Source organism: Urocitellus parryii, chromosome 2, assembly GCF_045843805.1.
Source record: "Urocitellus parryii isolate mUroPar1 chromosome 2, mUroPar1.hap1, whole genome shotgun sequence".
NCBI lineage: Eukaryota > Metazoa > Chordata > Mammalia > Rodentia > Sciuridae > Urocitellus > Urocitellus parryii.
The window spans coordinates 105581565-105825357 of record NC_135532.1 but is presented as its reverse complement, the minus strand read 5'-3'; the positions used below and the strand labels follow the sequence as shown (position 1 = coordinate 105825357).

Genomic DNA, 243793 nt, shown 5'->3' with positions numbered 1-243793 from the left:
ATTTAAATTGAGTTCAATTTCTGAGGCAGGCTTTGAACTCGCGATCCTCCTGCCTTAGCCGCCTGAGCCGCTGGGATTATGGGCATGTGCCACCGCGCCTCGAATCCCCCCAGATTCTCTCAGGAGAAAAACCCTGGACAAGAGTGGTGGCTAAGCGAGAAGCACTCGTTTTGAGATGTGACAGCGTTGTGCCGGGAAACCCTTGGCCTTCGGTTGCTGAGCTGTTTCAGTTCTCACTTCTGTGACTCCAGGAGGAGTCTGGGTTGGTGGTCGTTCCAGGCTTTCCTACCCAGCTCAGGGTTTTGCAGCGTGGAGCGCCCCAGGGGCAGAGCCCAGCCGCTCCGAATCCGCACAGCCCGCGAGACACTGGAGCAACTTGGCCCCGCTCCTCTCTGCCTGCTCGCCCCGCCCCCGCGGCCTGCCGGCTTCCCCCGGGTCCGAAGAGGAAAATAAACAGTGTTTGATGAACCAAGTTGGCAGGAGCTTCCGGCAGGAGTTTTGAGCCTCGCGAGGCCCCGTCTGGTGCCCCGCCATCCCACCAGAGGCTGCTGTGGAGACCCGGAACTCGCGGCGGCGTGGTTGACGAGTGGCGGGCTGGCTCAGCATGGGTGAACAGGGTCTGGAGCTGGCTTCCATGATCCCGGCCCTGCGGGAGCTGGGCAGGTAGGGCCAGGCCCGGCGGTCTTGAGTCCCGCATCCTCCTCCTCCGGGCCGGCTGGCGGTTCACGTCTCCCTCTCCCGCCGCTGTCCTGGGGAAAATGCCCGGCGTCGGATTTGGGTGCCCCTGCTGCGGAGTGGCGGTTCTGAGGACGCGGGGGCGTCGGGACGGACCTGCGGGTAGCGGGTCCGAGCGGAGCGGGGCGTCAGCCGGCCCGGCTTGGCCTTGGGGGCGCCCGGGAGCTCGCCCCGACCTGGAGGTTCTGTGTGGTGCGGCTGGAAGGAAGTGTCCCTGCAGATTGCTTTCGGGACAGTTTCTCTTCTTTATGGTCCCTTGAGGCATTGGCTTATATTTTGTCCCCAAAACTGCTTTGGAAGGGAAAATCACGGCTCTTGAATTTCGGCAAGGGAAATCGGTAGCTGCAAAAGGCAGTTGAATTTCTTCCGAGTGAAGAAAGCCCCTTCTGAAGTCTCTTGGCATCGATTGCCCAATCCGTACTCCGTTAGTGGAGTTAGAAATCAGAGGGCTCGGACACAGGGACCAAAAATCTAAGCGTGCACAGCCTTGCCAGAGTTTGAAAGTCATATTTCATTTACATATGCCTGTTTTCAATAAATCACCAGAGTAACATCATGTTAAACCAGTTCTTGTTTTTTATTTTTTTCTTTTGTTTTTAGCTGTAGATGGACACAATACCTTTATGTGGTGCTGAGGATCGAACCCAGCGCCTCACACGTGCTAGGCAAGGCTCTACCCTTGGGCTGTACCCCCGTCCCTGTGGTTTTGTTTTGATTGCTATACCAGGGTCACCCCAAAGGCGCTTTATCACTGAGCTACATCCCTAGGCCTTTTAAAACAAATTTTTAATTCTGAGACAGTTCTCACTACCTCGAACTTGGGATTTTCCTGCCTCAGTAGCAGGGATTACGGTTTTCTTGGATTTATAAATAGTATGTTTCATCAGTAGAGCTTAGGTTACCCTTCAGTTGTTTGTAGTCATTCCAAGAGAAGAAGAGAAAAACTTATGGAGAATTGTCTAATAGTTTTTCATTGCCATGACTTTTTTTTATTACAACTACTTCAGTACTCATTTATCTATTTTCATAGTATTTCCGTGATTAGTATGGGGCAATGTTATTTTTATATATTAAGAAAAATAGTTGGAAGAACCAAAGCCACAGCTAGCAGGTGTCAGGGCTAGGTTTCAGATTCAGGCCATCAAGTCTTTTTCTTCTTCTTCTTCTTTTTTTTTTCTCCCTTATTTAACCATGACAGACTTTTGGGGGAGAAAAAAAAGAATGAGATGTTGGTGTTCTAATTTGTGGGTCCCTCTCCCTAAGTCAGGGATTTACATCAAATGCCCCATTTGTTTCTGCTGTTAGTATTCTTTACTCTGAATAGTTTCTGGGTTATCTTTCCACTCTCCTGCCTTTGACTCCTGTCTGCCATATGATGAATCCAAGTAGTTTCTCCAAACCAGATCCTCTATAGAATTGCACACAAACACAATTATGTACTAGCAATTTCATGTAATTAAGACTCAACTTGTCCAATGCAAATTCTTCATGTGTCCCAATGTTCCCAACTTTTTTTGTAATTTAATTTTTCTTTTGGCGCAGGAGAGTAAATAAGGCATTATGTATGCTAAGAACATGCTTTACCACTGAACTACGTCTCCATGTTTTAATTCCTTTCATTTACTGAAATGGGGATATCTTAGAAAGTGATATCAAGTTTACTCATTTCTTCAACCCAAAAATCTGGGAGTCTGGTATGTGTGGTACTAAAGGTTGAATCTAGGGATGCTCTATCACTTAGCTACATTCCCAGCCTCTTTTATTTTTTATTTTGAGACAGTGTCTAAGTTGCCTAGGAGGGCTTCAGACTTACTGTCTTACTGCCTCAGCTTTCCAAATTGCTGATATTACAAGTGTTTGCCACCATGCTCAGCTGGGAGTCATTTTTGACTATTCCTCCATTTGCTTTTGGGTTATGTTCTTGGCCCTATTTATGTTGGCTGTCTTACAAAGTAGTCTTACCAAGTCTGATTGCTTTCAATATTATCTATATACTGGTAATTTTCAAATTTCTATTTCTAGCCCAGAGAGGCATCTGATAGAGTTTAATATGCAGAATGCTGGGGTTGTGGTTCAGCAGTGGAGCGCTTGCCTAGCATGTGCAAGGCACTGGGTTCGATCCTCAGCTCCACATAAAAATAAATAAAATATTTGATATTATGTTCAACTACAGTTAAAAATATATTTTTTTAAAAAAGAACTACAACTCAACAACAACAAAATGCAACTTGATTAAACATGGACAAAGGGCTTAAATAAAATTTCCCCAAAGTTCTAAAAACAGCCAATGGTCATGTGTAAAGATGTTTTTATATCATTCATTAATCATTAGGGAGATGCAAATCAAAAGCACAAGGAAATACCATTTCATACCTACTGTGATAACTATCATATTTTTTTAAAAAACCAAGAAGAAAATTGTTGGTGAGAATCTGGGACAATTGGAACCCTTATGTGTTGCTAGTGGGGATATGATGTTATGGGGGTTCCACAAAAAAAAAAAAAAAATTGAACATAGAATTACATATGATCCACCACATCTTCTGGCTATATACCCCAAAGAACTGAAAGCAGGGACTTGGACAGATATTTTTCTGCTCATGTTTATAGTCCCAAAAGATGGAAGCAACTCAAGCATCCATCAACAGATGATTGAATAAACAGAATCTTATATGTACATACAATGAAATGTAATTCAGCCTTAAAAAGGAAGGAAATTCTGACATATGCTACAATATAAGTGAACTTTGAAGACAAGCCAAGTGAAATAAGATAAGTATGGTTCTACTCCACTTACATGAGGTACCTATAGTAATAAAACTCATGGAGGAAGAAAAGTGGAATGGTGGTTGCCAGGGAGTAGGAGGACAGAAAAATGGTGAATTATTATTGATTGGCTATAGAATTACAGTTTGAGAAGTGCTGAGTAGCTATATGCAGCTAGTGGCAGGGCAGGTCTAGATTCTACACTTTGAATCTCTGTGATGTCATTTTGCATGTCTTTTTCCCCCTTCTATATAGATAGGAATTTAGATTTTCTCTTTTTTAAGCAGAACGATACTTCATATGTCAACATTGAAACTAAGCACATTTGATAAGTTCAACTGTAGAGAATTTTGGATTAAAAGCTTTTTATTTGTATTTTAGTGCCATGCCAGAGGAATATAATACAGTTGTACAGAAGCCAAGACAAATTCTATGTCAGTTCATTGATCGAATACTTACAGATGTAAATGTTGGTAAGAAAGCAGTTATTTCTTATGTAAACTTAAAATAATTCTGTTTTTCTATTAGTAATGTAAATCATATTATACGTGAAATATATTTGGCCAGCTTTGATCAAGTGACCCTTATTTTTTAGCAGTATTTTGTGCCAATGGTAGAGATATAGCAAGTGCCACAGAGAAATTTTGTGTTGTTGTTTCTTATTCTTGTGTATGGAAAAACTCTTTAAATGAGTAGCTACTTTTGTTTTCAAGAGGTACTAGAATTCTGTAAGTTGTTTTTTTTTAATATTTATATTTTAGTTGTGGTTGGACACAATACCTTTATTTTATTTATTTATTCTTATATAGTGCTGAGGATCTAACCCAGTGCCTCACACATGCTAGGCAAGAGCTCAACTGCTGAGCCACAACCCTAGCCCTGTAAGTTGTTGAATCAACTCTTTATTGATTGTGGCAGTCTAAGAAGGTGTCATATCTCTTGAAATTACATGGAGTTTTTATTATAGAGTGGCATTTCACTTAGGGCTTATAATTTTCATTCCATATTTGGCACAGTTTTTATGATATGGTAACCATTTAGCCTTTCTTTTTTCAATCAGCATAGTTAAGGTTTCTGAAAAAAAGCACAAAGGATTTTGACTACTTGCAAGATGTGTTTTCACAAAGTGCTCCCTCTGTTTAGACCATTTGCCTTCCCCTGTGCTTGACCAGCTTCTCATCTAGAAATTCCTTCAGTGTGTCTTCCGAGATACCTGTTTTTTCTTTTCTAGACAAGTGCAGTTACCATATTATATTATTATTTATTTGCTTGACTCCTCCTGGATTATGAGATTTTATTTTAATCTTTATATTTTAGCATAGTGCCTGGTATATTGTAATCCTGTAACACACATTTGCTGAATGGAATTATGATAGGTGAATGCAAGTTATTATTAAACATTTAAAATTAGATAATGCTGTAGTGTTTGTAGCTCTATCGATTTACCATTGAACACTATGCTGGACATAATTCTGATCACCAGTCTGGTTTCTTAACGTAAAATCTGCTGTTTAATTTGTCAAGGCTCTAAAATTATCTCTTATTATTTTAGTTGCTCTAGAACTTGTAAAGAAAACTGACTCTCAGCCAACCTCTGTGATGTTGCTTGATTTCATCCAGCATATCATGAAATCCTCCCCACTTATGTTTGTAAATGTGAATGGAAGCCAGTGGCAACATGAGACCAAAGGCAGTTGTATTGGTGAGTGCATTCATCTGCAGTCATCCACAGTCTATTTTATTGAAATCTACCCTTTTCTGCTCTTTTGAACTATCAAGTATGTGATTGCACTATAAGTGTGTGTGATACCAGGAATTGAACCCAAGGTACTTTACCGATGATCCCCAGCACCCCAACCCCCAATCCCACACGCTTGTTTTTTTGAGACCAGATTATGCTAAGTTTCTGAGGCTTGCCTAAGCTTGTCTCAAACTTGTAATTATCCTGCCTCAGCCTCCAGAGTCTCTGTGATTACAGGTGTACACTACTGCACATGACTATGGCTGTACTTTTGAGTCAGGTTTGATAGAAATTGAGGGAATAAAGCAGTAGTGGTATTGGTTATTTTTATCTCATATAACTTTATTTTTATTATCATAATGCTAAATACTTAGAGCAGAAGTTCATTTGCCATTGAACATTTCGGCACAGTTTTCTTTTTTCTGTTTTTGGTATTTTTTTTTTTTTCTAGATAATTTCTTATTCTGGAGCACAGCTATGCCCATTTGTAATCACTACAAAGGCAACTTGGGCACTCAAGTAAAAAATATTTACTATTTGGCTTTAAGAAAAAAACTTGCTGCTGGGCTTGCTGGGGTTGTGGCTCAGGGTTAAAGCACTTGCCTCACGTGTGAGGCACTAGGTTAAATTCTCAGCATTGCATATAAATAAGTGAATATGTTGTGTCCATCAACAACTAAAAAAAATAAAATATTGCAAAAAAAACTTGTTTGGGGCTGTGGCTCAGCGGTAGCGCACTTGCCTGGCAAGTGTGAGGCACTGGGTTGGATTCTCAGAACCACATATAAATAAATAAAATAAAGCTCTATCAATAACTAAAAAATATTTTTTAAAAAATTGAGGCTGGGGTTGTGTCTCAGTGGTAGAGCACTCACTTAGCACGGGAGAGGCCCTGGGTTCCATCCTCAGCACCACAAAAAAATTAATTAATTAATTAAAGATATTGTATCCAACTACAACTAAAAAATAAATATAAAAAAAGGCAGATAGTTAATTTAAAAAAAAACTTGCTGACATTTTTTTTCTATATTTTGAGGCTTTTTTCTATGCTTAATTCTTATTATTCCAACTTTTATCTCTTCATTGGTCTCCTAATAAAGAGATGCAAAGCAAGCTTCCTGTCCGCCCCCCATATAATGAAGTATTTTAAATTTTAACACTTCAAGACTCAACTTTAATAGCATGTCCTCCAAAAGCTTTTTTCTTTTACTGCTGATTTCCCAGGACTGGCTGGGTTGCTATTTCTTTGTGCTGTTTTAGTACTAGCATTCTGTGTTTCTTCTACTATGATTGTTAAACCATTATAATCACCTGTTTGTTTATACTCTTTTTTTTAATATTTATTTTTTAGTTGTAGTCGGACACAATACCTTTATTTATTAAAGGTATTGTTTATTTATTTATTTATTTTTATGTGGTGCCTAGGATCAAGCCCAGGGTCTTGAACATGTGAGGCAAGTACTCTACCACTGAGCCACAACCCCAGCCTCTCGTATTCTTTTTTTTTTTTTTTTTTGGTACCAAAGATTGAACCCAGGGGCAATAACTACTGAGCCATAGCCTCAGCCCTTTTTTGTATTTTATTTAGAGATAGGGCCTCACTAAGTTGCTTAGGCTGATTTTGAACTCATGATCCTCCTACCTCAGCCTTCCGAGCTGCTGGGATTACAGTCGTGCACCACCACACCTGGCTGTTTGTCCATATTCTTTGCTATGATATTTTGTAAACTGACTAATGGGTTATGAAATTACTTTAAGGAGTTTTGGCATTCAAGATAAGATAAAGTAGACTAGAAATAAGGTACATTGAATGTAATGTGTATAAGTACTGTTTAAAGTTCATAAAAGTTTTATTTCATATGTTTAAGTAAAGTAAATATACTGAGCCATGATATAAAATATATTTCTTAGTTGTAGTCAAAAAGTTCGAGAATTCTATAGGGTTTGTGTGGACACGACTATGATGATTTATCCTGGGACAGAGTTACCACTTGATCTTTTTGTGTGTGTGTGCTAGGGGAGCACAAAAGTAACTAAGAGTTATTATCAAAACTTATAAAGACACTCTTCCCTTTTCAACCCAGGGCCTTAACACTAGACAATTGCTCTGCCACTGAGCTATATACCTCTAGCCCTCCACTCAATAAATCTTTTTTGAAGAAGTGATAATAACTACCATATGTTGAACATTTATTATACTTTGGGAACTATCCTGCATATTTCACACACATCTTATTTGACCCTTACAGCAGCCCATAGCATAGATATCATTATTCTCCTTTTGTAGATGATGTTACAGAGGTTCCAAAAATGCAAAGTTCAGGCAACTAGTAAGTGACAAGCTAGGACCTTATCTGTCTGACTCAAAGTTGATATTCTTCTTGATTGTACACAAAAGGCTAAGAAGCTATTAAAGATGATATTCAAAACTACTGTTATGTTTCCATTGTGTAAGGAATAGAGACTGTTATTTAAGTTTATTCTTTTAAAAATCAGTCTTTGCGCATTTAGCAAATTAACACTTCTGATATACTTACTGATCATCTTTTTGTTTACTTTAAAGAATTCAGTAATTGGATCATCACAAGACTTTTAAGGATTGCAGCAACTCCATCCTGTCACATGTTACACAAGAAAATCTGTGAAGTTATCTGCTCATTATTATTTCTTTTTAAAAGCAAGAGTCCTACTATTTTTGGGGTACTCACAAAGGAATTATTATATCTTTTTGAAGACTTGATTTGCCTCCACAGAAGAAGTGCGATGGGAGACGTTGTGGAATGGCCAGTGGTCTTTAACCGATTTTTAAGCCAATTAGATGAACATATGGAATATTTACAACCAGCTCCTTTGCAGTTTGTTAGCATACAAAATTTAGAATGTATTGAAGTCACTCTATTAATGGTTCTTATTCGTATTATTGCAACTGTGTTTTTTAGAAGGCAAGAACTCTTTCTTTGGCAAATAGGTTGTGTTCTCCTAGAGTATGGTAGTCCAAAAGTTAAATGCTTAGCAATAAGCCTTGTAACTGAACTCTTTGAACTTGGAGGACTACCAGCACAACCAGCCAGTGCTTTCTTCAGCTCATTTTTGGAATTGTTAAAACATCTTGTAGAAATGGATGCTGATCACTTAAAACTGTATGAAGAGCCATTATCAAAACTTATAAAGACACTCTTCCCTTTTGAAGCAGAAGCTTATAGAAATATTGAACCTGTCTATTTAAATATGCTGCTGGAAAAACTCTGTGTCATGTTTGAAGATGGTGTGCTTATGCGGCTCAAGTCTGATTTGCTAAAAGCAGCTTTGTGTCATTTACTGCAGTATTTCATAAAGTTTGTGCCAGCTGGGTATGAATCTGCTTTACAAGTCAGGAAGGTCTATGTAGGAAATATTTGTAGAGCTCTTGCAGATGTTATTGGAGTTCAGGCAGATGTAAAGGTGAGTAATTCTTAAAGTTACTTGTACAGTGTGTATTTTGTTCACTTAAATGTATGTATATGTACAAGATATAATGAGAAAGTAGAGTATCTTTTATAATATATTGAAGATATAATGATTTTCATGGGTTAGTCTGGCTTCCTATTGGATTTTTACTTTGATTTCTGAAGTATTTGTTCATTGTTAATGAACTGCCAGTAGAGTAGAATGTTTTAAAGTGAAGGGTAAATTTGCTACATTATTATTTGAAATAGGGCTAGTTATAAACTTAATTGCAGACTTTGATCACTCACATAGATTTTTATCTTTGACATGTTATAATCAATCACTTATAAAATCTATGAATAATTAGTCATGCCAAATTATGCCCTCTTTCTTGTTTAAACTGGAAGTCAGGTAATAAAATATTCAGATGTGTAGTAGTAACTTGTTTAAGCATTTTAGTTCATATTATCTAGAAATCTTGTTTGATTTATAGTATGGAAAAATTAATTCTGTTATAGAATTTTTTTTTGTAGCATTTTGGTAGGGGAAAAACAGATTATAGAGAGAAGGATTTGTTATAAGCCTTCTAAAATATAGACCTATCATTGATCTATGGACTGTGAAATAATAAAGATTAACTTGGGTGTTTGGTTTGCCTTATAGAAACCTCCAAAATATTTTGTTTTAAAATTTATTTATTAATTTTTTTAGATGTAGATAGACACAGTGCTTTTATTTTATTTATTTTTATGTGGTGCTAAGAATTGAACCCAGTGCCTCATGTATGGTAGGCAAGCACTCTACCATTGAGCTACAACCCAGCCCCCCAAAATAGTTTACTAAATTTACTTGAAAACATGTAGCTAACACCTAATGCATTTTTGCTGCCTGTAATATAGACATATTTTCTAAGAGATAGTTTTTGAAATTATTTTTGTTTCTTCAGTACTTGTTGGGCCCACTTTATGCAGCCTTGAAAATGGAAAGTATGGAGATCATTGAGGAAATACAGTGCCAAGCTCAACAGGAAAATCTTGGCACTAATAGTGATGGAATATCACCCAAAAGACGTAGACTCAGCTCCTCTCTAAGTTCTTTCAAAAGAGCATCGAAACAGTCGGAAGAGTATGACCTTATTCAGTTTGTATTTAGTCATTTAAATTTTATTCACTTTAAAAATCAGCTTTAGTTAAGTACTTTGATTTAAATAGACAAAAAACATCATTCTAACGTAGTCAAAGGAATGCTTAGAATGTTTTAATAGTTCTTGTTTTAATAGTTCTACATGGCTAAATGTAGTTACTTTGAATGTTTTTACATGCCTATTTAATTAATATATGAAATATCTCTGAAATGTGCATCTATCAATAACTTTTCAAATGTTAGCAAGTAAACCTTTTTTTTTTGTAACATAGCCAAAGAATTGTCATATTTCAGCCAGCCTGAGCATTGTTTTAAGTTTGTCTTAGTATAGATAAAAGTTCATGTTACATGGCATTTTTGTTTAAATATGTTTCATTGTTTTTGTTTTGATGTTGAGGATTGAACCCAGAGCCTTGCATATGCTAAGCATGTACTATACCTCTAAGTTAGATCCTCAGTCCCATGTTTCATGTTTTAACCGGACTTATATTTAATATCTCTTTTTACTGTCATTGTAATTAATTATAGAATTAAACATGTGGATATGAACAAAAAAAGCATATTATGGAATGCACTGAAACAAAAAGCTGAATCCCTTCAGATTTCCCTTGAATGTAGTAGTCTGAAGAATCCTGTTATTGAGGCTTTAGAAGGAATCACTGTTATCTTACAACTGACTGCTCTGTGTACTGTTCACTGTTGTCATCAAAACATGGACTGGTAAAACAACTTCTTGTATTTTCTGGGTGGGTTTCCTATAATGAATTTGGATTTACTGTTGAAGGAGACCTTTTTATTAACTTCATTTGTGACCTTGGGACACAAACTTTTCAGTTAAGTCTATGAGTTTGTTTTCTGCTGCATGCCTACTAAATGCTAGGCACTGTGCTAAGTGTGCACAGAAAGAAGAAAAGATTTACTAAACCAGTTAATAATTGTGCAGACATGTGTTCAGTAATTTTTGAGCCTGGTGATACCACATTTAAGGATCCCTGATTAATTTTAATTCCTAAATCAGAAGAGTGATTGAAACCAACATAAAGTTATTATAAACCTAAAATAGTAATAAAGATATTAATTAGCTTGTTTGTTTTCTTTTGTTTTTAAAGTTGTTATAGGTTTGTTTTATACTATTCTTTAATCTTTGCTATAGTATTATGTTTGACAATATCAAAATTCATCTTAATTCTAATGTCTCCTAAAAAATGTACTTATTGCAGCCATAATTTCAAGGACTGTCAGCACAAATGTGAAAATAAATCTTCAGTACTGATAACTTGGATGTCTTTGGATTTTTACACAAAAGTGATTAAGAGCTGTAGGAATTTGTTAGAATCTATTCAGAAACCTCAACTGGAGATAGTCATTGATAATGTGGTGAAAATTTATGATGCTTTGATTTATATGCAAGGTGAGTACAAATAATCACTAGATCGGAATAGCCTTGATCAGTGTAGAAATAGGCTTTTGTTTTTGCCTGAAGCCTAAATATACAAGTGTTAGGACTACCCAGAAGATATTTCTTGATTTTGATCAGTTAAGATTGTTAATAATTTCTTAGTTTCAAACTTATTTTTATAATATTTTTATTTTAGTCAATAGAAATTTACTTATAACTTAAGATTATTTTTAAATATGAAAATTTGAAGAACTCTTTTAAATAGTGCATAGATGAATATTTTTATAAAGTTACATTTAATTTGTTTGGCTTCACAGACCTCAGAACATCATTCCTAGGGATGGAAGTACAGCTTAGTGATAGATTGTATACCTTGTATGCACAAGGCCCTGGGTTTGATCCCTACACCAAAAAAGAAAAAGGAAGAGCATTATTCATGGCCTTTTACATTAAGAACCCCTGCTTATTGAATGTTTATTATAATTCCATTTGATGTTCCCTATATATATATTTTTACTGAAAAAAGACAAAAGTTAGATATGGTTAAGGAATAAGTATAATTTATGTTCTATTTTGTGCTTCTGTAGTAAAAAATTCATTTGAAGATCACATTCTGGAAGATTTATGTGGAATGCTGTCACTTCCATGGATTTATTCCCATTCTGATGATGATTCTTTAAAGCTGACTACTTTTGCCACTAGTCTTCTAACATTAAGCCAGAGGATTTCAGATAGTTGCTGTAAGTGGTCACAAATTTATGTCTTATGAGTGTAGTTTGTTTTGTTTTGCTTTGTTTTAATTTATCACTGTACAGTTTATGACACTTATTACTATCATTTTTTCAATAATTAATAGAGGGGGTATACTTTTATAATTCAGAAAGGAATTAAATATATTCAAAGTAACAAATGAAAGTCTGCCCCATATATCTCATTTCTTTACTTTCTGTAAAAAAGTTTGAAATATATTCTTAAATATCTTGATGTTCATTTAAGAAACTTATGAAATATTTGAGAAATACAAAAAAAAATGGAGAGTAATACACCAAAGTTTCTTATATCAGCCTCCCATTTTAAGAATTGAAATGTTAGCTGGGCGTGGTGGTACATACCTGTAATTCCAGCTACTTTGGCTTAGGCAGGAGAATTATTCCAAGTTTGAAGCCAGACTAGGTAACTTAGAGAGATCCTGTTTCAAAATAAAAAGGGTTGGGATGTAGCCAAATGGTAGAGCATTGCCTAGCATGTGCAAAAACCCTGGGTTTAATCCTAGTGTGGGGTGAGGGGTAAACTATAACAAAAAAAGAAGTAAAAATGTTATGGATGTAATGGAAGCCCTTCTATTGTCCCTCCCCAGTTTTATTCCCCTCATTCTTTCCCTAGTGATAACTACTGTTCTGAATTAGGTGTTTTACTGTTCTGATAAATATTTTATTACTTTTACTATAGATGTATTTTTCTCCAAATAATAGGTAGAATTCTATTTTTTTTTACAACTTGCATTTTATTATTCAACATTAGCTTTATGAGATTTATCCATGGTAATACATGGAACTGGTATTTTATTTAAACTTCTGAAAAGTAGGTAACTGTAGAACAAACACTATCAGTTCTCCTTTTGGTGGGCGATCAAATTGTTTTCACAATTACAAACACAATTTCAATGAAAGTTTTTATAAATGACAAAGTCCAGGGCTTGCTGTTTGAGTTTGGTTTTACCACCATTTGGGAACTTATTAGAAAAAGAGAAGCTTATGCTGCATCTAGAACTTCTGATTGTGAATCTGCATTTTTTAACAAGATCAGGCAATCCATGTGCATATTAAAGTCTGAGAATCAGTATTTCAGGGTGACTTCCAGGAGTGAAATTGTTGGGTTGTAGAGTTTGCACACCCATAACTCTGTTCTGTAATATTGTTCCCCAAAGATGTGCCGGTCTACACCCCTGTTAGCAGAACATGAGAGTTGTTTTACATCTCACTGGTTGACATTCTTGGGCAGTAAATTTTTGTTACCTAGAAAAAGAAGAAAATTTTACAAAGATAACTAACTTGTTTGTTTGTTTACTCTCTGGTAGATGATTTTCAATTAACACTGTTAGAAATCTTGTTTAATAAACTTAATTTTCTCAGCACCACAGGCACAGTCAAGATGTGTGTTTCTTCTAACTCTGTTTCCACGAAGAATATTCCTTGAATGGAGAACAGCAGTTTACAACTGGGCTTTGCAGAGCTCCCATGAAATAATCCGGGCTAGTTGTGTTAATGGATTTTTTATCTTACTGCAGCAGAAGAATCCTTGTAACAGAGTTCCCAAGATTCTTATGTGCGTAATAAGATTTTAATTTGAATGTATCACTTGATTGGAAGACTCAATTCTCTGGCTATATATGTAAATATTTGTTTATTGCTCATTGTAAGCAAGATGACTTAGTACTTTTTCTTTTTTCCCCAGAGATAAAGTCAAAGATGATACTGACGTTGTCAAGAAAGAATTTGCTTCTATACTTGGTCAGCTGGTCTGTACTCTTCATGGCGTGTTTTATTTGACAAGTTCTTTAATAGAACCTTTCTCTGAACATGGAAATGTGGACCTCTTCTGTAAAAGCCTGAAAGCTATTTCTCAACATGAATGTTCCTCTTCTCAACTAAAAGCTTCTATTTGCAAGCCATTCCTTTTCCTATTGAAAAAAAAAACACCTAGTCCAGTAAAACTTGGTGAGTGGTTATGATTTACTTAATATTTTAAAATACTATTAAAGTTGCAGTTTTCATATTGATGACAGAATTAGTCTGAAGCCTTAAAAGATTATAACAAGTTATATGCTTGATAGATTGAATGCTCAGTAATGATTGAATATAAATGGTATGGGACTGGTATTAGATTATCGCAAAACTAATAAGATAAATGATTTTTTGATTTTTAAAATGTTCTTGTGATTTGAGAGTCTAATGGGGGCAAACCTGAAAGTTGGTATAATATCGTAAGGTTCAATATTATGTATTTTCTTCAGTGATACCAGAGACCATCTTATTGTGTCCCGTAACCACCTTGAACCTTTAGAACTTCAAATAGATTACCTTGCCCAACTGAGGTCTGTAGATAGTATCTTTTGGCTACTTTCCAGGGTTAATAAAATGTGACTTTTGGGGGGAGCATGAAATTTGTACAAATACTAGAAAAATTCATTTGTTTAGGCAGTAAGTTGGAAATTGTTCCCAAGTTTTCAAAGCAATAGATAATAGGTAGTTTTAGGGCCCCTAAATCTTGTAATTTTATTTTTTTATTTTTTTATTTTTTATTTATTTATTTTTTTTAAAGAGAGAGTGAGAGGGAGGGAGAGAGAGAGAGAGAATTTTAACATTTATTCATTTTTTTTTTTCTTGGTTCTCGGCGGACACAACATCTTTGTTGGTATGTGGTGCTGCTGAGGATCGAACCCGGGCCGCGCGCATGCTAGGCGAGCGCGCTACCGCTTGAGCCACATCCACAGCCCCCTAAATCTTGTAATTTTAACAATAGAGATTTCCCTGAAGTGGAGCAAATTATATTCCATGCATGTATGATTATGTCAAAATGAACCCCAATATTATGTATAAGTATAATGCACTATAAAAAAAATCCTCTTAGTTCAAGGTTGTTTGAATTAGTGAAATGTGCTTAAGTCTGCATGGTAACATACAATTATTTATAAAATCTAAAAAGGATTATTTGTAGCTTAAAAATTTGGAATTTATTTTTGATTTTAGTCATTTATGGCATAAATATAAAGCAATTCAAGTTTATAAACATCTTATTTTAATTCTGTGTGGTATGTATATTCGAATATTAAGTGTTGGCATATAAAGGAACTTGGGAATGTTCATCAGTATGTTGTTTATTGACAATATTTTTACAGTATAACTTTGATATTTAATGTGTCACATTAGGTAATGTGTACTCTCTCCCTTTAGCTTTCATAGATAATCTACATCATATTTGTAAACATCTTGATTTTAGAGAAGATGAAACAGATGTTAAAGCAGTTCTTGGAACTTTATTAAACTTAATGGAAGATCCAGACAAGGATGTTAGAGTGGCTTTTAGTGGAAATATCAAACATATATTGGAAGCCTTGGGTTCTGAAGATGGATTTATAAAAGAGGTTAATATTTTTATTTTTAACATTTGGGTTATAAATCTATCTCTAAGTTTTTTTTTTTTAACTAGTTTAATTTTATTCTAGCTATTTGTCTTAAGGATGAAGGAAGCATATACACATGCCCAAATATCAAGAAATAATGAGTTGAAGGATACCTTGATTCTTACAACAGGGGACATTGGAAGGTACATTTGGCAGCATTTGTATTCTTTATTTTATCATTGTCATATTCCTGCTATAAGTGACAGTGAGGGCTGGGGATGTAGCTTAGTAGTAGAGTGCTTACCTAACATGCACGAGGATCTGAGTTTGATCCTCAGCACTGCAAAAAAAAAAAAAAAAAGACAATGAATGCGAGGTATTTGATATTACTTGTTAAAAATGGGATTCAGCATGTTTATATTTGTGGGTTTTCATTTGTTTCGGAGGCATTGATTATACATATACATGTTTGTTTGTTTTTAAATTTTAGGGCAGCAAAAGGAGATTTGGTACCTTTTGCACTGTTGCACTTATTGCATTGTTTGTTATCTAAGTCAGCGTCTATCTCTGGAGCAGCATATACAGAAATTAGAGCTCTGGTTGCAGCTAAAAGTGTTAAACTGCAAAGTTTTTTCAGTCAGTATAAGAAACCCATCTGTCAGGTGAGAATCAGTATTCATCTTGACTATAGGTAATAGCAGTACTTTCTAAGAGTTTGAAAAACTAAATAAATAAAACTGGCTATGGTGGTGCTCACCTATAGTTGCTTGGGAGGTGGAGGTGGGAGGTTTGCTTGAGCCCAGTTTGAGTTCAGCCTAGGCAACATCTGAAGAAAGAAAGAAAGAACATGTGTCCATGTGTTATTTTGCTTGCTTTATAATATTATTTTAAAATCATGTTTTTATGTTGCCATTTCATATTTTAGCATGTTGATCTGAAGACGTAGATTGTAAATAAGAGAGGGAAGGGCTGGGGATGTGGCTTAAGCGATAGTGCGCTCGCCTGGCATGCGCGGGGCACTGGGTTCAATCCTCAGCACCACATAAAAATAAAATACAGATGTTATGTCCACCAAAAACTAAAAAAAAAAAGAAAAAAAATTTTAAAAATTCTCTCTATTTCTTAAAAAAAAAAAGAGAGAGGGAAAAGTCATCTTTTTTTTAAAAATAACTTTATTTTATTTATTTATTTTTATGTGGTGCTGAGGATCAAACCCAGGGCCTTGCACGTGTGAGTCGAGTTCTCTACCGCTAAGCCATAACCCCGGCCTGGGACAAGTTATCTTATGATGATTTATTGAATTATCACACCATTATTAATCTTTAGGGGAGAATCCTTTTTTTTTAGCCTTTTAGGCAATAATAAAATTGTATGCCTTGATGTTATAGATAGCACACTTTGTTTTCAGAAAAGTATGTTCAGTGAATGGCTGAAAGGGTAGTCTATACTAAAATATTAGTTTTATCCTATATTTGTGATATAATTGTTTGCATGGTATTCAAGTTTTTAAAATAAGCCTTGTTACTTCATCTGTAAAAGGGAGTTATGACATAATCCATTTCATTAAGGTTATATTCAATGAGTCAATTCAAGCAATGTAGAACACTGACTACCCTTTATGTTAGATGAAAAAGCATTAAAATTTCTAATAATAATAAAATTGTTTTTGCTCTAGTTTTTGGTAGAATCTCTTCACTCCAGTCAGATGACAGCACTTCCAAGTACTCCTTGCCAGAATGCTGAGATGCGAAAACAAGATGTAGCTCACCAGAGAGAAATGACTTTAAATACCTTATCTGAAATTGCCAATGTTTTTGACTTTCCTGACCTTAATCGTTTCCTTACAGTGAGTTGCAATGTATAGTTTACTTAATTGATTCAGTATTTTATTAATTCAGTATTTTATTCATTATATTGTCGGCCTTTCTTTATTTCTTCCCTTTTTTTTCAAGAAATCTGGCAAATACATTAAGGAGCATAAGGATCCTAGATTTTCAAATTTACATGTTTTGTTTTTATTATCCTATAAAACTTAAGTCCCTATTGATTTTAAGTTACTGCTCTGTAGGTTTGGCTGTGCAAATTCATTCAGTGAAGTAGTTGAGCCTTTGGTTCTATTGATAATTCAAAGACTAATATGATCATTTCTCCCTTTGAGGAGTTGGAGTATTAATGTACAAAACTAGTGGTATAGGTGATCTGCTATGAATTCAAATGAAAAATTTGTAGTATGATATGGTTTGAGAAATCTTTGAAATTCACTGGGCTGATATTTAAAAGGTGAAAAGAGTAGATGCTGGGCCTGGTGGCACCCACCTGTGATCCCAGCCACTTGGGAGACCAAAGCAGAAGGATTGCAAGTTTGAGGCCTGCTGGACAACTTAATGAGACCCAAAAAAACAAAAAGGGGTGGGGATAGAGTTCAGTGGTAAAGTGCCCCTGGATTCAATCCCCAGTAACAGGAAAAAGAAAAAAAAATAGATTATCTTCTTATCCTTTCCAAAAAGCAAGATATATTGTTACTCTTAACAATAAATTATAATAGCAGTTCATACTAGTATGCTATTAATTCTACTCTGGGAACCAAAAAATACAGATGTTTATTGCAACAGTGTCCAAGTAGCAAAGAAGAAATTAAGTGTCTAATTTTAGGTCACAGAATATTACATAATCATTCTAACATAGTAATTATGATAACTTTGTAGAAACTATCTTAAAAGATTTTAGAAGTCTTGTAGTGTTAATATTTAAGTTGGAAGCATAACTCAAGTAAGATGGTCTCTGAAGGCAAAGTGTGAGTCTTGTTCATTGTTATATCTCTAGTACTTAAAATAGTGATTGACATGCAGTAAGTATTCATTAGGTACGTGTAGAATAAATGAAAGGCCAACCATTTTATCTTTGGGTTTCATGTATATTTTATGAATAAGATCTTAAAGAAAATAGACCCCAATGAAGATAGACTTGTTGTAGTATTGCTATGTTAGATATGTTAAAAGATTTTCTTCTTTACATATAAGTTAAAGACTTCATCAGACTTAAGACTTCTTTACCTTAGAGCATGTGTGGATTTTAACACATACTCATGAGAAATGATCTTCTTTGTTATTGTGTGTCTCCACCTTCTATGCCACCAGGCACTTTGCTTGTTTTATAATATCTACAGTGCCTGAATCATAGCAGATGCTCACTTGATACCAGACAAGTAAATAAATGGTAAATCTGAATTCAAATTCAAGTTATATCTGGACTCCAAATGTGTATGGCATTTTTGTACATAGCTTATGTGAATATTTTATCACACAGACAAATGTACTTTTTAGTAACTTCTGTATTCTTTTTCAGAGGACTTTACAAGTTTTACTGCCTGACCTTGCTGCCAAAGCAAGCCCTGCAGCTTCTGCTCTCATTCGAACCTTAGGAAAACAATTAAATGTCAATCGTAGAGAGATTTTAATAAATAACTTCAAATATATTTTTTCTCATTTGGTTTGTTCTTGTTCCAAAGATGAATTAGAACGTGCGCTTCATTATCTGAAGGTAATTGAATATTTGTATATGTTTTATTCTTTTGTTTTAAGTAGGATTAATGAAAACTTACTCTAATGGGAAGGAGAATAATTTATAGCCTATCCTAAAAAAATATATTAAGTGTTGTTGGGTTAAATAATCTTTGTCTTAGACACATATTAAGTAGAATTCTTTTAATATTTTATTTGATCATTTCACCATAATGGGCTAGGATAGTTATTCTCATGGATGAAGTCCTCTCTTTTTTTTTCCCCAGTACTAGAGATTGAACTCAGGGGCACTAGAGTACTGAGCCACACTCCCAACCCTGTTTTGTATTTTATCTAGAGACAAGGTTTCACTGAGTTGCTTAGCACCTCACTTATGCTGAGGCTGGCTTTGAACTCGAGATCCTGCTGCCTCAACCTCCCAAGCAGCTGGGATTACAGGTGTGTGCCACCATCCCCGATTCATGGATGAAGTTCTAAATGAAATACTAATTTCATTTAGTATTTTAGTATTTTGGTTGATTGACTGCTGTATACAAGTAATTATATCCATTGGAAGAGACAACTTCAACTATAGTTTAATGTCTGTATCTAGTTTAGTTACTTGGTGGTCTGGTTATAGTTTGGCCCTGTTTCTTATTTGTTTTTAAATTTAAAATGGTAGCTTATGCTTCTTTTTTGGTGTCGTATTGACAACATTGTCTGTGAGGAATATGTTTCTATGTGGGAACAGAAAAACCTCTGAGAAATAGACATACAACTTTATCATTTTCTCTGATATTAATGTATTTCGTTTTCATAATAGGACAGTAGCAGATCTCTCTCAACATGAGAGTTATTGAATATTGATTGCATTTATTCATTTTGAGAAAGTGAATCTGTGTGTTGTGGGGGTAGAATGTAATAAATATTTAAAAGAGTCTTACTACGTGTCAGAAACTACTATATCCACATACTCTGGTTCACTTCTTCACAGTTAACTCAATAAAGGTACTACAGGTTGAGTAACCATTATCTGAAATACTTGGGTCCAGATTTCATGTTTTTTTAGATTTGCAATATTTGTGTGTACATAATGAGATGTCCTGAAGATGGGACCAAAGTATGCACACAGAATTTATTTGTTTCATATACACCTTAAACACATAGCCTGAATATAATTTTTTAAATCCTTTTTTTCAGTTGTATATGGACACAATACCTTTATTTATTATTATTATTTTTTAAATATTTGTTTTTAGTTTTAGGTGGACACAATATCTTTATTTTATTTTTATATGGTGCTGAGAATTGAACCCAGTGCCCCATGCATGCTAGGCGAGCACGCTACCACTTGAGCCACATCCCCAGCCCCCCTTTATTTTATTTATATATTTTTATGTGGTACTGAGGATCGAATCCAGTGCCTCACACATGCTAGGCAAACACTTTACCACTGAGCCATAACCTGAGCCTGTATAAATTTTATACATATTTTTAGCAAGCCTGTATTTTGATTGTGACGTATCACATGGTATCAGGTGTAGAATTTTCTGCGTGAATCGTCATGTCAGTGCTTTGTTTTGCAGCATTTTTCAGATTAGGATATTCAACCTATATCTTGGTTTTATAGTGAGGAAATTAAGGCAAAGAGAGGTTCAATTAGGTAACTTGTTTGAGTTATAATGTAACTAATCTGATGAGGAAAAACTGGTCTTAGGCACTCTGCTGTGTTTCTTCCCAGGATTTGTTTGTTTATAAATATTGAGTTGACGATATGATAAGACCTTAGAGAAAAACTAGGACTTGGTTTTTAAAAATTTTACTGATCACGTCTCTTCATTATCTATAACTCGTGGTAGGTATACCTGTAGAGAAAAAGATTAGAGTCTTTACATGGTGAGAACGAAGCCCTGGATGCACTCTCCAGCACCATATACGCATATGAAAAATTAGAATCATTTTCCAGTGCCTTTTTTTAGTACCATTAAATACATGGTCTAGAGCTCCTGATTTACTAATAGCATGTTCAAAGCAATGTACTTATTTCCAGGATGTTTGTATAAAGAAAAAAAAATGCTTTTTTTGAATTCTTTGTGTTAGAATGAAACAGAAATTGAACTGGGGAGCCTGTTGAGACAGGATTTCCAAGGATTGCATAATGAATTGTTGCTACGTATTGGAGAACATTATCAACAAGTTTTCAATGGTTTGTCAATACTTGCCTCGTTTGCATCTAGTGATGATCCATATCAGGGCCCAAAAGATATCACATCACCTGAACTAATGGTAAGGGGAATATTTGGTTTTGTGTTTGTTTCTCTTCCTTTTTGTTTTTCCCCCCAGTTCTTAGGTTCTTTTAATTGAGATCATCAAAGAGAAGCAGATTTCATTATACACATAGCATGAGGCTGCATTCTTCAGAGTTCATGCTTTATTCATTCAAATGGTTACATTTTTCCTCCTTTTTTAATAGCTTCTTTATGGAATTGAGGAAACTTTTTGTTGTTCTTGCATGTTTCAATTGTTAGATATTTTAAAAAATTTTTATTTGGTATTTTTACTTAAAAAAAAGGTTGACTTATATTGCATGGTTATAGTAAGGCATGTATCAGCTTTGAAAAATGGAATTTTCAAGTGATTTTGAAGAATTTTTTTTACTGAGTAAATTATAAAGTTTGTTTTTCATTTTTAACTATGTTGAATATGCTTGTAGTTTTCCTTCTACCTTACTTCTAGATACCCTTCAACATTTAATCCATTGTTGGATTGAAGAAAAGCTAAAAGATGTATTAGCCCTTTTTATCTTTCTCTACCTTAAGTTTATATCTGAAGTCACTTCACTGTTTTTTTGTTTTTTTTAAAGAGAGAGTGAGAGAGGAGAGAGAGAGAGAGAGAGAATTTTTAATATTTATTTTTTAGTTCTCGGCGGACACAACATCTTTGTTGGTATGTGGTGCTGAGGATCGAACCCGGGTCACACGCATGCCAGGCGAGCGCGCTACCGCTTGAGCCACATCCCCAGCCCTGCTTCACTGTTTTTTTATGGTATTCGTTTAATTATTTTTATTTATTTTAGTCATATTAGGAATTGAACCCAGGGCCTTACTGATTGGCCTACATCCTCAGCCCATTTTATATGTTATTTTTGAGACAGGGTCTCACTGGCCCTCAACTTGTGATCCTCCTGTCTCAGTTTCCTGAGTAGCTGGGATTATACGTGTGCACCACTATGCCTGGCACTATTTTCTTTATTTAAAATATATGTATATATCTCCTCACACTTATTCTTGTTGTTTTCTTTATGCTTGCTGTAATTTCTTTTTTTTAATATTTAATTTTTAGTTGTAGTTAGACACAATACCTTTTATTTATTTATGTATTTATTTATTTTTATGTGGTGCTGAGGATCGAACCCAGGGCTTCACACGTGCTAGGTGAGCACTCTACCACTGAGCCACAAGTTCACTCCCTGCTGTCATTTCTTTAAGAGACTGAAAGGACTACCAACAAAATATTTTTAAAGAGGTTTCTGTCTTTGCCTTTTCATTTCCCATTAAGTGAACCTATTCTACTGTAGTTCTGTTTTCACTTTTCCACTGAAATTCTTTTTTGTCTGGGTCACTAACAGTTTCCCTGCTATTAAATTCTGATGGTGACTTCTCTTTTGTCCACCTTGTGCAAACTTCCAGTAGCATTTAACACAATTGACCATCCTTTTTACTATGTTGCATCTCCATATCTCCATGATACCACATTGTCTTGATTTTTTTTTTTTTTTTTTTTTTTGCTACTCTGTCTATTCATTTTTAACAGATGGGCTCTTTCGAGTGTTGCGGGCAATTAAGAGGACCAGAAAAATATTAAGAAATCCAGAGACTGCAAATAGCAGGCAACTAGTGTTCCTTTAGTTCTGAGAAAAAGAAATGGTGTTACTAGAACCTTGTGGAGAGCTAAAACCATGATAGGGGGCCTTGTCATTGTGGAGGACTGCAGCCACTGTTAGAAACACCTCAGAACACAGTGCAGGAAATAGAAATACCACACTCGCTTCCTTCTGTCTATTCTCCTATTGTTGCTTCCTGTTGATAAAATTCAGTGGATGGAGGGATCCTAAGTAATGCAATCTGGCCATCCTTGCAAGCATTGAGTGGGACAGAAAAGGGCAGAGAATGGATCTGAGAGTGAGAGAGGATGGCAGACAGAGACTTTCAACCTTTTTATCATTTGTACTTACCTATATTTTGATTATCTAAATAAATCCAAACATAATGAACCCATTAAAAAACTTTTTTTCAACCAGCATAGCTGAGTGGTAGAGTGCATTCTTAACATGCATGAGGCTCTGGGTTCAATCTCTAGCATGAAAAAAAGAGAGAAAAGAAAAAAGAAATCCTGATTTTTCCCTCCCTAACCTTTTTATCCCTAGCCTTCCCTACCTCAGAAAATGGTACACTGTACCACTGCCTACCCACTTGCTTCAATCAAAACCTAGAAAACATTCATGAGCCCTCCATTTTTTTTTTTTAATAAATCAATTTGTGGGCAAGTCTTGTATGCCTCCAAAATATCTTTCCCTCTTTGTTGCCACTACACTCACAAGCAACTATTATTTTCTTCTGGGACAACTATAGAAGCCATCTAACTAGTCTCTCCTTTCATTCTTTCCTCCATACAATCCATTAGTAACACAGCATTTGGAGTGTTCTTTTTACACACTCATATCATTCCCCTGCTTAAATTTCTTCTACGGTTTTCATTGCTCTTAAAATCTTTAAGACCATATGTGATCTGCCTGCCTTTCTACTTGTGCAACTCTTCTTCCTTTTTTCTATGTTTCAGCACTTTTTGTTTCTTAAATATGCTAAGCTTTTTCCTGCTTCAAACCTTCGCTGTAGATATGACTCTTCTTGAAATAACCTCCTGGCTCTTTCTCATTCTTTAGGTTTCAAAGTTTCCTGATCACCCCATCTAAATTCACTCATCTCATGTCTTCTTTATCACATGATCATATGTGTTTTCTTATAGCACTTAACACATATTTACATATTTATTTAAAAACTAATTTGCCACATAAGTTAATGGGAAAGTGACTTTGTTTATGTTGTGTATCTGTACCTTGCTCAGTATTCTAGGTATGCATAATACGTATGTGCTGAGTGGCAGAATGAACTCAGAATGAATTATTTGTCTAAATGCAAGAACTTTAAATTTAGGATATTGATATAGCTTTATGAATGCCATCTGTATCTGCATTTTATTTAAGAAGCATATGCTGGAATTGTAGCTTGTTATGCCAAAGTCGAGTCTCAATCCAAATCAGAAGTTTACAAAACAAAATATAATTTGAGGCTTGATAAACATGATTTTCTGGGCTTATCGGGAAAAGTTTTTGTCCCAATATCTGTTCTGGGGAGACATGTAGGTGGCTGTCTAGCTCCTCCCACTGTGTGCGAGCACACCCGCTCCTACTCTTTTCCCTTTGGCAGTATGTTTAACCTCAAGATATATAAAGTAGGTGCACCAACACTAAATAATGGCAGCTTGGTTCTAGAGTTGGAAAATACTTCATTTGCCACTCAGCCCCAGCTCTTTCAATTGCCATTTTCCCTCTGCAAATATAAAGATTTTGAGAAAGGAATATTCTTTAGGAGTAATCACAACTTAAAATTGATTTATCATTTCACTATAGACTGAGCACAAAGCATCTTATTTTACCTTTAAAGCAATAGGTACTTTCACTGTTCACATTTTATAGACTCAGAGGAGTTAAGTATCTTAAGATTACATATCAAAAAGGGTCAAAATTTGGATTTAAAGACAGAGTTGACTTGACTTAAAGCTCATGGCCTTATCTTTAGGATTCTCTCTCAAGAAAGGCTTAACTCTAGTTGTTTCTGGAGACCCAAAGTGGCATAGTCAGTGATTTGTATCTGCCCTGCAACTGTTGATGCCTAGAGTCTTATACCCCTTTTTTACTGTTACCTTAAGGGATACTGACAGTATGTCAAACTATGATTCTGGTAGGGGGCCATAATCAAGTGCTTTTTTTTTTTTTTTTTTTTTTTTTTTCCTAGTTTAGCTCTAAATGCCATAGAATAAAGGTAGGTAGTGACTTGTCTTCTTTTTTCCGCTCTGGATTTTGAAGGTAGCACCACACCTCACTCCGTGAATCAAAAGTTTATAGTTTTTTCATTACTGTTTAACCATATTTCATTATGGTAATTATAAGTCAGTTTCACTAATTTCTTTAAATACTAGATGTGAAAATACATGCTTTTGGAGAAACTTAATACACTATATGTTTATTTCTAATATTCTAGCCTGGCTAGGTGAAATGAAAATGAAGTTCATCAAATAATTGTCAATTTAAGAAATTTGATGTGTATTAAACTCACATACTATTTTGGTTTTTCTTCTCTCTTAGGCTGATTATTTGCAACCCAAGTTGTTGGGCATTTTGGCCTTTTTTAACATGCAGTTACTGAGCTCCAGTGTTGGCATTGAAGATAAGAAAATGGTAAGTAGTGACAATTGAGCTCTACAGAACTGGGATTGAATTCATATAGAATATGCAGGAGATGTGATTTCCACTTCTAGTCTCAAAAACAAACAAAAATCCAAACATTTCACATTGTATATTGCTGAATAACTTTTATAAGGTTTGGGGGAATCTGTAAGTAGGAATTATATAATTTGTAATTGTTTTGTTTATGAGGGAAAGAAAATCCAACCCAAAATAACTTAAAGGAATTTGTTGGCTTTATAAATCTCAAAGTGTAAGATAATATAGCTTCAGCTGTAACTTGATTCTAGACTCAGAAAACTTTCTTAGAGGGCTGGGGTATGGCTCAGTAGTAGAGAGCTTGCCTAGCATGCACCAGGCCTCAGGTTCCATCCCCAGCACTGCAAGAACAAATGAAGTACATTCTTAGAATCAATCTCTTGGCTCAGATTCCCTAGGCTTTATGGTTGCTAGATAATGACCTCAGTAGCTTCTGGCTCCATATCATCACAGCATCCAGGTCAATGGGAGACTTGAGACCAGCAATCACTTATAGCTCAAACAGAAGTTGTATAATTGAACTTATTGGTCCAAATGGGTCTAATGTGGTGATGGCCCATGTTGTGTGTTTGTTTTTTCTTCAGGCGCTGGGAATTAAAGTGGCACTTTACCACTGAGCTACATCCGCAACCCTTTTTAAAATTTTTAAATTTCGAGATAGGATCTCCCTAAGTTGCTTAGGGCCTCACTAAGTTGCTGAAGTTGGCTTTGAACTTGCAGTCCTCCTGTCTCAGCCTCCTGAGCTGCTGGGATTATAAGCACCTGGCTCCCATCTTTGAATACCAAAATGTTAGGTTTTATAAAGTAAGGCAACTTCAGTATTTGTCAGCTTATGTTTAAGTGGTTGGGTACAATAAAGTTTCATGATGGCTGCTAAAATAGTCACTGCCGAATATTTTTATCCTATAAACTGGGACAAAATTTTAGCCATTGATAAAATTTTTCTTTTTTGTTGCTTTCTACCACTGCAGTCAGTAAGATTATTATAAAAAAATCTATGAATAAAAGCTTTTATGTATTTGATTCCCCTTCTCTTAATAAAAGGACCCATGAATACATAACAGTGAACTCTAAAAATTTCAGCAACCAGTGGCTTTTATTTTAGTGGTAAATAGTAAATTTAATCCCCTACACAATTTCTATTTTATCTACATGTGAAGCATGCCATTTACTTACTGTTATCCCAAATCAGACAATTACCTCAAAACTAAGAAAAGAAACATTTGCATTATAGAACCATAAAAAACTTGCATGTTTTGGCACATAATTGGGGTTGAGTCATCTTTACCCTTTGTTAAAACCTGAAGCTGTCTGTATCATCAGTTGTTTGTTTTTCTACACTCAGGACATCTGGAATTTAGTATCATTAGCACGAAAATTTCCTTAACTGTTGGTCACTGTGACGCATGCCATTTACTTCAAATTTTTTTTACAAGGCTCTAAAATTCAAATGATTGTAATTCAGTTCAGTTTCTATTTTTGTTGAATAGCGATTTGGGATAAATATGAAGAAAGTTAAGCAATTATGTATTATATCATTAATAAATTTGAAAATTTACTATTCTAGAGAACCATTAGGCCATAATAACAAATCACCTTTAAGGGAAACAAAAAGCAGAATTTAACTTGCATTTTTTAATTTCCTAATTCCCACATAAATTGACAAAATGAACTGACCAACATTTATTTATCAGGTCTTTTGTCTTGTTTACAAATACATGATACGGTGGGATTTGGGTAGGAAACACTTGTCCTAAGGGCCAGTCTACTTTTGGCAGCTCGTTTATAAGCTTTATTTTAAAGTACTATTTAATTTATAGGCCTTGAATAGCTTGATGTCTTTGATGAAGTTGATGGGACCCAAACATGTCAGTTCTGTGAGAGTGAAGATGATGACCACACTGAGAACTGGCCTTCGATTCAAGGATGATTTTCCTGAATTGTGTTGCAGGTAAATGCCTGCTTGAGTTCATCAGGATGTGTGTGTGTGTTTGTGTTTCCTGGTAGCACTAACTTGAATTCTTATCTGTTTGAGGGAAACTAGGTCAAACCATAAGTAATTAAGAGGCTATTTATATTTAAAAGATAGCTTAATTTTTTTGTTTAAAAATGTTTATTATGAAAATCTTATATCATAATAGGAAAAAGAAAGAGTTATTTATTGAACCCCCCTTCTCTATTTCTTAACAATTCACATTGATAATGTATTCTACCTCCATCGTTTTTAATGTTAGATGAAATATCTTAAAGAAAATCCCAGATTCACACTGTTGTGCTTATACAGATATTTCAAATGTATCTAATGGATGAAGACATTAAAAAAAAAAAAAACTATCATGAGCTGGATTCGGTGTCACATGGAAGGCTGAGGGAGAAGGATAACATGTTCAAGCCATCCAGGCAACTTAGAGAGAACCTGTCTCAAAAGAATTTTTAAAGTGCTGTCATGTATTTCAATGATAGGTTCAATTACTAGTACCAGGGGAAAAAAAAATCATGAACTATTATGCTTAGCAGAACTATTCTTAGTTCTTATACTTAACAGGATAATAGAAATTCCTAATATTAGTTAAAACTAGTCTGTAATCACAGATATTCAAAGATCTATTTTGATGTTGATTTGTTTAGTGAACTATGTAAATGTTTTATATGGTATTTTCTTGTTATTGTACTAGCGAGGATTGAAACCAGGAGCATTCTACCTCTGAGCTACATCCCCAGACATGGTTTTTTTTTTTTAATCTTTTATTGATTTGATTTTATTTTTTTAAACACATGACAGCATTACATTTCTTATTACACATATAAAGCACAATTTTTCATCTCTGTATATAAAGTATGTTCACCCAATTTATGCCTTTATACAGGTGCTTTTTTTTTTTGCATTACAATTCTTAATACACATACATACCACAATTTTTCATATCTCTGTTTGTATATAAAGTATGTTGACATCCAATTCAAATCTTCATACATGTACTTTGTGTAATGATGTCCATCACATTCCACCATCCTTGCTAATCCCCTGCCCCCTCCCTTTCCCTCCCAACCAGATATGTTTTTTTAAATATTTATTTTTTTAGTTGCAGTTCAACACAGTACCTTTATTTTGTTTGTTTGTTTTTATGTGGTACTGAAGATCAAACCCAGGGCCTCACACGTGCTGGGCAGGTGCTTTACCACAACCCCAGCCCCAGCCCCAGACATTGTTAAAAACTTATTTTGAAATAGGATTTTGCTAGATTGCCCTGGGTGGCCTCAGAGATGTTGATTTGTTTGAGTCAGAATGTAAACAAGGCCCACATATCACCCATTTGGTTGTTTTGGCTCTTACATAGCTTATCCTTCCATACATAGTAACTATTAAGATTTTGGAATGTAGGATTTGACTGATTGCTGATTTTACTTTTTCTTCTACCTCATCGATTCTCCATTGTTTTTCATATAAACTGGTAGTTAGATACAGATGATTGATTGTATTTAGGTTCAACTTGTTAGGGAATAATGCTTTATATTTGGGACTTCGTGCTTCTGTTATCTCAAACATAAGTCACATATAATATTAATTAGTAGGTTTGGTTTAATTAATTAGTAGCTTTGGTTTTATCAACCTGAATTCCTCTATAACATATTTTCTTTGATCATTTATCTAAAGATTTTAACATTAATTAGTGATCATTGCCTGAGTCCATTATTTCATTATAGATGGTAAATTATTTCTTTTGTATTTATCAGATGGAATTCTTTTTTTAAAAAAATATTTATTTTTATTTGTTTATTTTCATGTGGTGCAAAGGATCGAACCCAGGGCCTCATGCATGGGAGGCAAGTGCCCTACCACTGAGCTACAACCCCACCTCTATTGGATGGAATTCTTATTAAATAAAGCAAAATTCCTCATTAAATAATAAGCCACTGTGAAACAGTTTATATAGGAAATTAATTCATACAGGATAGGCAGGATAAATATTTTAATATTTCTATCAATTTTCAGAATAAAGGTTTTGTGCCCCAGCAATCTCCAGTAAAATTTTTCTTTTCTTTTTGTATCATTTCAGCCCCATGGATTTTTATGAGTTTGATGAATTTTAATACATGAAAATCATATTCATTTACCACATGTGTCCTGCCTTTAGCCAGTAGGGGTCCTTTTAGATTGTTACCTATGACTTTTGACTAACCCATTAATCTTTTATAAATTGTTTGCTTTCTAGCATCATAAGATGTCATGGTTCATCTTGGACATTTCTTGCCCCTGAACCAAAATTAGCAATTTCTTTTAGGATCTTCAGCTCTGGTTCCTTTGAACCAGGATTAACTCCCAGTCTGGGCACTTGTTTGGTCTACCCATTGTGACTGACAATTGCTATTGTCATTGCTTCCAAGTCTTAGTGCCACTAGACAATTTGTATTATTTTATAAAGTGAAAAAAATTACAAGTTTATTTACATATTTTCAATCCAAATAAAAGATTACCTACTTTTTACTTAACTCTTTTGATTTTACATTTTATTTCTTTTCTGTATGTTTAATATCTTTGTTCCTGTTGCCTTTTTTTCTGTCTAAACATATATTTGACTTTAAAATGACAATTTCAATATGACTGCTAACAGATTATGAGATGCAATTTCAGCTTTTTAGAGGTTCTTTTTTTCCTTAAAAAATTCATTAGAATGTCATGGGAAATGATTATTTTCTCTGTGCGAATGCCACCATCTTAATATTCAGTTAGGTTCAGTTATTTTAGTTTGTTTTAAAATTTTCAGGAGTAAAGCTGGGTGCAGTAGTGTGTGCTTGTCATCCCAGCTACTCAGGAGGTTGAGATGGGAGGATTGCAGGTTCAAGACTGGCCTTGGCAATAGAAATGAAAAACAAAAAAGTCAAAATTTTTTAGGGGTTTCTTTGTTTTTGTCTTTTTGTTTAGCTTAAAAATCAGCTCAGCACAGTGATCCCAGTTCCTCGGGAGGTTGAGGCAGGAGGATTGCAAGTTTTAGGCCCTCCTGGGCAACCTAGCAATATCCTGTTTCAAAGTAAGTTTTTAAAAATATCTGGGGATGTAGCTCAGAGGTGGAATGCTCCTGGTTTCAGTCTTCACTAGTACAAAAAAATAAAAATAAAAATACCATGTAAAACATTACATAGTCCATTTAACAAGTTATACTGAGAGAAGCCTTGCTTGTATTCCTGACCCCTACAGGCATTCTTTTTCATTCATTTCTGTTTATCTTCTCATTTTATAAGCACAAATGCTCCTTGACCTACGGGAGTGGTGTTACCTCCCAATAAAACCATTTTAAGTTGAAAATGTCACAAGTGGAAATGTTTTCAACATACCTAAACCCACTGGACATCTTAGCTTAGTATAACCTAACTTAAATCAGTTCAGAACACTTTCTTTAGCCTATAGTTGGATAAAATCATCTGACACATAGCCTATTTTATAATGAAACATTGACTATCTAATTTGTAATTTCTTAAATACCATGGTACGCTATAGAGGGCAGTTTAGTTGTTTGTCCTTATGATAGTTTGGTAAATTCTAAGCTATGGCCCAGCATCACAAGAGAGAATTGTAGCACATATCATATTGTTAGGCCAGGGACAGATAAAAATTTGAAATATGGTTTCTATTAAATGCACATTACATTTGAACCATTGTGAAGTCAAAAAATCTTTTAAGTTGAACCATAATTAGTCACGGACCAGCTGTATGAGCAAATGTGCACACATAAAAATTGCTTTGAATATTAATCCTGCCCCATATTACTGGGGTTTTGTTTTTGTTTCCACTTTGCTATTTTGACTTAGTATAATTTGGTCATCATTTGGGGTATATACTACTGATCGTTATTTCTTTTTTTTTTAAAGCTTCCTTGTAATCTGTGATACATTTATCATTATTTCTTCAACTAATAACTAATTGATGGAACTTTACAAGTGATAAAAATTATGGGACTTAATTTTTTGTTCTGTTTTTTCATGTAGAGCTTGGGACTGCTTTGTTCGTTGCCTGGATCACACTTATCTAGGCTCCCTTCTCAGCCATGTAATAGTAGCTTTGTTACCTCTCATACACATCCAGCCTAAGGAAACTGCAGCTATCTTTCACTACCTTATAATTGAAAACAGGTATTGTAACTAAAATTAATAATTATAGTGGCGATTCTTTTACTGGATTCTTATGTCTCAAAAGTATTAGGATTGTTGGTAATATTGAACCGTTCACTTTTTACATTTTTTTCCAATTAAAATCATTGGAGTATAATTATGTATTGAATTGATGCTGTTTCCATTGGGGTATTATTTCCATTGTATTTATATTTATTTATTTGTTTATTTAATTAAAAAATTTTTTTTGCTTGTCGATGGACTTTATTTTCAAGTGGTGCTGAGAATTGAACACAGGGCCTCATACATGCTAGGCAAATGCTCTACCCACTGAGCTACAGCCCCAGCCCTGTATTTATATTTAAAACTCTTTAAACCAGCCTGTTACTTTAAGCTTTTTTCACATTATCATATTTTGTTAGAAGGATCTTTTAAAAACATCTCTACCTGTATCATTCCAGCATATAAAAACATTCTGTGCTTCTGTTTTCTAACTGATGAATTCCAGATTACTTAACTTGACATCCAGGGCTTTCCAGAAGCTAGCCACTTTTATTTCTCAAAATCTTTTCCCATGATTTTGGACAGCTATTGACAGAGCATATATTACTTCATCTCATTTGTAGTTTTGACCCAGGCTGCCCTTTCGCCTAAAATGTTTTCCTTTATATTTTAACTTTTTTCTATTTTTTTCTTCACTGACTTTTCTCTATCATATAGTTACTTTCCTTCTGAAAAGTTGATATTTAAATATTAGTACCTATTTATCTGCTCACCTGTGTGTAGATAAATAGGTGTTATTGCCCATGTGCTATTGCCATTCCCTTTAATTTTTAATTTCCAGAAACTGTCCAATCAGGGAGAAAGCACAGGAGGAAAAATTAATATGTTTTTATGTATTGTGAATAGTTTTTTTTTAACTTTCTTGTTATTTTGTACATGGTAAAACAAAAAAATCAATAATTTAGATTACTTTTCAAATACCTTTTTAAAATTGTTATCCAAATATTTATATCATAGCTGTTTATTACAGATACTGGACTCATTTCTCTTCAAACTAAAGTCCTCTTTTGCTCAGTGCTTGTTAGAAGACCTTAAGCTCCCTGAATGAATGAATTTTATATTGGATTTGTTTATTGTCTCTCTAGCATTGTGTCTAGCATGGTGTTCATTGCATGGTAGCACATATTAGTTATTGAATACATATTTGTTATATGAGTTAATGAAGACTAGACTGAAAAATACCTATTAAATTTTTTTATTTGTTCTTTTTAGGTATACATGAAACATACACATACATGGAGTATAACTTATTCTAATTAGGATCCCATTTTTTTAATATTTATTTTTTAGTTGTAGCTGGACACAATACCTTTATTTATTTATTTATTTTAAAGTGGTGCTTAAGATCGAACCCAGGGTCTTGCATGTGCTAGGTGAGTGCTCTACTGCTGAGCCACAACCCCAGCCCCATAGAATCCCATTCTTACAGTTGTACATGATGTGGAGTTTCACTGGTCGTGTATTCATATATCAACATAGGAAAGTTATGTCCAATTCATTCTACTGTCTTTTGTATTCCCATCCCCCCTTCCTTTCATTCTTCTTTGTCTAATCTAATCTTCCCTCTCCCTCCCTTATTGTGTGTTAACATCTATGTATCAGAGAGAACATTCTACCTTTGATTTTGGGGATTGATTTATTTCACTTAGCATGATATTCTCTAGTTCCATCTATTTGAATAGAACTAGAACTGCCATGATTTCATTCTTTATCACTAATATTCCATTGTGTAAATGTACCACATTTCTTTATCCATTCAGCTATTGAAGGACACATAGACTGGTTTCATATATTTTTATGTATTTTGTAATGTGGACTGAGCTCCACTGGTTAGCTATTGTGAATTGAGCTGCTATAAACATTGATGTGGCTGCATCACTATAGTATGCTGATTTTAAGTCCTTTTGAGTATAAACTAAGGAGTGGGATAACTGGGTCAAATGGTGGTTCCATTCCAGGTTTTCTAGGGAATCTCCATACTGCTTTCCAGAGGGTTGCACCAATTTGCATTCTCACCAGCAGTGTATGAGTATACCTTTTCCCCTTCATCCTCACCAACATTTATTGTTACTTGTATTCTTGATGATTGCCATTCTGACTGGAGTAAGATGGAATCTTGGTGTAGTTTTAATTTGCATTTCTTTAGTATCTAAAGATGTTAAACATTTTTTAATCATTCTTGAGAGATACATGACCCATAATTTTAGAATATTTATTATATAATAGGCTAATAAAAAATTTATAGCTTCAATAAAAAATATGTATTTTTCTCCAAAAGTCTTTATGAAAATTTAGGCTTTATGGTTGGCTTTGGCTACCTATTGCTGTATTACAAGTCATCCCAAAACTTGCCATCTTAAATTAGTGAGCATTTTTATGTATTTTGTAATGTGGATGAGCTCCACTGGTTATTTCTTCTATTGATTTTAACAAAGGTCATTGGTATGACCACATTCCACTGGCAAGGACACTGGACTGGGCTCTTGCTCTTCCTATGTAGTCTTAGAACCTATTTCTATGTGTCCTGTCCATCCTGGTGGTCAGACTTTCTTGCATGGTGACTCTGCTCTCTACAAGTATAATGGAAGCTGTCAGGCAGTTTTAATGCCTACACTCCATACTGGAATAGCATATCTTCTGCCATAATGTTTGACAAAGCAAGTCACATGCCCAACCCAGATTGAAAAGGAAAGGACTGTATATATGTATATGTATTCTGAAAAGCATGGTTTACTTGGGGCCACCAACCTAACAGACTTTGATAGGTGGTTTTCTTAGCTTTGGTTATTTGCCACTATTAATGTGACTGAACAGCCTAGGCATGGTTAGGAAAAATACTTGCATGTCAATAATCAGCTAGCACTTTTAAAAATTGTTTTTAAAATTTTATTTTAATTAGTTATATATGACAGCAGGATGCATTTCAATTAATATTAACAAACAGAGCACAAATTTTCATGTCTCTGGTTGAACACAAAGTAGAGTCACACCATTTATGTTTTTATACATGTACTTAGGATAATGATGTCCATCTCATTCCACCATCTATCTTTCCTATCTTCATACCCTCTCATCCCCCTCCCTTCCCTTTCCCCTTTCTAAAGTTCATCTATTCCTCCCATGTTCCCCTCAGCTAGCATTTTTAAGTGTTAATTAAATTGCCTTTTGAAAGTTGTTCATGGACCTTTATTTATTTACTTATATGCGGTACTGAGAATTGAACCCAGTGCCTCACACATGCTAGGCAAGTGCTCTACTCTACCACTGAGCCACAACACCAGCCCCATAATATTCATATTCTTGGCAAATAACATTTTTTCCCCAACTTGTTAGGGATGCTGTGCAAGATTTTCTTCATGAAATATACTTTTTGCCTGATCATCCAGAATTAAAAAAAATACAAGCAGTTCTCCAGGAATACAGAAAGGTATTTAATCTTCTATATATATGCTTTGGAAGATACTAGCTACAAAATTATCCTACAATGTATTGAATAATGATCCTTTAGATTCATATGTAGGGATAGTATAATCATATTCTGATGGCTAATTTCTGGTAGCTAAATAATGCTACCATGAATCCATGATTTTAGGTCAAAAACATAATAGCATTGGATGGATTAAACAGCAAATAATACAGTTTTTGTGCCTTTATTACTCAGGTCAGTATACCTTACTTACAGTCCCCAAGAGAAGCTGCCAAAGTTACATCCCCTTAAAGAAGAAAGAAAAATCTTGTGGATGATTTTTTGTTTTGTTGTGCTATAAATCATACAGGGAGATGAGATACAAATGATTCTTGAGCTTTAGAAGGGGATCAATATTTAGTTCCAACACCTTAAAGTCTAGTGAGCCCTCTGAAATAATGAAAATATTAATGGTGATGATATGGCATTTTAGGGCAGAAAGTGGGATACTTGATTTTAGTTTCATCTTAAGTAGTAAAAGGAAGGAATTAAATTATCTATCTCATCCGTAGACCTGGGTTAAACTATAGTGCAGCCCTCCATAAGTAAGGAGAAGCTCATACTTCTTCTCAGGAAGCATTTATTTTAGATAAGTAAACTTTTATTGAGAATTTAAATCCGGGTCTAAAGACTTTAGAATAAAATCCTTTTCCCTGACAAGTACTAACAATGACATATACTTTGAAAGGAATAGATGGAAATTTTATTATTTGTTAAAGCTAATTTTTATTGGAGTATACTTTAACTAATGATAACCATATAGGGAATTCAGGCCTTCAGAAATGGTTATTAAGATAATAAAGCATGTCTGTCTGTGCTCTGTATGTAGGAAACTTCTGAAAGTACTGATCTTCAAACAACCCTTCAGCTATCCATGAAAGCAATTCAGCATGAAAATGTAGATGTTCGTATTCATGCTCTTACAAGCTTGAAGGAAACCTTGTATAAAAACCAGGTATGCTAAGGGCTAGAGATGTAGCTCAAAGGTAGGATGTTTGCCTGACATGCACAAGTCCTTGTGTTGGCTCTCTAGCACTGCAAAAAAAAGGGGAGGGGGTAGTATATACACACACATACATGTATATATGCACATATATATGTATACATACATATATAATAAATAAGAAATGAAAATAATAAAATAAGGTATGCTGAGTTATCAAAAAGATTTGAGACTCAGATTCAATGAAAGAAGTAAACTTGGGGGTGTGGGGACAGATGACCTTTATTGAACTCATCAGAGTGTAAATAATGTCTATACAAAACCAAATGTTTATTCCTATTACTTAAGCATGACAATATTAAAATCAAAACAACTTTTTAAAGACAGTTCAATCAAACCCCACTACTTCAGAATCAATAGCTTCTTTGAGGCCACAGTAACAACTTAAATATGGTTAAGACTTGAATGCTGAAATTTAGTTGGTTGGAAAGTTAATTAAACGTTCAACTTGCTAAGTAGAATTACAAAAAGGCAAAATAGTGTTTTTCACAGAAATGTTGGAATCATTGACTCTGGACAGCTGATAAAGTATTTAGAATCCTGAGATGATAAGAAATCCAGGTATCCTTTAGACAGTCTCCTTTCTGTTGCCCTCTCTTCCCAGAGGTTTGTGGATGTGCGGGATAACACCACTACCAACAGTTGTAGCCTTGATAAGTAACTCTAATTCTTCATTACCATGAATATAGTAAGTTGCAAGTAATAAGAGGTATTGCATTTTACCTTTTAAGTGTTCTGATGCATTTTCTGCTAGTTCATGCACCTCTGCAGTGAAGTACTACTGGTTGGCTGCACTGTACACAGCAGCAGTCATGCCCACACATCCATGGCTGCTTTTCCTAGATTTCAGGCATCAATGAATATGCCCCACAGGGAACTGCAACCTGGAAACCACCTTTGTCTTGGCCTTTCGAAAAGTGCTTCTCAGTCTTAACCACCAGCCATTTGGAATTCTGCTAAAGCCTAGACATTGCTGGCAGAGAAAAGTCTCATTAGACCCACAATGAGATCCCACCACCTATTTCTTCATTGCACTGCAATTCAAACTGCTAAAAAGGAAGTAGATCATCAAATCCAACTGAGAAACCAGTAATTGATGAGTTAGTTGCCTTTTAACTTGAATCCCAGAGATTTACAAGATTATTGTTTTTAAAGGATCATGATTTTATGGTTATATTTTGACTTACTGCATCTTCCTAAGTGAAGATTTATATGTTTGTATATCAGCAGTTTTGAGTCTTCTGGTATAATTTCCTGTAGGTATCTGTCAAAATGTCAGCAGTTTTATCAGTTTACATTTTGACTGGAACAAACTATTTGCTTTAACAAAGCTAATTTTTTTTTATTCTGACATTTTAATTTCCTTTAAATATAAGGCAATTTTTTCAAGCAAAGAAATAGAATTAACAGATGTGGTCCTCCAGAGATTGAAGCCAAGTCTTGAGATCTTCAGCTGAATGACACTGTAGTATCAGGTGTTAGCAATAGAGTTATACACTATAAATAGCAACCGATTATCGTCATTTTTCATTAGGGAACAGCCAAAAGTCCAGTCTTTAAAGATATATAGAACATCTTGATCTACACAAAGGATAGAATAACTCAAATTATATGCAGGCCAGCCTATTAGAAAACAAGATCAAATCTGGCCAAGGATTGGTTATCAGAGACAGTGCTTATACTTTGAAAACTTACTCTGATTTTAAAAACTCCTGGTTCCTATCACTAGGAATCAAAGTAAAAAATATTATAGGTGGATCCACACTAATATGTAATTTTTAAAAAATATTTATTTTTTTGTAGTTGTACACAATAACTTTATCTATCTCTTTATTTATTTATTTATTTTACGTGGTGCTGAGGATTGAACTCAAGGCCTTGCACGTGCTAGGTGAGCGCTCTACTGCTGAGCCATAATCCAACCCCCTAATATGTAATTTTATAGAGGTCTTCCACCAGGATGTGAAGGTAGAGTTAAGATTTTTTGATATTTTAAAAACAAATTACTTAGTAACTAAGAAATTAAACATACCACACTCTTCTATTTGATAAAATAACAAATTGACAGTGAAGACTATAAAAGAAATGCTCACTCTATAGGGGGAGGAAATAGTAACAATTTCTACTACAGAATAACCTGCTTTCCCAGACAAATAGCATTGCTATTCTTCCGTGATACAGATTCATACGGAAAAACTTGTTGAGTTTTGCCAAGGTCAGATGAAAAACAAAGTGTTTTCTAATAAGCTAATTAAGCTCAGTGAACATTTTTGGGATGGACCTATAAACTCTGGCCATTGTTTGGTCAAAGATCCGCAAACTGCATAATTCCTCAGCCCTTAGCTGTAAGTTTCTGTTCAATATCAAAGCTGCGTTCAGTCACACTGTGACTTGTCTCAGGGCTGAAGTGTTATCAAAAATCTGGTATGTCATCATAGGAGTAACCCTGGTAGCCTTTAAATGAGTAGTAGGCAATGTGTAGATGATAAAATCCTGGCAAGAACACCAGAATGCCAATGATCAGGACAGGAATGGGTCTGCCCCCGACCCCTCTTTCTGATGTAGCCTGACAGCAGGAAGGAGCCTATGGTAATAAGAAAGGCGCCAATCAAAAACAGCACATTGGCAAGTGAAATGGCCTCATGAGGGATTTTAGGAGGCCTTTTCTTAAACTGATGGTCAATGTAGCCTTGTCTGTGCTGGGAAGCCTTGAGTATTTTACTTTACTACTGGGGATTCCAGGAGCCAGATTAGTACTAAAGGGCATTATAACACACAGACACAGCTACAGTCAGAGCACCATGCACCAGCCGAGACGTCCCAGACCTCATGGCACAGCCACCTAATTAGTAACACCCCGGCAAGCACCAGCCCATTGCAGAAGTCCGAAGCTAAATTTCTAAGTTTACTTTTTCAAGGAGTCAGTGAATTTTATTCTTTTCCTTTGCAACATAATCTAGATTATCCCTAATCTTGATGATAGTGTAAACATATTCAGAATACCAGATTGCTTATAAATAAAGAGAAAAAATTTAATCAGATTACATATTTTTGCACCTCAATAATACAAGATGTGAAAGCCTAAGACCCTCATGATGCTGGCTAACAAAACTAGTGTTTCTTTCCATGATAAACATGGACAGAAGGTACATATGATGGTAGAGTACATGGCTCCTGGGGCAGTGAGTTTATAGAACCAATGTGAGTAGCAACTGACCTAGAGATGATCCCTCCAGATGTGAAGAGCTTAGAATCTCCTCCAGCTGAGATTTTATGCCCTCCCTACTATATATTTACATTATCAATGTTACAGCCTCAGTCCTGCCCTAAACAAAAATGAAACTGCCCTCTATTTGCCTCTTGCCCCAGAGTTCCACCTGGGTATCAGATAAGTTAGAGGGCTTCTAGTCTCTGACGTGACTTATGAATAAATAACAAAGGATCTGTCCCATTAGTATAGAGGTTTTCTAGTTTAGATTATTTCTAAGCAGATGGCATGGTCATGGCCTAACATAAGGAGACATCATCTCAGTCATCACCTGTTAGATGTAAATCATTGAATTTAACAGTGCAGTGTCATTTCTTGCACAGCTGCTTCATTTTTGCCACCTGTATCAAAAAAAGATAAATTACATCTAGTATTTTCCTTCAACGTAAAGATTCAGTGTAAAATAGGTAACCTAGGCAGAGTAAGAAGGGAAGTGTATTTGCAAGAGTCTTAGGTCAAATTGAGTACTCTGTATGAGATTTTGTGGCCACAGATTGTTATAGGATATTTTTTACAGTAAGGATTAATTTCATTTAGCATATATATATGTAGCTGGATCAATTTACTGTAGGTAAGAAAGAAGAAACTATTAGAGGCAAGGAGGATTTAAAGGACACATGAGGAGATAAAAAAGAACAAGAACTCAAAGACACACATCTTTCTAGCCGTATCCTAGCAGATATTTGCCCCCAAACCAGCAAAATAGGTAAATGTCAAATAAAGAAAAAACACAGAAACCACAAATATTTAAATAAGAAATGACAAAGCCAGGTGCAGTGGTGCACACCTGTAATCCTAGCAGCATGAGAGGCTAAGCCAGGAGGATCACAAGTTCTAAGCCAGCCTCAGCAACTTAGTGAGGTTCTAAGCAACTTAGTCAAAAAATAAAAAGGCCTAGGGATGTAGTTTAGTAGTTAAGCACCCATGGGTTCAATCTCTGGTACCAAAAACAAAAACAAAAAAAAAAGCAAGAAAAATAAACTTCAAAACAAAGAAAGTATTTTAAAATATTACGAGAGACTACTGCATATTCTTGTATTTAAATAAATTTGTAAACATATATAATTTTGTCAAAACTGACTCCAATAAAAATAACTTAAAAAAACAAATCTCAGCAGGGGAAGCAAATAATATTATAAATGAACATTCAGGGGAAATAACCAGGCCCAGGAGTTTTGGGGGGTATAGGGGATAGTTATCAAATCTTCCTGCCTTCTTCAGTATTAATGAAGTATTTCTTTAGTATTTTACATTATCTCCTCTATGGGCTTCTTATTGATATCTCCTTGTTTTATGTTATTAGTTGTTGACTTAGGACTGTGCTGCCATTGAGCTAGCCAAAAGTTGTATTAACACTTGAAATGTAACTTAAAGGAATTGAGATGTGCATATATACATATTGGCTTTTGAAGAATTAGTATCAAAGGAAAGTAAAACACCTCACAGATGTTTTTTTTCATGTCAATTACATGTTGAAATGATCATCTTTTGAAAATACTGTATTAAATAAAAGGTGCTGAAATTTTTAAAAAACTAATTGAAAAGATTGCAGATAGAGAAATTTAATTTTTCAGTATTTATGAGAGATATTTCTTAATATTTCTAAGCTTTGTAGTTTAGGAAAACACTGGTTTGTTGGAGTTATATATAAACTTCCTTTTCATTTTTATTTTAGGAAAAACTGATAAAATATGCAACTGATAGTGAAACAGTAGAACCTGTTATCTCACAGTTGGTGACAGTGCTTTTGAAAGGTTGTCAAGATGCAAATTCTCAAGCTCGCCTACTCTGTGGGGAGTGTTTAGGGGAGTTGGGGGCAATAGATCCAGGTCGATTAGATTTCTCAACAACTGAAACCCAAGGAAAAGATTTTACATTTGTGGTAAGTAATCATAAAAATTAGGAATGACAAGATTTCTTTTATATCTTTTGAGATATAGATATATATGGTATATTGCACACACATACACACACACACACACACACACATATATATATATATATATATATATATATGGTTATTACATTTAAGAAGCAAGTTATCTTTAATGACAGCTTGATCAAAATAAGAAAATTTAGGTAATTTCTTAAGTCTGTTTTTTTTATTATTTACTTATTTTTTTAGTTGTTGATAGACCTTTATTTTATTTATTTACACGATAATCGAACCCAGTGCCTCACATATACTAGGCAAGTGCACTAAGGCTGAGCCATAGCCCTAGCCCCCTTAGTTTGTTTCTTAATACTATTGTGGAACTCTTTAGCCTTAAGCAACTGAGCCTTATCAATCTAGTGCATTGTCTTCTTGCAAATAAAGCTTCCCTGGGTATTCTAATAGTATATCAAAAAGTTTTAGTAGCCAAATGAATTTGCAATCCTTGTAAAAGAAAATTAAATGGAACTTTCGATGTGTCAGTAAATCTCTAAGTGGAGGTTACATTGAAAGTATTTCTTGGAGTTTCTCAAGCGACTCTTGGATATGCAGAATGCAGTTAGCAGGTAGAGCTCAGCGGTAGAGTATATCCCTAGCATTCGCAAGATGCTGAGTTTGATCCCCAGTACTGGAAAAGAATACAGTTAAGGGAGTGTTATTTATACAGTTTGCTTTTTTAGGAGTTAAAAAATAATTGCAAATTGTCAGAACTATTCAGAAAACTGAATGATTTTAAAACACTCTGAAAATAGCCTAGTAAAATAGTCTGAAGAGATGTATATTTGTTTTCTTAACTATAGATTATGTTTTAGCCTTGTACCAACTTCATTTGAACATCACTGTTCTTTCCTTTTTCTACACTAAATTCACTAGGAAACTAGGTCACCATGGGAGGCACAGTACGCTATAAGAAATTTTATATACCAATTATTATTAATTTTTTTTCTTATTTTTATTGAGACTGGAGTAGAAGATTTAAGCTTTGCCTATGGATTATTGATGGAGCTAACAAGGGCTTTCCTTGCATATGCAGATAACAGCAGAGCTCAAGATTCAGCTGCTTATGCCATTCAGGTAAGAATGCTTGCATGTGGTAGTCATTTCAGGCCTTACATTATTGAATTCTAGTAAGAAAGTTGTAAATTCTATCTTTGTAAAACACTTATTTTTTGAATTATCATTTTCATTATCAAAGTAATCATGTATTTTTAGAAAATACAGAAGTACATCCTCTTAAAATATTATAGATACTTTACAATTTTAATTTACACACAAATATGTGTGTTTTGTTTGACCAAAACAATGTGATCATATTATTTATGATGTTCTGTAATTTTATTTTCTTTTGTTACACAGTCTATCTTACGTAATTTTCTGTGTTAGTACTTATATCTCCAATTTATTCTTCAATTAATGTACCATAGTTTAGTTAAGAAATTTATTTAAAACATTTAGGTTGTATTCAGTATTTTGCCTTTACAAAAAATGATTCAAGGAACACATTTATATTTCTTTAACACTAAATTGAATATATCAATAGTATAAATATGTATAAATATAAATGAGAACAAGTACAATGTATGTTTGATAGATTTTATTTTTTTAAAAAGTCATCCTAAAAAATTAAATCTTTGCCAAAGTGACTGATGTAAAATGTATCTTTTAATTTGCATTTGTTTATTATGTTATAATATAGTTGTTATAACCTTCAACACATTTATTATTCTTTTGTGAGTTCTAATGATCTTTTCCCACTTTTCTTTAATGTGGTTTATTTTTTATTCATATTTAAAGCCTACTCACCTATAATTAAAATCATTTGTCTGTCATACACATAATTTCTGGTGACTTTTTTGCCTTTAATTATTTAATCGAACCCAGGGATGCTTAACCAGTGAGCCACATCCCTAACCCCCTTTTTTTTTTCTTTTTCTTTTTTTTTTTTTAATTTTGAGACACGGTCTTACTAAGTTGCTTAAGGCCTCACTAAATTGCTGAGGCTGGTTTTGAATTTGTGGTCCTCCTGCCTCATCTTGAGTCAGTGGGATTACAGGCATGCACCACTGCATGCTGCTCTTTGCCCTTTTTTAAGCTAGTTTTTTCTGCTGAAAGTTCTGTGTTTGGTTAGACATTCAGATGTGAAATTTATAATGAAAGATCTAGATAACAGATACAAAATTTGGATGTTTTCTTTATGGCATATTTCAAATAGTCTGGATGAGATAAATGAGGAATATAGGTTAAGATTCTAGTAATTGGGCACAGTGGCAATTGTGATCCCATTTGTTCAGGATGCTGAGGCACGAGGATCACTGGAGGCCAGCCTGGGTAACAGTAAGACTCTATTTCAAAAACAAAAAAAAAAAAAAAAAGAAAGAGATTCTAGTAATTGAGCCTAGATAGTAAGAAATCAGAGAAAAGATCAAGGAATAAGAAAACTGAGAGTGAATGAACTACTAATTACATAAGAGAATGTAATTTTTGAGAAGACAAGAGTTTCAAGAAATATTGTGTGATCTCTTGCATAAATTGCTGATTACAGGCATAATAGTTTAAGAATGGAAAATTGCCCATTGGGAACTACCACCATTTTACCAGTTATCCCACCCTCAGTATACACCCAAAGGACTTAAAATCAGTATATTATAGTGACGCAGCCACCCTAATGTTTATAGCAGCTCAGCTCAGAATAGTTGGGACCAACCTAGGTGCCCTTCAACAGATGAATGGATAAAGAAAATATACTATATGTACACAATGAAATAATTCTCTGCCATAAAGAAGAATGAAATTATGGCATTTGCTGGTAAATGGATAGAACTAGAGACTATCATGCTAAGTGAAGTATGCCAATCCCAAAAAACCAAAGGCAGAATGTTCTCTCTGATATGTCAGTGCTTACACACATGGGGGTGATAAAAGTTCATTGGATTAGACAAGGGGAATGAAGGAAAGGGAGGGGAACTGGGAATAGAAAAAACAGTAGAATGAATCTGTTATTCTTTTCCTATGTTCATGTATGGATACACAGGCAATGTAGTTTCACATCTTATACAACTTAGATGAATAGGAAGGTATACTCCATGTATGTATAATATGTCAAAATACATTCTACTGTCATATATAACTAAAAAGAACAAATGGAAAAAAAGAACGGGAGAGTAGCTGAGGAGGAAAGAAGAGTAAAGATGGAAAAAATCACAGTATATTTCTGTGTTATCTGGGAATATAGAAAAATGATGATGTAGGAGTGAATTGATGTAGTATTTTTTTAAATATAGGCTAAGCATACACTCTACCACTGAGCTCTGCCTTCAGCCCTGATGTAATATTTTAAATAAGCAAATAGGCATAGAATATAGAATACAAGTGGAATGGGTAGCCTTCATTAGAAATAAGGAGAATTCATCTAATGACAGGAAAGAAAGCAGATCAGATAGTTACTTATAACTGACATTGCCAGGCTTGCTTAGAGATGAGAACTGAAGTTCTGGCGGTCTGGCTGCTGCTTTTTCTCTGTGGAATAAGCAGAGCCTAGAAGTGTAAGCATATTAGTGTTTTTTTAAGAGTATAACTGGTCCTAAAATCAAGAATTGCAGAGCTAGTAAGTTTGTTATTAGAGGTACAAAGGACTGCTTTTAGAGCACATTTGCTGAACATTAGAAAAAGCTGAACTCAGACAAAAACAGTGAAAAAGTTGGGTGTATGTGCATGGTACTCAGGGGTTGAACCCAGGGCCTTATAAATGTGAGGCAAATACTCTACCACTGAGCAACATCCCCAGCCCTTCAAACAAAATTTAATGACATTTTAAAGTTAAATGAAAAATGGAATTTGGTTACTTCATGAACTTTTTATATGACCTCTTAATTTTATTTAAAAACTAAGTTTAGGGCTGTGGTTGTGGCCCAGTGGTAGAACACTTGCCTAGCGCGTATGAGGCACTGGGTTTGAATAAAAATAAATAAATAAAATAAAGTTATTAACTCCATCTACAACTTAAAAAAAAAATCACCAAGTATATGGGACTGGGGTTGTAGCTCAGTGGTGGTTGCCTGGCACGTGTGAGGCAGTGGGTTCAATTCTCAGCACCACTTAAAAAAAAATTAGTAAAATAAAGGTATTGTGTCATGTACAACTAAAAAAAGAAATTTAAAATAAATAAATAAAATAAAGTTATTGTGGGGCTGGAATGGTGGCTCAGTGGTGGAGTGCCTACCTAGCATGTGTGAGGCACTGGGTTCGATTCTCAGCACTGCATATAAATAAATAAAATAAAGGTCCATTGACAACTAAAAATATTTTAAAAATGTGTTCTCCTACAACCCAAAATATTAAAAAAAAAAAAAAAAAAACTAAGTATACATACCAGGCATGGTGGTGCACAGCTGTAATCCCAGCAACTCGGGAGGCAGAAGGATTGCAAATTCAAGACCAGCCTCAGCAACTCAGCAATGCTCTAAGCACTTAGTGAGACCCTGTCTGAAAAGAAAAAAGAAAAAAAAAAAGGCTAGGAATGTAGTTCAGTAGGTAAACATCCCTGGGTTCAATCCCAGTATCAAAAAAATAAAAAATAAAATAATAAATAAGTATACTAAGTGTAAGTTTAAAATACATATTTTGCCAAATGCTGTTCATATTTTTTAAATATCAGAAAAACATCTATTATATGTGTTCATTTTTAGTGAAATAGGAGACTAAGAGTAACAGGTAATGATGTAAATATAAATAATATCCTAAAATATTTGTCCTATTTTAATGACAGATATTAAAAATAATGATTTTTTTCTCTTCATCTACAAAATTCCCACCACTTTTTTTGAGAAAAGGGAAATATAACCATTTAATCTTTGGGCTTGAATACTAAAAGTAAATTTATCTTTAATATTTGCATTCTATTTTCAGAACTTTTAAGGTCAGTATTTTAGATCTAGAATTCAAGACATCTTCAGTTTTTGTACTGTTTTGGATTTATACTTTACTTTCATCATGATTCAGAAGAGATCAGATTCTAAGGATAGGCAATTGAGGTTATAGCTCAGTAGTATACCATATAGTTAGCATGTATAAGGCCCTGTGATTAATCCCCAGCAGAAGAAAAATTCAAAGGATAAGGATTATAGTTTTGCAAATATAGAAAACTCCATTTTTTCCTTCTAAATAGCTCTTAATTTATATAGTTCAGTATGTATTATACATAAACTGATTTCATATCCAGTACTGTCACAGCTTTGCAAAACTAAGCATCTCAGTGGTTCTAGGCATTGAAATAAATGTTCTAAGGAAGTTTACAGTTCCACAGTTTTAAAAGTCTGCTTATTTTTCTATGTATCTTTATAGCCATAATATGTAGAACATTGGTTAATATAAAGGTTTATCTGCTTAACTCTGGACTTACAAATGTAAAATATATATTTGTAGGAGTTACTATCTATTTATGACTGTAGAGAAATGCAGAGCAATGGCCGAGGTCACCAGTTGTGGAAGAGGTTTCCCGAGCATGTTCGGGAAATTCTAGAACCGCACCTAAATACTAGGTATGTAGACTCATTTAAACTATTTTTCCAAAATCGTCTTTAATGTTATAAAAATTAATATTATTTATCATAGTTTTTTAATATTAGAAGTATTTTAATATGTTCTTATATTTTCTACAGTGATTTATTCTTACATTTTTGTTAAAATGACAAGTGCTCTCTGCTCATTTGGTAAATTCTATAACTTTAAGTATTTAGGCTACTTCATGGACATAAAAAAAATTGGGTATTTTTTTTAACTTCAGCTCTCAGTAGTACTTTGAAAGAATCTACTTCTGTTCGGGAGTAAAGGCACCAGGGATTGAACTCAGGGGCGCTCAGCCACTGAGCCACATCCCCATCCCTATTTTGTATTTTATTTAGAAACAGGGTCTTACTGAATTGCTTAGTGCCTCGCTTTTGCTGAAGCTGTCTTTGAACTAAGAGATCCTCCTGAGCCACTGCACCTGGCCTGAAAGAATCTACTTTAGATTGAATGTGAGTTAATACATTTGACGAGTTTTAAATATAGAAATTTAAGTGTTTGGAACTGATTTCAAAGTGTTTAGTAATTGCATTTTAAGATTTTCATCTGTCCCAGTTTCTCTTCATGAATATATTTTTACCCTCTACTTTTAAAAAAGTATTTTCTAATCTTATTTTCAGTTTAAATCATTGTTAGGATAGGTGCCGTGGTGCGTAATCCCAGTGGCTTGGGAAGCCAGAGCATGAGGATTTCAGGTTCACAGCCAGCCTTAGCAACTTAGTGAAGCCCCAAGCAACTTAGTGAAACCCCATCTCAAAATCCAAAATAAAAAGGTCTCAGGATATGGATAAGTAGTTAAGTGCCTCAGGTTCAATCCCTGGTACCAAAATAAATAAAATTGATAGGAATAATTAAAATCCATAAAATTATGAGTTTTAGTTAAAAACTGTTATTTTAGGTATTCTAAGCCATATGTTTATTACATATGTAACCATGGATAAGTTACTTCTTGGAGACTTACTCAAGTGTCTATACTAGCAGCAAAACTCCTTATAAATTTAAGCCCTAAAGTTTGCATATTATTCACTTGATAATCTTTTATGTTTAGAAATGTTTTGAACATCATTTTATTTCTTATGACTAGTGTTATTAAAGATGTAATTTATTAATTTAAAGTTAAAATTAAAAATTTTTTTGAAGACTCCACACTTCCCCATTTATTTAGTCTGTGTTTTATATAAATGCATTTAGATACCTAAGACTTTCTGTGATCTACTGGAAAGTTTATGTCCATCGGAGTCATATATATGGTTTGAATCTTAGCTCTGCATTTGCTAACTGAAAGTTTTGGACAAGTCATTTAACATTTCCAAGTCTTAGTTTTTTTTTTTCATTTTAAAAATGTAGTTGATATCATTCATATCATATGATCATTTATTAAGAATAAAGATTGGGCTGGGGTTGTAGCTTAGTGGTTGAACACTTGCCTCACATGCATGAGGCACTGGGTTTGATCCTCAGCACCTCATAAGTGAATAAAGATTCCTTGGAAATTTGATTTGTGTGTTTGTGAAAATGCTGTGTATTAAGCCCATAGTTCCATGCATTCTAGGCAAGTGTTTTACCACTGAAGTACATTTCCAACCAAATTCCTTGGTTTGGGGGTGTATTTTGGAGGTACACAATAATAATATTTTTGGAGGTACTTAATAAGAAGTAGAAGGTAACACGTCTGCCCGCTTGTTATTCAGTTTAATATTTCATAAGATGCCAACATATTATTTCCATGTTATTCCTTTATAAGGGGCAACTTTTTTTTTTTTAAAGAATTTAACCTTTATTTATTTGTTGTTGTTTATTTGTTTTTATGTGGTGCTGAGGATTGAACCCAGGGCCTCACCTGTCCTAGGCAAGCGCTCTACCCTTGAGCCACAACCCCAGCCCATTAAAAAAATGCCATTTTTTTTAAGAGAGAGAGAGAGAGAGTTTTTTAATATATATATATATATTTTTTTTTTTTAGTTTTCAGCGGACACAACATCTTTTTTGTTTGTATGTGGTGCTGAGATTCGAACCTGGGCCACACACATGTCAGGCGAGCGTGCTACCGCTTGAGCCACATCCCCTGTCCCCATAAGAGACAACTTTAAAGTTGTCATGTACAAGAGTGATCTTAGGAAAGCAATGAGAAATCTTATGATCTGCCTTTATATTTGATGGATAAGAAGATTCTCTCAGATGATTCCTCACTAGTGGAAGTTAGGAGATTTATCTAGCTGGGATCTGTGATCTGTTTATGGAAATTAGTGCCTCATAAAGATAAGGAACTGAAAAAAAAAAAAACTGCCCTTCGTTTGGGCAGTTTCAATGTAGTTGACCTCCTTTTGTATTAAAGCTTTTGTATGAAATAGTCAAATACCAGACTAGCAAATGCATCAGTTCCTTGGACTGGTTGATATTTACTCTTTGGAGAGTCTGGGGAATTTTCTAAAAATTGTATCTAAAAAGCTGTTTCCAAATCATATTTTATATTCTCCTTTAATTTTTTCAGTTTATATGTAATTTTATTACATTAAGTGGTAATTAATGTAATAATGACCCTGAGGAGCATCAAAATGGGAACACCATTGCCCTGATGGAGAATTAGGTCTAGAGAGAGTAACTTCTCTTTGTAATAGGCAGATAGTTCTAATACCTCAGTGAAGGAGTTGATGTAATTTCTTATACTTTCTTTAAAAAGTTCTAAACAGATATATACTTAATTTTTTTTAATAAACAAATTTTCAAAATTACAGATATAAAAGTTCTCAGAAGTCAACAGATTGGACTGGAGTAAAGAAGCCAATTTACTTAAGTAAATTAGGTAATAACTTTGCAGAATGGTCAGCATCTTGGGCAGGTTATCTCATAACAAAGGTAAGAGAACCCTGTTCAGAATTTGATAGCTGAACAGAAATTCTGAAGTAAACCCAAACATTATCTGAATGCATAACACAAAACAGCTGGAATGGAAATAATTGTACTGATAATGATAAAAAGTTTTGAAGAAAATGTTTATTAATAAAGAGAATTTTTCTATTGTTACTCTGATAGTTTTCATTCTGAGAAGGCAATTGTTTTATCAAATTACCATATAATTTATGTGTTTGTAAAATGTTTATTACATTATGTCTATACATTTTACATTGTAAAATAGTACTATTTAAAGGACTTGAATGCTATATATTATCCTTTAATGGCACTTTTAAAAGAAGATACATCATTTGAACTTTCTCTAAAATAAGAAATTTTGCTAAACATGGTAGCACATGCCTATAATTCCAGCTACTCTGGGGGCTAAGGTAGGACTTTTGTAAGTTCAAGGCTAGCTTTGGCAACTTAACAAGACTGTGCTTCTAAATTAAAAATAAAAAGCATTGGGGATGCAGCTCAGTGGTAAAGCCCCTCTAGGTTCAGTTCCTAGTACTGGAAAAAACAAAGATATTTTAAAATGAAATCTCATGGAAAAATTACGGCTATGTTTCTGATGTTTTTCTAATGTGAGATTTTACAGGTCTGTGAGACAAAATGGTATTCTGTGTTCTAAGAAAATGTTTAAGTCATGCTTAAAATTCACAACTTGTGTTTTAAATTTACAGTTCTGTTAACTAGTATTTTAAAATATATTTTTCATTATAAATGGCAATTTTAGGACATTTTCTCATGAATAGACTAGAAACATGTATAATGTGTGCATGTGTGTATGTGTATATATTTAAATTAAGTACCTCTAGCTTTAGAATATTTTTGTTTGTTTTGTTTTATTTATATTTTAGTTATAGGTAGATACAATATTTTATTTGTGGTACTGAGAATTGAACCCAGTGCCTCACAAATGCTAGGCGAGCACTCTAGCTCTAAGCCACAATCCCAGCCCCTTGTTGTTGTTTTAAGTGAAGGTTTTATATTTGGGGGAAAAAAAAACTTTAAAACTTTTTTAAGTGTTCAGTAGTGTTAGTAAATTGAAAGTTATGTCTTACTGATAAAATTTGACTTTAACCCCAAGTAATTTAATTTTTAAATTGACAAATAAATATTGTAAATATCTAAATTATACAACATGTTTTGAAATACTTATATCCAAGTAATTTAATTTTATATTTCTTTTATTTTTTTATAATTTATCATCAGTATTTATTACTTGTTTAAATTTTAAATTTCATACTTAATGTTCTTTCCCAAAGCATAATTTTTGGTTAAAATGTTACTTAAGGAATTAATGTACCAAATGTAATGTTAGCTAAGTATATATAATATATAATAAGTATATATTAGGAAAGTTAATCTGTAAGAAAACATGACACATTAACAAGAATTGTAAGCAGCACAATTCACAGTAGCTAAATTATGGAACCAATCTAGATGCCCTTCAGTACATGAATGGATAGGGAAACTGGTATATATATATAAGGGAACATTACTCAGAAGTAAAAGAGAATAAAATCATGGCAATTGCAGGATGAAGTTGGAGAATATAATGCTAAGTGAAGCAAGCCAAGCCCAAAATACCAAAGGCCAAATATTTTCTTTGATATGAGGATGCTGATTCAAAATGGCAGTGGGGATGCATAGTGTGGGAGGAATGGAGGAACTTTAGATAGGGCAAAGGGGAAGGAGAGGGCAAGGAGGTAGGAGTGATGGTGATATGAGTTAGACATCATTACCCTAAGTACATGTATGAAGACACGAATGGTGTGAAAATACTTTGTGTATAATCAGACTTGAAAAATTGTGTTCTGTATGTGTAATATGAAATGAATTGCATTCTACCATCATGTATAACAAATTAGAATAAATAAATAATTTATTTTAAAAAGATTTAATGGGAAAAAAAAAAAGAATTGTAAGTGGGTGAGACCAATTATTCTGAGGTAGTTGGCAATTCAGGTATCTTCATTGTCTGAAGGGTCTCAGCCACCCAGACATTTGGGACATTTAGAGTGACCAGAGAAGTGGTTATCTGAATTCATAGTTGCTTGAGTGCACATGCTTCCCTCCATAGAGAGGATCCTCTCTGCCATGATGTATTATCTTGTGTTAAATGTTTTCATTTGGTCAATAGAATAAACGAACAGTTATTCTTCCTCAACCATTTGAGTTTACAGGTTCGGCATGATCTTGCCAGCAAAATCTTCACCTGTTGTAGCATAATGATGAAGCATGATTTTAAGGTGACCATCTATCTTCTTCCACATATACTAGTGTATGTCTTATTGGGTTGTAATCAAGAAGATCAGCAAGAGGTGAGAAATACCATTTTTATTCTGAGTATGTGAAACCTTCTCCAATGTTATTAGTATTAGAAACGCTTCAGATTAGTAGGAAATGTAGATCTGTTTAACTGTGTATATTCACCTATCTGCATGTCTAAAGCAGAGCAGAATCTTTTAAAAACTTTTCAATATCAAAGAAATATGCAAGGCTTAGAGTAGAAAATCTTAAAAAGAGTATTATTTAACACCCAAACATAAATAGAACATGTTGAAATGGATACATGAGAAACTATTGATAGTGTTTTTTTCTGGGGAATGCTACTATGAATTAGGAATAAGGAAAGGGCAGTATTTTACTCTTCATTTTATATTTTATAGTTTAGTTTTTTAACCACATATAACACTGTTCTTTTTTTAAAGATAATTTTAATAGCATAATTAGCATATTATTATATTCTTTTTTAAAATTTTTTTTTTTTACTTTTGATGAACACAGTAACTTTATTATTTTTATGTGATGCTGAGGATCAAACCCAGTGCCCCAGATATGTGAGGCAAGTGCTCTGCCACTGAGCCACAATCCCAGCCCATATTGTTATATACTTACAGTAAAAGTCCAAATTGTGCAAGTAAATCAAAGTGTGCCCTTTGATTACCATTCTTGATGCTATATCTCCAGAATTCATCACCATTATTAGAGTGATGTATACTGTTTCCAGGCTTTTTTTTTTTTTTAATAGGTTTTGTTTCATTTGGGGTTTTTAAATTGGTATCTTTTGTAGGTACTGTTCTATATATTACCAATTTATAGATCCCCCTTTTAAAATATACTGCATAAATATAATCCTTCAGTAGTATAATTTATTAGTTGTACCATAGCTTATTTAACTGTTGCCATATAGTAATTACAGGTTATGTATATGTGTGTTCTTTTGATCAGTTGGTAGAAGTTCTGGATTCTGGATGCCAGTTGCTGGTCATATTTTGAAATGATTTTTAAAAATTACTAGTGATTTTTAAAATCTTTGTTAATGCCAAATTTATAAGTCTTTTTATAGATTTTGACTATTTTATGTGATGGCTTCTCTTATCCAACATAGGAACTTATTTTCCTACATTTTTAAAAAATTTTTAAGTGATATATAAAAATTGTACATATTTTGGGGGGTTTTTAAAAGATGTTTTGATGCATGTATACATTGTAGAACTTCAAATCTGGCTATTTCTATCTCAGACATTTGTCATTTACTATAAAGTAAAAACATGAACAGTCATTTTTATTCTTTTAAATATACTGTACATTATATGTAGTCAACTTGCTGTGTAGATGAATGTATTTTCTTTTTTTATAATTTTTTTGAATACCTTTATTCTATTTATATATTTTTATGTGGTGCTTAGGATCGAACCCAGGGCTTCACATGTGCTGGACAGGTGCTGTACCACTGAGTTACAGCCCCAGCCCTGTGAATACATTTTGTTTTAATCCTTCTGTTTTTACATTTACCCCTTGCCTTAATTATTCTGAAATTGATGTTTACAGGTAGTGTGAGATAATTTTCTTTTTCATTTTTTACTATTAAATAGTTTTCCTGTTTTTTATTGAATAATCTGGAAGAATTTTTTTAATATTTTTGTATTTTCTTTAGTCTTTTTTTTTTTAAGAGAGGGAGGGAGGGAGGGAGGGAGGGAGGGAGAGAGAGAGAGAGAGAGAGAGAGAGAGAGAGAGAGAGAGAGAGAATTTTAATACTTTTATTTTTTAGTTATTGGCAGACACAACATCTTTGTTTGTATGTGATGCTGAGGATCAAACCCGGGCCGCACGCATGCCAGGCGAGCGCTTGAGCCACATCCCCAGCCTTTTCTTTAGTCTTTAATGGTGTGTATTTAATTGGTTTAATTATAGACAAGATAGGGGGCTGGGATTGTGGCTCAGCAGTGGAGCACTCGCCTAGCATGGGCGAGACCCAGGTTTGATCCTCAGCACCACATAAAAATAAAGGCATTGTGTTGTGTCCATCTACACCTAAAAAATAAATGTTAAAAAAAATTATAGACAAGATAGATTATTATTAATCTAATTTTTTCTTTTGAAAATTGTTGCCTAAGAAGGGTTCGTCTTTTATGTCAGATAATAATAAAATGATATTATGTAAACATGTAATTAACTACAAAATGGATCTCTTAGGTTTATGCAGAAATTATGGCTGTTCTAAAACATGATGATCAGCATACCATAAGTACCCAAGACAGTGCATCTGATCTGTGTCAGCTCAGTACTCAGACTGTGTTCTCCATGCTTGACCATCTCACTCAGTGGGCAAGGCATAAATTTCAGGTCCTGAATGCTGAGAAACTTCCACAGAGCAAATCCAACAAAGAAAAGGTTGACTCAGTGGGTGAGTTATAACTTCTGTTTATTTTCTTCTTTTAATTATTCTCCCAGTTAACTCCTTCCTGTGTCAATTTTTTAATTTAACAGTTACCTTTAGAAAGACCTGTTTTTGTGCATTTTTGAAACATGTAATAAGTATGTGCTTCTCACTAAGGAAAAGCAATGAACTTATAGTTTAAGACACCTCTTGAAGTTCTTACTCTCACTTCTTTACACAATACACCCATCTAATTTTTGTTTGTATAAAATGGGGTATCTCACTCAGAAGATTGTTGTGAAGATTAGGTGAGATGATGTATGTATAACTTGTAAAGTATGAAATTAATGTGTTATTAATATTGTTATTAGCCTTCTCTCACTATTAACTTAGTTTACTCCTTGTCCCCTCAGTGTGTTGCATTTGTCAATGTTTATTTTTCACACCTAAGTTTTAAATTTCAAAGAAGATTTTAGTTCATTCATTTCAGGACCCATGGGAAAATTTATTATTATTATTATTAATTTTCCTAATCTCTGGCGGTATTTTGTACCCAGTAGGCTCTCCAGACATACTTACAACACATGACACATTACATCCTGCTATACTTTCTTTCCTGTAATAATAAAATTTACACTAACATAACAAAAGGAAGAATCTTATTACAGTTAATCCTGATAATCTATCCCATTTGGTGAGAAGAATTATATTCATCACACAGTAGTGGATACTATTCATGTCTTTGAAGCACAATTTTGTTGTTGTTTATAGTAGATGGCTGTATCCTGCTTCTTTATACATCAGCTATGCCTATAGATATCATGTAATTTTTACTCCTAGGCTTTGGGGCTAATTGATTTTCATTTAAGAGGCCTCCACTTAAAAATTTCCCATTTGGTGGGCATCTCCTCTTTGTTATCTATATACCTGTTAAACATAGTGATATATCGATTTTCTAAAACTTCTATACTTGAAATAATTATCTATTTAGGAGAATGTTTTCTCTGGGATATGGCTAATTGTTAATATATCTTCCATTAATTTTGACAATTAAATGTTTGTTCCTACTTCTGAATATGAAAATGGTTCTATAAAACCGAGCACTAACTCTGTTATCACCATTTTCACAAATAGTGAAATTAAAATTTTTAATTTTTTAAAAACTTTTAATTTTTTTAAACTTTTAAAAACCCTTGGGGGTAGGAGGTAATGCACTTGCCTAGCATACACACAAACACACCAAAAAAGGGGACAGAACACTAAACTTTAAAATAAAAAAGGAGGCTAATTCCATAATTTAATTTTGCCCTATTAAATAGCTACATTTCATTAATATTGTAGTAATAACTACTCTGTCTTTTGTATCATCTTTACATCTTATTAACATCTAATATTAAATTAACACTTAGTCTTACAATAATCTGAATATTCCCCAGTGTTTTGTCATGTGAGTGTAGGGGGGTGTGATAGGAATCATAACGAGGGCCTTGTGCATGCAAGGCTAGCACTCTACCGCTAAACTATCCCTCCAGCCTCTTAATATTTCCCTTTTTTTTTTTAATATTTATTTTTTAGTTTTCAGCGGACACAACATCTTTATTTGTATGTGGTGCTGAGGATCGAACCCGGGCCGCACGCATGCCAGGCGAGCGTGCTACCGCTTGAGCCACATCCCCAGCCCAATATTTCCCTTTTATAGATAAGAAACAGAGACTAAATAAGTTAAATCACTGTCCAATATAAAGGAAGTACTAATAGTAAAGTTGGAATATGACCCTGTGAACAATCATCTTATTTTTAGTTATATCTTCAATAGGATACCTTAGTATATTTAGATTATTTAGGGAAATAAGTACTTAAACTGATACTTTTAGATTTTTATCTTATAAGTCATTCCTCAATTTTTTTTTTCCAATAATCTAGTATCGACTGTGGATTTTGAGGATTATCAGAGTGTAACACGTTTTCTAGACCTCATACCTCAGGATACTCTGGCAGTAGCTTCCTTTCGCTCCAAAGCATACACAAGAGCCGTAATGCACTTTGAATCATTTATTACAGAAAAGAAACAAAATATTCAAGAGCATCTTGGATTTTTACAGGTTTGAAATTAATATAGTAAATTTTGTAATGGAAATTAATATAGCCATTCTATTATGATTGTATTGTTTATTTTATTGTTTTATTTGCTATGCTGGCAGTAGATATTTATAGTACTTTAGAAGCTTACAGATGAGTGGGGCCATATGAACATCAATTTGGAATAATATCTTAAGTACAGTGATACAAATTTTCCCTGAGGAAGGACACTTATTTCATGTTCTGTGAGGACTGAGGTGGGAGGAGGGGTTGGATAAGCCAGAAGTCGGGCTTTTTGGAGATGATAACTTAAATAATGAGTGATGGATAGCAGAAGTATCTCCATGGAGTTGGTAAAGAACATTGCATATACTTAAGAGTAAAGTGATAAGTTTTGAATAGCTCAGAAATATTACTAATATCTTTTAAGTTGTCCAAGCTTCTTAGAGGGTGTGAACTACAGAAGTTTTCTAGTCACAGTGGCATTTTAGTTAAACGCCTGTGGCAAGTTGTAGAGGAAAAGTTCAATAGGGCTCTGTTCTCACTGTGAGAAGTGTGGACCTGAATGTGGGGTGGGGGGTGAGTGGGGAATATACTGGTTATGTCAGCATCAGGCATGAGAATGCTGGTGAAATAATGGTTTAGATGATAGATGACTCTATGGGGAAAAAAAGAAAGTAAAGGCCAGTGAGACTACATGGAATTAAATATGAGATCAAGATTGGGGTTTTCAGGTCAAAAAACAACTTGTGGTAAAATAACTAGAAAATTAGTAGCTTATACTTTTAGGATAAATATTAGCCCTTTCCTATCTTTTGTGTTCCTCCTTGTCTAATTTTATGTGGCTCATTGTTAAAGTCTTTACCTTAAAAGGATATTCAATTTCCTTTACTCCCATTGTTTTGTACTCTACAGCACTCCAACCCTTTATAAACTCACCCATCTGCCTTTCTTGCATCTGCATGGAAACTGCTGAACATTCCTGAAGAAAAATTGCCCAATGTCTTTTATAACTGATTTTCCTTTAAACTTAGAATCTCAAACATCTTTAACACAGTGTAGGAGTCTTTAATGCTGCCTGCAATACTGCTGTTTTTCCTCTAATAAGCCTACTTTCCCACTTTCCAGAACATTATATATTTTCTTCATTTCCCTGATTCTACTTCTGTCTCAATTGATCTTTCTTCATCCTTCATTAGGAAAATAGAAGCCAGATGTCTGCCAGATGTCTGCATGGCATCTGCACCATATATTTTTTTTCTTCCCTTATGTTATTCCTAAGGGAGGATCCCTTCCTGTCAAAATTCAGCCCTCCTGTGTTCTTGAGTTCAAGAGTTTCACTATTTCAAATACACCTTCCTTCTTTGTATCAATTTATCTTCCTGAGCCAGAGTAGAGTACATAGGCATGTTCTGGGATCTCATATCTTAATTTTTTTTTTTTATAATGCCCTTGATCTTAAGTCCTCCTTCAGGAAAGTACCATCTCTATTTGTCTTCACAAGTCAGTTTTAGACAGAATTATCTGACTTGCTAATACTGTCTTTGCTTTCCATTCACTCTTTTTTTCTAATTTTTTTTATAGTTGTAGATGCACAGAATGCCTTTATTTTATGTGTTTATTTTTATGTGGTGCTGAGGATTGAACTCAGTGCCCTGCGCATGCTAGGCAAGCACTCTGTGCACTGAGCTACAGCCACAGCCCACCATTCACTCTTTGCCCATTTTTTCTTTTTACTTGATGCTACTCTTGGTAAGAAAATCAATGGCTTCCATGTTACTAAATTTAACAGATGTTTCCCATTTTCTTGAACCCACAGTATCATTTAATTGTTCCTTTTCATGAAGACATTTTCTTTTCCCTCATGGCTCCTGGGATTATTTTATTCCTTAAATTTCTTCCAGTTTCCCTAATCTCTCCTCTGACAGTTTAATTTGCTAATGCTTCTTTTGTCTAAAGATAGAACCTCTACTCTCCATCCTCCAGCTTCTTTTCATCTCTATCTCTGTGCATTTCTTAGATCTTTCATTGTCTTCAAAGAATGTCTTTGTGTTAATTGCTTCCCAAATTTTCATCTTTAAACTGAATCACCTTTGAGCCCATAGTTTAATGTCTTGGATTTCTTGATGATATCTCAATACCAATATATTAAAATGCTTATTTAAATTCTTAAAAAAATTTGAAATGTATTCAAATGAACTGTACTCAACAGAATCTGTTATCAGTTGGTTTCAAGAGAGTTTCAGAATCTTGAAGTTCCTTGCATCCCTCATGATCAATAATAGATACTAATGTAGATTTGTATTTAAGTGAAATAAGAGGTAACAGAATGCTTGGAAAAGTTTGTAATTTTACTGTGAATCTGCCTTCAAATACTGTTACTTTGAGGGAAAATTTCTCTTATGTTATTTACATATTGTATGGGTGGTTTTGTAGTTGTTTTTTTCCTTATTTGATTACTTTTTGTTGAACAAAGAAACTGTATGCTGCTATGCATGAACCAGATGGAGTGGCTGGAGTAAGCGCAATTCGAAAGGCAGAACCATCTCTAAAAGAACAGATCCTTGAACATGAAAGCATTGGCTTGCTGAGGGATGCCACTGCTTGTTATGACAGGGCTATTCAGCTAGAACCAGACCAGGTAAGGTATAATTAAAAGGCAGATAATGAAAAGTGCCCTGATTAGGAACTTTAAGAACCTTAAGTTTCAGTATTGTCTCTTCCAGTGTCATTGTGTGTCTGGAAAATATTTTACCCTCTGAGCTTGAGTTTCCTGACAGATAAAATTAGAGACTTGACTTGTGCTAAATGATTTAAAAAATCCTTTCCAATCCTTTCTATGATCTGAGAATACCCAAATGGATGAGATTTATTGTGGACTGTATTCATATAAAATATGCATTTAATAACTAAAATTTATATCATTTTCATTTTTTATTAAAAGTGTGAGCCATGCTCATAATAGTGATTTTCTACACTATTATTATTTTACACTATTAATAATAGTGATTTTCTACAACCTGAGAAACATTTTCCTATTACACACACAAACACACACTCTAACTCTCTCCCCCTTCCTCTTTGCCTCCCCCACTCCCTCTTCTTTCTCATCCCTCCCCTCCCCCCTCCCCCAACACACACTTAACAACCCACCTGCAAATCTCTGAAAGAGTCCATTAGAATAACTGAGCTAAAGAGGGGTAGGTTATTTACTGGGGCAGTAAAGACTGTTAGAATTATTAATTTATAATCTTGCCTTAGAGTCTCATCTTAGAGTTTTGCTTTTTGGCATATATAGCATTTATTTGCACAGAAGTTCAATGTATGAGGCTTTTATTTTTCACAATTTTGTTTTTAATTTTTAAAACTATATGTAATTCAGCTTAACATTGTAGTTATGAAAGTCCAAAAATCTATGTTAATAATATTATAACTTTAAAAAAAATTTTTTAGTTGTAGTTAGACATAATACTTTTATTTATTTATTGTTATGTGGTGCTGAAGATTGAACCCAGCACCTTGCACATGCTAGGCAAGCACTCTACTGCTGAGCCACAACTCCAGCCCCTAATAACATCATAACTTTAGAGTTTTAATTTTCATTGAAGAATTATGACATATCTTTAAACAAAAAGTTAAGATATTGGATACTCTTACACTCATTACTTCTATGTTTAACCTGAACTAAAATATTAGAACAAATGTGGAAAAATATAATAAATCCAATATTAGATTTATTTTTATTGTTGTCTACATTTTCTTCTGTTACTTTATTTTATTTTTATTTATTTATTTTGTGGTGCTGGGGATTGAACCCAGGGCCTTGTGCATGCAAGGCAACCACTCTACCAACTGAGCTGTATCCCCAGCCCTTCTGTTACTTCAAATATGTAAGGACTTTGATAGTAGGTCCTGCCAGATAGGCAAGCAAGTTAAACTAAAAAACATGGTTGAACTAAAAAACATGACATTGTGAGATAAATAGTATTTTAATGATATCATTTTAATTATTCTTGGTCTCCAAAATAATATTTGAAGTAATAATTACCATCTTTTATTTTTACATTTCTAGATCATTCATTATCATGGTGTCGTGAAGTCCATGTTAGGTCTTGGTCAGCTTTCTACTGTAATCACTCAGGTGAATGGAGTGCATGCTAACAGGTAATATTTTCTAAAGAATGGTTTTCTTTTGTTATTCTCTCTGAGTAGGGATTTAATTTTCAAATGGGGCAGCTTAATGTTTATTGAATAATGAAGTGTTTTTATATATGTTTTTATGGTGTTAGAAATTAGCACAGAAATTTTTTTCTACCTTTTTTTTTTTTTTTAGAGAGAGAGAAAGAGAATTTTTTTTTTTTAATGTTGGTTGTTCAAAACATTACATAGTTCTTGATATATCATATTTCACATTTTGATTCAAGCGGGTTATGAACTCCCATTTTACCCCGTATACAGCTTGCAGAATCACATCAGTTACACTTCATTGCTTTACATATTGATAAACTCATGTCTGTTGTATTCTGCTGCCTTTCCTATCCTCTACTATCCCCCCTCCCCTCCCCTCCCCTCCCCTCTTCTCTCTTTACCCCCACTACTGTAATTCATTCCTCCCCCTTGTACTGTTTTTCCCTTTCCCCTCACTTCCTCTTGTATGTAATTTTGTATAACCCTGAGGGTCTCCTTCCATTTCCATGCAATTTTTTTCTACCTTTTTTTTTTTTTTTTTTAGAGAGAGAAAGAGAATTTTTTTTTAGTTTTTGGCAGACACAATATCTTTGTATGTGGTGCTGAGGATTGAACCCGGGCCGTATGCATGCCAGGCGAGCGTGCTACCACTTAGCCACATCCCCATCCCTCAGCTTTGTTCTTGATAGCTGAAAACCTTATTTCTTAATTTACTAACCAGTCCCCAGCTAACTGTTGGGCAGTGATATCTGGTCAATGGTAAATGGGATCTCAGTTCATCAAAGAACACATAGGCCAGGGTTTTTAGTTAGACCAATTTGTAGGAAGTCTCTTTTAAATATAGGTTTTTTTATGTTCTAAGACTGTGATTCATAAAAACTACCACCCTACAATGGCAAGAGCAGAGAGGCTAACTGTTGGTCAGAAGGTATCACAGTTGTGGAATTCATGAAGTAATGAGGCAAACTTTTCAGAAGTATGGGAAAAGTGGCTATATGTTATAGATAGGTTTTATTGATCTTATGAATGAAGTGATTTTAGGAGTATTTGGGAAAGTCATGGCTCAGATTGGGGTGCTTTTTTTTTGGTACCAGGGATTGAACCAAGAGGTATTTCATCACTGAGCCACATTGCCAGTCCATTTTATTTGTTTGTTTGTTTGTTTGTTTTTTGAGAGAGAGAGAGAGAATTTTAATATTTATTTTTGTGTTTTCGGCGGACACAACATCTTTGTTTTGTATGTGGTGCTGAGGATCGAACCTGGGCTGCATGCATGCCAGGAGAGCGCGCTACCACTTGAGCCACATCCCCAGCCCATGTTTGTTTGTTTTGAGACAGTGTCTCACTAAGTTGCTTAAGCACTTGCTAAGTTGCTGAGGCTGGTTTTGAACTTCATATCCTCCTGCCTCAGCCTCCCAAGCTGCAGAGATTATAGGTGTACACCACCACACCTGGCTAAGTAGGTTGCTTCTTTATGACACACTACACGATTAGACTCCCCATGTCTTCTTTTTAGGTCTGAGACACATCCCCAATTTGGGGTTGTAAAAAAGCATAGACCAATAAAGTGATAATTATGTTATAGTAAAGCAAATGGTCTTTGAGGGAACATGTTTTCCTTGAGGAGAATTTCTGTTTCTCATTTAAATAAATATTTCTTCAAAACTATCAACTGTGCTTGATGTACATATAATTCTTTTTAAGATACTTGTCTGTGTGGATGAATTTTTGAAAAAATATTTATTTTTTAGTTTTAGGTGGACACAGTATCTTTATTTTACATTTATGTGGTGCTGAGGATGGAACCCGGTGCCTCGTGCATACTAGGCGAGCGCTCTACCACTGAGCCAAAACCCCAGCCCAGTGTGGAAAAATTTTAACAGCATAATCCTCATTGCCATTTGGTACTTTCAGAATAAGGTTTAATATGACACCTCCTGTCTCAATAGCAAATACTCATAATACTACTCAGATTTTTATTCTGAAAGTTTGATGTTTTGGTGTCTAATAGTAAGCCATTCTAAATTGTTTTTGGTGGTGTTCATGTTTACAAATTAGAGCATGCTCAATACTTTAGGTAGCTATTTTTAGATTTTTTTAAAAAATAAAAAATGTTGGGCTGGGGATGTGGCTCAAGCGGTAGCGCACTCACCTGGCTCGCTCTCTCTCGCTCTCTCTCTCTCTCTCTCTCTCTCTCTCTCTTAAAAAAAAATTAAAAAAAAAATAAAAATGTTTAGGCTATTTGTTACGTTCTGGTTTTACTACAGAAAGAGCAAAGAAGACTTTTAAGAATAATGTTCCAGTTTTTCTTGAGTCTTAACATTTTTTTAAAATGTGGACATATATATGCTATATGCAGTATTATTAGATAATTAAATAGGAAAATGGCTTAGCACAGGATCTAGTGTATAGCAGATATTTTAAATGGTGTGATTCATAGAGAAGAAACATTGAGGAAAGTCTAGCTGCTTCTATGGGGTTATAATTCAAAATAGTATTGTTTATCCTAGTGTTACCTAAGTAGAATCCTACAGAAAAAAGCCTAACAGCTAGGTGTTGTGGCACATACCTGTAGACTCAGCTACTTTGAAGGCTGAGGAAAGAGGATCACTTGTTCCTAGTTTACGATCAGTCTGGACAACATGAGACCCCAACTCTTAAAAATAAATAAATATATAAATAACATACTTTATATATTACATATTACTGAACTATATAATATAAATTATGTAATAGATAGTATATATACTAAATATATATGTGTGTATATATGTATCTCAATGATTTTGCAAACCCAAATTTTAAAGTAACTAAAAATAGTTTAACACTAGCTATATGTTGTTGGCAACTAATTTTATATGCTTTGTTAGGCCTTTGACACATCACTTGTAACTTTCTTCTACCCTTGGTATATATTTTTTTGTATTAAATTGGATTAAAAATTCTAAGGGACCCAAATTTACCTCTGAATTCATGTACATTCAATTGGTTGTATTTCATTCATGCTTTTTGTTCAGATTAAGCATACAGATAGTTTTACAATGAGCTGTGTTATTATCCAGGGATTAACTCTGTTCTAATATATGACACAGTTTTATTTTTCAAGTATTTTCTATCAGATGTAGTTTAATGAAAGGTAAATGTTTTTGAAGAATGGAAAAATAACAATTTTGGAGGGTTGTTTCTACATAAAGATAATCATTTTGTAAGTAAGTACAAAATACAAAACAAATGCATCAAATAGAGGAATAAGTATAATAAATAGAATATCTAAAACATTGAAAAAATAAAATTCAGTTGATATGAATTTCTTTTAATAGGTCTGAATGGACAGATGAATTAAATACATACAGAGTGGAAGCAGCTTGGAAATTATCACAGTGGGATTTGGTGGAAAACTATTTAGCAGCAGGTAAAATTACTTGTAACTAACTTTCTTAGACCCTTGGTAATGAGTATCCTATGCAGCTCTCCAAATGTTCCTGACCCACACACCTCCAGCCCTATATTTTTGTATTAAATTGAATTAAAAAGTATAATCACTTTTAATTGGCCATAAATATTCAAGCCTCAGTAGTTTAGCAACATTTATAATTAACCCCTGAGCCTGTCTTATGATTACCTGTTTAGCTGTTCAAAATAGAATGAAATTATTTGTTCAGTATTTCTGCTGATTATTTCATCAAATGAAATAAAAGCTGACTCTTAGACCCATCTATAATAGCATTTCTTGATTCTTCATTTGTTTCAGATAGGAAATCTACAACATGGAGTGTCAGACTGGGACAGCTACTATTGTCAGCCAAAAAAAGAGATGTCACAGCTTTTTATGACACATTGAAACTAGTGAGAGCAGAACAAATTGTGCCTCTTTCAGCTGCAAGTTTTGAAAGAGGCTCTTACCAACGAGGATATGAATATATTGTGAGGTATTTGAGGGTATTTGGGTTTTTTGGGGGAGAGGGGGAAGGCCCACAGTACCAGGGATCAAACCCAGGACTGCACATGTGTTAGGGAAGCACTCTATCATCAAGCTGTATCTCCAACCTTTTATTTTATTTTGCAACAGTGTCTCACGGAGTTTTCTAGGCTGCAATCCTCCAGCGTCAGCCTCCCGTGTGTCTGGGATTATTAGGTGTGCACCACCATTCTTGTCTTAGGGTTCCCATTTTTAGATTCCTAGTCTGTAAATGTCACTTGACAGGATTGAATTTTTTTTTTTTGAAACCAGGGATTGGACTCAGGGGTATTCAACCACTGAGCTGCATCCCCAGCCCTATTTTATATTTTATTTGTCTCATTGAGTTGCGTAGTGCTTTGCTTTTGCTGAGGCTGGCTCTGAACTCTTCATCTTCCTGTGCCTCAGCCTTCCGAGCTGCTGGGATTATGGAAAATTTCTTATGAGTAAATTACTCTGATAATAAGTTTGGTATACTGGTAAGCTACATAAAGTAGCTTTTTAAACTTTCACCTATAGTTGCTTTTTTTTTTTTAAATATTCTAACATACATCCTTTTTAATTGAAAAGGCAGTTATGGGGCTGATAAAACAAAAACAGCTAGGTGTGGGTGGTGCATACCTGCAATCCCAGCAATTTAGGTGGTTGAAACAGGAGGATCACAATTTCAGGGCCAGCCTCAGTAACTTAGTCAGGCCCTAAGCAGCTTAGAAAGACCCTGTCTCCAAAAAAATAAAAATAAAAAGGGCTGGGGATGTGTTTCAGTGGCTAAGCACCCTGGGGTTCAATCCCTGATACCAAAAAACAAAAAGCAAAAACATATTTATCTTTCTGTAATATCTTAATTTATATCCTATATAAGTAACCCAGTTAATTGAGACATCTGTTGTTCCTGCCACTTGGTACTCATTGGTTCCCTTTCTCATTTAGAAATGTATTTGATGCTTCCCCCTGAAAAAACACACATTAGGCATTACATTTCTAGGAAAGAATGTTTTAGAACTGAGGGAAAAAATGATGGGAAACATTTTAGGTCTATTAAATGAAGAAAAATGAAAAAATAAGTGTTATAATTAAACTGTAATCTAAAAGATAATGAATTTATTTTATTTTTTGGTGTTTTTAAATCTTTTTATTTTAATATTTATTTTTTAGTTGTAGTTGGACACAATACCTTTATATTATTTATTTATTTATTTTTATGTGGTGCTGAGGATCAAACCCAGGGCCTCACACATGGTAGGTGAGCGCTCTACCACTGAACCATAGCCCCAGCCATGTTGTTGTTTTTTGAAGTTAGAAATTGGTCTATTTTTTATCAGCCCCCCTCTGGTAACATCATAATGGAACCAGATATTGAATTGTACCACTGAGTTTAATTTCATTCTATAGCTACTCAACAGTATCCTTATATCTTGAACACTGAGTCATAGATTTTATATAAGGGGAGAAAGCTATTGTGAATGTATCATGGTTTTCATCCCTCTTAGCAAAAAAAAAAAAAAAAAAAAACTACATTCATTACACTTTTTTTTTTACTGACCTCTACTATGCCAGGCCCTCTTTCATTAGCACTAGCAGTATGCAAATGTTTCATGTTGACTTATAATAGATTCATGTTTTCTTTCCATATAGGTGGTAAAGTCTGATTTCATACATTTGAATTTAGTTTTATATACCCTTTAATTCATAATAATTTGGGATTCACAACAAAGCACTTAAATATTTTAAGTAGCATAAATTAGTGTTTATACTCAATTTGTAATGAAAAATAGAAATGATACTATTTATATATGAAGAATTTATTTTTATGAAGAATTTATTTATTTATTTTTAAAGTATTTGTTTAGTTATACATGGGCACAATATATTTATTTTGTTTATTTATTTTTATGAGGTGCTGAGGATTGAACCCAGGGTCTCACACGTGCTAGGCGAGCGCTCTACAGCTGAGCCACTACCCAGCCCCTGGAGAATATATTTAAAGTTGTACCAAAGAAAACTGCACATTTTAATTTCTTCATGACTGATTTAAAGTATGTGCTGTTGGGGCTAGAATTATGGCTCAGCAGTAGAGCGTTCACCTTGCATATGCAAGGCCCTGGGTTCGATCCTCAGCACCACATAAAAATAAATAAATAAAGTTATTTTTAAAATAAATAAAGTGCATGCTTTAGGCCATGTACAATGGTACTAGCCTATAATCTCAGCAACTCAGGAAGATCACAAGTTTGAGGTCATTCTCACCAATTTAGTGAGATGCTGGTCTCCAGTGCCCCTGGGTTCTCTCCTCAATATGGTACATATATTCATATATGCTTTACATACGAGATTTGTAAGACTGAATATGACAACATTTTAACTATCTCTGTCTTCAGGTTGCACATGTTGTGTGAGTTGGAGCATAGCATCAAACCACTTTTTCAACAGTCTTTAGGTGACAGTTCTCAAGAAGATTCCCTAAACTGGGTAGCTCGACTAGAAATGACCCAGAATTCCTACAGAGCCAAGGAGCCCATCCTGGCCCTCCGGAGGGCTTTATTAAGCCTCAACAAAAGGTCTTTCACATTGTTTTTTTTTTTTTTTCCTTTTCAGTTATCTTTAATTTAGTATTATTTTTGGATATTATTTGGGAATATTTTTATTTTCTGAATTCTAGGTTAATCTTTTCAGTGCTTAAGACTACACTGTGTATTTGAAACAAACTTAGAACTTAAGAATCAATTTTATATGCTATTTATCTGTTAATTACTGTTAGGAAATATTTTGGAAAGTTTCCAATGTAAGCCAAGAATAAAGTCTTCATAAGAGAGAAAAACAGAACACTGTAAGAAAATTACAATCAGGGTTTTTCCCTAAACAAATTTATCATTGATCCCTTTGAAATAGTATATTGAGAAGGTTCTGTGTTGGGAAGAGATACTTTAATTAAGTTATTGAATACACTCACAAATGTTCTTTGTCCCATGTTTTATCATATTCCTTTAGACCAGATTACAATGAAATGGTTGGAGAGTGTTGGCTACAGAGCGCTAGAGTAGCTAGAAAGGCCGGTCACCACCAGACTGCCTACAATGCCCTCCTTAATGCAGGGGAATCTCAACTCGCCGAACTGTGTGTGGAAAGGGCAAAGTGGCTGTGGTCTAAGGTAATGGCCAAGGTTATGTCATCAGATATGTGTTCTGTTGGGAATTATGTACTTCCTACAAAAGCTCAACTGTGGAAGATTCCTAATCTAAATTAGAACCACCTTTTTCTGTCATTTCTTATCATTATTTGTTTACAAGAGTCTGGGAATGACGTTTTCTTCTATCCAACAGTCTTCAGATCTTCCCATTTCAAGTCTGAACATTAGTTCTTTCTGTTTTCATCTGTCCTACAATTTTCCTGGGGAGAATAACGAGTTCTTACTTTATTTTTATCTTCTGAATGTACACAGGGTATGTTAATAGACAATCAATAAATATGTGTTAAGTGAACTAACACTGTTCTGTATGGCCCTCCCCATATTACTATCAAAATTCAATTCCATTCTAGCATGTCAGAAAGGGCCTAGTATCAGAACTCATGTCCTTAGAGATCCCCAGGTTAAAGCAGTAGCAATAGGAAAGGAGGTTTTATGCTTGTCACTAGTCTAGAATTGATAGTGTTTTCTGAAATTAATACGTGGCAAATGTAGTTGATACCATTTGACATTGTACCAACTTTGTGGTAGCTGAAAAATGAATGGGGAGGACATGTTTCTTACATTGGTGAGAGAAGTAACAATTCATCCTGGTTCATTGATATCTGATCATTTTATAAGCTTGTGCTAGTTTGTATATTGCTTAAACTCATTATTGTTCAAAATGCAATTCATTCTCTTAATAGTTATATTTCTCTTCCCATGTTTCCTACTTTTCTGAACAAGACACTTACCATTCTCTCATATAAAACAAGTCTCACCTTCATCTTTTTTTAAACTTTTTTTTTGTAGTTGTAGATGGACAGCATACCTTTATTTTATTTGTTTATTTTTATGTGGTGCTGGGGATCAAACCCAGTTCTTCACACATGTAGGACAAACGTTCTGCCACTGAGCTGCAGCCCTAGCCCTCACCCTCACTTTTCACATCCAGTTGAAGAGTAATTCTTTGTTCTTCAACCTTAGGAATATTTGAGTACTCTCCTTCTTATTTGTTTTCACTTCTTTGATCCATGCCCTTAATATTTCCAGCCTTTCATAAAATTAACAACCTTTTTTAGGATCTCACAGTTCCTCCATGTATATTACCGCTGTCTGTGGTCTTTCCAAAGTACACATTGAAATTTATTGCTTCTTCAAAAAGATTAAACTCTTCAAAATATGCTTCATACCTTTAGGATTAAATCTAACAAGTACACAACGCCCTTTCCAATCAAGTACCACCCAACCTTTTAAGCTATGTTTGTCACTCTCTCACAAATGCTTTATGCTTCAGTTAAAATCAGCCTATAGCTGCCTCTCAACTTATAGGTTTATTGGGCTGTATCCTATCATAAGTTGAAAATAAGTGCATTTATACCTAACCTACCTGATATAATAGTTTGGCAGCACAATATTACAGTAGTCGCCCTCTTATCCTTTGCTTTGTTTTCCATGGTTTTATTTACCTGAGGTTTTAATTACTCATACCCAACCTTTGACTGAAAATATTAAATAGAAAATTCTAGAAATGAATAATTCATAAGTTTTAAATAACTGTACTTCAGTATAATTATTCTCCTTTATTGTTATTCTCTTATTAATACTTATTTATGTATTTAAATAACTTTTAGCACTATCTATTGTAATTTTTCTCCATTATTATCAGTTATTATTATTCTCTTATTATATCTTATTTATAAATTAAGCTTTTATCACAGCTATGTGTGAATAGGAAAAGACACAATATATATATAGGTTTTGTACTATCCTCAGCTTCAGGCATGCACTGGGAATTTTAGAACATATTGCCTACAGGTAAGGGGGGCTGCTGTATACTATAGAGTATCAGTTATTTTATCTTCATGATCATGTGCTTATTGGAAGCTGTGGCTCATCACCACTGCCCAACATCATAGTATCATATCCCCAGATTGAGAACAGATTCAAGTTCAAAGTATGGTTTCCACTGAACATGTGTGACATTTACACTGTTGTATGATCAGAAAAATTTAAGTGAAAACCATAAGTCAGGGACTATCTGTATCTTGTTTTTCTCCCAATTAAAATCATTGTTTCTTCTTAGGATGTCCTTCACTAAATCCTCTGCCAGGAAAATTTTCACAGATTATTTAAAATCTAATTCAGATCTCCTCCTCCCCCACATTGATAACCTTTCCTGATTACTTCTGTCCTTTATTTTCATGTATCTTCAGTTAGATTTAGGGAATTCCCCTGTCTTCTCTAATACTCATGTGTAGTCTGATGTTATAGTACTTAATATAATGTTTGATTATTTTACATATATATGTAGTCTGTTTCTTCACTTGAGTATGATTTTTTTTCCTCCAGTACTGGGGATTAAACCCAGGGCCTCCACATACATCTAAGAACTCCCCTCCTCTACCAGGGATTAAACCCAGGGATGCTTAACCATGAAGCCATATCTGCAGCCCTCTTTTATTTATGTATTTATTTTTTATTTTGAGACATAGTCTCACTAAGTTGCTCGAGGCCTTGCTAAGTTGCTGAGGCTTATTATTGACTGAAAATATTAAATAGAAAATTCTAGAAATGAATAATTCATAAATTAAATTTAGGATTGAATTTAGGATTCTCCTCCCTCAGCTTCCTTAGCTGCTGGGATTACAGGAATACTCCCCAGTGTCCTGCTACATCTACCAACTTTTTTAATCTAGTGATTTGAGTTTATTTATGATCATTATTCTAAATCATCTATATATATATATTTTCATTTCCCTCCACTTTAATTATAAAATGAATGAGTAAATGAATGAATATGAATTCTGCATGAAATGAATCAGTGTTCCCTTTTTTAGAATGTTTCTTTAATAAGAGGGAAATGAGCAATAAATATAAAATTACAAATGGATTTATGTCTCAGTATATTTAATGAACCTTAAAGGCAAAAAATAGTAATATGTTCTTAAATTTAAAGGTTTGTTATTGTCTTTTTATTTTAGGGCGATGTTCACCAGGCACTTATTGTTCTTCAAAAGGGTGTTGAATTATGTTTTCCTGAAAGTAAAACCCCAACTGAGAGTAAGAACATGTTAATTCATGGTCGAGCTACATTACTTGTGGGTCGTTTCATGGAAGAAACTGCTAACTTTGAAAGCAATGCAATTATGAAAAAATATAAGGCAAGTATATGTATAATGTAATTTCATTTAGAAACAGTTTTTAAACTGGATAAAATGATTTTTCAGATCCACATACACATGTGTAAAAAATAGGAAACTGACTTTTTAATGAGTATATATATCATTGGTATGTGAAATTATCACAAAATAAATATATTCATGAAACCACCTAGTTTAGAAATTTTCACAAAGTAAATACACTCATGAAACCATCTACCAGGTCAAGAAGTAGGCCTGGCAACACTCCACAACCCCTTCTTTTGACCCCACTCATCATATCTTCACCCACCTTTCCAAAGTTAACTGCATCCTAGCCTGAAAATTTTGAAAATCCAATGTATAACTTCATTACTAGTTATTAATTTTTACAACCCAAGGTTCAATTAAAAAATTGCAATGGAAATTTTAAAATACTTTGAATTAAATGATAATAGAATTATGACATCAAAACCTGTAAGATACTTCTATAAACATGCTTAAAAGGAATTTAAAAATTTACTTGCATGTGTTAAAAGAAGGTAAAGGCTCAAAAATAATGAACTAAATATTTAGGTCAGAGAAATTAGAAAAGGACTAAAAGGGGGGAATTACAAAGAAAACAAAAGAAAGGAAAAAAATAAAGTGAAGGCATACTTTATAAACTTAGGTGGAAAGATTTTGGAAGACCCAGGGTTCAATCCCCAGCACCAAAACAAAACAAAACAAAAGAAGAAAGAAAGAAAAAGCATGAATTTTGACTTTTGAATTGTATAGTTTGTATGTTATATCTCAATAGAGAAGTTATTCTTTTTTAATTACCCAAATGGAATTCTTTATATAAAAATGTATCATTGCTATGGGAATGTAAAAAATCAATACATACCTATTAAGTGACCTAGAAATTCCTAGGTATTTATCCCAGGGAATTAAAATGAAGTTGACAGCAAATTTGATATTGCAAAAGTAAATATTAGAGACATGGGAACAGAAACTTAAAAATCAATCATAGACAGGAAAAAGAGACTGAAAAAAGATAAAAACTAAAAACAAACCTCAGAACCTTAGTACCTTAGTGTATGTAATAAATTTCATGAGATTAAAGTTTTAGAAGTAGAGGGGAGAGAATTAGAGGATAGAAAAAGTAAATAAATGTGAAAATAAATAAAAACAGGGCTGGGATGTGGCTCAGCAGTGGAGCACTTGTCAATGCATGAGGCCCCCAGTTGGATTCCCAGCAGAGCAAAAGCAAAAAACAAACAAGAGGGGGCTAGGGCTGGGTCAGTGGTAGTGCCCTTGTCTGGTATGTGTGAGGCATTGGGTTCGATTTCCAGCACCACGTATTTTTTTTTAATCCTTTTTTTTTTAAGAGAGAGAATTTCAATATTTATTTTTCAATTTTCAGCGGACACAACATCTTTGTTTGTATATGGTGCTGAGGATCGAACCTGGGCCGCACTCATGCCAGGCGAGTGCGCTACGGCTTGAGCCACATCCCCAGCTCCCAGCACCACGTATAAATAAAAAAATTAAGATCTATCAACAACTAAAAAATATTTTAAACAAACAAACAAGAGAACCACAAATAACTGATTTCTGGAATTAATAAAGACCATCACTATTACTATTACAGAGCTTTCTAAAATTATAAAAGAATGTGGACATCACTAACACATTTGAAAATTTCTAAATGATAAATTCTTAGGGGGGACAAAATAGAACTTACCAAATTGACATAGGAGAAATAGAAAATCTCAATAGTTCTCTAACTGCTAAAGTAAATTAAACAACTTACCACAAATGTAACTACAGAATTAATTGTCTTCACTTTTGAATTGTCCCAGATATTTTAAAAGAAATAATAGATTTTTTTTTTTCCCAAAAATTTTTTCATAGAGAATAGGGAAAGATGAAACATTTACCAGGTAGTTTTAGGAATTCAGAATAGTCTTGATACCAGAACCAAACAAAAACATTCCACGGAAAGAAAATTATAATCCACTTAGAGAAATAGATTCAACAGTCCTAAACAAAGTATTAAGTTTATTGTAGGAGTACAGAGTAGGTGATCAGATGAAAGTCAATCAGTGTAATTTACCATATTAACAAAATTAAGGAGATAAGTCATAATCATTTCAGTAGATGCAGAATATATTTGATATTTTATTATTTTTCATAATTTAAAATTCTTAGCAAATTAGGAATAGAACATCATTTATTAAGGTGGAAGGTATTTCCAGAAAGTGTACAACTTCTTACTCTATAGTAAAATGTTAATAGCCTTCATTTTAAGATGGAGAATAATATAAGATGCCTACTATTTCCAATTCTGTTAAACACTTGAGAGTATGGGCAGTGTAATAGTGAAGAAAAGGAAATAAAGAATCAGGGAAAAAATTAAACATTTTTAAATTTGAAATTATATTACTTAGTTGAAAAGATTATTGCTAAATTATTAGAAATATCAAGTGAGTTTAAGAAGTTTGCTTGATATAATGGTATATAAAAAATTCAGGGTTTTTTTGTCAGCAAGAAAATAATTTAAAACGTACCATTTGTAAGTATCTTGTGTTTGAACAGCTGGAAATCTTATGTGAGAAAAACATAATCGTTCTACTTTAAGTTACTTCAAAGCAGTTTATATTCCTAAACTGAAAAACTAAAATTATAAATGTCTAGATTAAGAAAATAGAATGAAATATTTAAAACCTTAGGTTAGACAAATGTTTCTTTGATCACAAAAAAATTAGCCTTAAAAGAAAAACTAGTAAATTGGATTGCCATCAAAGTTAAAACCTACTACAAAAGGCATAATCTAGAAAATGAAAACATAAACAATAGACTGCAAGGAAATAATGTATTTCCTGTAAGGACAGAGGACTTATATCTAAATTATAAAGAACCTGAAATTTAATAAGACAAACAACTAAATTTAATGATCTAACCAAGTCTTGAATAAACACTTTCTAAACAGTATATACAGATAACTAAAATGTACATAAAAACAGATTTAATCAGGAAGATGCAAATTAAAGCGACAATGAGATAACCAGTTCACCACATCAGAATGGCTAAAGTTGAAAAGTCTAGCAGTACTTATTATTCCAATAACTGGACCTCTCATCATTGCTGGTGGGAATATGAAAAGATAATATAAACCTGCCACATGACCTAGCCAATCCATTATTAGGTGTTTACCCAAGAGAAATAGTTATATGTCCATCAAAAGATTTATCAGAACTTGACTTTTGGGAAAGAAATAGCCACTGTCACCTGGAGCCCAACTGGGAGTAAACCATATGGTATAAAAACCTTAATCTCACCATCCTCCTGTTCCAACTTTCCATTGTCTGAACCTCACAGGATGCTTGAGGCCACCCAGACCCATTGATGTAAGTCATCAGTGTCAATCTTGTTGGGCCCTGAGCAGGGTGGAAAAGGCTCAAGGGTGGCAAGTATAACTGTAGATTATTGTCAAACTGAGAATAACCTGCATACATATCAAGACTTATTGAAGGTAGAGTAATTAAAATGGTAGTATATTCATATGAGGTTAGACACATAAAACCCAGTAGAACAGAAGAGAGAGTACAGACAGCTTCTAGATTGTATTGTAGGATGGTAAAGGATAGTCTTCAGTAAATCGGAGTTATATCATTTGGATATCTTACAGGGGGGAAAAAAAAAGGCAAACAATTCCTTTATACCATAAACAAAAACTAACTTCAAATGCTGGGCCTTGTGTATGCTAGGCAAGGACTCTACCACTGAGCTACCCAGGCCTATAGACCTCTAAATAGACCAAAACCATAACAATAAATTAAACAATAATTTCTGTTCATCAGAAAATACCGTTTTATTTTATTTTTTTATTTTTTCAATTTTTTAATTTAATTTGTGGTACTTTCATTTAATTTAGTATTAATTACGTTATTAACACGTATTTATGGTGCAGATTAGTAGGTTTCACTGTGACATTTCCATACATATATACATTGTCCTTTTTTGGGGTACTTAGCAGGGATTGTACCCAGGGGCACTTGACCATTGCTACCCCAGTCCTAGTTTACTTTTTTCAATTTTGAAATAGGGTCTTGCTAGGTTGCTGAGTCTGGCCTTAAAATTGTGATACTCTTGCCTCAGTCTCTAAGTTGCTAGAATTACAGGCGAGTTCCACCATTCTCAGTGATATTTCATGCCTTGTTTATATCCACCCTCTGTTACTTCCCTTTCTTCCCCTCTCTTCTCTCTTCTGCTCTCCACAATTTTCTTCCCTTTCCCTAATAATCTCTCTCTTACTTCCAAGTAATTTTTATTTTTGTTTCCTCTCATAAGAGAAAACATGCAATATTTGTCTTTCTGTGTCTGGCTTAAGAAAACACCATTTTAAATTAGGGGCAAGCCACAGGTTAGAAGATATTTATAACATTTATAAATGATAAGGGGTTCATATCCAGAATATAATAAAACCCAGCATGTCCTCATGGGACATGTAAAAGAATATTTATAATGTCATTTTTTCTAGGTTTTTTAGTGAAAGTAACCCTAAGATCAGTTATAGAATAGATAAATTAACATAATTTATAATGGAATATTATATAGCTAGTTGAAGTTACAGGTAACAATTTCATGTAGGTGTGGGCCTCATACCAAGTGTGACTAGAATCTTTAAACCTATTCACACTTACTTCCCAGCAGTGTGACGTTTTCTTAGGTATCTTTTGTTCTCTTTTATAGGATGTCACCTTGTTCCTCCCGGAGTGGGAGGATGGACATTTCTACCTTGCCAAGTATTATGACAAATTGATGCCCATGGTAACAGACAACAAAATGGAAAAGCAAGGTGATCTTATCCGGTATATAGTCCTTCATTTTGGAAGGTAAGTGTAAGAACTGCATATTTGCCTATATATGTCAGAATAATTATTAACACATATCTTAGCATATTCAGAATGTTTTCTGCTTTACCATTGATTCAGTCTATAACCTTTGGTGAGGTTTAAATTTTTTCCTTATACTTTTTTATTATTATTACTTTTTCTTTTTTTGGTACTAGGAATTGAACCCCCGAGCGCTTAATCATTGAGCCAGTCCCTCACCCATTTTTTATTTAAAAAATTTTTTTTAGTTGTAGATGGACACAATACCTTTATTTTATTTATTTCTATTCTTATGTGATGCCGAGGATCTAACCCAGTGCCTCACACATGCTAGGCAAGTGCTCTACCACTGAGCCACAACCCCAGCCCCTATATTTTTTTTATTTTGAGACAGAGGTCTTGCTGAGTTGCTTAGGGCCTTGCTAACTTGCTAAAGCTGGTTTTGAACTTGTTATCTTCCTGCCTCTGCCTCCCAAACTGCAGGGAGCTGTGCCCAGCTCCTTATACTTTTAAAAACTTTCTTAGTGGAAAAATTAATACATGCATACATTTTTTTTTTTAATTTCAGCCAGGCTTGGTGGTATACACCTGTAATATCAGTGACTAAGGAGGGATCACAAGTTCCAGGCCAGCCTTGGCAATTTAGCAAAACCCCATCTCAAAAAAAAAAAAAAAATTTAAAGGCTTTGTTCAGTGCCAGAGCTCCTCTGGATTCAATTCCCAGTACCAGAAAAGTAAAGCAGAGAAGAGGGAAGGGGAGGATAGATAATGCAAGAGTGTTCAGAGGTGAATTGATTAGATTATGCGAGTTGTGACCTAATCAGTGGATTAATCCTTCTGGAAGATTAATAATTTTAATGGATTACTGAGTGATCACAGTTGGAGTATGGCTGGAGGAAGTCAGTCATTACGGGCATGCCCTTGGGGAATATTTCATCTATGGCTTCTTGCACATATATAAAATCCAAAGCCTAATTTTATTAATTAATCATTATTCATACATTATTAAAAATAAATTACTAACACCTTATTAATTTATTTGTTAAGTATCAGTGTTTGCCCTTAAGGAGCTTCAGTTTATTTAGGTAGAGAAACCATAAAAGTATATAAAACATTTAAATAATTGTACATAATAGAATATGTGAGTAGATACCAAAGTCAGTCATACAAATAACAAATATTTTTCTGATATTAGCCAAGATAACAGAAGTAGAAGTCCAGAAATCATGGGTTTTGGGCAATCTTGAGTTTAAAACTTATGATTTCAGAAGTACTCTCTTCACAGCCAGGCATGATGATGGCACATGCTTGTAAACCCAGCAACTCAGAAGGCTGAGGCAGAAGGATTACAATTTCAAGGCCAGCCACAGCGACTTAGCAAGACCATTATCAGCTTAGAAAAAAGATATAATGTAAAAATGTAAAAAATAAAAGGACTGAGAATGTAGCTCAGTGGTAAAGCACCCTTGGGTTTAATCCGTGGTACCCCCACCTCCCCCTAAAAAGTGTATCTCTGTGTGTCAGTTAAAATGTTGTAAAAGAAAAGAAAAAGAAAATATATATATATGCATATATATTAGGAGAGCGAGACTTAGTCAAGACTGCAGAGGTCTGGTAGATGTCATAACGAAGGTGTAATAGCAAACCAAATTTGACAGCACATTAAGAAGATTCAGATTCACCATGATAAGTACAATTTATGCCAAGAGTGAAAGGTCAGATCAAGAAAAGTAGATCTGCATATATGATATATCACATTAATAGAATGAAGGACAAAAAGCATATGATCTTCTGAACAGAGACAGAAAAAGCGTTTGACACATTTCAATTTCCTTTCGTGATAAAATCTCTCAAATGATTAGGGATAGAAGGAAGGTGCCCCCATATAAAAAGACCACCTATGACAAACCCACAGCAAAGTTCAAACTAAATGGTGAAACGTTTAAAGCTGCCATGTGTGGTGGTGCATGCTTACAATCCCAGTAACTCCAAAGGATGAGACAGGAGGATTTCATGTTCCAGGACAGTCTGAGCAACTTAGCAAGACCTTTTCTCAAAATTAAAAATCAAAAGGTCTGGGGATGTAACTTAATGGCAGAACATCCCTGGGTTCAATCACTATTTAAAAAAAAAAAAGTTCAAAGATTTTCCTCTAAGATGAAGAACAAGACAAGGATGTAGAGTAATTACGCAAGAAAAAGAAATAAAAGAAACTTACATTGGAAATGAAAAGTTAAATTGTCCCTGTTTAGAGAACATTATTGTATGCATTGAAAATTCTAAAGGGCCAACAAAAAGCTGTTAGTTTGAATGAATAAATGAATTTAGTTAAATTGTAGAATATAAAATCAGTATACAAAAATCACTAGTATTTTTATATACTATCTGAAAAAGAAACCAAGAAAGAAATTTTACTTACAATACCTACCAAAAAAGTAAAATACTTAGGAATAAAAAGACATACACTGAAAGTTATACAATATTGATGAAAGAAATTGAAGATGACCCAAATAAATCACAGAATATCCTGTGTTCACACATTGTTAAATGTTGCTAAAATGTCCATACTACCAAAGTGATTTGCAGTCTATCAAAATTCCAATGGCCTTTTCTGTGGAGATAGAAAAAAATCCTAAAATTCATGTGGAACTAAAGAACACAGAAAATCCCAAATAGCCAGAACAGTTTTGAGCAAGAAGAACAAAGATGGAGGCATCAAACAACTCAACTTCAAAATATACTATAAAATTACAGTAATTAATACTACATAGTACTGTAATAAAAATAGTCATACATAACAATGGAACAGAATAAAGAGCCCAGAAAGAAATCCACACATTTATGGTCAGTTGATTTTCTACAAAGATGCCATAAATGTTGGGACAGCTGGATACCTGGTATCTACATCTAGAAAAATGAACTTGGACCCTTATCTCACACCATTAAAAAATCACCTCAAAATGGATTAAAGACTTAAATATAAGTAAGACATAAAACTATAAAATTATGAAAAGAAAAAGCAGGGGAAAAGCTCCATGAAGCTGGTCTAGGCAGTTAATTTTGGGTTATGACCCTTTTCTTGCACAGGCAACAAAAGCAAATATAGACAAATGGAATTACATCAAACTAAAAACCTTCTGCACAACCAATGGAATAATCAACAGAGTGAAGAGGCAAACTGTGGAATGGGTGGAAAGAATTGCAGACCATACATCTAAAAAGGAGTTAATAGCCAAACTATGTAAGGAACTCATAACCCTCAGTATTAAGAAAACAACTGAATTTTAAAATGGGCATAGGATCTGAATAGACATTGCTTAAAAGAACACATAAAATGGCCAACAGAGGTATATACAAAATACTGATATCATTCAACATCAGAAGTGCAAATTTGTTACGATGGCTCTTTTGTTTTTTTGGTATCAGTAATTGAATTCAGGGGGACTTAACCACTGAGCCACATCCACAGCCCTTTTATATTTTATTTTGAGACAGAGTCTCACTAAACTGTTCAGAGATTTGCTAAATTGCTGAGGCTGGCTTTGAACTCATGATCCTCCTGCCTCAGCCTCCCAAGATGCTGGGATTAATAGGTATATGCCACCACACCCAGGTACAATGGCTTTCATTGAGATGTTTGTCAATTTAAATAAATAAAAATGTTTTATAAAAAACATCACAATGGCCAGGCTTGGTGGATTACACCTATAATCCCAGCGACTCAGAAGGCTGAGGCAGAGAGATCACAAGTTTGAGGCCAGCTCCAGCAACTTGGTGAGGTCCTAAGCAATTTAGTGAAACCCAGTCTCAGAATAAAAATTACAAAGGGATGGGTTTGGCTTAGTGGTTAATCACCATTGGGTTCAATCCTGGTACCACAAACCCCGCCTCTACCCCCCAAAAAAACCTCTAGTGTGTACCTTAAAAAAAAAAAAAAAAAAAAAAAACTGCCAGCTTTCTTAATTGGTAGTAAAATATCAAGAGAGGAAAATCCCCTCATTCTCATATTGCAATACAAAAGCACATATACTTCTGTGTCATAAAACTGTCCCTGCCCAATTCTCAAAAAAAATTGTACACCCTGTTCGTAGTCGCATTATTCAGAGAAGCTAAAAGATGGAAGAAACTTAACATCCCATGAAAAGACAAACAGATAAGCAAAATGTGGTGTGTCCATACAATGAAATAGTATTTAAAAAGGAGGAAATTCTGACACATGGTACAACGTGGGTGAACCTTCAGGACATAAATATGCTAAATGAAATAAACCATTCACAGAAGGACAAATAGTATATGATTCCTCTTAAATGAGGAGCCCTAGAGTACTCAAATTCACAGATCGAAAGCAGAATAATGATTGTCAGAGGCTGAGGGGAGGGAGTATTTGATAGGTATCTAGTTTTAGTTGGGGAAGATGAAGAATTTCTAAAGATGCATGATGGTGATAGTTACACAACAATGTGAATGTACAACTGAACTATATGCTTAAAAATGACAAACTTAATGACAAACTTAATGTTATGTATATTTTGCCATAATAAAATACTTTTGGATAAAATATACTGATGTCTAGGTCTCAAAAATTATTTTCATTAAAGAGAGAATGTTACTAATTTTTCACAGATTTAACAAGAAACAGGATTGAGTGGTTTGTTTATGGAATCATGAGGAAACTAGACTAGATGAAAATTGTATACTGGTAAATAGGAGACTAAGACTGAAAAATTACAAAGATAAAGAACTGGACACTTGAATCCCAGAAGAGTAATTCAAATAGTCTTCATAGATAGATTGTCAGTTCCTGTTTTTGAACAGAGGAGCATGATAAAACCAAAATTTCAATCCAGAATGCATTGAAGGGAAGAAATGTAGAATTGGGGTGAATGAATCATTGTAATCAAATAGAATGATTTTGCTTGACTTAGGCTTATGGCCATGGAATGCAAATGAAGGGACCCATCCTAAGGACAATTTGAAAGAAGTATTGAAGGGACTTTGATTAGATTAAAACCTGTATAATTTTTGGTGCAGGCAATACAGAGCTAAGTGAGGAATGTAGTAGAAAAAAAAGAAGGCAGGAGTCAAAAATAACCCCTACTAGGAAGAAATATTAATACCATAATTTTGTGAGAAAGCTATGTGTAGCTGAAATGATTGGTTTAAGTCTTTACCTTTTTTTTTCTGCCCAAGGAATTCATTTCTTTTTCTTTTTTATTGATGCATTATAATTGTATATAACAATAGGATTTGTTGTTGCATATTCATATATGCTGTCTTTACATTTTAATTCATGTAACATAAGAAAGAGCACTATGTTAATAACATTTCTTGTCTATATAATTGTAGATCTTTACAGTATGGAAATCAATTCATATATCAGTCAATGCCACGAATGTTGTCACTATGGCTTGATTTTGGTGCTAAGGCATACGAATGGGAAAAAGGTACATGTCTTAATGTAAATATTTTAAGGGATTAGAAAGACATAACTTTGTTTTAAAAGTCAGCTTTGACTTGACAGTCTAATTTACCAAAAACTAAGAATTATTTTGGTAATTAATATATAAGTTTGAGCAGGAAACTGAAAAAGAAAGGGAAAGATTAAAGTAATTGAATTGCAATGAAATTCTGATCATTTCTTGATGAACACATTGAAAGATGTTAGTTTAAAGAAAACAATTTACTTAACCCTAAAAGTTACAATGAACAGTGAAAATTAATGGCTCTTGGCCCTGAATGTTTTTCCTACTTGGATAGAGACAACTCTCTTCACAATTTGACAGGTGCTTTGGCTTTGGGCATGGGAATGATATATTTTAAAGCTATTATTAAAACAATAGCTTGAGAAATGGACTGATAGTCTTTTCTTCTTTATGTCTTTCAAACTTTCTTCTAGCTGGCCGTTCTGATCGTGTGCAAATGAGAAATGACTTGGCTAAAATAAATAAAGTTATCACGGAACACACAAACCAGTTAGCTCCATATCAATTTTTGACTGCTTTTTCACAATTAATCTCTCGAATCTGTCATTCTTATGATGAAGTTTTTGTTGTCTTGATGGAAATAATAGCCAAAGTGTTTCTGGCCTATCCTCAGCAAGCAATGTGGATGATGACAGCTGTATCAAAGGTATATATTAATCACTATAGTATCTTTCACTATTTTATATTGCATTGGTTATTTAATACCATGTAGAACAAATATTAGATGAGTAATTTTTGGTTACTTTTTAAAAAGAGAAATTATAGCAAAATACCTTATTTTAATATTTGAAGATATTTACTATATGTAATGAAGTAACTAATATGCTTAAGAGCTAAGAATTAAGTTTTCTTTATGAAGTCTAATAAACTGTTCAGTAAACAGTTTCTTCCCAAGTGTTTTAATCTAAACTACAAAGACTATTATACTAAAGACTATTGTATTATTAGTGGAACATTTATGTTGATTAATATATTTAATAAGTAAATATTTTAGAAAACACACAGAAATGTAAGATGGAAATTAAAATTCATACCTTCTGCCATTTCTATTTATATCCATACCTTCATACATTGCTATGTATATTTTCTAAGCATATTTTAATACATTCGAATTACATTGGAAATTTCACATTTGAAAATACATTTTTAGTAATTGTATAAAATTCCAAAATAGATTCCTATAAATTTTTATTTAGTTGGTCACTAAGGTTATTTTTATTTTTTTGCTATTATATTACATCTAGACATGCTTTATATTTATCCTTATTTCTGATTGTTTCTTCAATGTAGATCCCCAAAAGAAAATGTACCAGGTCCTAGGATAACAACATTTTTATGGCTTTGATGGCATTGTCAAATTTATTTCCAAGAATTTTTTATCAGTATAAACTCACATGATGGGTACTTTTTAGGCTGATTTTTGTAAGTGAAAAATTTTGTTATCCTTTTTAGGTCTTAATTACATTTAATTTTTTTTTTAACAGTCTTCATATCCCATGCGTGTGAACAGATGCAAGGAAATCCTAAAGAAAGCTATTAGTATGAAAAAGTCTTTAGAAAAGTTTGTGGGAGATGCAACTCGCTTAACAGACAAGCTTCTAGAATTGTGCAACAAATCGGTACTATCATAAATCTTACTGCTTACAGATCATTGTGTTAGATGGTTTTATATAAAGCTTACATATGATTTCAATCTGATTTTCTTTTATCTGATTAATTAAATTAAAATAAAATTCTAAAATGTGTGGGATACACATATATAAAAATGCACCAGATTGTGTACTTTAAATACAAGCATACAGACACACACACATTTATTTAATTTTATTTATTCATTTTTGTGGTACTGGCTTTCAAACTCAGGAACTTAAGCATGCTTAGGCAAGCATTCTACCACGAGGCTACATCTCTACCCTCCATATGATTTATCTTAATAAACTTTAAAAAAATTTCTAACTTATGTTTGTCTTCCAAATATCGTCTAAGTTTCTGAAAATTCTTAATATGAATTTTCTGAGAGTAGATTATCCATATTTATCAAAAGTAATTTTGAGAATATAAAATGATCCACAAAAATCTAAGTGTGTAAATTCAGCTATTTATGGTAGTCTGTTATATTCTGCCATATCTTTAAAACTTTGATAGCTCAGGATGTATTTCAGTGCCTGTGAAGGGGCAGACACTATAGTTTTCAGGAAAACAAAGGGGAGTAAGACTTCTTCTCCTGCCTTGAGGTGTCCAAAGATGATTATTATCTGGAATAGTAAGTACTGCTTTGAGTAGACTTGTGACCGAAGTAAGAACATGGTTACAAAATCTGCCTAAGGAATTAGTGGAAAAAACCTGGAGAATATGTAGGAAAGGTAAGAGTATGTGGGAGGGGGTGGTTATAAAAAGGGAGAGACTAACATTAATTGATAGATTTTACTTTGAAATACACTGAAAGTCTATAAAATGTTTCTAGGTAAAAAGATATAGATTACCCTGTTTGCCATCTTCATGAATTCTTTTTCATGTGATATGCTTGACATTATCAAAAAACCATGTTATGATGATCACTAACATTTGTTACACACTGTTAGAATTGCTTTCAGTGTTTGGGTTTCCACTTCTTTATCTGCAACTTCATGGCAAGCTACACTTAGAAACTCCAAATTTTTCAGGCTTTTAAAGTGTATATACTTTACTCTTATATCACCACTGAGAGTAATGCTTTGGAGTATCCCATAATCAAACACATAGCTGTTTCTGCTGTAAAATGCATTCATTTTTATGTGAGAAGTTCAGGTATCATTTTGTTAACAAATGAGATTTGGTACCAAACACAAAACAAAAATTTGATTTACAGATCTTTTTGAATGATCTTTTTTTCTAATGCCTGATAATAGCTTGTAAACTTCTGTTATCTCCTTTAGTCATTACACAATCCTGTGATGTACTGTTATTATTGATGAGGTAAAAGAGAGATTAAAATGAGATGATTAGAAATTCTTAGAAAAGTAACTGGACACAGTTATGAGGCTTTTAGGAGGATCACCTGAACCTAGTAGGTTGAGGCCAGTCTTGGAAATAGAGCCAAGACCATCTCAAAAAAAAAATAAAATATGAAGAAAACTGCGCGCAGCTTAGTTCATGTAATTAAGATAGTGTATAAGTGAAATGTTTGTTGTGGTAGAAGTTAAATGTTCTATAATTCAAGGTACACAGAGAAATTAAAATGGACTATTTCTTTTTTTCCAGGTTGATGGAAGTAGTTCCATATTAAGCATGAGCACTCATTTCAAAATGCTTAAAAGGCTGGTAGAAGAAGCAACATTCAGTGAAATCCTCATTCCTTTACAGTCTGTCATGATACCTACTCTTCCTTCAATTCTGGGTGCCCATGCTAATCATGAGCCATTTCCTGGGCATTGGGCCTATATTGCAGGCTTTGATGATATGGTAAACTTCAGTTTTATATGAACTATAATTTTAAAAATTAGGTGAGCTAGAAACTTCAAATCAAGCTAAGAATCTAAGTGAATGAAAAACAAAGTGACTGGAAATAAAGTTGAAACTGTTTTGTACTGATGGTATAAAATCCAGTGATAAAAATTTCTTTTTCAGCCTAATGATTTAACTTTTCTCATGCTTGTATTGTTAAGACTGTAATCTTTTTTTCCATGATTTGATTTTTTCATATTCTCTTTTATCCTAAAAATGAAGAGAAAGAACAAAATACAGGTTTTGTTTATTTTATAGAAGGAAATGAAATTCAGCTAGTAAGAACATGTTTTTTTTAGTATAAAATATGGCTATAAATTTATGATTGTTTTAAATAAATGGTACTAAGCACTTCTAAATAAATACTTTTTTACCATTTATTTTTTAATTTTTTTTATTATTAGTTGTTCAAAACATTACAAAGCTCTTGACATATCATATTTCACACATTTGATTCACGCGGATTATGAACTCCCATTTTTACCTTGTATACAAATTGCAGATTCACAATGGTTACACATCCATTTTTTTACATACTACCATACTAGTGTATGTTGTATTCTGCTGCCTTTCCTATCCTCTACTATCCCCCCTCCCCTCCCCTCCCATCTTCTCTCTCTACCCCATCTACTGTAATTCATTTCTCTCTCGTTTTTTTTTTCCCCTTTCCCCTCACTTCCTCTTATATGTAATTTTGTATAACAATGAAGGTCTCCTTCCTTTACCATGCAATTTCCCTTCTCTCTCCCTTTCCCTCCCCCCTCTCATCCCTGTTTAATGGTGATCTTCTTCTCATGCTCTTCCTCCCTGCTCTGTTCTTAGTTGCTCTCCTTATATCAAAGATGACATTTGGCATTTGTTTTTTAGGGATTGGCTAGCTTCACTTAGCATAATCTGCTCTAGTGCCATCCATTTCCCTGCAAATGCCATGATTTTGTAATTTTTTAGTGCTGAGTAGTACTCCATTGTGTATAAATGCCACATTTTTTTTTATCCATTCATCTATTGAAGGGCATCTAGGTTGGTTCCACAGTCTAGCTATTGTGAATTGTGCTGCTATGAACATCGTTGTATCAGTATCCCTATAGTACGCTCTTTTAAGGTCTTTAGGGAATAGTCCAAGAAGGGGAATAGCTGGGTCAAATGGTGGTTCCATTCCCAGCTTTCCAAGGAATCTCCATACTGCTTTCCAAATTGGCCGCACCAATTTGCAGTCCCACCAGCGATGTACAAGTGTACCCTTTTCCCCACATCCTCACCAGCACTTGTTGTTTGACTTCCTAATGGCTGCCAATCTTACTGGAGTGAGATGGTATCTTAGAGTGGTTTTGATTTGCATTTCTCTGACTGCTAGAGATGGTGAGCATTTTTTCATGTACTTGTTGATTGATTGTATGTCCTCCTCTGAGAAGTCTCTGTTCAGGTCCTTGTCCCATTTGTTGATTGGGTTATTTGTTATCTTATTGTTTAATTTTTTGAGTTCTTTGTATACTCTGGATATTAGGACTCTATCTGAAGTGTGAGGAGTAAAAATTTGTTCCCATGATGTAGGCTCCCTATTTACCTCTCTTATTGTTTCTCTTGCTGAGAAAAAACTTTTTAGTTTAAGTAAGTCCCATTTGTTGATTCTTGTTATTAACTCTTGTGCTATGGGTGTCCTATTAAGGAATTTGGAGCCCGACCCCACAATATGTAGATCGGAGCCAACTTTTTCTTCTGTCAGATGCAGAGTCTCTGATTTGATATCAAGCTCCTTGATCCATTTTGAGTTTACTTTTGTGCATGGTGAGAGAAGGGGATTCAGTTTCATTTTGTTGCATATGAATTTCCAGTTTTCCCAAGACCATTTGTTGAAGATGCTATCCTTCCTCCATTGCATGCTTTTAGCCCCTTTATCAAATATAAGATAGTTGTAACTTTGTGGATTGGTTTCTGTGTCCTCTATTCTGTATCATTGGTCCACCCGCCTGTTTTGGTACCAGTACCATGCTGTTTTTGTTACTATTGCTCTGTAGTATAGTTTGAAGTCTGGTATCGCTATACCGCCTGATTCACACTTCCTGCTTAGAGTTGTTTCTGCTATTCTGGGTCTTTTATTTTTCCATATGAATTTCATGATTGCTTTATCTATTTCTACAAGAAGTGCTGTTGGGAGTTTGATTGGCATTGCATTAAATCTATAGAGAACTTTTGGTAATATCGCCATTTTGATGATGTTAGTTCTGCCTATCCATGAAGAGGGTATATTTTTCCATCTTCTAAGATCTTCTATTTCTCTCTTTAGGGTTCTGTAGTTTTCATTGTATAAATCTTTCACCTAAATAAATACTTTTGAGAGCTATATTTATTCCAATAGTTTTTAGACTCAGGACATTTGTCCACTGCTTTCATAGCCTGTTACCAAACCATATAATGCATGATTACTATCATAGTAATGCTTTGTTTTTAACTTAAACAATATTGTTCATGGTATTTACTTACCATGCTTACTCACCTCATTAGGTAGACTTGATTTTGGAGAAGGTTTTTTTTTTTTTTAAAGAGAATTATAATTGTACATGTATTGGGTTTCTTTTGACAAAATTATACATATGAGGGCCTGTCCTGTAATGCCAGCAGCTTGGGAAGTAGAGGCAGGAGGATCAGGAGTTCAAAGCCAGTAAAAGCAAGGCACTAAGAAACTCAGTGAGAACCTGTCTCTAAATAAAATACAAAATAGGGCTGGGGATGTGGCTCAGTGGTCAGGTGCCCCTGAGTTCATCCCTGGTACATATCACTACCACCAAAAATAATTATACATATGAGGAATAATAATATTGGAAAAACAGTCAAAATATTAATTAAATTAAGGATATGATTACAAAGAGAAAAACCCCCATCCTATTAAAGGAATCAGTACTCTCTCCATTTCACCCACTCACTGAAGGTTTAATACACAGTGCTCCACTCTTGGCATCCCTGGCCACAGTCCCTTTAAATTACTGGTAGACACACCAGCTTATGTACAAGCCTTCATTTATTTTTGATTGCTACTTTCTACAGATACATAAAGATGAAATTCCCTTTGGTATATTTATATATGTATATAACATGATATTGTTGGATTTGTTTGATATTTCTTTGCCTTTGAGAAAGTTCTTTTTTAAAAAATCAAATTCCTTTAAACCATTAAAACTTTTTTGAAGACAGGTCCTAAAAAATATATTTAAATATTTTTTTAACATTGTGACTGCTTTGAAGGAAACTGCATATATTTGCTAAGTACTCTTTTACTTTATATTTATTCCTAATGGGTGAAACTATTATGTCTTTATTCATATGCAACTATCCTTTTTTAGATCCTAAATAATTAAAAGAATTTGTTAAAATACAAATTTACTACAAAAATGCCCAGTTAGATCTTATTTATTTATTTATTTGGTACCAGGGATTGAACCCAGCGGCACTTAACCACTGAGCCACATCCACAGCCTGCTTTTTTTACATTTTATTTTGAAACAAGTTCTCACTAAGTTGTTTAGGGCCTCTCAAATTTGCTGAGGCTGACTTTGAATTGGCAGTCCTCCTGCCACAGCATTCCTGAGCTACTGAGATTACAGGCATACACCACCACACTTGGTTTACATCATTTTTATTTTACATAACTCAATATCTATAATATGTAGACATTAAACAGAATTTTGGCCTTAATTTTTATGTAGAACTTATCATCTTTTAGGTGGAAATTCTTGCTTCTCTTCAGAAACCAAAGAAGATCTCTTTAAAAGGCTCAGATGGAAAATTCTACATCATGATGTGTAAACCAAAAGATGATCTAAGAAAGGATTGTAGACTAATGGAATTCAATTCCCTGATTAATAAGGTTTGGAGATGTTTGCTTTTATTATCAGAATTACTCTCAGTGTATAGGCTTCTCATTATAGAGATGGATCACTCTTAAAAAGAAGGAATGATGTGTGACTTTTTCATTTTTTAAAAAGTATGATTTAAATGTACAAAACATAAAATTTACCATTTTAACCATTTTTAAGAGTTTAGTGCTCTTAGGTACTTTCTTTCTTTCTTTTTTTTTTTTAAATTAACTAATTGGTAGACCTTTATTTTATTTATTTATATGTGGTGCTGAGGATGGAACTCAGTGCCTCACACATACCAGGTAAGTGTGCTACTGCTGAGCCCCAGCCCCAGCCCCTTAGGTACTTTCATATTGTTTTGCAACCATTACTATCATCCCCTTCCAGAACTTTTAAATTTTCTTAAATTGAAACTATTGTTTAAACAGTAATTCCCCATTTCCCGCCAGTCTCTAGCAACTGCCATTCTATTTGCTATCTGCATTGATTTGACCACTGTGGGTACATCATATAAGTAGAAATCACATAGTATTTGCCCTTTTGTGACTGGCTTATTACACTTGGCATTATATCTTCAAGGTTCAGAATTTCCCAAACTGAGTAATATCTCATTGTATATCTAGTTTACATTTACTTTATCCTTTGATGAACACTTGATTTGCTTCCCTTTTTGGCTATTTTGAATAATGTTCCTTTGAATATGTGTAAACTATTATCTATTTAAGTCCCTGTGTTCAGTCTTTTGAGTATATACATATAAGTAAAATTGCCTGTTTCACTTAATTAATTTTTGGGATCACGTCATGAATTGGTGTCACATATATTGGTGAAATGTTCTACCTCATCCCTAGCCTGTTTCACTTAATTATTAATAAGAAAATTGCTTTTTTATAGAAAAAATAAAATATTAAGTTGAAAATATTTCCTATTTAATGATTAAGTTGTCAATGTATGCCTTTTCTATCAGATTTATTGGATGTTATGTTTCAATGCGAGGATGAAAAGTTAGGTTCTGTTTTTATCACCTCACTGATAAAAGCTAGTAATTAGGGTTTTTTTTTTTTCAGTTTTATTGGTGTTTGATATAGATATCAAAGATGATGTAAGAAATTTATTATGAATATATGGTCTTATATCTTCGAATTTTTCCATTAACCAAGCATTAACCATAGCATATTTTTTTATTGGTAAAAATTAAACCATACTATGGAAAGATGGAACTTGAAGTTTTCTGCAAGTTTTTTGCGTTGTTTTTGCTCTTCCTGCCTCTCCCCTCCCCACATTTCACTGGTGTGTTTTGTCTTTTTGGTGGTGATACTGGAGATTGAACCCATGGGCCCTCAACCACATAACTACGTTCCCCAGCCCTTTTTTATTTTGAGAGAAGACCCTCTAGGTTGCCCAGTCTGGCCTCAAGTTTGTGATTCTACTGTACCACTGCACCGGGCAACTTGAACCTCTTTTTTATTAGGAGAAAGTGTTTGGCCTTTAGCATAAAAAGGATGTATTAACAGATGAGGGGTTTTCTTGGTTTTGTTTTTTAAGGACAGTTATGAGCCTATAATCTGAGCTACTCCAGGAGTTATGGCAGGAGAAACACAAGTTGGAGGTCAGTGAAGGCAACTTAGTAAGACTCTTATCTCAACAAGATTTTTTTTTTTTTTTTAAGGGCTGGGGATGTAGCTCAGTAGAAGAACAACTCTGGGTTTCTTCCCCAGGGAAAAAAAATAAAGGATAGTCGTGGGATGGGGATGTATGTAGCTCCGGGATAGAGTACCCAGGTCCTTAGATAAATCTCCAGCACCAAAAAAAGAGAGCAGTTATGATCAATGTTTGTTTTTAACCAAAGCAGTTTAAAAGTTAACACTACATTTAAAAAACATTTCAAGGGACTAGGGATGTGGCTCATCTACCGGTAGAGTGCTCCCTAGCATGTGCAAGGCCCTGGGTTCAATCCTCAGCACCACATAAAATAAATAAATTAATTAAAGGTATTGTGTCCAACTACAACTAAATAATAAATATTAAAAAAGGCATTTCAAAAGTAATCTGATAAAAAGGATTCTTTTTCATTTAAAATGTTTGCTAAATCAGTATAGTTACTGACTGTTAAAGCATTAACAACATCCTTCCCAAAGCTCCTTGAGTGTTTTTCTGGTTTAAGTATCAAGTAATCTGACTTCATTTTATAAATTTGCCTTAATGAACTTTGTTACTGATTAGGGTATGTCATTACCATGACTAGTCATTAATATGGTCAAATAAAAATAGCCTGATTATGAAAAACTGTAGTCTTACTATGTTTGGTCTTAAGGACCACACACTGATTTTTACACGAAATTCTAATGCCATTATTATTTTCCCAGCCTTTGTAGAGTCCACTTCTTTGTAAAGTTTAAATATGTTTTGCATTAGTGATTGTTCTTTTGATTTGAACAAGTTGTAATTACGTATGTGTGCGTAGTTATAATAATTAAACTGAAAGAGTAAGAAATATATTTTGAGGATGTCATGCAACTCATACTCTTTTTGTTATATACTCTTTTTAGATGATTAAGATTAAACAGTAGTCTCTATGCTTGAGTAATTAACTTTTCAGTAGTATCTATAAAAACAGAATATAAGACAGTATTTTGTCACTGTTAAATATGCAACTGTAATATTTTTCACACAATATTCTTGTCACATTAATAATGAATATTAAAAGAAGGACTTGCTCAAGCCATTTTTAATGGTTTGAAAATAGCTGAGGGATACTGTGCCCCCATACTTTTCCTTTGCTATCTTTTATCTTCACTACATAGTAAACCACCTCTGGCATTTGTTTGCTGTAAAATGAACAATATTTAGATATAATTTGTATAACTTTTAGAACTTTTAAATTCTATTTAAATTTTTTTTAAACAGTGCTTAAGAAAAGATGCAGAATCTCGCAGAAGAGAACTTCATATCCGAACATATGCAGTTATTCCACTAAATGATGAATGTGGCATTATTGAATGGGTGAACAACACTGCTGGCTTGAGACCTATTCTGACCAAAATATATAAGGAAAAGGGTACTAAGTTAATTCTTATGACATGTGTATAATGTGGGAGTGATAACTACACATATAAAATATGGGTATGATTGGTTTTAGCATATGACAGTATACATATTTGTTTATATAAGCCATAGTGAAATTTATAATTCTATGTACAGAGGCATTTAATTCTTCTTACCTTCCTTATATTTTGAATCATTTCTTAATCTTCACTGAAAAAGGATCTGAAGTGGCTTACAAAAATATATATAGGAAAAAATTTTCCCAGATAGTGATTAGCAGTTCTGAAACTACTTTATGTGTATATTAGTATTTAGGAAAGAAGTAGATATGCTGTGAATAATGAGAGCTAGTTTTCTGTCAGAGAAAGAAAAGAGAAAAACCTTGAATGAAACCCAAAGTTTTAGATTTGAATAAGAGATTCTATCTAAATCTTGGATAAGTTAAGTAAAAATAATAGGATAACCATAATCGATTATAACCTATGAAATACAATAGTCAGACATAGTAACCAGACTAGTAGACAAACACTTGAGTAAATACTTAAGTAGGAATAGCCTTTTCTTACAGTAGAATTACAGTTGATAATTGTAGAAAGATTGATGGAAATGGAAAATCACCAATTAGCAAACACTAGTAAGAATTGTTATAGGCAGTGATTATCATTGGATCCTAAAATTAATCGCCAAAAGTGTGAAAAAAAATGGTAGTCTCTAAAAAAATAATGAAAGACAAAGACAAATTTATTAGTTTTGATGACTTCTCAGCGACAGCAAAATATACTATGGAATTGTAAATTAGACCCTGGCTCGGAAAAAGGGTACTTACTAGTGTGACAGAGAAACTTGAATAAGGTCTGAAAGTAAATTAAACTAATGCAGTAACAATAAGAATTTCCTGATTTAAATAATTGTACTATTGTTATGATAGTTATGAACATTAAGATGAAGAATATACAGAAATTCTGTATATTTATGCCACTTTTTATAAGTTCAAAATTATTTGAAAGTAAATGATTTTGAAATGCATATGATGCAGTACATCAAAAATGATGTATTGGGCTGGGATTGTGTCTCAGCTTAGAGAGTTCACCTAGCATGTGTGAGGCCCTGGGTTCAATCCTCAGCACCATATAAAAATAAATAAAATAAAGGTATTGTGTCCAACTACAACTAAAAAATAATTTTTAAAAAATGATGTATTGAGCAAGTATCAGAGTGAAGTAGCATATAAATGTATAGTTTCCATGGGCTGCTATAAAAATACCACAACTAGGTAGGTTATTGTCTCACAATTATAAAGGCTAGAATTCCAAAATCAAGATGTCCATAGGACTATGGTCTCTCTTAAAGCTCATGTTTCATAACTTTCTCTTATTTTCTCATATTCTTTGGCTGGTAGCTTTTATCTCTCTACTTTTTTTTAATATATTAAAAGGAACATAAGTCAATCCATAACAGTAAATAATAGTGATAAAAAACTATATTATGGGTATTATAAGTATGTTGTACACATTTATTATTAACAAACCTAATTATCTCTATTTTATAGACAGTATCATACAAGTAACTTGTCCAAGTTCACATGACTAACACTACAGAACTGAAACTCAAACACACTTGAGTTGGAATTCAAGGAACTTGCTGTTGACTATTTTGTTTATAAGGATGAAATAAAAGGTTTAGATATTGATATTGGATTTGTTTTTATTGTGAACATGGCTGAATCATACAACATTTCAGGCTAAATTCCTCAAACCATAAGCTTGTCATAAAACTTGAGCATCCCAGATAATTTGGATTCTAAGGTTTATTGTAAGAATTAGTTACAATATGGATTTTATTTAGTTACATTATGGATCCTTTACATAAATTATTTCAGAGCACAATGTGTAATGATTCAGTTCACACCTGTACTGTTTTGACTAGCAGAGATCACAGACTAGGGATGCAGCTCAGTGATACTTAATTAGTCCTGGCTTTAGTCTCCAGCACTAGAAAGCAAAAAACAAACCAAAAACCTCAAGAGATTTCACTACAGTTTTAGTAAATGCTACAGCATTTTTACCACTTAGGGTCACCACTAACACTGGAATTTTTCTGATTCTTATTCTGGAGTTATTTGTTTACATAACATTGGTTTTTGTAAACATCAGTAAGAGACTACTTTTGATAAGCATTAAAGAAAAACAGTGTGATTTATTATTTTATTATAATATTAGTGAGTTCATAAAAATTTTTGTTATATATATGTTTATTTGTTTGTTTCTTTATTTGTGTATTATGTAGTTGTAGATGGACAGCATGCCTTTATTTTGTTTCTTTTTGTGTGGTGCTGAGGATCAAACCCAATGCCTCACGAATGCTAGGCAAGTGCTCTGCCACTGAGTTACAGCCTCAGCCCAAGTTTTTTATTTGTTTTATGTTTTTTGAATAACAATTTGAGAAAAAGTAGACATTTCCTGTTCTACTTTAAGAAAAATGCTTTCTTCCTTTTCTTATTTGACTGTGTGATTAATGGAAATCACCCTGCCTTGCAGGAGTGTATATGACAGGAAAGGAACTTCGTCAGTGTATGCTCCCAAAGTCAGCAGCTTTGTCTGAAAAACTCAAAGTATTCCAAGAATTTCTCCTGCCCAGGCATCCCCCTGTTTTTCATGAGTGGTTTCTGAGAACTTTCCCTGATCCTACTTCATGGTAAGTTACCAAGAATATAATATGTTGTTAATAGCTGAATGTTTATTTTGAAAACTTTAGATTTTTGTTGCTTTATCTGGCATAAGGATATTTGATAAACATCATATCTCCTTTATTTTTTTATTTTTATTTTTTTAAATTATAAGAGGTGTTTAATAATTATTTGGAATACATCTCTCCCAGTTGGTAACAGTCGTCAAACCCATTTAAGGAGTATTCTGCAAAGAGAATTTTGGGCTGTTTTATTATCAGATATAACCAGTGGTAGCTGGGAGACATGAAGACCTACACAACAGTAGACAATTCCATGAACTTCATCACAAAAACTATCATAAAATTTATTTCCAGAAGTACAAAGTATTCATCTATACGTGTACATTGGCAGGATAACTTCTAATAGCAGAATAGAATTCATCAATGCATTTTTTCCTTGAATCCTGCTTATGAACAAATCCATGATGGTGAAAAGCACACATGCTTTACAACTTAATTTTCTTATCCTAAACTTAAATACATCCATAGGTACAGTAGCAGATCAGCATACTGCCGTTCTACTGCAGTGATGTCAATGGTTGGTTATATCCTGGGGCTTGGAGACCGCCATGGTGAAAACATTCTTTTTGATTCTTTGACTGGTGAATGTGTACATGTAGATTTCAACTGTCTTTTTAATAAGGTATGTGATGTGACTTAAATGTTTGTTTGTTCTTTCTTTCGTTCTTTCTCTCTCTCAGTTGCCTTTCCTCAACAACTATTCTTCCTAGATAAACCTCTTGTTTACATTTATACTCAAATCTGAGTCAAGTTGAGTTTTATGCCTGGTTTTCATCATTGGATTCCATCGTAAAGCATTTTAGAATGAAGAGAACTTAGAAGAATGATGTAGTAAATAGCAAACCTAGCAATGAACTTGAAGTCCCAAAGCATAGCTTTAAGTTCTAACTCAGTTGGCTACTAGTTATGTGGACATGTGCTAATCAGTTCATTTTACTGAGACTTAGTTTTAGAGATAAAAAGTAATATGATTTCTAAATCTGGCAGCAGATCAAAATTATCCAACAGTTTTAAAAAGTACAGAGCTAGGGATGTGTAGTTTGGTGGTAGAACACTTGCCCAGTGTGTCTGATACCCTGGATTTAGTCCCCAGGATCACAAAACAAACAAAGAAAGAAAGAAAAAACAAAAAAGAAACACCTAGAAAATATCCCAGGAGATTTCAGATTCTATAAGTCCAGAGTGAGGCTTAGGAATAAATTAAAGCAATTAGACTCATCTCTAAGGCTCCCTACAATTTTCTAACATTATAATCCTGGAGAGCAGATTTGGTAGGTTAGTCTGCTGTTTTCTTCATCTCTCTCTTTTATGAGTTAGTTGTCTTGTGCTGTAACAGGAAACCAAGAAAGGTCATAGACTCAAGCTAGAATAAATCAAAGACAAACCACTGATATAAATCATACAGACGAGGAAGATAGGGTAACAGATTGGAAGGTAAAAGAATCCTAGGAAAGGCTCATTAGAGAATGGCAGAAAATAAAAAACTCAAGTTATGACATGTTTCATTTCCTGAGGTTATGTGACTGTATCTTTCTTCCTCTTGTTGTAAAGTGAAATCTTAATGAAAGAAAAAATATATGAGAATATTTGTCTGTACTTTATATATTATTTAAGAAAGACATTATGGAAACTTAAGATTAAATCATCATTTAAAAATTCTCTATGATAGTATTCACTATACCATATCAGTGAAAGAGCAATATTGATTTTTCTAGATCTTATCCAAGATAAAATTGTGCTTTAAGTTTCTCAAAAGCAAAGGCAGAGTCATGGACTCTTGCACAATATAAACCTTTTACAAGACAGGCGTAGTAGCACACACCTGTAATCCTAGTGGTTTGGGAGGCTGAGACAGGAGGATGGCAAGTTCAAAGCCAGCCTCAGCAAAAGCAAGATGCTAAGCAACTCAGTGAGACCCTGTCTCTAAATAAAATACGAAATAGGCTGGGGATGTGGCTCAGTAGTTGAGTGCCCCTGAGTTCAATCCCCAGTACCGAAAAAAAAAAAAAAGAAGTTACAAACAAATATTTTGAGGTTACTTTACCTCTTTTTTTGTTTTGTTTTTGTACTGGGGATTGAACCCAGGGACACTTTACCATGGAGCTATATCCCTAGTCCTTTTTATTTTTTTATTTTGAGGCAGGGTGTAACTAATTGCGAGGGGTCTTGCTAAATTGCTGAGGCTGGCCTCAAACTTACAGTCCTCCTGCTCTTGTCTCTTGGATTTGTGGGATGACAGGTATGTGTCACTGTGCCTGGCAGTATACTTTTGCTCTTTGCTACAGGAGTCTAGACATGAAGTCTCAAACTCTTTGAGTAAAGATCTTTAAATTCTAATTTTGTTACTTTATAATAATACTCAATGTTTTTAAGGGAGAAACCTTTGAAGTTCCAGAAATTGTACCATTTCGCCTGACTCATAACATGGTTAATGGAATGGGTCCAATGGGAACAGAGGGTCTTTTTCGAAGAGCCTGTGAAGTTACACTGAGGCTAATGCGAGATCAGAGAGAGCCTTTAATGAGGTAATCATCTATACTTTGTAAATAATTTAGCAATAACCTTGAATATAAATACTGGTCTCTGTTTTTCTTTATATAAAAACTACTTTGCATTGGCTGAAGTACATTTTTTAAAATAATAGCTTAAGATATAATTCACTAACTATAAAATTCATCCTTTTAAAAGCATATACTTGAGTGTTTTTTAGTATGTTCATACAGCTGTGCAGCCATGGCCACCATCTAATTTTAAGACATTCTCAGGACCTCAAAAAGCATGAGGATTAGCATTTATTCCCTGTTTCTTCCCACATCCACCTCCCTGTCCCCAGCCATCTCTTTGCAACCACTATTCTACTTTCTGTCTCTGTGATTATCCCTATTCTGGACAGTTCATATAAGTGTGTCTGTCTTTCTTCACTTAGAATGTTTTCAAAGTTCATCATGTATAAGTTTTTTATTTTTTTATGAATTTATTAAATTCATTCTAATTTGTCATATATGACAGCATAATGCATTACAATTTATATTACACATATAGAGCACAATTTTTCATAACTCTGGTTGTATACAAAGTATCTTCACACCATTTATGTCTTCATACATGTACTTAGGGTAATAATGTCCATCACATTCCACCATCTTTCTTACCCCCATGCCCCATCCCTTCCCCTCCCACCCCTTTGCCCTATCTAGAGTTCATCCAATCCTCCCATGCTCCCCCTCCCAACCCCACTATCTATTGCTGAGTAATATTCCATTGTGTATATATACCACAGTTTCTTTATCCATTCATCTACTTAAGGGCATCTAGGTTGGTTCCACAGTTTAGCTGTTGTGAATTGTGCTGCTATAAACATCGATGTGGCTGTCATTGTAAGTATGCTGTTTTTAAGTCCTTTGGGTATAGACTGAGGAGTGGGATAGCTGAGTCAAATGGTGGTTCCACTCCCAATTTTCCAAGGAATCTCCATACTGCTTTCCATATTGGCTGCACCATTTTGTAGTCCCACCAGCAATGTATGAGTGTGCCTTTTTCCCCACATCCTCACCAACACTTATTGTTGTTTGTATTCTTAATAGCTGCCACTCTGACTGTAGTGAGATGATATCTTAGAGTAGTTTTATTTGCATTTCTCTAATTGCTAGAGATGAACATTTTTGCATATATTTGTTGATTGATTGTATATAATTTTCTGAGAAGTGTCTGTTCAGTTCCTTGGTCCATTTATTGATTGGGCTTTTTTTATTTTTATTTTTATTTTTATTTTTGGTGTTTAGCTTTGTGAGTTCTTTATGTACCCTAGAGATTAGTGCTTTATCTGATGTGCTAGTGGTAAAATTTGCTCCCAAGCTGTAGGCTCTCTGTTTTCCTCACTGATTATTTTCTTTTGGTGAGAAGAAGCTTTTTAGTTTGAATCCATCCCATTTATTATTTCTTGATTTTAATTCTTGTGCTATAAGGGTCTTATTAAGGAAGTCAAGGCCTAATCCAACATGATGGAGATTTGGGGCTACTTTTTATTCTATTCGACGCAGGGTCTCTGGTTTAATTTCTAGGTCCTTGATCCACTTTGAGTTGAGTTTTGTGCATGGTGAGAGATAGGGGTTTAATTTCATTTTGTTGCATATGGATTTCTAGTTTTCCCAGCACCATTTGTTGAAGAGGCTATCTTTTCTCCAATATATGTTTTTGGCACCTTTGTCTAATATAAGATAACTATAATTATGTGGGTTAGTCTCTGTGTCCTCTATTCTGTCTATTTTGGTGCCAATACCATGCTGTTTTGTTACTGTTGCTCTGTAGTATATAAGGTCTGGTATAGTGGTGCCACGTGCCTCACTCTTCTTGCTTTAGCTATTCTGGTTCTCTTATTTTTCCAGATGAATTTCATGGTTGCTTTTCCTATTTCTGTGAGGAATTTTGCCTACTTTTTTATTGGATAATTTGTCCTTTATTCCTTAGTTGATAAGAGTTCTTTACATATTCTGGATACAAGATCCTCCTAACATATGATTTGCAAATATTTTCTCCCATCTTTTTACGTTCTTGACGATATTCATTGAACTATAATGTTTTTTTTATTTATGAGGCTGGGATTCAAACCCAGTGCTTTACACATGATAAGCATGCACTGTACCACCAAGCTATATCCCTAACCAAAGTTTTAAAATTTGGTGAAGTCTTAATGTATATTTTTCTTTTCATTAATTTTGATGTTTTATGTAAAAATTATTGCCTAATTCAACTTCAAAAATATTTACTCTTAAATTTTCTTCTAAGTGCTTTATATTTTAGCTTTTTTTTTAAGAGAAAGAGAGAATTTTTTAGTATTTATTATTTTAGTTTTCGGTGGACACAACATCTTTGTTTGTATGTGGTGCTGAGGATCGAACCTGGGCCGCACGCATGCCAGGTGTACGCGCTACCGCTTGAGCCACATCCCTAGACCAAGCTTTTTTATTTTAATCTTTGATCTATTTTTAGTTTTTGTGTACATTGTGTGAGGTGCAGATCCATATTCCATGTGTATTTAGTTGTCTCAACACCATTTTTTGAAAAGAGTGTTTTTTCTCCATTTGGTTGTCTAACTGTGTGTGTGTGTGTGTGTGTGTGTGTGTGTGTGTGTGTCCTTGAAACAGGGTTTGTATTGCCCATTCTATCCTAGAACTCTCCAGTTCTTCACCTCATCCTCCAGTGAAGTTGAGATTATTGGTGTATGCCACTGCACTTGTCTTTGCATTTTTGTTGAAATGGTCAGCTGGGGGCTCTCTGTAGAGTTCAGTAGTAGAATACTTGCCTAGCATGCACAAGGCCCTAGGTTCTATTCCCAGTACCTTGAAAAAAAGAAATGTTCAGTTGGTTTTCAACAATTCTATTCAGCAGTCTATTTCTTTGTTTAACTTTATGCCATCTATAGAATGTCCTTATCACTGTATTTTTGTAGTAAGTTTTAAAATGAAGAAATGTGAGTATTTCAACTTTGTTCTTCTTTTTTCAAGTTTGTGTAGCTATTTTAGGTTCTTTGCATTTCCATATGAATTTTAGCATCATAATGTCAATTTCTTCAAAAAGCCAGCTTGGATTTTGATAGAAATGACATTAAGGTTGTAAATCGATTTGTAGGTTATTGTCTTCTTAACAATATTAAAATTTCTGATTCATCAATACGTAATGTTTTCCATTGATTTAAATATTTATTAATTTCTTTTTAAAATATTTTTTAGTTGTAGATGGACACAATATCTTTATTTATTTTTATGTGGTGCTGAGGATCGAACCGAGTGCCTCAGAGGTGTGAGACGGGCGCTGTACTGAGCTACAGTCCCAGCCGTCATTAATTTCTTTCAACCATGTTTTATAGATTGTATATTTTATAGATATGTATGCACATCTTGTATTCAGCTTTTTAAAATTTTATTCCTAGGAATTTTATTCCTTTTGATTCTATTCTAAATGAGATTTTCTCTTAATTTCATTTTCAGTTTGTTCATTGCTACTTTATAGAAATACAGCATTGATCTTGTGTCCTGAAACTCTCTGAACTCCTTAATTATTCCTAATAGTTATTTTTGTGGATACCTGAAGATTTTCTCTGTAATAGCACATCATCTGCAAATAGAGTTTTATTTCTTCCTTTGCAATTGCCTAACTGTCCTAGTTAGATCTATGTCAGATAGATCAGGTAAGAGCATAGTCCTGTAGGTCTTAGAGATAAAAGTCTTTCACTTCTAAGTAAACTATTAGGCTATGGGAAACAGATTTTTAAAGGACTTTTCAGCTCTTTTATTCACTTCCGGTATTTAAAATCTTTCTATCAAACATTGTGGTAGAATATACTGGTTATATTAGTTAAACATGAGGAAAAACAAATCCTCTGAAAGAGGAAATATTTCATTTATGAATCACTTACCCAGGAGCCCTTGTTTTATTTGGGGAAGTCAGGAAATAATTTCTGAAGTAGCTGGATTTCTTAAAGATAAATAGAGTTGACCGTGCAAAGAGGAAAAGAGTGTCCTGAGAGTGATAAAATATCAAATTAAGTGAAGGCATGGCCTGAGAGATGTAATCAAGAGCTCCCCTTATCCACAGAAGAATGTTCCATCACTCCCAGGGGATGCCTAAAACCAATTGTAGTATCCAACTCTATATGTACTATGTTTTTTCTATACTATATATCTGTGATAAATTTTAATTTATAAGTTAGACACACTAAGAGATTAACAACAATAACTAATAATAAAATAGAACACTTACAACAGTATCCTGTAACAAAATTGCCACCCTCTCTATTCTTGTACTTTGAGGCTATTGTTAAGTAAAATAAGGGTTACTTACATAACCACTGGGATTCCATGACAGTCATTCTGATAGATCAGCTGGCTAAGTGACTGACTAATAGGCAGGTGGAGTGGTACACAGCATGGATATGCTAGACAAAAGGATGAGTCACATGCTGGGCAGGGGTAGTAGGACAGCAGGAGATTTCATCATGCTACCCAGAAGGGTACAATTTAAAACTGAAAAATTGATTATTTTTTTGAATTTTCCATTTAATATTTTCAAACCACATGTAACTGAAACTACACAACACAGAAGACTACTGTACTGTATTCTAGAGGCTATCCCTCAAAGAGTTGGTGCTAAGAAATGATGGCTAAATTATGCAGGACTACTTGAAGCTTCTTTTCACATTTAAGCTATACCCTGAGAGCAACCAGAAGTAATTGGAGGGTTTTAAGAAGAAACAAAAAAGATAGAAGAGAAGGAAATGAGACAATCTGGTTTATATTGTAGAATAATTAGAGTTTGGACTAAAGGCCAGAAAACTAAGGACTATTGTGGAAACCCAGTATTAAACAATGGTGCATTGGAGGATGTTGTAGCAGTAGAGATGGAGGTAAGTAGAGAGTCTAAAAAGGTGGAATCAGATGATAGAGAAAGAGGAAGCAAGGATGATTACTAGATTTTTTTCCTGGGAAAATAATATTGTTCTTAACTGATTTGGGGAATACAAGAGTAGTAGTTAGGAAAAGGTAATGAGTTTTCTTTTAGAGATACTGAGTTTGAGGTGCCTGTATTAAATCCAAGTGGGTATTTCCTATAAGTGGTTGGATTTGATGTCTAGAGCACAGACAAAAGATCTGGTGGTAACCGAAGGCATTAATGATATGGCAGGGGATAAAATCCATTTATTCAGTAAATACTCATTTATCAGTTCATGGTATACATTTAGAGATGGCACACAGAACTCATCTTGCCCTCAAAAAACACCTCCTACCATCTTGTGTCTTGCTTCTATCTCCCTATCTTTCCCTTCTCTGCACGACAAAACAAAAATTTCACATAACCTTACTGAAAAAGTAGTAATGTCTCTTACAGAGTATTATACTAAGCTTCTCATCCTTCACCTAACTCTTAAGTGTTGACTGTAGCAAGATTTCTTTTTTGCAAAGATATCATTGTATTAACCATATGTTTCAATTTTAGTGTCTTAAAGACTTTTCTACATGATCCTCTTGTGGAGTGGAGTAAGCCAGTAAAAGGACATTCCAAAGCAACACTGAATGAAACTGGGGAAGTTGTCAATGAAAAGGTTAGCAGAAGGTGCAACTTGATATGAGCTAATACTGTATGTCTTACAAATGAGAACTGAATACTGAATTCTTAAAATATTTCAAGTGAATGTTGATTACTCTGAAATCTAAGTTTTCTTTATTGTTATTTCTAATGTTAACATAGCATTGATGTAATAAAAGACAACAAGACATACTTGTTTAACATAAACATCTTACAGTTATGAAATAACAGTGGGAAAAACTTGGACACAAGTTGCCTGAGTTTACAGAACAACATATCTGAGCCTTACTACAGTGATATGTGCCATAAGCCATCTTGAAAAATGTAGCAGTTAATTCCTTACTAAAATTAGTTAAGTCTCAATTTTACAGATGACCATTTTTACTAAGTTAGAATAGATTTAAGGATTTTTTTTTTTAATGTGATATATGTCCTGTGGATTAAACCCAGGGCTTTGTGCATACTAAGCACATGCTGTGCTACTGAGCTACACCACCAGCCTGAGCATTGTTTTTCTGATAACATCATTTTCATTTTTATATTCTGATATGCTGTTTTCCTAAGAGAAGAAAAAATGTGAAGTTTTTTTTCTAAGTAGCTCACTTAGAATTTCCATTTGTATGCGCTAATGTAATTTAAGTATTAGGTTATTAGAGCATTATTGCTATTATTAGAATATTCATTCAAATATATAATGTCTATACACATTGAAAGCACCTTTTTGTTGGTTTTGTATTTTTGTGTGTGTGGTCCTAAGGATTTATCCTAGGGTCTTGCACATCCTGGACAAGTGCTCTACTACTGAGCTACTTCCTAGCCCTTGAAACAAATTATTTAAATTTATTACTTTTCTGGAATTATAATGTGAAAAGAGTTTCCCTCTATTTCATGAAGTCCAGAAACATGTCCAGTCAGTTGATGTTGAATTAATATAACAAGCCTCAAAATCAATATCTCTCTACTGAATTTGATTTTTTTTAATTTGCTGTTTCAAAGGGGTATTGATTAGTAAAAAGTGTTGATATTTATTTAAATATCAAGAAAGTAGAAATTCTAAATTACCAACACCACATGTTATTGAGTCATTAGTCCTAACGACTTTGTCTTTCTTTTTAGGCCAAGACCCACGTTCTTGACATAGAGCAGCGACTGCAAGGTGTAATCAAGACCCGAAATAGAGTGACAGGATTGCCATTATCTATTGAAGGACATGTGCATTACCTTATACAAGAAGCTACTGATGAAAACTTATTATGCCAAATGTACCTTGGCTGGACCCCATATATGTGAAATGCAATTACTTCAAAGAATGTTATCTAGAATTAATGTATTCAATATTTATATATATATATATTTAATTCTAAATTACAACATAAGTTTCTTTATGTTTTCAGAGCAACTGGTATTATTTCTTTCTGATTGTTAATAAGAAGAGTGTTTTGGGTGGTTTTTGTTTTGTTTTGTTTTGTTTGCAGTACTGAGGATTGAACCCAGGGTCTCACACATGGTGTACAGTCTACCACTGAACTATATCCCCAGCCCTATTAATAATGTTTTAAGATAATATATGTTATTAAGATAAATTGCTTAACACACATGGTGTATTCTAATTGAAGAAATGAAACATCATATATTCATATGGTTAAAGAAGTATTTGCAAGAAAACAAGCCAGCCTAATTTCATTTTACAATTTTTATTGGTTTCTTTTAAAAAAATAATAGTTGGCATAAGGATTCATTTTGACAACAAAATTAAATCCAGCATTTCTGTACACTTATACACAGAACTGCCTCTTTTGTCCTTGTGGAACTGACAGCCTGAGAGAGTCAAACATAATAGCATATGATTAAGTTCGCTTAATAATAAAAGTCTTTTTTAGTATGTTTGAAAGTGTGATGGGGAAAAATTCAAGAAATGTGAATAAAATTCTGTAATATTTTTGTTTTTATTTTATTTTTTTCCAGTGCTAGGAATGGAACCCAGGGCCTCATACATGATAGGCAAGCACTCTACATTCGAACTACACCACCATTCCTAACATTCTATAAAATTTAAAGATGTTGCCATACTCCAGGTGTACTAGAATGCACTATCTAGTGTTCATAGAAGATAGCAACACTCAAAACTGCATGAGATTTTAAAGTCGGAAAATAATCAAATGTTAAAAATTTTTTTCCGAAGACTTAAAATAATTAGGCAGCAATGCGGTTATTACATTCAAATAATTGGAAAACTCGAAATAAGTTAACAATAGAACTCAGCCTTGTGAAAACTAAACATATAATTTCCTTCCAGGGGCCTAATGTTTACAGTTAAAGGCCCTCTAATTCAGAAAAATTTTCGCAACTTTCGAAAAGAGCAGGTTATTTGTTTTGGAAGTACTGGAACCCAGAGCACTCTACCACTGAGCTACACTTATCCCAACCCTCTTCCTGTCCTGTCCAAGTGTTTGGAAAAATGGGGTTGATTCTTTCTAAAACAATTTCTTTTGGCACTGGGGATTGAACTCGAGTTGCTTTACCACTGAGCTACATCCCTACCCCTTTTTATTTTTGAGATAGGTTGAGCAAAATAGTAGAGACCTACAGGCATACGCCCGAAAAGCACGCTTTGTTTTTTGTTTGCAGGTTTTCCTTTTTCCAAAAAATATTTTTAAAGGAAACTTTACTGTAGGCTTACATTCCTAAGAAAATAACGAGCTATCGCAAAATAAAGTCAAATATATCGCTAGACATTTTCTAAATCCGTGCTGAAAAAATACTGATTAGCAACACAAGGAGGCAGAAGCAGCCAGGATAAAAGTCGGTGTTCAGCACCCTTCCAACAATCCCATCAGCTGGCATTCTCAGGGCTAAGGCTCAGAGATCCTCACAGCTCTTAGGCCGCCGCCAGCACCTGGGCCTCAGGCGGCGAGGCCAACGGGAATAAGCCCCGCCCCGGGACGCGGCCGCGAATCCCGCCGCTCTAGGCGCGCAGGGCGCTCTCTATGGTCGGTTGGGCGGTGTGTTGTCATCGGCGGAGCGACGGCCGGAGGCGGCGGCGTAGGCCCCGGCGGGGCGTTTAGTTTCGGTTTGGCCCTGTCTGCAATTAGTGTTGACTGTCGAAATGGGAGTCCCCAAGTTTTACCGATGGATTTCGGAGCGGTACCCCTGCCTCAGCGAAGTGGTGAAAGAGCATCAGGTGGGTGAGCGCGGGCGGCGGTTCAGAAGGCCGAGGACCCCGGGCTCCGCGGCCCTCTGCCCACCCGGGACCGCAGCTTTCCAGCTTCCTCCTGCTCGTCTCTGCTGGCGGAGGGGCGTAGGCCGGGGGACAGGAGGTTTGAGGGCGCTGGGTGAACCGACTGAGGTGCCACAGGCGGGTTGCGTTCCTTTTACCAGACCCGTGGGGCTCCCGGCTAGTCTGACAGCTCCTGCCCGGGCAGGGCCTTCCGCGACTAGGAAATAAGTCCTGGGTGGGAACGCTCCGCGAGTTCGCCCCTTCCCTCAGCAGGCAGCTGCAGGTTTCCTCCGCCCTGATGGAGGGGTGAAACTGAAGGACAGACCCCCGTAGATCCCCCAGCCCACCAAAGGAGCAGACCCACGTACAAACAATAACAGCCGCCTCCGCAGTTGAATCACCTTGTTTACTTTCCCTTAGAAAGAGCTGCATCCCACCTACCTCACTCGCAGCACCTAGACTTTTTGTCGTGGCTGATGGTTCATATTTATGATGCCTTTTCAATTATCTCAAATACATTATCAACTCCCCCAGCTACTCGGGAGTCTGAGACAGGAGGATCACAAGTTCGAGGGCAGCCTGGCAACTTAGCGAGGCCCTGTCACAAAATAAAAAGGATTGGAAACTATCAAAAGTACCCAGTGGTAAAGCGCCCCTGGGTTAAATCCCCAGTACCTCTAAAGGAAAAAAGGTATCAATATCAACCCCCTTTTGCCATAACAAAAATAATAATGATGAAAATAATAGTAATAGGGTCGGGGGAGGGCTTTAGAGGCTTCAGTGCATTAGAGAGCACGAGAACATTATTGGTACTAATAACATTTGGCATGCAGTGAGCACAGAACAATGATTATGTGTAGAGTCCAAAATGTATATTTATATATTTATGTACTGGAACTGTGAAAGGAAAACAGTGGTCTGTTAGGTAAACTAGACTTTGGGGGATATTTTAGTGTTTCTTACTTTTAATGAATTTAATAGATCTTTTTACATTTTATGTTTGACGGGGGTGGGGGAGGGGAGTCATTTGGAAAGTTTATATACCTGATTAAATTAAATTTATATACCTGATTAGATTGTATTAATAGTGGCAGTTATTACATTATGGTTTAATTTTTTTTTCAAGTACTTAAATGCCTAAAGATAGCACTAAACTGGGCTGGAGATGTGGCTCAGCGGTAGCGCGCTCGCCTGGCATGCGTGCGGCCCGGGTTCGACCCTCAGCACCACATACCAACAAGCATGTTGTGTCCGCCGAGAACTAAAAAATAAATATTAAAAATTCATTCTCTCTCTCTCTCTCTCTCTCTCTCTCTCTCTCTCTCTCTCTCTCACTCTCTCTCCTCTCTCACTCTCTCTTTAAAAAAAAAAAAAAAAAGATAGCACTAAACTTCTGCAAAGGATTTTTTATTTTGTTTTGTTACTGGATTCCAATCTAATTTGAGATTTTAGAAAAAGCTTACCAGAAATTCCAAAATGCTAGCTTATCTATCATTTGTTTAGAGCATAAGTTGAGTTGGATATACAGGGACATTTATTCCTGGGAGGAAGGTTTAAAAGGATACTAGTATATTGCAGAAATAGAGACAAACTGGCTTTTCCTGGACCCTTCAATCAACAAGTATTTGAGTCACTTTTTCCTCTAAAATGAAAAAATAAGGTGAATGCTATTCAGAATGACTTGATAACACATAATTTGTTTGATAATATTTTTATTCAGTACAGAGAGCTTGGTTTAGTGAAAATATTTTGGGTTCTCTATTCTGAGGAATTTTGTTACTGAAAACATAAGTAATCTTAAAGGCATTTTTATCACATGGACACTAAGGATAGGTTTTGTGAACACTTTACACTAGATAGAAACTGAGAATAGGATTGTTAAAAAATTTCATTGTAGTAAACCTTAAAACTAGGTGCACCAAAGTGATATTGTTAGATATCTGATCACAAAGAGACTAAGGACTACCAACTACTCTCCAAGTAATACTTAAAGATGGCAATACCTCAATATGTCACAAGTGATTCAGAAACTAGTCCAGGGAAGAAGGAATTAGGAGAAGGAGTGGTTTCTAGGAAGGTAATGGTGGTGACAGTAACACAGTTTTTCAGCCTCTGAATCTTCACCTGAAAACAGAAAGTGAAACTAGATAGTGAAACTTAAAATCAATAAAACAATTGCAACAAACCTTGTGACATGGTATCTCCATGATACTTTGGGGTCAAAATACTGCTAGAAGAGGACAAAGAAAGCATGAGGAAAAGGAAGCATGTTGGACCTCAGACCAGAACTCCAGAACAACTGACAGTTATTCACTGAAAGACTGTGCTAGTCAACTAGATAGCCATAGCCAAAATGGAGAGCTTTTATTCTGAAAGACCAAAGAGACAGGAGCAGTATCCCTCCTATGCATTCTCAAAACTGGCTTGCCAAGGCAGAGCCCACTCTAAGGAGAAACTGCTGAGAGTGAAATAAAATTTTATAACAAAGCGTGCAGTACAGACAAGAAGAGAAAAGAGGAGACTATTCAGATAAAAGTTAAGGAGTGTTAGAGTCAAAAAAATCTTGAAAAAACAACCACCAAATTTTTTTAATACTACCCAGAGGAGGGAGCTTTGTCAAGTTAAAGCTTTTCTGAAACCCTACTCATTCTAAAAGCTCAAGAAAATTAAATTTACACTGAAATGAGCAACAAAAAGTATTGAAGTTGGATTGCATACAAAGTTATTATAGGGAAAATACATTGCTACAGACATTAAAAACATACAGTAAAGGGCTAGGAATGTAGGTCAGTTGCAGAGCACACATTTAGCATGTGCAAGGCCCTGGACTGATCCCTCAAGGCCTCCCCCAGAATTTTTTTTTTTTTTTTTTTGCAGTTAAAAACATGCCCACAGAACAGCAAAACTATAACCCACTCTCTCAGAATGAGCCGAAATGCACTAAGAAAATTATATGATATGAAAGAACAATATATCAATTATGAAAACTGCGGGATAAGATGACAGAACCTAGAGAAAATTAGAAATGAAACCTAAAATGTAAGCAAGGCAAAGGCAAATAATGCTGTAAGACAGGTTGAAAAAAGAGATGGAAAGAAGAGAAAATTGTAAGCAATAGGGGTTCTTGGGAAAAAATGCAACAACACATACTAAAAGAAAACTTTCCTAGGGCTGGTGTGTGAGGCATTGGGTTTGATTCTCAGCACTGCTTATGAATAAATAAGATAAAGGTCCACCAACACCATATATAAATATATAAGTAAATATATAGAGAGATAACTTTCCTAAAATTAAAATGAATGTCAAAATTGTGTATTAAAAGACTGTACCCTGTACCTGATTTACCAAGACATAGTCTAATAAAATTATTGGACTCTATAAAGAAAAAGACTAGTGACTTCAGTTGAGGGTCCCCAAATGGTGAACAGCATGTTTGCCCCTGTTAGTGTCCCCGCAACACTGAAAGGAAAAAAAAAGAGTTAAAGTAAGGATAGCTGTATAAATCTGAAAGTTTGCTTCTATCCAGATTCTCCATTTCATTGGAGATTAGTTGATGATTTGGTTTTAGAGTCAATAGTACCACCACTGTGAAAGGAGAGGAAAGCAATTCCAGAGACATTTTTTCAAATAATCATCATTGGTTGGGAGTGCAAATCAATGGCAGAACACATGCCCAGCATGTACAAGGGTTCAATCCTCAGCACTGGGGGGGGGGGGGACAAAAAGCAACTGATTTCTACTCTTGCACCAACTCATTCTTTACATATCTTCAGACCTTGGGGCTTACCAATTTATGACCATCTATGAGCAGATACAACTGTTCCAGTTTCCAATGCAATATTCTGCATTTTAGCCTTCCCACCACACCTCCTTTTTTTTTTCTTTTTTTAACAATCTATCAACATAAGTCCATTTACTCTTTTCTTTTTTTAAAAAAAAAAAAGAGAGAGAGAAAGAGAGAGAATTTTTTAATATTTATTTTTCAGTACTTGGCGGACACAACATCTATGTTTGTATGTGGTGCTGAGGATCGAACCCGGGCCGCACGCATGCCAGGCGAGCGCGCTACCGCTTGAGCCACATCCCCAGCCCCATTTACTCTTTTCTAGAAATCTCTGGTTGATTTGTATCTAATGATGAGCCTCAGGTACAAACCTTGTTCCTTTTGGCTAAGTCATAAAACTAGGAGTATGATGTATTTTCAGGCTCTGGGGATGCTTAAAGGAGACTGTGTGTTTGTGTGTGTGTGTTGTTTTATTGTCATAGAATTGGGATTTGGGGAAAGGAAAAATGTAAACACATATCTTTAATCAACAAAGGTCATATAACTAACATAAACTCTTAGAACATGTGGAGTTTTCTTTGTGGTTATTAACCAGCATATTGACATCAAAATAGCTAAGATTTGTTAAGCACTAAGCACTTGCCTTGGAATGGGTATTGCTTTACATGCATGCATTCACTAATTTAATCTTAACATAGCTGAGAAAACAGTCACAAAAACAATTGTTATCCACTAGTGCATGTTGCAGCTAAATGTGAAACCATTTTTTGTTTGTTTGGTTGGTTTTGTTTTCATTATTGCCTCTCTGCTAGGAAGCCCTTTGGGCGTTTTTTTCCTCCTAATCACTACCACACTTTCATGGAATTTGAATGCCACAGATGTTCTGTGTATCTGTTTATATACTAGAGTACTTCTTTATCTCTCTCTCTCTCACACACACAATAATTTTGGTCTTGATGTAAGCAATATTGTTGCTGTTGAAAATGCATATTATTATTAGTAGTAGTTTTTTTGGTACTGGATTGAGCACTTAACCACTGAGCCACATCCCCAGTTTGTTTTTTGACTTTCAACTTGTGATCTTCCTGTTTCAGCATCTGCTGGGTTTACAGGCGTACACCACCACACCAATACTCTTGATCCAGAAAGCTCTGTTAAAATGTACATTACAGGATTAAACATGTGAACCATTTTTAATGTTTTTTAAAATATTTTTATTAGTTGTTGATGCACCTTTATTTTATTTATTTACACGGGGTGCTGAGAATCGAACTCAGTGCCTCACACATGCTAGGAAAGCACTCTACTACTCAGCCATAACCCCAGCCCCCGTTTTTAATATTTTTATTAGTGCATTATAGTTATACATAATATGGCATTCCTTTTGATATTCATACATGGATGGAATATAATTTGCTCCATGTTAATCCTCAGTATTTGCACTTTTCCTCCCTCCCCCAATTTTATCCATTTTTAAGTGTACAGTTCAATAGTGTCAAATACATTTACCTTGTTGTGCTAAGCCTACTCTCTAAAAACTTACCTGTGCATTCCTTCCTTCCCCAATGGCAGTGGTACTTTACTACTGAACTATACTGAACTTTCCTAGCCTTTTTCATTCTTTAAATTTTGATAAAAGGTCTCACTAAGTTACCAAGGCTGGTCCCAAACTTGTAATACTCTTGCCTCAACCTTCCAAATTTCTGGGATTACAGTGTTCAATACCATGCCTAGCTCTTCTGTGCATTTTTGTTGAAACTTGCATCTTGGTTATGAAAACTTAAAGTTTCAAATTATAGGGTACACAGGTTGTCATTTCCATTTTCAAGTGTTTGCTGTTATACAGGGAACTTAACTGTCTTATTCTTTACTATATTCAGGAAATAACTATATTTCCCAGCCCCTAGCATGATGTGTGGCACATGATGCATATTCAATAAACACTTGTTGAATGAATTTAATTGTAGCATATAACATATAAAAGTTAGAATATATAAACCTTGAATATTAAAATATAACCTGTTTTAAAATATATCTCATTTTTAAATGAAGCAACAAAACCTTGGAATTGTTTAACATGAATTTAAGTGAATAAGAATAAAGAACAGAAATGAATGTTGACAGCTGCTTTATTTAATCAGATGGTCAAATATATGTTATTTGTCTTTAAAAACAAATTTTATAATAATAAGTAGGCTACAAAGTTAGACTAACAAAGAAACTAATGTTTTGAGATTAGATACTAAGATACTAGTATGTTGAGGGCCACAGCCTAGTCAGGATGACGCATGGCATTTTTGCCAGAAGGGAGTGGTTGAGAGGTGATGGTAATGGTTAAGTTAAGCTGCTGCATATTCAGTTGTATATAGATCCCTGCAGTCCGCCTTGGGCACCCGCTACTTTGGAGTTCTTATGGAGATTCCTGGGGAGTTCATGTTGGTTGGTGAAGTTCCGGAGGAGGGATTTCCGGTTGGTGGTTTCTGGAAGGGCCAAATGGGTGGGTTCTCAGGAGTTCAGGCAATAAAAGGGTTCCTGTTTTGAACCTACAAGTGCCTCCTGGCGGCACGGTTATTTTGTGCCCAGCCAGACTGCAGCACTAGTACATAGCCACAATTTAAAGCAGTGTAGACGCGCATATTCCAAATGATTGGGGTGTAGGCCGTCTGTGTAATCAGGATTAATGCGGGGAAATTTCATTTGTTTATTAATTCCTTAGATCTTGGATGGGTGGTCTACTGGGTGTTGAACCCAGGGATTCTTTACCACTGAGTGAATTTATTTTGTTTTCAGATGGAGTCTCATTTTGAATATCTCATTTTGAACATTGAAGTCTCATTTTGAACATTGCTGAATATCTCACTAAATTGCCAAGGCTGGTCTTGAACTTGCAGTCTTCCTGCCTTGACCTCCTGAGTCACTGGGATTATAGGCTTGTGCCATGCTACTGGGCTAGATATTTGTAATTGCTGCTTGTGTCAGGCAGTGTGCTAAAGATCTGAGATCTTACATTAGGAAACTCAGAGTTTAACAGTGGGGGATAAACACACTCTTAAACACTCAACAAAAATTCATGGAGCACCTACTAATGTGCCAACACTATTATATGCATTGAGAACACAAAAATAAGATACAGCATCCTGTTCTCAAGATGCTGAATCTCAAAACAGATTTGAAAACCAGAAGTAGCATAAACTATCATTCAGAGAGTGCTGGGGAATGTGGCTCAAGCGGTAGCGCACGTGCCTGGCATGCATGCAGCCAGGGTTCGATCCTCAGCACCACATGCAAACAAAGATATTGTGTCCCCCGAAAACTAAAAAATAAATATTAAAAAAAATTCTCTCATAAAAAAAAAAAAGAGTGCTTAATTGCTTCGTTAAGTGAAGTAAGGGAGACATGTTCAAGATGTGGCATAAAGAAGGAGTATCATCTCCCCTTCATAGGGAAAACAAAACAGACATAAGTGCCTGAGCTGAATCTGGAAGGATGAGAAAATTAGTGGAGGGAAGAACAGGAAGAAGCTTTGAGGCAAAGAAGCATTGAGGCAAAAAGAGGAATAGCATCTATAAAGTCTTAGAGGTTTGAAACAGCCCAGGTGTTTAATTCACAGTGTCTAGCTTGTAGGGCATATCTGGAAACAGGAAAAGAATGTAGGATTGATGGGAAAAATAGCCAAATCATACAGGACCTTTTATGGTATTAGGATTTGTAGTATCTTATGGGTTTAAGGAATGATTAGATTATGTTTTAGAAGAAATGGTTAAGCCATGGTGAGACAAACCTAGACTCGAGCAGTCCCATTGGAAAACTGCCCGCCTAAACCAGTGCAGATCTGGGACTAGAGAAAAAGATGAGATCGCCTAAAACAATAGGAATGGATAGGATGAAAAGATTCTAGAAATGTTTTGGATGCTAAATTAGAAAACAAAATACCTCAGTGACTAATTAGATATGGGTTTGGAGAGGTGGAGAGTATAAAATAACTTTAAAAATTTTTTTTTAATTTTTTTTGTTGTTGTTTTTGGTAGACCTTTATTTATTTATACGTGGTGCTGAGAATCTAACCCAGTGCCTCAGACGTGCCAGGCAAGTACACCACCACTGAGCCCCAGCTCCAGCCCAACCTTAAAATTTCTAACATACAAATATAATAACTGGAAAGAGAAGATAATGATAATGATAATTGTGAATTTAATTTTTAAGGTTTTGCATTTATTTTTATTGGTGCATAATAATTATATAATTTCAATTTTATTTTTATTTTTTAGGGGAATATCAGGGATTGAACTCAGGGGCACTCGACCACTGAGCCACATCCCAGCCCTATTTTGCATATTATTTAGAGGCAGGATCTCACTGAGTTGCTTAGCATCTTGCTTTTGCTCAGGCTGACTTTGAACTTGTGATCCTCCTGCCTCAGCCTCCCGAGGAGCTGGGACTAAAGATGTGCACCACCACGCCCAGCATAATTTAATTTTTAGAATCTTAGATTATGTCAACAAATTTAGGAAACTTTAAACTGATTTCCTGTTTGTGATTTATTTATTAAATTACTTCCAAACTTTTGACTAACAGGCATCTACTTTTATAAAAACACTTTCATTATTCTGGCTCTCATTTATTTTTTTCTCACTTTGTCAAGTTGGCCAATGGTTGCTTATTCCTTTTGTGTTTTACTAATCTGAAACCTAAGAGAATTTTTAAAACATTTCTTTTCTAACAGAAAAATTATAGTGTTTAGATGTAAAAAACTATCACATAGTCTAGAGGAAACTAAAAAGCAACTAAAATTTCTTCATGTAGAACTAGTAATGTTGTTTCTATATACTTCCTATGTTTTCTATGCAGAAACACATATAAATAAATATTTTCTACAATTATCCTATTTGCTTTTTTTCTGTCCTACTTTTGTCTCTGGCCTTATGTTTGTAGACATTTTTCCATAATAAATATGAATCTCTATCATAATTTTTAATTGATATGTAATATTTCACTGTATACTGTCATCAGTTTTCTATTATTAGTCATTTAGATTGTTTTTCATTTTTTTAAAAATTTTTTCTGAACAGACCTGCCATGGATATTTTTATATTTACATATTCATAAATTAGTCATTTCTGATGATTCTCAGGATAAATTTACATTCATACAACTCCTCAGTTAAAGATATACATGTTTTCAAATATCGATACATACTTTCAAATTAGTTATTTCAATTTATTATTCCCATTTCAAACGACTGGATATAGATTCCATTTCTCTTTCCTAGGACTGTGACTTTCTTTTCTAAAATAGAGATAATAAATATTTATTTTTAAGGTTGTTATAATTAAGAGAATTAATGTAAATAGTTAGCCTAGTGTTTAGCACATAGTAAGTCCACAGTTACTGTCAGCTATTACTTTTAATAACCTGTGAAATTGCATTTCCCCAAAGCTTTGTAAATACTGGGCAATATCAGTCTGTTCAGTTTTACTAATATGTGGAGAAAATGTTACACCATTATACTTCAAAACTTTTGGATGAACATCTTTTCTTAGGCTCATTAGAGTTTTGTGTTTCTTTTTTTAATTGTTTTCAGGTTTTAATGGATACTTGTAAAATTTGCTCTTTTTCTTCGTTTTAAGAATTTTTTATATCTTAAGAATATTGACTGTCCTCATTTGCAAAATATTTTCTCTGTTTTGTCTTTTTTTTTATTGGTTGTTCAAAACATTACAAAGTTCATGACATATTATCTTTCATACATTTGATTCAAGTGGGTTATGAACTCCCATTTTTACCCCAAATACAAATTGCAGAATCACATTGGTTATGTTTTGTCATTTTTAATTGAATTTGTTTGGTACTTTTTTGACCTTTTAGATTTACAACAATAAATTTTTAGATAGCTAATTCACTATTTATTTACTTCATGTTTGGGGGCTTTTCTACCCTAATATTGTCAAAATATTTTTGTGTGTACTGTGTATATGTTGTTTTTTGTTTGTTGGTTGGTTTGGTACTGGGGATTGAACCCAGGAGTACTTAGCCACTTAGTCACATTCTCAAACACCACCTCCCCCCCTTTTTAAAAAAAATTTTATTCTTTTAAGACAGGGTCTCATTAAGTTGCTTAGGGACTTGCTAAGTTGCTGAGACTGGCTTTGAATTTTGATCTTCCTGCCTCAGACTCCCGAGTTGCTGGGATTATAGGCATGTATCACCATGCCCGGCACTTTTTTCTTTTTTTAATTTATATTTTTCACAATGAAATTTTTAATCCTTCTGCATTTTGGTGGTGGTTAGTAGGGGGAGGTGGGGACTGGGTCTTGCTATATTGCCCAGTCTGGCCTAGAACTCTGGGGCACAAGTAATAGTCCTACCTCAGCCTCTCAAGTAGCTGGGACTACAGTCATGTGCCACTGTGCCTGGCTCCTCTAGAATTTTCTTATAAGTTGAGATGCAGTTTTGTTTCCATATAGTTAGATATGACACCATTTCTTTCTTTGGCTGATTTGAAATGCCTCTTACATACTAAATTTCCATATATACCCACTCTATTTCAAACTTATTTGCTTCAGACTGTTTTATTACTTTCAATTTGTTGACAGCAAATTTTCCTTCATTACTCTTGTTTTTAATTCTCTTCCTGGCTTATGTTGCATAGTTATTCTCCTAGGAAAGTTAGGAATCATTTTTACAGTACCACCCCAAAATTACATTGAGATTTTGATTGAGATTTTCAGATTTCAAACAATTAGTAAATCTTGAACACATGTTAAAAATCTTATGATCACAACTATTATTTCAGTTGAGCCTATTTGTTACTCATTAAGAACACACATAAAATTTTACATGATGCTTAGTTTTCTATAAGTGTTTTTACAGCATTCATTGTTTCAAGAGCCAAAAGTTTTCACCCTTATAACTTAAAGGTGTGCTATTTTGTCAGTAATAGAAGTATGTGTCCTTACCTGTTTTAAAACTCAGATTACTGAATTACACTTTCAGAAGTGGTTTTCATTGGATTTATATAAGATTGTCCATATTTTATTTAATTAATATGTAAAGTAGGTCTAATTTTTTTTTTCTTACTGGGAATTGAACGCAGGCATGCTCTACTACTGAGCTAGATCCCCAGCTTGTTTTTATTTTGAGGCAAGGTCTTGCTAATCCTCCTGCCTCTGCCTCCCAAGCACTTGGCTAAAATTCTTTGATTATGCTAAATATTATAACTGTTTAGTTGCACCAATTTCAGTTCCCTGTTAGTGTATATTTGTTTCAGTGGTGTTCCTTTACTTGCTCAGAAACATTTAAGTAGAGAAAAAAATAAACAAGAACCAGAACTGTTAAGGTCTTTTTATGAAGGCAGATGACTCTTGGTCAAAGTTTAGAAATCATTTAAGCCATGTATCACAAACAAGAAATCAGTTCTTCAGGTTTCCTAAATTTCTTGGCATGATCTAATATTTTTAAAATGTAACCAAATCAGGTGGCTTTGTTTTAGTAAAACCAAATATCCATTTAGGCTTTAAATCACTTGCTAAACTTCTCAATAACCTTGTATGCTCAACTGTTTGATGTAAATGTTACCCATTTACAAAGGAAACCAAGGATCTGAGAAGTTAATATGTAGAAAAAAGGAAAGAAATTAATATTTTGAGTACCAAATGATCCAAGCACTGCATTTGGTGTTTTCCTGAGGTATCTTATTTTGAATAAGTAGATAATTGCCTGACAGCAAATTTGATCAAGTCTTTAGTACACTTCTTAATCATATGTCTCAATATTACTAATTCTTCCTGTTTGATTTTTCCTTGCTTTCTTTGTTCAACTGTGATTTTTTTAGCCACTTTTTTATATTTTGTTTTTTATCATTGATAATTACTTTTTTCCTTTTTTATTTGACACAGGGCCTCACTAAGTTGCTTAGGGCCATGCTAATTTGATGAGGCTGGCTTTGAACTTGCAATCTTCCTGCCTAAGGCTCCCAAGTTGCTGGGATCATACGTGTACACCACTGTACCCTGCTGATAATCACTTTTCCCAAATGCCAACATATCTGTGGTTGATTCTAATTAATGAGTATAATAAGTATATTTCTTTTTTTTAGATTCCTGAATTTGATAACTTGTACCTGGATATGAATGGAATTATTCATCAGTGCTCCCATCCTAATGATGATGATGTTCACTTCAGAATTTCAGATGATAAAATCTTTACTGACATTTTTCACTACTTGGAAGTGTTGTTTCGCATTATTAAACCTAGAAAAGTGTTCTTCATGGCTGTGGATGGTGTGGCTCCTCGAGCAAAAATGAACCAGCAGCGTGGGAGGCGTTTTAGGTAAAATGTTCAAAAATAACTGACCTAAAACAACGTATCTTCTAATCATGTTTATATTTGCTTAAATTCCTCCACAAATGGACTATCTCATGATAATGAGCTAGAAATTCAAATGAGGTATCATTTCACAAAGTGTATGTTGGATTTTATATAGTTGCTCAGTTGTTCTCCATCACAAGGTTTTCAAACTTCTTTTTGATAATTTGAAAATAATAGTTGTAAAACAAAGTTGTTATAATAGTTGTTATACTGGTTTACTCTGAGTTGTTAACTAGAGTGAACCAAGAGACTGCTTTCATAAGAACATTATTGACATTTAAATTAACATTTATTAAATAACCAGACCCTGAGATAAATGTTGACTTTGAATGAGTATGGAACTTAATGGAGCAGAAAGACAAGTGAGATCAGAAGGTGATGATGGACTGTGGGAAGAGAGTTGAATTAGGATACTCAGGATATTATCAGCACCACTGTATAGAAGTAAAGGATGAGAAGAGATTAAAAACATAAAGAGGATCTTAAAGGCAAATTCCTGGACATGTAAAATATTTCTAAGTAACAATGAGATCAAGCTATGTCCCTGTTTATGAATAACAGAAGTAAAAGTAAGAAGGTTGTCACAACCCAAGGCGAGGAACCCTGAATCAAGAGAATTGGATGGATCACTAGCATAATGAATCCTTTAATCATAATGACAGCTTAAAGAGTGGAAAGAGCACCTGTGCATTAGATGTGGAAGTCATCAAAGAAGGTGGGAGAGTGCCCTGGATAAGGCTTCCAGTAAGAATAAAAGAATGACAAAAAATACAGATTTAATATCAAAAGTAAAAAGATACTTGGAAGTCTTAGAAAGACTGTGAGATCCTTGAAGGAAAGATCCTTCTAATACCAAAATTGAGATTCTCAAGTACCACTCAAGACTTATTAATCTGACTCTCTAGGAGTTAGGAAACTCCTTGGAACCATTTTAACTAGACTCCCCTGGTATTTATTAAACTAGTTTTTGTGAGCCACTAGCCTAGAAAATCTGATATTAAGGAAGGATTATATAAACCCATTGCATTGGTCTGGGTTCACTTGAAGATAATAGGAAACATTCAGACCAACTTAAGCAGAAAGATACATGAATGGGTATCTCCAGAAACTTATTCTCTTTGATGTGATCCAGAGATTAAGCTACCACCAAAACTATTAGCTCCAAGGATATATCACTGTCATTATAATTTAGCATTCAGGAGGCCACCACAGCATTTATTAGCTCCACAACCCCAGTGCTTTTATTGAAAACACAGATGCTACTCCTTCCTTCTCATCACCATAAACCTATTCAATACTGGAATCTCCTCTACCATTGCTGAAATGCACACATCCCCTATGGCCACTGTGCCTCAACTGTTGGTAGGTATCACCGCACTTCCAAAACTTTTATGGAAGCATCTCATTGTCAAAAATCGAGTCATATCCTGAAACCTAACTGCAGGGGAGCTTGAGTTTTATTTATTTATTTATTTATTTATTTATTTAAGCTTTGCAACCACTCTAATATTAGAAAGCAAAGAAGGAGGAGAATAGAATGGAGGCTAAGGCCCAATCCACTATAACCACCATAACCTTTCCTAAATACTCTGCTGGTATTAAGTATTTCATGTTTCCCAGAAATCCCCAATCAACTGTCATTCCTTACATAATGTTTTCTCCATTCATAATGTATAATTCTACATGTGTTATTCCTAAATCTTCTGACTTTTATTCCCCTAAAATTTCATTATAAGATCATAGGATTATGGCCAGATACAAAGAATAATTCTTTCTTTATTTGTCCATGGCACTTAACAGTGCTGATCATTCTTTTTGAACTTCTCTCATTCCTTGGCCTTCTTTTTTTTTTTTTTTTTTTTTTAAAGAGAGAGTGAGAGAGGAGAGAGAGAGAGAGAGAGAGAGAGAGAGAATTTTTTTTTTAATATTTATTTTTTAGTTCTCGGCGGACACAACATCTTTGTTGGTATGTGGTGCTGAGGATCGAACCCGGGCCGCACGCATGCCAGGCGAGCACGCTACCGCTTGAGCCACATCCCCAGCCCTCCTTGGCCTTCTTAAAACCATATTATTTCTTTGTCTGTACATTCGTAGTCTCTTTTCCTTCCTGATTTTCTTTCTTTAAAAAAATATATCTTTTTAAAATGGAGATGGACACAATACCTTTCTTTTTCTTTTTTCTTTCTTTATGTGGTGCTGAGAATTGGACCCAATGCCTCACATGTGCTAGGCAAGCACTTTATCACTGACCCACAATCCCAGCCATGATTTTCGTAAAATGTTAATATTTTTAACTGTTCTCTCCTGGGCCCTGAGTGATCCACTCGTGGCTTTAATTACTCTGTCTATCCTAATGACTCCCAAATTTATCTTTCTGGTGGTTCTCTCCCAAGTTCCTTTTTATCCAAATGCTTGCTACCCTTGAGACTTAACATGTTCAACACTAAACTCACCTTCCTCTCAAAACCGCCCTCCTTCTGTTTCCTGTTTCAGTGAATGACAGTACCATGTACTTGTCTGCCTAATAGTCTTACCTTTTCCTTATCCCAAACATTTTCCATATTGCATTCAAATTAAACATATGGCTATGTAATTTTCTGTCTCCCCATTAGAGTATAATCTCTGAGACCTGGAGTCATTTCTCTTTTGTTATATCCCAAGATTTTACCACATAGTTGCATTGAATAGTCATTTGTTCATTTAAAGGAGAAGAGAAGAAAAGAGGAAAGAATACACTGCAGAGGTTACAAATGAGTTAGTGTTATTTGAGTTTTTGTTATATTGAGTTTGGCAAGAGAGACATTAAATAGGAGGAAGAATTTGTTCATGAAAACAGAATTCAGAGCATAGTAGATAGAATTAGTAGCAATTCTGTAGAAAGTATGCCCGAGGCAGAGCTTCTTAACTTGTATGCCATGTGGCATTCTGGTGTGCTGCAAAGGGGTTAGAGGGGAAACCAGTAGGAATTGGGGCATCTGTGTTCAAATCCAGTTCTGACTCCAAAGCTCATATTGTTTCTAGCAACTTCTGTTACCATAAAAAATGAGATAACTTTGGCAATTGATGTCATTAATACTCTTAGACTTTCTTTTTATTTATTTATTTATTTTAGTTGTCGATGGATCTTTATTTATTTATATGTGGTGCTGAGACTTGAACCTAGTGCCTCACACATGCTAGACAAGCGGTCTACCACTGAGCCATAACCCCAGCCCCTAGTCTTTTATTTTAAATATTTTTAGGAAGAAATACAAAGATATGTGAGAATTTTTTTATAATTGCTTATGTATTATTCTCAGAGATCATTGATGACATTTAAGATCATAAAATGAATAAGATCATTAAATGATATTCTTAAATGTGTATATAAGGAATGTTTAAAGCCGTGCAGTGCTTTAAGTCATTTCTAGAATGAATTTGCAGTATATTTGTGATAAGAATTACTTCATAAGTATTTTTAAATTTCTGTCTGTTTTGCTGGTTTAGTATCGAACTTCTATAGTCCTTATGTGAAAAACTCAATTCTTTACATCAAAAGAATTGAGGCTCATATTTATCAGTTATAACTATTTCAAAACTTGTATTTTTTGAACCTTAAAATTGATGAATTTGTATTTTGATTTTAAAAGCACCTAAATAACAGTTTGTATAAAGATCTTTACTTCTTTTCACCAAGTTTAAGATGCTCTTTTCCCTTAACCTTTAAGGTCAGCCAAGGAGGCAGAAGACAAAATAAAAAAGGCAATAGAAAAGGGAGAAACTCTTCCTACAGAGGCCAGGTTTGATTCCAACTGTATTACACCAGGTAAATTCACTGAGAGAAAAATTCTGAATGAATTAAAATATAAATAGAAAATTTATTTTTTCGAGCGTATTTTTATTTTCCAGACTTATTTTGGTCTTAAGGTTCCATTTGCTATATTTTCCCACTTATGTCTATTCATGAGACGATTTGGTCATAAGTGCTCCTATAGAGACCCTCTCTAGGAATTTTCAGATGTTAAAAAAAGTGGATATGGGCAGGACTTCCACATGTAAACAGAATTCCAAATCTAGAAGAAACATAAAATCCTTCAGTCCTGATTCTGCCATTTATTGGTATGAAATCGTCAGTGAAGTTGTAACTTATCAAGTTCATGTTGCTGCCTTATGGTTCCAGGATGAGACACTCATTTTCCTAATCCAGAGAGTTTACTACTCCACCTCTCAAAAGCAAATAAGATTTCTGTGACTTTAAGGAAAATAAATCTATCAGTAATATGTTTAACTTAATTTTACATTCAGTAGCATACTTATATTCTTAGGAGATTGTGTTTGAACATAAATCTTAAAAAAATCTAACTTCCTTATGAATAGCAATTTTCTCTTTGGTTAAATGTCTCAGATGCACATTACTAGTTTTATCCTGATTATAGTGTATGACTATATTGCCTTTGAGTATCGATCATCTGGGCTTTTCCTAAACTATAATCATTGTAGACTAATTTTCCAGATTAATGATTTTTCAGATTAATAATAGTGATAATATTTTGTCACTGTTATTTTTGGCATGCCTTACAAAAATACTAAAGAATTTAACAAAAGAAGTAGAAAGTTGAAGTTCATTAGTGTGCAAACTCTGCATTTGTGTAAAAATACACAAAGCATACTCCTTAGTAGTTAAAATTTCTTGACTTCCCCTTTGTGACATTGAAGTCATTTTGGTGACTATCAAGATTTGAAGCAGCTGTGATTATTTGCAAGAGAATGGTACAACATTTTGTTCTTTCACAATAAAGAAGGAGGCTTTTAACCTTCAAAGATCCTGTACCTAGCTATTTCCTGGACATCCAAATCTAATTATATGTTGTCACTGGGAATTCACTGTTTTCATTTCTTTCTCAGATTAATCTTCTTTAAACTTTTTATTTATAGGGACAGAATTCATGGCTAGGTTACATGAACATCTGAAATATTTTGTAAATATGAAAATTTCCACAGACAAGTCATGGCAAGGAGTTACCATCTACTTCTCAGGCCATGAGGTTACCATCTTTTTTTATTTAAAATAAATTTTTAAAGTTTATGTAATATTCTCAACCATAACATATTACCACACTTTTTAAAAACATTGTATTTAGACACCCGGAGAAGGAGAGCATAAAATCATGGAATTTATCAGATCCGAGAAAGCAAAACCAGATCATGATCCAAACACCAGACACTGTCTTTATGGTTTAGATGCTGACTTGGTAGGTATAATATTTTATTGTTATTATAAGATTATGTCATTGTAGGTAAATATCTAAGAGACTCAGTTTTATATAGGAATCTTATTGGCTTTGTTAATAAATACAAAAAACAATGATTCCTACTTTTGTCTTTACCAAAGTTCTAAAACAGTTGGAAAATGATTTTTTTTTTGAGGGGGGGGAAGGAACATATTATGTTCTCTATAGTTAGTCTACAGACCTACTGACCCTAGTAGTATAAATAGTGAAGTTATAGAAAGGGGAACCTCTCATAGAATCTCTTCAAGGTTCTGTGACTTTTAATACCTACTGATGTGGCAAATTTTATGCCCCAGATACTTTCTTTTTTTTAGTTGTAGATGAACACAATACCTTTTTTAAAGATTTTTTTTTTATTTTTATGTGGTGCTGAAGATCAAACCCAGTGCCTCACATGTGCTAGGTAAGTGCTCTACCACTAAGCTACAACCCCAGCCCTCCACCCCCAATACTTTTACTAGCCTTTTTTTTGTTTAACTTTTTATTATGGAAATTTTAAAATTAAACAAAAATAGCCAAAGTAGCATAATGAACTTCCTCGTGTCCTTCATCTACCTTTAATATTAATTTTTAACTCCTATCCTTAACCATCTGTCTGCTCTTTCTCCTACCATTCTGGATTATTGAAGCAAATCCCAGATATTTATATCATTTAATCTATACATATTTTCATAATGGTTCTATAAAAGGGAAGGTTGGTTTTTTTAAAGTACTTAACTGCAATGCCATTATCCCACATAAAACAAAAATTAACATCATTGTTTAATATATAAATAACCAATTAGTATTCTTGTCTCCCTAATTGCACAATGCAAAATTAGTTGAAGGTGCCCTTTTCCATTTTTTTCTGTATTTTTTACATGCTAGAAATATCTTGACCTCCAAAAGAGCCCTACGTTTTATCATTAAAAAGCTGCTGCCTCTAAATTCTAACCCATTTTCTCATGGCAAGTAGAAACGTGTGAAAACCAAGAGAAGGTTGTGGGGGAAAGGAGTGAGAAAGGACAGAGTGGCAGTTATAAAGGTCATAGGACTCTTAAGGGGAAAATGTTTTTCCTAGAAAAATACACTTACTTTGTTGAGCACATTGGTACAGTGGAACAGGCATGTAATCCCAACTGCTTTGGAGGCTGAAGCAGGAGGATCTCAAATTCAAAGCCAGACTGAGCAATTTCACAGGACTCCCCCCCCAAAAAAAAAAAAAATTAAAAAGGGTTGCAAATGTAGCTAAGTGGTAGAACACTTGTCTAGGATGTGTGAGGTCTTGGGTTCCATCCCCTAGTACCACCAGAAGAAAAGAAAAGTACACTTAAACTATCCTGTTCATATTCTACAACTTGATCATACTTTGATATTTGTGTGTTAATATGGTAATTGTTTATTTATTCTCTATATAGAAATGTTTTCATTTAATTGCCTTTGTGAATATAATACTAGAAAAAATGGGAGAAGAGAAACATTTCATAATAATTTTTCCATAGATCATGCTTGGATTAACAAGTCACGAGGCACATTTTTCTCTTTTAAGAGAAGAAGTTCGATTTGGTGGCAAAAAAACACAAAGGTAAATCACATAGCATTCATGTTGTAAGAAAGAACAGAAATTTAGCTTGGATTATAATCCCTTAACAGGTATGTAATCTGTTTTGTTCATAGTGTCCTTTGATTCACCAAAGTTTTTAATTCCGATATAATCCAATTTATCTTTTCTTTTTGTTGCCTGAGCTTTTAGTGTAATATCAAGAAATCATCACCAAATTCAATGTTATAAAGATTATTTCCTATGTTTTATTCTAAGAGTTTTATAGGTTTGTTGTTGCTGTTGTTTGGATTTTGCATAGCACTGGGTTTTGAACCCCAGGGCCTTGCACAAGCTAGGCAAGAGCTATACTACTGATTTACATCCTGAGCCCTGAGTTTTATAGTTTTAACTTTACATTTAGGACTTTAGTACATTTGAGTTAATTTTTGTATATGGCAAAAATAAAGGCCCAACTCCATTCTTTTTAATGTGGCTCTCCAATTTTCTTAGCAAGATTTGTTGGAAAGACTGTCCTTCCCTGTTGAGTCTCTTGGACCCTAGTTGAAAGTCATTTTACCATGGTATACAAGGATTTATTTCTTGGGCTTTCCATTATACTTCATTGGTCTATATATCTTTATGCCAGTACCCATGTTTTGATTAATGTAATTTTGTAGTGGAAATCAGTATGAGTACAACCTCCAACTTTATTCTTTTTCAAGAGTGTTTTGTCCATCTACTCAGGGTTTCCTGAAATTCCATATGATTTTTAGGATAGATTTTTCTGGTTTTGTGAAAAACATCTTTGTGATTCTGCTAGGGATGGCATTGAGTCTGTAGATCTCTTTGAGCATCTTGGTATTAAGCCATGAACCTAAGATGTCTTTCCATTCACTTGTTTCTCCTTTAATTTCTTTCAACATTTTGTAGTTTTCAGTGTACAAGTCTTAACTCTTTGGTTATGTTTACTCTTAAGTATTTATTCTTTGGAATATTTTTATAAGTGGAATAATTTTCTTAATTTCCTTTTCAGGTTGTTCATTGATGCTATATGGAAATATAGCTGATATTGGGGTACTGATCTCATACCCTCCATACATGCTAAATTAGTTCTTTAGCCCTACTAGGTTTTGTATGTATGTCTGTGTGTGTATTCTATGGAATTTTCTATGTAGAATTATTCCATCAGTAAATAGATTTAGTTTTACTTCATTCTTTTCAATTTCAATTCCCATTATTTCTTTTTCCTGCCTAATTGCTCTGGCTAGGACTTCCAGAAAAGTGTTGAGTAGTAGTTTGAATAGCTGTGGTAAGGTAGCCATCCTTTTCTTGTTCCTGATCTTAAGAGGAAAGCTTTCACTCTTTTACCGTAGAGGAAAACATTAACTGAGTTTTTATAAATGCCCTTTATCATACTAAGGAAAGTCTTTTCATATCTTAGTTTGCTGAATACTTTTTAACACCTTTATTTTATTTACTTATTTTTATGTGGTGCTGAGGATCAAACCCAGGGCCTCGCACGTGCTAGGCAAGAGCTCTACCGCTGAGCCACAACCCCAGCCCTCCCTTAATTCTATCAATGTGATGTATTAAACTAATTTTCTCATGTTGAACTATACTTGAATTCTTGGGATAAATCTTGCTTGTGAATGAATGGCATATGAGCTATTTAATTTGCTATCATTTCTTTGTAGTCTTACTTATAGTTAAATACAGTTTATAGGCTGATAATCAGGAATATAGAACCCTTCACCAATTCAGATAAGAGAAAGAAGAGAAAGCCTCACCTTGTGCCTTGGACTACACTGAAAGAGATGTAAAAATATGTATTCACTCTTATGTGTGCTTTCTCTTAATGGCTAACCTTAAATGAGCCAGGTCACTGGTTTCTTAGTTTTATTATATATTACTTGAGACTTCTGAATGCTGAGATTCCTTCTACAAAAGGCATAATATAAGCCAATTATTTTTAACTTTACTATGTTACATTATTTTTACTTTTACATAAATTATATGCTTTAATTACAAGACTTAACTGTCTCCTAATGATAATTATGATTTAAGGTTTGCTACATTTTTCAACTTAGAGCTTAAAATGTAATTTACTCTGTTTTGATCATCTGATTGATTACAGGGTGTGTGCACCAGAAGAAACCACATTTCACCTTTTACACTTGTCTTTAATGAGAGAATATATTGACTATGAGTTTTCAGTGTTAAAAGTAAGTATTAACATAGCCATGGGCCAAGGTTTTGTATGCAGAAATCTGTACAGGGTTTCACTTTGTTTTCCATTTTACCTTAGGCAAAGATCACGTTTAAATATGATATTGAAAGAATTATAGATGATTGGATTTTGATGGGATTTCTGGTTGGCAATGATTTTATCCCTCATCTACCTCATTTACATATTAATCATGATGCACTGCCTCTTCTTTATGGAACATATATTACCATCCTTCCAGAACTTGGGGGTAAGAAAATTTTTTTTTTTTTTTTTTTTTAAAGAGAGAGTGAGAGAGGAGAGAGAGAGAGAGAGAATTTTTAATATTTATTTTTTAGTTCTCGGCGGACACAACATCTTTGTTGGTATGTGGTGCTGAGGATCGAACCCGGGCCGCACGCATGCCAGGCGAGCGCGCTACCGCTGAGCCACATCTCCAGCCCAAGAAAATTTAATATTCATTTGAGGCTACTTTAATTTAGCAGTGTCTTACCCTAAAAATGTCACTCATTCATTAAATAATTGCAAGCCCAACTAAACTAAAGCCTAAGGTTACAAGCAATGAGGTTGTCATTTTTAATGATTCCCAAGGAAAGAAAGTGATCAGAGTTATTGATACCTCACAATAACTCTAATATAAAAATTTCCTAAGAAAATATAATTTAAAATTTTCAATTTTAATTTAATTTTAGTTTCCTGAGAAAGCCAAGGGAACTTGTTGGTTTCACTTAACTCCTTTCGTATTTAAATGTAGAATTCAGTTTTTTGTTGGTTTTTTTTTTTTTTTTTTTTTTTTGAGGCAGGTATTAGGGATTGAACTCAGGGGCAACTCAACCACTGAGCCACATCCCCAGCCCTGTTTTGTACTTTATTTAGAGACAGGGTCTCACTGAGTTGCTTAGACCTTGCGTCTGCTAAGGCTGGCTTTGAACCCTCGATCCTCCTCCTGTCTCAGCCTCCCAAGCCACTGGAATTACAGACATGCACCACTGCACCTGGCTAAAATTCAGTTTTTCTAAATAGATATCCATTAGAGTATTTAATATGAAGGAAAGATTTTTTCAGTTAAAGTGAAATATGGAGACAGTAGTGATGCTGAATAAAACATACAACAGAGTAACACGACATTAGTTTTTTTTCCCAAGCTGACATATCAAATTGAAATGATCTGGATAGATTCTAGAAAAGTTTAATTGTTGCCAGGTGTGGTTGGAAATATAGAAGGATGATTATCATGTGAACCTGTTTTTTTTTTTTTTTGCTTCTATACAAACATATTATATATTATAGGAATATAAAGCTCAAAGAAACTAGGGCTACTTTATATAAAGCCCAATAGTGTTTTTTCCTGATTAGTAGAATATTGACATTTAATGGCTTGTGGAAAGAATTTTGTAGAATTGTTGGAAAAACGTGTCAGTTTTTAGTACAAATTTGGATTTTTTTCTTTTTAGGTTATATTAATGAAAGTGGACATCTCAACTTACCTCGATTTGAGAAATACCTTGTGAAACTATCAGATGTAAGTAGCTATACATTTTTGTTTTCCTGTCCCAGTGTAGCTATAAATGGTTAGTAACTGTTTTAGTCAGCCTTTTGGCTGATGTGACTAAAAGACCTGACCAGAACAATTATAGACTGAGGAAAAGTTTATGTGGGGGCTCACAGTTTCAGAGGTCTCAACCCACAGGCAGCATGCACCATTCCTTGGGGCTCGAGGTGAAGCTGAACATCATGGCAGAAGAATGTGGTGGAAGGGAAGCAGCTCATATGATGATCAGACAGCAAGAGCAACTTCATCCACCAGATAAAAAATATGTACCCCCAAAGTCACGCTTCTAATACCCCACCTTCTCCAGCTACACCCTAACTATCTTCAACCACTACTCAGTTAATCCTATCAGGAAATTAATTCACTGATTGGGTTAAGGCTGTCATAACTCAGTCATTTCTCTAAATCTTCTTGCATTATCTCACACAGGAGCTTTTGGGATACATCTCATGTCCAAAACATAACAGTAACCAACTAAACAATAGCAGGAAAAAAAACTTTTATAATTATCTCCCAGGTGCTAATTACACTTTCACCTAAATTCTGTCCCTTCCCCTCATATTTTTTATTGGTGCATTTTAATTGTACATACTGATGGGATTTGTTATTGCATATTTATAATAACAAATATATTTTAATATAACAATATAATTTGGCCATTATCACTTCCTAGCATTTTTTCCCTCGCTCTCCCACTTTCTACCCCTTGATTTCTTTTCTCTATTAATCTCCTTTTCATTTTTATGAGATTCAACCCCATCTTTGTTTTCCTTTTCCTCTTTAGCACTTGCATAGGAAAGAAAACATAGGACCCTTAACCTCTGAGAGTTTGACTTGTTTTGCTTAACATAATGGTCTCTAGTTCCGTCTGTTTTCCTGAAAGTGACATAATTTTGTTTTTATTTATGGCTGAATAAAACTGCATTATGTATATATATCACATTTTCTTTTTCATCCAATGATGGGCATCTAGGCATCTTGGCCATTGTGAATTGTGCTGCTATAAACATGGATATACCTGTGTCACTGTTGTATGATGACTTTAATTCTTCAGGGTGAATAATGAGAAGTGGTATAGCTGGGTCATATGGTGGTCCTAACCTTTTGAGGAACCTTCATACTGATTTCTATAGTTGTTGTACTAATTTACAGTTCCACACTCCATATCTTCTTTAGCATTTGTTCTTATTTGTATTCTTTTTTTTTTTAAGAGAGAGAGAGAGAGAAAATTTTAATATTTATTTTTTAGTTATCGGCAGACACAACATCTTTGTTTGTATGTGGTGCTGAGGATCGAACCCGGGCCACACGCATGCCAGGCGAGCGCGCTACTGCTTGAGCCACATCCCCAGCCCCCTTATTTGTATTCTTAACGACTGCCATTCTGATTAGTCTGAGATGAAATCTCAGTGTAGTTTTGATTTGCATTTCCCTACTTGCTAATGATGTTGAACATTTTTTCCTATATTTCTTAGACATTTGTATTTCTTCTTTTGAGAAGTATTATTTAATTTGTTCACTCATTTATTAATAAGGTTACTTGATTTTTCTAGCATAAAGGTTTTTTTTTTTTGAGTTCTTTGTATATCCTAGATATTTATCCTCTGTCCGAAGAATAACTAACAAAGATTTTCTCCCATTCTGTAGGCTCTCTCTTCACATTCCTAATTGTTTCCTTTGCTGTGCAGAAGCTTTTTAATTTGATGCCATCCCATCTTTTTGGCTTTATTTCCTGAGCTTTAGGGTTCTTATTGAGAAAGTCATTGCCTATGCCTATGTACTGGAGTGTTGACCCTATGTTTTTTCTAGCAGTTGTATAGTTTCTCATCTAAGTCCTAAGTCTTTGATCCATTTTGGATTGATTTTTTTGTTCTGGGCGAGAGATCAAGATCTATAGTTTCATTCTTCTACGTATGGATAACCAGTTTTTCTAGCACCATTTGTTTAAAAAGCTGTGTTTTCTCTAGTGTATTTTTCGGCACCTTTGTCAAAGATCAGATGACTGTAGATGTATGATTTTTGTCTCTGTGTCTTCTATTCTGTACCATTGTCTTTATGGCAATACCATGCAGTTTTTGTTACTATAGTCCTGTAGTATGATTTGAAGTCTGCTGTTGTGATGCATTCAGCATTGCTTTTTTGGCCCAGAATTGTTTTTCCTATTCTGGGTCTTTTAGTCTTCCAAATGAATTTTAGGACTATTTTTTTTCTAGTTCTGTGAAGAATGTCATTGGTATTTTGATGAGAATTGCGTAGAATCTATATTTGCTTTGGTAGTATGGCCATTATAACAATATTAATTCTGCCTATCCACAAACATGGGAGGTTTTTCCATCTTTTGAACTCTTCAATTTCTTTCTACAGTGTTCTATAGTTTTCATTGTAGAGGTCTTTCACCCCCTTGGTTAGATTTGTTCCTAGTCCCCCTATTTGGGGACTATTATGAATGGAATTATTTTCCTGATTTCCTTCTCAGAGATTCATTGTTGGTATATAAGGAAGCTATTGATTTTTGTATGTTGATTTTGGAACCTACTGTTTGCCATGTTTGTTTAGTAGCTCTAGCAGTCTTTTGTTAGAGTTCTTTGGATCTTCTAGGTATAGGATCATATCATGTGCAAAAGTGATAATTTGACTTTTTTTCTTTCCTCTTTATTTTTTATTTTTTAATTTAAATTTTTAAATATTTTTCTAGTTGTAGATGGACACAGTATCTTTATTTTATTTATTTATTTTTTGTATGTGATGCTGAGGATTGAACCCAATGCCTCACGCATGCAAGGCAAGTGCTCAACCACTGAGCTACAACCCCGGCCCTTTATTTTTTTATTTTATTTTATTTTTTTATATTTATTTTTCAGTTGTTTTAGGTGGACACAATATCTTTGTTTTATTTTTATGTGGTGCTGAGAATCGAACCCAGTGCCTCACGCATCCGAGGCAAGCATGCTACCACTTGAGCCACATCCCTAGCCCCTTTCCTCTTTTTATACCTCTTATTTCCTTCTCATGCCTAATTGTACTGGCTAGAATTTCTTAGCATTATATTAAAAAGGAATAGTGTGAGCAGACATTGTTTTCTTGTTCTATATTTTAAAGGAAATGCTTTCAGTTTTTCCCCATTTATTATAAGGTTTGCTTTGGGTTTTTTACATGTAGCCTTTATGATGTTGAAGTAGTTTCCTTTTATCCCTAATTTCTTCAGTGTTTTAATCATGAATGAGCACTGAATTTTGTCAGAGATCTTTTATGAATCTGTTGAAATAACAAGTGATCAACTTGGTCATGGTGTATAATCTTCTTACTACGTTGTTGAACACAGTTTGCTAATATCTGATTAAGTATTTTTGCATCTGAGTTCATTGGTCTAGGGGCTGGGGCTGTAGCTCATTAGTAGAGCGCCCGCCTTGCACGTGTGAGGCACTGAGTTCGATTCTCAGCACTACATAAAAATAAATAAAGATATTGTGTCTAACTACAACTAAAAATTTAAAAAAAGGATTGGTCTATAGTTTTCTTTCCTTGACATGTCCTCATCTGGTTTTGATATGAGTATGATACTGACTTCATAAAATGAATTTGGAACTCTTCCATCCCTTTCTATTTTGTGGAATAACTTGAGGAGTATGGCCATTAGTTCTTTAAAGATTTGGTGGAATTCATCAAAGAATCCATCTCAGCTTGGCTTTTCTTTGTTAGAAGTCTTTTTATTACTACTTGTATCTCATTACAAAATACTGGTCTATTTAGGTGTTCTATGTCTTCTTGATTCAGTTTTAGCAGATAGTATTTGTCTAGAAATGTATTGTTTATCTTCTCAAAGAACCAACACTTTGTTTCATTGATCCTTTGTATTGTTTTATATTTTCAATTTCATTGATTTCAGCTCTGTTTTAATCATTACCTTCCTTCTACTGGTTTTGGAATCGATTTGTTGTTCTTTATCAAGGGCCTTGAGATGCATCCTTAGGTTGATTATTTGGGATCTTTCTAATTTTCTTATGTAGACACTCATAGCTTTAAACTTTCCTCTTAAAACTGCCTTCGTAATGTCCCAGAGGTTCTGATATATTGTATCACTATTCTCATTCGAGGCTAAGAATTTTTTAATTTCTCCCTTGATATCTTCTATGACACATTCATCACTCAAAAGTGTGTTGTTCAATCTCACTGTGTTTATATAGTCTCTGTAAGGTATTTTCATGTTAATTTCTAATTTCATACCATTATGGGCTGATAAAATACAAGGAATTATATTAGTTTTTTGTATTTACTAAAAGTTTCTTTGTGGCCTATAAATTCTGTTTTTATTTTCTTTTTATGTTTAATTTTCATAAGGAAAATGAGGTCCCCATATGTGTAAAAAGTAATATTCCCGAATTTCCTATGTCCCAGAAATAGTCATTCTGTAAAGTTTGGTTTGTCTTCTATACGTAATTGAATCATTTTCAAATGGATTCAAATTTTTTGTGCAGTTTGATCGGGAGCACTTCAGTGAAGTTTTTGTGGACCTAAAGTGGTTTGAAAGCAAAGTTGGTAACAAGTACCTCAACGAAGCAGCTGGAGTTGCAGCAGAAGAAGCCAAGAACTATAAAGAAAAGAAAAAACCAAAGGTGTCCTTTTTTTGTTTGTTTGTTAGGTGTTCTTTCACTTTTTTAGCTGTGAGATAAAACTGATACTCCTTATTTATCATTTTCCTTCTATGATTTTGGAGTTGCCTCATTTCATTTTCATTTCTTCTTTCCTATAGGTAGTTAAAAGTTGTTTTGGTTTCTTTTTCTCTACTAGATTCTTTCATTTAGATCTGATCCTTAACAGTAATTTATTTTTACCCTTGAAGAAGGACATTGTTTTTTCTTCACTTTTTCATTCTATAAATAAGTATGGAAAACATTTCTTAATATAAGAGTCTAGAAAATTACTTTTCTTTTAAAAATAATCATTTAAACCATGTTATTTGAAAACAACAGACCAACATACTAATTGTTTTTGTAGTTGTTGTTCTACTTGGTTATACATGACAGCAGAATACATTTCATTTCATCTTATACAAATGGAGCACAACATTTCAATTCTCTGGTTGTATAGGATGTAGAGATGTACCATTCATGCAATCATACATGTACCTAGGGCAATGATGTCCATCTCATTCCACCATCTTTGCAACATACTAGTTTTAAAATGTACATATTTATAGCATTTAATGTCATGAGACATTAAATAGAATGATTTTTTAAAAAATGACTTTTATATAAACTACATTAATAGGCCAGGCTAGGAGTAATTAGTGGTAAAATATCTTATAAACTGTTATTTGCTTAATAATTAAATGATAGAACTATTTAAAATATGCTAGTGCCCTCCATAACATCTCTAATAAATTCTAAAGAATGTCTTTGTGTTGTCTTGAAAACAAAACTTATGAAATTATCTTCAGCCTATCCATAGTTATGGGATCTTGATAAAGTTTCCTGCACTCCCCTTAGTATACTGGTTCTGTGTAGTTTTAAATCTAATATGTCTTGTTCCAGGAGGGGCAATTATTCTGTTTTTTCCTGGAATGGTCTTTCTAATTACTTAGCTCTTCCTTAGTGGAACTTGGTAATGGTCAGTCTTCATTCCACCTGTGCGTTTTTTACTCCTAATAAAAAGCTTTGCGATGCTTTGCGAACCTGTATGCACAGAACTAACATATCAGTAATCCCTGATTTCCTTTCCTCAACTCATTCCTTAAACTTGACCATATTCTAGGCATATGTATGTGGCTAACGTTAGAGACACAGGCAGAAATAGCCTAAGCACACAAAATCAGTAGGGGCTATAAATTGGATGAAGAAAAGGAAATGAAGATAAGGAAATGGGAAGAATTAATAATGGGAGTCATTGGCAGTTGACAGGCAATCCAAAAACAGAGGAGAGAAAAGATTGAGATCACAATGGATGAAAAACAGAAGCAGAATATGAAGGATGGATAGATGGAAGAGTTATAGAAAAACAAATGCATTGCATGGAAGAGAAATAAAGGAGTGGAAGATAGAATCATAAGAATGATAGGATTCAAGCTGGGTGCAGTGGCACACACCTGTAATCCCAGTGGCTTGGGGGGGCTGAGTCAAGAGGATCACAGCTTCAACAACTTAGAGAGCTATAAACAATATAGCTCAAAATGCTGCCTCAGAATTTAAAAAGGACTGGGGGATGTGGTGCAGGAGTTAAGCAACCCTTGGGTTCAATTCCTGGAACAATACCAAAAAACAAAAGAAAACAAAAAGGACAGGATTCAGAGATACAGAAAATAGATATTATAACCACTGAATTTAATTATAAAGGAATAGAATGTTAAAAGTGACCTAAAGGGCTGGAGATGTGGCTCAGCGGTAGCGCGCTCGCCCGGCGTGCGTGCGGCCCGAGTTCGATCCTCAGCACCACATACCAACAAAGATGTTGTGTCCACCGAGAACTAAAAAATAAATATTAAAAATTCTCTCTCTCTCTCTCTCTCCCCTCTCTCACTCTCTCTTTAAAAAAAAAAAAAAGTGACCTAAATTTTGGACACATAAAAATACTTACATTGATAACTGATACAAGGATTTGATGTTGATTGTATACCTTGTTTTAAGTAAATGAGATACTCTTTAAGTATATTCTTGGAATATGAATAATTTAAATTCATTCTTTTTTTTGCGGGGGTGGGGAGTACATACCAGGGATTGAACTTGGGCACTCTGCCATTGAGCCACATCCCCAGCCCTATTTTGTATTTTATTTAGAGACAAGGTCTCACTGAGTTGCTTAGCTCCTCACTTTTTGCTAAGGCTGGCTTTGAACTCGTGATCCTCCTCCCTCAACCTCCCTAGTCATTGGGATTACAGGAGTGCACCACTGTACCTGGCAAATGTATTCTTCTTTAACACTGATGAGAATCACTTTATCTATCTTTGAATGACTTGACTTCTAAGTTCTACATGATAGAAATGTATAGCTTTAGGGATAGGGATGTAGCTCAGTTGGTATTGTGCTTCCCTAGCATGTACAGGGCCCTAGGTTCTATCCCTAGAAACACACACACACACACACAGTTTTAGAAATTGATAACCAAAAACATTTATGTATTACTTATTATTTTTAAGCTTTTACAAAGTTCTTTAAGAATTTTTAAAAGTTTTTTAATTTGTTCTTTTTAAATATACATGACAATGAAGTATATTTTGACATATTATACATGCATGGAGTATAACTTGCAGTTCTTGTGGTCATACATGATGTTGAGTTACAATGGTTGTGTATTCATATATGAACATAGGACAGTTATGTTCAATTCATTCTATTGACTTTTCTATTCCCATCCCCCTTCCCTTCCCTGAATTCTCCTTTCTCTAGTCCAGTGAACTTCTACTCTTCTCTTCCCACCCTTTATTGTGTATTAGCATCTGCTTATCAGAGAGAAAACTTTGGTTTTGGGGGATTGGCTTATTTCACTTAGTATGATATTCTCTAGTTCCATCCATTTACCAGCAAATGCCATAATTTGATTCTTCCTTATGGCTGATTAATATTCCATTGAGTATATATACCATATTTTCTTTATCCATTCATCTGTTCAAGCACACCTAGGTTGGTTCCATAGCTTAACTATTGTGATTTGAGCTGTTTATAAACATTGATGTAGCTATGACACCGTAGTATGCTGATGTTAAGTCCTTTGGGTATATGCTGAGGAGTAGGATAACTGGGTCAAATAGTGGTTTCATTCTATATTGTCTAAGGAATCTCCCTACTGCTTTCCAGAATGGTTGCACCATTTGCAGTCCCACCAGCAATGTATGAGTGTACCTTTTCCCCACATCCTTACCAACATTTATGGTTATATTTTTGACGTTTGCCATTCTGAGTAGAGTAAGATGAAATCTCAGTTTAGTTTTAATTTGCATTTCTCTAATTGCTACAGATGTTGAACATTTTTTTCACATATTTGTTGACCAATCATATTTCTTTTTCTGTGAAGTGTCTTTTCAGTTCCTTTGACCATTTACTGATTGAGTTATTTGAGTTTTTTTGTTGTTTTTTTTTTTTTGAGAGAGAGAGAGAGAATTTTTTTAATATTTATTTTTCAGTTTTCGGTGAACACAACATCTTTATTTTATTTGTATGTGGTGCTGAGGATCGAACCCAGCACTCTGCGCATGCCAGGCAAGTGCGCTACCACTTGAGCCACATCTCCAGCACGAGTTATTTGGCTTTTTGGTGTTAAGTTTTTTTTGTGTGAGTTCTTTCTGTATTCTCAAGATTAATGCTCTATTTGATGTGCAGATGGTAGAGAATTTTTTCTATTCTGTAGGCTCTCTCTTCACGTTCTTGATTGTTTCCTTTAAGGATAATTTCAATTAGTTTTAGCATTTTTTAAATATCCCCTTGAAATATATCTTACCATTTATTTTATGATGATTTATAATTTTTATAGGGCCAGGAAAATTCTGTATGTTGGGCTGCTTTAGACAAAAATGAAAGTGAAGTGGTAGCTTCTAAGGGTAAGTACAAACTATATAGTTTGATATGTTATTACTTTTTATGTGTTATTACTTTGACCGAATAGTTATAATTTGATATATCAATACTAATTTAGTAATATTGAATTCGACAAATTGCTATGATAACTTATAAGAATCAACTTTGATATGCATTTATCAGAGCATTAGAAGAAAAACAGAATATTCATAACTGTCAGTCACTATCTTTCTTTTTTCCCTCTAGATAACTTAGAAGATGAGACTGAAGATGATGATCTATTTGAAACTGAGTTTCGACAATATAAAAGAACATATTACATGACAAAGATGGGGGTTGATGTAGTCTCTGAGTACGTTTTTGCCAATCCTTTTACTTTAAAGTAAAAAAAAAAAATTAGATTTTGCAGTTCTTCAGAAAACAGCACAATTCTGACAAAGTAGTAGAAGACAAGGATTTTTTGGTTTCATAAATTATTGTAGATTTCAACTAGTAGGATATGGTTTTGGAGAAGGTGATATTAATTCTGACTTATATTATAATTAAAATAGAGAAATTGTCCTTATACACAGAAAGCTTATTACAAAGTTACTTAAAATAGTAAAAAATTAATCCAGTGTCCAATAAGAAGGTTCCCAGTAATCAGGCTCTGCATCATCATCATCACAGTCACCATCCCTCTCATCTCCACATCTTCAGAATCTGTGTAGCTGCTAAACTGGTACTTGAAGAAATTTCATAATTATTTGGAAAGATACTTAAATTTTAAAACAGAACACAAACTCATACATGTAGCTCATACTCATTAATACTTTTAAAAAAATCAACGTAGGAATAGAAAAGACTGATACTGGTGTGGTAGTGCACACCTATTGTCCTACATACTTAGGAGGCTGTGGTGGGAGGATGACTTGAGGCCCGGAGTTCAAGACCAGTCTGGGCAACATGGCTAGACACCATCTTAAATTAAAGAGAGACTGAAAAAGAGGGCTGGAGTTGTGGCTCAGCAGTAGAGTACTCGTCTAGCACATGCGAGGCCCTGGGTTCAATCCTCAGCACCATATAAAAATAAATAAATAAAATAAAGGTATTGTGTCTAACTACACCTAAAAAATAAATATTAAAAAAAAAGACTGAAAATAAACATACCAAAATGTATAGTGATTGCTGTAAGGGAATGAAAATGTTTGTTTTTATTCCTAGGGAAATATTTGTTTTATAATAACAAAGTAATAATTTCATGTATAAAAGCATACCTCCCAGAAATATGGAGACTTGGAATTTCTTAAGCAACTACTTTGGACTTTAGACTAATGCCTGTCTTGGTATTCAAAGATTGATTTTACCCAAACCTTAAATGATAGCTTTTGGTTTTTGAGAGAAGAAATTAGAAGAGAATCTTGCTCAGCAGCTGTAGCACTTTTCAAAGGGTATTTTAGCTGCTATAACCAGGCTTTTCAAGAACTTTCTGATGTGCCCATCTCATCCCTACTATTTAAGAGAGCAACAGTACTGCTTGATAAAATATTTCATTAGCTAAGTCTTTAAACTGTAGACCAAATGTGTCATAGATTTACTAGTCAAATATGCATAGCAGGCTTGATAGTTGGTGTAGGTGAAGCAAACCTTTCATGTGAAAGGTGGAATTTTCTTGGAGTTTTTCTGATTGTTATTTTTAAGTAGTATATAATTTGTAGTTAATTCATTGACTTAATAAGCCATGTGAGGTAATATGTATGAGAAAATATACTCTAGAAACACTGACCTATTTTCAAAAAAAAATAATGTAATGAAAATATTCCTTTCTATTTTCAGTGATTTTCTGGCTGATCAAGCTTCATGTTATGTTCAGGCAATACAGTGGATTCTGCACTATTACTATCATGGTGTTCAGTCCTGGAGCTGGTAAGAGGATATCTTTTTTAAAATGTGTTTTTCTGTAAGAATCTCATTTAGACATTTCTTCTTCGTCATCGTGTGTGTGTGTGTGTGTGTGTGTGTGTGTGTGTGTGTGTGTTTTTTGCTGGAGATTGAACCCAGGGCCTTGTGCATGTTAGGCAAGCACTCTCCCAACTGAACTATATCTTCTGCCCAGGTAATCTTTTCTTAAATGAAAATACTTGAAAAAGATGCTTCTAGCCCTAGCAGATGATAAAAGGTCTTTATTAATCTAAGGATGTAAAATTCTGTATTTAGATAAATCAGAGCTGAAGATGTAATTCGGTTGTAGCTCATTTGTCTAGTATGCAAGAAGTCCTAGTTTAAGTCCCAGCATCACCCCCCCCCAAAAGAGAGAGAGAGAGAGAGAGAGAGAGAGAGAGAGAGAGAGAAAAGAGATGAATCATGTATGACTTAAGTTTAGATAACTATCAGATCTGGGTGATAGTTACATGGGGGTATTCGTTGTATTCTCTAAATTTTTGTGTGTTTTAATTTTTTTTTTTTCAAATAGTAGTAATTTTTTGAAGACTAGACTAGTTGTATGTTAGGCTGGAAAAATAAAGGAGAAAGGAATTATTTGCTTTTACTGGAAATAGTAATAATTTGCCATTTCTCTTCCCTGTTCCAGCAAATTTTGTTCAAAACCATCCACCAAAATAGAAAAGTAACAGACCAAAAGATGATCAGTGAAAAGTGAAGACTTAGGTGATAACATAGCTCTGCTTTGTTTTTTTAAGAGGGCTCACATAAGTTGTTTCTATTGTTTTCACGAATTAAGACCAGACACTTGAGAAGCATGTTCTCATCTAATCTTCACAACTAAAGTAGACATTGTTTTCCCCCATTACAGATGAAGCAATAAAGCCTCAAAAAGTTTAATCTTCCCAAAATCTTACATCCCAGAACCAAGTCCAAGTGTGTCTGATTCCAGAGTCTGTTTGTTTTACATTATTTCTCCTTTTTCCATTGCTTTGAAATGTATGCCACAATTAGAAAATATAAACACACAACACACACACACACACACACACACACACACACACACACCTGAGTCATACACCTAGAGCATATCGAAAAATTTTTAAGTGTGTATGTTCAAAGCTTTGTAAAAATATGTAGTTAAAGATGGAATGGTGGGGCTGGGATTGTGGCTCGATGTGTGAGACACTGGGTTCGATCCTCAGCACCACATAAAAATAAACAAATAGCGGGTGCAGTGGGGCACACCTGTAATCCCAGGGGTTTGGGAGGCTGAGACAGGAGGATCACAAGTTCAAAGCCAGCCTCAGCAAAAGCAAGGCGCTAAGCAACTTTCTGAGACCCTGTCTCTAAATAAAATACAAAAAAAAATGCTTGGGGATGTGGCTCAGTGGCCAATTACTATTGAATTCAATCCCCAGTACCATCAATCAATCAATAAATAAATAGTGTCATCTATAGCTTAAAAAAAAGGATGGAATGATTTAAAATATAAAGTTAAACATGAATGATATAAAATAAAATTAGTATGTAATTGATGCATGTTTTAATCTCTATTATAAATATAATAATATGTATATGAATTCAAATAAAAAAGTTCTTAGAGTTGACCATTAAAGGCCACATTAGCTTAGACTCACTATTCCTCCCTCTGTCCTTATGAACTAATTAAAGCTTTTATCAGAACCTTCAGCTACTCCCAGAACCTTGATTGAAGGTCCCAGGGCCAACTGATAAGACTAAAGATCCTCTGACTACCTCATTACTGTCCAGCGTATGGACTGGAAGATTCATGATGAGCATTTTGTGAATTCAAAAAAGTATTACAAATTCAAGATCAGTGGCATGCACCTGTAGTGCCAACACTAAGGAAGCTGAGGCAGGAGGATCACTTGAGACCCCATCTCAAAAACAGCATTACATTATATGCATTCTTCAATTACCTGATTTTTAGAAATCTGAAACTGCACTAGAAAATTAAGGAAATATAATACTTTTTGCCATCTTGCCATCCACATTTTCTAACTGTGCCGATTTCTTATATTCGGGTGGTAGAATTGTGGGTGATACTTATTTTTTCTTGAAATTTATTGCTATATGGTGTTAAACTATAGAAGAAATATATATATGTATGTATATGTATATATATATACACACACACACACATATATATATATATAAAAATTATTGACTTGTTTCATGGTTTCCAGTTGCTTAAAACTCATTTTGTTTTGTAGGTATTATCCTTATCATTACGCACCTTTCCTGTCAGACATCCGCAACATCAGTACACTCCAAATCCGTTTTGAACTAGGAAAACCTTTTAAACCATTTGAACAGCTTCTTGCTGTACTTCCAGCAGCTAGCAAAAATTTACTTCCTACATGCTATCAGGTGAGTTTTAGATGATTTTTTTTTTTTTTTTTTTTTTTTTTTTTTTGGTGGTGGTGCTGGGGATTGAACCCATGGCCTTGGGCATGCAAAGCAAGCACTTTACCAACTGAGCTATATCTCCAGCCCCAGGTGAGTTTTAGAATTGAATGTTTTTATGTTCTTTTTCATATTTAAGAGTTCCTTGTCCAAATCTAAGAAACAATAATACACAAATATATTTAGTAGATAAATACATCTATTTTTCATTTTAAATACAGTATTTCTTTAACAAGCTCCTTGAAAAGTAATTTCTGGTTTAAATGCTGGTTTTGTTTTAAAAGTGAAAAAACTTTATAAACTGTTTAGAGCCTAGCTTTTTCATTTTTAACACCTTTAAACACATCTTTAATTTGTGTCTACACTGAAGAAAGTAAACTAAAACAGGTAAAATCAGAAACTATCTTGTTGGTCTACACATTTTCAGATTCATTCCTGTTCTCTCTTACCTGCTGCCTATTAGAACATGGATGCCTCTGGTAAATAATTTATCAGCAGTATTACCCCCATGTATATTTGAATTTTAAGGATTTCATTTATCAAACTGAAAGGCTAACATATTTTACATAACAAGAGGAATACAGGGTCAGCAAAATTATACTAAGCTAACAGATCATGAAAGTACACTTCATTAGTTCTTCTAGAGTATCAGTAGTACGTTCTTCTAATTCAATGGTCAGCTTCCAGGAATTATGTACACACATACCTTTTGCTGTGTCAGAAAGATTCTGACGCTTAACCCAGCCTTGATCCTAGCCTCTTGCCTCCCCTTATAAGTTTCTTTGAAGTTTTTTTTTCTTCCCTTGCACATATTAAACTTTGATATTCAGCTACTATGAGCCTGTATGACCATGCAAGTGTATTACAGCCATGATTGTTTTATTTGCTCATTGCAAGTACCATATTCATTAATATTTTGAATATCATGCCGGGAACATGTTGTTTTATTTATTTGAAAAAAAAATTTATTGTCTTCTGTATTCATTTCCTTATGCTTTCTTTTTGTAAAACATCTATACACTTTGTCTACCTGTGTTATAAAATCTTTAATAATAAAAAATGTGTATTATTGGACTCTTTGATGTTAGTGGTTCAGTAGTTCTTGGATTTTAATTGTTTATTTCTTTAATTCTGGACAACAGTTGTTATATTACTTAATAGAATCAATCAGGACACAAAGAATTATTTTTTTTTTAATGGAGGACTATTAGAAGCTTCTGAAATGAAGCCTGAAAAAGAAAACAGAATTTAGGGGCTACATCTCACAGAATGAAAAGTTTTTAAAATGACAAAGTTCAGAGTAAAGATGTGTTTGCTATATAACTAAGTGAATGAAACAGGAATGTAAACAATAGTAGTGAAATTGGAATTCTTATAGTTGAAAATCAAAATATAGCAACTGAGTGCATTGCAATACCTAAAAATAAAAATTTAGTTTGCTTAAAAATTTTAAAGTAACTTGTAAGGAAATGTTATAAGTACATTAATAAAAAGCTATATTAATTTTCTTATATTTCTATATACTATTTTATTTTTTATAGCATTTGATGACCAGTGAAGACTCTCCAATTATAGAATATTATCCACCTGATTTTAAAACTGATCTAAATGGAAAACAACAGGAATGGGAAGCTGTGGTATTAATACCTTTTATTGATGAGGTCAGTGCATGTAATAACTATATACATTCTTTCACTTAAGTTAATAAGCAGTTGATTTTCATCACCACTTATATTTTGTTTGAGACTTAGCCACTCTTCATTGTGTACTCAAAACTTCAATGTATATTAATGATAAGGCTGGAATGGCTTTACTAATATTAGACAAAGTAAATAACTTCAGAACAAAGAATATTACCAGAGGTAAACAGGGATATTTCTTATGATAAGAGAGGCAATCAGTTCATCAAGGCATAGTAACTGGACATATAGCTTGGTGATAAAGTACTTGTTTAATATGTATGAGGTCCTAAGTTTGATCCCCAGAATCAAAAAAAAGAAAGGAAGAAAAGACAGAAAAATCCTAAATACATATGCACCTAATAACAGTTTCAACTCGAAACAAAAACTCAGATTAAGGAAGAAAGAGAGAAATCCACAATTATAGGTAGAAATTTTGATACTTTTCTCTGAAGGATTGATAGCACAAGACAGGAAATAAGGATAAAGATTTCAATAAAAACCTACTCAACTTCATTAATATTTATAATACACTATACTGAGAATGTACATTCTTTCAAGTGAAATGGTGGAAATTGCCCAATTAGAATACTATAGAATTTTCAGAACTGAGATTGTTTTTGTCTCATGGAGGATTATTGCTCAAACTCTGATGCTAAGGTGTGATCTGCTTGTCTGCACATATATACACACATCCTCTTCAGCTTGAGCATTTGTCAGGCTTCCCTTAATATCTGCCCCATTTTCTCAGAATGTTCTTGCTGATTTGTTTCTGTGTAAGGTGGGGAAGTTAGTAAAGCTGTTTAACATACATTGACTACACAATCTAGCAATAAACTCTTGAATACTTATACTAGAGAGTGAAAACTATGTCCACAAAAAAAACAATGTGTGAATGTTCAGAGCAATTTTATTTGGAATAACTGCAAACTAGAAAAAAAATTCAAATATCTTTTATTGTGTAAATGGGTAAACACATAGTGCATTCTCATAATGAAATAACTTAGCAATAAAAAAGGAAAGAACTGTTGATATAAAAAGCTTGGATGAAAATATTTACTTAAGTGAAAAAAGACATGTAAAAACTAGTAGTTTGGGGTTGCGGTTGTGGCTCAGTGGTACAGTGCTTGCCTAGCATGTGTGAGGCACTGTGTTTGATCCTCAGTACCACATAAAAATAAATTTAAAAAATAAAGGTGTTGTCCATCTATAACCAAAAAAAAAAAATTTAAAAAGAAAATTAGTAGTATACTAGTATTGAAATAATCTCAGGGACTTGGTTTTGATAATATACTATGGTTTTATATATAAGAGGTTATCACTAGGGAAAACTGGAAAGCATAGGAATGCTCTTTACTATAATAATTCACAACTTTTTGTGAATCTGAAATTATTTTTTAAAGTGTACAATGCAGTTTTATTAACTTTAGTCACCATACTCCAGAACTTATTCATCCCGTATAACTAAAAGTTTGTACACTTTGACCAACCTTTCTCTGTCCCCTCTTCCCCCATTCCCCACCCCTACTAGCCCCTGCCAACAACCATTCTGCTCTGCTTCTAAAGAGTTCAACTTCTTAGATTCCACATGTATATAATATCATGCAACATATCATCTTTCTGTGTCTATCTTATTTCACTTAGCATAATGTCCCCCAGGTTCATTCATGTTATCACATATGACAGAATTTCCTGTCTTTAAAGACTGAGTCATTCCATTGTATATGTATACCATATATTCTTTATCCTTTTATCTGTTGACCAACCCTTAGGGTAATTCCATAGCGTGGCTACTATAAACAGTGCTGCAGTGAACTTGGGAGTTAATTATTTCATTTTATTTGGATATTTATTTGCTTGTCAGATTGCTGGATCAAACAGTAATATTTTTAAATTTTTTTAATAATCTACATGGTGTTTACCATAATGACTATACTAACTTACATTCTACCAGCAGTATAAAGGGCTCTTTCTTTATCCTCACCAATAATAGCTTTTGTCTTTAACTTTTTTATAATCTCCATCCTAATAGAAATAAGATGATATCTCATTGTAGTTTTATTTTTCATTTCTTTGATTATTAGTAATGTTGAACGTTTTTTCATTTTCCTGCTGTTCTATGCATGTTTTTGGCAAGTGAACCTAGGGCCTAATGCCTGCTACTAAGCAAGCACTCTACCACTAAGCTACACTCCAGTTCTGTGTGTCTTCTTTGGAAAAATATCTATTCAGATCCTTTCCTGATTTTTTAAAAATATATTTTTAGTTGTAGATGGACACAATATCTTTATTTATTTTTATGTGGTGCTGAGGATTGAACCCAGGGCCTCATATATTCTAGGAGAGCTCTCTACTGCTAAGCTACAATCCTAGTCCCCACTTTGCTGATTTTTGTCAGTTTTTGTTTTGTTGCTAATGAGTTGATATATATTTATACTGAGTTTCTAATATATTTTTGGATTGTACTTCTTTAAGAGCTATATAGTTTGCAAATGTTTTCTCCCATTCCATAAGTTGTCTCTTGGCTTTGTTATTTCCTTTGCTATGCAGACATATTATTAAGTTTGCTGCAGTCCCACTTGTCTGTTTTTGCTTTTGTTGCCTGTGCTTTTTCAATCATATCCAAAAAATCATTTCCCATACTGTGTCAAGAAGGATTTTCCTTGTTTTCTTCTCATTATTTTATAGCTTAGATATTTCAGTCATTAATCCATTTTTAGTTGATTTCTTTGTTGATGATGTAAGATAAGGATCCAGTTTCATTTTTCTTCATGTGGATATCTAATTTTTCCACTACTGTTTATTGAAGAGACTATCCTGTTCCTGTTGTTTATTCTTGGCACCCTTTCAAAGATTAGTTGACTATAAATCCTGGATTTATTTTTGCGCTCTCTAGTTTGTTCCTTTGGCCTATATATCTGTTTTTCTTGAGTGTAGTTTTGTATATGTTCACCCTTTACATTTTCTCTTTTGTAAATTGCCTGTTTATACTTGTTTGTATTCTCTCCTTCATTTCTCTTCTTTTTGATTTTTTTAAGTAAATAAGTATGTTAAGAGTAGTGTTTTCATTATCACATTTGTCTACTGATTTGTTATATAGTATATCTTCTGTTACATACACTTTCTTTTACTTCAAAATATCTTTTTCCTTAAAGATGTTAGACTTTTTCTGCTTCAAAAAGAACTTAATTGCTGTCATGTATAACTAATTACTGTCATGTATAACTAATTAAAACAAAAAATTTCAGAAAAAAGAGCTTATTCCTCTAAATCATCAATATTTTAGATTTTCTCTTAATACTTTTATGTGTATGTGTCTTTTTAATAACTGGATAGTTAAGTCAATAATGACAACATCATTACTTAAATATCTGAATTCCTATGTTTGAAGTATCTTTGGATTCACTTTTAATTCTTTTCTGTTGTTCTCATCTGATTTTATTATAATGGCTTTATAATGGTGATAGGATCTGGTAAGACTCGTCCCAAATTCTTTTTTTTTTTTTTTAAAGAGAGAGAGAAAGAGAGAATTTTTTAATATTTATTTTTTAGTTTTCGCCAGACACAACATCTTTGTTTGTATGTGGTGCTGAGGATCGAACCCGGGCCACATGCATGCCAGGCCTGTGCACTACCTCTTGAGCCACATCCCCAGCCCCCAAATTCTTTTTTAGTATTCACACATTCTTCTATGTGAACATTGTTACAATTTTGTCCTCTTAAAAAAGCAATTTGTTTTTTTTTTTTTTTTTTCATTATGGGGATTGAACTCAGAGGTGCACTACCAGCCCTTTTTATTTTGAGATAGAGTCTCACTAAATTGCTGAGGCTGGCCTCAATCTTGTAATTCTCCTTTCTTAGCTTATCAAATCACTAGAATTACAGTCAGGCACCACCATGTCTGGCTAAAAAGTTTACATATATTTTAAACTATTGTTATTTTGATTGGAATTATGTTAAATTTGTAAGTTAATTTAGAAAGGTGGACAGTTGCTATGCCACTGCAAAATTTGTAAAGTAAAAAAATAATACTGCATGACTTATGATATTATAAGTTCATGTTTAAAATTTAATTCTTGAGCTGGGACTAGTGCAGTGGTGTTTATATTGTATGTGTAAGGCCCTAGGTTCAATTTATAGTCCCACAAAATAAAATAAAATTTGATTCACTGCTGCTATTTTTATCTGCACTTTAGTGGCTACTATTGGAGTAATAGTTTCAGAGGAATTTGCAGTGGCAGCAGTATGCTAGATCCCTATGAAGCAATGAAGAGCATATCACATTTTTATGTAAGAAATTGGAAGAGTTTCAGTAGTTAAGATTTTGTTTTTCAAGCACACAAATAGTGATTCTACATGGAAGAAAAAGTATTTATTCGGTACATTGAGATTATAGAATTTTAAAACTTTTAATCCTTCTTTTCGTTCTTTACATTCAGAAGCGATTGTTGGAAGCCATGGAGACATGTAACCACTCCCTCAAAAAGGAAGAGAGGAAAAGAAACCAACATAGTGAATGTCTAATGTGCTGGTATGATAGAGACACAGAGTTTACCTACCCTTCTCCATGGCCAGAAAAGTTCCCTGCCATAGAACGATGTTGTACAAGGTAAGGTTATGTGGTAATTTTTCAACAACAAAGAGCCCTCTGACACCAAAACAGTTTTGAATATCTATTTTGGAGAATGAACAAATAGTTTATGACAGAGTCAATTGATTATTAATGAGCTGGGTGTGATGGCATGTGCCTGTATTGCCAGGAACTCAGAAAGCCGAGGTGGAAGAATCACTTGAGCCCAAGAATTTGACACCAGCCTAAGCAACATAGCAAAACCCTGTCTCAAAAAAAACAAAACAAGGGCTGGGGTTGTGGTTCAGCAGTAGAGCATTTGCCTAGCACATGTAAGGTGCGGGGTTCGATCCTCAGCAACACATAAAAATAAATAAATAAAATAAAATAATTTAAAACTTTAAAAAAACAAAACCTAATTAAATGGATTTTATCCAATTTGCAGGGATTTCAGCATCTCTAACACTTGTTCCTACATTTCTCCACTTTGCTCAGATTCTACCCTCTTTTCTTCTATTAAAATTTTATGTTTTTTCTTCCTAATGTATGTCTCTGTCTATTGTGTCACTGTAGAGGATTTTTGTTTTGAATTTTTCTTTTTCATTGTCAGTGTCTCTGCTGCCAGCATTATTTGATATGCTCTAACTTGGCCTCTTGTACCACCAACCACCCAACTCGAAAGAAGAAAAGTAAAAGATTCACTCTTATTACCTCAGACCCATGTTTTCTCTTCTTAATTAAATGTCTATTTTCTCTTTTCTTTTTTGGTACCGGGGATTGAACCCAGAGAAGTTTACTACTGAATTACATTTTATTGTTTTTATTATTTATTTTGAGAGGGTCTCACTCTGCTGCTTAGGCTGGTCTCAAACTTGATGATTCTTTTTACCTCAGCCTCCAGAGTCTCTGGAATTACAGGCATATGCCACTCATCTGGAATTTTTTCTCTTTTCATCCCTGCAAATAATCTACCCCAAAGGTAGTTGAGTTGCAAATAAAGTGAACATCTCTCAGTGTAATATTTCCTCTTGTTAAAGCAAGTAGGACAATGAGGTAGTTATTATAAAATGTTAATTTTTCATCTTGGATTTTGAGACATGAACAATATAGATATTTGTGTTTTCTTTATAAATCAGTTATACATATAGATTTAAGTTTCTGAAGGAAAAGTTCATGGTTGTATCTAGACCAGTAACAACAGAGAAGCTAGGATATCCTTCCCAGTATTCTATTTGTCTAGAAGAACTAATTGTCATTCCCTTCTCTAAAAGTCAGAATAATTCTTGGAAAATAATTAAGGGAAAGTTGAAAAACTGTAAGTGCTTGTAATGTTTGAACTTTATTTTATTTTTTTAATATTTATTTCTTAGTTGTAGTTGCACACAATATCTTTATTTTATTTATTTATATGTGATGCTGAGGATCAAACCCAGGGCCTCGCATGTACTAGGCGAGCACTTTACCCCTGAGCCACAACCCCAGTCCTAATGTTTGAATTTTAAATTAAATACCTTGATTTGATTTATTTTCTAGGTACAAAATAATATCATTAGATGCTTGGCGTGTGGACATAAACAAGAACAAAATAACCAGAATTGACCAGAAGGCATTATATTTCTGCGGATTCCCTACTCTGAAACACATCAAACATAAAGTCAGTGGCTATTTAATTCAGAACCTTTTCACTTTATTATAATGTGAACTGCTTATGGAGAAAGAATTAAAATCAAATTCTTTGAATTCTTTTAAAGTTTTTTTTGAAAAAAAGTGGTGTTCAAGTATTCCAGCAAAGCAGTCGTGGAGAAAACATGATGTTGGAAATCTTAGTGAATATAGAATCAGATGAACTTGTAAGTATTTCATTCATCATTTATTTATTCAGTGCTTATTATGGATAAAAATGTTTGTAGTCACCAAGGTATTTACCAATGATGTATAATGTGCTATACTCCAGAGGTTCACATTCTAAATAAGGATGAAGCAAAAAAACATTTACACTAATTAAATAACAGTTTAAGAACCTGTATAATTGTAGCACAGTAAGCAAAAATGTACTCCAGGAACTTTGGAAGGAGATGAACTAAATAAGCCAAAGGTTAAGTACAGACTTGCATGCAGATGAAAAGAGTCTTGAGCCAGGTTCAAAAGACATATTAGGGCAAAGAGGAGAAAAGGAGGGGAAAGTCAGGCTAGTTGAAAGAAATATCACAAACTGGGAATTTTTAGTAAAAAATAAGTATATGATAAATTATGTTATTCTTTTAACCTTTTTGAATGTAAATTATTTAATACTTTTTCTTATTTTAAAATAAATGTGATATGAGAAAGGACTAAACTTGACTGAAATGGAGGACTTGTGGGAAATAGTGGATGATAAGGTTGAAAAAACAGATTGAGGCCAGATGTTATAGAGGACTTTGAATACCAGGCTAAGAAATTTTGGAGGGTTTTTTTTCCCATGATTATTACATTGAAATCAATATTTTCATAAAGATTAATTTGGTGGCATTATCATAGACTAAATTGCACAAAAGAGCAATGGAAGAAAATGGGAAAGTTTGCTAGTTCAGAAACTATAGCACTATGTTTAGGTGATAAGGGCCTAAACTGTGGAAGTGGCAATAGATTAAATGAGCAAGATAAATTGACAAGTTTTATTATTTGTTCAAATACAGAGGGTAAAAAGAGAAAGAAAACAGTAGCTATTACTGAGCTATCTAAGCTACTAGGGAATAATTGTAGTTTACTGGATAGAAAAGTTAAAATAGAGGAATTGCTGATTTAGGATGATTAATGGTGAATATTTATACTGGTACTAGGACATTTAACTGGAGCTGCTTTGCCAGCTTTTCTTTTCTTTTTTAATATTTTCAGCTGTAGATGGACACAATATCTTTATTTTATTTTATTTTATTTTTTATGTTGTGCTGAGAATCAAACCTAGTGCCTCACACATGCTAGGCTCACACACTCTACTACTGAGCCACAACTCCAGCCTGCCAGCTTTTCTTAAACAATGTTTCACAAGTGATAAAAGCCCTAATGCCCTAAGGCACTCATTGTCTGCAATAAATTAACTTATCTTCTACTACTTTAGAATGATGCTAGTTATGAACCATTCTTAGAAAAATCAAGAAAATAATTAAGTTATTTTTTATTTGTATTGTAGTTCAGATGGAAAAGCTCAGTTAAAGGCTGCTTATTCATAGTTAAATGCCTGGAGCTTGAGCAAAGAGAGAGAGGATTCTACAGGCTGTCAACAGAGAATTGATAGCTTAGGCCTTGAGACTCATTTCCTCAAAGAAAAGCTTCACCGAGCATTCATGGTCTCAACATTACCCACAGTTGTATAGGGTGCAAAAGAGCCAATAAAAGTAACATAGTGAGCCTGGCTACTTGGGAGGATCTAAAGTTTGTGGCCAACCTGGACGACTTGTCAAGACTCTGTCTCAAAATACAATTTAAAAGGTCTAGGATGGTAGCTCCTTGGTAAAAATATTTGCCTAGTATGCATAAAACTCTGGGTTCAATACCCATTGCTATTGGGGAATAAAAAGTAAAAAGTAGAGTCGTAGATACAAAAGAATGATTCCAAGTTAAGTAGTATCACAAAATCATGGAACAGGGGCTGTATGCTTCCTAAGTTAGAAGGAAAATAAAAATTAAAGTCAGGTCTTTGAATTTGAGCATTGATGTTGGCCTTAGAGAATTTCATTCCAGTAGATTGGTGGAGGCAGAAGTTCAATTCCTAAAGACTAGACTAATGCTAGGTAAATAGGAAATATCAATAGTAGGTACAAAGCCCTTGAATAAAAAGTTTATCATTGAAAAGAGGGATAGAAACAACTGTATGTAAATAAGAACATCCAGCAAAATCTGTACAAAGAAGGAAGATAGAGCAAATGGAGAAGGAAGTGACAAACCACTGTAGCAGAAAAGGGTGTATATGAAAACAGGACCCCATATGAAGTAAAAAAATATTTTATCTAGATCTTAAATGAAAGAATCTAGAAAAAGAGGACACTTTCTTAAAAAACTGAAAGACTTGAAGAATAAAATCAGAAATAGATGTATAAAAGGGAAAAGAATAATTGAGGGGGTCTGGGATTGTGGCTTAGCGGTAGAGCACTCACCTAGCACATGTGAGGCCCTGGGTTCAATCCTCAACACCACATAAAAATAAATAAATAAAATAAAGGTATTGTGTCCAACTACAATTAGAAAGTAAATATTTTTTAAAAAAGAATATGGGCTGAGATTGTGGCTCAGTGGTAGAACGCTTGCCTAGCACGGGCCGGACCCGGGTTCGATCCTCAGCACCACTTAAAAATAAAGGCATTGTGTTGTGTCCATCTACATCTAAAAAATAAATATTTTTTAAAAAAGAATAATTGAGGGAGTCTCATTCTAATATTGAAACTTTTTTAAATATTTATTTTTTAGTTTTAGGTAGACACAAGATTTTATTTTTATGTGGTGCTGAGGATCGAACCCAGTGCCTCATGCATGCTAGGCGGGCGCTCTACCTACCACTGAATGACAACCCTAGCCCCATTTGAATAGTTAGTCTGTTGTTTTCTATCTTCATTTTAACAAATATTCAAGTATCAAAATTAAATTACTATAAAAAGTCTCAAATAGTCATCTGTATTGTTAAAAAAATTTTGTTAAAAAATTAAGGATAATAAGCCAAATAAAAAAGGAATAAGTTGTATTTAAACTTAAGTTTCCACCACAAAGTTGTTCTCTAACTTATATGTACAAATTAAATAATATGGTTTTTTTTTTTAAACAAAGAGAGAGAATTTTTTAATGTTTATTTTTTAGTTTTCAGTGGACACAACATCTTTATTTTTATGTGGTGCTGAGGATCAAACTCAGCGCCCCGCACATGCCAGGCGAGCGCGCTACCGCTTGAGCCACATCCCAGCCCAATAATATAGTTTTTTTAAAACTAGATTTTAAAAGAAAAAAAAATTTAGTTGTAGCTGGACACAATATCTTTATTTTATTTATTTATTTTTATGTGGTGCTGAGATCAAACCCAGAGCCTTACATATGCCCACTGAGCCACAGCCACAGTCCCTAAAACTAGAATTTTTACTTAAGTTATTTTTTATACAGAATATATTTGTTCTGCATTTTACAGTTTACAAAAGCTTTTGTATATACTCTTTTATTGTTAACATTGCAAGTGAGAAGTTATTCCTTTTTCTTAGAAAAGAAAACTCAGTCTCAATGGGATTAAATGATTTGCCTAAGATTTTTATAGCTAAAAAAGAAGTAGAACCCAAATTTGGAACGTGTCTCCTGACTTTTAGTGTAGTGGTTTTTGTTTTTTGTTTTTTCTCTCATTATACTCCCACAAACTGAAATAAGATCCTATTTTTTAATTTTTTAAATATTTGTTGATATAAAGCAATGAATAGCCCTTTTATAGACATTTCTGCTGTTCTTTTTCACTTTCCTCAATTCCTATTAGAAAAATAAGCAAAACATTTATGAATCTAATGGTTAGCATCATAGAATTTTACTAGTAGATGGAATTTTGTAACATTACTAATCCAACCTTGTTCATTTTACAAAAAATGTAAACACTTAAATGGAAAATTTTGCCTGTATAAAGTTTTCTCTTGGACCTAACGCATGAATTAATTTTTCTTTTCTTACTTTAAGAGTGTAGAAAATATAGCTTCATCGGTGCTTGGAAAGTCTGTCTTTGTTAATTGGCCTCACCTTGAAGAAGCTAGAGTTGTGGCTGTATCAGATGGCGAAACTAAGTAAGATTTTATTTATAATTTCTCTGACATATTTGCTTTGCTTTGATTGATTCAGTTTTTTAAACTGATAAAATTATTATAAGAATGTTTACGCTATAGTGAAAATCTAATCATACCACTTGAAGTTTAACCACTTTGACATTTATTGAGATATTTTAGATGCATGTTATTTTCTTTTTTAGCTATAAAAATCTTAGGCAAATCATTTAATCCCATTGAGACTGAGGTTTTTTTTCTAAGAAGAAGGAATAATGTCTCACTTGCAATGTTAACAATAAAAGAAGAGAGTATATACAAAAGCTTTTGTAAACTGTAAAATGCAGAACAAATATATTCTGTATAAAAAATAACATGCATCTAAAACATGCATCTTTTCCTCTTAAAACCTTAGAAGTTCTATATGCTAATTCTTTCCTATCAGTGGTTATCATTATAGTATTTAGCAAATGTAGTCTCTTTCTGATAAGAATTAATAACATATAACCTTACTTTTACCATGCTCTTCACAGGTTTCATTTAAATAATACATTATTTTTTTAAAAAACACATTCCTTCTTTTTTTTTTTTTTTTTTTTTTTTTTTTTCGTAGTAGTGGGGATTGAGCAGGGCACTCTACTACTGAGTTACATCTCCAGCCCTTTTTATTTTGAGACACAGCCACACTGATTTTCTCAGACTGGCCTCAAACTTACTGTCCTCCTACCTTAGCCTCAGGCTCTGGAGTAGTGGGGTTACAGGCATGTACCCAGGCTCAGCTCCTCAAGTTCACAGTCACTTTTTTTTCTTACATGGCTTTTTTTCTCCACATTCTTTTTACTAAAAAAAATTTCATTTTACATAATGGTGGAATTAGTTGTTATATATTCATACATGCACACAATATAATTTGGCCAATATCACTCCCCAGCACTTCCCTCCCGTCTTCCCACCCCCTCACAGTCATTTCATGAGAGAATATTTAGACAAGTTTTTCTTTGTCATTTTTGATCATTAATTATTTCCTATAAGCATTTTTGTCCTGATTTCTTGTTCTTTTGTTATTTTTTGTGTGGTTAAAACTTTCTGAAACAAATTTTTTCAGAAAATAAATGGGTTGGTGTTGTTTTCTGGGTGATTACATCTCCAGACTATCTTTTTTTGTTTTCTTCATTAATGGATTTAGAATTTTAGATGCTGGGTCCTTTTTCCTTACCTCAGCATACATATTCTCTATTGTATTCTGTTTTGTACTGTTGTTGATGAAAAGTCAATCCAGTGTGATTTTTTTTTTTTTTACCTCTGATAAGTGTCTGCTTTTCTGTGTGAAATCTTGAGGATTCCTTTTGAATCATCAAATTCAGATTCAGTTCTCCTACCTTTTCAGTGTAATCCAACTTACCTTTTTTTTTTTTTTTTTTAGTGCTTTTGGTAAAAAGTCTCAGAACTCTTCACCTAGCCCTAGGTCACAAAGACTTGATAATATTCTTTGAGAAGTTTTATAGTTTTACCTTAAATCAAAGATCAATTTTGAGTTAATTTTTGTATAAGGTATGAGATTTAGATCTAGTTTTGTATATTTGCCTATGAATATTCAGTTGCTGCAGGCATTTGGTAAAAAATCTATTCTTCCTCCATTGGATTGCTTTTGCATCTTTGTGAAAAATCACCTAGAGCCTGGCTACTCAGGTGGCTGAAGCAGGAGAATTGCAAGGTCAGAGTCAGCCTGGATAACCTAATAAGACTCTGTTTCAGAATTTAAAAAATGAAAAAGGGTGGGAATATGCTTACTACTTCTCTAACATATGTGAGGTCCTGGATTCAATCTTCAGTACTGCAAAAAAGTAGTTCATTCCAGCGGTTCAGGAGGCTGAGGCAGGAGGATTACAAGTTCAAAGCCAACCTCAGCAACTTAGTGAGGCCCTCAGCAATTTGGCAAGACTCTGACTCAAAATAAAAAGGACTGGGGATGTGGCTCAGTAGTTAAGCGCCTTTGAGTTCAATCCCCAGTACTGAAACAAAAAGTTGAGTATATTTGTATGCAACTTTCCTGGGTTCTCTATTCCATTGGTATATTTTAGTCTATTTTAAAGTGTGTACCACACTATCTTGATTATTATATAGAAAAGTCTTAACATCAGGTAAAGTGATTTCTTGACCTTATTTTTCTTTTTCAAAATTGTTTTAATTATTCTAGGTTCTTTGCCTTTCTCTATAAATTTTAGAATAAATTATTATATGTCTATAAATAATCTTAGAGGGATATTTTTAGAAATTTTGTTAAACCTATAAATCAGTTTGAGGAGATTTGACATCTTTACAATATTGAGTCTTCTAATCCATGAACATATATTTCTTTATTTAACTCATTGACTTCTTTCATCAGTGTTTTATTATTTTTTTTTTAAAGAGATAGAGAATTTTTAACATTTATTTTTTTTTAGTTTTCGTCAGACACAACATCTTTGTTTGTATGTGGTGCTGAGGATCGAACCCGGGCCGCACGCATGCCAGGCGAGCGCGCTACCACTTGAGCCACATCTCCAGCCCTCATTAGTGTTTTCGTTTTTTATTATACAAGTCTTGTACATGTTTTGTTATATTTATACCTATGTATTTAATTTTTCTTGAAGTGACTATAAATGCATTTGTTTTGTTTTTTTAATGAGATGAGGTCTTGTTTTGTTGTATAGTTCGATTTCCAACGTGGGGTCTCCTCCTGTTTCAGCTTCCTGAGGGACTACAAGGCACATGCATCTGCACCTAGCTTTGAATTTTTTAGAAGTCCTTATTCTATAATATATGTTACAGTTTCAAAAAAGCCTTTTTTTTTTCCTGCTGTTGTACTATATAGAAATTTTTTCACTTTGGACATTCATACTTCTAGAACTCTATATTAAAGCATAAATTTGGCATTAAATACTTTGTATTTTAATTTTTAAGGTTTTACTTAGAAGAACCTCCAGGAACACAGAAGCTTTATTTGGGAAGGACTGTGCCACCATCTAAAGTAATCCATCTTGGAGACAAAGAACAATCTAACTGGACAAAAGAAATACAAGGAATTTCAGAACAGTAAGTGTTGTAAAAAGAATTTAACATTCTAGAACTAGAATTTTAAATGTATTCATTCTCTAACTTATTTCCACTTACCATAGTAGTTATTCTGAACACTTACTGTCCTCATCTTGTGTTCTAAAGAAAACAGTGAGCCATAGTTTAAAATAATATCTGGTTCACAGCAGTTATAGCCTTCACCAGTTTGTCACTAAAATACTTAGTGAAATAAGGGAAAAAATGAAATAATATCATCACTTAATGCTAGAAATAACTTAATATGTTGCCTAAATTTTAGTGCTATTTCCATTAACCATAAGGCCATTTCTTGGCCATGTGTAAGTAATAAAAATCGGAAGGAAGATCCTCTCTGTTCCTCATATTCATTCTCTCCCTATTCCTCCCTTCTCCCTCTACCGCATCCTTACACAGTTTAGAAATGCATCCTGTAACTTCTAACCAGACTGAGAACTTCCATCCTTGCAGTGCTGATTTTCTAGGTCACTACAGTGCTTTGTGTCCTATGATCCCACCCTAACAACACCTCTTTATCGAAACACTGGAGATCTCAAAATCAAAACAGAATAATTGAGACGAGCAGCAGCACAAGAAATTGTGTTATAAATGTATATACGTCAGCAAGTTCTGATTAATCTGTAGGAAAATCCATTAATAAATCTGGGGGGAATTCAAGGATACTTCTCCCCTATAATTCAGGAGCTAATAATTTGCTTAATGCCCCTACTCAAAGATGAGTACACAGGAAAAATGTATACAGACCATTCAGCATTAAAGCATATAAACACAGATCTCAAGAGATAAAGGTAGAATATATTTTCACCTCTCAAGAATATAAATATATAATTATATAATATGAATTATATAATCCTACCATAAGGTATATCTTCTGAATTTTCTTATTTTCACATAAATAAAATCATAATAAACTATGTGATTAATAAGTCTCTCCTTAGATACCGTAAATGAATATGCTCTGTAAGGGTAGAACATATCTGCTTTTTTGACCACTTTATTCTAATTTTTTGGCTAGTACGTAGGTACTTAATAATTGTTTGAATGAATATTGTTTTGGTCAAGAGTCTTTTAATTGGAAAAAAAACGAAACTTATCCATATACTTCAGATAAAGAGTTTAGTCAATTTTTTCATATAGTCAACATATTGATATTTGAGTATCAATACTGCTAGGGTTAGTAGTAGGCACTGTGGTTACAACAATGAATAAAAACATGTACAAAAACACTCATGAAACTTACAGTGGGTGGATGGGGATAGATATTAACATGTGATTTTGGTCAAACTACAGCATGATAATTGATTTAGGTACATGCAGATATGGAATGAGAGAAACAGATGAATTTTTAAGAAATTTCCACTTCAGAAATTTGTTAGATAACTTGTATTTCTGGCTAAGATATGTGACTTACTTCAGAACAATTCTTATCTTAGAGAAACTATTATGAAATATATATGTAAGAATATATACTATATATAATATATACTATATAGTATATATAGTATATATACTATATATACTATATAGTATATATAATAATTTTATGTAGTATGTATGTTATATAGTATATAATACATATATTTATGTGTAGTCATACATAAAATTCAATAATATGATTATTATATAGAGCTCAGTAGATGGTCTGAATAATAATATGAATATACTAGAACTTAAATTAGTGAACTAAAAGAAAAAGCTGAGAAGTTCCCAGCAAATATTACAATAGCACAAAGAAATAAGAGTATAGTTGGAGTTTATAGAATCTGCCTGATTATTTTAAATGGAAAAAATGGAAAAGAGATAAGAAAATATCCATTAAATGTTTTAGATCAGGGACCTACAAACTTTTCCATTAAGGCCAGGTGGTAAATATTTCAGGCCTTATAGACTTTATGATATGTGTCACATCTACTCAACTCTGCCATTATAGCACAAAAGTAGCCATACACAGTATGTAATTAATAACTATGTTCCAGTAAAGGTTTGTTTAAAAAAGCAGAAGGCATTCTGGGTTTGGTCCATTGCTGTCATTTGCATACCCTTGCTTTAGATGGAAAAGACCGGACTGATGCGTATAAACTAATCTCTCTCTATAAATTTAATAATTATGGATGTTTTATATAAACAGAATCATATAATATGTGACCTTTTATGTCTGATTTCTTTCACTAAGCATGTTTCTGAAGTTCATACACATTGACACATCTATTGGTGTTTGTTTCTGGTTGTGGCTGAATGAATAATATTCCATTATATAGGCTTAGCACTTTTTTGTAGAGGTTTATCCATTTATTGACGAACATTTAGGTTTTTTCCTCTTTTGAATGGTACTACTATGCACATTTGTTTACCAGTATTTGTTGAATACCTGTTTTCAGTTTGGGGGAGTATACACTTAGATATAGAATTTATGGGTTTGGGGGAGGTTTTAATTCTTTTTTTAGTTATACATAACACAATATATTTTGACATATATGGGTGGAGTACAACTTCCCACTCTTGTGGTTGTACATGATGTGGAGTTACAATGGTTGTGTATTCTTATATGAACATAGAAAAGTTATGTTCAGTTGATTCTACTGTCTTTCCCATTCTCTTCCCCCGCCATTCCCCCGTCCAATTAGGTGAACCCCACTTTTCCTCCCTGACACCTATTGTGAATCAGTATCCACATATCAGAGAAAACATTCAGCCTTTGGTTTTGGGGGATTGGCTTACTTCACTTAACATGATATTCTCTAGCTCCATCCATTTACCTGCAAATGCCAGAATTTGATTCTTCTTTATGGCTGAGTAATAGTCCGTTGTGTATATGTACCACATTTTCTTTATTGATTCATCTGTTGAAGGGCGCCTAGGTTGATTCCATAGCTTAGCTATTATGAATTGAGCTGTATGAACATTGATGTAGTTATGTCTCTGTAGTATACTGATTTTAAATCCTTTGGGTATATTCTGAGGAGTGGGATAACTAAGTCAAACGTTGGTTCCATTCCAAGTTTTCGGAGGAACTTCATACTGCTTTCCAGAATGGCTGTACCAATTTGCAGTCCCACCAGCAGTGTATGAGTGTACCTTTTTCCCCACACCCTCACCAACCTTTATTGTTACTTGTATTCTTGATAATTGGCATTTTGACCGGAGTGAGAATTACTGGGTTCTAAGGTAATTCTGTGTTTACTTTTTTGAGGTGCTGTCAAACTGTTTTCCATAGCGGCTGTACCACTTTACATTTCCATCCACAGTGTACAAGTATTCCAGTTTCTCCATATTCTCACCAACACTTGTTTTCCTGTGTTGTAAGTACAGCCATCCTAGAGAATGTAAAACACAGGAGTTTCTTATGACTCTCTCGTTTCTCATTTAACCACATAGACAGTGGAAGAAGTATCCTTAGACTAAAATAAATACTGCATTAACTTAGTTAGGCATGCAGAAATGCTAGCATATTTATTTGAAGTTTATTTAAACATTTGATTATGAGTTGGTAGTTTCGAACGATTATCATCTTAGACTATATACATACTTATACATAGGTATATTTCTTTTTAATTCTTTCTTTTAGTTACCTGAGAAGAAAAGGAATAATAATAAATGAAACATCTGCAGTTGTGTATGCTCAGTTACTCACAGGCCGTAAATATCAAATAAGTCAAAATGGTGAAGTTCGTCTAGAAAAACAGTGGTCAAAACAAGTTCTTCCTTTTGTTTATCAAACTATTGTCAAGGTAGGTGTTCATCAAGTTTTAGTTTCATCTTAATGTATACTATATTATACATTGTATAAAAAAGACTGACATTAATATTTATCAATAGGCTAACTCAACAATATATAGTAGAGGTTATTCTTTAATATAATTTGCAAAGTACATTAATCTGTAGAAAAGTATTTTATGCTCAGACACTCACTGTACACTGTGGAAACTTCTCTTTTGGACTTTTTAGTTTGTTTTCAGTATTGGAGGTTGAACCAAGGCGCTCTACCACTGAGCTACATACCCAGCGCTTTTGTTTTTTATTTTGAGACAGGGTCTTGCTAAGTTGCTGAGGATGACCTCAAGCATGTGATTATCTTCTTAGCCTCCTGAGTTGCTGATTAAAGACAGGCACTACCATGCCAGCTTCTTTGGGGTATTTTTTAAGGACTTAATCTTTAAAAGAAAATTACAGCATTAATTTTACCCTTGCAGTTCAGGTGTGTTTTCTTCAAAAATATTTACCTTAAATAAACAAATTAACATAAAATGCATTTATTTTTCTGTTTATATTCTTAGACATGGTAAGAGAGAAAAAATTTAAATGCAGTAGTCCCTGCTTATCCAAAGTTTTGCTTTCTACAGTTTCAGTTACCGTCAATCAGCCAGAGTCTAAAAATATTAAACGGAGGGCTGGGGTTGTAGCTCAGTGGTAGAGCACTTGCCTAGCATGTGTGAAGCACTGGGTTTGATCCTCAGCACCATATGAAAAGAAATAAATAAAGGTATTGTGTCCCTCTACAACTAAAAATTTTTTAAAATATATTAAATGGAAATGCCAGGATTAAATAATTCATAAGTTTTAAATTGGCCACTATTCTGAGTAATATGATGGAATCTTATATTGTCCCACCTGGGGATGTGAATCACCCCTTTATCCAGCATATTTATGCTGAATATGCTACCTATCCATTAGTCACTAATAGACATTTCTGTTATCAGATCACCTATTGCAATATTATACTGCAATAACTTTTATTTTTCTTAACAATGACCCCAAAATGTAATAGTAGTGAAGAAGACCATTAGTATGTGCCAAAGAGAAGCCATAAAGTGCTTCCATTTTTTAATATTTTTTAGTTATAGACGGATGCAATATCTTTATTTTGTTTATTCATTTTTATGTGGTGCTGAGGATTGAACCCAGTGCCTCACATGTGCAAGGCAAGCGCTCTGCCACTGAGCCACAATCCCAGCCCCCTAAAGTGCTTTCTTTTTTCTTTTTTTCTTTTTAATATTTATTTTTCAGTTTTTTAGATGGACACAATATCTTTATTTTTGTTTTTATGTGTTGCTGAGAATCAAACACAATGCCTCACGCATGCTAGGCGAGTGTGCTACCACTTGAACCACATCCTCAGCCCCCTAAAGTGCTTTCTTTAAGTGAAAAAGTAAAGTTCTCAACATAAGAAAGGTAAAAAAACAAATGCTAATAAAGTTGCTAAGATTATAGTAAAAATGAATCTTCTGTCTATAAAATTGTGAAGACAGAAAAGTAAGTCTGTGTTAGCTTTGCTGTTGCACTTCAAACTACAAAAGTTATGGCCACAGTGTGTTTTGAATGCTTAGTCATTGAGCACACTTCAATCTCATCATCTAAGCATTTTATTATCACAAGAAGAAAGATGAGAACAATATAAGATATTTTGAGAGAGACCACATTCACCTAACATTTACTATAGTATATTGTTATAAATGTTCTATTCTCTTATTTGCCTAATTTACAAATTAACCTTTATCATAGATCCAGCAAGGTTCTTCATCTGTACAGTGGGGTTAATAATAGTCTCTGCCACAGAGGGTAGCGTTGAGAATTAAATGAACTAAATAAATGTGTGAAGTACCTAGAAGAGTGCGGGGTGTATATCCAGTCAATAAGTTACAGATTCTAATATTGTTATGTAGAAAATCTTCACATTTGACATTTAGCAGACAGCATAAACATAATCTTATAAGAAAAATAATGACATGTAACTATAGAAATTTTGACTGTGATGATTTACTTTTATATTTCATTTTATGTAGGACATCCGAGCTTTTGATTCTCGTTTCTCCAATATCAAAACACTGGATGATTTGTTTCCTCCTAGAAGTGTGGTATTTATGCTGGGAACTCCATATTATGGCTGCACTGGAGAAGTTAGTTTCACATTTGCTACTAATTAAATTTCTGCCTGCTTTCAAATTCATAGAGTTATTTAACTTGTCTTTATTTAGAGGCAAAAATGTAACACAAAGGGAAAAAATAAAGAATTCATTTGTGTAAGTTATGAACTCAGTATTTGAATCGTATCTTTAGTCTTGAGAAGTTTAGGGTCAGTAGGTAGCAATGAAGAATTCAAATCCTGATCTTTTTTTAAATGTTTTTTTATTGTGGTGACATCAATGAAACAATTATGAGATTATTAGATATGTTATAGGGTTATTGAATGATTTCTATGTATATTGATGTTTTGAGGGGAAAAGTACTGCAAATATGGAATGAGAGAAAGAATGTATGGAGACAGATTTGGAGATGCAGTGTGAATTCTTGATTTCTAAAATATGTGTGTATGCATGTGTGTTCGTACATGCATAAATTTTTAGCTCTGTTCAAAATAATAATAAGCAAAGCCACCTATTAGCAATGTAACAACCAGATCTTGACCTGTAATACCATATCCCAAAAAAAGGGAACATCAGTGCTTCTCAGTGAAATAGTGGATTCTAAGTGTGGGGCAGGGAAGACACAGGATGTGTATCTGGAATACCTTGTTATGCCAGAAAGTAAGAAGTGCTCAAAAGAACAATGGAAGCATGTCATGTAAACACAGGAACCAGGCTAAAGGGGCTCCCACAGGCCAAGTCTGGGACAGAAAACCAAAATAATTATACACAGTAATGAATTAATCACTGGTGGGAAATGGGAATTCATGATACCTCAATAATAATAAAAAATAAATGAGAAGTGCTCTTGTTACCATATCGTGTCTAAAGTAAATGGAAGAGAGTGTGAGTGTTGGAAAAATATTTTGAGTAACAGAGACAGCCTTGGAAGTTAAAGCTAGGGAGAATTTTTATCAGGAGCAGGTATTTCCATGGTTAAAAAAGTTTCTCTCCAGAGACAGTTTATTAAGTGCAAGAGAAACAAATTGTTCAGTGAAGAAACTGAGTGGCATGTTGATAGTATGATCAATGTTGATATCACAGTGAGAGACAGGTAAACCTTGTGTACCTCCATATATGACACCTTAAGAAAGAGATATCACCTATACAATATTCTGGCTGTAACTTAATTGCAAAGAAGCATCAAACAAATCCAAAATAAGGAGCTCTCTTTTTTTCTTTCTTAAAGCAGAGTCAAGAGGGAAGAATGAATTTTATTTTTCCAAAATGTCAGTATTATGAAAAACAAAGAAAAGTCCTGGATATATTCCAGATAAAGAATGCTAAAGAAACAATTAAATGCTATGTCTGATCCTAGCCTGGATCCTGTAAAAGAGAGAGAACAGAATTCCATATAGGTCATCATTAAGTCAGCTGACAAAATGGAATATGAACACTGGCTTAGATAAAATAATATTTATAAAAGTATTAAATTTATATATTTAATAACTATTGTGGTTTTGTAATAAAACTTACTTCTTTGGAACTAGACACTGAAATATTTAGAGGTTTAGGAGTATGTTGTTTACAAAAACAGATGAATGCAAAAATGATGTATACAGAACCAGAAATATATTGCATGTATGTAAATGTACACAGTACACAAGTGTTAAAGCCATTTTTTTTATAATGTTAATAAATGAGTCTGGCCAATGTTTGTAAGTGTTCTTCATACTATTTTAATTTTAGTAATTTTTTTGTTCTTTGAAATAATTTCCAAATAAGTTAATTTGAAAAAGAATGATTAACAGCTATTAAAGAAAGAATAAAAGGACTCAAAATATTATCACTTCCACTTAAAAATTCCAGGAGGCTTTCCACTATTCATTTTATTGTCATAGCATATTTTAGAAATAATACCATTCAGATAAGTAGAAAAATGTAACGAAAGAAACTAAAACATATTGTGGTGTTGTTTTTATTTTTTCCTGTAGGTTCAAGATTCAGGTGATGTTATTACAGAAGGTAGGATTCGTGTGGTTTTCAGCATTCCCTATGAGCCCAACCTTGATGCTCTAATACAGAACCAGCATGTGAGTATAGTAGTTCATGTTGCTTCTCTAGAATATCACTAAACTTTTAAAATGTTAGAACATTGTTGCCACCTTTTAAAATTTTATTTCAAATATTTTAAAAATAAATATGAAATCTGTCCTTAAAAATTCATGTAAATCTAGCATGTGCAAGTCTCTGGGTTTGAACCCTAGCATGGAAAAAATAAATTTTTTTTTTCTTTGCAGTGCTGGGGGTGGAACCCAGGAACTCATGCATGCCAGACATGTGCTCTGCCAGGGAGATATACCCCCAGCCCTCATGTAAATCTTTAAGGGGAAAAAAGTCACTGAAATCCCCTTATTAATTTATAGTAATTCAAAGCCCGCATTTTTAGTTACAGTGGCCAGTGGCCTTTCTATGAAGGTTCTTTATCTTTACTCAGCTAAAATAGACAGTCTCAATCCTAGAGAATATTGGGAAACTGAATTTAAATTCACTGCAACTTTTTTTAGGACTTTTCCTCCAAAAATGTTTACTGGCCTTCTTTTACTCTGTAAATATAGGGCTAAGTTGAGGCTGGGGTTGTGGCTCAGCGGTAAAGTGCTCGCCTAGCACGTGCGAGGCCCTTGGTTCGATCCTCAGCACCACATATAAATAAACAAGTAAAATAAAGGTATTGTGTAAACTGAAACTAAAAAAATATCTTTTAAAAAATAGGGTGAAGTTTCTGATAGCTATCATTTGTTTTTATTAATGACCCAATAATTAACTTGACTGAAATTAATTCACCATCAACCAGCTTTTGCTACTTTTGCTGTTATTTGGTAAAATCCAGGGCTTTATATCCTGTGAAGTAAATTTACGACATTAAGAATCAGCACACCATGAGGAAACTTTATATATAGAAAGCAGAGATGTCCCTATTCATCGGGGAAAAAAAATCTTACCATCAGGTATCTACTTAAGAGAAAATATAGACAGTATAGTCAGGAAACCATCAGAGTGGCTCATCAGACAGAAAAACTGGAATTTTATTCTGGGAGTTGGTGATGGTGGAAGAACCTGCATTTCTTCATCCCTGGCTTCCAGATCCAGAGCCTACCCACTTGTAGCATAGAGTGCTGGTCAGGATACCTGCTCCAGTACACTTCCTGTCTTATTTACATGCTTTCTTTTAATTTTTATTCAATCCTCCATCTTTCTCTACCCCAACCTCTTCAGCTATATATAATTTTTTATAATCTGTGGGTTGTGATAATTTTAATTAATGTTTAATTATAGCATAGTTCAGCATTTCTCAAAAGGAGTACTGTTGGTATTTGGAGCAAGACAATTATGTGGGGGAGGGGTTAATTATGTAAATAGGACTCTTATGTATATGAAAGGTCATTTGACACCTTTGGCCTCTGGGCATTAAATACTAGTAGCCCATCCAATTATTATAACTCAGTGTTCCATGACATATTTCCAAATGCTTATTACAAAAGTGGTACAACTTGTAAATACACAAACTGTTATGGAATACATACTTGATTTGTATTATTCCAAATCTAATGGTGTACTTTATGGAAAAAAAAACATGTTATATTCTTTACTAACATATTTACACAATTTACTAATAACTTTATATTCCAGACCCTCAAAAACAATTATTCATTGGAGGTGTGTGTGTGTGGGGGGGGGTCATTGTAAATATGATCAATAAAGTAATGGTGGCTCATTTAATTCCTCACCAATCTCTAGATATTTGGTTTTTGTTGGTAGTAAAATTTCCTTATATTCATATCAGATATGTGCATAAATTGAGAATATAAGCTATTCATATAATTAATATATGTATAAAAATTAATGTGTTATTTCTGTATACATTATATAAAGAGTATATGATAGTTGGTACTGGATTTGCAAATTACTTGATCCTGGTTAAAAATTAGATTATCATGGTCTGGGGATGTGGCTCAAGTGGTAGCGCGCTCGCCTGGTGTGCGTGCGGCCCCGGGTTCGATCCTCAGCACCACATACAAACAAAGATGTTGTGTCTGCCGAAAACTAAAAAATAAATATTAAAATTCTTTAAAAAAAATTAGATTATCTGTTTGGGGGCAGGGGTTGTTTGGTTTTATGGTACTGGGGATTGAACACAGGGCTGCAAAATCACGAGCTACATTCCCAGTCCTTTCTATTTTTTATTTTGAGATGGGGTCTCGCTAAATTGCCAAGTCTGGCCTCAAACTTGCTATCCTCCTGCCTTTACCTCTGGAGTCACTTGGATTATAGGCATGTGCTACAGTTACTTTTTTTTGTTAATTTGACAATTTTTATGGTTTATCTCCTATACAAATTTAGATTTATTTTCATTGACTTTATTAATTATGAGACTATACATACTTATTACTTTGGTAAGTATTTAGGGGAAAAGAATATTACTTATATCCATGTATGAAAAATATTTTAATTTTGCTCAATTATAATTATTTTGATGACATACTTATGTTTTAATTCAGCATGATAGTTATTAAGGCCTCATTTTGTCCATGGTACTTTACTCAGCCCTGCTTGGAATATAAAAATAAGTTTATAAAAAATTCTTGCCTGAGGAGTTTGCCATTTAGTACTTACAGTAGAGTTTTATTTCTTAAGACAGTTTCACAAACTGTATATTTCCTCCCCCTTTCATCCATCCTTGGGAATTCTGTTCTTTAAGGAGAAAAAGAGAGGAGCAGAAAAATTCTGCCTTCAGTTCCTTTCAAAAAAAAAGGGGAAATGGATCTAAATGAGAATCCTTTTATTGCCACAATCCAATGGTTAGTGATGTCTTGATTATCTCCAAATTTTAAAGGTAAAGAAATAATATTTAATGTGAATTTGTGTTTACATAATTGACCTTTTTGTTTTTATATTTAAAGAAATATTCTATAAAGTACAACCCAGGATATGTGTTGGCCAGTCGCCTTGGCGTGAGTGGATACCTTGTTTCAAGGTTTACAGGAAGTATTTTTATTGGAAGAGGATCTAGGAGAAAGTAAGTTTTTGTTAGAAAAATGTACTTAAAGTGGCAGAAAAATAAATGATAAAGATTAAATGCCTAGTATTTCAATATTTATTTTCTTATTAATTGCTGTGGATTTTTTTTTTTAAAAGAGAGAGTGAGAGAGGAGAGAGGGGAGAGAGAGAGAATTTTTAATATTTATTTTATTTAGTTCTCGGCTGACACAACATCTTTGTTGGTATGTGGTGCTGAGGATCGAACCCGGGCCGCACGCATGCCAGGCGAGCGCGCTACCGCTTGAGCCACAACCCCAGCCCGTGTGGATTTTCTTTTAAAATTGTGTATCACTTCCTCTGATGATGATCTTTTACTTGAACGGCATGTTTTAGATGGTTGGAAAGATAGCTTTTATTTTTAGCAGCTAACAAATTGAACCTTGAAAAAAGGTATCAGAGGGTGTGTGTGGAACCTCAATAATAAATTTCCTTGCATTTTATTTCATTATCCTCTATCACTACATAATTTATTTACATAGTTTGTTGATGTAGGTTTTGAAGCCTTTCCTCTAGTTTTTCAATTACTGCTAATTGAAAATAACTATAATTAAAATACAGAACATAAAAACAGAGTAGAAAGGAAACGTTTCACTGCTTGAACAAGTTTTTAAAATTTGTATGTGTGTTTGTGTGTATGGTTTAAATTTAGTCCTCATGGAGACCATAAAGCAAATGTGGGTTTAAATCTCAAATTCAACAAAAAAAATGAAGAGGTACCTGGATATACTAAGAAAGTTGGAAGTGAATGGATGTACTCATCTGCAGCAGAACAACTTCTTGCTGAGTACTTAGAGAGGTAAGTGTCTGGCAAGATTCTACTAGGCAGGGCACAGTGGCACACACTTATAAACCCAGCATGTAGGGAGGCTGAGGCTCCAGGATAACAAGTTCAAGGCTAACCTCAGCAACTTATCGAGCTGCTGTTTCAAAATAAATAAAAAGGGCTGGGGGGTGTAGCCTAGTCATAAGGTGCCCCTGGGTTCAGATGCCAGTATCAAAACAAAAGATTGCAATAGATAGCCAGAAACTTAGGAACATACTATTTATTTTGTCTTGCCTTATACCAGTTTTAGAAGTAATTCTTTAGAAAAATATGCAGCAGCACATTTGTGTTAACATTCCTTTTGTAAACATGTTAACATTTTCTTTAGTAAATGTCTTTTTTTTATTATTAGAGAGAGAATTTCAATATTTGTTTTTCAGTTTTCGGCGGACACAACATCTTTGTTGGTATGTGGTGCTGAGGATCGAACCCGGGCCGCACGCATGCCAGGCGAGCGCGCTACCGCTTGAGCCACATCCCCAGCCCTTTAGTAAATGTTAACTGAGTTACTTAGTGACTAAGATTAACAGGAAATATGCCCTCTTCTCACAATTTAATGTTCTTTCCATAGTTCCCCTGGTTTCTGACCTTATCGAGGAGCTCTTATATTTGAGAATTTCTAGGACTCCCCTAACAAAGTATCATAAACTGAGTGTCTTAAACAACATGATCTTATTGTCTCACAGTTCTGGTGACCTGAATCAAGATATCAACAGAGCAGTAGTTCTTATAAAGGCAATAGGGCTTGTAGATAAATTTCTCCAATCCTCTATCATCAGGTGACCGTTCTCCCTATATGAGTGTCTACATTTCCCCCTTTATAAGGACACCTATTTATTGGATTAGAGCCCATCCTAATAATTCCACTTTAATTTGATTGCCTCTATAAAATCCTTGTTTCCAAATAAAGTCACATTATTTACATATATATTTTTTTCTTTTCTTTTCCCCCCCAGGGATTTAACCTAAGGATGCTTAATCACTAAGCTACATCCCCAGCCCTTTTTATTGTATTGTTTTGTTTTGTTTTTTTGAGCTAGGTCTCACTAAGTTGTTTAGGGCCTCACTAAGTTGCTGAGACTGGTCTCAAACTTGGAATCCTCTGCTTCCAGAGTTGCTGGAATTACAAGTGTGCACCACCATACCCACAACACATTCTATATTTTTTGATGGAGAATGGGGGTCAATTCTCTACTACCATCTAAAAATTTAGATTGTTTCTTCTATTTACTTTCATATTGCATCAAAAGGTCCATGTTTAAACATCTTTTTTTTTTTTCAACTTCACATACCCATTCATCTAATTTGATTTTTCTTTGCTTGTTTGTTTTTTGTTTGGGTACAGGGATTTATCCCAGGGGCAATTAACCACTGAGGCACATCCCCAACCTGTTTTATCTTTTGAGACAGAATCTTACTAAGTTGCCTAGGGCCTTAGTAAGTTGCTGAGGCTGGCTTTGAGCTTATGATCCTGCTGCCTCAGCCTCCTGAGTTGCTGGGAGTATAGATGTGTGACACCATGACCTGCCATTCATCTATTTTGAGATACTTTTAATTGAGCTTTAGGTCTTCCCCATTTCCTCACATCCCCACAGACATACTCCTCCTCTTGTTAGAGTTTTATCACATTTTTTAGTTAAATCTATATTTAAGATTTATTTGATTATGATAAATATTCACAGCTGGACCTTGTGGAGTATTATGATTACATTCCTTTCTTATACATATTTTCTCTGATGCTTTATTATTTGCTTATTATGTAAATTTATATAAATAATTCAGTCCTAAACTGTGCCATAGCTTTGAAACTCAATACTGTCAAACAGATCAGGGGATCTCTAAATTCCATTTTCTTTTTAAAGACTTTTTTCTGGAACCTTACATCATCCTGCCTCATTGGCACACTGATTGCTCTCTAGGGCTGTTGCACAGCTCTCATTCTGGAATTTCCCTTTACTGTCATCCTAGAGTTTCCCTTCACCTTCCTCTGTGTAGGATGCCGCCTTTTTTCTGACTCCTACACTGTATTCTTTTCTTGTTTATGACTCCATTTTGATGAAGCATTTAACTCTGTTAGCTTTTTGAGAAAGCTTGCATGCCAGGAAATGCCTTTATTTTTCTCCTATGCTTGTTTGGATTGGAGATCATTTTCCCTCAGGATTTTGAAAGTGAACTTGAGTGGGGCTTATAACACATAGGACTTCGCTATTTCTAAAAAGGACCTCCTGGTATCACTCCATATATATTTCTTTTCTCTTTGGCTAATTTTCCAAGAGAGATATCCTTCAGCCTTTCCCTTGTGCCATAGATGTGGGGTACAAAACTAACTGCTAGTTTTCTGGAAATAAACTGGAGAAAAGGCCTCACTAGCAAGTGGTTACTGTGATACACCCCTCATATCTCTCTTCAGGATTGAATGGCCTGGTCCCCTCACAGCAGTAACGAGGGCTCCCAGCTGCTAACCCTCTTCAAGAATTCCTAAAGTTGCATGCCCTTTCTACAGTAGCCACAGATCCAGTACCTGACCTAGAAGGCAGGATAAATGTCCAAGCAACCTGATTACTCCAGTTCAGGACAAGTCTGAAGGGCCATGCAAATTTGAGATCTTTATAGGTTGGCCAGGGAATTCTTGCAGAATGAATCACAACTTAGTTTCTCCTTGTGCCCAGTTCTGCTTCCTTCCTCTCTTTACCCTTCCACACATGTTAATTCCACAAGCACTTTCTACTATATACTTCCTGTATATTTATCTCCATCTCAGAGTCGGCTTCCTAGAGACATTCTGCTTCTTAGTGATGCATCATATAGGATTTATGCTTTCATTAATCCCGTTTTCATCATGGCACCTCTTTACCACTTCCCAGCTGCCTGAGTTCTGGTGTACCTAAGGTTAGGGTATCCCCTGTTTGATGAGGTCTTCTGTTGGGGTGGTAGGCAAGTAACCAATACATGACTGTCAACTAAAATCCTATTAAATCTTACTTCATGCTATAACCTTCAAGTGTACCTGAGTTTTTGCAGGGTTCTGTAGTTCTTGTTTCTTATATTGTTTTTATGTTTTTCTGTTGTAGAAGGCTCGAGGGTATCCTCCGGACTTCTTGCACAATATGGATGTGGGGGACAAAATTGACTGCTAGTATTCTGCTGGTGTTCTGGAAATTAACCAAGCAAAAGAAATGCATACAAAGTAATAATTCACAAACTGGGAGACTTTGAGAATAGAGGATGCTTGCCTTAAGCCCAGTTTATAAACATAAAGAAAAAAGCACTTGAACACTTTTTGTAATTGGTTGAAATTGCTTATTGGTGACTTCCCCTACTAGGAATTTAGGATTCAGCTTATTCCTGTCTAAGAATACCTACAATACTTGCCCACCCAGTTTCCAACTTCTGAAATTTCATTAACAGTTCTTACATGCTATCAGATACTCTGCTTCTGTCTTTGTGTTTCTAGATGTATGGACTTCTTTATACTTTACTGTCACGTGTTCAGTCTGCTTTTATATACCAGAAAGTCCTGCACTATTCAGAAACAAATGGAGTTTTGAGGAATATCAGAAGAAACTATTAATCCATTTTGGTCTGCTGTATTGTAGAGTGATCCAGCTTTGTTGAAAACATTAGAAAATGAGCTTATAAATATTATTTTTGTTCATTTATCTCCTATCACTGTAGTCAAAGAATTGGAGTCATCATTGAAGTATTTTATAAGTCTAGGGATTTCTCCCTCAGCCACTGGGAGTTTTTAAAAGGTATTAGGTTTTCAAATCATTCAGTCTCTATTCCTTATTAAAAGTGTCCCTTAATAATACTGTAATATTTCTTCGGTAATGTTACATGTCCCCCTCAGGATCTAAAATTATTGCCTGGAAATTTATGTGAAATGAGCCATATGTGTTTTTACAGCAATATTGTTTCTTGTTTGTTTGACTAGAGCACCAGAACTATTTAGTTATATAGCCAAAAATAGCCAAGAGGATGTGTTCTATGAAGATGACATTTGGCCTGGAGAAAATGAGAATGGGTAAGCAAGATTTATGGTATTTATTGACTCATAATTCAATCTAATGGTTTCCTTGGAGAATGCACCTAGTTTATCAAAAAGTCTCATGTTACTTTTTGTTTTGTTTGGTATTGTTTCATTTTTCCTTTAACAGCGCATTAGAAATTTTATTTTGTTGATGTCAGCGAATAATTTTAAACTGATTTTTTTCTGTATTCTTTATTATTGAGAGATAGCATGTCCATTTTATGTTAGGTTTATAATTAGACTTAGTTAATTTCACTAATTATTAATTATATAAATTTGCCACAATTCTCAGAAGGTTTATATCAGCTCTCTAATATAAGCTCTCAAAGTCTTAATAAATGTGGAAAATATTTTGGTTTTTTTGTTGTTACTATAGTGCAGAGAAAGTTCAAGAAATTATTACTTGGCTAAAAGGACATCCTGTCAGTACTTTGTCTCGTTCTTCTTGTGATTTACAAATTCTGGATGCAGCTATTGTTGAGAAAATCGAGGAAGAAGTTGAAAAGTGCAAGGTATCAGCTTTGAATAACAAAATTATTGATGAGATTTTAAGTTAAATGTAGTGTGTATTATTTTACAAATAATTAAGTTTTTTCTACCAACTAATATCAATACTCAATGATTCTAATTAAAATAATCCTATGATTTTAAAAAGCATCCTAACCATTTTCAATGGCATGAGTAAGTTCATCTGAACAGATATACTTTATTATACAAAAGCAATAGCATTTAAATTTTATTTCTTTATAGTGTTTCTAGTTTAAGAATTAATATTTTGAAGCTCTACTCATGATAGAAAGTTTGTGATTGAGAAATAAGGTTAATCCCCATTTCTATCTATTCTAATAACTACGTTCTTTCAAGGTACAATTCATGTGTTTGTAGAAAATAATTTACTTAATTAAGTTTTATAAAATTACAAGTAAAATGTACTTTTGAGTTGGGCATGGTGATGCATGCCTTAATCCCAATAGCTTGGGAAGCAGAGGCAGGAGGATTGCAAATTCAAATTCAGCACTTTAAAGAGGCCCTAAGCAATTTAGTGAGACCCTGTCTCAAAACTTAAAAACTCAGCAGGGGATTGGGGATGTGGCTTGGTGGTTAGGCACCCCTGGGTTCAACCACCAAAATAAATAAACAAGTAAATAAAATGTGCTTTCAGAGTTAAGCAGGCTGGTACATGCCTGTAATCCCACTGACTTGGTAGGATCACAAGTTCAAGGTCTTGTCTGGTAATTTAGGGAAACTTTGTCTCAAAATAAAAAATACAAAAAGCTGGGTATGTAGTTTTGTGATAGAGACCCCTGGGTCAATTCCCAGTACAAAAATAAGTAAAAAAAATAAAACAAAATGCACTTTTGTCACTCAAGTTCATTCAGTTAGTAAGAATTTTTGAAATCCTACTTTCTCTCTCTCCTTTTTCTTATATTTTGCTTTTTCAAAGCAACAAGCTTCTGTAGTAGACTTATGTATTTTATGTACTTTACTCTTCTACCATAGTACAATAGAAAATGGATTGATTGGGCTGGGGTGATGACTCAGTAGAAGAGCACTTGCCTAGCATGTGTGAGGTATTTGGTTTGATTCTCAGCACCTCATATAAATAAATAAATAAATAAATAAATAAGGTTCATCCACAACTAAAAAATATATATTTAAAAAATATATTATTCGGATCCAACATGGCGGCCGGCGAGCAAGCAGCATTTTCTATACCTCCGCAGTAACAGGATCAGAGACACACATAAATACACTTGCATGGGACCTGCTGAAGATCTTCTAACAATATTCCACGGGAAGGAGACCTGCCGATAACTAGTAAGTCTGTGTGAGGGGTCAGTTTGTCCCAGGCGACTGAATCTCGGCAACGCGGATCAGGGACACAATCCCGCCGGTCACGGCGCCGGCTGCTGATCTGGGCCCTGCAGGGCTGAGTCTGGGATCGGCCTCAGGCGGTTCAGCGCTAGGATCCACACTCCTACCACCCCACCCTCCTCCAGCCGGTTCGGAGCAACGCGGATCAGGGACACAATCCCGCCGGTCACGGTGGCGGCTGATCTGGGCCCTGCAGGGCTGAGTCTGGGATCGGCCTCAGGCGGTTCAGCGCTAGGATCCACACTCCTACCACCCCACCCCCCTCCAGCCGGTTCGGAGCGACGTGGATCAGGGACACAATCCCGCCAGCCATGGAGGCGGCTGGACTGGGCCCCGCAGGCCTGAGTCTGTGAACGGCCTCTAGCGGTTTGGCGCTAGGACTTTGGCAGCGCTTAGGGCTGAGTTTCAGCTTTGAGACAGAGGAGAGAAGCGGTCCAGTTTGGTTCCAGACACTGGTCGGACCACAGAGGAGGACAGCAGCCGCCATTTCAAAGAGATGATGTAATCATCCCCATGTTCTACTGATCACAGCTCATTCAGTTACGGAAGAGGTGATTTCAGGCTAGTAAATTTCAAAAACACAACAGTTGCACCAAGCAGAAAGAAGCGCGTGCAGTATGAAAAGACAAGGAAAGAAAGGATCACAAGCAATGCAGGTCAACTCAACTTTAGAAGAGGTAATAGCTGCAACAGATGGAATATCAGATAAAGAGTTCAGGATATATATGCTTCAGATGATCTGGAGTCTCAAGGAAGACATGAGACAGCAAAATCAGACAATGAAAGATCACATTGACAAACAAATCCAGGAAGTAAAAGATCAATTTCACAGGGAGATAGAGGTAATAAAAAACAAACAAATAGAAATACTAGAAATGCAGGAAACAATAAACCAACTTAAAAACTCAATTGAGAATACTACCAGCAGAGTGGATCACTTAGAAGATAGAACATCAGACAATGAAGACAGAGTATTTCAACTTGAAAAGAACATAGATAGCTCAGCAAGTCTACTAAGAAACCATGAGCAGAACATTCAAGAGCTATGGGATAATATCAAAAGACCAAACTTAAGAGTCATTGGGATACAGGAAGGCACAGAGCTCCAAACCAAAGGATTAAGCAATCTATTCAGTGAAATAATACAAGAAAACTTCCCAGACATGAAGAATGTGACAGAATCCCAAATCCTAGAAGCCTACAGGACGCCGATGGTGCAAAATCATAAGAGATCCACACCTAGACACATTATAATGAAGATGTCCAACATACAGAATAAGGAGAGAATTTTAAAAGCTGCAAGAGAAAGAAAGCAGATTACATTTAGGGGTAAACCAATCAGGATAACAGCTGATCTCTCAACACAGACTCTGAAAGCTAGAAGATCCTGGAATAACATATTTCAAACACTGAAAGAAAATGGGTTCCAACCAAGAATCGTGTATCCGGCGAAATTACGCTTCAGGATAGAAGATGAATTTAAAACCTTCCATGATAAACAAAAGTTAAAAGAATTCGCAGCTAGAAAACCATCTCTTCAAAAAATCCTTGGCAAAACATTACAGGAAGAAGAAATGGAAAATAACATTGAAAACCAACAATGGGAGGTAGGACAGTAAAGGGGGGAAAGTAGTCAAAGAGGATAACAAATCAGGTTTAGTAACATCAATAAACAAATATGGCTGGAAGAACAAATCATATCTCAATAATAACCTTAAATGTTAATGGCTTAAACTCACCAATTAAGAGACACAGGCTAGTAGAATGGATCACAAAACAAGACCCAACAATATGCTGCCTACAGGAGACGCATCTGATAGGAAAAGATATTCATAGACTGAAGGTGAAAGGGTGGGAAAAATCATACCACTCATATGGACTGCGGAAACAAGCAGGAGTGTCCATACTCATATCTAATAAAATAGATTTCAAGCCAAAGTTAATCAAAAGGGATAAAGAAGGACACTTCATACTGCTCAAGGGAACCATACACCAACAAGACATAACAATCATAAATATATATGCCCCAAACAACGGTGCTGCTATGTTCATCAAGCAAACGCTTCTCAAGTTCAAGAGTCTAATAGACCACCATACAATAATCATGGGAGACTTTAATACACCTCTCTCACCACTGGACAGATCTTCCAAACAAAAGTTAAATAAGGAAACTATAGAACTCAATAACATAATTAATAACCTAGACTTAATTGACATATATAGACTATACCACCCAACATCAAGTAATTACACTTTTTTCTCAGCAGCACATGGAACCTTCTCAAAAATAGACCATATATTATGTCACAGGGCAACTCTTAGACAATATAAAGGGGTAGAGATAATACCATGCATCTTATCTGATCATAATGGAATGAAACTGATAATCAATGATAAAAGAAGGAAGGAAAAATCAAGCATCACCTGGAGAATGAACAATAGGTTGCTTAATGATCAATGGGTTCTAGAAGACATTAAGGAGGAAATTAAAAAATTCCTAGAGTCAAATGAAAACACAGACACAACATATCGGAATCTATGGGACACATTGAAAGCAGTTCTAAGAGGAAAATTCATTGCTTGGAGTTCATTCCTCAAAAAAAGAAAAAACCAACAAATAAATGATCTCATACTTCAACTCAAAATCCTAGAAAAAGAAGAGCAAAACAACAGCAAAAGAAGTAGAAGGCAAGAAATAATTAAAATCAGAGCTGAAATTAATGAAATTGAAACAAAAGAAACAATTGAAAAAATCGACAAAACTAAAAGTTGGTTTTTTGAAAAAATAAATAAAATTGACAGACCCTTAGCCATGCTAACGAAGAGAAGAAGAGAGAGAACCCAAATTACTAGCATACGGGATGAAAAAGGCAATATCACAACAGACACTTCAGAAATACAGATGATAATCAGAAATTATTTTGAATCCTTATACTCCAATAAAATAGAAGATAGTGAAGGCATAGATAAATTCCTTAAGTCTTATGATCTGCCCAGATTGAGTCAGGAGGACATAGACAACCTAAACAGACCAATAACAATAGAGGAAATAGAAGAAACCATCAAAAGACTACCAACTAAGAAAAGCCCAGGACCGGATGGGTATACAGCAGAGTTTTACAAAACCTTTAAAGAGGAACTAACACCAATACTTTTCAAGCTATTTCAGGAAATAGAAAAAGAGGGAGAACTTCCAAATTCGTTCTACGAGGCCAACATCACCCTGATTCCGAAACCAGACAAAGACACTTCAAAGAAAGAAAACTACAGACCAATATCTCTAATGAACCTTGATGCAAAAATCCTCAATAAAATTCTGGCGAATCGGATTCAAATACATATCAAAAAAATTATACACCATGATCAAGTAGGATTCATCCCTGGTATGCAAGGTTGGTTCAATATACGGAAATCAATAAATGTTATCCACCACATCAATAGACTTAAAAATAAGAACCATATGATCATCTCGATAGATGCAGAAAAAGCTTTCAACAAAGTACAGCATCCCTTTATGTTCAAAACTCTAGAAAAATTAGGGATAACTGGATCATACCTCAACATTGTAAAAGCAATCTATGATAAGCCACAGGCCAGCATCATTCTGAATGGAGAAAAATTGAAGGCATTCCCTCTAAGATCTGGTACAAGACAGGGATGCCCTCTCTCACCACTTCTGTTCAACATAGTCCTCGAAACACTGGCCAGAGCAATTAGGCAGACGAAAGAAATTAAAGGCATAAAAATAGGAAAAGAAGAACTTAAATTATCACTATTTGCAGATGATATGATTCTATACCTAGCAGACCCAAAAGGGTCTACAAAGAAGCTATTAGAGCTAATAAATGAATTCAGCAAAGTGGCAGGATATAAGATCAACACGCATAAATCAAAGGCATTCCTGTATATCAGCGACAAATCCTCTGAAACGGAAATGAGGACAACTACTCCATTCACAATATCCCCCCAAAAAATAAAATACTTGGGAATCAACCTAACAAAAGAGGTGAAAGATTTATACAATGAAAATTACAGAACCCTAAAGAAAGACATAGAAGAAGACCTTAGAAGATGGAAAAATATACCCTGCTCATGGATAGGCAGAACTAACATCATCAAAATGGCGATATTACCAAAAGTCCTATATAAGTTCAATGCAATGCCAATCAAAATCCCAACAGCATATCTTGTAGAAATCGATAAAAGAATCATGAAATTCATATGGAATAATAAAAGACCCAGAATAGCAAAAACAATACTAAGCAGGAAGTGTGAATCAGGCGGTATAGCGATACCAGACTTCAAACTATACTACAGAGCAATAGTAACAAAAACAGCATGGTACTGGTACCAAAACAGGCGGGTGGACCAATGGTACAGAATAGAGGACACAGTAACCAATCCACAAAACTACAACTATCTTATTTTTGATAAAGGGGCTAAAAGCATGCAATGGAGGAAGGATAGCATCTTCAACAAATGGTGCTGGGAAAACTGGAAATACATATGCACCAAAATGAATCTGAATCCCTATCTCTCGCCGTGCACAAAAGTTAACTCAAAATGGATCAAGGAGCTTGATATTAAATCAGAGACATGGCATCTGATAGAAGAAAAAGTTGGTTATGATCTACACGCTGTGGGATCGGGCTCCAAATTCCTCAATAGGACACCCATAGCGCTAGAGTTAACAAATAGAATCAACAAATGGGACTTACTCAAACTAAAAAGTTTTTTCTCAGCAAAAGAAACAATAAGAGAGATAAACAGGGAGCCTACATCCTGGGAACAAATCTTTACTCCACACACTTCAGATAGAGCCCTAATAACCAGAATATACAAAGAACTCAAAAAATTAGACAATAAGATAACAAATAACCCAATCAATAAATGGGCAAAGGACCTGAACAGACACTTCTCAGAGGAGGACATACAATCAATCAATAAGTACATGAAAAAATGCTCACCATCGCTAGCAGTCAGAGAAATGCAAATCAAAACTACCCTAAGATACCATCTCACTCCAGTAAGACTGGCAGCCATTAGGAAGTCAAACAACAATAAGTGCTGGAGAGGATGCGGGCAAAAGGGCACTCTTGTTCATTGCTGGTGGGACTGCAAATTGGTGCAGCCAATTTGGAAAGCAGTATGGAGATTTCTTGGAAAGCTGGGAATGGAACCACCATTTGACCCAGCTATTCCCCTTCTCGGTCTATTCCCTAAAGCCCTAACAAGAGCATGCTACAGGGACACTGCTACATCGATGTTCATAGCAGCTCAATTCACGATAGCAAGACTGTGGAACCAGCCTAGATGCCCTTCAATAGATGAATGGATAAAAAAAATGTGGCATTTATATACTATGGAGTATTACTCTGCATTAAAAAATGACAAAATCATAGAATTTGGAGGGAAATGGATGGCATTAGAGCAGATTATGCTAAGTGAAGCTAGTCAATCTTTAAAAAACAAATACCAAATGACTCCTTTGATATAAGGGGAGTAAACAAGGACAGGGTAGGGACGAAGAGCTTGAGAAGAAGATTTACATTAAATAGGGATGAGAGGTGGGAGGGAAAGGGAGTGAGAAGGGAAATTGCATGGAAATGGAAGGCGATCCTCAGGGTTATACAAAATGTCATATAAGAGGAAAGGAGGGGCAAGACAAGATAATACAAATGGAAGAAATGATTTACAGTAGAAGGGGTAGAGAGAGAAAAGGGGAGGGGAGGGGAGGGGAGGGGAGGGGAGGGGGGATAGTAGAGAATAGGACAGACAGCAGAATACATCAGACACTAGAAAGGCAATATGTCAATCAATGGAAGGGAAACTGATGTGATACAGCAATTTGTATACGGGGTAAAAGCGGGAGTTCATAATCCACGTGAATCAACCGTGTAATATGATGTATTAAGAACTATGTAATGTTATGAATGACCAATAAAAAAAAATAAAAATAAAAAAAATAAAAATTTAAAAAAAAATATATTACAAAAAGAAAATGGAGGGCTGGGGCTATAGCTCAGTGGCACTTGCCTAGCATGTATGAGGCCCTGGGTTTAGTCCTTGGCACTGCATAAAAATGAAACAAAGGAATGCTGTCCATCTACGAGAACAACAACAAGTTTAAAAAAATAAATAGAAGAAAATGAATTGATATTATTGCTTTAGAAACTTTATTTTTCACAAATTTCAGTTCCTTTTTTATTAAAATGATTGTTAACATAACACTCTCTTTTTTGCACTAGTAGAATTAAGAACTGTACTCAACCTATCTCCTCCACTCTCTGTTTGAATCCCTCTTTTGATTTATAATTTATATTTACTCAACCTTGGACTGGGGTCTACTCTGTGGTAGAGTACTTATGCAGGAAGCCTGTGTCCAAGCCCCAATTCAGGAAAAAAAAGTTTTTAACCTTTTAATAATGCTTAGCTAGTATTGATGCCTAATAATGATTAGCTACTATTATAATTATTATTACTTGAATTTTCTGTGATTATGATCTAGAAAATCACCACTAGATTTTTTTTTTTTCTCTTGGGGGGAAATTATAAGGCTCAGCGCAAAGAATTTAAAGGGGGTTTGGGGATGTATACTGGAGATCACACCCAAGGCCTCATGCATGCTAGGCATGTGCTCCACAACTAAGCTTTACCTTCTGTCCCAGGAGTTTAATTTTCGAAAGGTCATTGATATTCAGCTGTTATTACCTTTTAATTGTCTCAATATAGAATAAAATATATTTCTTCAGCATTGTTTCTTGGTTTTGTTTTGGAGGGTTTAAAGAAGAGGTTTGATTTTTTTGTTTGTTTGTTTTGTTTTGTGGTTCTGAAAATTGAACCCAGAGGTTCTCTACCAATGAGCTACATTCCCAGCCCTTTATTTTATTTTTATTTCTATTTTATTTCAAGATAGAGCCTCACTGCATTGTCCAAAGTGGCCTGAAACTTGTGATCCTCCTGCCTCGGCTTCCTGAGTCGCTGGGATTATAATAGGCGTATACCACATACCCAGCTACTGGGAGAGCTTTTTAAGAAAGCTCTGGGTTCCACCTTAGAGCAGTGCTTCTTAAACTTTAAAGTACAAATAAATTATAGTAGCATCTTATTAAAATACTGGTTCTGACTCCGTAAGCCTAGGGTGAGGCTTGAGAGTTTGTTTTGTTTTTCTTTTTCTTTTCTGCAACACTAGGGACAGAACTCAGGGCCTTGCACATGTGAGGCAGTATTCCACCTTTGAGCGACACCCCAAGCCCAAGATTCTGCATTTCTAAAAATGATCACATTTTGAATAGTCCCCAAATTCTTCATCCAATACCTATAGAATGGAGCATATTGTGGAAATTACCTAGTGTGTTCATTTGCCTAACAAATGAAGTTTGATAATCACATCCTCTGGTGAGAGCTATGGTATAACAATGCCTAGGTATATATTAGAGCTTTTGGGTTGTTTTTTCCAATGCAGTAGTCCAGGCACAGTTCTAGTGTCTTTCTTTTTTCAGTTCCTTTAAATTCTTCTGATATTCCACTTGTTGCAGTCTGTTAATCCTGCTATGGGCTGAATACATAGACACCTTATCAATATGGCCTTCATTATTCACCTTATTAAAATTGCATTATCTCCCCATATTGCCTATCTCTCTTCCCTGCTCCTTTTTTTTTTTTTTAATGCTTTTTGCCTTCAATTTTCAAACATACAGGCCAAGTGGCACATGCCTATAATCCCAGTGATTTGGAAGGCCAATATAAAAGGATTGCAAGTTTAAGACCAGCCTGGACAATTTAGCAACACCCTATCCCAAGATAAAAATAAAAAGGCAGAACTCCAATGGGTTCAACATCCCCAGGGGAGCTGAACAACATCCCTAGCCCCCATTTTGTTTCTGTTACATCTTTCTTAACTAGAGTAAACAATCAGTTCACTGCTTTATTCCTAGCACTTTGATTAATGACTACGTGGCACATAAATGTAACTTAACAAATATTTACTGAAAGAAAACATAAAATGCCTCATAATAAAATAGACACTGTTTAAAGGATTGAGCACTTACAGTATGTGAACACATGAACTCTATAGTTTATTGTTGTTTGATGTCCTCTTGCCCTTATTTGCAAAAGTGATGTTCTAAAGAGAAATCCAAAGATAGAACTGCTGACATTTTTTAAATGAGGTTAGTACTCTCTATTTTAACAACCTAGTATTTTATGTAATGTAATCGATAGAAATTATTTCCACTGTTTGATTAGCTAGAACATGTAAAATTATTGCCTTCCCATAGATGGAAGGCAGCTAATGCTGAAAGTGTGAGTTCACAGAACTAACAAGTAAAAAAGAACAGGAAAAACTCTTCTTCCAGCATTCTGTAGATATCCCAAACATTCAGACATCAAATTTCACAATAGATCAAAAGGCAAAGGTTTTGTCAAATGAACTCAAGCTTAATTTTTAAAAATACCACACAACCCATGGTGTTCTCACAGATAATACTTTATACCTTTCTTTCTTCTATAAAAATCTTTGCTGGCTATTTCCTATAATTCTTTTGAAAGAGGAAAAAAGCCATAAGATAGCACTTTTATATATAAAGTTCAAAATAGGCAAATCTAATATTTTGTGTTAGCAGTAAGTTTACTTGAGGAAGGCTAGTAAGTAGGAGGGGCTGGAGAGGGTTTCTTATGCTTAAGGAAAAGTGCTGCTCGGATTGAGTGTGGATACACACAGATGTATTAAAGAAAAAAATTCTTCTGGCTACACTTACAACTTTGCATTTTTCTATGTCATATTTCAAAAACAATTTACATTAAAATTTTTTTAAATAAGAATTTAGGTTTATAAGCATTTTATAAATGTTTATTTTATTCCCACTTAACCGTAGCTGTGGAACTTTAGATGTTCTTAAAATTAATTATTTCGTTTGGCTTTATAAGCTTTTTTGTTTTGTTTTTTATTTTTGGTTCTGTAAACTTCAGATATGTTGAAGTAGTGAATTCTGCTTTTACAATTTTACACATAAAGTTTTTTTTCTTTCCTCAGCAAAGAAAGAATAATAAGAAAGTACGAGTGACAGTGAAGCCACATTTGCTATACAGAGTAAGTTCCTATCAAAGAATTCAAACTAGTTGCTTTTGCTTTAAAAATGTTTTCAATATATTAGAGAAACTTTTAATGAGAATTAATGGCTCTCTCCTTTTCAGCCTTTAGAACAGCAACATGGAGTCATTCCTGATCGGGATGCAGAATTTCGTCTCTTTGACCGTGTTGTAAATGTGAGAGAGAATTTTTCGGTTCCAGTTGGCCTTCGGGGCACCATCATAGGAATCAAAGGAGGTAATGTCTCAATACTTGATAAGTCTTTAGCTATACTTATAAAGTAAAATAAAGCACAAATTTGTGTGTTTTTCATATCTAAGCAGAAAAATGTATATATCAGGAAAAAAAATCCTTTTATGTTGTAGCTTTTGTGAAATTTTTTTTCCTTCTACATTGTATTTGTCAGAGAAAATTCCCTTTTATTTTTGCCTGTGTAATCATCTAAGACATAATTAAAAGAGGGGGAAGTTGAGATGGGACTGTCAAATTTTGATTGTTTATATTTATCACACTGAAATTATATAAAATCTTTAAGGTAAACATATGTTTTTATAAAACTAAGAGGAAATTTTCATAATTCTTCTTCAAACTTTTTTTTTTTTTTTTTTTGATACTGGGAATTGAACCCAGGGGCACTTAACCACTGAGCTACATCCCAACCCTTTTTCATATTTTATTTAGAGACAGGATCTCTCTAAGTTGCTAAGGCTGGCTTTGAACTCTTAATCCTCCTGCCTCAGCAGTCCCAAGCTAATGGGATTACAGGCACTGTACCCAGGCTTTAAACTTTTGTCTAATCTTGCTCAGAGTTTTACTTTAATTTCCATTGTAATATTTAGGATTCTGTGAAGAAATAAATAAACATCACATTGTTTACATTTGAAGATTGGGAATTAAATTTGTATATTAATCTAAATTTTATATCTATAATTAAATTATATAAAACAGACCTATCACTCTGTTAAACAATAATGTGCATATAGTTAGCATTACTGTACTGTATACTTTAAAATGGCTAAGATGGTAAATTTTATGTTTTTATATTGTTTTGTTTTGGTGCTAGAGATTTAACCTAGGACACTGTGCATTCTAAGTACTTGCTCTACCACTGAGCCCTATGTTGTGTATTTTAACCAAAAATTTAAAAAGGAGATGTGGAGGATGGTACACACCCATAATCCCAGTGACTTAGGAGACTGAAGCAAAAGGATCACAAGTTTGAGGCCAGCCTGTGTAGTTTTGTAAGACCCAATGTCAAAGTTAAAAAATAAAAAGGACTGGGAATGTAGCTCAGGGTAGCATGCCCCTGGGTACAATATCAAGTACTGGGGAGTAGGGGGTGGAGGAGAGAAATAAAGGAAGAAAAGAAAAAAAAAAGGGAAAAAGCATCTAAGGTTCTAAATGTGTCCCAAAGAGATACCTGGAGTGAACAACTTTATGGAGCAGATTCCAAAAATAGCCCCAACCTGAGACAGCAAATCAGGTGTCCAGGGATCAGGATGCTTTGCAGCACTGTCTCTCCATGTCCCAGGCACTCAACCACTTGGTCTCACCATCCCAAAAGGAAGAATAGGCAGGCCACAGGCATATTCAGTATCAACAGTATGCCACATACTTAAATATTTTGTACTCAACCTTCACAACCACCTGACAGATGGATATTATTTCCTTACCTGAGAGATTAAACAATTTGCTTCTATATACATCAGTAAGTGGAAGAGCTGTAATTTGGCTTAGTTTGCTTAATTTAATGGTCTCAAGTTCCATCCATTTTCTTCGAAATGACATGATTTCATTTTTCTTTATGGCTGAATAAAACTTCATTATGTATACATACTACATTTTCTTTATCCATTCATCCGTTGATGGACACCTAGGCTGCTCCATAGTTTGGCTAGTGTGAAATTGTGCTCCTATAAATATGGGCAGGCATGTATCACTGTAATTTTTTTAGGATAAATACTAAGGAGTGGTACAGCTGGGTCATATGGTGGCAGATATTGTGTAGTCTTCTCCACAGATATAAAACTGGTTGAATGAAGAGCAACTGACTGATTGATTGATTTTTAAGGAATTGGCTCATGTAGCTATGGAGACTGGCAACTCCAAAATTACAAGCTGTAAATTCCAGCAAGAGCTGATTTTGCTTGAGTCTGGAGATAGATTTCTTCCTTTGGGGATCCCAAATCTTCTCTTATGACTTTCAGCTAATCAGATGAGACCCACACAGGTTATGAAGAGTAATCTACTTTGCTCAAAGTCTGCTAACTTGAATGTTAGTCACAGCTTAAAAATAGTTTCACGGGCTGGGGATGTGGCTCAAGCGGTAGCGCTCTCACCTGGCATGCGTGCGGCCTGGGTTCGATCCTCAGCACCACATACAAACAAAGATGTTGTGTCCGCTGAAAAACAAAAAAATAAATAAAATTCTCTCTCAAAAATGTATCTTTAAAAAAAAAATAGTTTCACAGCAACATCTACATGAGTGTTTAATCGAACAGCTGGACACCACAGCCTAAGTTCACAGATGAAATCCACCAACATGAATATCTTAGACAAGCAACTCCCAAAGTGCAGTACTTTCTACTATACTTGAAATAACATGAAGTAAAATAGGGCAGTTCATTAAGTAACATTGATCAGTGATTCTTTTATATTGTATTTTCATCCTAATTATTTTCAGAAGAAAGACTCTATTTGAAATGAGCCCTGACACAGCACTATGCTTACTTGTAACAAAGGAAAGCAGGACCAGAAGTCAGCAAGAAATTAATTACATTGTTTTCATCTTTTTTTGTTGTTGTTGGTACCCAAGGCCTCACACATGCTAGGCAGGTACTTTAATACTAAGCTACATTATTAGCCCTTTTTGCTTTTGTTTTTATTTATTTTTGTTGTTGTTTTGGTTGTTTTGTTTTGTTTTGTTGTTTTGGGGGGTACCAGGGATTGAACTCAAGGTCACTTGATCACGGAGCCACATCCCCAGCCTTTTTTTGTATTTTATTTAGAGACAGTCTCACTGAGTTGCTAAGCGCCTTTTACTGAGGCTGGCTTTGAACTTACCACCCTCCTGTCTCAGCCTCCCCTGTGCTGCTGGGATTATAGGTGTTCCCTACCTGCCTGGCTTTTATTTTGTTTTAAGACAGGGTCTTACTAAATCGCCAAGGCTGGTTTGAACTTTTGATCCTCTTACCTTAGCTAGCTTCCTCAGAAGCTGGAATTACAGGTGTGCTTATTAGCCTATTTTACAGAAATCAACAAGATGATTTTTAAAACCTATATAGGATCCAAAGACTCTGGACTAGTCAGATCAATTTGAAAAAATGACAAAATTGAAGAATTTATACTACCTGATTGCAAAATGTATAAAGCTTGAATAGTGGAAAACAGTGTAGATTGGCATAAAAACAGACTGTGTGTAGATTAGTGGAATAGAATTAGACGCCAGAAACAGACCTATACGTTTATGGTCAATTGTTTTATAGTGAAGAAATTAAATACACCTTATACCTTCTATAGAAATTAGTTGAAATTAATCAGAGACTTATGTAAGAGGTAAAATTACAAAAACTTCTAAGAAAAAAAATATTAATAACATAGAGTTTGTTAAAGATATCTTAAATAGCACATAGAAAGCCTGAAATAGAAAACATTGATCATTTGGATTTCATGAAAATAAAAGATGTTTTCTCTTCAAAGACACTGCTACATACCAGATACGGTAGCACAATTCTGTAATCCCAGCAACTCAGGAGACAGAGACAGAAAGATCACAAGCTCAAGGCCTGCCAGACAACTTTGCAAAACCTTATGTCAAAATTAAAAGGGCTGGGGATGTAACTAGTTGTGGACCACTTTCCTAGCATGCACAGGACCTAGGTTCAATCCCCGGTACCAAAAAAAAAAAAAAAAAGACATTATTACAGAAATGAAAAGACAAGCCACATACAAAGAAAATATTAGCAAACTGTAAATCCAACAAAATACTTGTGTTTATAATATGTAATTTTTATAACTGAGTAATAAACAATTCAAAATTTTAAAAAAAGAATAGCTGAACAGATATTTTACCACAGAAGATATGTGGCAGAAACATGAAAAGATGCTCAAAACCATTCATCATTAAGAAATACAAATTAAATCCATAAGAAGAGTTGAGGATGGAGCATATTGGTAGAGTACTTGCCTACCATGCACAAGGCCCTGGATTTAATCCCCAAACCTCAGTACAAAAAAAAATTTAATTGTAATGCATTCTGCTGTCTCATATAACAAATTAAAATTTTAAATATTAAAATATTTAATGTTAAATATTAGCAGTAAAAACAAAACAAAATTGTTAGCAGTATTGTGGAATAACTGCAACTCTCCTACATTGCCAGTGGGGATATAAAATGATACGGCCACTTTGGAAAGTAGGTTTTTAAAAAAGCTATTAAACATGCATCTACTGTAAAACCCAGCTGTTCCACAGCTGTTGCATCCCTAGAGGCTTACCCAAGGAAATGAAGGCTTAAACAAAAACAAGGTCTCATTCATGAATCTTTGAAGCAGCTTTGTAAATAATGACCAAAAAATTGGAAATAATCTAAATGTGCATCAACAGGTGAGTGGTTAAATAAATTGTTAGATACCTGTACAATGAGATATTTCTCAAACAATAAAAAAGAAAAAACTACTAATACATACAATGAGAATGACACTCAAAATAATTATGCTGAAAGAAGCTAGACAAAAGAGGAATACATATTCTATGATTTTATTTATATAAAATTTTAGAAATACAAATTAACCTATTGTGACAGCAGACTTTTAGTGGTTTCCCAGGGAAGGAGGGTGTGGATTACAAAAGGACACAGGAGGGGGCTGGGGATGTGGCTCAAGCCATAGCGCGCTTGCCTGGCATGCGTGCGGCCCAGGTTCGATCCTCAGTACCACATACCAACAAAGATGTTGTGTCCGCCGAGAACTAAAAAATAAATATTAAAAATTCTCTCTCTCTCTCTCTCTCTCTCTCTCTCTCTCTCTCTTTAAAAAAAAAAAAGGACACAGGAAACTTTGGGAAGTGATTTTTTTTCCAATTTATTATTTTTTATTTGTTCTACTTTAGTTGTACATGATAGCAGGATGCATTTCAGTTCTTTTTACACAAATGTAGCAGAAAATTTCAATTCTCTGGTTGTACACAGTGTAGAGATGAACCATTCATGCATCATACATGTACCTAGGATAATGATGTCCATCTCATTTCACCATCACTCCTGCCCTCATAATTCTTCCCCATCCTCCCCTTTGCCCAATCTAAAGTTCAGGAATGGTTATATATGATGGCTTCATAATTAATGCCTTATGTTAAAACTCATTAAATTGTATTCTTTAAATATGGGCAATTTATCCCATGTTACTTATACCTCAGTAAAGCTGTTTAAAAAAAAAATGTAACCAGGTACAGTGGTGCTCACTGTAATCCTAGCAGTTCAGGAGGCTGAGGCTGATCATAAGTTTGAGGTCAGCCTTGGCAGGAGCCTCAAAATTTAAAAAAAAAAAAAAAAAGAAGAAGAAGAAGGAAGAGGACTAGGTACCTAGCTCAGTGGTACAGAACCCTTGCATTCAATCCCCAATATCCAATAAATAAATAAGTGCATTCTTTACAGCTAGCAATTTCACTTCTAACCTAGGGAAGGATATGGTTAAAGGACAAGATTTATACAATGTTCGTGATAGCAGTGTTTGTAATAGCATTGCTGTCTGTGAGATTCATTCATGTGTCTTTGCATTTATTCTGTTTTCTAGATGCACGGTATTCCATCTCTGCAAATACCATGCTTTATCCGTTCAGCAGGGGAACGGATAAAGCATGGTATTTGCAGAGAAAACAAAAGAATATATTGTCTATGATAACATATATATAATGTTTCAAAACTTAGAAAACAATACACTACATATCATTAACATGTGTACACGTGTAGTAAAAGTATGAAGAAATGCCTTTTAGCTCAATGTTAGAACACTTGCCTAGCAGCTCAAGACCTTGGTTTTGATACCCAACACTGGAAAAAAAAAAAAATATATATATATATATATATAACAATCATAACTGTCAAATTGAAGATAGTGGTTACTTAGCTGGGAATTGGGGTATAGTGGTCTTCTCAAGCACTATATTGTTATATGTCATTCTTCACATCCAGAATATTTTATATGGATTTCAAAAATAGCTTCTGAGCACTCTAAAACTTATCAATGATTTTTCATTATATGACTTTAGTCTCTCTCTCTCCTTCAACAGCTAGTAGAGAAGCTGATGTACTATTTGAAGTATTATTTGATGAAGAATTTCCTGGAGGCTTAACAATAAGGTTTGTATTTCCAAATAATGATTTTATTTTGTGACTATGTCCACGTGGCCTCGGATTTTACATTATTTGTTTGTATGTCCACAGTTTAGTTCATAGTTTATGTAGGATACCACACTTACTACACAGTATATCATGGTGAATAAGGCAGACATGCTTTCTGCCCTTATAGAGTTTGAATTTTATTGAGAGAGATAATGAAGCAACTAAGTACAGTATTAATTATTTAATTAAAATGTAATAAGAGAGTGGAAGGAAAAATAAATAATAGTTAATTGGCAGAAGAAGGAACAGTGAAGAGTGCTCAGAAAGACAAAAAAAAAGAGCATATATAACAAAGGATATTTATGGTTAAGTAACTTGAGGAGTAGAAATGTCCCTTGAATTCAGTGACTTGTAAATATTTCAGTAGAGTGGTGGACCTGACTGGAGTGGTTTGAGGTGCGAATAGCAAGTGGAGTGGAGACAGGAAATGAAGGTAACACTTGAGAAACCTGACTAGGAAGGAAAAGAGCAATAGAACAGGAAGGTAGCAGGTTTAATGACCTAGGTTTGAATTGTTTTTGATTTAACTTAAGTAAGACTTGAATTCATTTTGAGAGCATTCTAACTCAAAGTTTAAAGTTTATGGGAAAGCTCATGATGGTATAAAGGCACCATGGTGTATTAGAAAGTCTGAGCTCTTTCACTTAAACTAACCTTGGGTAGGTTAGTATCCTCTTTCACTAGGTTATTATAAGGATAGAATAAAATCCTGTACAGTTTTCCTTTTGCTCTTCTAAAATCAACTAGAAGACTAAAGTGAATGTAGCTCAGTTTCCTCTTCTCTTCTGTTTTGGGTAATTAAAAATTTTAAATTATTCTTATTTAACTTCCTGGCATAAACTCACAATCTTCAATCTTTGTTCTAAATGGTTCCCTTCAAGATGCTATTATTATCATTTTAAAACTCAGATATTGTCTGGGTATGTAACTCAGTGGTAGAGTGCTAACCTAGTATGCTCTTGGCCCTGCAGTTGATCCCCAGTACCACAAAAAAAGAAAAAGAAACCTGAATATGCTTGCTGCCCAAAGACCTTTCTGCCTATACTCTTTAAATGCAGCAACAGAATCTGGATCCTTATTTGATTTTATTTTTCATAAAAATGTTTGATTACTAGTAACTTTAGCCAACTAACCTTTGAAAATAGTTTTAGTCTGTTTTTAGGTTTTTCCTCCCAGTGTCTTTTTTCCCTCTCCTAGTTAAGGGCAGTGGATTGCTTGACTGATAGAGGGCTATGTAAAAGATTAACTGTCTGCAGAATACTGATTTTCATAATATGGAATCTTTGCTAAGTGTAGTTCTTATTAAAATTGGTATTTTATAGCAACCTTGCAGTTAAAAAAATTTCTTATAAAAGAACTATATACTTTTGCTTGGTGTGGTGACACACACCTGTAATCCCAGTGACAAAAGGCTGAGGCAGGAAATTCACAAGTTCAAGGCCAGCCTCAGCAACCTAGCAAGACACTATCTCAAAATCTTTTTAAAAATGTAAAAATGAGCCAGGCACAACGGTGCATGCCTATAATCCAGTTTATTACTTCTTATGATGGATACCCCCAAATTATTTGATTCTTCTCCCTAGCATATTTAGTATTGTTTCCTTTTGATCCTGATAAACCATTTTACTTTTAGGTGCTCACCTGGTAGAGGTTATCGACTACCAACAAGTGCCTTGGTGAACCTTTCTCATGGGAGTCGCTCTGAAACAGGAAATCAGAAGTTGACAGCCATTGTGAAACCACAGCCAGCTGTGAATCACTATAGCCCAAATTTATCAGTTTCTGCCTCACATTTAGGAGGCCTCAACCATTCTCCTCAGTCACTTTTTGTTCCTACTCAAGTAAGTCAGTGTTTAACTTCTCTCCATCTTCTTTACAAAATCACAAATCATGGCAGACTTTCTAAATGGAAATTTAATTTGACTTAGTTTTCCTTTTTTATTTAAAAAGTGTAGTTCAAATCAATTTCAAAGTTGTTTTAAAATAGTAGGCTAATGAAGAATGCTATTACTCAGCTCATCCAGAGACTGTCAGGATGATCACAAGTTCAAGGCCAGCCTGGGCAATTTATTGAGACTGTCTCAAAATATAAAATTTTTAAGGGCTGGAGATGTAGCTTAGTGGTAGAGGTTTTGCTTAGGAAGCAAAAGGTCCCTGGATTTAATCCTTATACCACCAAAAAAAAAAAAAAAAAAGAAAGAAAGAAAAGAAGGAAGAAGAATTCATTCTGCTGCTATTAAATTAGTTTTATTAAAAATAAAATACATTAGGGCAAGGATCATAGCTCATTGGTAGAACACTTGCCTAGCACCTGTGAAGCACTGGGTTCAATCCTTAACACCATATAAAAATAAATAAAGTAGAGGTATTGTTTCCATCTACAATTTAAAAACATATAAAAAATAAAACTAGATTAATTGAAAGAATGAACTTGAGAATATGTTTTTTATGTTTACTTTTTAAATTATCATTTAAATTTTTTCTTATAATCTATATGTCCTATGCTATCTTCTATGAATGATAGAAATTGAAAAGTTCAAAGGGAAATTACATTTGTCAAAAGCAGTTTTTAAGTTCCCACCATGTAATTCATGGATGATTTTCTTTTCTTTTCTTTTCTTTTTAATAACTTTGTGTTTTTGGTTTTTGGTTTTTTTAAATGTGGTGCTTAGGATCAAACCCATGCTAGGCAAGTGCTCCAACCATGAGTCACGACTCCAGCCCATGGATGATTTTCTTAATCTTTCTGGACACAAAAACTGAGTTATCTTTTCTGAAACATTGAACTGTATTTAATTCATGGCCCCAATTTTTAGGCTTAAACACATTTTTTTAACCAAATAATACATATATATTCTAGACTAGTTGGAAAACATATAATTTGATAGTAACAAAGGAAACACAAGCAAAAATCTTTCAAGGAGCATAGGTAACTGCTATTAAATTTTGAAGCAAGTTTTTTCAGAATCTTAAACTGCATTAAATCAATTTAATTAAATTAATTATAAATTATAAATTAATAATTTATGAATTATAATCATAAATAATCAAATTTAAATTTATTTCTAATTTATAAATTAATAGATAATTTCTAAATTTACCGATATTACTTTATGTAAAATAGAAATTTTTAAAACAAAATCTTTAGATGTTTGTATAAATGAGATTATATACTAATATGTTAGAAGGGAAAAAAACTGTTGGTGAAATATTGAGTATAATCTTTGTTTTTTAGTTGTTGATGGACCTTTATTTATTTTTATGTGGTGCTAAGGATCGAACCCAATGCCCCACACATGGTAGGCAAGCTCTCTACTACTGTGCTACAACCCCAGCACAAATATAATCTTTTTTTTAAATTTTTTTTAAATTTTATTTATTCTAATTTGTTATATATGCAACAGAATACATTTTAACTCATATTACACAAATAGAGCAGTTTTTCACAAATTACACAAATTAAACGGAAATTTAATTTGACTTAGTTTTCTTTTTTTATTTAAAAAGTGTGGTTTAAATCATGTCACTGGTTGTACCCGAGTATAATCTTTTATAGTCTTTCTTATGTTTTATTTTTTAAGTAAACCTGTTCAAAACATTTGCATATTTAAAAAGACTAGTTTCGTTCTAGTAGAATGCTTTCATAATTACTGAGCTAAGCTCTAGAAAAAACAAAAATTCAGGGATTTCAAATAATGAAAATAAATATCCAACCTACAACTAAATAATTTTAATAAATAAATAATTTCGTATGAACTTTTGTCCTAATTTTCTTAAGAAATTGTTTGTGCTTTACTAGGCACCTATTAAAGATGATGATGAATTTTGCAACATTTGGCAATCCTTACAAGAATCTGGAAAAATTCAGCAGTTCCAGCCAACTGTACAAGAGAAGGTTAGTATTCTTTATTTGATGAACAATTCGTTTTTAAAAAGATTTTTTTTAATTTTTCTTTCAGCTTTGCAATAATTAAAAATTTCTCCTAAAATAGAAAAAAGACAGTTTTGATTATGAATTTTGGTAATTATTTTTAGATATGAAATTTTAGGACCGGTGAGTGAGAGTACATTTTTCTTTTAAGTCAGTTTTGGAATTTATTTATTTATTTATTTATTTATTTTTGGTACCAGGGATTGAACTCAGGGCACTTAACCACTGAGCCACATTCTGAGCCCTATTTTATAGTTTATTTAGAGACAGAGTCTCACTGAGTTGCTTACCACCTCACTTTTGCTGAGGTTCACTTTGAACTCATGATCCTCCTATATCAGCCTCACAAGTCGCTGGAATTACAGGCATGTGCCACCACACCCAGCAGTTTTGGATTTTTTTTAAAGCTACTTAAAAATCACAGTAGCTATATTTTAAGTTCAACGAAGGTTTTAATGGCAATAACTTATTTTTTTCCACTTGAATGTATAATCTTACACTAGAAGTTGATTTGTTAAATATGAATGAGCAAATTTATATTCCTTTATAAAAATAAGAAGATGAAAGAGGGCTGAGGGTATATAGCTCAGAGAGCTTACCAACATTTATAAGGCCCTAAGTTCACTCCCCAGCACAACAACAAAAGAGCAAAGAAATGCTGCTAAAAGAATAGTCTCAAAGAAATGAAGAGGGCAAAGAGTTAATTCCTGCTAATTTTTTTGCTAGTTACTAACCTAACTTCTCAGTGGGGGTCAAAAATATTGTTCTGTCTATAATCCACTAGCCTGCACCATAAGCACCTCATCTGTTTCAGTGTCCTGTGGCATTATCTGTGCTAGAGAGGACAAAATTGCAAATGTGATGGTAAAACAAGCATAAAAAGTGAGGGTGGAATCGGGGGATTTTGCTCAGAGGTAGAGCATTTACCTGACATCTGGAGGCCCAGGGTTCTATCTTAAACATGTGCATGTACACACACACACACACACACACGAAAGCCAGGCACAGTGACATAGCCCTTTAATCCCAGCAACTCAGGAGGCTGAAGCAGGAGGATCACAAGTTTGAAGCCAGCCTCAACAACTGTCTCAAAATAAAACGCATTGGGAATGTAACTTAATGGTGAACTCCCCCTGGATTTAATCCCTAATACTGAAATTAAAAGTGAAAACTGAGAATTGACCATAGAGTTTAGCACCTGAAGTTCATTGGGAACCTTGAGGAGCAGTTTCAGTAATATGATGAGACTAAAAAACTGGAGTGTGTTTAAGAGAGAAGGGGAGAACACCAGTAGTACACACCTGTAATCCCAGCACCTGGAGAGGCTGAGGCAAGATCATCAGTTTAAAGCCAATTTAGCAAGACTCTATCTCAAAATAAAAGAACAAAAAGGGCTGAGGATGTAACTCAGTGGTAGAGCACCCCTGGGTTCAATCCACAGTATTGAGGTGGGGCCGGGGGAGGGGGGGGGGGAGCAGGGGATGACATTAAAAAAAAAAAAGAACAACGGGGAAAGGGGAAGAGAAAGTGGAGGCAGCAATTAGAAACGGCAGTTCTTTGAAGAAGTTTTGTTCTAAAAGGAAATGTTAGCAAGGTGCATTTTGTGGTTCATACCTGTGGTCCCAGCTACTATCAGTTACTTAAGTCAGGAGACTGTCCTAGGCCAGGAAAGAATTCATGGCCAGTCTGAGAAACACAGCAAGACTTTTCTCTTAAAATGAATGAGTGAATGGATGAGTGGATGGAAGTATTACCCTGAGAGCCTTGTAGTCTATATCCATCTATGCAACTACTTTGGTTTTTGGTTTTTTGGTACTGGAGATTGAATCCAGGGGTGCTATACCACTGAGCTCCATCCCCAGCCCTTTTTATTTTAAGATTTCCAGACAGGGTTTCACTAACTTGCTGAGGGTCCTACTAAGTTACTGAGGCTGCCCTCAAACTTGCAAACCTTTTGCCTCAGCCTCTCAAATAATTGGGATTATAGGTGTAAGCCTCCATGCCTGGCTCTATTCAAATTTTTTTTTAACTTGTGCTCTTCCAACCTTTCACTGGGAACTGTTCCTCTAAATTCAGCAACAGTTTTTTCCCCTTTTTGCCTTATTGCTTGACCAATGACTTTGACTCTTACCTCTTTGCTAAGAATTGTTAATCTTACATCTTGGCTTCAAATGTATTTTAAATTGAAGATGTTAGTTAATTTGCATTCCCTTTCATGTTCCTTCCCCAAGTATCTTATTTTTATTAATATTGATATTGTCAAATAATAGGAAGACATTACAGTACTTAAAACAATTAGCAAGAGCCCAGTGCAGTGACACCAGTTTATAATCCCAGCAATTTGGTAGGCTGAGACAGGAGGATCACAAGTTCAAGGCCAGCCTCAGCAACTTAGGGAGGCCCCAAACACAGGTCCTTGTACTACCTTGCTCTTGTCCAGAGCTATTTCTTCTCCTGCTCACTCCCTGCCCCCACCTCCCCCAGAGGTAGGATTATCCCAAAGCACATCTAGAAAGGCTGCTGTTTCTGTTGTAAAGAAACATTTACCTAAAGTTTAATATTTCTTTAGTTTCTGTGTTTAACTTAAAACAAAATTTGGTTTAATTCTATTCAAATACAGCTTTAAAAAAAAAGAAAATAGCACTTTCATAAAAGGATTGTTTTCTATTTGTCTTGCTGTCATACTGATGCCTGGAGAAATGTTTTCAGTGATGAGAATTATGTAAATTATTTTTATTGCTGGTGGTGAATTTTGGATAGTTTTTTAAATTCTGTTTGCTTTTCTATCTTACTTTTTTCCTAAGGAACTATGTAATTTTTATTAAAATAATAAAGTAATTATTAATTAAAAGTTGAGGAAAAGTAATAGTTATAATATTAAGATTTATTTAACTTATTCTTAAGCATTTTAACTTGCAGGGTGCAGTTCTACCTCAAGAAATAAGTCAAGTAACTCAACAGCATAAATCTGGCTTTAATGACAACAGTATTAAATACCAACAAAGGAAACATGACCCTCACAGAAAATGTAAGTTTTAAATTAGAAAGGTTTACTTGTATATTATCTGTTGCTTTTTTTAACATCAAATTGTATACTTATTCATTTTTATGTGGTGCTGAGGATCAAACCCAGTGCCTCACACATGCTAGGCAAGTGCTCTACCGCTAAACTACAACCCCAGCCTCACCTGCTTTCTTTTTTTTTAAAAAAAAAAAAAACAGCTTCGAGGTATACGTCCCATACCATAAAACAAATTCATCCTTTAAAGTATACAATCAGTGTTTTGTGTTATTTTGTTGTTTATGTTTTTACAAAGTTGTGTAATCAATACCACTATCTAAATTTAAAACATTTTCATCACCCCAAAAAGAAACATCATACTCACTAATAATAATACTCTTCTAGGCCCTCACAACCTCTAATTTATTTAGTGTGGATTTACATATTCTGTATGTTTCATATAAATAAAAGCAAAAGCTGAGTGTGGTGGCACACACCTGTAATCCCAGCTACTCAGGAGGCTTAGGCAGGAGAATTGCAGATTTGAGATCAACCTCCTCAATTTAGGGAGGCCCTAAGCAACTTAGCAAAACCCTGTCTCAAAGTAAAAAATAAAGTAAAAAAGGATGGGAATGTATCTCAGTGATTAAACACCCCTGGATTCAGACCCTAGTACCCCCCCCCCCCCGCAAAAAAAAAAAAATAGAAAACATGACTTTTAAGGTCCTTTCATGTTATAGCCTGTATCTGTAAGTACTTCATTCCTTTTATGACCGAATAATATTCCACTGTGTGAATACCACTTATTTTTCCATTCATCTGTTGCCATATTTGGAGATATGATGAATAATGCTACTGTGAATATATGTGTACCATTTTTTTTGAGAACATATATTTGTAATTCTCTTGAGAATTACTTCTAATTCTTCTACTTCTAGTACTGAGTCATATGGTAACTCTGTGCTTAACTTTCTGTGGTACTACCAAACTTTTTTCCAAAGTTGCTATACCAAAGTGGCTATACCATTTACATTTGCCTTCCATATGTAAACATCCAGCCTGATCACAACACTTGTTATTGTCCATTTGTTTGATGATAACCATCCTGGTACATGTGAAGTAGGATCTCCTTGGATTCTCATTTACAATTCATTAATGACTAATAACGTTGAGCAGATATTCATGTGCTTATTTAACTGTCATATCTTTTTTAGAGATCTGTTCAAATGCTTAGTTAATTTTTTAATTGGGTTATTTGTCTGTTTATTTATTTTGCAGTGCTGGGGACTAAACCCACAACTTCATGCTTGCTAAGCAAGCACTCTACTACTGAGCTATATCCTAGGCCCCTCAAACACATTTTTGTTGTTGTTGTTTGGGGTTTTTGGTTGGTTGGTTGGTTGGTTGGTTTTGCCTGCCTTCCTTTCTTTCTTTTCTTTTTTATAATTTTTTTCTTTTCTTTATAGTAATGAGAATCGAACACAGGGTCTCACATGTGCGTGCTAACCATTGTGCTTAAACCCCTCAGCCCTCAAGTGCTATTCTGTATCTACTGAGATGATCTGTTCTTTATTCAGCTTATATGGTGTATTCCACTGATTATATTTCATATGTTTAACAAACTTTGCATTCTTGAGATAAATCCAACTAAGCCACAGTGTAAATCCTTTTTATGTGCTGCAGGATTTGATTTGGTAGTTTTTTAAAGTTCTTTTTTACATGCATATTCATAAATGATGTTGTGTGTAATTTTCTTTTCTTGGGATGGCTTTGATTTTGTTATCATGGTAGTTCATACAATGAGTTAAGAAATGAGCCCTCCTTATGTATTTTTTTGGAAGAGTTTGAGAAGTATTAGTGTTACTTTAAATGTTTGATACAATTCATCTGGACATGGACTTACTAATAATACCCTTTCTCAAAATTGCATTTTAAGAAAGGACTGGGGGTGTAGCTCACTGGTAAGAGTACCCCTAGTTTCAGTCCCAGTACTGCAATCAATCAAGTAAATAAATAAGTAAATGTCTTAATTGGCTTTGTTTGCCACTGTAGAATTGAGCAACACCTCATTGTTTAGAGTAAGTGTTCCCATGGCCTGAGCAGAAGAAGTTGGTTTTATAGATGGGAAAAAGCTAAAGAAAGTAGAAACAAAGACTAAAAAGTGGACTGATCATTTTAAGATACTTTCCTTATGTAGTAGACATGGAGACAGAACAATGGAAAAGTAACTGGCTAACATCAAGGAACTTTGTTCTCATGCCTGTTGAAACTGGCCTATTGGGAAAATTTTAGTTGTTCTTTCTCCTGAGTTCTCAGAAGGCAAGTTAACAACTCAACTTTGGTTTGACTTTTAGTCGATTTGATTCCATTTTGATTTTTAGTCTGACCTTTTAGGGTCTAGTGCAGGATCTTGGCCCAAAACAATGGCCTTCTGTAAGTTTTATTTAACATTCCTTAATATCTGGAACCAGTAAGCCTCCCAATCTGTGCTCAGGAGTTCTCTGTATTTGGTGGGTCATGACTTCAGTACTTAGCCAAGGCATTGCCCTTCCTGTCTCTCTCACTCTCCTTTCCCTCCTGTCATCTCTTGTCCTCCCCCTTTCCCTCTCCCTGCTTCTTTCCTCCATCTCTCTTTCCTCCTTATTTCCCTTCCTTCCCTTCTTATTTTCTCTTTTCTCCCCACCTGCCTTTGCCCCTCCCCAGATTGGCTTTATAAACAGCCAGTGATAAGAAAGTGGTATAAATATGTTAACGGTACATCTATATAATTCAGTATATTCAAAATTATAGAATAGTATGTATTGATTACAAATTATGCTTTTCTTGCCTCTTGTCCTCATCTCCTTCATCTTTACATACTTTTGTTTGTTAAATCATATAATCTTTCAAATTTTAATTTTCCTACCACCTCTCCAACTTTCCCTTAACAGGAATATTAAAATAGCTAATTTGTCTCTTATTCTTCTTCTGTCTAGCTAATAGGCTAATTTTAATCTTACTAAAACACAATTCTGATCACATTACTACTTCCTCAAAACTTTTCTGATTGCTTACCCTACCAATTTTAATTGCAGATATGGCTCTAACCTGCTGCTTTTAGTTCCATTCAGCTGTTATACTCCTTACCTACCAGTGGAACTGGTTTGTTTAGAGTTCCGTAACACACTCCTTGCTTTCTGCTCTTCTTCCACTATTCCTTCTGCCTGGAATACTTAGATTCCTATGCTCCCTTTGGAAATCTACCATCCTTAAAGGTTTAATTCAGATGCCACTTTCCTTTACCCTTATTATTGTCTGCAAATATCTCTTCTATCCTTCCCTAGATTATAAAATCCTTTAAATCAGTCTTAATTTCTCTGAATTTAAAGTAAATTCTCTGAATTATGAACAGTTCTTGCTATGGTAAATGTTTGGTAAATTTAATTGTTGTTCAGTGAACTCTTTCATTTACCAAAATTTCTGTTTTCTTGTCTCTAGTTAAAGAAGAGTGTAAGAGTCCTAAAACTGAGTGTAGGTCACAAAAAACATCCAATAAGCAGGTAAGCTTCCTAAAGTCAAATTTCTTTATGCAGTTGATAACCCTATGGCATCTGCCTAAATTTTGTGACTTTTTAAACCAAATCTACAAGGTGTATGGCAGGAAGATTGTTGAAATATAGGTTAATGGTCACTTGAATGGAAGGTTGAACAGTTGGAATGCAGAATTTGGAACTAGGGAACCTGAAATCCTGATTTTTCCATGTAGTAGTTGGGTGGCCTTGAGGAGTTTTTACCTCACAACCTCAATTTCTTCATTTTAAAAATGAAGATAAAAATATTGATCATTTATAGGCTCTCTCAATATATATAATCTATATATACATACATATTTGTGTATGCATTGATAGTATATGGAAGGAACAACATATAAAACTTAGGGTATAAATTTTGTGGAATTAGATTGGCGTGGGGGAAACTGAGATCATTTGTTTTATGTTATATATTCCCTGGCATTTGATAAAAAGCATGTATACATTTTATAATCAAAGAATTTGACATGTATGTATATGATATTTACACTCTGCGTGCACATTATATTTTAATACATATTTTCAAAAACTTGATCTCAGCCTGGGGATATAGGTCAGTTGTAGAATACTTCCTTAGCATATGCAAGACTTTGGGTCTGATACCCAGCACCACAAAAAGCAAAAACAAAAAACTTTTATAAGCTGGTAATCCATTAAATTTATTTTAAAAATCCTAGAAAGTTTGACAATATCATATTTTCAGTAACTAGAATCCATTAACATGTAGATACCAGTAAATAGTTTACTTTTCTGACTTTTAATGTCTTTTTATTTCAAAACTCTTTTGCTGTGATATCCTTCTATTAAAAAATACTTAAAAAAATTTTGTACGATAGTGAAGCCTATGGACTTTTGGTAAAACCATTATTATTCTCTGAATAATATTTTAATGCTAAAATAAAACACAAGATTTGAATGAAAATCACAATTCTAAAATACAATTAAAATCACTGCTATCATAGTTTTCTTGGTCAATTTGGATTGCTATAACAAAAATAACCATAGACTTGGTGGCTTAAAAAAAACAAACATTTATTTTCCTCATAGTTCTGGAGGCTGGGAAGTCCAAGATGAAAGCATTGGCAGAATGATGTTTTTAATGCTTAAAAGGTTTGAAAGAAAAACCTGCAATTTTGAAATACAATTAGGATCTAGTGAGGGCTTTTTTCCTGGCTTGCAAATAACCCCTCTTCTTAAATTCTAATATGGTAGAAAGAAAGAGCTCTGTTCTCTTTGTCATCTTATAAGAAACACTAATCTCTTTATGGGGGCTCTACACTTATGACCTCATCTAAACCTAACCTCCTGAAGGCCCCACATCCTAATACTCATTGGGAGTTAGAGTTTCAACATAGCAATTTGAGGAGGATGCAAACATGCCATCCATATAAGTGGTTTATGGCCTATGTTCATGATTGAAAGAAATGCTAAATCTCATTTAGATATTAATGAAGAGAAATCATTTTTTTCCATTCCAAGTTTACAGGCCTCTTTTTTTCCTTATGATATGAAAAGGAAAGCAGCACATAAAAATTTGTAGCCATTCTAAATGAATATTAATAAGTAGCAAATAAAATTTATTTGCACAGAAAGTTCATTCTTACTTTTTTATAGACTTTTGGAGGGCCTACCAAATGTAATATTAAGCTATTGAAAAGAAATGAAAGTCCAGAAGTCTCAAGAAAGCAAAAGGTTATGACTGGTTATCCAAATGCTATTGATAAGGTAAAAGATATTTATTTAGTTTCTCTTCCCAAAGTTTAACACCTGGGAAGATGATTGAGTGAAATTTTAATAACCAGTTTTGAGCATAAAACTCATAGCTTTTGCTATATCCTTCTACTTTCATCTTCATCCACATATATTTGTTCTTCTTAGCTTAACTCTGGAATTGAGAACTTTTTGGCGTCATTGAATATATCCAAAGAAAACGAAGCACAGTCATCCCATCATGGAGAACCTTCAAATGAAGAGCATTTGTCACCACAATCATTTGCTATGGTTTGTATGCTATAGTTTTTTGTACTATGGTAATTTCTCTACTTCTAGCCATGTATACATACCCCATGTGGCTCTTCAAATACTTTTCCCTCATGTAGGTTGCTGTAGTGCATCTGTATTAGTATCCTGTGAGGAAAAACAGGCTGCCTTGGACAATTTAGCCATCTTTCTCTTTTTTCCTGTTAGAAAAAAGTTCCTGATTTTCAAACATTGCTTCTAAGTGGCTAGGCTAAGATTAAGCAGAACAATAAATATTGTTTCTATACCTGGAATCTAATTTCTTTTCAGCTCTCCACTGTTGCTTTGCCTTGCTCTCTATATAAATGTAGTTAGCATATTAATTTGGGGGATACATGGAGGATTGGGGATTAAACCCAGAAGTGGTATTTACCAATAAACTACATCTCCAGTCCTTTTCAATTTATATTTTGAGACAGGATCTTGCTAAGTTGCTCTGACTAGCCTTGAACTTGTGATTCTCCTGCCTTAGCCTCTAAAGTTTAACAGTGGAACTCTTCAAAAGAAAGATCAAGGGCTGGAGATATGTCTCTGTGGTAGGGCTTGCCTACCATGCACCAGGCTCTGGGTTTGAGCCCTAATATTGAAAAAAAGAAAGATAAACTGTATGAACCTAATGTTAACTCTCCTCTTTCCATCCCCACCATCTCCATATGAATGATTCTCAAAAAAGAAGGGAACACGAATGCTTAAAGAAATTCTAAAAATTGATGGTTCTGACACAATGGACCGTAAGAATGAAATGAAAAAGTTTGGTAATGAAGCCACTGTTTCCTCTAATAAAAGAGATGAATATGGACTGTCCTCACAACCTAAACAAAATAAGAAATTAGGTAAGTAAACTGAGTACTACTACTAATAATCAATATCATTCCCAGGAAGTCAGTGCATTTATTTCTTTTTATCATTTGTTTTTTTAAAAGATAAAACTAGTTTTCTTAAGAGTATAATTTTTACTTGTGTCATTTATCTAAAAATGTAATTGTGTAACCAAAACTATACAATCCCTAAGTCTTCTTATGATGACTTAAATTGTACTATTACAGTTTCTCATTCTATAGATGCCTAAACCTTGAAAGGTTTTTCACATTCTGGCTTTTTTTCCTCAATAATTTAAAAGTGTCTATGTAATTTAAATACATTATTTAACTTTTCTAAAACTCCTTTTTCCTTTTTATAAATGATAACATATTGCAAATAATTAGTATAATAATTACATAACATATATAAGGCAATAAAGACTTGACACATTACAGGTGCCAATAATTGGTATTAGAATTATGTTAAAATAATTTGACCAGTATAAAAATAGAAAAAAAAAACATTAAATGAATTTAAAATTATTAATGGAGGTAGACTATGAAGAGTAGGTGATTATCTTAAAATCTCTGAAACCCGTAGCATAATGTGTGGTATATAGCTGCATTTCAATAAATAATCATCGTTGTCCCTACTCTCTGTGTCCTTTAAACATGAGTATTTTATCTATGTAATTATCTTCCAAAGGCTACCAGGAAGAATGACTTAACACAAAAGTTTCCCAGAAAAATAAAAAATATTTTTGAATAATTAATTCTGGATTTATTTTTTTAATATTTATTTTTCAGTTTTAGGTGGACACAATATCTTTGTTTTATCTTTATGTGGTGCTAAGGATTGAATCCAGTGCCTCAGGTGTGGTGGGAAGTGCTCCACCACTTGAGCCACAACCCCAGCCCTAATTCTGGATTTATTAAAGATCAAAATCTAAAACAAAAGCAAAGCCTAGCTCTGTGTTTACTCCAGTGAATATTGCTATAACTGATTAAAATTTTCTAAAGCTACTAGAAAACTAGTAATTATCAAGTGATGATATGCTCCTGAAATATAGCAAAATAAAATTTTAAAATAAAATTGAGTAAAAATAGTCCCAATGTCCAAAATAAGTAAATTTTACTAATTTCAATATAGTGAAATTGGACCCAAGAATCTAATAGTTCAGAATCCAGCCAGTGTTACAGAAGTAACTGGCTCTGTGACTTTGGGGAAGCCCTGTAATATCTTTTTATATTCTGTAGTAGAAAACTAGATTAATTCTTTACCAAGGTATTAGTGAAGAATATGAATGTTCAGAATATTTTAGTCATCTATATAAAAACATAATTAAAAGATTTAATTTCAAAAACCTTGTAAGAAGAATCATTTTGAAGCAACAAAAACATTCTTCCAGTCAGGTGCAGTGATATACTCCTATAATCCTAGCAACTCTGGAGACTGAGGCAGAAGAAACAGTCTTGGCAATTTATTGAGACTCTGTCTCAAAAGATAAAAAGGACAAGGGTATAGCCCCTGAGTTCAAATCCCTGTACCACACAAAAAAAAATTTAAATTCTTGTTCTTTTTTTTTGTTTGTTTTTGGTTATGAACTCCCATTTTTACCCCGTATACAGATTGCAGAATCACATCAGTTACACTTCCATTGATTTAAATATTTCCATACTAGTGTCTGTTGTATTCTGCTGCCTTTCCTATCCTCTACTATCCCCCCTAAATTCTTGTTCTATGTATCTCGGAATGTATGGTAAAATTACAAGAATTGGATCGAAGGCAAAGCCTTAAAACTTAAGCATTAATTGTAGATCTGCTCACGAAAGTCATTTGCTTTGATTTTTACCGGTAACCATACCGTATAGTCATTAGTTGCTCAAGATTTTAATTTGGAGAAATTAACTACTTATTTTTAAATTTTTATCTTAATAACGTATCATTAATCAATTATAATCATCTAAAAACTTTTTATTAAAGTTTCAATAATTTTAAGCAATACTAAATAGTTTATATTTGCTTCTTGGGAGATTCATTTCTTTAAATATTTAGCATTTTCCTATATGATCTACTATAAATACAGTAATTGCATAATTTGAGGTATTTTATTAATATATTTGTCCATTTTGTATTTTTGGTAGCATCTTATATGAACAAGCCTCACAGTGCTAATGAGTACCATAATGTTCCATCTGTGGACAATGTGTGTTGGCCTGTTCCTGGCCAGATCCCTCCTGTGCCCACTCCAGTAACTGAACTTTCTCGAATTTGCTCCCTTATTGGAATGCCACAACCAGATTTCTCCTTTCTGAGAACACCTCAGGTATAGTATTCCATCTGTATAAATTCTTAAACACAGAACTTAAATAAATTGTCTGAAAATCTTTGGCTAGAAAAAAAGGTAATGGAACTTTTAAAATTTAAAATATGAATAGCAAATTTCTGGTTCTCACTCTGGTTATTCCATTTTTACATAACTAGAACCCAAACAGAAGTTTACAGAAAGGAACCTGGGCAGGAAGTATCCTATGAAATTCTTTAGACTGATAGAACTTGGTAGAGATCTTGGTCTATTGCAACAATTTTCAAACTTTTTAGTCTCTGAAACTCCCTTTTTTTTTAAGGAACCCAAAGCATTTTTGTTGGAGTAAGTTACATTTATATTTATCATATTAGAAATTAAAACAGCCAGGCGCAATAGCGCATGTCTATAATCCCAGCGGCTCAGGAGGCTAATGCAGGAAGATCACGAATTCAAAAGCCAGCCTCAGCATATGCTGTAAAGAATTTAGAAGAGTCTTGAACAGATATTTGTACAACTACATCCATAACCGCTTTATTCACAATAGCTAAAATGTGGAAGTGTTCAAGGGATGAATGAATAAACAAAATGTAGTATATCCAAACAATGGGATATTCTTTCTTGAGGTGGGGGGCGATTGCTGGGGATTGAACTTGGAGGTACTCGGCCGCTGAGCCACAAGCCCAGCCCTATTTTGTATTTTATTTAGAGATAGGGTCTCACCAAGTTGCTTAGTGCCTCGCTTTTGCTGAGGCTGGCTTTTGATCCTCCTGCCTCCTCCTTCCCAGACCCTGGCATTACAGGCATGTGCCACTTTTTTTTTTTTTTTTAAGAGAGAGAGAGAATTTTTTAATATTTATTTTTTTAGTTTTCAGCAGACACAATATCTTTGTTTGTATGTGGTGCTGAGGAGCGAACCCGGGCTGCACGCATGCCAGGCAAGCGCGCTATCATTTGAGCCACATCCCCAGCCCCACAATGAGATATTCTTTAGCCTTAAAAATGAAGGAAATTCTGACATATACTACAACATGGATGAACTTTTGAGGACATTAACCTAAAGGAAATAAGCCAGTTACAAAAAGACAAACAGTATATGATTCTATCTGTATGAGATACTTAAACAGTAGTTAACACCAGTTGGATAGAGGAGGAAATATGGAGTTAAAATAGTATAGGGTAGAGAATTTCAGCATTACAAAATGAAGAGCTGTGGAGATGGGCAGTGGTGATATATAGCATAACATTATTAATATATTTAATACCACTGAATCATATACTTAAAAATGGTTAAGATAGTAAATATTATGTTGTATTATCTTACCACAATAAAAAAAAGTTATAGAAGGAAAAACAAAGAATTAAACCAATAATATAAAAATTAATACCTTTTGAAAAAAGGAAAAAGACTTCTTCTGGGTACAGATTGGACTCGGGGCCTTTTATATCTTAGATAAGCTTTCAACTGCCAAGTTTCATATCCAGACCCTGAAAGAAATAGAATTTAAAAAATAAATCTTTGTAAATCAAAAACTTGAAGTATAGCTGGGCGTGGTGGTACATACCTGTTATCCCAAGAGGCTGAGGCAGAAGGATCAAAATATAAAATTAGAACCCCTGAGTCTTTTAACTTTGGGCAGTGAATTCATATCAGCAAATAGTCAGCTAATTAAAAGATAGTTTTAAAGCATGATTCAGCAAAAATTTCCTATAAAGACAGAGTAAATATATTAGTCCTTGTGGGTCTGAGGGCCACTGTCACAACTTCCCAATTCTTCAGTTTTAGTGTGAAAGTAATCATAAGCACTAATATTTTTAATGCAACCATGTTTCAGCAAAATTTTATTTCATAATTTCTAATTCTCAACATACAAAAAAGGTTTTGCTGGCTTTTGTTTGCATCACAATACTTGACCCTTGTGCCATCTTAGTTTGTTGTTGTTTCTTCCTGTCTTGCCCAGACTGGTTTCCATTCCTAGGCTCATGCCATCCTCCTACCTTATCCTAGGCTCATCCTACCATACATGGCCCAGAGAATATTTGCTTTGAAACATTAAAAGATAAAGCAACAGTTATAAAATTTTTGCCTGGAAACTCAGCACTTAAACTAATAGTCCTTTTTTGAATTCCTTATTCTCTTTTACAGGTTGTTGTATGAAATTATCCCACTTATTTAGACTAAGCTTTGGGAGAGGAGTTAGACTTCTTAACATAGTTTCATCAACATCTGTATTCTCTTTTTTTAGACAATGACAGTTTGCCAAGTAAAATTATCTAATGGCTTACTGGTACACGGGCCACAGTGCCACTCTGAAAATGAAGCCAAGGAGAAAGCTGCACTTTTTGCTTTACAACAGTTGGTAAGAACTGTCCATGACTTCTCTACTGAATTTTTAATTAGTTTCCATACAAACATTTTGTTTTACTGTCTTATAACTTTTAAATATTTCACAGGGCTCTTTAGGAGTGAATTTTTCTTTGCCTCCACCAATATTTCCAAATTATCCTCCCACTGTTCCAGCTGGAACCATACCTCCAGTCTTTCCCCAACCTACTGGTAAGATATTTTGCTTCTGTAAGTCTTTAACTCTGAGTTGTTGTTTTTACTAAGTTCTTTTAAGAAGCTTTTTTTTTTAATTAAAAAAATATATACTAAGATGTCTAGGAATAAAGAAGAATAGATGCAAAAATTCTCAATAAAATTCTGGCAAATTAAATACAAAAACATATTAAAAAAATTAAAGTACACCACAATAAAGAGGGTTCATCCCAGGGGTGCAAGCTTGGTTCAACATATGGTAATCAGTAAACGTAATTCATCATGTCAATAGACTTAAAGACATGATCATCTCAATAAATACTGAAAAAGCATTTGACAAAATATAGCACCCATTCATGCTCAAAACACTAGAAAAAATAGGGATATTAGAAACATACCTCAACATTGTAAAAGATATATACACTAAACCAAAGGCCAATATCATTGTAAATGGAGAAAAATTGAACAACAAATATATGAAAAAATAAATGTTGGTGAGAATGTAGGGGAAAAGATACACTTATACTTTGCTGGTGGGATTAAAAATTAGTGCAACCACTCTAGAAAGCAGTACAGAGAGTCCTCAGAAACATTTGACCCAATTATTCCACTCCTCAGTTTATACACAAAAGACTTAAAATCAGCATACTGTAATGACATGGCAACATCAATATTTATAGCAGCTCAGCTGACAATAGCTAAGCTCTGGAACCAACCTAGGTACCCTTCAGCAGATGAATGGTTAAAGAAAATGTGCTACATACACAATGGATTATTACTCAGCCTTAAAGAAGAACAACATTATGGCATTTTCTGGTACATGGAGAGAGCTAGAGAATATTATGCTAAGTGAAAAAAGCCAATCCCAAAGAACCAAAAGCCAGATTTTTTTCTTTGATATGCGGGTTGTAATTCACAATGGGGGACAGGCACCTAGGGAAGATAAGATCCCATTATCTTCTATTTCTCTACATAACTAAAGTAAATCTAGTGCAAAAGTAAAGGCATTTTCAGACATATGAATTTATTTTATTTCCTATGTGTGCCCTTTCTTAAGAAGTTACTGGAACTAAGCACAGTGATACACATTGTAATCCCAGTGACTCAGGAGGCTGAGGCAGAAGGATCACAAGTTTGAGACCAGCCTGCACAACCTAGCAAGACCTTTCTCACTAGGAATGTAGCTCAATAATAGAGCACCCTAGTACCAGAAAAATAAAAATGAAAAAGTTACTGGATTACCTGTTTTGGCAAACAAAGCAATAATTTTAGAAAGAAGAAAACCATGAGACCAAAAGAAAAAGTTGCAGATCTATAGATCTGATATACTCAAGTAAAGGATGTAAGGATGCCGGCTGCTTAACAAGTCTAGAAAGTAACTACTTCCAACTGGGAAGCAGAAGGAAGTCTTGGCAAGTAAAGCAGATTATCTGCTACCCAGGCAACATTTGAAAAAACATTAAAAATAGATACAAAAAGACTAAGCAGCTTTTAAAAGATAATTTCCAACCAGAATATAAAGTTTTACAAGAAAAGAAACATAATCAGACAATCTTGCTTTGCAGTGACAAAATTTAAACAATTATGTATCATAAACACTTTATTAAGCAAATATATACATGTATTAGGAGGACAGGGCAAGTAGTGAGGGGTAATGCAAAAGAACTGAATTTTGATCTATATAGCCAGTCAATAGTTCTAAAAATGCTTAAAATTGATAAATTACTCATTAGGAGCATAAGCAGTATTGAGCAGTATGGAAATGAACATCTAAACTTAATTAAACCTAGAGTAGAACATGTGGCTATTGTTTTATGTTGAAAACTTATGTGAAGTACAGTGTATATGTAATACATTGATCTTTGTTAAAAAGTACTTCTCTAAGGTTATAATTACTAAGTAGCAGAATTGTTATTCCAAGTACAAGTTTGACTGTTTTCAAAGCCCATGGTTTTGTAACTATACTACACAAATATTCCTTTGACTGTATAAACAATGTTTTCATCAAGGCTCAGTGTACTAATGTCACTGTTAATTCATCGAATTAATTTTGACTGATTCTTCACTTTTAAAAATGAATCCAGTAGCCGGGTGGTGGTGCTTGCCTGTCATTGCAGCAACTCTGGAGGCTGAGGCAGAAGAATCACAAGTTTGAGGCCAGCCTGAGCAACTTCATAAGACCCTGTCTCAAAATAAAAGTTAAAGGGCTGAGAATGTGGCTCAGTGATAGAGTGACTCTGAGTTCAATCCCCAGTACTGCTCAAAAACAAAACAAACAAAAAAGTAAATAAAAAATATGGAGAAAAATACATTTATATCAGTGATTTGTTGGAGAAATTATGAAGCAAAACTTTGCATAAGGTTAACATTGTTTTATTTTTTTATTTATTTATTTTTTATTTTTTTGGTGTGTGTGTGTGTGTGCTTGGAATTGAATCCATGGCCTCATACATGCTAGACAAACACTTTAGCACTGAGCTGTTTTCCCAACCATTTTTTAAAATTTTCTTTACCATCTGGCAATACACACCTACAATCTCAGTTACTTAGAAGGCTAAGGTAAGAGAATCAAAAGTTCAAGACCATCCTTAGCAACTTATAAAAATTTTTTTAAAAAATTTTTAAAGGGCTGAGGATGTAGCTCGGCAGTAAAATGCCCAGTATTGCATAAATAAATAAATAAATGAAAATTTTCTGCATCTATTACTTGTGTATGTATAATTCACAACACTGATATATACTGCAATTTTTCTCTGCTGAGGGGAAATATTTTTCTCAAGTATCTGCATTTTAATTAAAATATAAGTGCTTTGTTATCTCTCTGAGAAGAAGGTTTGAACATATTTCATATCTTCTTCAGTAGCAATGTGCTGTTGTCTTGTCACTGGTAAATGTGGTAGTTCCCATATGTTGCACTGGTGCTATCTGCATACAGATCACCTGAGGAGCTTGTTAGCAATACAGATTCCTGAGCCTTCCAAGTCTGACTGAGTAGGTCCAAGTTGGTAAGTCTGCCCAGGAGTCTATTTCACAAGCTCCCCAAGTAGCTCACACAGATAAATCAGGTTTCAGAATCTTTGATATAATGTGTTGCTAATAAGAAGCCAAAGCAAAAATATCCTTGAAATACAAACATTAGAAGAGAGAAAAGCAAGATTCTACATACCATATGAAAGAGATCAGATTTTAGGATTTTAGGATTTGAGCTTTTTGGGGTTTTGTTGTAATCTGGGAGCACTATGGAAGCAATTTAGCATTGAGGGCAGGCAAGATTTTTATTTAAAACGTAACTCCAGGTATTCCTACAGCTCCTGTCAGCATATGGTACTATTGGTCTTTGCAGTCCAGATACATTCATTTATTTAGACAGTTCGCAGTCCTGAGAAGAGATCCTGAGGTTGAATGATGTAAACAACATTAATTAAGTGTAAGCCTTTTGCTAAGGAGTGGGAGAGTTTAGAAGCAAGATGTCTTAAATTTTAGGGCTTTAATTTTACTAAGAGAAAGATTTTCTGTGATTTTTAACAGCTAATATGATGCCTTCACCTCATCTCTTTGGCTCAATGCCATGGGGACCACCAGTGCCAGTTCCTGGGAAGCCCTTCCATCATACATCACATTCTGGGACCATACCCATGGCTGGAGGAATGCCAGGTGGAGTGCACAATCAGTTCATACCTCTACAGGTGAGGCCTAGAAAGAGAATTGTTTTTTTAAATGTTCAAAAAATGTCAATAAAAATTCATTATTTGTTTTACTTATTCATTGCCATCTAGAAATCCAGCTCTAGGGATTGTGGGTATAGTTCAGAAGTAGAGCACTTGCCTAGCATTATGCAGGGGTCCCTGGTTTAATCCCCAGCACTAGAAAGAAAAATAAGAGAAAGAAGATTCAAGATGGCCGATTAGAGGAAGACTGTATTTCCAGTTGCTCGTGGCTCATGATTCAAGTACTGCTTCTCAGCAAGGTGGGTGAAAGAGGGAGTTCACTAAAATTCAATAATGGATGGGCTGAGTCTCTTAGAGACTTAGAAATTCGGATGCAGTGAGCAAAGCCCAAGAAGAGTACATTGGAGCCAAGCCAGTTTCAGCAGCAGTGCCAGTTCACCTCAGAGGGAAGGGGTGCACAAACAGAGAAACACAATTGACAGATTGGCACAGAAAACTTATAGAACAGAAAAGCAATATAAACTTAGCTGAACTAGTGACTGACTGCACAGCAAACTGGTGCTTGAAAAAATCTGGCTGTTAACTGGCGAGCAGAGAGCAGAAGCGGAGCCATCTTGAGGCTGGCCATGCTGTAGCCAGGAGATCACAGCATACACTGCCATACTGTCCCTGCAAGTGCCTACCATGTGGCCTATGGTGTACCTAGCAAAAAAAGTTAGTTGTTGGACACGGTACCTTTATTTTATTATGTGAAATAAACACAAAGGAGATTGTGCCCAGGGTGATTCAAGTCAAGGATATGGAGGGGAGTGCAGTTCCCTTTCCCTTTGAGTCTGGCGACTCACGTGACCAGCTGCGGAGGGCTGGGAAATTGGAACAGTTGGTGTGATTATACTTGGGAACTGAGACTGAGAAAGCTGTATTCATGGACAGTGGAGTGTGTGAGACTTGTGGAGGGTTGGCTCCCCCACCCTACAAGTAGAATTCTCAGGAGGCTTCTGAGATCTGGACTCCCACAGAGATTGCATTTGCCCAGTCCTAGAGGTGTGTTGAATAAATCTCTCCAGAACAGATACCACCCAACAAAGTCCCAAAGGCTTGATTAGAGATAAGTCACAGCCACTGGAACTTCCCTCTTAGAACTCTGCAGCAGCCCCATCTGGGAATGCGTACCTGCTCTGTCTGAACAGAGCTCCAGTTAACAGTACTTCTTATAATGGTGAGAAGGGAAGTTGAGAACTATTTCAACCAACTTCAATTTAGGCCTTTGTAGCTAGCAGCTCTGTGAACAAAGCAAAAAGAGGAAGGGGTTAACAACCCCCAGCCCTTGCTCTAAGGGGTACAAAGCTTAGAAAGAAACATGAAGTGAGGCATATACATTGATCATCCTCATCAACAGTTTTGACCACCTTAGTGGAGGTGATTCCTTTATTTTTCATTAAGAATTTTTTTCCTTTGCCTGATTCTCTGGGGAAAGGGGGATTCCTCCCATCCGCTTTCCCTGGTATAATGCTGTCAGCCTGGCTGCCTCCCTTGACCCTGTCTTCTAAGCAATCAATTGGTTTTTTGTTGTTGTTGTTGTTGTTGTTGTTTGGTTTTGGGGGGTTTTTTGCTATGTATCATACTGCCTTTTGTAGGATGGGTGAGAAGCCTCTCGGGTCAGCACATCCCTCCTCCCTAACAATTTCTGTTCTTGACTTGAAAATTGATCTGCAGGGACCTCCCCAACCCAGACATTGGAGAGGGTGAAAGTTGCTAGACAAATGGGTTGGTAAGTCTGCCCAGGAGTGGTGACACAAGAGGATATAACTGTCTATAAACTAAGGAGAGGAGGGGCAAAGTCCTGACTGGAGAGGTGTGGGTTGGGTCCTCTGCCTCTCATTGCATCTCTGACTCTGGAGCTCAGCCCCCTCCTTTTTCCTCAGTGGTAACAAGATATCAATAAATTTACTTTTTCCATGTTCTTGCTATGCTGATTGGTTTGTGGATATATATATGAATATTTGCTTATTTTGTCTCATTTTTAGCATTTTTGTGATTATTTTTCTTTGTCTTATCTCTCAGAAGGGAATTTTGTTTATTTTCATTCTGTTTTGTTTTGTTAGTTGTTGGACACAGTACCTGTATTTTATTTATTTTTTTTATGTGGTGCTGAGGATCAAACCTAGCACCTTGCACATACTAGGTGAGCACTCTACTGCTGAGCCACAACCCCAGCCCCTTCATTCTGTTTTTATTTGTTTTTATTTCTTTCTCTTCTCTTCACTAATAGCCAAATTCTCTTTTCACTTTTGCTGCTTTTTTTTTCCTCCTTCTTCTCAATAGCCATCACTTGCTACATCTCCTGCTTTCTCTCTATTCACACTTTGACAATTCTAAACCTTTTTTTTTGCAGGGGGGGCAGGTACTGGGTATTGAACTCAGAGGTACTTAACCCATGAGCCACATATCCCCAGCCATTCATATTTTTTATTCTGAGACAGGGTCTCCCTTAGGGCCTCACTCTGTTGCTGAAGCTAGCCTTGAACTTGTAATTCTCCTGCCTCAGTCGCTGGAATATAGGTACCATCCTATTACATCTCTTTTCTCTTAAATAACTGCATTTTTACCATCTCTGGATCTATTTGGCTAATGCCTCTACCATTCATGTTGTTACAGTTGTTAATACTATGTATGGCATAATTGACAACTGCTATTTAATGCCAGATCTAATTCACAGCTACTTATCATTTTTGCTCTTGGCAATTGCTGACCCCACCATTCTTGTTTTTGTGATAATTAGTGTTATAAATGTCATAGTAGGAACTGGGTATTTTAGTGTTATATATTGTTTGCTTCTGTTGTTGATGTTGGTTGTTTCCCCTTCTCTGTGAGGTGCTGTGATCTGAAAGTTCACAGGGTACAGACTCTGCTGCTGAGATATCCAGCCAAGAGAACAGTGTACCTTGCTCAGACTTAAATAATACTTTGATACAAAGAAGAGACAAAAAATCCAAATGAACAACCAGGCCCCAAGTAAGAATGGCTACTGGAGGCCTTCAGAACCACCCATGGACAGCTACTCCTATAGCAAAAACACTGAGAATTAACAAAAAGATTGTGGACACCACACCTATGAGGGGTCTCAATCTAGATCACTGCCATACTCCTTTAGAATAAAGAGTTATTAAGTGAAAAAGATCTGTCACAAGAAGATATACCTACATGCTGTGCTGTATATATTACAATGGCCAGACCCATAAAAAGGATCCCAGTCCTTTGAGACTTACAGGGAAAGTGGAATCCTCGAGCTCTGACAGAATATACACTCTGTCAAAATACACTAAATCACCAAAGAACTAGCAGGGAAACTATACTACAAATCCTGCTTGAAAATATATTGGGGAAAAAAAAATCACTTATCCCAGACCTACTCTGGCAATAAAAGGCTATTCTGTAAAAATGTCCACATGTAAATGGAAGAAAAATCTTTCCCAATATATGCATAAAACCTAATACATGAATACAAGAAATGTGAAAAAATAAAGTAACACAATGCCTTCTAAAGTTTATGATTCACCAGCAACTGACTCCAAAGATATTGAAATGGATAAAATACCAGATAAAGAATTCAAAAGAATGGTGATCAATGAATTCCAAAAGAACAAAGAAAAACAACTGAATGAATTAAGGAGGTCAGTACAGAAGAGGAATGAGAAATTCAGAAAGGAGATAAAGTTATTGAAAAATAACCAAACAAATCTAGAAAATGAAAAACAGAATAAATAAATTAAAAAGTTCAGTTGAAAGTCTCTCTAATAGAGTAGACCACACTAAAGATAGAATTTCAGAGTTTAGAGATGAAGTAACCAGCCTAGAACAGACATATTAAAGAAAAGAAGTAACCATGATCAGAATATAATAGACCTCTTAGACAACATTAAGAGACCAGATTTAAGAATCATTGGAATTAGAGAGGATTGTGAGATGCGTGCTAATGGAATGAATAACCTCTTCAGGGAAATAATAAAAGTTTCCAAACCTTAAGAACGAGATGGACATCCAGATATAAGAGATATTCAGAACCCTAAATAGACAAAATCAAAAAAGAAACTCTTGCCAGGCACAGTGGCACACACCTGTAATTCCAGCAGTTTAGGAAGCTGAGACAGGAGGGTTGCGAATTCAAAGCCAACCTCAGCAATTTAGTGAGGTGCTAAGCAATTCAGTGAGACCCTGTATCTAAATAAAATACAAAATAGGGTTGAGGATATGGCTCAGTGGTTGAGTGCCCCTGAGTTTTTCTACAAAAAAATAAATTAAAAAAAGAAAGAAACTCTTCCCAACGCATTATAATTAAAATGCCTAACATACATAACCAGAATATAATTTTTTAAACCTTAAGATAAAAACATCAAGTTATATTTAGAGGCAAGCCAATCAATCAGAATTACTTTGATTTCTTAGCACTTAACTCTAAACTCCAGGAAGGTTTGGAATAATGTGTTCTAGGCCCTGAGAGAAAATAACTCAACCAAGATTACTTTATCTAACAAAGTTACCCTTCAAAATCAAAGGAAAAATAAAAACCTTCCAAGATAAGAAGGCACTAAACGAATACATTACTACTAAGCCAGCACTACAGGAAATACTTAACTACCATATACTGAAGAACTCAAGAACAAACCCTAAAGCTTACAAGTGGGCAGATTTCATTTGAAGAATAGCTAAGCAAAAGAGAAATAGAGTCAAAATAGAAAAAAAGTGGCAGGAATAAAAATCTCTATAATAACATAGGGTGTAAATGGGCTAAACTCTCCAATTAAAACACACAGGCTAGCAGAATACATTTTATAACAAGATCCACAACCAGGTATAGTGGTACATACCTATAATTCCAGTGACTTAGAAGGCTCAGGTGGGAGGATCTCAAGTTTGAGGCCAGCCTGGGTAACTTAGGCCCTAAGGAACAATAAGACACTGTCTCAAAATAAAAAAGAACTGGGGAGGTAGCTCAGTGGTAAAGCATCCCTAGGTTCAAACCTCAGTACAAAGAAAATTTAAAAAGGAAATGCACACACACACACAAAAAAAAAAAAAAAAAAAAACAAGACCCAACTATATGTTGTTTTCAAAAGACTTACCTTATAGACAAAGATAGCCACAGGCTGAAATTGAAATGAGGAAATTTGGTATAGCATGCAAATGGAGCCCTGAAACACGCACGAATAGCTATTCTCATATCTGACAAAGCAGACTTCAAGCTAAAAATAATCAGAAGAGACAAAGAAGGTCACTTCATACTGGCAAAGGGAACAATCCAACAGGAAGATACAACAGTAAATTTTATTCCCCAAACATCGGTGTTCCTAAGTACATAAAACAGACACTACTTGCCTGGGACCCTAGTATAATAATATTGGGTAATTTCAACACACTTCTCTCATGAGTAGATAGAATGTCCAGACAAAATATCAGTAAAGACCCTTCAGATCTAAAATATATTATAAATCAAATGGAATTAACGGAAATGTATAGAATGTTCCATACAACAACATTTACTTTCTTCTCAGCTGCTTATAGAACTTTCTTCAAAATAGGCCATATTTTAGGCCACAAAACAAATCTCAGCAAATACAAGAAGAACAATACAATTCTTTGAATCTTATCTGATCAAAATGAAAGAAAATTAGGACTCAACACCAAAAACAAAACTACAGAAATTGTATAAACTCATGAAGACTGAACAATATAATTTTGAATGATGAACGGATAATAGAAGAAATTAAGATAAATTTTTAAATTCTTAGAATCAAACAAGAATAGTGATATAACATACCAGAACCTCTGGGACACTATGAGAGTGGTTCTAAAAGGAAAGTTTATATCCATTAGTGCCTACAAAGGATCAGTGAAAACAAAGAGTCAGTTATTTTAAAAGATATACAGGATGAATAAACCTTTAGCCAAATAAACCGAAAGAAAAAGATAAGACCCAAATTCATAACATTAGAGATGCATAAGGAAAAAAAATCATCACATACATCACAGAAATCCAGAGGATCATTAGGGATTATTTTGAAAATTTATATCCCAATAAATTAGAAAATCTAGAAGAATTGGATATATTCCTAGATACATATTCTCTGCCAAATTGAGTGAAGAGGACATAGAAAACCCAAATAGACCTGGAACAAGCAATGAGATAGAAGCAGTCATTAAAAGAATTTCAACAAAGAAAAGCCCAGGACTAGCTGGTTTTTTAGCTAAATTCTATCAGACCTTATTAGGTTTAGATTTTAGGTGTCCTGTGAAAGCTCATATGTGACACAATGCAAGAAAATTCAGAAATGAATTGACTGAGTTTATGAGGGGCCAAATCTCATCAGTGCATTAGTCCATTCAGGGATTAACTAAGCACTGAATGTAGACAGGTAGGATGTGGCTGGAGGAGATAGGTCATGGAGGGGGGGATTGCTTTTGGGGTTTATATTTTGTTCCTGGTGAGCAGAATGCTCAATGTCCCCCACCAATCCCATCACTTGCTGTTTTCCTCCTCTACACCCTTCTGCCATGGTGCTCTGCCTTACCTTAGGCCCAGAACAACAGAATCAGCCATCTGTGAACTGAGACCTCTGAAACTGTGAGCACCAAATAATCTTTTCCTCCTCTAAAATTGTTCTTGTCAGGTCTTTTGATCACAGCAGTAAAAAAGGTGACTAAAATAGACCTTTATATATATATATATATTTTAGTTGTGGTTGACACAATACCTTTATTTACTTACTTATTTAATTACTTATTTTTTATATGGTGCTGAGGATCTAACCCAGGGCCTCTACCGCTGAGCCTCAACCCCAGCCCCTAAAATAGACCTTTAAAGAAGAACTAATGCCAATGCTCCACAGTGTATTCCATGAAATAGAAAAGGGTGGAATACTTCTAAATTCATTCTGTGAAAAACCAGTATCACCCTGATAACAAAACCAGATAACAACACAAGAGGGACCAATATTCCTGATGAATCTAAATGCAAAACTCCTTAATAAAATATTAGCAAATCACATTCAACAACATATTAAGATTGCATTGTGACAGGGTGGTTTTATTTCAGTATTGCAAGGATGATTTAATATATGTTAATCGATAAATGTAATTCACCACATAAATAGAACTAACAACAGAAATCACATAGTCATCCTAATAAATGCAGAGAAAACCTTTGACAAGATTTAGCACACATTTATGATAAAAACTGAAGAAACTAGGGATAAGGAACTAACCTTAAAATCATAATTCTAGCCATTTCCAAGAGAAGGAAATTTCTAAAAGAAGGAAATAAAAGAGATGAAAATAGGAAAAGAAAGAGTCAAATTATTACTATTTACATATGACATAGTACATTTAAAAGATTCAAAAAGCTCCACCAGAAGTCTGCTAAAGCTAATCAGCAAAGTAGCAGGTTACAAAACCAACATACAAAAATCAGTAGCTTTCTCACATACCAGTTATGAACTTGCTGAGAAAGAAATCAAGAAAACTATACCATTCATAATAACCTCAAAAAAAAAAATCCTAGGATTGAATCTAACCAAGAAAGTAAAAGACATCTACAATGAAAACCATACAATACTGAAGAAGACTCAAGAAGATGGAAAGACCGACTATGTTCATGGATCAGCAGAATTAATATTGTTAGAAATGGCCATGTTACCAAAAGCAATATACAGATTCAATTTAATCCCCATCAAAATACCAGTGATATTATTCACAGAACTGGAAAAATAATCCTAAAATTCATTTGGAATAAATAAAAGACCCAGAATGGTCATAGAAATTCTAAGACCCCCCCACACACCTAAAAAAAAAATTCTGGAGGCATCACAATACCTGACTTCAACTTATATTAAAGAGTTACAAAAACTTGCATGATACTGGCATAAAACAAGACAGATAGACTATTGGAACAAAATGAAAGACACAGAGACAAACCCACACTTTTACAGTTGTCTGATACTTGACAAAGGTACCAAAAACAAACATTGAAGAAAAGACAGCCTTTGTAACAAATGGTGTTGGGAAAACTGGTTATGTAGAAGAATGAGACTAGATCCTCATCTCTCAACCTGCAGAAAAGTCAACTTAAAATGAATCAAAGACCTAGGAATTAGACCAGAAACTACGCAACTTCTGGAAGAAAATGTAGGATTAGCACTCCAATATTACAGGCTCAGGAATTAATACCAATAATTAATAAATGGAATGGCATCACATTGAAAAGCTTCTGTACTACAAAGGAAACAACAATTAAAAAAAAGTATGTGATGAGGGAACTTACAGAATGGAATAAAAAAAATTCAAAATAACAATAAAAAAATCTAATTAACAAATAAACAAATGAACTTGACCATTCTCAAAAGAAGAAATACAAATGACCAACAAATATATGAAAAAAAAAATGTTCAGCATCTTCAGCAATTGAGGAAATGCAAATCAAAACTACACTGAGATTTCATCTCACTTCAGATAGAATAGCAGCTATTTTTTTTTAAAGAGAGAGGAGAGAGAGAGAGAGAGAATTTTTTTAATATTTATTTTTCAGTTCTCGGCGGACACAACATCTTTGTTGGTATGTGGTGCTGAGGATCGAACCCCGGCCGCACGCATGCCAGGCAAGCGCGCTACCGCTGAGCCACATCTCCAGCCCGGAATAGCAGCTATTAAGAATACAAATAGGGCTGGGGATGTGGCTCAGTGGTAGAGAACTCACCTAGTACGTGTGAGGCCCTGGATTTGATCCTCAGCACCACATAAAAATAAATAAAGGTATTGTGTCCAACAACAACTAAAAAATAAAATATTTTTTTTAAAAAAAGAATACAAACAAGCCAGGCATAGTGTCACACACCTGTAATCCCAGTGGTTTGGAAGACTGAAAGGAAAATTAAGAATTCAAAGTCAGCGGGCTGGGGATGTGGCTCAAGCGGTAGCGCGCTTGCCTGGCATGCGTGCGGCCCGGGTTCGATCCTCAGCACCACATACCAACAAAGATGTTGTGTCCGCCGAGAACTAAAAAATAAATATTAAAAAAATTCTCTCTCTCCCTCTCCCTCTCTCTCCCCTCTCTCACTCTCTCTTAAAAAAAAAAAAAAAAACAAAGTCAGCCTCAGCAACTTCAAGGCACTAAGCAACTCAATGAGAACTTGTCTCTAAATAAAATACAAAATAGAGCTGGGGACATGGCTCAATGGTTGACTACCCCTGAATTCAATTCCCAGTATCAAAAAAAAAGAATACAAATAATAATAAATGCTGTAGAGGATGTGGAGGAAAAAGAGCACTTTTACACTTTGTATGATTATAAATTCATATAACCACTATAGAAATCAGTATTGAAGTTCCTTAAAAACCACCACATGATCCAGCTATACCACTTCTTTTTATTTATTCTAAAGAATTAAAGCTTACTATGGTGATACATGCATACCCATGTTTATAGCAGCACAATTCACAATGACCAATCCATGAAATCATCTAGCTGTCCATCAGTGAATTAACAAGTAAGAAAAATGTGGTATGCATAAACAGTGGCATTTTATTCAGCCATAAAAAGAATTAAATTATGTCATTTGCCAGAAAATGGAAAGAACTTAATATTATGTTAAGTAAAACAAACCAAACTCAGAAAGCCAAGGATATGGAAGCTAGAGAGGAAAAATATGTGGAAGCTAGAGAGGAAAAAGGAAACAGAAGGAGGGGTTGTTATCTGAAAAGCAAAGGGAACTCAGCAGAGTTCAGGAAGGGGACCAGTGTGGGAGAAAAAGGGGAAATACTGGGGAATGATATTGGCCAAATTATTGTTTCCTCTTGTGCATGTACAAATAATGTAACAATGAATCCCACCATTATGTATAATTATGATGCACCAATAAAAAATAGGGGAAAATTTTTAAAAAATTAAGGAGACATCCACATTTTTTTTTTTTTTCAGAAGAAAAAGAAAAGAGAAAAAAAGAAATTTAGTGCTGGACTAGGAACTGAAAATGTAATGATGCATCTGACCTGGTCCCTGCTCAATTTGTTTTCTAAAAATAGTAATGATTATAGCAAGTAATAATACAGGATTCTAATACAAAGTGATTGAAAATAAGAAATATAACTTTTTCAAATTTTAGCTATGGAAGATGTTTTAATATTTTCTTGCAACTGAGTTTTTCAAATTATTAAAGTCTGGGGCTAGGGTTGTGGCTCAGTAGCAGAGCACTTGCCACGCACATGTGAGGCACTGGGTTCGATCCTCAGGACCACATGAAGATAAATAAACAAAATAAAGATATTGTGCCCATGTATAACTAAAAAAATTTAAAAGTATATATAAAAAATTGTTAAAGTCTGATTTGGAAATTATAAGTAGATGTCACAAATCAGCAGTGATTGACAAATATTAGCAGCATGGTTTATAATATTTCTTGAATAGTTTTTTTTTTCTCCTACACTACTGGTTAATAATGCTTTTATTCCTTAAAGGTTACCAAAAAAAGAGTTGCAAACAAAAAGAACTTTGAGAATAAAGAGGCCCAGAGTTCTTCTCAAGCCACTCCACTTCAGACTAGCAAGCCCAGCTCTTCTGATGACACCAGAGTGATTCCACAGGAAAGCTCATCAGGCCCTTTAAAGTCCTCTCAGCTGGCTCAACCTGCATCTTCTTTTCAAGTTGAAACTTCCTCCCAAGGCCACAATACGTCTCATCAGAAGTCAACACCAAGCTCTTCTTCTAGAAGAAAATCAAGAAAACTGGCTGTCAATTTTGGCATTTCTAAACCTTCTGAATAAATTTGGTACTTGGGAATTAAAATAATTTCTTTTATTTCCATCACCTTTTTATAAATCCATATCTCATAAATGTACTATTTTAAAATAATATGTTTGAATATTTTTAATTTTTAAGTCGTCAGGCACTTTTCATGCCATTTAAAAGACTATATATCAAATTGTGCACTTTAACTATGTGCAGTTTGTTGTACGTCAATTATACCTCAATAAAGTTGTAAAAAGAAAAAATACTAAATTAAACCTTTTGTTAAAATGAATTTCAGTGGGCTAAGCATTAAAATGTACCACTCTAACCATTGGCCTCATTAGAAGCTTCCTTGAACTATGAAGTAGACATCATATTAGCAATAATAGTAAACATCTTTTACACTATCATTGAGGGATAATTAAATGAAGCATGAAAATTGGGCCTAAAATATAATTTTCTGGATGTGGATTTTATTTCTCTTTTTAATGATGTAACAAAATTATCAAGAGAATGGCTCTTACTTATGTGTATTGTATTTATGTGCTCTTATTTCTGAGGGTCCTTTAGACCTGCTGTGAAGTAATCACACTGGTTGTGGTGCTGCCAGTTTTGCTTTATTCTAAATTTTGTACCAAAGCAACTATAGAGTACTAATCAGAATATTTCATCCATCTGCTTAAAACTATAAATAGCAATTTAAATTTGAGTAATTAGAATTTTTTAGATTATTCAAGAACCAGCATTAGTAATTTCTAATAAAATTAAGTTTCTAAATCCACAGGGTACAATGATTACAAATTACTCTTCTAATAGAACAAAGTACAAAAATATTAATCATGTTGTTAAATTGTGTTGTTCTTTCCTATAGCTTTTTATTTGCTTACTTAACATGTATGAGAGCTCGTTGTTGTTCCTGGAACTGATGGAATTCTAACTTTCAATTCCAAGGTGCGCTGTGGTACAGACACCGTTGGCAGTTTGTGATGTGTGCTCTTTACTCATTCTAGTTCTACCCTTGAGCTGTATGCTCAGCTGGTCAGTCACACTGGCATTCTGTCTTTGCATGTCACGTGCGGATGTGTGTTGTTCAAACCATTGAAATGATTTAGAATTTATGAAAATTTCTCAGTGGTACCAGGGCCTGGGTTTGTATCTCCATATATATATATATATATATATATATATATATATATATATACACATACACACACACACACACACACACACACACACATATATATATATATATTTATCTTTTAGTTTTTGTGATATGCTTATATTTTTAAGGAAGAAAGTTATCGTACTTTTTTAAAAGTGGGAGCCACAGTCTTTATACAGAGCTGCTTATTATCATATCTGATTTCATTTAGCTCATTGAAAACTCTGCCATGAGTGTCAAAGTCGTCTGTTTTTTTAAAATGCTGATATTGAACTAAATGAATTCCTTTTTTCTAATGGCTGATTTCAGAGTGTCTCTAATTGTTAGCCAGATATTTGTATATTAGTAGTGCCTTTAGTATAGAGATAAATGGTCTGTATCTGTCATGTATTATGGTCATATGAGTTCTATCATTCTTCTCTGTCATTTTCCTAGGCTCCGATGTTTGTCCACAGTTCCCATCATTTCCTTGTCTCCATCTGTAATGGGTGTTAAGTGATGAGGCTCAAGTAGTTCTCAATGTTTATCTTTATGGCCTCAAAAATTCTCTCTTTGCTTTAAAATGAGACATTTATTATGGGGGTACAAGGGAAAAGTTATATTGTGACAATAATGTTAGGTTAACCTCTTTCTACTTTTAAGTGTAATATTTGTCACCTCACCAAACTGTACAAACTCCAGCATTCAGGAACTGCCTCACTCATCACTCCTGTGTAGCAGTTCTATCAACAGTACTCGGCCTACATCTGTATGAAACACAGAGGAGGGAGCACAGACCATCTGAAAACTCCCAAGAGAAATTTTAGTAAACATAGTGCCATTGAACCCCAGGGGGCATTATGCCATGTTTGAGTCCAGCAAGCTCATTATGAATAATCAGTAAAAGTACTTTTTTAAACATATTTTTCTAAAGGTCAAGACTGAAGAGAAATGGGAGAGAGCTCTATAATGGCTGGACAGTGGTCAGGCATTCTCTATCCTTTTTCCCTTGTACACCTATTCCAGTGAAAGATGTGGCAGAGTCCATCTTTATAGCATGATGGTCGTTAGACATCAGTGGACAGGATCCATTGATAGTCATGTCTGGTGGGGTCTAGTGCATCTGAAAAACAACTAGACTTTGAGAAACAAGATTTTTCTCTTTTGGAGGGATGGACCAAAATCACTCCCAAATTAAATGCTCATTAAACTATTGGACTTTTTGTGGAAATGGTGGACTATGTAGGGCACAGAAGGGACAGACTCCTCAGATTACTTCATGTTTCCACATAACTAGAGGATTTTAATCTGTTTAAATCTTTTCTCTCTTCACTGAAATATTATTTCTAAATGTCCTTGTTTAACAATTCTTTTTTTAGCAAGTTAAGTGAATACTGAAGGTTGATTCTTCAGTCTCACTCCTCCTGTAAACAATTTCTTGCATCACCTAGTCATTACCTTGTTTTCATACTTTGACAGATAAAGTGTATTAATTGATTTAATATCATGTATATTTAAGTCTTTAATGTCCAAGATTCAGTTGCATGAAAAATTATATTTACCTGTATTAAATCTTAGTTTCTAATTGAGATTTTGCTTGCTTTTTAAACAGGTAAGTAGGGAAGATTAAGAGATTTTTTTTCCCCTATTGATGGAAGGGATAAAGAACCATCGATGCAAGTTTTTTTTATTTTATTTGCTGTGATCAGGTGTTCACTCTGGTTTTAGACCAATCTGCATTCTTAGTTTTAAGGGGAGGAGGCAGTCAGAGGGAAACTGTAGATAGACATCCATCAGTGTGTTTTCTAGCTCAAGGAATTGGGGTCAAGTTATGGGGTATTTTTATGCATTCCTTTTTTAATCATCTATTTATATTAACAAACCATTAATTTTTTATACTGGTCATCTGATTTTTACCTTCCATGAGATGGATAGAGGTGTGCACATCTCCACTGAAGTTAGTTCTTTCATGCTTCTTCCCACTATTCAAACCATCTTTTTAAAAGTAACCAGGCTTCTTAGATTTCAAGGGGGGCTCTGTTTCTTTGTACTATCTTGGTTCCAAGTTGTATTTTTACTGTAGGAGATTATTAATTAATTAGAGAGAATAATTACTGTGAAAGACATTCTCTGTCTTTAAAAAGAAATCAACCACAGAAGTTCATTGTTCTTTTTGTACAGATAGCAAATAATACCTTGTATACATACATTCTCTAAGCTTTGTCAGTGAAGCAGTCATTTCTGCAGGCACTCCCTTTGATCGTCAGAATAAAGCTTAAAATTCTAAAAGTGCATATTTTTCACACTGACTTAATTCATAATTTCATCACTGTCCTCCTCCTGCCAGGAAGCAGTAGGAAATGGTTGGAACAGACCAGGTTTCCAGCAACAGGACAGATCACACAGACAGGCCCCAAGTTTCACTGCTAGCTCACTGAGTTAACAGACATCAGATCCTTCTTTTAAAAAGAGGGGGATAAAATGTAGAAAATAGTTCTGGTAGTCAAGAATGTCAGCAATCCACAGCTGCTTTTGTATTTGTGTGTTTCTGTGTGTGAGTGTGTGTGTCCATGTCCGTGTCCCTGTGAACCAATAATAATGCCTTGCTCAATCAATGCATTCAGCCATCTCAAGTGCAATTTGTCAGGGAGACTGTGGTTTCCAATAGATATGTTTTTTTATGTAGTTCAACTTGTAAAAATTATTCTTTCCCACAGTACACCATGACTATTGATTATTTCAGCAGCTAATATACTGTTAAGTTTTCCAGGCCAAGTAAGTTTCTGTAGCTATTTTAGTAATTTGAAACCAAATTCTCACACTGTTTCTCATGAAATGATAGAAGTGAGAATTTGGTCCACAGTTTGATTTAAGTTCTTTCATTTCTTTCTTTCCCTTACAGTTAAGGGGTGTTTAATGTTTGTATTTTTTGGATTTTATTTATTTTATTTTTTATTTCCTTTTGCCTGCATCAAATTGCTTGAGTATTTTCAACTATTTTGATGTATGAATAATATGTGGTGTGCTGTGTCATTAATGTATTCAACATTTTGTTCATTTAAACAACATAATTAAGTATGATTCATACACATATACATAAAATCTTAATTCATTTCTTTTCTCATATAACTATTTTATAAGTAACTGGAATTTTTCATTAGATCTTATACAGAGCAGTATTTTATTAAAAATTCAAAAGGGAAGACTTTTATGTGCTCATTTTGTAGTTTTTGTTTTTTAAATATCTTTACATTGTCTGCCAATTAAAGTGTTTTTAACTTGCATTGGAATGGACTCCGAATGTATTTTTGTGTTGTGAAGTTGTACATTTGTAAATTTCTAGCATGAAGTTAGCCTCAAAATTCTGTGCAAAGGGATTTTAAAATATAAGATTCACTGAAAGAGTTGCTATACATGTTAAATGCTGTATGGATTTTAATTAAAAATTTAAGAATGATTTCATAAGTTGTTTGTTCTATGATTGCTTTAATATAAAAAATAGAAACATACTTTTCACTTAAACCCCTTTTTTTTGGTACCAGGGATTGAACTCGGGGGCACTTGACCACTGAGCCATATCCCCAGCCCTATTTTGATTTTATTTAGAGACAGGGTCTCTCTAAGTTGCTTAGTGCCTCACTTTTGCAGAGACTGGCTTTGAATTCCTCCTGCCTCAGCCTCCTGAGCCACTGGGATTATAAGCGTGCACCACCACACTGGCCCCATCTCCTTTCATATCTAATCTCCATGCTGTGTCATATCATATAGTAAACCAAGATAGTGTGGCTGGTGAGGAAAACTGGAATGGCAGATTCCATGGCTGTGGTTCAGACCCAGCTCTACCTCTTGCTAGGTAAATTATGTTATCATCGGTAAATTATGTAAGGTATAAGCCTCAGATTCCTCATCTCCTAAAAGAAGCAAACGGCACCCTTGTCTTCACATGTCGTGGTACCCTTACCAGGCAAGGGCAGCTTCTTTACAAGTATTAGTAGTAACAGGGTCATCGTCTGTATACAATATTAAGTACACACGGTCCTCTGGGTGGTGTCATACCACGCTGTTCTGAGTCACCTTTTGGCACCCAATTTGGACAAAGTCCATACCTCACTCAGGTACCTGCGAGATTCCTTTTCTGTTTTCCCTCTCATGAGTCCCTCTACATTTCTTCTCATTGCAGAGGAAGATCCTTACAGAGCCACGAAGAAAGCGGCTAATTCCAGTTCTCCGCCCACCCTTGGAGCAGGGCATTGTGTGTGGCACAGAGCTTTACCCCCAGCCCCTAATTCCTATTCTTTTTTTTTTTTAATAGATGGACACAATACTTTTATTTATTTATTTATTTATTTAATGTGGTACTGGGGATTGAACTAGGCAAGTGCTCTACCACTGAGCTACCATCCTGCCCCCCCCATTCCTATTTTTTTTTTAATATTTATTTTTTAGTTGTAATTGGACACAATACCTTTATTTTTATGTGGTGCTGAGGATCGAACCCAGGGCCTCACATGTACTAAGTGAGTGCTCTACCCCTGAGCCACAACCCCAGCCCTATTCCTATTCTTAAGGCCAGGGAGTTGACAGGATGCCCAAACCTATCACTGACCATGTCTCAAAATAGAACTCTGATGCATTATTTTGCCAAAGTCTCTCTACAATAGCATAGGTAGTAGTTGGGAAAAGGGTAAAGAGGGAAGCACATATCTTCTTGCTATATCTACTCCAGGTCTCCCCCATGAACCTGAGACCTCCTTGAACTTTACTCAAGCTCATGAGGAATGAGCACATTCTGATAAGGCATTTGGCCACCTTGGCCCAGGAGGAAGCATGTGGGCTAAGACTACCCATGGAGACCTAGCTAGCTGCTTTTCCACTTCATTCAGTAACTATCCCTCCTGACCACGACAAGGGAAAACTATGACCCTCATCAAAGAAGAGGGCTCAAGGGAATTTCATAAGTAGTAGTTGGGGTCTGTCTCAGTCTCTACCTGCTGCTATAACAAAATACCTTAGACTGCATAATTTGTAAATAATAGTAATAGAAATTTATTTCTCACATTTCTGGAGGAAATCCAAAGTAATATCAGAAGAATCAGTATCTGGTGAAGCCTTGCCCTTTGCTTCATGGATGGAGTCTCTTGCCTGAGTCCTTGCTTCTCCCAGGGCAGAAGGCAAACAGGCAAAAAGGCCAGGAAGCCCTCTGAAGCTTTTCTGCCCCTTCCCTAGATGGAGTCACTAAGTTGCCCAGGATGGCCTTGAACTACAGATCCTCCTGCCTCAGCCTCTCCAAGTAGCTGGGATTACATGAATGCATTTTTTTTTAAATAACAGCATTAATCCCATTCATGAGGTCAGGGCCTGCATGACTTAATCACTTCCAAAAATTCTCACCTCTTAATTCCATCACCTTGGGGTTTAAGTTACAGGGTGATAATGAAAGTCCTCATAAAAGGAGTCAGCTGAGCCAAGTACAGTGGTTCACATCTGTAATCCCAGCAACTTGAAGGCTGAGACAGGAGGATTCCAAGTTCAAAGCCAGTCTCAGCAACTTAACAAGACTGTCACCCACATCCACGTAGGCAGTGGAATTTGTGTTCCCTACTCATGAGGAGGGCTGGCTGCGACATAAAGCTAAGAAGGCGGTGAAAAAACCACACTACACAGAAACTAATTTCAGAGAGCAGAGGTGGGACAGCTCTTTAAACTTAGGGGTCAAGAGAGAAACCAAGAGCCCACATTTGCTTTATTATATACGGGGAAAACCTCAAAGGTTTTCCATAGAATGATGTTCTGCCAAATCAGGTAGGCGGTGGGCTGTCCAGGCCCAGTGGGTCACATCCAATTCTGGATCTAGGAAAGCAGCCTTCCTAGCTGAGCCAAGACTTGGGTCATCTGCATTGCATCATCCATTAAGTGGGAGGAGCCACTTGCAATGCCAAACCAAAACCTCCTATTTAGTGAAGACACTAAATAGTTCAGGAGTGGCTTCCCACACAAGACCCTGTCTCAAAATAAAAAGTAAAAAAGGCTGGGGATGTGGCCCAGTGGTTAAATGACCCGGGGTTTAATCCCCTGTATCAAAAAAAAAGACTCAACTGAAAGTAGAATGCAGGGCTGGGGATGTGGCTTAAGCTGTAGCGCGCTCGCCTGGCATATGTGCAGCCCAGGTTCGATCCTCAGCACCACATACAAACAAAGATATTGTGTCCGCCGAAAACTAAAGAATAAATGTTTTAAAAAAATTCTCTCTCTCTCTCTCTCTCTCTCTCTCTCTCTCTCTCTCTCTCAGAAAAAAAAAAAAAAGTAGAATGCAAAGCCCAGATTAGCAGTGAGACAAGTACTGGTGTTTGTAAGCAAAGATCCTAGGAGCTTAAACCACAGACTCATCCACAGACACGAGCAACAAGACTAATGACTAATACAGTTTTTGTGACCTTTACTTTTTTTGCATGGGGGAGGGAGGCTGGTGTCAAACCCAGGGCCTGGAGCATGCTAGACAAGTGCTTTGCCACGGAGTTACAACCCCAGCATCTATTGGCTTAAAAAAAAAAAAAAAAAAAACTGGTAGGGGCTGGGATAGAGAGCTGAGTTGGTAGAGTGCTTGCCCCACATGCACAAGTCCTTGGGTTCAATCCCCAGCACCACAATATTAAAAACTGTAGTCTATTATTGCCAGGTAATCTTTCTTGAATTGCACACACACACACAAATATGCACACATTCACAATTTCTCCCTACTTAAAAGCTTAGTCAGGGGCTGGGGATGTGGCTCAAGCGGTAGCGTGCTCACCTGGCATGCGTGCGGCCCGGGTTCGATCCTCCAGCACCACATACAAACAAAGATGTTGTGTCCGCCAATAACTAATAAATAAATAAATAAATAAATAAAGCTTAGTCAAACACCAATGGAGGCTTAACTGGTAGCTCTAGTATTATCAGGTGATGATTTCCCAATTACAATTCCTTACGGCCACTGAGTGAAGTAAGTCATCACTTTTTTTTTTTTTGCCTGAAATGTCATCATGTGATGTTTCTACACTGACTGGCACAGATAATGTTGGTCATTGTTACATAAAGCATCCACTTGCCTCACACACATTCCGTGCACTGACCTCAAGTCCTGGAGCATTGCTACCTCCTATGACAGTCTGCCTTGTCTGTCCGTCTTTATAATTCAAGCCTTAATGCAGTTCCTCTTCCTCTCCTACTTGGAATATTGCAGTTGTCCACTATTTTCCCTCCATTCATCTTGCACCACTCAGTCCATAAAAATAACAGTAAGAGCCTGTAATCCTAGCAACTGAGGAGGCTGAGTCAGTTGGATCAAAAGTTCAAGGTGTGGGCTGGGGATATAGCTCAGTTAATAGAGCGCTTGCCTCACATGCACAAGGTGCTGGACCTTGGTTCAATCCCCACCACCACAAAAATAGTTCAAGGCCAGCCTCAGTAACTTAGGGAGATTCGATCTCAAAAATAAAAAGTAAAAGAAATAGGAATGTAACTCAGCGGCCAAGCACCCCTGGGTTTAATTCCTACTGAAGCAGACCAGGTACTCCCACCAAAGAGACCCCCTACCATATTTATAACATGTAAGCTTCTCCAGCACCCACCCCTCCAATAACTGATCTTCTATTCTTGTCAGAAAGCTTTTTACATAAGATATCAGCAAAAATTTCTGCAGAGAGCATTGTAGTTTTTAGCTTTTTCTCTTTTTTGTAAATGCCAGGGTTTGCAGGGGAGGAAAAAAAAAACTTGTAAAACCTCTGTCTAGTCTACAAAAATGGAAGAAAAAGCACTTGTCATATAAACCTTCAAACCCCTCCTCCCACCTCCCATTGGGTATAAAGGTCAAAGAATTTCCAAACTCAGGGTTCAGAGAATTTTAGACAATAGCCCCTCTAGACCCTGCAGCCAATCAACCTGCTTCCTGAAAATTCCCTGGGTGTCTAGCCTCTTCTGTCCTCTATCATTTGGTGACCCAGATGGGACAGTAAAGGAAAAGACAGCTTTTCTGCTTCTCTTCTCTCCGGGTCTGGCTTCCCTGGGATGTCAGAGGACAGCACTCCTCCTTGGAGAACCATGGACGGTGAAGGTGAGGTGACTCACCCTGTGTCCCAGAGCTGCTGCCCCAGAGTACACGGGAACCCATGAGGAGTAAGAACCAGATCTAGGAAACTTGGAGCACCACCCAACTGATCAGGTAGGACCCGGGTCCATGAGTGGTAGCCCCCCTGACTTCCCCCATAGAGGCCTAAGCCAGTGGGAGAGAGGCCTGATCACCTCTGAGGCTCCTGAGTAACCTCCAAAGAAGCAGAGCTGAAAAGGACCCCGGGAGCCACCCGAGTAGTCTGTGGGGTCAGAGAGTGGAGGGGACACCGTGACTCCTTGACTTGTGGAGTTCTGGGGATTTGGGCGGTAGAGACATTTTGCTCTGACCTTGTCTGTGTGAAAGTGTATGGACGAGACGGACAAGGGGAGGGTTCCAACCCAACCCAAAGCGAGTTCAGGGTCCTGATCCACGGTTCCGAGGTGCCTCATACTGTCTGTGGTGGATTCCACCAACCAACATCCAGGTGGACGCTCCAGGTCAGGGATTGATGCCCATCCACAAGGCCAAGAGGACCCTAAGTCCCCACGAGGGGGTCATTGGGAGACAGACAAAGCAAGTCTTGTCCTAAGTGTGCGACCCCCACGCAGGGTGGGACGTGGGAGGCACACAATGGAGACTGAGTCCTTTGAAATGTATGTGAAAAAACTTTAGAAAAGGTTTTAATGGTAAGGACTGGGGTCATGGATCAGTGGTAGAGCGCTTGCCTGGTGCGTGTAAGGCACTGGGTTCGATCCTCAGCACCACATTAAATAAAGAAATAAATAAATAGTTCTGATGGTAACTATGGGGTGAAACTCACTCCACAAAGTTATATACTCTCTGCGAATTAGAATGGCCAACCTTTGTGGTGGGGTGGCTACCAGAAGGGTCTTTAGGTCAAAGTGTCATTGGTGAGATCCTTTTAACAATTGTCAGAACCCTTGGACACCCAGACCAATTTCCTTATATTGATTGCTGGCAAGAGACAGTGCAGAAACAGCCTCCTTGGTTGAGAGCCTGTCTGGAAGGACAATCTAAGTTGATGTTAGCTCAGACTAACTTAGTGGCCTCTAAGCCTCAACTAAAGGGAACTAAGCAGAGAAAAACCTGAGAAAAGACAGAAAGGAAACCAGTTTTTACCCGTGAGACAGAAAAAGAACCTATTATCTTATATGCTACTCTACCAGATTTTGCCAAGACCACTAAGATAACAGACTGACCTCAGCCTCCTTGTCCCCAGAGGCAGCAGATGGTAGCCCCTCAGCACTGGCTACTCCTTCCTCCTCCGTGTCCTCAGTGCCAGAAGCTTCCGGCCTCCCCAGAGCCAAAGACTCCTCCATCCCCCAAGATCAAGGTGGGAAACTTGTCCCAAGACCAGAGCCATAAGCTAGATGAGGGCTCTCCAGATGCCCCAGTGAGAGACTAGGGGACCCGCCTATGTTGACCAGGAGGGAAACGTCCAAGGGGGACAGTGCATTTTTGTGTGCCAGCCTTTCACCATCGCTGATCTCTTGAACTGAAAAAATCAAACTCCCTCCTACACAGAGAAGCCCCAGGCCATGATTGATCTGATGCAATCTGTTACGCAGACTCACCAGCCCAAGCAGACAAGTGACCCAAGCAGCTTTAAAATGGCTAGAGGAACATGCTCTGGACGTACAAGGCACACTCCAAGCCTGTGCCAGACTCAATTCCCAAGCACAGAACCAGGGTGGGACACCAAAAAGAGGAAGAGCTCCTAAAGATAAAGAGATACAAAGAGGCCCTCGTAGACCACCTAAAAGAAGGGGAAAGGAGAGCCCTAAACATGAACAAGATATCAGAAGTGCACCGGGCTCGGTGGCGCACACCTGTAATCCCAGCAGCTTGGGAGGCTGAGACAGGAGAATCGCGAGTTCAAAGCCAGCCTCAGCAAAAGTGAGACACCAAGGAACTCAGTGAGACCCTGTCTCTAAATAAAATACAAAATAGGGCTGGGGATGTGGCTCAGGGGTCCAGTGCCCCTGAGTTCAATCCCCGGTACCAAAAAAAAAAAAAAAAAAAAGGTATCAGAAGTGCTCCTACAGCCTGAAGAGAGCCCAGCCAGTTCTATGAATGACCGTGCGAGGCCTTCTGACCCTTTCCTCCCTGTGATCTCAAGGCAACCAGCGGGTGATTGATGCCGCTCCTGTGGGACAGGCCCAGAGAGACATTTGCCAAAAATGTTGCTGGGCTTTGCTGGAAGGAGTGTGAATGATCTGATTGACAAGGCCACCTCAGTTTTCATCAGCCAAGGCCAAGAGGGTCGATGAGAGGCAGACAGAAGACGAAGAAGAAGATTGGTCTCCCTGTGGCTGCCCTCACTGCAAACCCACAAGTCCCCCGGAGTGGGGGTCCCACCAGGACAAAGCAAAACAAATATCAAAGTCAGAGCCAGATGCAGGGTCCAAGGACAGCCTGAATGGAGGGACCATTTTATCCAGGGACGAAGCTGAAGCTAAGCCAGTATGCCTCCTGCCATCGAGAGGGCCACTGGAAGAAGGAATGCCCCCAACTGAAGGCCAATTGACCTGACCCAGGCGACCACAGGGCTTCAGGGTGAAAGGGTTGGAAAAACAAGGAGTCTGCATAACGGATTGCATCAGATCAATCATGGCCTGGGCTTCTCTGCTTAGGAGGGAGTTTGATTTTTTCAGTTGAAGAGATCAGTGATGGTGAAAGGCTGGCACACAAAAATGCACTGTCCCCCTCACCACCCCTCATCAGGACTGGCATTTGCCAGAAGGAGTGGTTGAGCCATCAAGATGATGATAATTAAGTTAAACTGTGTATAATTGCTGTGACTGGATGATGCTGGATTGAAACAGGCTGTGTATTCAGTTGTATATAGACCCCTACTGTCCGGCAATAGGGTGGCTCCTGCTGCCTCGGCGGCCGCTACTTTTAAGTTCTTCCGGAGTTCCCGAGGAGTGCGTGTGGAGTGCCCGGAGAGTTCGGGCAATAAAGTAGTTCCTGTTTGAACCTACAAGTGCCTCGTGGCGGCTGGGTTATTTTGTGCCCAGCCGGACTGCAGATTTGAAAGCCTTTCCTGCAAAATGACATGGAAGCTGGCCTCTGATACAGATGCACACTGCTCCGATAGGTAGGTGACCCCCCATTGTGGCCGGAGCAACCCAAGAAGACAGCATCAAGGGGACACAACTGCTTCTTCCTCTCCTATATAAAACTGGCTACAAAGTCTCAAAGAAGAAAGCTGCTGTATGTGGATCCCTAACTTTTCAGTTATGGCCAAAATCCTCCATGAAGCCACAAAATAAGGAGAACAGGATCCTCTAATGTGGAGACCAACACAACAAAACTGAGGATATTAAACAAGCACTCACCAGTGTCCTTGGACTGGACTCCCTGAATTCACAAAGCCCTTCTCTCTGGATGTCCATGCATGGTCTGGAATAGCAGGGAGTCCTGACTCAAATTCTGGGGACGTGGCACTGTCCAGTGGCCTGCCTTTCTGAACAGCTGGACTTACTGGTTCAAGCTGGCCACCTTGTCTAAGGGCCCTTGCAGCCACAGCCCTTCTGGTGAAGAAACAAGCTATTTAGAAACCGAGAAAAAAGTTATTAAAAAAGACTGCCTTTGTTTGGTGCTGGGGATTGGACCAGCGCCTCGCACAGGCTAGGCAAGGTCTGTGCCACTGAACTACACCCCCATCACCCAGAAATTAGTACAGTTAAAACGTGACATTTGAGTCTTAGGGCTGAAGCCCACCTTGAGTAGTTCTTAGTTGGTCTCCTCGGTTGCACAGATTAACTAAGTGGCTGTGTAGAGGCAGGTGCAGAAGCCATGTCCTCACCTCCCTGTTGCAATGAGCTTTTCTTCAAGGAACTTGGATCTCTTATCTCCTTTTATACAATGTCATTGCATAATGAGTGAACCACTGCTTAGTGATCTGTGCTCTTTCTTAAGAAGCAAAACATTAACAGTGAACAGTGGGGGAAAGGGTAGAAAAACCTGGAGACAAAAAGACCAGAGGCACATACTGGCTGGGAGGAGAAACTGAGATCGACTACTCCCAGGCAATCAAGAATCCATCCTTCCAAATTGGAGAGATTCATCTGTTTACACTGTCACTGGCTATTAAAGCTTAGTAACCAGGTGGGGGTGTAGCTCAGGGTCCTGGGTTCCATCTCCAGCACCTAAAAAAAAAAAAAAAAAAAAAACCAGCAATTACTGGGGGTTTGAAGGCCTTTGGCTTCCAACATTTGGTCCAGCTGTCCAGAAGTCAGCCCAGTTAATACTGAGCAAGAGCCGGTAATCCCAGTGTAATCCCAGTGGCTGGGGAGGCTGAGGATTGCAAAATCAAAGGAAGCCTCAGCAACTTAGCAAGATCCTGTCTCAAAATAAAAAAATATAAAGGGCAGGGATGTGGCTCAGCGGTAGAGTACCCCTGGGTTTGGTCTCCAGTATAAAAAAACAAAACAAAACAAAACAAAAAAATCTTGATCAACAAGCTTTGGTGTTGCTCTCTGGTGACCGTGACCACTGTGATTTTCAGACAAAGAAAACTCATTTCTAGAACTTGAGGTACCTGGACTGCTTAAAGAATGTATGACCGATTTCCATGCTAAGTTTGAAAACTCCAAATAATAAGAGGTGGGTTTCATTCTGTATATTTTGTTATTTATTATTATATATTTTATTATTTGTTTATTATTTATTTCCCCCTACAATTTACTGCCAAAAATTTTCAAATACACATAAAAGGTGAAAAGATACTTCAGTGAACATCTAGAGATACATGATACAAATTCTATCATTAACATTTTGCTATTCTTTCTTCAACATATATCTACCCATCCATCCATCCATCCCTCTTCCCACTTAACAATCCATGTATACTTTTTTGTCTGATGAGAACTGAACCCAGGGCGATGTACATGATAAGCACACTCTACCACTGAGCTAGGAGCTACACACCAGCCCCTACATCTTATTTTTGTACGCATTTCAAAGTAAATTACAGGTTGGGGATATAGCTCCTTGGTAAAGTACCTGCCTCACATGCACAGGGCCCTGGATTTAACCCCTAGCACTACCAAAAAATAAAAAATAAAATAAGTTACAGACATTGTTATAATTCCCCCCCCCCCAAATACTTCAACATACATATCCTTAACCAAAGTTCGATATTGTGATTTTTCTTTTCTTTCTTTTTTTCCATGCTAGGGATCAGAGAATCCAGGACTTTGCACATGCCAGGCAAGAGCTCTACCACCAAGCTATATTCCAGCTCTTTGTTATCATTATTATTTTATTTTGAGACAGGGTTTCAAGCTGGGGGTGTGACTCAGTGGTAGATTTTTTATCTAGCTTATAAGAAGCCCTAGGTTGCATCCCCAGCACAACACATGCATGCGCACGTGTGTGTGCGTGCGCGCACACACACACATACACACACACACATACAAAGTTATGACAAAAGGCCTCACTAAATTGCTAGAGGCTGGCCTTGAACTTGTGATCCTCCTCCCTCAGCCTCATGAGTAGCTGGGATTTCATGTGTGCATCATCATGCCCGGAGACTTCAATATTTTTTATGGCTCATTTTGTTTCTTTCAAGGTAAAATTTACATGAAATTAAATGTAAACGTGCAAGGCCCAGAACTGTAAAAATAATAATAAAATAAAGGTGTGAATCTTCATTAAGTGTACATTCACGAGATCTAGAAAATATATAAACGTGTGAACCTGATGCTAAACATGACTGTCACCCACTGGCAACTCCCTCACACCTCTGTGAATAAATCTCCACCAAAGCCCCTAGCGGCATTAGTCATTGTTCTGAAATCTTTCCACCATAAATGAGCTTTCCCAGTTCTAAGCCTTCATATCCATGGGGCAATACAGTGTGGATTATTCACATAAGGCTGCTTTTACTCTGTTTGGGACTCATTCATATCATCGTGTGCATCAGTAGCTTGTTTATTTCTGAATTGGAGACCGTTGTGTGAAGAAAACACAGTGCTATGTATCCTCTAGCTGTTGGCGAGGTAGGCTGTTCCCAGTTTGGGGCTCAGATGAGTAGAGCTACCATGAATGTCTTTTTGTGGACATTTATTTCTTTGATTTTGAGTAAATACCTGGGGATGGAATCTGTGGGCCATAGTTATGCTTATTTTCATAAGAGACTATCAGACTTTTTCCAAAGTGGTTGTACCATTTTACACTCCCATCTATAAAGCATTAGAATTCAGACTACACCAGATACCCACTAAGCTTTCTTCTGTCAGACTTCAATTTTGAATACTTTGTTGGTGTGCAGAGGGTATTTATTTTTAAAAATGCATTAATATGAGCAAATCCATTTATTCATCTATTTTACACAACACAGTCTATTTGTAGAAAAAAGGCCATGTGCACTCACAGAAGTGGATAAAACTTTGTTTTCTTGTACTCAGGAAATTAGAATACTTTAAAATATGTATTCATTAGTCCATTTTCCTTTACTATAATAGAATACCTGAGGCTAGATACTTTATTTCAAAAAAGGTTTATTTAGCTCACAATTCTGGAGGTTCATGGTCTGAAAACAGCATAGATTGAATCTTGGTGAGAGTCTCCCATGGCTGCCTCATGGTGGACGCATCATAACTGGAGAACATGTGAGAGAGAAAGATGGGAATGGAGACAGGAAGCCCATGGGGACGGAGAGGGGCTCTTTATAACAACCTGATCTCACAAGAACAAACTCGGCGTCCGAGGAGAACTACCTGAATCCCTTCCCAGTGGAGTCAGTGCCCACTGAGGACCCAGCTAGGCCAGCTGCCACAGGCCTCATGGACTGGTCGGCTTTTTTGTCACTGACCAAAATTCCTGACAAGAACACTGCAGAGGAGGAGAAGTTACTTTTGGCCCCAGGGTTCAGAGGGTCAAGCCACGGTCGGCTGGCTCCATTGCTTTGGGCCTAAGTGAGGGGAAACCCTCTCAGAAGGGCCTGGTGGAGGAAAGCAGCTCACCTCCCAGCAGCTAGGAAACAGGGAAAGAGCCATCAAGGATCCAGAGACCAAATGTCAGCCCCAGAGTCACCCCCAGTGACCCCCACCTGGGGGGCCATCCGAGTGACTCATTCATCAAACGCAGCAATCCACCCATCAGTTTCCAGTTCTCACAAACGAATCCTCTCCCACCAGGGCTTTGGGGGCCACCTCATATCAAACCATGAACACCTCACCCCTAAAGGTCTCAGCTCCTGAGAGGGCCACCCTGAGGACCAGTTCCAGCGCGTGGAGACCCACTCAAGCTACACCCAACGACGCGGTGGGGCGCCATCTCACTCTTTTATTAAAGACCTGATATGATTTTATTCTTTGGCCTTCTTTTCGTAGTAAAATACATGTAACAAAATACCATTTAAACAGTTTTAAAGTGTTTGATTCCATGGTACTGAGTGCACTTGTGATCACATCACCGCTCTCTCGTTCCAGAACATTCCTGCCCCCCCCCATGGAAACTCCATGCCACTAAGCATTCACTCCTCATTCTCCTTCCTTAAAGCCCTAGGAACCACAAATCTTCTTCCTGCACCTACGGATTCACAATTCTGGGTATTTCACGCAGGCGGAATCAAATCCTCTCCAAGTGGCTGTTTCATGATCACATGATTTTAGGTTCACTTACAATTTCTTTGGGTCGCAGGACACAACACAGACACATGGATGGATGAGAGACAGAAGTTATTGCTACTTACATCCTCAGGCAGAGGAAGGCCATCACACAGGGCCACACACAGTTGCTCTTAGGGACAGGGTCACAAGAGGCTGGAACTGGAGGAAGTAGTGGGGTCAGCTTTTGTGGACTTCCTGAGTATTTTACTTGAATATTTTGAATAATTCTGTGGGCTCAGGGAAGAAGAGGCAGTCCTTGGATGTGAGGGTCCGGGGGCCTCTGGAGGAGTCTGTCCAGTAAGGAGTGGCAGAGCCTAATGAGGAAGTGCTGGGGTGAACACTCAGCAAACTGGCCACAGAGGGGCAAAGAGGAATTGACAGTGTGGTCACATCCTCAAAACTGGGTCAAGACAGCTCTTATGAAATATCATGTTCTGCGTCATCCTGTATCAGGCGCCTGTCACCTCACAGTGAGTTCAGGCATCATCCGTGTTGTGGCAGCTGTCGATGGGCATTGGCAGATTCTCTTTTGAGAGATGTGTATTTGAGTCCTCTGCCCACTTCTAAACCAGGGGTTTGGCTCCCAGCATTTGTCCAGCTGTCCAGAAGTCAGCCCAGTTAATACTGAGCAAGAGCCAGGCACAGTGGCACACACCTGTAACCTCAGTGGGATTTGGGGGGGTATTTTTGCATGAAGTGTCTTTTAACTCCAACAAGCCACCTTCTTAGTCCAAATGATTTCCTCCTATTTTCAATATTTGTGATTTTAACTTCATAGATTAAAATTTGCTTGTTCCAACATGTGTCGTGTTTCAACTTTGGTAAATCAAAGTTATGTGTGTCATTTACATAAGCAGATCGGCTTTTCAGGTGATGCTCTTCTAGTTTTCAGGAAAGAACTGAATCGCCTGATTAGAAGGATTACACTGAAATTCAAATCTTAAAATCGTATTATTGGAACTGTGCAAAAACACAGTTCTTGCAATCGGAGATGTTAAATACAACAGAGAAATGGTGAGTCTCCTCAATTAAAAGTCATTAATCCTCCAAAATAATTTGTTAAATGTCAGCAAAAGTTAATCAAGCTGTACTAGAAAAAAAATTGTAGTATCACTGACAAATTAATTTTATAAAGAGGCCTTGGGGCTGGATTGTGGCTCAGTGGTAGAGCTCTCGCCCAGCATGCATGAGGCACTGGGTTTAATCCTCAGTATCACATAAAAATAGAATAAAGGTAGTATGTGTTCCTACAACTAAAAAATAAATAAAAAGAGGGCTTAATCACTATAATTCTAGGCAGTTTCTCCTTCCTACAGCGGGCAAACTGTATCATTACCATGTGAAATCAGACCCAACACTAGGGATGATGGTTTAACCCTGTGATCCCAGAACTCGGGAGGGGCAGAGGCAGGAGGATCATTATTCAAGGCCTGCCTCAGCAACTTGGTGAGGCCCTGTCTCAAAATAAAAAATAATAAAAGGGCTGGGGATGCAGCAGTGATGAGGCCTTGCTGGGTTCAACCCCAGCACACACACAAAAGTCATAACCAACATAACCAAATGGATGTATTGAACTTTTCATCTATATACCAAAATTATAAGTACCCAAGGGCCAGTGAAGACATGAAAACCAACACCTAGTAAATACGATTGAATCTGACCTGGTTAGAAGTCAGTTTCTCTAAATGGAAAAACTCCAAAAAAAAAAAAAAAAAAGATTATTTAAGGGCTGGGGTTATACCTTAGTGAAGAGTGCTTGCCTAGCATGTGTGAGGCCTTGGGTTCAATCCACAGCACCACATAAAACTAAATAAAGAAAATAAAGGCATATATATATATATATATATGTGTGTGTGTGTGTGTGTGTGTGTACACACTATTGTTTTAAAAAAATAAGGTGCCACATAAGTGGATATAAAACATATAAACAAGAATAGGACTTAGTCTATAAAAATGTTTTGGAGCTTTATTTTCTACCATCTGTGGTGCTGAAGATTGAACTCAGGGCCTCACGTGTGCTCGGTAAGCACCCTACCACTGAGCTACAACTTCAACAGCGATTTTTAAGAGGTCTCAAAATGGTGAAAGCTGGTGTACACTTATGATCCCAAATACCTGGGAGTCTGAGGCTTGAAGGATCATAAGTTCAAGCCAACCTGTTGCAACATAGTGAGACCCTGTCTCAAAAAAAAAAAAAAAAGAAAGAAAGAAAAAAGAAAGAAAGACAGCCAGGGATAGGGGTGCACACCTGCAATCCCAGCAACTCAGGAGGCTGAGGCAAGAGGATCATAAGTTCGGGGCCAGCCTCATCATCTTAGTGAGGCCCTAAGCAACTCAGTGAGACCTTCTCATAAAATAAAAAATAAAAAAGGCTGGGGATATGGCTCAGTGGTAAAGTACCTCTGGGTTGAATCCCTGGTACAAAAAAAAAAAAAAAAGACTCAATTGAAAGTAGGAAGCCACCACGCACCTGGCTTCCATTAACAATTTTTTTTAGGATGGGCAGTATAGGCCCGGCTTTGGGGACATTAACATTTCAATTTCCCAGAGGCTTATTTCCAATTTCCAGACTCAAACTGGACTCCATTTTCTCCATCAGACCCTATTTACCTAGCTACATTAACTCCCTGTCTTAAATCTGGCTTCACTTGTATTCTTGATAATCACCATTCTGAATGGAGTGAGATGAAATCTCAGTGTAGTTTTGATTTGCATTTCTCTAATTGCCAGAGATGATGAACATTTTTTCATATATTTGTTGACCATTTGTATGTCTTCTTTAGGGAAGTGTCTGTTCACTTCTTTTGTCCATTTTATATATATATATATATATATATATATATATATATATATATATACACACATTTATTTATTTATCTTTATGTGGTGCTGAGGATCGAACCCAGGGCCTCACACATGCTAGGTGAGTACTCTACCACTGCGACACAACCCCAGCCCCTTGCCCATTTCTTGATGATGTTATTTGGGGGTTTTGGTGTTAAGTTTTTTGAGTTCTTTGTATATCCTGGAAATTAATGTACTATCTGAGCTGCAGGCTCTCTCTTCATGCTCTTGATTGTTTCCTTTGCTGTGAAGAAGCTTTTTAGTTTGACGCCATCCCATTTGTTGATTCTTGATTTTACTTCTTGAGCTCAAGGAGTCTTGTTCAACAGGAAGTCAGACCCTGAGCAACATGTTAAAGTGTTGGGCCTACATTTACTTCTAGTGTGTGCAGGGTCTCTGGTCTAATGCCTAGGTCTTTGATCCATTTTGAGTTGAGTTTTGTGCAGGGGGAGAGATAGAGGTTAAATTTCACTCTACTACATATGGATTTCCAATTTTCCCAGCACCATTTGTTGAAGAGGCTATCTTTTCTCCAACATAAGTATTTGGGACCTTTGTCTGTAATTGTACTTATGTGGATTTTTCTCTGTATCTCTTATTCTGTTACATTGGTCTTGTCTGTTTTGGTGCCAATACCATTCTGTTTTTGTTACTACAGCTCTGTAGTATAATTTAAGGTCTGGTATTGTGATGTCTCTTGCTCCACTTTTCTAAGGATTGCTTGGGCTATTTTGGGCCTCTTATTTTTCCAAATGAATTTTATGCTTGCTTTTTCATTTATTTTTATTTTTATTTTTTTTTTAATTTTAATATCTATTTTTTTTTTTTTTTTTAGTTTTTGGCGGACACAACATCTTTATTTGTATGTGGTGCTGAGGATCGAACCCGGGCCACATGCATGCCAGGCGAGCGCACTACCGCTTGAGCCACATCCCCAGCCCCTCTTTTTATTTTTTTATTTGTTCTTTTTAGATATACATGACTGTAGACATATCATACATACATGGAGTATAACTTCCCATTCTTTTTTTTATTATTTTTTTTATTTTTTTTTTTAAAGAGAGAGAGAGAGGGAGAGAGAGAAAGAGAATTTTAATATTTATTTTTTAGTTCTCGGCGGACACAACATCTTTGTTGGTATGTGGTGCTGAGGATCGAACCCGGGCCACATGCATGCCAGGCGAGCGCGCTACCGCTTGAGCCACATCCCCAGCCCCCCTTTTTTTTTAATTTTTAACTTCCCATTCTTGTGGTTGTACATAATGTGGAGTTAACACTGGTCATGTATTCATATAAGAACATAGAAAAGGGCTGAGATTGTGGCTCAGCGGTAGAGCGCTTGCCTAGCACGTGGGAGGCACTGGGTTTGTTCCTCAGAACCATATAAAAATAAATAAATAAAATAAAGGTATTGTGTCCAACTACAAACACACACACACACACACATACTTAAAAAAAAAAAAAAGAACATAGGAAAGTTAAGTCCGATTCATTCTACTGTCTTTCCTATTCTCATCCCCTCTCCCTTACCTGCATTCCTCTTTGTCTAATCCAGTGAACTTCTATCCACACACACCCCCAGCTTATTGTGAGTCGGCATCCGCATGTCAGAGAGAATATTCAATAATTGGTTTTTGGGGATTGCTTGCCTGCTTTTTCTATTTCTATGAAGAACATCATTAGAATTTTGATGGGAATTGCATTGAATCTATATAGTGCTTTTGGTAGTGTGGTTATTTTGACAATATTAATTCTACCTATCTAAGAACCTGGGAGGTCTTTCCATCTTCTAAGGTCTTCCTCAATTTTTTTCTTTATTGTTCTGTAGTTTTCGTTATAGAGGTTCTTTCACCTCTTTTGTTAGATTGACTCCCAAGGTTTTGTTTTGTTTTGTTTTGTTTTGTTTTTTTAGGCTATTGGGAATGGGATGGTTTTCCTAATTTCTTTCAGCT

At 35.0% G+C, this 243793-nt stretch overlaps 2 protein-coding genes and 1 pseudogene across 2 annotated transcripts; 2 read left to right on the top strand and 1 right to left on the bottom strand.

Moving 5' to 3' along the window:
- Positions 1-525: 525 nt before the first annotated feature.
- On the top strand, positions 526-104406 carry Atr (ATR checkpoint kinase). Its single transcript, XM_026385019.2, has 47 exons — positions 526-663; positions 3883-3974; positions 5054-5203; positions 7806-8683; positions 9615-9793; positions 10340-10531; positions 11032-11222; positions 11798-11950; positions 13343-13535; positions 13665-13927; positions 15164-15354; positions 15436-15536; positions 15824-15995; positions 17009-17179; positions 18679-18873; positions 20934-21119; positions 25258-25350; positions 27216-27346; positions 31381-31524; positions 34900-34993; positions 35862-35987; positions 40979-41185; positions 42197-42310; positions 46658-46773; positions 49534-49654; positions 51883-52020; positions 54179-54389; positions 56286-56464; positions 58918-59082; positions 60514-60605; positions 63950-64041; positions 64381-64558; positions 66966-67145; positions 67576-67735; positions 70735-70914; positions 75628-75770; positions 81117-81214; positions 81667-81899; positions 82738-82872; positions 84494-84694; positions 88455-88598; positions 91498-91648; positions 94173-94329; positions 94852-95005; positions 96757-96908; positions 102376-102481; positions 103582-104406. Exons 1-47 carry the CDS (start codon positions 605-607, stop codon positions 103753-103755), a joined length of 7935 nt encoding a protein of 2644 aa, XP_026240804.2. The 5' UTR covers positions 526-604; the 3' UTR covers positions 103756-104406.
- On the bottom strand, positions 38449-38802 carry LOC113180181 (transmembrane protein 230 pseudogene; annotated as a pseudogene).
- A 78-nt stretch (positions 104407-104484) lies between the features above and the next one.
- On the top strand, positions 104485-226692 carry Xrn1 (5'-3' exoribonuclease 1). Its single transcript, XM_026385012.2, has 41 exons — positions 104485-105646; positions 117562-117794; positions 121541-121638; positions 122748-122857; positions 122954-123064; positions 124585-124667; positions 126760-126847; positions 126931-127099; positions 128304-128371; positions 132877-133014; positions 136863-136929; positions 137153-137258; positions 138722-138811; positions 141064-141220; positions 142798-142917; positions 147375-147544; positions 149039-149159; positions 149257-149355; positions 153182-153285; positions 156205-156336; positions 159920-160082; positions 162135-162248; positions 164189-164287; positions 167156-167271; positions 167944-168090; positions 172052-172141; positions 172524-172659; positions 183057-183113; positions 183218-183350; positions 189403-189472; positions 191148-191355; positions 193314-193409; positions 196365-196473; positions 199924-199985; positions 201894-202016; positions 202708-202867; positions 204980-205161; positions 207387-207500; positions 207595-207697; positions 211208-211365; positions 221854-226692. Exons 1-41 carry the CDS (start codon positions 105572-105574, stop codon positions 222157-222159), a joined length of 5085 nt encoding a protein of 1694 aa, XP_026240797.1. The 5' UTR covers positions 104485-105571; the 3' UTR covers positions 222160-226692.
- Positions 226693-243793: the final 17101 nt, after the last annotated feature.

Bases quoted from the DNA above. Each gene is read 5' to 3' on its own strand.
- Atr (XM_026385019.2), top strand. From the start codon at position 605: ATGGGTGAACAGGGTCTGGAGCTGGCTTCCATGATCCCGGCCCTGCGG. The intron at 56,465-58,917 runs GTTTGAAATTAA...TGTTGAACAAAG, and splicing joins AGCATCTTGGATTTTTACAG to AAACTGTATGCTGCTATGCA. The intron at 94,330-94,851 runs GTAAGTTACCAA...ATACATCCATAG, and splicing joins TTCCCTGATCCTACTTCATG to GTACAGTAGCAGATCAGCAT.
- Xrn1 (XM_026385012.2), top strand. From the start codon at position 105,572: ATGGGAGTCCCCAAGTTTTACCGATGGATTTCGGAGCGGTACCCCTGC. The intron at 122,858-122,953 runs GTTACCATCTTT...CATTGTATTTAG, and splicing joins TCTACTTCTCAGGCCATGAG to ACACCCGGAGAAGGAGAGCA. The intron at 136,930-137,152 runs GTAAGTACAAAC...TTTTCCCTCTAG, and splicing joins TGAAGTGGTAGCTTCTAAGG to ATAACTTAGAAGATGAGACT.